General features: G+C 44.5%; 7 protein-coding genes across 22 annotated transcripts in view; 5 read left to right on the forward strand and 2 right to left on the reverse strand.

The window, feature by feature from the left end:
- Positions 1 to 2,441, forward strand: part of hey1 (hes related family bHLH transcription factor with YRPW motif 1) — a 4,013-nt gene extending 1,572 nt beyond the window's left edge. The window contains exon 5 of the mRNA XM_021572515.3: positions 233 to 2,441. Within this exon, the coding sequence (XP_021428190.1) occupies positions 233 to 981 (749 nt within the window). The 3' untranslated portion in view covers positions 982 to 2,441. The remainder of the gene's footprint in view (positions 1 to 232) is intronic.
- A 1,591-nt stretch (positions 2,442 to 4,032) lies between these two features.
- LOC110496860 (stathmin-2) lies at positions 4,033 to 20,390 on the reverse strand. Its single transcript, XM_021572874.3, has 5 exons — positions 19,887 to 20,390; positions 7,118 to 7,213; positions 6,690 to 6,868; positions 6,092 to 6,283; positions 4,033 to 5,817 (listed from the first exon to the last, which is right to left on the reverse strand). The coding sequence occupies exons 1-5, from the start codon at positions 19,903 to 19,905 to the stop codon at positions 5,758 to 5,760; spliced, it is 546 nt and encodes a 181-aa protein (XP_021428549.2). The 5' UTR covers positions 19,906 to 20,390; the 3' UTR covers positions 4,033 to 5,757.
- A 4,121-nt stretch (positions 20,391 to 24,511) lies between these two features.
- On the forward strand, positions 24,512 to 57,092 carry LOC110496550 (Y+L amino acid transporter 2). Its single transcript, XM_021572516.3, has 10 exons — positions 24,512 to 24,805; positions 27,825 to 28,388; positions 28,535 to 28,677; positions 41,154 to 41,279; positions 41,529 to 41,673; positions 41,964 to 42,087; positions 48,242 to 48,442; positions 48,645 to 48,794; positions 48,970 to 49,153; positions 53,157 to 57,092. The coding sequence occupies exons 2-10, from the start codon at positions 28,081 to 28,083 to the stop codon at positions 53,249 to 53,251; spliced, it is 1,476 nt and encodes a 491-aa protein (XP_021428191.3). The 5' UTR covers positions 24,512 to 24,805; positions 27,825 to 28,080; the 3' UTR covers positions 53,252 to 57,092.
- Positions 57,093 to 108,985: 51,893 nt separating this feature from the next.
- Positions 108,986 to 187,954, forward strand: LOC110496551 (rho family-interacting cell polarization regulator 2). Of its 12 annotated transcripts, none has more exons than XM_036953294.2 (24): positions 108,986 to 109,526; positions 148,777 to 148,897; positions 150,539 to 150,694; positions 150,950 to 151,040; positions 152,207 to 152,230; positions 152,528 to 152,581; positions 169,190 to 169,339; positions 169,476 to 169,539; positions 169,787 to 169,830; positions 170,167 to 170,292; positions 170,815 to 170,963; positions 171,367 to 171,496; positions 171,903 to 172,052; positions 172,436 to 172,890; positions 173,001 to 173,265; positions 173,732 to 173,901; positions 181,087 to 181,255; positions 181,615 to 181,747; positions 181,895 to 182,059; positions 183,362 to 183,526; positions 184,354 to 184,556; positions 184,715 to 184,798; positions 185,249 to 185,339; positions 185,448 to 187,954. In XM_036953294.2, exons 1-24 carry the CDS (start codon positions 109,442 to 109,444, stop codon positions 185,546 to 185,548), a joined length of 3,345 nt encoding a protein of 1,114 aa, XP_036809189.2. In that variant the 5' UTR covers positions 108,986 to 109,441; the 3' UTR covers positions 185,549 to 187,954. The 12 variants fall into 12 exon arrangements, with proteins under 12 accessions (XP_036809189.2, XP_036809193.2, XP_036809194.2 ...); XM_036953295.2 differs by having other exon boundaries at positions 109,066 to 109,526; positions 150,950 to 151,028; XM_036953296.2 differs by lacking the exon at positions 108,986 to 109,526 and adding an exon at positions 124,656 to 125,058.
- A 6,323-nt stretch (positions 187,955 to 194,277) lies between these two features.
- armh2 (armadillo like helical domain containing 2) lies at positions 194,278 to 198,243 on the forward strand. The gene is made up of 3 exons (XM_021572875.3): positions 194,278 to 194,476; positions 197,446 to 197,627; positions 197,962 to 198,243. Exons 1-3 carry the CDS (start codon positions 194,278 to 194,280, stop codon positions 198,241 to 198,243), a joined length of 663 nt encoding a protein of 220 aa, XP_021428550.3.
- A 97-nt stretch (positions 198,244 to 198,340) lies between these two features.
- On the reverse strand, positions 198,341 to 224,385 carry LOC110496552 (geminin). Of its 3 annotated transcripts, none has more exons than XM_090209071.1 (7): positions 224,066 to 224,385; positions 209,768 to 209,829; positions 208,075 to 208,176; positions 199,630 to 199,786; positions 199,336 to 199,418; positions 198,950 to 199,060; positions 198,341 to 198,840 (listed from the first exon to the last, which is right to left on the reverse strand). In XM_090209071.1, exons 1-7 carry the CDS (start codon positions 224,238 to 224,240, stop codon positions 198,655 to 198,657), a joined length of 876 nt encoding a protein of 291 aa, XP_090065197.1. In that variant the 5' UTR covers positions 224,241 to 224,385; the 3' UTR covers positions 198,341 to 198,654. The 3 variants fall into 3 exon arrangements, with proteins under 3 accessions (XP_090065197.1, XP_021428196.2, XP_036809195.1); XM_021572521.3 differs by lacking the exon at positions 224,066 to 224,385 and adding an exon at positions 210,356 to 210,481; XM_036953300.2 differs by lacking the exons at positions 198,341 to 198,840; positions 198,950 to 199,060; positions 199,336 to 199,418; ... (1 more) ...; positions 208,075 to 208,176; positions 209,768 to 209,829 and adding an exon at positions 213,006 to 215,858 and having other exon boundaries at positions 224,066 to 224,384.
- Positions 224,113 to 229,639, forward strand: tppc3 (Trafficking protein particle complex subunit 3). 3 transcript variants are annotated; one of them, XM_090206630.1, is made up of 6 exons: positions 224,121 to 224,545; positions 225,207 to 225,304; positions 226,427 to 226,526; positions 228,210 to 228,392; positions 228,636 to 228,771; positions 228,989 to 229,639. In XM_090206630.1, exons 1-5 carry the CDS (start codon positions 224,504 to 224,506, stop codon positions 228,753 to 228,755), a joined length of 543 nt encoding a protein of 180 aa, XP_090062756.1. In that variant the 5' UTR covers positions 224,121 to 224,503; the 3' UTR covers positions 228,756 to 228,771; positions 228,989 to 229,639.
- The last annotated feature ends 25,361 nt before the right edge of the window (positions 229,640 to 255,000 follow it).

The raw sequence follows: 255,000 nt of genomic DNA on the forward strand, positions 1-255,000 counted from the left end.
GTTGTTCTGTAAACTCAAGCTATGTGCATCTCATTAAATATTTTAATAAGTCTGGCAGGCATAGCACAAGACACCTGCTTTAGTTTCTTTGCTAACTTTAACTATCTTCCTGGATTGTCACACTCATTGTTATTAGTAGACTTCAGTAGACTTCCTTTATTCCTGCTCTACTTGTTTGGTGGTATTGTCTGAAAACAGTTAATTTACCCTGCTTCTCCCCTCTCCCTTCCAGGTTACTTTGATGCCCATGCCCTGGCCTCGGACTACCGGGGTCTGGGCTTCAGGGAATGTCTGGCTGAGACGGCCCGCTACCTGAGCATTATGGAAGGCCTGGACAGCACTGACCCCCTGCGGATCCGCCTGGTCTCCCACCTGAACAGCTACGCCTCCCAGAGAGAGGCCCACTCCGTCTCTGTGTCTGGACTGGGCCACCTGGCATGGGGCTCGGCCTTTGGGTCTCCCCCCTCCGCCCACCTGGCCCACCACCTCCTCCTCCAGCAGCAGCACCATCAACACCAGCAGGGGGCGACATTACCGTTACCACGCAGCGCCTCCAACAGCTCTCCGTCATCCTCCTCTTCTACTTCTTCTTCATCCTCTTCTTCCTCCTCCTCGCCGATAGAGAGAGAGCCTCGCTCCTCGCCCCATGGCCATGCTCCCAGCAGGCTTAGCGGTGCCACCCCCCTCTCTGAGCACAGTCACGCCCAGGGGGGTCCTCTCCGTGTCCCCCCCAGTGCTGCCCCCCTCCCCCCAGGGCTGAACCTCACCGTGACGTCCACAGCCGCCGCTGCAGCCTCCAAGCTCTCCCCTCCCCTCTCCCTGTCCTCCCTCTCCACCCTATCGGCGTTCCCCTTCCCCTTCAGTGCCTTTCCCCTGCTGTCCCCCGGCACCCTCAGCCCCCCCGTCCACACCCCCTCCAGCCAAGCCAGCCTGGGGAAGCAGCCTTACCGGCCCTGGGGCATGGAGATAGGGGCTTTCTGAACAATCTTTAACCCCCCTCCACACTGACTAAACTGACCAAGTAGATGGCTAGAGAGTGCACCATCACTACGAACTGAACTGAACTCACCAGCTGAGCTGGACCTTTCCATGGCCAAGAAGATGTTGTTTTTCTATCATACCATATCAACATTCTATAAAGGAGATAGCTATAGGAATACCATTTTTTATTTTGTTGTTTTTCTATGATGTTGACGAAAGAGGGAAACAATTATAAGAGAGCAAACAAAGTGATTGTTTAATTAACAATATTGAGTTATCTATGTGTTGTTCAGCCTGTAAGGGGAACATTTCACAGATGGTCAGGCTGTCAATCAGTCGCCCATCAAGTTCTCAGCGAAATTGTCCCCTTTGTTTTCCCATTGAGCCCTGGACTGTACTTGTATCTCCCAGAGAGAGAGAGAGGGAGAGAGAGAGGGAGAGAGAGAGGCATGGAGAGGGAGGTCTTGGTGGTGCCCCTTTTATGGCATTTTATTGACTGGAAGAACTAAAAACCAGGTGTTTGTTTGACTGTTAGAATTTATCCGGAACACTCTTGTTTTCCATTCGTTTGATTTTCATTCTCTGTGTGAGTTTCTATCGCAGCAAAATCTCTCTGAAGTAATGTATTTACAGTCATGAGTCAAGGGTGAGGACAACAAAGAGTTCATGTCCTTAGACGTGATGTCTACAGAGGTCACAAGACCCTATATTTCTGATTGTTAGCAGATTGCAGTCAAAAAGGGGTAGCTGTACAATTGTTTAACATTAAACAACATACTGTCATAGCGAGCTGAGCAGGCAGCTATTGAGATGTATGGAACCAATTGGAATCGGTGTAATAAAAAAATGCAATGCTTTTTCAAAGAATTACAATACTAGTTGGTCTGAGACTTGCAACATAAATTCTTTACACTCCTTTGCATTCAATTATATTATATGATCCATAAAAAGTGGTGTAGGCGTGACACTCTTCTCAATTAAAACATATATTTTTGTATGAATTAATAGGCAAATTATCATATGATATCATTTTCAAACATAGATGCCAATAGGAACAATCGCTCAAACACACTGCAGTATCCCTGTACCTCTATATAGTCATTGCTCAGAGATATCTAGACTACATATATCCCCTATACGGTCCAATTCTAGATTGTTTCCGACCATATCTCTGTGGATTCTATGGCGAGTCTGTGACAGTAATAGCATCCCCTCTTGTAAGATGTGTATTTTTACCAAACCTCAAAAGTGATTTTGTCATAAGTGTTTTGTATAAAAAAGCGCTGATACATCTGATTTCTCAGCTTTCTAATAATGATATACTGTGTGTATACATCTACACTAGAGATGGGATGTATGTAAAGAGAGAGTGCTGGGATGGCATGTGAGGTACTCTATTCCGTCCTTCACTTATCTATCTGTGTGACTTATCTGCAATAAAAAGCTATGAGAAAATGAAATCCATTGTTTGCTCCTTCTGTGTCCCAAACTGTGGTGTGATTGAGATCGTGTGGAGAAAGACACATTTTAATAACGATTTCTGATATTCAAAATTCAACCCTCCCTATTTATATCCATCTTTGGTTAATATGACTGCCTGGAACTGTTGAGATTCTCTTCCTTATTTATTTTAATTGTTAGATCAATCTTTCACCAACATTATCCAACATTTCCGAAGTCTGTTTAGATAAAGGAAGATATCGTTGTGATTAACAGTAGTAATATCGACTTTGACCCCACACTGCTCTCCATAGGTAACAGTGGTAATAGTCCCTGCTCCAGTCCCTGTCTGTCCATGTCCCTATCTGTCCCTACGCTGCTCTCTGCTGTGCTGTGAGACAGTCGACGCCCGGTCTCAGCCACAGCCTCTGGGTCTCTTGATTGCCTCTCTGTGTGTACAGGAAGCGATTAACAACGAGGGGATGTCCTGGACAATGGCAGCTTGGCTGGCCCTACCGCGTGGGAAGAGAGGGAGGAGGGAGAGAGGGAGGAAAGGAGAGAGGAGGCTAAAGGAGAGAGAGGGGAAACAGAGGGTAGTGTGGGAGGCAGAGAGGGAAGAGAGGGAGAGGAGATGGAGAGAAAGGGCAGTGTGGGAAAGTGGGAAAAGAGAGAGAGAGAAAGAGTGGGAAAGAGAGAGTGTGATAGACATAGGGGTGTGGGAGAGAGGGGAGAGAGAAAGAGAGGGAATAGAGAGGGAAATAGAGCAGTGTGGGATAGAGGGGAGAGGTAGGAGGGAGAGAGAAGAGAGAGCACAGTGCTGCTTTGTCCCAGAGCTATGGTTGCAGCCCACTCTCCTCCCGGTGTGCTTGGCTCCCACGCTCCCCCAAGTTACTGTTGTTGCTGCTGCTGGGACGCCCGTCAGAGGAGTGATAAAACAGAGCCTCCTCCTCCTCCTCCTCCTCCTCCGCCTTTCATCAACTCTCTGCCAAATCATCCTCCTCTATCTCACCCACCCTCCTATCCCTCTCTCTTTCACTTGGTCTCCATCCATCCTCCTCCTCCTTTCATCAACGCTCTGCCAAAATATGCTCCTCTCCTGTATCTCTCCCACACCCTTTCCCTCCTTCTTTCTCTCCCTCTGTCTCCATCCATCCTCATTATCGTTCTTCCTGTCGTTTGTTTGCCAGACTCGTAAGGTGATTCTCATCAGTAACTATGGGGGAAGAGTCTACACTACAGAGTCTAGTATTGTCTCATGTAAATCCTACAGGCAATTCTGGATTTACTTCATAGTGAAGGGTCAAGGTGTTACAACACTGCCAATTGCAATCTTTTGTCACCACCTGCTGGTCATATGCGATTCTACAACTGTGGATGATGATCACTTACTTTCCTTGGCCATGTCCATATTCAGGCTCATTCAGAGACTGAGTAATAAATATAGTTATATTATAGAAATAATACAATAATATATACAAACAAAGATTAATGTGACAGATTAATCTGCATTTGTAATTGGACATGCTCAAAAACAATTAGAATTATTTTTGTCTTCTTCCAAGCTAAAAAGACAATAGATCAGAAATAGAATAAGCACACACACAGCCAATATCATTCACAGAACCCCAAACCTTTATTAACCACAGGTTGCTCACAAAGATATATGCGGAGGGGGGAAACACAAACAGGAAGAGAGAGAGGCAGGCAGATTCATCACCATGGACAGGACGCTGTGATGTCATCAGTATGTGACCGATGGTCAGATATACAGCTCCAACCTCCTGGCTGTGCTCCCTGTGCTCCCCATCACACACGCACACACAATCCACCCACCCCTCCTGAAACACACACACACACACACACACACACACACACACACACACACACACACACACACACACACACACACACGACCTGTATACACTTGCATGCACCCTTTGCAGATGGCCACTGTCTTCCTTTGTCATGTTAACACATCTAACATCATCTAACTGTTATTTGAAGTCTATGTGTTGATTGGCTTACATGTTGCCCACTTTAGCTGTTTATGCCCTTCGTATGCCATAGTCTGCTGTACCCAGTTAAAAGCTGTTTAAATACTAAGAAGAAGGTACAATGATTCATTCTCCATAGTGCGAGAGTTATTCTACGATTCTCCATATATAGTGTGAAACCATCCTAGTAGCATTTGGCATTGGTTCCTCTCTGGTACGACGTGAAAGAAATGAGAGGGCCCATAAGCTTGCAGGACATGGATGTAACTTATGGATCTACCATTGCCTCTATGTTAGCCGCTATATGAGTTTGTAGCATTCTAGGCACGATTACATTATCTACATGTCTAAGATGGTACATACATGCTGAGAGAGTGATTGACAGGGGACGCAGGGGGTCTTGGGAACCAGGAAGGATCATAACACCCCTCTGTGACATCATGGTATGAGCCAGGGATGTCATGTGACCTCTGCAATGCCCAACTGACAGAATTTAGCAAGCTCCTCTTGAGCGACGTGTCATGTTTGCCAAATTTCTCAAAATGTGTGTGTGTGTGTAAGTGTGTTTGAGAGTATGTGTGTGTGTGAGCGTGCATGTGTGTGTGTGAATGTACAACTGTATGTAAGAGAGTGGGGGATCAGACAGACAGACAGGAGAAAATCGGCTCATAAATGCTATAATAAGTCTCCTGAAGTCTAGCTAGTCTCTCTTCCAGGAGTCAATGTGCAGCTTGCATTCTAATCATCCCCATACTGACTGACTGACCGACACAGACACAGACACAGACACAGACACAGACACAGACATGGTCAGAAAATAACCACCGCAAACACACGTCAGCTAGCTGGCAAACTCACAACATCACAGAAGCCTGATAGTACAAGAGAAACTGCAAACGTTTTTTGTTCCGAGAAAAACTACACAACAAAGTACATCCATAGATAGAGAAAATGATCCAATCGCAAACTGCAATACTTTAGCTGTATTATCATACTGTATATAACAAAAAAGGAAGTATTTACAAAAAACAATACCCACTTTCACTTGGTTGGCTTCTCTTTTCTTTCTTTTTCATCATTTGAAATTGAGCAAACACATTCTTTTATAGGGAGGAGTGGGAGACATTTTCATATTTGTTTGTGATCCCCCCATTTGCTAACGCTGTTGGTGTGGGCTGGCGGTGGGTGGGTTGGTCATCCTCCTCCCTCAAGGGAGGGGGGGGGGGGTTGTCTGATGCTGTGGGGGCTGTAGTAGTAGGGGGATCTGGGGGGGGGGGGGGGGGCTGTCGGGGGGAAGGGTGGCTGTAGGGGGGTATGATGGTCGGTGGCGCCCCTCATCTGCTCACGCTGTCAGCTCTTCCCTCAGCTCTTTGTTCCTGCGCACCACCTGGGCATGCCTCTCCTGAGGACAACACAGAGAGAGATGCTGCCATGTTGGACATACCAGAAACCTCTTAATACTGACCCTGCCCTGAGACTCTCTGATTCAAGTCTGTCAACTTACTGTCCTCCCCCTTTCAGCTGACATGTTTAACTACAATTGCCAGTGTTCCATCCTTGAATGATGCCACCAGCCCCTACCTATCACATCGTACCCTTCTATCTTGTCCACCCCTTCCATTCACCTGGTCTTGCTGTCTCCACCTACAATTTTTCCCACCAAGCTCTCCTCTCACCTTCTCCTGCAGGCGCTCCATGATGGAGGCTAGGTAGGCCTGGCGGTTCTCCTTGATCTGCTCCATCTTCATGGTAAGCTTCTCCTCTGCCATCTTGCTGAAGTTGCTGTTCTCCTCCATGGCCTTGAGCAGCACGTCCCTTTCGTGCTCCCGCTTCTCTGAAAGGGCCCTGAGAACCTGGGCCTCCTGGGACTGAGGAGGGGGCGTGATAGAGTAGAGTAAAGTAGAGTAGGGTACAGTAGTGTAGAAAAGAGTAGAATAATATGAAGTAGAATAGAATAAGGAATCCAAATAGAATAGAATAAAGTAGAATAGAACAGAATAGAATGCAGGTAAGGGTAAGACAAGCTAAGGTATAGGCTAGGACAAGCTAAGGAATAGACTAAGACAAGCTAAGGTATAGGCTAAGACAAGCTAAGGTATAGTCTAAAACAAGCTAAGGTATAGGCTAAGACAAGCTAAGGTATTGGCTAAGACAAGTAAGCTAGGACAAAGTTTGTCCCAAGTATAATTTACTAGCGTGATTCAGTGTGATTCAGTTTTGGAATTAAGTTGTCGGCTTATGCTAAGGTAAACTGATAGATAGATGGTGACTCACTCTCCTCCGGTCCTCAGCGGCCTCCAGCTTCTTCTGGATGTCCTCCAGAGAGACCTCCCTCTTAGGGGGCGAGGTGACACAGTGGGCTGCGTCCGACATCGGGGAGGGGGGCTTCAGGATCACCTCGAAGGCCTGGCCAGAGGCACGCTTGTTGATGGGCTTCACCTCCATGCCTGCTACTGCAAGGTGAGACGTGTGTGTGTGTGTGTGTGTGTGTGTGTGTGTGTGTGTGTGTGTGTGTGTGTGTTTGGTAGAGGGGGGACAGATGGAGGAAAACCACAGAAGGAAACTCAAAATGCTGCCTTAGTAGTATTAATATTACCCCAATCAAACTTTCACTTAGACAAAAAAATTGCCTCTTCGTTGCCTTTACAGTAAGTTGAAAGTGATTTGAAACACTAAAAAAGTCAGGTGACTCTTCTGCATACCTTGGAACTCTCCCATCAGGTTCTTGCGTGCCTCAGGGTACAGGCAGGAGCAGAGGAGAGATAGGACAGAAATCTCCTTCATCTTCTCTTTGTATGCTGTGGGGAACACACACACACACACACACACACACACACACACACGCACACGCACACACACACACATGCGCGCACACACACACACATCGTTAACCCACTTTCTCCTCCTCATAAATGATCATCCCACATGGTATCGCCATCTTTAGATGTTTAGGAAAATAAATATTCAGCAAATCCTGAAATAGAAAAGAAAAACATGATAATCAAAGGCGGTCTAGTGAGATGAATCAGCCTGAGGTTTCTAAGCCCCATTTTGTGGAGCTTTGTTTGTGCAGACTGAAGGGAAGTGGGATGGCTGTGTGTGTGTATGTTTGTGTGTGTACATACTTGCGTGAGAGGGTGTCTGCTGTGTCCTCATATGGTCTGAACGGTTGACCACCTCCCCACAGCATTCATTCTCCATTCATCATTAGCTATGCATTTCATTTCAGCATATAATTGATTTACTTAGCTAGCAGGCAAGCTACCCTCCTTGTCTGTAGCTAGCACTGGTAACATCCAACAGTGATTTAACAGCAGGGGTAGCACCTAGAGGCTGAATGATTATGGCTGATGTTGCCAAAATATCCTAGCCTGGAATCCAAACTGTATTGCTCTATTTCAATATTATTTCACTTTAGGATAACAGGCTACAAAGTTCCTGAGCTTTGGCACCCAAATTGGGACTAGAACCTACTGTAGCATCCCCATGAGGCAGCCAGCAAAGATGGGAAACTACTGTATCATACTGCAGCAAACACTCTGGCTCTCGTCCTCCTGACTGCTGTGCTGTAGTGGTCAGTACAGTGTGTATTGGAGGCACAGTCAGAGTCCAACTGGGCACCTCAACGTGCCAAACAGCACCCAAGCCTCTATGATCTATCATCCACCACACGCTGTGGGCTGCAGGGCTGAAAATTGCTACATCTATCACTGACTGATTTCCCTGGCTGGGAGTCAAAACTGAGCAAAATAAGGCTGAGATTTACAGTCAAACAGCTTCTCCATGGAGGAGAGAAGTGTAGCTAGTGCCTACTGCCGCTCTGCTGTTGCTCAACCAGCCAAACCCTCTCCCTGTCTTTCTGTCTGTTTGAGTGAAGTGTTGCTAGTGCCCACAGCAGTGGTACTGCACAACCAGACAGCTCTCAGCCTAGCAGACGCCACGGGAAATCAGATCAACTCTCACATGTTGCAATAGCTCTCTGACTCTCCGATGGGCTTGTTAACCCTTCCCAGAAGAAAAAGAAAATAAGATAAAAGAGGGGGTGAGAAGAGGAGAGCAGAGAAAAGGAGGACTGTGTTAACTCTCTTGTTAACCCCTCCTTCCCAGAAGAGAAGGAGAAAAGGAGGACTCGGTTAACCCCTCCCATAGAGAAGAAGAGAAAATTTAAGGGGGGGTGAAGAGGATGAAAGGAGGGCTGGTTTGAGCTGGCTGACTCCCACAGGGATGGAGGGACCTCAGGGCAGGCAAATGGATGCTACTGACTTCGCTGAGGTAGTGGAGGGGATTTTCATTTGTTATTACTGGACCAGACCATCTCTACTGGTGGCCCGCTGGACGGATGTGTGTGTGTGTGTGTGTGTGTGTGTGTGTGTGTGTGTGTGTGTGTGTGTGTGTGTGTGTGTGTGTGTGTGTGTGTGTGTGCGGGTGCAGTTGTGAGTGTACGTGTGTGGGTGTAGGTGTGCATGTGTGTGTGTGGGCGTGTGTGTTGGCTGTCACGTCGTCATTAAGAGGGCAGTGTGTGTGCCGGGAAACACAGGCAGCAGCCATTTTCCCTTCATGACATCTTGTCAGTGATGTCAACAAATGGTGTTTTAGTGGAGCAGATTTTGTAGGTTAAGTTTTAATGAGCAGGTAGTTGTGTCAACTTTCTCTTATCCTGGTCTTACCCTGTTGTGTGTTTTGTTGTTTAGTGAACGTTGTCAACACATTTAGTTGAAGTGATTTTATTTATTTATTTTATTTTTATTTCACCTTTATTTAACCAGGTAGGCTAGTTGAGAACACCTTTATTTAACCAGGTAGGCTAGTTGAGAACACCTTTATTTAACCAGGTAGGCTAGTTGAGAACACCTTTATTTAACCAGGTAGGCTAGTTGAGAACAAGTTCTCATTTGCAACTGCGACCTGGCTAAGATAAAGCATAGCAGTGTGAACAGACAACACAGAGTTACACATGGAGTAAACAATTAACAAGTCAGTAACACAGTAGAAAAAAAAGGGGAGTCTATATACAATGTGTGCAAAAGGCATGAGGAGGTAGGCGAATAATTACAATTTTGCAGATTAACAACACTGGAGTGATAAATGATCAGATGGTCATGTACAGGTAGAGATATTGGTGTGCAAAAGAGCAGAAAAGTAAATAAATAAAAACAGTATGGGGATGAGGTAGGTAAAAATGGGTGGGCTGTTTACCGATAGACTATGTACAGCTGCAGCGCTCGGTTAGCTGCTCAGATAGCAGATGTTTGAAGTTGGTGAGGGAGATAAAAGTCTCCAACTTCAGCGATGTTTGCAATGGGCATTCAATATGGGCCTTGTCCTTATGTGACGTAATATAGCTTTATATTAAATACATTTCTAAACTAAACATTGCTATTCTATTATGGTGACCTAAAACCACACAATTCTACAGTAAACAAATACATTCCTTTTTATGTATATGACTCTCGAAGGAAAATGATTTTATAATTTCTACCGCAAGATCTACACTGAACATCTTCTCTTATCCCCATGGAGATCTCCTCCTCACCACGGAAACAGAGCCAGTTGTTACGTTTCCTGTTGTAATCCATCAGCATGAGACCACAGATCATCAATAACCTACCCCCTCTTCCTCACCCTTTTCTCTTCTTCTTCCTCCTCTTGCACTGGTGCTGTCCTGTTTTGCCCGTCTCTCCACCCCAACCCAATACTGTCCTGTTCTGCCCGTCTCTCCACCCCAACCCAATACTGTCCTGTTCTGCCCATCCCTCCAACACAGCCCAATACTGTCCTGTTCTGCCAGTCCCTCCACCCCAACCCAATACTGTCCTGTTCTACTGTCCTGTTCTGCCCATCCCTCCACCCCAACACAATACTGTCCTATTCTGCCCATCCCTCCTACCTAACCCAATACTGTCCTGTTCTGCCCATCCCTCCTACCTAACCCAATACTGTCCTGTTCTGCCAGTCCCTCCACCCCAACCCAATACTGTCCTGTTCTACTGTCCTGTTCTGCCCGTCTCTCCACCCCAACCCAATACTGTCCTGTTCTGCCCGTCCCTCCACCACAGCCCAATACTGTCCTGTTCTGCCCGTCCCTCCACCACAGCCCAATACTGTCCTGTTCTGCCCGTCCCTCCACCCCAACCCAATACTGTCCTGCTCTGCCCGTCCCTCCACCTCAACCCAATACTGTCCTGTTCTACTGTCCTGTTCTGCCCATCCCTCCACCCCAACACATTACTGTCCTGTTCTGCCCATCCCTCCTACCTAACCCAATACTGTCCTGTTCTGCCCATCCCTCCACCCCAACACAATACTGTCCTATTCTGCCCATCCCTCCTACCTAACCCAATACTGTCCTGTTCTGCCCATCCCTCCACCCCAACCCAATACTGTCCTGTTCTACCCATCCCTCCACCCCACCCCAACCCAATACTGTCCTGTTCTACTGTCCTGTTCTGCCCATCCCTCCTACCTAACCCAATACTGTCCTGTTCTGCCAGTCCCTCCACCCCAACACAATACTGTCCTGTTCTACTGTCCTGTTCTGCCCATCCCTCCACCCCAACCCAATACTGTCCTGTTCTGCCCGTCTCTCCACCCCAACCCAATACTGTCTTGTTCTGCCCATCCCTCCACCCCAACCCAATACTGTCCTGTTCTGCCAGTCCCTCTACCTCAACCCAATACTGTCCTGTTCTGCCCATCCCTCCACCCCAACCCAATAATGTCCTGTTCTGCCCATCCCTCCTACCTAACCCAATACTGTCCTGTTTTGCCAGTCCCTCGACCCCAACACAATACTGTCCTGTTCTGTCCGTCTCTCCACCCCAACCCAATACTGTCTTGTTCTGCCCATCCCTCCACCCCAACCCAATACTGTCTTGTTCTGCCCATCCCTCCACCCCAACCCAATACTGTCCTGTTCTGCCAGTCCCTCTACCCCAACCCAATACTCTCCTGTTCTGCCCATCCCTCCACCCCAACCCAATAATGTCCTGTTCTGCCCATCCCTCCTACCTAACCCAATACTGTCCTGTTCTGCCAGTCCCTCCACCCCACAACAATACTGTCCTGTTCTACTGTCCTGTTCTGCCCATCCCTCCACCCCAACCCAATACTGTCCTGTTCTGCCCGTCTCTCCACCCCAACCCAATACTGTCTTGTTCTGCCCATCCCTCCACCCCAACCCAATACTGTCCTGTTCTGCCAGTCCCTCTACCCCAACCCAATACTGTCCTGTTCTGCCCATCCCTCCACCCCAACCCAATAATGTCCTGTTCTGCCCATCCCTCCTACCTAACCCAATACTGTCCTGTTCTGCCAGTCCCTCCACCCCAACACAATACTGTCCTGTTCTGTCCGTCTCTCCACCCCAACCCAATACTGTCTTGTTCTGCCCATCCCTCCACCCCAACCCAATACTGTCTTGTTCTGCCCATCCCTCCACCCCAACCCAATACTGTCCTGTTCTGCCAGTCCCTCTACCCCAACCCAATACTCTCCTGTTCTGCCCATCCCTCCACCCCAACCCAATAATGTCCTGTTCTGCCCATCCCTCCTACCTAACCCAATACTGTCCTGTTCTGCCAGTCCCTCCACCCCAACACAATACTGTCCTGTTCTACTGTCCTGTTCTGCCCATCCCTCCACCCCAACCCAATACTGTCCTGTTCTGCCCGTCTCTCCACCCCAACCCAATACTGTCCTGTTCTGCCCATCCCTCCACCACAGCCCAATACTGTCCTGTTCTGCCAGTCCCTCCACCCCAACCCAATACTGTCCTGTTCTACTGTCCTGTTCTGCCCATCCCTCCACCCCAACACAATACTGTCCTATTCTGCCCATCCCTCCTACCTAACCCAATACTGTCCTGTTCTGCCCATCCCTCCTACCTAACCCAATACTGTCCTGTTCTGCCAGTCCCTCCACCCCAACCCAATACTGTCCTGTTCTACTGTCCTGTTCTGCCCGTCTCTCCACCCCAACCCAATACTGTCCTGTTCTGCCCGTCCCTCCACCACAGCCCAATACTGTCCTGTTCTGCCCGTCCCTCCACCACAGCCCAATACTGTCCTGTTCTGCCCGTCTCTCCACCCCAACCCAATACTGTCCTGCTCTGCCCGTCCCTCCACCTCAACCCAATACTGTCCTGTTCTACTGTCCTTTTCTGCCCATCCCTCCACCCCAACACAATACTGTCCTGTTCTGCCCATCCCTCCTACCTAACCCAATACTGTCCTGTTCTGCCCATCCCTCCACCCCAACACAATACTGTCCTATTCTGCCCATCCCTCCTACCTAACCCAATACTGTCCTGTTCTGCCCATCCCTCCACCCCAACCCAATACTGTCCTGTTCTACCCATCCCTCCACCCCACCCCAACCCAATACTGTCCTGTTCTACTGTCCTGTTATGCCCATCCCTCCTACCTAACCCAATACTGTCCTGTTCTGCCAGTCCCTCCACCCCAACACAATACTGTCCTGTTCTACTGTCCTGTTCTGCCCATCCCTCCACCCCAACCCAATACTGTCCTGTTCTGCCCGTCTCTCCACCCCAACACAATACTGTCCTGATCTGCCCATCCCTCCTACCTAACCCAATACTGTCCTGTTCTGCCCATCCCTCCACCCCAACACAATACTGTCCTATTCTGCCCATCCCTCCTACCTAACCCAATACTGTCCTGTTCTGCCCATCCCTCCACCCCAACCCAATACTGTCCTGTTCTACCCATCCCTCCACCCCACCCCAACCCAATACTGTCCTGTTCTACTGTCCTGTTCTGCCCATCCCTCCTACCTAACCCAATACTGTCCTGTTCTGCCAGTCCCTCCACCCCAACACAATACTGTCCTGTTCTACTGTCCTGTTCTGCCCATCCCTCCACCCCAACCCAATACTGTCCTGTTCTGCCCGTCTCTCCACCCCAACCCAATACTGTCTTGTTCTGCCCATCCCTCCACCCCAACCCAATACTGTCCTGTTCTGCCAGTCCCTCTACCCCAACCCAATACTGTCCTGTTCTGCCCATCCCTCCACCACAACCCAATAATGTCCTGTTCTGCCCATCCCTCCTACCTAACCCAATACTGTCCTGTTCTGCCAGTCCCTCGACCCCAACACAATACTGTCCTGTTCTGTCCGTCTCTCCACCCCAACCCAATACTGTCTTGTTCTGCCCATCCCTCCACCCCAACCCAATACTGTCTTGTTCTGCCCATCCCTCCACCCCAACCCAATACTGTCCTGTTCTGCCAGTCCCTCTACCCCAACCCAATACTCTCCTGTTCTGCCCATCCCTCCACCCCAACCCAATAATGTCCTGTTCTGCCCATCCCTCCTACCTAACCCAATACTGTCCTGTTCTGCCAGTCCCTCCACCCCAACACAATACTGTCCTGTTCTACTGTCCTGTTCTGCCCATCCCTCCACCCCAACCCAATACTGTCCTGTTCTGCCCGTCTCTCCACCCCAACCCAATACTGTCTTGTTCTGCCCATCCCTCCACCCCAACCCAATACTGTCCTGTTCTGCCAGTCCCTCTACCCCAACCCAATACTGTCCTGTTCTGCCCATCCCTCCACCCCAACCCAATAATGTCCTGTTCTGCCCATCCCTCCTACCTAACCCAATACTGTCCTGTTCTGCCAGTCCCTCCACCCCAACACAATACTGTCCTGTTCTGTCCGTCTCTCCACCCCAACCCAATACTGTCTTGTTCTGCCCATCCCTCCACCCCAACCCAATACTGTCTTGTTCTGCCCATCCCTCCACCCCAACCCAATACTGTCCTGTTCTGCCAGTCCCTCTACCCCAACCCAATACTCTCCTGTTCTGCCCATCCCTCCACCCCAACCCAATAATGTCCTGTTCTGCCCATCCCTCCTACCTAACCCAATACTGTCCTGTTCTGCCAGTCCCTCCACCCCAACACAATACTGTCCTGTTCTACTGTCCTGTTCTGCCCATCCCTCCACCCCAACCCAATACTGTCCTGTTCTGCCCGTCTCTCCACCCCAACCCAATACTGTCCTGTTCTGCCCATCCCTCCACCACAGCCCAATACTGTCCTGTTCTGCCAGTCCCTCCACCCCAACCCAATACTGTCCTGTTCTACTGTCCTGTTCTGCCCATCCCTCCACCCCAACACAATACTGTCCTATTCTGCCCATCCCTCCTACCTAACCCAATACTGTCCTGTTCTGCCCATCCCTCCTACCTAACCCAATACTGTCCTGTTCTGCCAGTCCCTCCACCCCAACCCAATACTGTCCTGTTCTACTGTCCTGTTCTGCCCGTCTCTCCACCCCAACCCAATACTGTCCTGTTCTGCCCGTCCCTCCACCACAGCCCAATACTGTCCTGTTCTGCCCGTCCCTCCACCACAGCCCAATACTGTCCTGTCCTGCCCGTCCCTCCACCCCAACCCAATACTGTCCTGCTCTGCCCGTCCCTCCACCTCAACCCAATACTGTCCTGTTCTACTGTCCTGTTCTGCCCATCCCTCCACCCCAACACAATACTGTCCTGTTCTGCCCATCCCTCCTACCTAACCCAATACTGTCCTGTTCTGCCCATCCCTCCACCCCAACACAATACTGTCCTATTCTGCCCATCCCTCCTACCTAACCCAATACTGTCCTGTTCTGCCCATCCCTCCACCCCAACCCAATACTGTCCTGTTCTACCCATCCCTCCACCCCACCCCAACCCAATACTGTCCTGTTCTACTGTCCTGTTATGCCCATCCCTCCTACCTAACCCAATACTGTCCTGTTCTGCCAGTCCCTCCACCCCAACACAATACTGTCCTGTTCTACTGTCCTGTTCTGCCCATCCCTCCACCCCAACCCAATACTGTCCTGTTCTGCCAGTCCCTCTACCCCAACCCAATACTGTCCTGTTCTGCCCATCCCTCCACCCCAACCCAATAATGTCCTGTTCTGCCCATCCCTCCTACCTAACCCAATACTGTCCTGTTCTGCCAGTCCCTCCACCCCAACACAATACTGTCCTGTTCTGTCCGTCTCTCCACCCCAACCCAATACTGTCTTGTTCTGCCCATCCCTCCACCCCAACCCAATACTGTCTTGTTCTGCCCATCCCTCCACCCCAACCCAATACTGTCCTGTTCTGCCAGTCCCTCTACCCCAACCCAATACTCTCCTGTTCTGCCCATCCCTCCACCCCAACCCAATAATGTCCTGTTCTGCCCATCCCTCCTACCTAACCCAATACTGTCCTGTTCTGCCAGTCCCTCCACCCCAACACAATACTGTCCTGTTCTACTGTCCTGTTCTGCCCATCCCTCCACCCCAACCCAATACTGTCCTGTTCTGCCCGTCTCTCCACCCCAACCCAATACTGTCCTGTTCTGCCCATCCCTCCACCCCAACCCAATACTGTCCTGTTCTGCCCATCCCTCCACCCCAACCCAATACTGTCCTGTTCTGCCCACCCCTCCACCCCAACCCAATACTGTCCTGTTCTGCCCATCCCTCCTACCTAACCCAATACAGTCCTGTTCTGCCCATCCCTCCACCCCAACCCAATACTGTCTTGTTCTGCCCATCCCTCCACCCCAACTCAATACTGTCCTGTTCTGCCCATCCCTCCACCCCAACCCAATACTGTCCTGTTCTGTCCGAAAGCATCCCTCCTACTTAACCCAATACTGTCCTGCTCTGCCCATCCCTCCACCCCAACCCAATACTGTCCTGTTCTACTGTCCTGTTCTGCCCATCCCTCCACCACAACCCAATACTGTCCTGTTCTGCCCGTCTCTCGACCCCAACCCAATACTGTCCTGCTCTGCCCATCCCTCCACCCCAACCCAATACTGTCCTGCTCTGCCCATCCCTCCACCCCAACCCAATACTGTCCTGTTCTGTCCGTAAGCATCCCTCCTACCTAACCCAATACTGTCCTGCTCTGCCCATCCCTCCACCCCAACCCAATACTGTCCTGTTCTGCCAGTCCCTCTACCCCAACCCAATACTGTCCTGTTCTGCCCATCCCTACCTCCACCCCAACCCAATACTGTCCTGTTCTGTCTGTAAGCATCCCTCCTACCTAAACCAATACTGGGGCCTTACAGGTCTCGAGGGCCCAATAAGCTAAAACAGCAGCCTGACTGGACTGACTGACTGACTGACTGACTGACTGACTGACTGACTGACTGACTGACTGACTGACTGAGTGTGTGTGTGTGTGTGTGTGTGTGTGTGTGTGTGTGTGTGTGTGTGTGTGTGTGTGTGTGTGTGTGTGTGTGTGTGTGTGTGTGTGTGTGATAAAGCTCATCATTTAGTTTACAACCTAGCCTCTAGACGACAATATAATCAGTTGTGTAATTACAGCATTAATGGAGAACTACAGTGGAAATGGGCTATTGAGTGGGATGGTGGATGGAGGATATTATCAGCGAGGGAGGTTTCAGACATTAGTATGCATTGTTGAACACTGAAATGCAAACAACAGACCAATAAGCCTGAGCCTAAACACGTTTTTAATAACCACACCCAAGGATTCATGTTCCCTATTTAGTGTAATGTCATCTAGACCTAATGTCATCTAGACCTAATGTCATCTAGACCTAATGTCATCTAGGTCCAAACACACCAAGACAGTCGTGAAGAGGGCACGACAAAACTTATTCTCCCTCAGGAGACTGAAAAGATTTGTCATGGGTCCTCATATCCTCAAAGGAACAGCTGCACCATTGAGAGCATCCTGACTGGTTGCATCACTGCCTGGTATGGCAACTGCTCGGCCTCCAACCACAAGGCATTACAGATGGTAGCTTCCTGCCATCCAGGACCTCTATACCAGGCGGTGTCAGAAGAAGGCCCTGAAAATTGTCAAAGACTACAGCCACCCTAGTAACAGACTGTTCACTCTGCTACCGCACGGCAAGCGGTGCCGGAGTGCCAAGCCTAGGTCCAAGAGGCTTCTGAACAGCTTCTACCCCCATGCCATAAGACTCCTGAACAGCTAATCAAATGGATACCCAGACTATTTGCATTGCCCCCCCCCCCTTCCCCCTCCTTTACACCGCTTCTACTCTCTGTTGTTATCATCTATGCATAGTCACTTTAATAACTCTACCTACATGTACATATTACCTCAACTAACCGGTTCCCCCCGCACACTGACTCTGTACCGGTACCCCCCTGTATATTGTCTCGCTATTGTTATTTTACTGCTGCTCTTTAATTACTTGTTACTTATATTTCTTATTCTTATCCGTATTTTTTAAAACTGCATTGTTGGTTAGGGGCTCGTAAGTAAGAATTTCACTGTATTCGACGCATATGGCTAATAACATTTGATTTGATTTGATTAGGATACAATTATTATTTTATCTGAGAGACATTGCTGATGATAGCCTCCCCTCTCTGGCTGAGATATTTGATTTCAGCTTTTGCTTAACCCGTATACATTTTATTCTACAACTGTTGATAGGTCTTGGGAAGTGATGAATACAGCTCTATGGCAACAAGACTCACAGGAGTGACTCAGGCAGAACTGGGTTCAGGGATGCACTCAGTGACACTGCGGAGGCTATGACCTCTGGGGGGCGCCATTGTCCCAGAAAGCTTTGGCCCCTTAACACAAAGAATGAGGAATAGATATCTGATGGCCACACCTAACTCATGGGCTTATCTGAGAGATCACACAGTAGGCACTGTATATATTATAAATTAACAAGGATCTTAATGTACATTAACGTAAGCATTTTTAATGTCCCTAGCCAAATCAGTAGCCAAGTGGGCAGAGAGCATGCATTTGAATTTTGGCTTGTCATTTAATAGGCCTACCACTAAATGCCATTGGGAGGACGCTGTGTATGCCGCCCACAACTGTCAAATATCCTGTCTGTCTGCCTGCCTTTCTGCCTGTCTGTCTGCTAAAAATGCGTTGATCCAAGGCTGTAGGCCACATATTCTCATTGAATATTCTATAAACAGCAAGGACACATTTCTAGTTATATTACAATCACTGTCATTGACAGTATGGTACATAACCAAAACTCAACTGATCCGGCCTACGGCCCTGCCTGCCCTTGCGCCCACTGACGACGTCTATGACGATCATGTGCTCTGGGTGTCTGGCCCATCCCACTCGCCCAGTGTCTGTCTGCAACTCAATAATAAAATACAAAAAATAAAAAAAAACATAACTATCAGCTATGCGGCCAGCCGAGACATAACGAAACAGCCCGCTGCAGGTGCAGGCAGACGCTAGGACCTGACACAGTTAAATGCATTGCTCTCTGTCTGCACCCTCATCCACACATCTATCGCCGACCTAGTCATCCGGAATACAAGTAGTCCCTTGACCGTCGTCGCCATAGAGACGGGTCTCAACTCACTCAAAAGGGCCCTTAATCCGCATGAAAGTGCTCCATCAAGCATTAGACAATCTTGGATAGGTCTATACTATTTATACTCCCAAATATCTTAAAACATTTATCATGACTGGCTGTAAGCAAATCAGGCCTAGCCATGCATTAAAATTATATCAAGACCAGGGATGAAATTCCCGGAATATGATGACACATTTCACTTCCATCCATTCCTCCATATAACCAAATAGACATGTTTAGATCATAAATTGAATGACAGGGCAATCATCGGCCACTAGGAATGAATGTGACCATATGATTAGTATCCATATAGATTCGAGAGAAAAAAATCTAATTCTGCAAACGACCATTCATTTTCATTGCAAGTCGTAATTCTTCACCTGACAGCTTTAGCTCAGATGTAAAGTGTGCGGCTAGAGATTCATTTCTTCTCATGCATTCCTCTCATCATTCAACTTGATTGAGCATACGATTATAATACATAGTAGCCCAGTCCCTATAATAATATGTGTAAAGGTTTAGCCTAATTCTGCTCTGGGCTGGTGAGGAGAGAGAGAGACCGTGATGTTGGGTGCGGTCGTTCTGCATTATGCTGCTGTATGAGCATGTGTTGGTCTACGGCGGCAGGTGCGGCAGCCAGCATCCACAAGAGCGTCTTTCCTGCTCGAATAATCTACAGCAAATGTGTCCATAGGATTTCTTCAATCTAGGCTGTGTATTCGCTTTCCGCACAATGTAAAAAGGGAGATTGAATATCCCTATAATAAAATGTTATTGGGCTATTTAATCATACACTGTAGCCCACTATTATCAACCGACCCTGTTGATATAGAATGAAAGAAAAAACACATGCGTACAGTTCAGGTTCAATTGTAAACACAAGCAACATGATTGCGTCCATTTACAAGTTTAAAACTACAATATTTGTTGACATGCGACAGACTTTGACCGCTCCCTTTAATAAATGCTTGGCAGTCTTTTGTGCCAAGGGTGTCGCCGCTGCATGCTCACACAGCATCATTCCAGCCTCATGCAGAATCACCACCCAACGCTCTGTGACTGTCAACTCGTCCCCAAAACACAGATAAATAACGGTACATCGTTAGCTTACCAATTGCTGTTTTAGCCATGTCTGTCGGTTTGTGCGGCGTTGGTGCTGCTGAAGTGGGCTATAGGCTACTGGAGGGAGCGTGCGTCGCAGTTACTGATCGGTGCTTGGCGAAAAAAGCGAGCAAGGCACTGAGTCAGCAAGAACACTGCTGTGTGGGGAAAGAGAGCACTGCGCGAGACAGCAAGGGGGCTGGTGAATTACAAGCGTCTATACGTGCTCAAGCAGATTGGCTACCGCGGTCCCCTGACGCGCATTTCCTAGGCAAGAGACGGTCGCTTTTTCCTCTAATGTTCCTGTGTGTAGGATAGCTCAAGTTGACCCTATGAAAGGTGACGGGGTGGGTGTTATCCCTCTTTGTTTTCTCTAATGGTGCCGCCCGTAAATTAAAGTATTGTCAGAGATGGAACCGCTCCTAATGGCTGTGGTCCATGGTGCTGAAACGGTATCAGAGCGAGGCAGCCTACTAATAGCTTAACTTAATGGAAATAGACGTTGAAGGTAAATGAAACGTAACTTGACCACAATGTATAGGCCTAATGTTTCGTGTGTGACATAATTACAAGGTAACACATAGGCCGATCTGTGAAATTTTGACATTGATGTTTTAATGCCACTCCCTAGCGTATTTATTGGAATAAAATTATATCTAGGCTATAAGTGTAGTGGCTAAATGGCCTTCTGCTTCATGGTAACACGTCTTTTTCCTATGCCTTTGTGATTGCATGATAAAGTATCCTATCCAGAATTGAGACCTGTAATGAGTCATAGGGGTTGGGTTAAATACTGAAGACACATTTCAGTTGAATGCATTCAGTTGTACAACTGAATAGGTATTTTACCCTTTCCGTAATATTATAGTAGGCCTATCTGACAAAATCGTATTGTGAATGACCTCTCTACAATGTTCCCTCTTCAATCGCTTGATGTCAGCAGACTATTACTTTACTAGTTCACAACAAGACCTTCACTTCAGCCATCAACCAGAGTGGGCTATGAATTAGGAAAACAAAAGCAAACTTTAGAATAAATAGATAGGCTCTTTTTGTAGTATACTCTTAGGAAAAGTCACATGGGATTACGTTAATTTCACATGTGAAATTCATGTGACTTTTTCTTCTATTTAAGTGTTTTAAATTAAATTTTAAACCTTTATTTAAGCAGGGAGTCATGCTGAGACCATGATCTCTTATGCAGCATGAACACATCAATAAACAACAATTACACTGTACATATCCATATCAATTACACTGTACATATCAATGAAAACTGTACATATGTTACACTGTACATATCCATATCAATTACACGAAACACAAAAAGCTAAACAGATGGATCACCAACAGTCTGAGATACACCGGCTCCGACGCTCGTCGGATGTGGCAGGGCTTGCAAACTATTACAGACTACAAAAGGAAGCACAGCCGAGAGCTGCCCAGTGACACGATCCTACCAGACGAGCTAAATCACTTCTATGCTCGCTTCGAGGCAAGCAACACTGAGGCATACATGAGAGCATCAGCTGTTCCGGACGATTGTGTGATCACACTCTCCGTAGCTGACGTGAGTAAGACCTTTAAACAGGTCAACATACACAAGGCTGCGGGGCCAGACGGATTACCAGGATGTGTGCTCCTGGCATGTGCTGACCAACTGGCAGGTGTCTTCACTGACATTTTCAACTTGTCCCTGATTGAGTCTGTATTACCAACATGTTTCAAGCAGACCACCATAGTCCCTGTGCCCAAGAACACAAAGGAAACCTGCCTAAATGACCCGTAGCACTCACGTCCGTAGCCATGAAGTGCTTTCAAAGTCTGGTAATGGCTCACATCAACACCATTATCCCAGAAACCCTAGACCCACTCCAATTTGCATACCGCCCAAACAGATCCACAGATGATGCAATCTCTATTGCACTCCACACTGCCCTTTCTCACCTGGACAAAATAAACACTTATGTGAGAATGCTATTCGTAGCCATGAAGTGCTTTCAAAGGCTGGTAATGGCTCACATCAACACCATTATCCCAGAAACCCTAGACCCACTCAAATTTGCATACCGCCCAAACAGATCCACAGATGATGCAATCTCAATTGCACTCCACACTGCCCTTTCTCACCTGGACAAAAGGAACACTTATGTGAGAATGCTATTCGTTGACTACAGCTCAGCATCCAACACCATAGTACCCTCAAAGCTCATCACTAAGGAACCTGGGACTAAACACCTCCCTCTGCAACTGAATCCTGGACTTCCTGACAGGCCACCCCCAGGTGGTCAGGGTAGGTAGCAACACATCTGCCACACTGATCCTCACCACTGGAGCTCCCCAGGGGTGCGTGCTCAGTCCCCTCCTGTACTCCCTGTTCACCCATGACTGCATGGCCAGGCATGACTCCAACACCATCATTAAGTTTGCAGACGACACAACAGTGGTAGGCCTGATCACTGACAACGACGAGACAGCCTATAGGGAGGAGCTCAGAGACCTGGCCGGGTGGTGCCAGAATAACAACCTATCCCTCAACGTAACCAAGACTAAGGAGGTGATTGTTGACTACAGGAAAAGGAGCACCGAGCACGCCCCCATTCTCATCGACCTGGCTGTAGTGGAGCAGGTTGAGAGTTTCAAGTTCTTTGGTGGCCACATCAACAACAAACTAGAATGGTCCAAACACACCAAGACAGTCATGAAGAGGGCACGACAAAGCCACTTCCCCCCAGGAAACTAAAAAGATTTGGCATGGGTCCTGAGATCCTCAAAAGGTTCTACAGCTGCAACATCGAGAGCATCCTGACCGGTTGCATCACTGCCTGGTACGGCAATTGCTCGGCCTCCGACCGCAAGGCACTTCAGAGGGTAGTGCGTACCGCCCAGTACATCACTGGGGCAAAGGTGCCTGCCATTCAGGACCTCTACACCAGGCGGTGTCAGAGGAAGGAACTAAAAATTGTCAGAGACCCCAGCCATAGACTGTTCTTTCTACTACCGCATGGCAAGTGGTACCGGAGTGCCAAGTCTAGGACAAAAAGGCTTCTCAACAGTTTTTACCCCCAAGCCATAAGACTCCTGAACAGGTAATCAAATGTTTACCTGGACTATTTGCATTGTGTGTGTGTCCCCCAACCCCTCTTTTATGCTGCTGCTACTCTCTGTTTATCATATATGCATAGTCACTTTAACTATACATTCATGTACATACTACCTCAATTGGGCCGACCAACCAGTGCTCCCGCACATTGGCTATCCGGGCTATCTGCATTGTGTCCCACCACCCGCCAACCTCTCTTTTTACGCTACTGCTACTCTCTGTTCATCATATATGCATAGTCACTTTAACCATACCTACATGTACATACTACTTCAATAAGCCTGACTAACTGGCGTCTGTATATAGCCTTGCTCCTGTTATTTTCAAATGTCTTTTTACTGTTGTTTTATTTCTTACTTACCTACACACACACACACACACACACACACACACACACACACACACACACACACACACACACACACACACACACACACACACACACACACACCTTTTTTTTCTGGCACTATTGGTTAGAGCCTGTAAGTAAGCATTTCACTGTAAGGTCTGCCTGTTGTATTCGACGCACGTGACAAATAAACTTTGATTTGATTTGATATAACTTAGAAAGTAGCTTAGCTTTCTTGATTGAGGAAGAGCATCAATTTCTCAATTGACTGAAAAGCCGCCAATCATCTACAGAGCCAGTTTTTCTAGCCTTGGCCCAGACCTGGTTTCTTATGCGTTAAAAGATCTGAAGTTCTATACAGAACCAAGGACTTGTGTTTTTTTTTTTTTTTTCTGTTTTTTCCTCTAATGCATTTAAAGGGAGTGTGTTTGTCTGCCAGGGAGATTAAAATAGATGAGAACAATTCTAGCTCTAATTCAGGGTCAGGCATGCTGCTGATAGAGACGTCAGAGTAATATTGTACATATCATGAACAAAGGTTTGTGGGGAAAATAGATTTAAATGTCTCTTTATAATTATATGAGGATCAATGTTAATCTGCTTGGTATCGCTACTACATATATGAAATATAGGACACTGATCACTGAGATCAATAGCACAGACACCACTGGACAAGTACTTGTGGGGACTATTTATGGAAAAGGTATGGTGTTTCTATAGATAACAGGGGCTAAGGCACTACTATTTGGGGTAAATAATCAACAAAATAATCATGAGGACCCAGCCACCTGACACCCCAGAGTAACTGATTGACTATAATGGATCTCTTTAGGAATGGGTGAATGAGTATCAGATGGTCATTTAGGGAAACTGAAATAGATGCACTTCACACACACCTGGCTCACACACTATCATCCAGTGAGATTGTGAACTAATCTTTTGCAATTGCAATTATCAGGAGTGTTCAGATCACTGTCAGGCACACAGGTTTCCCAGCTCACAGAACAGGAGATCAAGGTGCTCAGCTAGATAAGCACCCCTCAGTCTCCTGGTTAGTTTTTAGTAATAAAGGTTTAAATACAATCGTATTTAATCCTAACTCACCTCAACAACTAACTTCAACCTGACTTTAAATAGATGCTTCAAACTCATCCTAACCACAATTTCATCACAGGGCATTAGCATCATTATTAGTACCTCACCCAAGAGAAGGAGGGCGGGAACATGCGACAAGCTTCACTAGCAAGTGACGATGCAGCCTTTATGTACTATTTAGAACAAGGAAACTCCATTTCGATTTGCTGATTCGTTGAACGCGGCACGTGTATAATTACAACCAGTTAGCAAGTCCGAAACTTCTAAATTTCCTAGTTCAATCTAGTAGTTGAACGCGGTAGAAGATGCAGTCAACGATAGTCAAACAGCCATTGTTGAGTAATTTTGCACATGGGGTTCTAGTCTCATGGAATATTTCAAGGTAAGGTATTTTTTTTAAAGAGAATTTGATTTCACTTCTTAACTAAATTGATCTAGTTAAGATGTTAAACTAGCCAGCTGGTTCAAACTTGCTAGTTACAGTAGAGAGCGAGCTAAACGTCACTGGATTGAACTGCGTCTGTTGGAAAGGGTTCAAGATTGGTAAACACTCATGCTTTTTTTGTATTTACTCAAACTACCTGGCAAATATGTGTTATTGTCTAAGTTGATCATTGTTGGGAGTTCTTTAGGTGCCAGTAGTTATATTTGCTAGCTAGTTTAGCAAGCTATACATATATAACAGGCAGGGAAGCCAGGTCTCGAACCCTTGACCTTCGAGCCCGAGGTCCGGCGCGCTAGCAACTGTACCGCAAAAGCATGCTCGATTAACCTTAAATGTAATTTTATCAGGCATTTATTTCATGTTGTTTATACCAATACATTTTGTATTACAGCCTGATTAATCTGACTAGCAAAATGTTGAACACTGTAATGTAGATTAAATTAATTCGAACATGATATGGGTTGTGACATTTGACTTTCAAGCAGGTAGAATAACTTCATTGTGATCTAGATGTTGCATCACTTGCTACAAGCTGATGTTGACACACACGCATGAGTGGAAAACTAATTCTCACATGGCACCCTGATATCTTTTAGTTAAAGCTGTGATTATGTTATGAGCCTCTAGGCTGTTATTGCCAGGAATCCCGAATACTTTTAATTGAAGACAGTGTATTTCCCAGAACATACACAGACCACCAGACCAGGTACCACTGGAATCTAATAGACTTGTCTGCATGGCTGTGGTCCCTCTGACTCCCTATTATATTCCTGTTCATGGATATGAGAGGAACTAGCTAGTAAAGTAGAGGACGCTTCTGCCAGAGACAGGCATTAGAAACCGAGAGACTGCATTAAACACACAAGTATCTTTACAAATAGAAGCATTACAAACACAGAGAGGGGCATTACAAACAGACGCAGCATTAAGGCGACGGTACACTAGGTTTGGTTTGCTCTTAGCGGAACTCAGCTAAGCGACGCGAACGTCTGTGCCTCACCTACTCACGTAAAAAGACATTACCTTACATTACCTTAACTGTAGTAACAACATACAGTAAAACTTACACAAAATAGCAAGAATCAAACTAAGATAAAATCAAGAAATCTCTCGTTAATTTTGAAGTTTTTGCAGAGGAGGTCTTAGTCGCGCAATTTCACATCTATCAAATATGTTTGGTGCCGTATTTCTCAAGCGAAAAAATGTGCTTAAACTTAATCGTATGTCGTTGAATGACAAACACTTAATTGAAGAGTCCCCTACTGTTGACCAATACTGACGATAGGCCGTAGACTTCGGCTTGCCTCGAGAAATTGTACCTGCTCTAAAGTATTTTTCATCCTGTAGCTTATGTTTTCAGCACTTTTATTTCCATGACTGATCAAAACACATTTTTTATGCTCTTGTCTCTCTGCAGCAGACATATCGTGAGCAATATGTTCCCGAACGTCAAACTGCAATAAAATCGCAGTATTTAATCGCAATACCAGTGCCTAAAATTGACTTTTTGTTCCACCAGCCACTGTGGCAGGTAGAGTGGGGGGGGGGAAGTCTACCAGCCAATCAGATTTTCTGCCAGCCAAAATTATATATTTTTCGTCATAATTGCATTTAAAAAACATGCTCATGCTTTGTAATGTTTCTACAACAAAAAATGTATTATTAAGTAGTGTGGTATATTTCTAAATCTAATAAAACATTTTTTAACTTGTCTTTTAACCAAAATATAAAGGCTGGAGGTTACCGTGGTAACGGGCCGTGAGATGAGTGAGCTGACTCGGGCGTCGCTACACTATCATTTAAAGCAGCAGACTCCAAACTAACGTTGAAAAACATCAGAGCTTGTGAACAATACTATATGAAAAGTCAAACACGAGGACATAGTCTCACTTTGTAGACTTTATAGTAAATTAGACCCAAGTTTATGCCTGTGCGCAGCGCCTCCAAAAATGAATATATCCGCACTTTACTGTGTTGCTGCGTGAGGTTGGATATAGGATTTGTATTTCTTTGTGCGCACAAATAAATAAGAATCCTATATCTCACCTCACACAGCAACACTGCCCAGGAGGAGAGCTATTTACTCCGAGTAAAGTGCTGATTCTCCTGCTGCCTCCCTTTCAGCATTGCACATTTACTGCCACTGTAGCTCAGTTCCACCTCAAAGTTTGCATTTCATCTTCTCATTTAACTTCTCTATGTATTGCCAACTGTTACGTGCGGCGCACTTTATATCGGGGGCAGATCATTTGAAAGATGCATCTCTCCTACTGACAGCATTGTTGCCTTAGATATTCAGCTAGGCTATATCAAGCTCTAGTACACCATTAGTGAATTTTAATGAGCATCTATCTAGCCTTACTGTTATGGAATGCAAAGTGTGTGGGCTGTTCTACGTTCACTTTGACGATGTTCTAGTTGGTGAAATTCTCCCATGGTAACAGGAGGCATTTGAACTCTGATTCACTCCTTGTCCTTGTTTTTTTTCTTTGTTAGAGGTTGCGCTTGAGTAAACAGCGACTTGAATCCCAGACAAGTTTATTTCAACTCGAGGGAGGAAAATATGTGATCGGAAACTGCGCCTGTTAGTGGAAAAACAGTTGGTCACAAGACCTTGCTGTAGCATTCATTAGCACTTTTCCACGCTATCCGTTACCCAGAAACACATCCTTCTTCAACTCCTCCTCCACTACGGCTTGTGGCTCAGAGACTCTGTAGAGAAACTCTAGACTTGCTACCACATTGTACCTGTAAGTAGGTTTGTAATCAGCTGCATCTTTGAGAATTCCAGCTTGTAGGACTAGCTAGTTTTTCCAGTTTCTTTTGGATTCTATCCCTCAAATGCTACATTTCAGTTACCTAATACAAGGAGTCATTGCCTGAAGCCTAATGGTCTCACACAGCAAGTTATGTTGTCTTTCATCCTGTGCTAACAGTTGTCCTTATTTCCCTACAGCATTCTTGTCAAGAGTACAGCTGATCAAGAACATTGATGACCATCAGCTGAGAGCCTCTGACAGTGGCCTTGTTTAGTGACGTGCTGCTTCCACCCGTCTCCATCCTTCTACCCCGGTCTCCAGTCCTGCACCGGTCTCCAGTCCTTCACCCTCTACTTTGTTCTTGTCTCCACTCTATCTTTCTGTCCTCAATCCCTCCACCCTGGTCTCTGCCTCAACCCTCCACCTTATTCATACCCTCCCCGAACCATCACCATGGGGGCTGAGAAAGACACAGACACCATTTTGACTGGCTCCATGCGTATGAAGCAGGAAATCTCCCTGCTCCAAGGGGTCTGCCTCATTGTGGGAAGCATGATCGGCTCAGGCATCTTCATCTCCCCCAAAGGGGTGCTCTTCTACACAGGCTCCTTCGGCCTGTCTCTGGTGGTGTGGGCCATCGGCGGGGTCTTCTCTGTTTTCGGGGCCCTGTGCTACGCCGAGCTGGGAACCACCATCCGCAAGTCTGGGGCCAGCTATGCCTACATCCTGGAGTCCTTTGGTGGCTTCGCGGCTTTCATTAGGTGAGATTCCACTTAAAAACATTTTTTTTACAGGTTGGTCTCATTGAAAAACTATATTGCAAAAGAGACCTTTACGTAAAGTGCTTCGAGTATCTAGAAAAGCTCTCTATTTATATCCTCATTAATTTCTTATTTTTAATTATCAGGCTGTGGTCGTCCCTGATGATCGTGGAGCCAGCAGGCCAGGCTGTCATAGCACTCACCTTCTCCAACTACCTGGTGCAGCCCTTCTACCCCACATGCTCAGCCCCCTACGATGCTGTGAAACTCATAGCAGCAGCCATCATCAGTAAGATAAGCTGAGCTCACTTTTCCTCCCTCTGCTTGTTTTGAAATAAGGAGATACTACCTGGACTTTTATAAAGTGTCGTTCTATGGTGTGCCCTGCTGAACGCAGGTGGTCGTGGCGGGGGTGTCGAAGTGGGCTTGGCCAATATCGCAGTTGCTGAAGGAACATTTTAGAGGTCCTCTTTGTCGCAGACAACATTTAGGGTTTTAAGCGATTTTCTGCAGTTATACACATTTTGCGATGCCTTATGCCGTGACTCAAACATAACAAAATAAATGGTGGCCCCATGCCATTTTACTTTTGATTCTCTCTAACTGGTATGTATGTATATACACTACCGTTGAAAAGTTTGGGGTCACTTAGAAATGTCCTTGTTTTTTTAAAAGAAAAGCATGTTTTTTTGTCCATTAAAATAACATCAAATTGATCAGAAATACTGGGTAGACATTGGTAATGTTGTCAATGACTATTGTAGCTGGAAAAGGCTTTTTTAAATGTAATTTTATGGAATATCTGCATAGGCGTACAGAGGCCCATTATTAGCAACCATCACTCCTGTGTTCCAACGGCACATTGTGTTAGCTAATCCAAGTTTATAATTTTTAAATGGCTAATTGATCATTAGAAAACCCTTTTGCAATTATGTTAGCACAGCTGAAAACTGTTGTCCTGATTTAAAGGAGCAATAAATCTGTCCCGCTTTAGACTAGTTGAGTATCTGGAGCATGAGCATTTGTGGGTTCGATTAAGACTTTCTTTTCAAACTCGTCAGTATATTCTTGTTCTGAGAAATGAAGGCTATTCCATGTGAGAAATTGCCAAGAGACTGAAGCTCTTGTACAACGCTGTGTACTATTCCCTTCACAGAACAGTGCAAACGGGTTCTAACCAGAATAGAAAGAGGAGTGGGAGGCCCTGGTGCACAACTGAGCAAGAGGACAAGTACATTCGTTTGAGAAACAGACGCCTCACAAGTCCTCAACTGGCAGCTTCATTAAATAGTACCTGCAGAACGCCAGTCTCAACGTCAACAGTGAAGAGGTGACTCCGGGATGCTGGCCTTCTAGGCAGAGTTGCAAAGAAAAAGCCTTATCTCAGACTGGCCAATAAAAGATGAAGATGGGCAAAAGAACAGACATTGAACAGAGGAACTCTGCCTAGAAGGCCAGCATCCCGGACAAATTCATGTCATAACCAGGGCCTAAAATTGTATTTTTGGTCCAATAGCCACTGGCAGTTAGATGGAAAATTTACCAGCCAAAATATTAGTTTCCTGCTAAAATTACACCAACGAAACAGAAACCGATGAGCATGCTCATGTTTGTCAAACAATAAATGTATTGCTAATAGGAAGTAATGTAGTATTGTTTAATTTAATTTTTTTGTCTTTTAATTAATAACCTCTCTGAACTACCCATCCCGGATGCGGGTTTGAATTCGACAACATACGGTGTTCGCCACAAATAGTCATATTAAGCATTCCTTAAAATACAAGTGTCTCACATGCTTCAAAAGCCTAGAATCTTGCTAATCCAACTGCGTTGTCATATTTAAAAAAAGATTTATTGCGAAAGAATACGCTTCGATTATCTGAGCATAGACCCCCATATCAAACTACTTATTCAACCAGCACTTGCGTAACAAAATCACAGATTGCATTGAAATAAATCGTTTACCTTTGAAGATCTTGCTCTGGTTGCAATCCCAAGGCTCATTGTTACACAATGAATGGTCTTTGGTTCAGTTAAATCCATTTTTTATAGCCTAACACGAAACATTTTGTGAACGCTTATCTTGTTGAATTTTGTGTCATTCAATTTTCAACGGAAAATAGACAGACTTTCCCTGACTTTATCCAGTCATGTTTGGTTTCCTTGCAATCAACTGTTTGTTTGTAACACAACCAAACTTGATGGGTCATTTTGCGGGACGTATTGACCCGGAAAAACCAATTGGAAGACAAGCCCATTGTGCACCAATTATATGACCACTGTCTCGTTGATTGACTGTATTTTAACCCAATGACCACTGATCGTCTTGAAATCTAGCTGGGTAGATAGCCAATGAGCAGAGGTAAACTGCAATATCCCATGGTTCTTTGTTGTAAGACAAACCTTTCCATTGAACGCTGGCGTAAGGACCGTTCTTTCGCCATTGCCAATTCAACCGTGAAGGAGCGACGCTTATTACGCACAGCAGTATTTCGGTGACTTGCATCTTCAGCTGTTTATTTATTCAACATCATGGCGAATAAGTCTAGGAAAGCTATTTCTAAGACTAGATATATACGAATGTAGAAACAATTAGAGGAAATTGATCGTGGAAGTGAGACAGATCTGCTTTTTGAAGACTCATTAGCTCCCATAGCTTTGATTCTGAAACTGAAGCATATTTTTTTTTGAACGGAGAGGACATTGTTTTGGACTGGTAAGTTGCTCTCATGCTAATGCCGTTGTTTGAAATTAATATTAAATATTATGTGATTGTTTTTACATTTTATTTGCAACATATAAAGATGTAATAAAATGGGTAAAGTACACGTTAGCTAGTCATTGTGAGGGTTTGTATGAGAACGACCATAGCCTATGTCTGTGTGTATATGTATGTATGTATGTTATGTATGTATGTATGTATGTATGTATATGCTGCTCAAAAAAATAAAGGAGCACTAAAATAACACATCCTAGCTCTGAATGAATGAAATATTCTTATTAAATACTTTTTTTCTTTACATAGTTGAATGTGCTGACAACAAAATCACACAAACATTATCAATAGTTTTGAGTCACACTCAAAATTAAAGTGGAAAACCACACTACAGGCTGATCCAACTTTGATGTCCTTAAAACAAGTGTCCTAAAACAAGTGTCCTAATGTCCTTAAAACAAGTCAAAATGAGGCTCAGTAGTGTGTGTGGCCTCCACGTGCCTGTATGACCTCCCTACAACGCCCGGGCATGCTCCTGATGAGGTTGTGGATGGTCTCCTGAGGGATCTCCTCCCAGACCTGGACTAAAGCATCCGCCAACTCCTGGACAGTCTGTGGTGCAACGTGGCGTTGGTGGATGGAGCGAGACATGATGTCCCAGATGTGCTCAATTGGAATCAGGTCTGGGGAACGGACGGGCCAGTCCATAGCATCAATGCCTTCCTCTTGCAGGAACTGCTGACACACTCCAGCCACATGAGGTCTAGCATTGTCTTGCATTAGGAGGAACCCAGGGCCAACCGCACCAGCATATGGTCTCACAAGGGGTCTGAGGATCTCATCTCGGTACCTAATGGCAGTCAGGCTACCTCTGGCGAGCACATGGAGGGCTGTGTGGCCCCCCAAAGAAATACTGACCCACCGCCAAACTGGTCATGCTGGAGGATGTTGGAGGCAGCAGAACGTTCTCCACGGCGTCTCCAGACGTCTGTCACGTGCTCAGTGTGAACCTGCTTTCATCTGTGAAGAGCACAGAATTTGCCAATCTTGGTGTTCTCTGGTGCCAAATGTCCTGCACGGTGTTGGGCTGTAAGCACAACCCCCACCTGTGGACGTCGGGCCCTCATACCACCCTCATGGAGTCTGTTTCTGACCGTTTGAGCAGACACATGCACATTTGTGGCCTGCTGGAGGACATTTTGCAGGGCTCTGGCAGTGCTCCTCCTGCTCCTCCTTGCACAAAGGCGGAGGTAGCGGTCCTGCTGCTGGGTTGTTGCCCTCCTACGGCCTCCTCCACATCTCCTGATGTACTGGCCTGTCTCCTGGTAGCGCCTCCATGCTCTGGACACTACGCTGACAGACACAGCAAACCTTCTTGCCACAGCTCGCATTGATGTGCCATCCTGGATGAGCTGCACTACCTGAGCCACTTGTGTGGGTTGTAGACTCCGTCTCATGCTACCACTAGAGTGAAAGCACCGCCAGCATTCAAAAGTGACCAAAACATCAGCCAGGAAGCATAGGAACTGAGAAGTGGTCTGTGGTCACCACCTGCAGAACCACTCCTTTATTGGGGGTGTCTTGCTAATTGCCTATTTCCACCTGTTGTCTATTCCATTTGCACAACAGCATGTGAAATGTATTGTCAATCAGTGTTGCTTCCTAAGTGGACAGTTTGAGTTCACAGAAGTGTGATTGACTTGGAGTTACGTTGTGGTGTTTAAGTTTCCCTTTATTTTTATATATATATATATATATATATTTATATTTATTTATATTATTAGTGTAGAATGCAAACCCATACATCTCAACACAGCCAGCATGCTTCCTCCAATCAGTCTACATTAGAGGGAGCATCAAGGAGCTTGCTGGCTACAGCACCACTGCACCAAGCCCTGTCCCTTCTGCTCCTGCCACAAGTGTTCATCTGCCCAAATATATTTGTGCAGGCATGGATGTGCCTAAGGGCCAAAAGGGAACAGCATGGAGGCGTTGCTGTGTTTGCAAGATGAAGTCTCCCATCACATGCTCAGTGGCCCTCTGCTTTACATCAGAAAGAGACTGGTCTGGCATCAGCAGCAGAATATTGTCTAGAGTTTTGGCAAAGTTGGTGGGGTTATATGGCAAAGTGGGTGGGGGCTAGGGTCAGTATGTTATCTGGAGTACTTTTCCTGTCTTATCCGGTGTCTTGTGTGAATTTAAGTCTGCTCTTTCTCTCGGAGGACCTGAGCCCTTGGACCATGCTTCAGGACTACCTGCCATGATGACTCCTTGCTGTCCCCAGTCCACCCGGTCTTGCTGCTGTTCCAGTTTCAACTGTTCTACCTGTGGCTATGGAACCCTAAACTGTTCATTTTTACTCTGAGGTGCTGTCCTGTTGCACCCTCTACAACCACTGTGATCTCCACCCGGCACAGCCAGAAGAGGACTGGCCACCCCTCAGCCTGGTCCCTCTCTAGGTTTCTTCCTAGGTTTTTGCCTTTCTAGGGAGTTTTTCCTAGCCACCGTGCTTCTACACCTGCATTGCTTGCTGTTTGGGGTTTTAGGCTGGGGCTATATAAATAGATATAAATACCATTTTGGTATTTTGTATAAAGTTATACTTGTGTGGGACACCTGGGTGACTTCATGATAAATGTCATGTAGCACACATTTTGGAAGTTATCATTCTGAAACTTTGCACAAGTACTGTTGCCCTCTTATATTTTTCACTGAAATTGTCCCCATCATCCTATCTGAATGTATGTTTTATCTTGTTCATGCTAAAGATGATAATATAAAAATAAAAACGTATGTTTTTTTCATTGTTTTATCTAAACCAGGTCTATTGTGTTATTCTCCTACATTCAATTCACAAACTTCAGTTCTTTCAAATGGTGCCAAGAATATGCATATCCTTGGTTCTGTGCCTGGGCTACAGGCTGTTAGATTTGGGTATGTCTTCAGGCAGAAATTGCACAAAGTAGGGGGGTAGCTCTAAGGGGTATTAATCAAAATATCACATAAGACAAATGTAGGCTGCCTTTATTGCTGCCTTTAATTGTAAATTAGAATTCCATTTGACTGCCTTAACGTCCAAAGCTGATCCCACTTAGAGTAGAGTAGCCTACATGCTTGTTGGCTACACGCAAACGAGAACATCAGCTGTCTGATACTGACTGATCAAAGGGTGGCTGGCCCAGCTGCCACTAAAGAACTCTGCCTGGGTTTCTTGACATTGTCTTCCCTGGGGATTTTTTTGTCTCTGAGACAGTGTGATATTGCATGAATACAAATTATATAACTGGGTCTCAACTGGGTCTCAACTGGGTCTAGCTTTAAAGTGCACTTGTGTTCTCTTTGTTTTTCCTCAGTCCTGCTGTTTGTTTCTCTCATCCTGTGTCAGCTCTGCAGTTGCCAGGGGGAAATGAATGTGAGTGTGTGTGTGTTTTTCAGTTGGAGCTGAGCCACTCCAAGGTAAAAAAAAAAAAGTGTGCTTTGTCAGACAAATGTGTAGAAGCCTCAAAAGGGGTTATGTTGAGTCAGAGGGATCTGTAATAAAAGAACAGCCTGACTTGGCATTTAGTTGAATCCCCTCAGGAATTAGGCCAACTGTAAATGCTTGTTCTCTTTATGGGTCTGGGGAGACATTCTCACACGTTCCTTCATGAAATACGAGTGAGTAAAGGAATGCTGATTCTCTGGTTAGTGTAGGAGGCCAAGGTCTATGCGGAAGCAACCTGGTAACATCTTAGTAGCTAACTGAGAATCTGCTCAGTTATTTGTGGGGGATTTTAAATGTCATTTTAATATTGCAACTAACAGTGTATGCTACTCATGTTTCTGAAAAGATGTAGGTATAATTGTTCCACTAAATGCTAAGGAATCCATGTTGCCAAAACGCAGAGCTTGATGTACATAAATGCCATAGGCCATGACAACAGAACACAAACATGTCATGGAAGCATTTGGTTGTTGTGTGACGCCATTGTAGAAATTCTCCCTGAAGCAGAAACACACTGACTAGCAACATTAGGTCCTTGTTGAAACCAATGATTCCAATGATTTAGCAGTTGTGTGTGTATATAGATAATCTATTACCAGAGGTTGTCTCTTAAAAAAATAAAATGTGTAGTAAGATCTAACTCTTCAAAAAAAAAATCAAAAAAAAAAAACAAATCAAAATCCAACATTTTGAACTCTCTTCAACATAAGATTTGCAACTTTTCAGTTTGCACGATCCTTCTGTTAGCCTTGGGTGTGATGTGGCCTAAGCCACATTCCTGCTTCATGTGTTAGCAGCTATTAGCACTCTAAGTACCATTAGTATAGTTAAATAATAAGGACCGAGGGGGTGTGGTAAATGGCCAATGTACTATGGCTTAGGGCTGTTACCATGCACGATGCAACGTGGAGTGCCTGGACACAGCCGTTAGCCGTGGTATTTTAGAGATATATCACAAACCCTTGAGGTGCCTTATTGCTATTGTAAACTGGTTACCAACGTAATTGAAGCAGTAAAAATAAATGTTTTGTCATACCCGTGATATACAATCTCATATACCACGGCGGTCAGCCAATCAAATCAAAGTTTATTTGTCACGTGCGCCGAATACAACAGGTGTAGGTAGACCTTACAGTGAAATGCTTACTTACAGGCTCGAACCAATAGTGCAAAAAAGGTATTAGGTGAACAATAGTTACAGTGCCTTGCGAAAGTATTCGGCCCCCTTGAACTTTGCGACCTTTTGCCACATTTCAGGCTTCAAACATAAAGATATAAAACTGTATTTTTTTGTGAAGAATCAACAACACGTGGGACACAATCATGAAGTGGAACGACATTTATTGGATATTTCAAACTTTTTTAACAAATCAAAAACTGAAAAATTGGGCGTGCAAAACTATTCAGCCCCTTTACTTTCAGTGCAGCAAACTCTCTCCAGAAGTTCAGTGAGGATCTCTGAATGATCCAATGTTGACCTAAATGCCAATTGACCTAATGATGATAAATACAATCCACCTGTGTGTAATCAAGTCTCCGTATAAATGCACCTGCACTGTGATAGTCTCAGAGGTCCGTTAAAAGCGCAGAGAGCATCATGAAGAACAAGGAACACACCAGGCAGGTCCGAGATACTGTTGTGAAGAAGTTTAAAGCCGGATTTGGATACAAAAAGATTTCCCAAGCTTAAAACATCCCAAGGAGCACTGTGCAAGCGATAATATTGAAATGGAAGGAGTATCAGACCACTGCAAATCTACCAAGACCTGGCCGTCCCTCTAAACTTTCAGCTCATACAAGGAGAAGACTGATCAGAGATGCAGCCAAGAGGCCCATGATCACTCTGGATGAACTGCAGAGATTTACAGCTGAGGTGGGAGACTCTGTCCATAGGACAACAATCAGTCGTATATTGCACAAATCTGGCCTTTATGGAAGAGTGGCAAGAAGAAAGCCATTTCTTAAAGATATCCATAAAAAGTGTCGTTTAAAGTTTGCCACAAGCCACCTGGGAGACACACCAAACATGTGGAAGAAGGTGCTCTGGTCAGATGAAACCAAAATTTGGCAACAATGCAAAACATTATGTTTGGCGTAAAAGCAACACAGCTCATCACCCTGAACACACCATCCCCACTGTCAAACATGGTGGTGGCAGCATCATGGTTTGGTGCTTTTCTTCAGCAGGGACAGGGAAGATGGTTAAAATTGATGGGAAGATGGATGGAGCCAAATACAGGACCATTCTGGAAGAAAACCTGATGGAGTCTGCAAAAGACCTGAGACTGGGATGGAGATTTGTCTTCCAACAAGACAATGATCCAAAACATAAAGCAAAATCTACAATGGAATGGTTCAAAAATAAACATATCCAGGTGTTAGAATGGCCAAGTCAAAGTCCAGACCTGAATCCAATCGAGAATCTGTGGAAAGAACTGAAAACTGCTGTTCACAAATGCTCTCCATCCAACCTCACTGAGCTCGAGCTGTTTTGCAAGGAGGAATGGGAAAAAATTTCAGTCTCTCGATGTGCAAAACTGATAGAGACATACCCCAAGCGACTTACTGCTGTAATCGCAGCAAAAGGTGGCGCTACAAAGTATTAACTTAAGGGGGCTGAATAATTTTGCACGCCCAATTTTTCAGTTTTTGATTTGTTAAAAAAGTTTGAAATATCCAATAAATGTCGTTCCACTTCATGATTGTGTCCCACTTGTTGTTGATTCTTCACAAAAAAAATACAGTTTTATATCTTTATGTTTGAAGCCTGAAATGTGGCAAAAGGTCGCAAAGTTCAAGGGGGCCGAATACTTTCGCAAGGCACTGTAAGTAAAGAAATAAAACAACAGTAAAAAGACGGGCTATATACAGTAGCGAGGCTACATAGACACTGGTTAGTCAGGCTGATTGAGGTATGTACATGTAGGTATGGTTAACTATGCATATATGATGAACAGAGAGTAGCAGTAGCGTAAAAGAGTGAGTGGTGGTTGGGACACCATGCAGATAACCCAGTTAGCCAATGTGCGGGAGCACTGGTTGGTCGGCCCAATTGAGGTAGTATGTACATGAATGTATAGTTAAAGTGACTATGCATATATGATAAACAGAGAGTGGAAGCAGCTTAAGAGGGGAGGCACACAATGCAAATAGTCCGGGTAACCATTTGGTTACCTGTTCAGGAGTCTTATGGCTTGGGGGGTAAAAACTGTTGAGAAGCCTTTTTGTCCTAGACTTGGCACTCCGGTACCACTTGCCATGCGGTAGTAGAGAGAACAGTCTATGGCTGGGGTCTCTGACAATTTTTAGGGCCTTCCTCTGACACTGCCTGGTGTAGAGTTCCTGGATGGCAGGCAGCTTAGCCCCAGTGATGTACTGGGCGGTACGCACTACCTTCTGTAGTGCCTTGCAGTCAGAGGCCGAGCAGTTGCCGTACCAGGCAATGTTGCAACCAGTCAGGATGCTCTCGATGTTGCAGCTGTAGAACCTTTTGAGGATCTCAGGACCCATGCCAAATCTTTTTAGTTTCCTGGGGGGGAAGTGGCTTTGTCGTGCCCTCTTCACGACTGTCTTGGTGTGTTTGGACCATTCTAGTTTGTTGTTGATGTGGACACCAAGGAACTTGAAGCTCTCAACCTGCTCCACTCTACAACCCTGTCGATGAGAAAGGGGGCGTGCTCGGTCCTCCTTTTCCTGTAGTCCACAATAATCTCCTTAGTCTTGGTTACGTTGAGGGATAGGTTGTTATTCTGGCACTACCCGGCCAGGTCTCTGACTTCCTCCCTATAGGCTGTGTCGTTGTTGTCGGTGATCAGGCCTACCACTGTCATCTGCATACTTAATGATGGTGTTGGAGTCATGCCTGGCCATGCAGTCGCGAGTGAACAGGGAGTACAGGAGGGGACTGAGCACGCACCCCTGGGGAGCTCCAGTGTTGAGGATCAGTGTGGCAGATGTGTTGCTACCTACCCTGGCCACCTGGGGGCTGCCCGTCAGGAAGTCCAGGATCCAGTTGCAGAGGGAGGTAAGACATAAGACAAGCATCTGAGCCTGTGTAGTATGATTCAATTTTAGCCCTGTATTGACGCTTTGCCTGTTTGATGGTTCGTCGCAGGGCATAGCAGGATTTCTTGTAAGCTTCCAGGTTAGAGTCCTGCACCTTGAATGCGGCAGCTCTACCTTCTAGGTCAGTGCGAATGTTGCATGTAATCCATGGCTTCTGGTTGGGGTATGTACGTACAGTCACTGTGGGGATGACATCCTCGATGCACTTATTGATAAAGCCAGTGACTGATGTGGTGTACTCCTCAATGCCATCGAAGAATCCCAGAACATGCTCCAGTCTGTGATAGCAAAACAGTCCTGTAGTTTAGCATCTGCTTCATCTGACCACTTTCCTATAGACCGAGTCACTGGTGCTTCCTACTTTAATTTTCGCTTGTAAGCAGGAGTCAGGAGGATAGAGTTGTGGTCGGATTTACCAAATGGAGGGAGAGCTTTGTACACGTCTTTGTGTGGAGTACAGGTGATCTAGACATTTTTTCCCCTCTGGTTGCACATTTAACATGTTGATGGTAATTTGGTAGAACTGATTTAAGTTTCCCTGCATTAAAGTCTCCTGCCACTAGGAGCGCCGCCTCTGGTTGAGTGGTTTCCTGTTTGCTTATTTCCTTATACAGTTGACTGAGTGCGGTCTTAGTGCCATCATGTGTCTGTGGTGGTAAATAAACAGCCACGAAAAGTATAGCTGAAAACTCTAGGCAAGTAGTGTGGCCTGCAATTTATGACAATATACTCTACTTCAGGCAAGCAAAATCTAGAGATTTCCTTAGATTTCATGCACCAGCTGTTTACAAATATGCACAGACCGCCCCCCCCCTCGTGTGCTGTTCTATCCTTCCGGTGCAGCGTGTATCCCGCTAGCTGAATATCCAGGTCGTCATTCAGCCACGATTCCGTGAAACATAGGATATTACAGTTTTTGATGTCCTGTTGGTAGGATATTCGTGATCGTATCTCGTCTAGTTTATTGTCCAATGATTGTACGTTGGCGAGTAGTATTGACGGTAACGGCAGCTTTCCCAGTCGCCTTCTCCGGGTCCTGACCAGGCATCCGGCTCTTTGTCCTCTGTACCTGCGTCGCTTCCTCTTGCAAATAACGTGGATGTTGGCTCTGTGGGGTGTTTGGAGAATGTCTTGTTTGTTGAAGAAAAATTATTTGTCTAATCCGAGGTGAGTGATCGCTGTCCTGACATCCAGAAGCTCTTTTTGCTGTAAAATACGGTTGCAGAAACATTATGTACAAAATAAGTTACAAATAACACGAAAAAAAAACATAATAGCACAATTGGTTGGGCGCCTGTAAATCTGCTGCCATTTCTTCCGGCGCCATTTTACAATCAGCATTCAGGGCTCAAACCACCCAGTTTATGAAGACAAAATAAGGATCGCTATTCAAACTACAGTGCTGTGAAAATGTATATACCCCCTTTCTGATTTTCTAAAAAAAAAAAAAAAAAATCGTTATCAGCTCCTAAACCAAAACCTAATATTAGATAAAGGGAACTTGAGTTTACAAATAACAAAACATTTATACTTTTTTAATTTATTCAACAAAGTTATGCAACACCCAATTCCCCTGTGTGAAAAAGTAATTGCCCCCTTACACTCAATAACTGGTTGTGCCACCTTTAACTGCAGTGACTGGATGACTGCAACCAAATGTGTCCTGTAGTTGTTGATCAGTCTCTCACATCACTGTGTTGTAATTTTGGCCCACTCTTGTATGCAGAACTGCTATAACTCAGTGACATTTGGGTTTTCAAGCATGAACTGCTCTTTTCAAGGCCTGCCACAACATCTCAATTGGGATTAGGAAAAAGCATTGCTTTTTATACATTTTCATGTAGACTTGATTGTGTGTTTTGGACCATTGTCTTGCTGCATGATCCAGCTGCACCCCAGCTTCAGCTCAGACGGAGGACCTAACATTCTCCTGTAGAATTATCTTATACAGAGCAGAATTCATGGTTCCTTCTATTAAGGCAAGTTGCCCAGGTCCTGAGGCAGCAAAGAATCCCCAAACCATCAGACTACCACAACCATGCTTGACTGTTGGTATGAGGTTCTTTCTAGTGTTTGGTTTTCTCCAGACATAATGGGACCCATCTCATCCAAAAAGTTGACTCAAGCTTGCCAAAAAACACCTGGATGATCATCAATACTCTTGAAAGGATGTTTTATGGATCGATGAGTCAAAGGTATAACTTTTTGGATGGTATGAGTCCCATTTATGCCCAGCCAGGCTTAGCCAATCAGAAAATGTTATTCCCCACAAAAAGGGCTTTATTACAGATAGAAATACTCCTCAGTTTCATCAACTGTCTGGGTGTCTGGTCTCAGACGATCCCGCAAGTGAAGAATTCTGATATGAATCGTTCCTAAGCCATTGGTTTACATCAGTTTGAAATGGAATTTACCTGAACCAACCCTGGTTTGAAACACTTGCTTTGGAGTTGCTTGCAGAGTGGTCTGCTACATTCTTCTTCCTCCTCTCCCACTCTAGGTCTCCTGACGTGTGTGAACTGTATGAAGGTGAAGTGGGGGGCCATTCTCCAGGTGGTCTCTACAGTAGCCAAGGTCCTGGCCCTCATTGTCATCATCATTGCTGGGATGATCAAGCTGGGACAAGGTACAGTACGGCATCTGGCTAGGGACACAACCCACCTGTCCCTAATGTCAGTGTGCTGGCCTATTCATGATAGAGCTTCACTTGCTGACCAGGTGTGAGTGTGAGTTTTTTTAAGTTGGTAGTGGATGAGGTGAGTCCCCCTTACAATGTAAAGAGCATTGAAAACTAGGAAAAGAGCTATGATATTTAACTCAATTATTTAATCTATTATATCTAATTCATTATGTGATCCCTGGCCTCTGTCTGTAGGCCAGACGCAGAACTTTGAGGATTTGTTTAAGGATTCTAAAGTGAACCCTGGGGACATGGCCCTGGCTCTGTACGCTGCGCTCTACTCCTACTCGGGCTGGGACGCACTCAACTTCATCACTGAGGAGATCAAGAACCCGAAGAGGTGAGGCAATCTGTCATGATGTTTATATTTATTTTTAATTTTGGAAAGAAATAGCGCTACTGTATACCCCGGTATGGCATAGGGTTGGGTGGTACTGTTCCTATGTTCCACCAGCCCTGCACTGCCAGTTCTCTCTTGACCCGTCTTAGTCTGACTCTTGTTATATATAGACAAGGAACGTATGCCCGGCACTGGCCGTCTGGTTCCTGTCAAGGTTTCTCTCTCCCCACAAAGTTTGTCCTTGTATTTTTATAAAGCGTTCTATCAATTTTTTTATCCATTCCTACCAGGAACCTCCCATTGGCAATAGGGATCTCCATGCCCATCGTCACAGTGATCTACATTCTGACTAATATAGCTTACTACACCGTTATGGATGCTGGCACCGTGCTGGCCAGTGATGCTGTGGCTATGGTGAGTTCTACTCTGCTCTGGATTTGAGGTTGTGTGGGGTTTAATGTTGAGCGATTGGTGCATTTTGAGGTTGGATTAGATCATTTAAAACATTAAATGAGTTATGAAATAATGACATGAGAATTATTTTATAGCTTTTTAATGGAGATTCCAAAGCCCAAAATAGTGAACGTTCAATTGCCGAAAACATTCCATTGTCTTCTCAGTTCCACATTCGGTAGATGTCAATAGAAAAAGGAAATTACTCTGAAATAATAAAATATCAGTTTCATTTTTAATTCCTTGGTCATTTTATCTCTGTTCAGGAAGTAGCAGCCAACCATCTAACGTCATCCCTGTGCTCCCTATAGTGCAAGGTCTTTGTCATCCTATTTAGCTAGATAGTAGGGATGTGCACGGTTATTCGAATATACGAACTGACGTTAGTATTCAAGTACTTGTGAGTATAAATGTTGGCAAAAAAATAGGCCTATTTTTCACAAAGGCTTTTTCTAAATAAAATGTAAACATCCATGTTGCGTACAAGGATTTACCATTATATTTCAAATGATTAATTTAATAAAACAACTTTTCAATATCATTATTATGATATGCCCCATAAGAAGTTTGGTAGCCTTCACGTGTAGGTTGTTTGTTGGCCAATCAAAGTGGCTCAATGTGTAGCAAGTGGAGCGCAAATTCACTAATGCAAGAAGGAATAGAATTATGTAATTAAAAGTTTGCGAAATGATGAGTAGGCTACAACGAGCAACCAACAGGTAAGCTGTTTTATCTGAATGGGTTTGGGGAGAAAGCGCAGCGTTTCCTCAATTAGCTTAGCTAGCTATAGGTTGCTAGCTCAGTCAAGACATGCACTGTTATAATGATAAATGGATGATAAATAACATTGGCTGCTACAAGTTAGGTACAGTCATGGCCAAAAGTTTTCAGAATGACACAAATATTAATTTCCACAAAGTTTGCTGCTTCAGTGTCAAGATATTTTTGTCAGATATTACTATGGAATACTGAAGTATAATTACAAGCATTTCATAAGTGTCAGGCTTTTATTGACAATTACATGAAGTTGATGCAGAGTCAATACTTGCAGTGTTGACCCTTTTTCTAGACCTCTGCAATCTGCCCTGGCATGCTGTCAATTAACTTCTGGGCCACATCCTGGCAGCCCATTCTTGCATAATCAATGCTTTGAGTTTGTCAGAATTTGTGGGGTTTTGTTTGTCCACCCGGTACTTGAGGATTGACCACAAGTTCTCAATGGGATTAAGGTCTGGGGAGTTTCCTGGCCATGGACCCAAAATATCGATGTTTTGTTCCCCGAGCCACTTAGTTATCACTTTTGCCAAGGTGATCCATCATGCTGGAAAAGGCATTGTTTGTCACCAAACTGTTCCTGGATGGTTGGGAGAAGTTGCTCTCGGAGGATGTGTTGGTACCATTCTTTATTCATGGTTGTGTTCTTAGGCAAAATTGTGAGTGAGCCCACTCCCTTGGCTGAGAAGCAACCCCACACATGAATGGTCTCAGGATGCTTTACTGTTGGCATGACACAGGACTGATGGTAGCGCTCACCTTGTCTTCTCCGGACAAGCTTCCCAGATGCCCCAAACAATCGGAAAGGGAATTATTCAGAGAAAATTACTTTACCCCAGTCCTCAGTAGTCCAATCCCTGTACCTTTTGCAGAACATCATTCTGTCCCTGATGTTTTTCCTGGAGAGAAGTGGCTTCTTTGCTGCCCTTCTTGACACCAGGCCAGGTCTTTGCCTCACTGCGTGCAGTTGCACTCACACCTGCCTGCTGCCATTCCTGAGCAAGCACTGTTCTGGTGGTGCCCCGATCCCGCAGCTGAATCTACTTTAGGAGACGGTCCTGGCGCTTGCTGGACTTTCTTGGGCGGCCTGAAGCCTTCTTCACAACAATTGAACCGCTCTCCTTGAAGTTCTTGATGATACGATAAATGGTTGATTTAGATGCAATCTTACTGGCAGCAATATCCTTGCCTGTGTAGCCCTTTTTGTGCAAAGCAATGATGACGGAACGTGTTTCCTTGCAGGTAACCATGTTTGACAGAGGAAGAACAATGATTCCAAGCACCACCCTCCTTTTGAAGCTTTGGGTGGTTATTCAAACTCAATCAGCATGACAGAGTGATCGCCAGCCTTGTCCTCGTCAACACACCTGTGTTAATGAGAGAATCACTGACATGATGTCAAGCTGGTCCTTTTGTGGCGGGGCTGAAATGCAGTGGAAATGTGTTTTGGGGATTCAGTTCATTAGCATGGCAAAGAGGATCACTCTTCATAACATTCTGGAGTATATGCAAATTGCCATCATACAAACTGAGGCAGCAGACTTTGAAAATTAATATTTGTGTCATTCTCAAAACTGTTGGCCACGACTGTAGTCTTGGCTGTAACGTTAGCCGAGTTGCCTTGGCTAACTGAGTCTCCTTCCGTCTGCTTGCTCCCATCTCTTCGGCCCCTCAATAGCTGCAATAGAGCACCAGCGTCTCTCCCTCCTGCAGCAGTGCTCAGGTCAAACACATTTCACAATTATTCATGATACCATTCGAATAGTGAAATTATTTCAAACCCTCATCGCTAGTAGCTGCCTAAGTATGCTGCAGAGCTGTCTGACAATCATTTTACTAGTTATTCAAAGTATGGCGGGCGGTATTCCGTATTTTACGATATACCGGTATTGATGCAGGGACCGGTTTGGGATTTTACTTTACCTTCTATACCGGTATTTGAATGTTTGATTTTTTAAATGTGATACGCCATGTGTAATGTCAATTTTGATAGTTTTACATCGCTACTTGAGTCATCGCTCTCCGCTCTTTTTCTCCGTGTCACTTTCCACAGACCTAGCCCCGCCCCCTGTCACTCAAGGAGCGCATCCTCAACCATGAGACGCGTTCAGTCTGCATGGTCAATGCAGCACATGCAACAAAGTTAATGACGACAATGCCGTGCTTCTTAATTAATATAAATACACTAGCGTTCTATAATGACATTATTAGTTTGTTTCTTACAGCAGCAAAGCAACGTCTTAGCAAGTTGCTCTAAATCCTGTGGGACGCTAACTGTTAGCCGCTAATAAATGTACTGAGTAAGAGCAAACGTAGCTAGCTGTTACAGCCTGATAATACAAGTGATGGGGTAGACTTAAACCATCATGTTTGCAACAGTATCTTCTAAATCAAAGAGGAATATGCAAAGCAAGAATATGTTACCTACATGATGTAGCTAAGAGAGAACATGCAATGTTTGCCCGTGCATATTGGGTCCCCTAGGAAACACGTATTAACACTTTAGTTCCTACCCTGTCACGATAACTCATCCCTGGCATTTTCATTTGTTGTCATCTCAAACAACACTGTATTCAGTGCCCACTCTTATATTTTAACTATAGAATTAGAACTGTCATTCTATTTACATGATTCCAACAGTTTCTCTAATTCGCAAGTCAAATTGCATTTGTAACATTTGGTTAAAAATAAGTCCTTGGTTATTTGCACATATCATGCAGCCCTATGTGGAAATTATTTGTGTAAAAATACTTTCAAGTGCTACTTAAGTTGCTTTTTTTTTGGTATCTGTACTTTACTTGACAACTTTTACTTCACTATATTCCTAAAGAAAATACTGTGCTTTTTACTCCATACATTTTCCCTGACACCTAAAAGTACTTGTTACATTTTGAATGCTTAGCAGGACAGGAAAATGGTCCAATTCACACACTTGTCAAGAGAACATCCCTGGTCATCTACTGCCTCTCTGGAGGACTCACTAAACACATTATTTGTTGGTAAATTATGTCTGAGTGTTGGAGTGTGCCCCTGGCTATCCGTAAATAAAATGGTGCCATCTGGTTTGCTTAATATAAGAATTTTGAAATGATTTATACTTTTACTTTTAATACTTAAGTAAATTTGATCAAATTAGATTTAAAATCAAATACGTTAACTTTTACTCATGTAGTATTTTACTGGGTCACTTTTACTTTAGTAATTTTCTATTAACGTATCTTTACTTTTACTCAAGTATGACATTTGGGTACTTTTCCCACCACTGTAATTGAGTGCAGGAAATGATTATTAGTGCTGAAATATGTTTTGGTTGAATTGAACAGTATAAAACAATCAGAGTGGAGAAAGACTAATTGAATGTATGTGTTGCCACGCTAGGATCACTCACTACTCATAAAGCAAATGTAAAACTTGTATTATTCAAAAACTAAAAATACTGTGATATAATTGTGGCTGTATCGCCTAGCCCTACTTTTAAGACTGCGTATTACCAATTACTGTTGATTACACTTTGTAGTGACAGGGTGTATTGATACACCATCCAAAGAAGGCGTCCTTCCTAATTTGGGTTCCGGAGAGGAAGGAAACTGCTCAGGGATTTCACCCTGAGGCCAATGGTGATTTATTTTAAACAGTGAGTTTAATAGCTGTAATGGGAGATAACTGAGGATAAAACATTGTAGTTACTCCACAATACTAACCTAATTGACAAAGTGAAAAGGAAACCTGTGTAGAATAAAAATATTCCAAAACATACATCCTGTTTGCAACAAGGCACTAAAGTAATACTGCAAAAAATGTGGCAAGACAATATATTTTTGTCCTGAATACAATGTTTGGAGCATATACAATACATTACTGACTACCACTCTCCATATTTTCAAGCATAGTGGTGGCTGCATCATGTTATGTGTATGTATGCTTGTAATCGTTAAGGACTGGAGTTTTTCAGGATAAGAAAAGAAACAGAATGGAGTTAAGCACAGGCAAAATCCTAGATGCAAACCTGTTTGTGTGCTTTCCACCTGACACTGGGAGATTGGTTCACCTTTCAGCAGGACAATAATCTAAAACACAAGGCCAAATCTACATGAGTTCCTTACCAGGAAGACAGTGAATGTCCTGGAGTGGTCGAGTTACAGTTTTGGCAAGACCTGAAAATGGTTGTCTATCAATGATCAACAGCCAATTTGACAGAGCTTGAAGAATTTTGAAAAGAAAAAATGGTCAAATGTTGCACAATCCATGTGTGGAAAGCTTAGAGGCTTACCCAGAAGGATTCACAGCTGTAATCACTGCCAAAGGTGCTTCTACAAGATATTGACTCGGGGCTGCGAATACTTATGTAAATACGATTTCTGTATTTCATTTTCACAAAATGTGCAAATATTTCTAAACCGGGTTTCACTTTATCATGGGGCATTGTATGTGGTAAAAAAAAACAATTGAATCCATTTTTGAATTCAGGCTGTAACACAACAATGTGGAATGTCAAGGGATATAAATAGTTTCTGGAGGCTCTGCAGTTAGTTTAGCACAGAAACGTAGTAATTATGTTCAATATTTGCCTAATGAAAACTATAACTCCCTTCAGCCCAGCGTCCCACATTTGTTCTTGACTTAATTTCTCTAATTATTTGATTTATTTCTAGAGAAACTGCGCGTTGAGCTCACAAAAAACAGAAGTAAATGGAATTCAAGTAATTGAACAGGCGTCTGTCAATTAGTTATTTAATAAAACAAATGTTTGATTAATCGCTCACCACTAGTAGGGTTATGGATGAGTTGGGACCTGCCATGTTAAGTCAATCATGATGAATGAAAAAGGCTTCTCTTTTCAAACACACACACCATGGTTAAACCATTAGCAGGTCACGGGCAGGTCTTAATTGGCAGCATCTGTTCAGTGTAGCTAGTTGATCAGCTGTTGCTGTTCTCTGGTTCCTATGACATCATCAGTAGGAGACTGGCTGCTCTGTTTGCCTGGGGCACCAGCTATACTATTCTCCTGTGACTCTCACTGACATGATAACCAAGAGGAGGGAAAGTCCTCTAGCTGCTGAGGTTAGCTTGTACACAGGACTATGGTAATTAATAATGATCATGTAGTTACAGAATGCCCTGAGTAAGTGTCCTTTTTAGGTGTGTTGACGGTTGCTAGCAGAGATGGGGTAAATTCCATTGCAATTCAGGAAGTAAACAGAAAATTATGTTTACTTATTGCCTTTCCCCAAGGAAAGGCAATAAATTGCTGAATTGGTTGAAATAAATGGAACACAGCCTAACCAAGGTTTCTGTAGCCAAATACCAGATGTGAACCTATGTTGTCTTGTCTTTGAAGACTTTTTCTGATTTGGTCCTGGGCTGGGCTCGGTGGCTGATCCCCTTGTCAGTGGCCATCTCCTGTTACGGAGGACTCAACTCCTCCATCATTGCTGTCTCCAGGCTGTTCTTCGTGGGCTCCAGGGAGGGCCATTTACCCAACGTCCTCTGCATGATCCATGTCGAGCGCTACACCCCCATCCCAGCACTGCTCTTCAACGTAAGTGAATGACGACTTAAATGTCATGTCACACAGTGATTGATGGGGAGTGTGATGTTGTATATAGTAGCTTTACAATCCTTTTTCTCTGTAGAAATATAGGGTTTATCCTGCTGGTGTGTGTGGGCACTGTCTTTGTCTGGTTTAGGGTGGCATGTCTGATATAGGATCAGACTTCTGAAGTGTTCTGTGTCTCCTGCAGGGAGGCATGTCTCTGATCTACCTGTGCGTGAAGGACGTGTTCCAGCTCATCAACTACTTCAGCTTCAACTACTGGCTGTTCATCGGCCTCTCCATCGCCAGCCAGATATACCTCCGGTTCAAGGCTCCCAACATGCCCCGGCCCGTCAAGGTAAGGACCTTATTCACGGTTACTAAATGTCTTAATTCCTGTCAGTCATCTACTTTTCTATCAGTTATTTTGTCAACTGCTCTGAGGAATGTGAGAACATGATGGAATGCATAATTCATGTTGAGTGTCCCCCCACTTGCGCTCTCTCTCTCCCTCTTTCTCTCCCTCTCTCCAGCTCTCTCTGTTCTTCCCTATAGTGTACTGCCTATGCAGTGTGTTCCTGGTGGTAGTACCTCTCTACAGTGATACCGTCAACTCTCTGGTTGGTATCGGGGTGGCTTTGTCTGGAGCTCCAGTGTACTACATCTGTATCCACCTGCCCCCCTCCTCCAGGCCTGCCTTCCTGGGCAGGATGCTCGGTGAGACTGGGCTGAAACAACCTTAAGATGTAATGAATAGAGCTGACATGATTCAACAGGAAAGATTGATTCATGGGGAATGATAGGTAGACTTTGTTTGAAGACATATACAGTGGGGCAAAAAAGTATTTAGTCAACCACCAATTGTGCAAGTTCTCCCACTTAAAAAGATGAGAGAGGCCTGTAATTTTCATCATAGGTACACTTCAACTATGACAGACAAAATGAGAAAAAAAATCCAGAAAATCACATTGTAGGATTTTTAATGAATTTATTTGCAAATTATGGTGGAATATAAGTATTTGGTCACCTACAAACAAGCAAGATTTCTGGCTCTCACAGACCTGTAACTTCTTCTTTAAGAGGCTCCTCTGTCCTCCACTCGTTACCTGTATTAATGGTACCTGTTTGAACTTGTTATCAGTATAAAAGACACCTGTCCACAACCTCAAACAGTCACACTCCAAACTCCACTATGGCCAAGACCAAAGAGCTGTCAAAGGACACCAGAAACAAAATTGTAGACCTGCACCAGGCTGGGAAGACTGAATCTGCAATAGGTAAGCAGCTTGGTTTGAAGAAATCAACTGTGGGAGCAATTATTAGGAAATGGAAGACATACAAGACCACTGATAATCTCCCTCGATCTGTGGCTCCACGCAAGATCTCACCCCATGGGGTCAAAATGATCACAAGAACGGTGAGCAAAAATCTCAGAACCACACGGGGGGACCTAGTGAATGACCTGCAGAGAGCTGAGACCAAAGTAACAAAGCCTACCATCAGTAACACACTACGCCGCCAGGGACTCAAATCCTGCAGTGCCAGACGTGTCCCCCTGCTTAAGCCAGTACATGTCCAGGCCCGTCTGAAGTTTGCTAGAGAGCATTTGGATGATCCAGAAGAAGATTGGGAGAATGTCATATGGTCAGATGAAACTAAAATATAACTTTTTGGTAAAAACTCAACTCAATGTGTTTGGAGGACAAAGAATGCTGAGTTGCATCCAAAGAACGCCATACCTACTGTGAAGCATGGGGGTGGAAACATCATGCTTTGGGGCTGTTTTTCTGCAAAGGGACCAGGACGACTGATACGTGTAAAGGAAAGAATGAATGGGGCCATATATCGTGAGATTTTGAGTGAAAACCTCCTTCCATCAGCAAGGGCATTGAAGATGAAACGTGGCTGGGTCTTTCAGCATGACAATGATCCCAAACACACCGCCCGGGCAACGAAGGAGTGGCTTCGTAAGAAGCATTTCAAGGTCCTGGAGTGGCCTAGCCAGTCTCCAGATCTCAACCCTATAGAAAATCTTTGGAGGGAGTTGAAAGTCCATGTTGCCCAGCAACAGCCCCAAAACATCACTGCTCTAGAAGATATCTGCATGGAGGATTGGGCCAAAATACCAGCAACAGTGTGTGAAAACCTTGTGAAGACTTACAGAAAACATTTGACCTCTGTCATTGCCAACAAAGGGTATATAACAAAGTATAGAGATAAACTTTTGTTATTGACCAAATAGTTATTTTCCACCATAATTTGCAAATAAATTCATAAAAAATCCTACAATGTGATTTTCTAGATTTTTTTTCTCTCATTTTGTCCGTCATAGTTGAAGTGTAACTATGATGAATATTATAGGCCTCTCTCATCTTTTTAAGTAGGAGAACTTGCACAATTGGTGGCTGACTAAATACATTTTTGCCCCACTGTACATGGTGGAAAGCTATCCATTCATATCATGGTTACCTTGTGATTTTGTAATTGGGCAGCCAAAGTTAGATCTACTGTAGTTGGAGGTAGGGCTGTTGCTGTGACCATATTACCCTCACACAGGCCATCATGAAGGCAGTCAAATTCAACATGACTGTTTAGTCAAGGTAATTAGGCTTCTCCAAGCTTTGATGCTGCTGATGGTCATTAGTAGCCTACCAAACTGGCTAACTTCCTGGTACTTAGCACTCCATTGTCCCTCTAATCAATCTGACATCAATGCAAATGTTTTCGAAAATCTAATCAAACACTTCATGAGAGCCCATGAGCTCATGTTGCCCAACATTTCTATAGGCTTTGTAATTATTTGAAGAAACAGAGTGATGGCTTCTACTAAACAGAGGATCCCATCAGCTCTCTATAGGCTATAGGCCTACTGTATTTATTTCTCAACTTTCCTAATATTCAGCACATTATTTATCTTTACAACAGGAGTATAGCTACCTGGCTGGCATGAAAATAAACCACGGCAAAAGCGTCCTCCATTCGCTATTTAAGTGCATAGATGACATGTCCTTTTTTCGCTGACACGATTTTGAGACGGGTGCTTGATAATGGCCCATTCTAAATCAAAACAAATTTCACGTATATGTAAAGAGGAGATTAAATCAAAAATAGTCTGATGGGTGACAATATTAGCCTATTGTGAATTATCACTTGTGAATGACAAGAAACAATGCCTTTTATTTTTGCGACCTTTTTAGAATCGTAGTCGCACACACTAAAGAGACCAAATAACTTCTTAAAATTATGCACATTAATCTGCTTTACAAGGGGCGTAGAGCTTAACTGGCATACATAAGCATCGCGTGAATTTCAAGTTTGGGGAACATCATTTTCACCATAAAAATGCACCTTTATAATAAAAACATTACATGCATAATTGCATTTGCGGTCACTTTTGATACTGGTGTTTTGCCGTTAAGGAACATTCGCGCTTACAACCTACTACCATGAGTGCATTGCTGCGCTTAAAATGTGAAGAAATAGCATAACAGTTTATGAACATTTTAAGCTAAACGTTTTGATATTTTGCATCAGCCGTGTTGCGTGAACTTTTTTTGATGCTAGTGGTTTTATTGATTTGGGATCTATCGCACAACTGGCACAGACTGGAATATTTATTTCTCACACAGAATAGGTTGACTTTTGTACTATGGGGGATAGTAGATTAACATAGGCTAGTGCTTTTGCTGTTGGTAAGGTAAATGTGGACAGTTCTTCCAGTATCTTCGATATGCACCTCGGGAATAGGATAAAGACGCACGCATTTGCGTCCCCGATGTGTCTGTCTTTACTTGTAGTCTGTGAAAGACCCGATCACGTGATGTGCAATGCGAGTGAGCGGTGCTCGCAGCGCTCGGGCCAAAGGCACAGCGGCCACTGGCCGCAGAAGGGGATGCCGCCGTAAAATTCAAGGCATTATCAAGTGCTTGTAAAATTGTGAATGAAAGAGTGATGTAGTGTGTACAGCCTGCACTAAAAACAAAACAGAGCTCATGCCTTTCAAGCAACTTTATTCAAATCAAATCTAAACATATAGCCCAACGTTTGTAGAATAACTAAAGTTGCATTAATTACTCTAAATGAAGCATATAGGAATACAAGTCAATGGTGTGCTTTAGGACCCAGCGGACTCCTCCCACTTCTAAAACCAAAGTTGCGCTCCTGGGAATACCCATTTCTTTGTTAACTGCTCAACACAGAATAGCCGCATGTGTGCACTCCCTCGAATCATTTGGATAAAATATCCTTTATATTTTATTCAGCTTTGTTCAATTGTATTCTTCATACTATAAATAATGCCACATAATTCTAAGCAAATCGTTTCTGCTAAATGAACTAATTTGGCATAGCCAGAACAGGACCTACCACAAGGACAACTCAGAGTATGCTATTCTGTTCTTCTGAAATAGACTCAATTTTCTTTATATCATGTTTCTTTAGACCTGTCTAAAATAAATAAATTATTTATTGTGTAAGTGTAGGCTATATTACATGGATTTATAAGACCTCGGAACAACTACATGTTTAAAAGGTCTGCATCAGTGGCTTGTAGGGAAGCCAGTAGATACTAAATATGTTGGTTAATTAACAGTCAACCATGAGAACGACTGTTATTTTCTTGACAATCACTGGCTGGTTGGGGGCACTAAAAGTTGTAACACTTTGCTCTGGGGAGCTGTGCTTGGATTTGACACTTCCTGGTTCTATTTCCTTTCCCCAGATGCGATCTCCCTGAACACCCAGAAGCTGTGTCTGTGCTGTGTGGCCTCACGTGACCTAGACCTGGACAACATCCCTGAGGAGAAGCTGGAGTGAGGGATGAAAGGAGGTGTGGAGGGATGGAGGTAGATACTGAGCCAAAGGTGGAAACAGGCAGACCACAATCACAGCTACACTCCTTCTGTGCCAATGATGAACATTTGTTTTGAATTAATTTTTTGCCAGGACTTTATTATTAATAATGTGTGACTTGCTTGTCCTATGGGACTGTACAGTGTGTGTGTGTTCAGTGCTGAGGAAAGCCACTTTCTAGTGCCGGTGGACTCTGACAACCACATGCATGCAGCACAATGTAGTTCACTCCTACTGGTTACACCTATGGAGACGATCAACCATGGGAGTTTAACCATTTAACAACGCAAGAATATCAAATGGAGATTTGAACAGGCCCTACTGACCATTTAGGAGGAGTAGGTTTTCATCAGCAGGACCTACTGAATAAAGCTAGTGGAAAATGGATATTTTTTTAATATTAAATTAGTTATTTGTTTTGAAAGATGGAAGTGTCAGTCAAAGATGCCCATTCTGGCCATACTTGCACTAGGCCAGGTGGTGTGTGTGCACAAACTGCCTGTCTGGTTGTTTACTGGTCATTGAAGATTTCTCCAACTTAGTGGCTGTCAAGTGACTGACTCATGTACTATATGGAAACTGCCATGGGTTGAGCCGTTATGGCATCAAAGTAATGTTTATTGGTGAAGCTGACAGACGGTGAATTTTTATTTTATTTTACCTTTATTTAACTAGGGAAGTCGATTTAAGAACACATTCTTATTTTCAATGATGGCCTGAACAACAGCGCTTTACCTTGTCAGCTCGGGGTTTCGATCTTGCAACCTTTCGGTTACTAGTCCAGCGCTCTAACCACTAGGCTACCTGCTGCCCCAGAAGAACAAAGTGGTCCATATTCTGTGACCACTTTGTAATGTCCTTTTTTATCTTCTTTATTCCTCTCTACCAAACCAAGCTAAGAGATTGTCTCTGACACATGCTCATTCTCATAAGAATAGATTGCATTTTCTCTTTACTGTGTTATTTCTCACCATTAATCTGTCAGATGATAGTAATTTAGTTACTGTTGCCGATTGCCCAATTTCGGCCTCACATGGATGCTATCATTCTATTGGCCTTGCACACCATGGCACACACAGGAAATGTTACAAGATCACCAGTTACTGACATTGTTACAGCTGTTACCATGGTTGCCCTATTGATGTCCAGAAAGGAACATGTAGGCCTGTAGATGACATTGACTTGTAGCCTATGCCCTTATTACACCAAGCTGGCTCTCTAAGACAGCGTTGAAATCACCAGCAGTGGCACGTTAACAGCACTTACTGAATTTTGTGCTTGATTTTAAGATGTTACATTTACTGACGTTTTCATTTCAAACCATAACCCTATCTGAAGAACCAAAAGGACAGTTGCTGAAAATGTAGAAAGGATGTGTTTCCAATAATATACAGAGGACTGGTCTCAATGTTTTTATTTTATTTTTTTGTATAAAAAAAATATACCCATGAGATGGCGATCCTATTCATGACCTCTCTGCCATAGACTTGTCATGCATGTCTTGCTCTCTATTGTTATTTTTTTATAGACCTAGAAATCCAACAACATGAATTTGGTAGGATTCAATGCCGTAAATATGCACATTCATGCAATTTGGATGAACATTTGATGCAGCTTGCAGGATTAGAGGAATGCAACATCTCCTTTACAATGCAATTCATTGAGAAGCCCGATCAAATATTAAATCTACTGGCTGAGACATATTTGATTTCTATGCACCATCTAGTGGTAGTTTTATGAACTTCAGGTTGTTGAGAGCAAGTCAATGTTGTGGATCACTGTACTCTGGGCACTAGCATCCAAAAGTAGTTGTTCTGAATGCGCTGTCTCTTATTGGTGTATGCATGTATCTTGTCATTGGAAATTTGCTTTAAAGGGGCAATCAGCAGTTTTAACTATAACAATGTGGCGCAGTGGTCTAAGGCACTGCATCTCAGTGCTAGAAGTATCACTACAGACACCCTGGTTCGAATCCAGACTGTATCTCAACCAGCCGTGATTGGGAGTCCCATAGGGTGGTGCACAATTATCCCAGCGCATTCTGGGTTTGGCCCTGTAGGCTGTCATTGTAAATAAGAATTTGTTCTTAACTGACTTGCCGAGTTAAATAAAACGGGTACTCCCTGCCCCTGTTTTGGTAAAAAGCTGAGGGAGAAATATAGCCACTCAAAGGACTGCAAGGACTGACCATCCATGATATCAAAATGACAGTCTTAACCATTTTGAGGCCGTTTGTTTACATTTACTTTGTTTACAAACAAAATGTAAGCTTTTTCTCGGTTCTAATGGTGAAAGTCAGTTGAACTAAGCTCATCAGGCATTTATAATTTATATTCTTCAAGAATCAATGGGTACATATCATTCATTTATAAGTCTAAAAATCGATGTAGCAATTGCATATTGACCCTTTTTAATAAATTATCTAATTCCATCCAAAGCTGTTTACCAAGTCCTGTCACCTGTTAATCAAATCAATTTGTTTGCATTACATGAACTGAATGTGAAACAGAAACATTTCCATGGATGTGTGACTGCTATGTGAATGTTTTTGGAGTTTTTTTTTTTGGTCACTTTTTATAGTTCTCAGTGGTCAGGTGTACATTTTTGAAATTGTAATAATTTAGCAGATGCTGTTTCAGAGTGACTGAAATTGGCAATTAGGGATAGGTGCCTTGCACATCGACAGATTTTTCACCTATAAAGCACATAAATCCATTTTTACATTTGGGAATTATTCTGGCCAGGTTATGGCAGAGCCAATATGGACTGTGGTCGACCCGTGTCACTCGCTTTATCAATGTCACCCTTGGTGATATCGCTTTATCAATGTCACCCTTGGTGATATCGCTTTATCAATGTCACTCTTGGTGATATCGCTTTATCAATGTCACCCTTGGTGATATCACTTTATCAATGTCACCCTTGGTGATATCACTTTATCAATGTCACCCTTGGTGATATCACTTTATCAATGTCACCCTTGGTGATATAACTTTATCAATGTCACCCTTGGTGATATCACTATCTTCAACTGCTGTTGGTTCACTTTCTGCAATAATTTTTACTCTACATTACTGCATAACTATGGATTCCAAGTACTGGTGACATTTTAACAAATGAACTCATTAACTTCAATCTGTCCATCCACGTGACTGAAATATACATTTCCTGTATAGCATGTTACTTTACAAATCAAAGGTTTAACTTCACAATGAGTGACTAGGTCCATCACTATACATTACAGAACAACAGGCATTTCTGTTTCAATCTTTAGTAGGAATATTATATTTGGGTGTCTGAACTTGCTGAATAAAATATCTCCCACAGGGGAAATCAGTGGTGTGTACGTTTCTCTTGTTGTTCTTGTAAGAGTATTATATGCAGCCAGAGTATGGTTTTCACTTGTGCCTTTTGTAAATGTGTTGTCTGCCAGACCAAATGTAGGCCATTTTTTATATTGTTGTGCGGCCTTCTATGGCTGCGTTTCGCCAGACAGCCCATTTCGGATCCTTTTTCACCAATTGGACTTTTGACCAATCCTATCAGCTTCTTTAAAAAAATGTTTTTTTTTGCAGTATTGTGCTGTCTGTTTAAACACAGCCTAGGAAGATATATGATGTGGGCGTGTTAGCCTGGTCCCACATCGCTTTGTGCAGTCCTGCCAGCGGCTATAGAACCAGGCTATAGTGGTGTCCTTGACATTGTTTCTCTCATACCAAGAAGAGGATCTTTGTAATGACTGTTATTTTGTTTATCTGCAACATCTTTACTGTCCAAATGTTAATAAAAAGCTGTGCACAGAGGACACATGGGCCTCTACCTCTATTTCCACCACCCATCACTTCATCCTTCAGAACATTTCAGTAACATGTTCTTATTCCACAATCCCCCATGTTGTCATGTTACAGTCTTGACATTCATTCCTATGCGGCGGGTTGTGTCCATTGACGGTTAAGTTCTAGTCTCTCCTAGAAGTTGTTCCATAATGGTGTTGATGTATACATGTAAACGGTTGTCATTATTCAAGTTTAAGGTAGTGCGGAATTGGCTTGCTGACTACAGGAATGTTATCCAGAGCTGGGGCCAGGGGATTGAATGTTAATTTCTCTACCATAAGCCGTCAACATAGTTTTAGAGAATTTGTATGTCCAACCAGCCTCACAACCGTGGACCACATGTTACCACGCCAGCCCAGGATCTCCACATCCGAATTCTTCACCTGTGGGGTCGTCTGAGCTGATTACTGTGGGTTTGCATCATCAAAGAATTTCTGCACAAACTGTCAGAAACCGTCTCTGTGACGCTCATCTGTGTGCTTGTCGTCCTCACCAGAGTCTTGCCCTGGTTGCAGTTTGGCATCATAACCAACTTAAATGGGGAAATGCTAACCTTCGATGGCTTCTGGCACGCTAGAGAAGTGTGCTCTTCACTAATGAATCCCAGTTTCAACTGTACCGGTGAGACGGCGTGTATGGTGTCGTGTTTGCAAGCGGTTTGCTGATGTCAACGTTGTGAATAGAGTGCCCCATGGTGGGGTTATGGTATGGGCAGACATAAGCTATGGACAACGTACACAATTGCATTTTATCGATGACAATTTGAATGCACAGAGATACTGTGACGAGATCCTGAGGCTCATTGTCGTGCCATTCATCCGCTTCCATCACCTCGTTTCAGTATGGTAATGCACGGCCCCATGTACCTAGGATCTGTACACAATTCCTGGAAAATGAAAACCTGTTTCAGTGTGCTTTCCACCCGACACTGGGAGATTAATTCACCTTTCAGCAGGACAATAACCTAGAACCAAGGCCAAATATACACTGGAGTTACTTACCAAGAAGACAGTGAATGTTCCTGAGCGGCTGAGTTACAGTTTTGACTTAAATCTACTTCAAGACCTGAAAATGGTTGTCTAGCAATGATCAACAACCAATTTGACAGAGCTTGAATAATTTGGAATTTAAAAATGGTCAAATGTTGCACAATCCATGTGTGGAAAGCTCTTAGAGGCTTACCCAGAAAGCTATAATCGCTGCCAAAGGTCCTTCTACAGAGTACTGAATCGGGGTGTGAATACCTTTATGTAAATGAGATACTGTATTTCTTTTTCAATAAATTTGCTAAAAATTTCGGATTTTTCTTTTTTTCCCCACTTTGTCATTATGGGTTATTGTGTGTAGATGGGTGAGAATTATTATTTTTTTAATCCATTTGAAATCAGGCTGTAACACAACAAAATGTGAAAAAAGTCAAGTTGTGTGAATAGTTTGAGTGCATTGTACTGTAGTATACATAACAACAACTGAGAGGATTGTCCACTAGAGATCTCTAAGCAAGCACATGATGGATTAGATGGCAAAATTAATGTCAAGTCATCTGTTGGGATTCAGCCAACTGAAGATGATCTTTGTTTATAAAGTGAGGACAATGCAGTAGGCCCTATATATTATGGCCTTGTGTTGAGTCAGGTAGTCTGTGTATGTGACCGTTTCTTGTCCTCACCCCTCCCTTCTGGTCCGGACCGGAGCGGATTACGTTTCAGCAGGGTGTGTACTCCTGTCCTCGTCTCAGATGCAGCCCGTTGATAGGTGCCTGGGCCTGGGGAGTGTGTTTTTTTGTGTGTGTGTCTGTGTGTCCCTGAGCCTTCCGCCCAGCCCAGGGAGTTTGGTTCCACAGACTCATGCATTAAAGATAAAGCTGAGAGAAAGAAGGGGGAGAGATGATCCACACCATCACAGTGTTCTCACTAGACTCTGGTAGAGCCAGGACTGGCTGTAAACAAACAGACCGACCCAGCTAGTCTGACTTGAGATCCATAGGAACTTCATATCCTTTCCAGGGACAGGCCCAGAGCTGGGCCACTACAGCCCAGGGATGAGCTCCTGTCTCGGGGACAAGGCGGATGGTGGATGACTCGTGCCACAGCACACTGCTGGCACCAGGCCATGGAACTGTCCCGGCGGCTGCACTGGATCCGTAACCGGCCCTGGAGGGCCCGGGCCCGCCACAGGGAGTTCAACAGTGAGTAGTGTGTGTTTGCCTTTGTCTATTTGGCCTAAGTCTATGGTCTTTGAGAGTTGAGAAAGGCTTTTTGCTGCCTGTTTAATATGCACTGTGTAATGGAGAAGCATGCAGAGGAAGTCATTAGCCAGTCAGTCGGCACATTGAGCGCTGTAGTTGGAGATATAGTGCTGTGAAATAGCCTAGTTCTGAAAACCGTTGCAGTCAGGAATTACATTCAATGTTAATGGGTGTGCCCAGAAGCCTCTTAAGGATCAGAGTTCATAGCTTATATATTCTGTCAAGGAGCCTTGTACGAGATATAAACCTATCCATTAGATGTCCTCTGAGGGCTGGAGATGGAGCAATGTTGTGGTGTAGTCTGCTGTCTTACATAATGGAAGCACAGTGAGAGGTCCTTTATATAGGCAACATGGCTGGTGTTCTGTGTTCCTACCTTCCTCTCAGCCCCCCCCCCCCCCCCCCCTCCTCAAACTGGACTGTTGTTGGACATGTTTATATGTACTGTTGGCCATCCATCCATGTTGAGTGTGTCTTTATTCTACATTTTCTCCTTCACATAAATACAAAGAGATACTTTCATGCTATGTTTATTGTTTACATACCTGTGTGTACGGCTATATGCATGCATTCATTTGTGTGTTTAATATGCTGCTCTAGAAGAGTGTGGAGATGGCAGTGGAACATCTTACATTGAGCCTCTGTTGGAGGGAGGAGGTATAACTGACCTTGAGCCTCTCTGCTGGAGGGAGGAGGTAGAACTGACCTTGAGGCTCTCTGCTGGAGGGAGGAGGTAGAAGGTAGAACTGACCTTGAGCCTCTCTGCTGAAGGGAGGAGGTAGAACTGACATTGAGCCTCTGTGGAGGGAGGAGGTAGAACTGACCTTGAGCCTCTGCTGGAGGGAGGAGGTAGAACTGACCTTGAGCCTCTCTGCTGGAGGGAGGAGGTAGAACTGACCTTGAGCCTCTCTGTTGGAGGGAGGAGGTAGAACTGACCTTGAGCCTCTCTGGAGGGATGAGGTAGAACTGACCTTTGAGCCTCTCTGTTTCAGTGAGGAGGTAGAACTGACCTTGAGCCTCTCTGTTGGAGGGAGGAGGAGGTAGAACTGACCTTGAGCCTCTCTGTTGGAGGGAGGAGGAGGTAGAACTGACCTTGAGCCTCTCTGTTGGAGGGAGGAGGAGGTAGAACTGACCCTGAGCCTCTCTGGAGGGAGGAGGTAGAACTGACCTTGAGCCTCTCTGTTGGAGGGAGGAGGTAGAACTGACCTTGGGCCTCTCTGTTGGAGGGATGAGGAGGTAGAACTGACCTTGAGCCTCTGCTGGAGGGAGGAGGTAGAACTGACCTTGAGCCTCTGCTGGAGGGAGGAGGTAGAACTGACCTTGAGCCTCTCTGCTGGAGGGAGGAGGTAGAACTGACCTTGAGCCTCTCTGCTGGAGGGAGGAGGTAGAACTGACCTTGAGCCTCTCTGCTGGAGGGAGGAGGAGGTAGAACTGACCTTGAGGCTCTCTGTTGGAGGGAGGAGGTAGAACTGAATTTGAGCCTCTCTGTTGGAGGGAGGAGGTAGAACTGACCTTGAGCCTCTCTGCTGGAGGGAGGTAGAACTGACCTTGAGCCTCTCTGTTGGAGGGAGGAGGTAGAACTGATCTTGAGCCTCTCTGTTGGAGGGAGGAAGTAGAACTGAAGGGGAGTCTGGGATCAGCTCACACGGCCAGCTGATTGGCTTTGGCTGCTGATTGGTGTGTGCTGTGACTGGGTGTGGAACAGATCCACACAGAGCAGTGATATCTAGGGGGCCACCATGGGGGGCGGTGCCATGTCAACAACAACAGTGTAGTGTCACTTCAACAACCTCCACCATGGGGGGCAATGTCACTTCAACAACCTCCACCATGGGGGGCAATGTCACTTCAACAACCTCCACCATGGGGGGCAATGTCACTTCAACAACTTCCAGCATGGGGGGGCGATGTCACTTCAACAACTTCCAGCATGGGGGGGCAATGTCACTTCAACAACTTCCAGCATGGGGGGCAATGTCACTTCAACAACTTCCAGCATGGGGGGGCAATGTCACTTCAACAACTTCCAGCATGGGGGGCGATGTCACTTCAACAACTTCCACCATGGGGGGGCGATGTCACTTCAACAACTTCCAGCATGGGGGGCGATGTCACTTCAACAACTTCCACCATGGGGAGCGATGTCACTTCAACAACTTCCACCATGGGGGGCAATGTCACTTCAACAACTTCCACCATGGGGGGCGATGTCACTTCAACAACTTCCACCATGGGGGGCGATGTCACTTCAACAACTTCCACCATGGGGGGTGATGTCACTTCAACAACTTCCACCATGGGGGGCGATGTCACTTCAACAACCTCCACCATGGGGGGCGATGTCACTTCAACAACTTCCACCATGGGGCTAGATGTCACTTCAACAACCTTCACCATGGTGGGCGATGTCACTTCAACAACATCCACCATGGGGGGCAATGTCACTTCAACAACTTCCACCATGGGGGGCGATGTCACTTCAACAACTTCCCCCATGGGGCTAGATGTCACTTCAACAACCTTCACCATGGTGGGCGATGTCACTTCAACAACTTCCACCATGGGGCTAGATGTCACTTCAACAACTTCCACCATGGGGGGTGATGTCACTTCAACAACCTCCACCATGGGGGGCAATGTCACTTCAACAACTTCCACCATGGGGCTAGATGTCACTTCAACAACCTTCACCATGGTGGGCGATGTCACTTCAACAACATCCACCATGGGGGGCAATGTCACTTCAACAACTTCCACCATGGGGGGCGATGTCACTTCAACAACTTCCACCATGGGGGGCGATGTCACTTCAACAACTTCCACCATGGGGGGCGATGTCACTTCAACAACCTCCACCATGGGGGGCAATGTCACTTCAACAACCTTCACCATGGTGGGCGATGTCACTTCAACAACATCCACCATGGGGGGCAATGTCACTTCAACAACTTCCACCATGGGGGGCGATGTCACTTCAACAACTTCCACCATGGGGCTAGATGTCACTTCAACAACTTCCACCATGGGAGGTGATGTCACTTCAACAACATCCACCATGGGGGGCAATGTCACTTCAACAACCTCCACCATGGGGGGCAATGTCACTTCAACAACCTCCACTATGGGGCTAGATGTCACTTCAACAACCTCCACCATGGGGCTAGATGTCACTTCAACAACCTCCACCATGGGGCTAGATGTCACTTCAACAACCTCCACCATGGGGCTAGATGTCACTTCAACAACCTCCACCATGGGGGGTAATGTCACTTCAACAACCTCCACCATGGGGGGCAATGTCACTTCAACAACCTCCACCATGGGGGGCAATGTCACTTCAACAACTTCCACCATGGGGGGCGATGTCACTTCAACAACCTCCACTCAGAGGCACAAGGCTGCGGCACGTGCTCTGCTCTGGATAGAAGTTACCCTCAAAGGTCTAAGATCAGTTTACCTACCCCATATCTTAATATTAAAGCCACAATCAATGGTAATTTAAGCTAAAATGATATAACATTGATTCTTGAATAATAAACCTTGTAAATGCCCTATGAGCTTCGTACAGCTGACAGTAACTGTTTGTGCCAGGTTAGTCAGTGAGAGTCATTGTGCAAGCAGACCCCTCGATGAAACAAATATCATCTTGAAGCTTAAGGCCGTTGGACTGAGACTCGCTGTCAGTGTCTGTCAGGGTCTGTCAGGGTCAGTCAGTGTCTGTCAGTGTCTGTCAGTGTCTGTCAGTGTCTGTCAGGTCAGTCAGTGTCTGTCAGGGTCAGTCAGGGTCAGTCAGTGTCTGTCAGTGTCTGTCAGTGTCTGTCAGGGTCAGTCAGTGTCTGTCAGTGTCTGTCAGGGTCAGTCAGTGTCTGTCAGGGTCTGTCAGTGTCTGTCAGTGTCTGTCAGTGTCTGTCAGTGTCTGTCAGGGTCAGTCAGTGTCTGTCAGGGTCAGTCAGTGTCTGTCAGTGTCTGTCAGTGTCTGTCAGGGTCAGTCAGTGTCTGTCAGGGTCAGTCAGTGTCTGTTAGGGTCAGTCAGTGTCTGTCAGGGTCTGTCAGTGTCTGTCAGTGTCTGTCAGTGTCTGTCAGGGTCTGTCTGTCAGTGTCTGTCAGGGTCTGTCAGTCAGTGTCTGTCAGGGTCAGTCAGGGTCTGTCAGGGTCTGTCAGTGTCTGTCAGGGTCTGTCAGGGTCTGTCAGGGTCTGTCAGGGTCTGTCAGGGTCAGTCAGTGTCTGTCAGGGTCTGTCTGTCAGTGTCTGTCAGGGTCTGTCTGTCAGTGTCTGTCAGTGTCTGTCTGTCAGTGTCAGTCAGGGTCTGTCTGTCAGGGTCTGTCAGGGTCAGTCAGTGTCTGTCAGGGTCTGTCAGGGTCTGTCAGGGTCTGTCAGTGTCAGTCAGTGTCTGACAGGGTCTGTCTGTCAGTGTCTGTCAGTGTCTGTCAGGGTCAGTCAGTGTCTGTCAGGGTCAGTCAGTGTCTGTCAGGGTCAGTCAGTGTCTGTCAGGGTCAGTCAGGGTCTGTCAGGGTCTGTCAGGGTCAGTCAGGGTCTGTCAGGGTCAGTCAGTGTCTGTCAGGGTCAGTCAGTGTCTGTCAGGGTCAGTCAGTGTCTGTCAGGGTCTGTCAGGGTCTGTCAGGGTCAGTCAGTGTCTGTCAGGGTCTGTCAGGGTCAGTCAGTGTCTGTCAGGGTCAGTCAGTGTCTGTCAGGGTCTGTCAGGGTCTGTCAGGGTCAGTCAGGGTCAGTCAGGGTCAGTCAATGTCTGTCAGGGTCTGTCAGTGTCTGTCAGGGTCTGTCAGGGTCAGTCAGGGTCAGTCAGGGTCAGTCAGGGTCTGTCAGGGTCTGTCAGGGTCTGTCAGGGTCTGTCAGTGTCAGTCAGGGTCTGTCAGGGTCTGTCAGGGTCTGTCCGGGTCTGTCAGGGTCTGTCAGGGTCTGTCAGGGTCTGTCAGGGTCAGTCAGGGTCTGTCAGGGTCAGTCAGGGTCTGTCAGGGTCTGTCAGGGTCAGTCAGTGTCTGTTAGGGTCAGTCAGTGTCAGTCAGGGTCAGTCAGGGTCTGTCAGGGTCTGTCAGGGTCAGTCAGTGTCAGTCAGGGTCTGTCAGTGTCTGTCAGGGTCAGTCAGGGTCAGTCAGGGTCTGTCAGTGTCTGTCAGTGTCAGTCAGGGTCTGTCAGGGTCAGTCAGGGTCTGTCAGTGTCTGTCAGGGTCTGTCAGGGTCAGTCAGTGTCTGTTAGGGTCTGTCAGGGTCTGTCAGGGTCTGTCAGGGTCAGTCAGGGTCAGTCAGGGTCTGTCAGGGTCAGTCAGGGTCAGTCAGGGTCAGTCAGGGTCTGCCAGGGTCAGTCAGGGTCTGTCAGGGTCAGTCAGGGTCTGTCAGGGACAGTCAGGGTCTGTCAGGGTCTGTCAGGGTCAGTCAGGGTCAGTCAGGGTCAGTCAGGGTCTGTCAGGGTCTGTCAGGGTCAGTCAGGGTCTGTCAGGGTCAGTCAGGGACAGTCAGGGTCAGTCAGGGTCTGTCAGGGTCAGTCAGGGACAGTCAGGGTCTGTCAGGGTCTGTCAGGGTCTGTCAGGGTCACTCAGTGTCAGTCAGTGTCAGTCAGGGTCTGTCAGTGTCTGTCAGGGTCAGTCAGGGTCTGTCAGGGTCTGTCAGGGTCTGTCAGGGTCACTCAGTGTCAGTCAGTGTCAGTCAGGGTCTGTCAGTGTCTGTCAGGGTCTGTCAGGGTCAGTCAGGGTCAGTCAGGGTCAGTCAATGTCTGTCAGGGTCTGTCAGGGTCAGTCAGGGTCAGTCAGGGTCTGTCAGGGTCTGTCAGGGTCTGTCAGGGTCTGTCAGTGTCAGTCAGTGTCTGTCAGGGTCTGTCAGGGTCTGTCAGGGTCTGTAAGGGTCAGTCAGGGTCTGTCAGGTTCAGTCAGTGTCTGTCAGGGTCTGTCAGGGTCAGTCAGGGTCTGTCAGGGTCAGTCAGTGTCTGTTAGGGTCAGTCAGGGTCTGTCAGGGTCAGTCAGTGTCAGTCAGGGTCTGTCAGTGTCTGTCAGGGTCAGTCAGGGTCTGTCAGTGTCTGTCAGTGTCAGTCAGGGTCTGTCAGGGTCAGTCAGGGTCTGTCAGTGTCTGTCAGGGTCTGTCAGGGTCAGTCAGTGTCTGTTAGGGTCTGTCAGTGTCTGTCAGGGTTAGTCAGGGTCAGTCAGGGTCAGTCAGGGTCTGTCAGGGTCAGTCAGTGTCTGTCAGGGTCAGTCAGGGTCTGTCAGTGTCTGTCAGGGTCAGTCAGGGTCTGTCAGGGTCAGTCAGGGTCTGTCAGGGTCAGTCAGTGTCAGTCAGGGTCTGTCAGGGTCAGTCAGGGTCTGTCAGGGTCAGTCAGTGTCTGTCAGGGTCAGTCAGGATCAGTCAGGGTCAGTCAGGGTCAGTCAGGGTCTTTCAGGGTCTGTCAGGGTCAGTCAGGGTCAGTCAGGGTCTGTCAGGGTCTGCCAGGGTCAGTAAGGGTCAGTCAGGGTCTGTCAGGGTCAGTCAGGGTCAGTCAGGGTCAGTCAGTGTCAGTCAATGTCTGTCAGGGTCAGTCAGGGTCTGTCAGGGTCAGTCAGGGTCTGTCAGGGTCAGTCAGGGTCTGTCAGGGTCAGTCAGTGTCTGTCAGGGTCAGTCAGGGTCAGTCAGGGTCTGTCAGGGTCAGTCAGGGTCTGTCATGGTCTGTCAGGGTCAGTCAGGGTCTGTCAGGGTCAGTCAGGGACAGTCAGGGTCTGTCAGGGTCTGTCAGGGTCACTCAGTGTCAGTCAGTGTCAGTCAGGGTCTGTCAGTGTCTGTCAGGGTCAGTCAGGGTCTGTCAGGGTCACTCAGTGTCAGTCAGTGTCAGTCAGGGTCTGTCAGTGTCTGTCAGTGTCTGTCAGGGTCTGTCAGGGTCTGTCAGGGTCAGTCAGGGTCAGTCAATGTCTGTCAGGGTCTGTCAGTGTCTGTCAGGGTCAGTCAGGGTCAGTCAGGGTCTGTCAGGGTCTGTCAGGGTCTGTCAGGGTCTGTCAGTGTCAGTCAGTGTCTGTCAGGGTCTGTCAGGGTCTGTCAGGGTCTGTCAGGGTCAGTCAGGGTCTGTCAGGGTCAGTCAGTGTTTGTCAGGGTCTGTCAGGGTCAGTCAGGGTCTGTCAGGGTCTGTCAGGGTCAGTCAGTGTCTGTTAGGGTCAGTCAGTGTCAGTCAGGGTCAGTCAGGGTCTGTCAGGGTCTGTCAGGGTCTGTCAGGGTCAGTCAGTGTCAGTCAGGGTCTGTCAGTGTCTGTCAGGGTCAGTCAGGGTCTGTCAGTGTCTGTCAGTGTCAGTCAGGGTCTGTCAGGGTCAGTCAGGGTCTGTCAGTGTCTGTCAGGGTCTGTCAGGGTCAGTCAGTGTCTGTTAGGGTCTGTCAGTGTCTGTCAGGGTCAGTCAGGGTCTGTCAGGGTCAGTCAGGGTCTGTCAGGGTCAGTCAGTGTCAGTCAGGGTCAGTCAGGATCAGTCAGGGTCAGTCAGGGTCAGTCAGGGTCAGTCAGGGTCTGTCAGGGTCTGTCAGGGTCAGTCAGGGTCAGTCAGGGTCTGTCAGGGTCTGCCAGGGTCAGTCAGGGTCTGTCAGGGTCAGTCAGGGTCTGTCAGGGTCAGTCAGTGTCTGTCAGGGTCAGTCAGGGTCTGTCAGTGTCTGTCAGGGTCAGTCAGGGTCTGTCAGGGTCAGTCAGGGTCTGTCAGGGTCAGTCAGGGTCTGTCAGGGTCTGTCAGGGTCTGTCAGGGTCTGTCAGGGTCTGTCAGGGTCTGTCAGGGTCAGTCAGGGTCTGTCAGGGTCAGTCAGGGTCAGTCAGGGTCTGTCAGGGTCACTCAGTGTCAGTCAGTGCCAGTCAGGGTCTGTCAGTGTCTGTCAGGGTCAGTCAGGGTCTGTCAGGGTCTGTCAGGGTCACTCAGTGTCAGTCAGTGTCAGTCAGGGTCTGTCAGTGTCTGTCAGGGTCAGTCAGGGTCTGTCAGTGTCTGTCAGTGTCTGTCAGGGTCAGTCCGGGTCTGTCAGGGTCTGTCAGTGTCTGTCAGGGTCTGTCAGTGTCTGTCAGGGTCTGTCAGTGTCTGTCAGTGTCTGTCAGGGTCAGTCAGGGTCTGTCAGGGTCTGTCAGGGTCAGTCAGGGTCAGTCAGGGTCAGTCAGTGTCTGTCAGGGTCTGTCAGGGTCAGTCAGGGTCAGGCAGGGTCAGTCAGGGTCAGTCAGGGTCAGGCAGGGTCAGTCAGGGTCAGTCAGGGTCAGTCAGTGTCAGTCAGGGTCTGTCAGGGTCAGTCAGGGTCTGTCAGTGTCTGTCAGGGTCTGTCAGGGTCAGTCAGTGTCTGTTAGGGTCTGTCAGGGTCTGTCAGGGTCAGTCAGGGTCTGTCAGGGTCAGTCAGTGTCAGTCAGGGTCAGTCAGGGTCTGTCAGGGTCAGTCAGGATCAGTCAGGGTCAGTCAGGGTCAGTCAGGGTCAGTCAGGGTCTGCCAGGGTCAGTCAGGGTCTGTCAGGGTCAGTCAGGGTCAGTCAGTGTCTGTCAGGGTCAGTCAGGGTCTGTCAGTGTCTGTCAGGGTCAGTCAGGGTCAGTCAGGGTCTGTCAGGGTCTGTCAGGGTCTGTCAGGGTCAGTCAGGGTCAGTCAGGGTCAGTCAGGGTCTGTCAGGGTCTGTCAGGGTCACTCAGTGTCAGTCAGTGTCAGTCAGGGTCTGTCAGTGTCTGTCAGGGTCAGTCAGGGTCTGTCAGGGTCTGTCAGGGTCTGTCAGGGTCACTCAGTGTCAGTCAGTGTCAGTCAGGGTCTGTCAGTGTCTGTCAGGGTCTGTCAGGGTCTGTCAGGGTCTGTCAGTGTCTGTCAGGGTCAGTCCGGGTCTGTCAGGGTCAGTCAGTGTCTGTCAGGGTCTGTCAGTGTCTGTCAGGGTCTGTCAGGGTCTGTCAGGGTCTGTCAGTGTCTGTCAGGGTCAGGCAGGGTCAGTCAGGGTCAGTCAGTGTCTGTCAGGGTCTGTCAGGGTGAGTCAGGGTCAGTCAGGGTCAGTCAGTGTCTGTCAGGGTCAGTCAGGGTCAGTCAGTGTCTATCAGGGTCTGTCAGGGTCAGTCAGGGTCTGTCAGAGTCTGTCAGGGTCAGTCAGGGTCAGTCAGGGTCTGTCAGTGTCTGTCAGGGTCAGTCAGGGTCAGTCAGGGTCAGTCAGGGTCTGTCAGGGTCTGTCAGGGTCTGTCAGGGTCAGTCAGTGTCAGTCAGGGTCTGTCAGTGTCTGTCAGGGTCAGTCAGGGTCTGTCAGTGTCTGTCAGTGTCAGTCAGGGTCTGTCAGGGTCAGTCAGGGTCTGTCAGTGTCTGTCAGGGTCTGTCAGGGTCAGTCAGTGTCTGTTAGGGTCTGTCAGTGTCTGTCAGGGTCAGTCCTGGTCTGTCAGGGTCAGTCAGGGTCAGTCAGTGTCAGTCAGGGTCAGTCAGGGTCTGTCAGGGTCAGTCAGTGTCTGTCAGGGTCAGTCAGGATCAGTCAGGGTCAGTCAGGGTCAGTCAGGGTCAGTCAGGGTCTGTCAGGGTCTGTCAGGGTCAGTCAGGGTCAGTCAGGGTCTGTCAGGGTCTGCCAGGGTCAGTCAGGGTCTGTCAGGGTCAGTCAGGGTCTGTCAGGGTCAGTCAGTGTCTGTCAGGGTCAGTCAGTGTCTGTCAGTGTCTGTCAGGGTCAGTCAGGGTCAGTCAGGGTCTGTCAGGGTCAGTCAGGGTCTGTCAGGGTCAGTCAGGGTCAGTCAGGGTCTGTCAGGGTCAGTCAGGGTCTGTCAGGGTCTGTCAGGGTCAGTCAGGGTCTGTCAGGGTCAGTCAGGGTCAGTCAGGGTCTGTCAGGGTCTGTCAGGGTCACTCAGTGTCAGTCAGTGTCAGTCAGGGTCTGTCAGTGTCTGTCAGGGTCAGTCAGGGTCTGTCAGTGTCTGTCAGTGTCTGTCAGGGTCTGTCAGGGTCAGTCAGTGTCTGTCAGGGTCTGTCAGTGTCTGTCAGGGTCTGTCAGTGTCTGTCAGGGTCTGTCAGTGTCTGTCAGTGTCTGTCAGGGTCAGTCAGGGTCTGTCAGGGTCTGTCAGGGTCAGTCAGGGTCAGTCAGGGTCAGTCAGTGTCTGTCAGGGTCTGTCAGGGTGAGTCAGGGTCAGTCAGGGTCAGTCAGGGTCAGTCAGGTTCAGTCAGGGTCAGTCAGTGTCAGTCAGGGTCTGTCAGGGTCAGTCAGGGTCTGTCAGTGTCTGTCAGGGTCTGTCAGGGTCAGTCAGTGTCAGTCAGGGTCAGTCAGGGTCTGTCAGGGTCTGTCAGGGTCAGTCAGGATCAGTCAGGGTCAGTCAGGGTCAGTCAGGGTCAGTCAGGGTCTGCCAGGGTCAGTCAGGGTCAGTCAGGGTCAGTCAGGGTCAGTCAGGGTCAGTCAGGGTCTGTCAGGGTCTGTCAGTGTCTGTCAGGGTCAGTCAGGGTCAGTCAGGGTCAGTCAGGGTCTGTCAGGGTCTGTCAGGGTCAGTCAGGGTCTGTCAGGGTCAGTCAGGGTCAGTCAGGGTCTGTCAGGGTCTGTCAGGGTCACTCAGTGTCAGTCAGTGTCAGTCAGGGTCTGTCAGTGTCTGTCAGGGTCAGTCAGGGTCTGTCAGGGTCTGTCAGGGTCTGTCAGGGTCACTCAGTGTCAGTCAGTGTCAGTCATGGTCTGTCAGTGTCTGTCAGGGTCAGTCAGGGTCTGTCAGTGTCTGTCAGGGTCAGTCTGGGTCTGTCAGGGTCAGTCAGTGTCTGTCAAGGTCTGTCAGTGTCTGTCAGGGTCTGTCAGGGTCTGTCAGTGTCTGTCAGGGTCTGTCAGTGTCTGTCAGGGTCAGGCAGGGTCAGTCAGGGTCAGTCAGGGTCTGTCAGGGTCTGTCAGGGTCAGTCAGGGTCAGTCAGTGTCTGTCAGGGTCTGTCAGGGTGAGTCAGGGTCAGTCAGGGTCAGTCAGGGTCAGTCAGTGTCTGTCAGGGTCAGTCAGTGTCTGTCAGGGTCTGTCAGGGTCAGTCAGGGTCTGTCAGAGTCTGTCAGGGTCAGTCAGGGTCAGTCAGGGTCTGTCAGTGTCTGTCAGGGTCAGTCAGGGTCAGTCAGGGTCAGTCAGGGTCAGTCAGGGTCTGTCAGGGTCAGTCAGGGTCAGTCAGTGTCTGTCAGGGTCAGTCAGGGTCAGTCAGGGTCTGTCAGGGTCAGTCAGGGTCTGTCAGAGTCTGTCAGGGTCAGTCAGGGTCAGTCAGGGTCTGTCAGTGTCTGTCAGGGTCAGTCAGGGTCTGTCAGGGTCTGTCAGGGTCAGTCAGGGTCAGTCAGTGTCAGTCAGGGTCAGTTGACTAGCAGTGCTATTTGATCAGACTTTTATCACGTGGGGGAGATCTGTGAAAGTTTAATTGAAAAGTCAAGTAGTGAAGAGTATGGGTTCCACCACCACTCCACTGAATGTGGCTTTGCAAATGTAAAGGACGTCTTCCTGCTTGCCTAGCGATTACTACTTCCTTCTGCTTCAGCTCACACAGAGGCTCAGAACCCAAGACCTTTGCCTTGCTAGCACACGTGACTGCCCTCCTACATCGTCTTTCCAGTGGGCGCCACGCAAAAAGCTAGCTACTTGCTGGTGCAAGTGGCACTTCAGCCTGAAGAGTAAGTTTCACACATCCCCATGTGCCAGACCAAGTAGGACTGCTGTACCCTGATTACCTGGGCTGGGGCAGATCCTGGAGTTGGAGCATTAAGAGCATTTGAGCTTTATACAAGACTGATGCAGGTTATCGACCACAGATTCACTCTAGAACAATAAACCATTTCCAAGTTGCTGAGCCGTCCAGAAAAGGGTGCTCTCTGATTAGGTTCTGTACTGTCGTGTTTCTATAATCCATTTCCTTTTCATGAGTGTCTCCTGCTTATTGAGCAGTATATTGTTTGAAGAGCTTGCTCCCCTCAGCAGTATTTGTGTGTGTCTGTGCGACACCCTTTCTGTGCGATGGTCTCTCTGTGCGACACCCTTTCTGTGCGATGGTCTCTCTGTGCGACACCCTTTCTGTGCGATGGTCTCTCTGTGCGACACCCTTTCTGTGCGACGGTCTCTCTGTGCGACACCCTTTCTGTGCGATGGTCTCTCTGTGCGACACCCTTTCTGTGCGACGGTCTCTCTGTGCGATGGTCTCTCTGTGCGATGGTCTCTCTGTGCAATGGTCTCTCTGTGCAACGGTCTCTCTGTGCGATGGTCTCTCTGTGCGACACCCTTTCTGTGCGATGGTCTCTCTGTGCGACACCCTTTCTGTGCGATGGTCTCTCGGTGCGACACCCTTTCTGTGCGATGGTCTCTCTGTGCGACACCCTTTCTGTGCGACGGTCTCTCTGTGCGACACCCTTTCTGTGCGACGGTCTCTCTGTGCGACACCCTTTCTGTGCGACGGTCTCTCTGTGCGATGGTCTCTCTGTGCGATGGTCTCTCTGTGCGACACCCTTTCTGTGCGATGGTCTCTCGGTGCGACACCCTTTCTGTGCGATGGTCTCTCTGTGCGACACCCTTTCTGTGTGACGGTCTCTCTGTGCGACACCCTTTCTGTGCGACGGTCTCTCTGTGCGACACCCTTTCTGTGCGACGGTCTCTCTGTGTGATGGTCTCTCTGTGCGATGGTCTCTCTGTGCAATGGTCTCTCTGTGCAACGGTCTCTCTGTGCAACGGTCTCTCTGTGCAATGACCTACAGTAATTGACCACTCAGTGTGGTCTGTGGCACGAGGCTGATAAGAGGGCAGCATAAAGAGTGAAGGGTGGGAGGTATCTGAAACCTCTCTAGTTTATTCTCTGTTCCTCTGGTCTACTAGCAGGCCTAGCTGTATTGTAATAGAGACTGTGAGACTGGTCAACAGCCTCTCTCTGATATTATGTGATAGGATTTTGGGAAAACCTTGCCCAATACAGAATACCATTTTGAACACTACCCATGTTTTGACATGAAGGATATAATATGTTACTATTGCAATGATAACAATACCTTTGAAATTATTGTGGATTTTTTTATTCTTGTTGCCAAATACTTTATACACAAACAAAAATTTGAGAATTTTATTACAAAATTACAAATATGTTTGATTGAATTGAATCCTATTGTTAAGACGACATCCCTGGTGAATAACAACACGAATAACATCTTCCTGAATCATTTAGAATGAATACAATTGCACTGGAATTGTTTTTTTAAATGTATTATTATTTATATATTTTGTATATTTAGTATTTTCTTGTTTTGTGTTTTGTTAGACATGTTTGATGTAGTAAGTTGTTGATAATTTTGTATTATAAAAAACAACAACAAAAAACACCAGCCTGTCTCTGCCTAGTGACAGCACAGACAACGCTGTGCTCCAAAAGCCCTCTTACATAGCTAATTAATGACTGTAGAGCGGCACAGAGCCTCTACTGCTGTCTACAGCTGTTTCTACTACTGGCTTTACTGTTGTCTCTACTGTCTAATGCTGCCTCTACTGTTGTCTCTACTGTCTAATGCTGTCTCTACTGTTGTCTCTACTGTCTAATGCTGCCTCTACTGTTGTCTCTACTGTCTAATGCTGTCTCTACTGTTGTCTGTACTGTCTAATGCTGTCTCTACTGTTGTCTCTACTGTCTAATGATGTCTCTACTGTTGTCTCTACTGTCTAATGCTGTCTCTACTGTTGTCTCTACTGTCTAATGCTGTCTCTACTATTGTCTCTACTGTCTAATGCTGGCACTACTGTTGTCTCTACTGTGTAATGCTGGCTCTACTGTTATCTCTACTGTGTAATGCTGTCTCTACTACTGGCTCTATTGTTGTCTCTACTGTGTAATGCTGTCTCTACTGTTGTCTCTACTGTTGTCTCTACTGTCTAATGCTGTCTCTACCACTGTCTCTACTGTTGTCTTTACTGTGTAATGCTGTCTCTACTGTTGTCTCTACTGTGTAATGCTGTCTCTACTGTTGGCTCTACTGTGTAATGCTGTCTCTACTGTTGTCTCTACTGTCTAATGCTGTCTCTACTGTCTAATGCTGTCTCTACTGTGTAATGCTGTCTCTACTGTTGTCTCTACTGTGTAATGCTGTCTCTACCGCTGGCTCTACTGTTGTCTCTACTGTCTAATGCTGTCTCTACTGTGGTCTCTACCGTCTAATGCTGTCTCTGTCTAATGCTGTTTCTACTGTCTAATGCTGTCTCTACTGTTGTCTCTACTGTCTAATGCTGTCTCTACCGCTGGCTCTACTGTTGTCTCTACTGTCTAATGCGGTCTCTACTGTTGTCTCCTCCGCTGTCTGCTGTCTCTACTGTTGTCTCTACTGTCTAATGCTGTCTCTACTGTGTAATGCTGTCTCTACCGTGGTCTCTACTGTCTAATGCTGTCTCTACCACTGTCTCTACTGTCTAATGCTGTCTCTACCACTGTCTCTACTGTCTAATGCTGTCTCTACCACTGTCTCTACCCCTGTCTCTACTGTTGTCTCTACTGCGTAATAGTGTCTCTACTGTTGTCGCTACTGTGTAATACTGTCTCCACTGTAGTCTCTACTGTCTAATGCTGTCTCTACTGTTGTCTCTACTGTCTAATGCTGTCTCTACTGTTGTCTCTGGTGTGTAATGCTGTCTCTACCACTGTCTCTACTGTTGGCTCTACTGTGTAATGCTGTCTCTACTGTTGTCTCTACTGTCTAATGCTGTCTCTACTGTCTAATGCTGTTTCTACTGTCTAATGCTGTCTCTACTGTTGTCTCTACTGTGTAATGCTGTCTCTACCGCTGGCTCTACTGTTGTCTCTACTGTCTAATGCTGTCTCTACTGTTGTCTCTACCGTCTAATGCTGTCTCTGTCTAATGCTGTTTCTACTGTCTAATGCTGTCTCTACTGTTGTCTCTACTGTCTAATGCTGTCTCTACCGCTGGCTCTACTGTTGTCTCTACTGTCTAATGCGGTCTCTACTGTTGTCTCCTCCGCTGTCTGCTGTCTCTACTGTTGTCTCTACTGTCTAATGCTGTCTCTACTGTGTAATGCTGTCTCTACCGCGGTCTCTACTGTCTAATGCTGTCTCTACCACTGTCTCTACTGTCTAATGCTGTCTCTACCACTGTCTCTACTGTCTAATGCTGTCTCTACCACTGTCTCTACCCCTGTCTCTACTGTTGTCTCTACTGCGTAATGCTGTCTCTACTGTTGTCGCTACTGTGTAATACTGTCTCCACTGTTGTCTCTACTGTCTAATGCTGTCTCTACTGTTGTCTCTACTGTCTAATGCTGTCTCTACTGTTGTCTCTAGTGTGTAATGCTGTCTCTACCACTGTCTCTACTGTTGTCTCTACTGTGTAATGCTGTCTCTACCGCTGTCTCTACTGTTGTCTCTACTGTCTAATGCTGTCTCTACCACTGTCTCTACTGTCTAATGCTGTCTCTATCACTGTCTCTACTGTCTAATGCTGTCTCTACCACTGTCTCTACTGTTGTCTCTACTGTGTAATGCTGTCTCTACCGCTGGCTCTACTGTTGTCTCTACTGTCTAATGCTGTCTCTTACCGCTCTCTCTACTGTTGTCTCTACTGTCTAATGCTGTCTCTACCGCTGTCTCTACTGTTGTCTCTACTGTGTAATGCTGTCTCTACTGCTGGCTCTACTGTTGTCTCTACTGTGTAATACTGTCTCTACTGTTGTCTCTACTGTCTAATGCTGTCTCTACTGTTGTCTCTACTGTCTAATACTGTCTCTACTGTGGTCTCTACTGTCTAATGCTGTCTCTACTGTTGTCTCTACTGTGTAATGCTGTCTCTACCACTGTCTCTACTGTTGTCTCTACTGTCTAATGCTGTCTCTACCACTGTCTCTACTGTCTAATGCTGTCTCTATCACTGTCTCTACTGTCTTATGCTGTCTCTACCACTGTCTCTACTGTTGTCTCTACTGTGTAATGCTGTCTTTACCGCTGGCTCTACTGTTGTCTCTATTGTCTAATGCTGTCTCTTACCGCTCTCTCTACTGTTGTCTCTACTGTCTAATGCTGTCTCTACCGCTGTCTCTACTGTCTAATGCTGTCTCTACCACTGTCTCTACTGTTGTCTCTACTGTGTAATGCTGTCTCTACTGTTGTCTCTACTGTGTAATGCTGTCTCTGCCGCTGTCTCTACTGTTGTCTCTACTGTGTAATACTGTCTCTACTGTTGTCTCTACTGTGTAATGCTGTCTCTGCCGCTGTCTCTACTGTTGTCTCTACTGTGTAATACTGTCTCTACTGTTGTCTCTACTGTGTAAAGCTGTCTCTACCGCTGTCTCTACTGTGTAATGCTGTCTCTACCACTGTCTCTACTGTTGTCTCTACTGTGTAAAGCTGTCTCTACCGCTGTCTCTACTGTGAGTCTTTATCTTTAAAATGGTGTATTAAATTAAAGCATAAAAAGAAACGGGGTGATTCAGATTACAATTACTGTAGTGAGTTTAGATGTTACAGCTTGTTTGAACTAAACAGAGTAAGACTTGAGGGTAAAATGTTTTCCAAAACACTAGGACATCAAGTGTGAACACAACACAGGCTTGTTCAAGTTCAAATACCTCTTCTATTTCCTCCAGCAGGCAGCAGTATAACTGTAAGTGGAAAGTCAACGAGGCATGACTGCCAAACACATATTCAGAGTACAGAATATTAACGCATTACATCAGATGGTATCGGAGTGTATAGCAACCTTAGAGAGCCTTTGTGTCTGCAGCTGGGACGAGAGCTCTTTGTAGTAGGGTTAAAAAGATCATCTCTAAGAATTGAATCCCCACCCCTACTCATATTAAAAAATAAATTGTTTGAAACACCCCGTGGTGCGGGAGGGTGTGAGGCCCGGTCTTTACCCTCCCCACCATACACACACACAAAAGGCCACAGGCTGTGGGGCATATTTAATTTCAAAGCTCTCTTTCATCTTGGTGGTGTACTGCAGTGCTGTTCATGCTGCTGACTAATTCACAGACATTTTTACCAGCAAGACAAAGGCATTGGGACAAGAGGAGAGTAAGAGTGTGGTAAGGGGGGGTGTTATAAAATCCATGTACATAATCAACAAATGTGCGGTTAAAATGTGCAAAAAATATACCCATTTCTTTCCACAGGGCCATGGGGTGAGAAAGGGATGCAAGCTTAAGCCCCACCCTCTTCAACATATACATCAACGAATTGGCGGGGGCACTAGAACAGTCTGCAACATCCGGCCTCACCCTACTAGAATCTGAACTCAAATGTCTACTGCATGCTGATGATCTGGTGCTTCTGTCACCAACCCAGCCCAACCTGGTTCAAATCCAGGCTGTATCACAATCGGCCGTGATTGGGAGTCCCATAGGACGGCGCACAATTGCCCCAGCGTCATCCCAGTTTGGCCGGTGTAGACCGTCATTGTAAATAAGAATTTATTCTTAACTGCCTAGTTGCCTAGTTAAAGGTTCAATATAAAATTAAAAACCGATGGGGGCCTACAGCAGCACCTTGATCTTCTGCACAGATTCTGCCAGACCTGGGGCCTGACAGTAAATCTCAGTAAGACCAAAATAATGGTGGTCCAAAAAAGGTCCAGTCGCCAGGACTACAAATATAAATTCCATCTATACACTATAGCCCTAGAGCACACAAAAAACTATACATACCTTGGCCTAAACATCAGCACCACAGGTAACTTCCACAAAGCTGTGAACAATCTGAGATACAAGGCAAGAAGGGCATTCTATGCCATCAAAAGGAACATAACATTTGACATACCAATTAGGATCTGGCTAAAAATACTTTGATCAGTTATAGAACCCATTTCCGTTTATGGTTGTGAGGTCTGGGGTCCGCTCACCAACCAAGAATTCACAAAATGGGACAAACACCAAATTAAGAGACTGAATGCAGAATTCTGCAAAAACGTCCTCCGTGTACAACATTAAACTCCAAATAATGCATGCAGAGCAGAATTACGCCAATACCCTCTAATTATCAAAATCCATAAAAGATCTGTAAAATTATACAACTACCTAAAAGGAAGCGATTCCCAAACCTTCCATAACAAAGCCATCACCTACAGAGAAATGAACCTGGAGAAGAGTCCCCTATGCAAGCTGGTCCTGGGGCTCTGTTCATAAACAGAACCCACAGAGCCTCAGGATAGCAACACAATTGGACCCAACCAAATCATGAGAAAACAAAAAGATAATTACTTGACACATTGGAAATAATTGACCAAAAAAACAAAGCAGACTAGAATGCAATTCGACCCTAAGAGAGTACACAGTGGCAGAATACCTGACCACTGTGACTGAACCAAAATTAAGGAAAGCCTTGACTATGTACAGACTCAGTGAGCATAGCCTTGCTTTTGAGAGGTAGGCAGGTAGGCAGACCTGGCACTCAAGAGAAGACAGTGTCACGCCCTGGCCTTAGTTATCTTTGTTTTCTTTATTATTTTGGTTAGGTCAGGGTGTGACATGGGGGATTTATGTGTTTTGTCTGGTCTAGGGGTTTTGTATGTTTATGGGGTGTTGTCTAGTCTAGGTTTTTATGTAAGTCTATGGTTGCCTAGATTGGTTCTCAATCAGAGGCAGGTGTTTATCGTTGTCTCTGATTGGGAACCATATTTAGGCAGCCATGTTCTTTGGGTATTTTGTGGGTGATTGTTTCCTGTGTCAGTGTTTGTGCCACATGGGACTGTTTAGTTTCCATTTCACTTTGTTGTTTTGTATTTGTGTCATGTTGAGTTTTCATATTAAATACCATGGACACTTACCACGCTGCGTATTGGTCCGATCCTTGTTTCACCTCTTCAGAGGAAGAGGAAGAAATCTGCCGTGACAGACAGGCTATGTGCACACTGCCCACAAAATGAGGTGGAAACTGAGCTGCACTTCCTAACCTCCTGCCAAATGTTTGACCATAGAGACACATGAACTCCCATATCTATTGGGTGAAATGCCACAATGTGCAATCACAGCAGCAAGATTTGTGACCTGTTGCCAGAAGGGCAACCAGTGAAGAACAAACACCATTGTAAATAAACACAGCAAAAAAAGAAACGTCTTCTCACTGTCAACTGCATTTATTTTCAGCAAAATTAACATGTGTAAATATTTGCATGAACATAACAAGATTCAACAACTGAGACATAAACTGAACAAGTTCCACAGACATGTGACTAACAGAAATGGAATAGTGTGTCCCTGAACAAAAGGGGGGATCAAAATCAAAAGTAACAGTCAGTATCTGGTGTGGCCACCAGCTGCATTAAGTACTGCAGTGCATCTCCTCCTCATGGACTGCACCAGATTTGCCAGTTCTTGCTGTGAGATGTTACCCCACTCTTCCACCAAGGCACCTGCAAGTTCCCGGACATTTCTGGGGGTAATGGCCCTGTCCCTCACCCTCCGATCCAACAGGTCCCAGACGTGCTCAATGGGATTGAGATCTGGGCTCTTCGCTGGCCATGGCAGAACACTGACATTCCTGTCTTGCAGGAAATCATGCACAGAATGAGCAGTATGGCTGGAGGCATTGTCATGCTGGAGGGTCATGTCAGGATGAGCCTGCAGGAAGGGTACCACATTGTCTTCCCTGTAAATCACAGTGTTGAGATTGCCTGCACTGACAACAAACTCAGTGACACACCGCCCCAGACCATGATGGACCCTCCAAATTGATCACGCTCCAGAGGACAGGCCTCGGTGTAACACTCATTCCTTCGACGATAAATGCGAATCCGACCATCACTCGTCATTGAAGAGCACTTTTTGCCAGTCCTGTCTGGTCCAGTGACGGTGGGTTTGTGCCCATGGGCGACGTTGTTGCCGGTGATGTCTGGTGAGGACCTGCCTTACAACTGGCCTACAAGCCCTCAGTCCAGCCTCTCTCAGCCTATTGCGGACAGTCTGAGCACTGATGGAGGGTTTGTGCGTTCCTGGTGTAACTCGGGCAGTTGTTGTTGCCATCCTGTACCTGTCCCGTAGGTGTGATGTTCGGATGTACCGATCCTGTGCAGGTGTTGTTACACGTGGTCTGCCACTGCGAGGGCGATCAGCTGTCCGTCCTGTCTCCCTGTAGCACTGTCTTAGGCGTCTCACAGTACAGACATTGCAATTTATTCACCTGGCCACATCTGCAGTCCTCATGCCTTCTTGCAGCATGCCTAAGGCACGTTCACGCAGATGAGCAGGGACCCTGGACATTTTCTTTTGGTGTTTTTCAGAGTCAGTAGAAAGGACTCTTTAGTGTCCTAAGTTTTCATAACTGTGACATTAATTGCCTACCGTCTGTAAGCTGTTAGTGTATTAATGACTGTTCCATAGGTGTATGTTCATGAATTGTTTATGGTTCATTGAACATGCATGGGAAACAGTGTTCAAAACCTTTTATAATGAAGATCTGTAAAGTTATTTGGATTTTTACGAATTATCGTTGAAAGACAGGGTCCTGTGCTTTAATTATTTGCACATTGTCATGACGTTGGCCTGGGGGTAGGTTTATGACAGTCATAAATACCTCTTCCCCCATTTTTCCTCTCTCTACCCTACTGATGTTACATTTGCAAAACCCTTGGTTAACATAGAGATTCTGGGAACATCAGAAGGTGAGGGGAAATGTGAAGGGACATGGGCTATAAAACTTTTCAAACACGCCCTCCTCTCCCTTCCTATATAAAGCCTTGACGACAATATAACCTCCTGTTCCGAGAACGTGAAGACGACGGTCCGATGTCAGAATGGTTCAGATAATATCTACAGAACGAAGCCAACATCAGCGTGAGCTTTGGTTGCGAATGGTATGAACTTTGAACTTATTCACTACAGAAGTGATACTTCCTAGCCGTTGAGTTAGCAACAGCCGCTGCAAATGAGGGTTAGGAAGGAACAGACAGAGTATCCCGTCTACCACACAACAACGTTACTACAACGTATTCAATTTACCAGCAGAGACATTCTTCAAAGGACTCGGTTTGGCAACACGGCCTTCCATCTAACACCAACCTACCGAAGCACAGTTCAGAGTAAATATTTATTGCATATTCCTTTTCCAAATGGGCGGTAATTTAGAATGCATAAGATACTGTATTCACTTTTGTTTATCTATTCTTTGTTTATCTATTTCACTTGCTTTGGCAATGTAAACATATGTTTCCCATGCCAATGAAGCCCATTGAATTGGAGAGAGAGAGAGAGAGATGTCTTGTCTGATTCCAGATAAAAGTGATAGGAGGGATACCCTGACCTCTGGATAAGCACTCTGATACTCCTGCAGCCATTGTTTCCAGAAAAAAAATGTGCTTTTTAGCCGGTTCCTTATCAAATACCTTTAAAGCTTCAACAATGAAATATCAATTTCCTTTTAAGCCCCCAATTCAAAGTGAACGTATGAAGATAAAAGCAGATTATCGATTGTTCTCAAAGAGAGGGCTTTGTGTGATTTGAAGGCCCTCCAGCAAAGATCCTTGGACATCCCCCAAGATGCCTGACTGAAAACTGGTGATTTTTGTAGTGTGTATTTATTTAACACGGTGTGTGTGCGTCTCCTTGAGTATAGACCCCTTCATCGATTGATTAGACTTGAATTAGGACTGTTTGACAACTAGCTTACCTGTATTGTTATTATTTTTAGTTTGTAATTTTACCCCCTTTTTCTCCCCAATTTCGTGATGTCCAAATACGATCTTGTCTCATCGCTGCAACTCCCCAATGGGCTAGGGAGAGGCAAATTTGTTGTGGCTAATATTATTTAGGCTAGCTAGGTGGCTAACGTTAGCTAGGTTAGGGTTAGGTAACATGCTAGCTAAGTAGTTAAAGGGTTAAGGTTAGGAGTTAGGTTAAAGGATAAGGGGAAGGGTTAGTTAACATGCTAAGTAGTCGCAAAGTAGCTAAAAAGTAGTAAGTAGTTGCAAAGTTGCTAATTAGCTCAAATGCTAAAGTTGTCCGTGATGAGATTCAAACACACAACCAGAGGGTTCCTTGCTAAAGTTTTCTGTGATGAGATTCAATTATCTCCCTCCTATCATTTCTGTCCCAATTAACCTACTGTCTTTATCTGTGATGAAATTCACTGTATACAAAATCGTGAAAAAAATGAACTTGTCTATTTCACAATAGTGCTACTGGGTTGGGAATGCCTAGGCTTCAATAAGGACATGATTAGGAGCTGCTTTCCTTTCCTTTAACAACACACTTCCCCGAGTGACTCTATCCTATTCTTTGTCCTCTGGAGAGAGGAGAGACATGTCGGCAGGTGTAATCAGTAAACCCCCCTTCCTTACCCAGTCAGTCCAGGCAGGAGTTCCCGCTTAATTATTATTAGAGATCTGAGGAGTCCCCAGAGGATACATACAACATCATGAATGCACACACCAGACAACAAAGGATCAAAACCGACAGGGCCTTGGTTTAGGACGCATCACGTTGTGTAGCTGTGGTTACCATGGTTCAGTTGGTTGGATCATTGAAAGGCAACCCCTGTGTTGTGGGTTTAATGCCCTCAATAGCTACTGTCAATATACAGCTATATAAAATAGTAATATTTATACATTTATTTGATATACCACTTTTCATTACAAACAGAATCTCAAAATCTCTTTAAAAAAACAAACACAAAAACCTTTGTCAGATTCTTGTTACTTGTAAGTTGCTGTGGATAACATGAACTGGTAATTGATCATATGATGTTATTGTCTGGTTGAACTATGGGTGTGGGTGAGAACGGCAGCCATATTGGTGTTAGAGTAGTGTTACTCAAGATGCCCTGTTCATTTGTGGTGTTTTCAAGTACTTTTGAATGTACTTGTCTTTTTGGTTTTCATTTGAAATGAAAGGTGTAGACCGCCCTCTCTTCATCTCGTTTCTCTATCTAATTCATCTCTGTCACTTCCAGAAAGGGAAGTTTCGCAAGAGGAAGCTTACACAATTTTTTATTTAACAGTGGTCTGTGTGGAAATTATGAAAGTACTGTTGCTTGGTTTCTGTTCCTCTACTCAGATGAAATCCATTCTTAGTTCTGACTGACACACCTAGAGGTTTTTGCAACACAGCACCCGGCCCGGCTTTGATCCATTTGCAGTCTGCAGAACCATAAACACCACCAGTAGTAATCATATTAAGTACGATTTAAAACCCAGTAAGCAATTTAGGATATGAGCTGGGGGTTGTGTGTGTGTTGCCTCTCCTTCCTCTCCATCCGTCCCTCTCTCTACTCCCTGTGTTAGTGCCTTAACCTGATTGGTAATGGCTTTTACAGGCACAATCTCTTCCCACACCATGGCAACACGCCTTCCAAGCGTTCAGCAGGAGTCAGTTGATCAACACCATAGAGAAGATTATATTACTGATTGTCGTGAATCATCCATCCATCCATCCATCTCTCTCTTTCTCTTTCTCTCTCTCTCTTTATCGCTCGCTCCTCTCTCTCTCTTACACACACACGACCATGTGTCTTCTCTCTCTTGTCCAGATCCATGTTTAGATCCATGTTTAATCGCTCTCATTCTCATGTTTTCTCTTCATCTGTTTTTCTCTCTGTTTTTCTCTCTTTCTCCATTATTCTCTCCCTCTTGTGCTTTTTCTCTTGCTCTTTCTCTGCATCACAATGTATTTCTCTCTCTGAAAGAAAGAAATCAAAGTATTGTGCCTTTGTAGGGCATACAGTATGTAATAACTGACATACAGAAGTAAATCCTGGCCACCCTTTCTGCTGTTATTTCTCTGAATAACGTCACAAGCCAGAGCCATTATGAAGTGTGTGTGTGTGTGTGTGTGTGTGTGTGTGTGTGTGTGTGTGTGTGTGTGTGTGTGTGTGTGTGTGTGTGTGTGTGTGTGTGTGTGTGTGTGTGTGTGTGTGTGTGTGTGTGTGTGTGTGTGTGTGTGTGTGTGTGTGTGTGTGTGTGTGTGTGTGTGTGGGCCGCTCACACAAAAAGCCTCTATTTCACCGGGAAAAGAACAGTACTTTCAGTTCTACAGACATTCACTTTCTTTGTATTGTCACTTTCTATTGTCACACAGAGAGCGAGGGGGGGGGGGGGGGGGGTACATGCAAGTAAACACAGTTTAACCCCCTTTTTTTTGCCCAACAGTCTACACATCTTTTGCATAAAAATACATTGAATAGAATAGGAATGGTTACTTTCTTCTCCGTGACTGGCAATCAGAATTTACCCAACAATTTTATTTTTTTTACCGTGCATCACTGTTCCTCATGATGTAATAATATCATACTCTTTTGTTCTGTTGCTGCTGTTATGGAGTCGTGCTGAATGCTGTCGGATGATAGGTACTCGTTGTTTCTCTTTGTGTGTTCAAACATGAGTCACTCATGGATATATAAAGCCTCAACATAACCCTGCTCTGTTCCTGGATAAATCAAATCCAAACAACTCAGATCAGATCAGTTCTATCCTCAGAGCTTTACTGCATGGACTTGTAATTGTTGTCTTGTTGCCTAGGTAAACAAGCACAACGATTAGTCAGACAGTGTCGTCGTCTAGCAGCTTGACCTCATTTGTATTGTAATACAGTAATGGTAATAGATGATAAATAGATGGATCTGGGTCAATTTGATTTGATTTGACATTCATTGCGTGACAGAGTGTATCGTTATATCATTATGTGCTACTGTAATATGTATTACAATCCATTCAGCTTTAGGCCAGAACATGTCGTAATGGAGCAACATAACATCCACTTTCATTCCCCTTTAAAGCGCCTTCGATACCTGATTGGCTCATGTCAGTGTGAGTGTAGGATGCCAGCTCTTGTTATCGATAGCTTGTTCTCTCTGTGATGGCTGCTTTGGAGCACTTCTCTTTGAGCCACATGGTTTTCATGGCAAGGCAGGATGTGGCTCTGTTGAGAGGATGCCCTCAGACTGGTGCCAAGCTGGCAAGACTCGCACGCACACACACACGCACACGCGCACGCACACACACATTGACTGGTGACAGGCTGGCAGTGGTGAATGGATGTAGGGGTGAGATGTGGCTCTGTTGAGAGGATGCCCTCAGACTGGTGCCAAGCTGGCAAGGCTGACGCTTACATGCTCACACGCACACAGACACACACACTGATTGGTGAAAGGCTGGCAGTAGTGAATGGATGTAGGGGTGAGACATTCTCATGCTGATGAACCCGGGAAAAGGGCCTCTTGTCTCAGTCTGGAACACCATGTGAGAACCTCTCTCCTCTCAGAGACTCCATGTGAGAACCTCTCTCCTCTCAGAGACACCATGTGAGAACCTCTCTCTGAGACACCATGTGAGAGACTCTCTCCTCTCAGGGACACCATGTGAGAACCTCTCTCCTCTCAGAGACACCATGAGAGGACCTATCTCCTCTCAGGGACACCATGTGAGAACGTACAGTTATGAATATAACTACTGTTCCCTGAAGGAGGGAATATGTATAACATACTATGGGGAGTCAACAACCAATCATATTCACCTGAAGCAACCTAAAATCACACTCAGCAGGCCAATGGATGCAGAGCCCGCCCTCAGAAGCCCCACCTTCCTGGCTATAATACCGGAGCTCGCATCCATTTCCTCAATTCAGTACCGCTCCTCAGCGAGCCCAATCGCCCTGAAGCTGTGGGGCAAAAATATGTTATACCTCATTCCCTCCTTCGGGAACAGTGGTTAAATTCATAACTGTACGTTCCCTTTCAATCGGTCACACGGGGACATACGATCACGCCCCAAACCAAAATCTGCATATGAGAGTTTTACCCTCCTGGGGTAAAACCCTCATGGAAAGTAGCTCCGCACTTGTGTTCAGAGTTCTGGGAAGTGTTGTGGAAATTCATACTGAGAGAGACTTAATTTCTTCAAACAATCATCTTTATTTAATATTGATTAATTACTGCAATAATGAGACTAGTCAACCCAACACTCTTGACTGTTGGGCCGAGTAGCCTAACCTTTATAGACAGTGCAGAGTTCTTTATATAGCTGACACTAAGAATGCTTAGTCATTCCACCCCTCCCATAAACCACCTTGGTTCATCTCCTGGTTATCTACACGGGATGTTGTTTTACCCCAAATCCAGCTTAGTTTCCCAGATGCCAGGATGATTGAGACAATAAGGGATTGTTCTAAACTCTTCCAGGCTATCTCTATCTCGGTTACACCCACCCCATCTTGTCTATGTAATGCAGTCTTTAACTCATTTGTCAACTCAAGCCATCTCTAGTGACCATACGCCCAGATTAGCTGCAGGGAACTAGAGTGGAGACCATAAAAACACAGCAATAGTAGGACAAAAATGTCTTACTATTAGATAAATGTTAATTGTTCACCATTAATATCAAATAAATCCGGTAAATAGGAGAAAGAGAGATCAGCATCCCTGCCTGTTGAGGAACGCCACCACCGTCATGTTGTCGAACCTTTCCAACACATGCTGGCCCTCCAACATTAGAAGGAAATGCCTCAGCGCTAGCAAACAGTCAGTATCTCTAGGTAATTGATATGCAGCGCTCTTTGGGCTTTTGACCAAATGCCTCTTTCCGAGTAGCCCACACACACTGCTGCCCGTCCCAGTAAGGATGCTTCTGTTGACTCCAAGGAGTCAACCCCCTTAGGCTCAATGGGATATAGGGATACCTTGATGACAGTGGTGAGATGTGTCCAGACGTGTAGCAATCACCCAGCGCTGAAAGAGACGCATTAACAGAAGTCTCAGAGGCACTACAGCTTTCACAGAGACCATCAGACCCTATTACCACAGGCACAAGCGAAAAAGGCAGACCCTCTGTTGGGACAAAAACGCATGATTCAGAACCGAGTCCAGAACGAGAAGCAGAAAATGAATGCGCTGAGCTGGAGTCAAACACTTTTCTTGTGATTAACTATGAATCCCAGAGACCGAATATGGGAAACCAGCGTGGCAGTGTGGAGCTCCACCTGCTCCCTTGACTCCGCTATGACCAGCCAATTGTCCAGATAGGCCAATACTCTGATCCCATGGCACCACATTAGTGCCAAAGCTGCCTCTAGGGAGGATGTATAGCACATGAAAATATGCATCCTTCAGATCTATGGACGTGACCCAATCGCTGGGACGCACCGACTGCAATAGCTGGCAAAGTGTGAGCATTTTGAACTTGCAACCTTGAAGTTCTTGTTTAAAGTACAGGATGGGATGCAACATTCCATCGCTCATGGAAACTAAGAAGTACTGGCTGTACCAACCGCGCTGTACTTCTGACATGGGGACCACTGAATAGCCTGCTTTTGAAGGAGAGATGAAAACTCCTCTCAAGACAGGCGCTAGGACCTCGGGGAGGTTGACCTAATGACGCTACGAAAAGGAGGAGGACGCACAGCGAACTGCCGACCCCACCATCTCGTCACCGTCCTCATCACCCATGGTGAAACTGGACAGAGCAAACTGCCTGTCTTCCTACATTATGTCCTGAAGGAGCAGGGCACCACCCTGAGGACTTGGATAAAACATTTTTCTTTGTCATGCTTGTTTTCAGATCCACCAGTCTTTACAACTGTGTGTCTGAACCTGGGGAAGGAACTGTGCATTCTGATACCCGGCCCACACTGGGTTCGGGGACCTCGGCAACCAGTAATTTGCCACTATTGACCGAGCCGCTTGGGAGCACTGTTGGCAGAGTAAATTCTTGGGGAGGAGGGCCCCCGAGCCAAACATCCTTGTTGGCGAAATTGGCTCATCCAAATACATCCACCTGTCCCTCTCAGAAATCGCGTAAACCGGCGCTGTTTATTTGGAAGCACCATCCTATGATTAACCCCCTCATTAGCCTCTGGAGCTAAGAAACTCGCCACTCATTGGCCAAATCTTTAAACCGCTTCACCGCTGAAGGGACAGGAGGTAAATACCTTCCTCCAAACCTGGAGGAACTCTGCTGCATGGGAGAAAACGGTCAATAACAAATTTGGTCAATAACAAAAGTTTATCTCAATACTTTGTTAAATACCCTTTGTTGGCAATGACAGAGGTCAAACGTTTTCTGTAAATCTTCACAAGGTTTTCACACACTGTTGCTGGTATTTTGGCCCATTCCTCCATGCAGATCTCCTCTAGAGCAGTGATGTTTTGGGGCTGTTGCTGGGCAACACAGACTTTCAACTCCCTCCAAAGATTTTCTATGGGGTTGAGATCTGGAGACTGGCTAGGCCACTCCAGGACCTTGAAATGCTTCTTATGAAGCCACTCCTTCGTTGCCCGGGTGGTGTGTTTGGGATCATTGTCATGCTGAAAGACCCAGCCACGTTTCATCTTCAATGCCCTTGCTGATGGAAGGAGGTTTTCACTCAAAATCTCACGATACATGGCCCCATTTATTCTTTCCTTTTCACAGATCAGTCGTCCTGGTCCCTTTGCAGAAAAACAGCCCAGAAGCATGATGTTTCCACCCCCATGCTTCACAGTAGGTATGGTGTTCTTTGGATGCAACTCAGCATTCTTTGTCCTCCAAACACGATGAGTTGAGTTTTTACCAAAAAGTTTAATCTGACCATATAACATTCTCCCAATCTTCTTCTGGATCATCCAAATGCTCTCTAGCAAACTTCAGACGGGCCTGGACATGTACTGGCTTAAGCACGTCTGGCACTGCAGGATTTGAGACCCTGGTGGCGTAGTGTGTTACTGATGGTAGACTTTGGTTCCAGCTCTCTGAAGGTCATTCACTAGGTCCCCCCGTGTGGTTCTGGGATTTTTGCTCACCGTTCTTGTGATAATTTTGATCCCACGGGGTGAGATCTTGCGTGGAGCCCCAGATCGAGGGAGATTATCAGTGGTCTTGTATGTCTTCCATTTCCTAATAATTGCTCCCACAGTTGATTTCTTCAAACCAAGCTGCTTACCTATTGCAGATTCAGTCTTCCCAGCCTGGTGCAGGTCTACAATTTTGTTTCTGGTGTCCTTTGACAGCTCCTTGTTCTTGGCCATAGTGGAGTTTGGAGTGTGACTGTTTAAGGTTGTGGGCACGTGTTTCTTTTATACTGATAACCAGTTCAAACTGGTGCCATTAATACAGGTAACGAGTGGAGGACAGAGGAGCCTCTTAAAGAAGAAGTTACAGGTCTGTGAGAGCCAGAAATCTTGCTTGTTTGTAGGTGACCAAATACTTATTTTCCACCATAATTTGCAAATAAATTCATTAAAAATCCTACAATGTGATTTTCTGGATTTTTTTTCTCATTTTGTCTGTCCTAGTTGAAGTGTACCTATGATGAGAATTACAGGACTCTCTCATCTTTTTAAGTGGGAGAACTTGCACAATTAGTGGCTGACTAAATACTTTTTTGCCCCACTGTATATCATTGCACTATTGCAACCTCCTCTGTGTGTTCAGGCCTATTACCAAAGCTATAGTTCTGCCCCACTGCCCTGATTCCGGGAAGTGGGCTGTGTCTCTACTTGACCTCTCAACACATGTGCAGCTTGTGGTGTGTGTGTGTGTGTGTGGGGGGGGGGGGGGGGGGGGGGGGGGGTTGTGGTGTGTGATTCTCTGAACTAAAATTAATATGTAGAGAGATATTATTGGGAGGTCCTCCACCCTCCTCCTCAATCTACCTCTCCCCACCACCTCTCCTCCTCCACCCTCTACCTCTCTCCACCACCTCCCTCTCTTCTCCTCCACCCTCCTCCTCAATCTACCTCTCTCCACCACCTCTCCTCCTCCACCCTCTACCGCTCTCCACCACCTCTCCTCCTCCACCCTCTACCGCTCTCCACCACCTCCCCTCTCTCCTCCTCCACCCTCCTCCTCAATCTACCTCTCCCCACCACCTCTCCTCCTCCACCCTCTACCTCTCTCCACCACCTCCCCTCTCTACTCCTCCACCCTTCTCCTCAATCTACCTCTCTCCACTACCTCCCCTATCTCCTCCTCCACCCTCCTCACCCCCCCCCCCCCCCCCCCCCCCCCTTGCAGGGTTCACATCCCCTTTCTCCGGCCACCTGTGGCCCTATAGAGCATGGGAGAGGAAACTGTGGGGAGCATGGCTTTAACCACAGCCTCACTCCACCCTGCTAGACCGGGTCTACTGAGGATCATCTACATTGGGCATCTTAGAAACAGGAAGAGACCTCCCTCAGCGTGTGGTGTTGGGCGGAGTACAGAGTGAGAGGGTGAAATCTGTGTGGGAAATTGCTACCATCTCGACATGATGTTCCTTTTGGTTGAAGTAGTTGTTTCTAGATAAGATCTGTAAGTTCTAATTTTGGTTTCATAAACTCATATGGTTGTTTCTATATTAAATAAAATGCATTCAATGCTTCTACTACGTTTCCAACCCCTTACAACAGTAGAATAACACATTATAGCTATAATTAAGCAATAAGGCCAGAGGGGTTGTGGTATATGACTACGGGCTGTTCTTAAGCACGACACAACGCGGAGTGTCTGGATACAGTCCTTAAACCCCCGAAGTGCCTTATTGCTTTTATAAACTGGTTACCAATGTAATTAGAGCAGTAAAAATACATGTTTTGTCATACCCGTGGTATACGGTCTGATATACCACTGCTGTCAGCCAATCAGCATTCAGGGCTCGATCAACCCAGTTTATAAAACATCTTATATTGTCATCTCTGTTTAACTTCTCGACACCTTTTTGTTTGTGGGTGTTCCACTTTAATTAGGGCTCATGAAAACAGTTGTAAACAGTAGCAGAAGTCAAACTGAGAGCTGCTGGGTGTGGCTCACTGTGGTTAACTGGTTCCCTGATTCTCTCTGTTTGTTTGTTATCTCTCCCCTGCAGGAGGAGGTATCAACAGACACACATTGGTGACACGGGCACCTGCCCTGCGCTGCCCTGCCCTTACAGATTGCATCTATAGCAGCTGCACTCCTGCCATTGTCAGATCCTTTGCTCTCTGTGTTAGACATTAGAGCACAGTGAGAGATGCTGTAGCCTAGTGTAGGAAAATACTGTATACAGTAAAACACATCAGATAGGACCATATTAGTGTAGGAGAATGCTGTATAGAGTAAAACACAGCAGACAGGACCATATTAGTGTAGGAGAATGCTGTATACAGTAAAACACAGCAGACAGCAACATATTAGTGTAGGAGAATGATGTATACAGTAAAACACAGCAGACAGGACCATATTAGAGACAGAGAGATGCTGTAGTGTAGGAGAATGCTGTATACAGTAAAACACAGCAGACAGGACCAGATTAGTGTAGGAGAATGCTGTATACAGTAAAACACAGCAGACAGGACCAGATTAGTGTAGGAGAATGCTGTATACAGTAAAACACAGCAGACAGCACCATATTAGTGTAGGAAAATGCTGTATAGAGTAAAACACATCAGACAGGACCAGATTAGAGACAGAGAGATGCTGTAGTGTAGGAGAATGCTGTATAGAGTAAAACACATCAGACAGGACCAGATTAGTGTAGGAGAATGCTGTATAGAGTAAAACACAGCAGACAGGACCAGATTAGTGTAGGAGAATGCTGTATACAGTAAAACACATCAGACAGTACCAGATTAGTGTAGGAGAATGCTGTATAGAGTAAAACACATCAGATAGGACCAGATTAGAGACAGAGAGATGCTGTAGTGTAGGAGAATGCTGTATACAGTAAAACACATCAGACAGGACCAGATTAGAGACAGAGAGATGCTGTAGTGTAGGAGAATGCTGTATACAGTAAAACACAGCAGACAGGACCATATTAGTGTAGGAGAATGCTGTATAGAGTAAAACACATCAGACAGGACCAGATTAGTGTAGGAGAAAGCTGTATAGAGTAAAACACATCAGACAGGACCAGATTAGAGACAGAGAGATGCTGTAGTGTAGGAGAATGCTGTATACAGTAAAACACAGCAGACAGCACCATATTAGTGTAGGAGAATGCTGTATACAGTAAAACACAGCAGACAGGACCATATTAGTGTAGGAGAATGATGTATACAGTAAAACACATCAGACAGGACCAGATTAGTGTAGGAGAATGCTGTATTCAGTAAAACACAGCAGACAGCAACATATTAGTGTAGGAGAATGCTGTATACAGTAAAACACAGCAGACAGGATCAGATTAGTGTAGGAGAATGCTGTATACAGTAAAACACAGCAGACAGGACCATATTAGTGTAGGAGAATGCTGTATACAGTAAAACACAGCAGACAGGACCAGATTAGAGACAGAGAGATGCTGTAGTGTAGGAGAATGCTGTATACAGTAAAACACATCAGACAGGACCAGATTAGAGACAGAGAGATGCTGTAGTGTAGGAGAATGCTGTATACAGTAAAACACATCAGACAGCACCAGATTAGTGTAGGAGAATGCTGTATACAGTAAAACACATCAGACAGGACCAGATTAGAGACAGAGAGATGCTGTAGTGTAGGAGAATGCTGTATACAGTAAAACACATCAGACAGGACCAGATTAGTGTAGGAGAATGCTGTATACAGTAAAACACATCAGACAGGACCATATTAGTGTAGGAGAATGCTGTATACAGTAAAACACAGCAGACAGCACCATATTAGTGTAGGAGAATGCTGTATACAGTAAAACACATCAGACAGGACCAGATTAGTGTAGGAGAATGCTGTATACAGTAAAACACAGCAGACAGCAACATATTAGTGTAGGAGAATGCTGTATACAGTAAAACACAGCAGACAGGACCATATTAGTGTAGGAGAATGCTGTATACAGTAAAACACATCAGACAGGACCATATTAGTGTAGGAGAATGCTGTATACAGTAAAACACAGCAGACAGCACCATATTAGTGTAGGAGAATGCTGTATACAGTAAAACACATCAGACAGGACCAGATTAGTGTAGGAGAATGCTGTATACAGTAAAATACAGCAGACAGCAACATATTAGTGTAGGAGAATGCTGTATACAGTAAAACACAGCAGACAGGACCATATTAGTGTAGGAGAATGCTGTATACAGTAAAACACAGCAGACAGGACCAGATTAGAGACAGAGAGATGCTGTAGTGTAGGAGAATGCTGTATACAGTAAAACACATCAGACAGGACCAGATTAGTGTAGGATAATGCTGTATAGAGTAAAACACATCAGACAGGACCAGATTAGAGACAGTGAGAGATGCTGTAGTGTAGGAGAATACTGTATGCAGTACAACACACCAGACCGAACCATATTAAAGACAGTGAGAGATGCTGTAGTGTAGGAGAATACTGTATGCAGTACAACACACCAGACCGAACCATATTAAAGACAGTGAGAGATGCTGTAGTGTAGGAGAATACTGAATGCAGTACAACACACCAGACCTAACCATATTAAAGACAGTGAGAGATGCTGTAGTGTAGGAGAATACTGTATGCAGTACAACACACCAGACCGGACCAGATTAAAGACAGTGAGAGATGCTGTAGTGTAGGAGAATACTGTATGCAGTACAACACACCAGACCGGACCAGATTAAAGACAGTGAGAGATGCTTTAGTGTAGGAGAATACTGTATGCAGTACAACACACCAGACCGGACCAGATTAAAGACAGTGAGAGATGCTGTAGTGTAGGAGAATACTGTATGCAGTACAACACACCAGACCGGACCAGATTAGTTTAGGAGAATACTGTATGCAGTACAACACACCAGACCGGACCAGATTAAAGACAGAGAGATGTTGTAGTGTAGGAGAATACTGTATGCAGTAAAACACACCAGACCAGACCAGATTAAAGACAGTGAGATGCTGTAGTGTAGGAGAATGCTGTATACAGTAAAACACAGCAGACAGGACCATATTAGTGTAGGAGAATGCTGTATAGAGTAAAACACATCAGACAGGACCAGATTAGTGTAGGAGAAAGCTGTATAGAGTAAAACACATCAGACAGGACCAGATTAGAGACAGAGAGATGCTGTAGTGTAGGAGAATGCTGTATACAGTAAAACACAGCAGACAGCACCATATTAGTGTAGGAGAATGCTGTATACAGTAAAACACAGCAGACAGGACCATATTAGTGTAGGAGAATGATGTATACAGTAAAACACATCAGACAGGACCAGATTAGTGTAGGAGAATGCTGTATTCAGTAAAACACAGCAGACAGGACCATATTAGTGTAGGAGAATGCTGTATACAGTAAAACACAGCAGACAGGATCAGATTAGTGTAGGAGAATGCTGTATACAGTAAAACACAGCAGACAGGACCATATTAGTGTAGGAGAATGCTGTATACAGTAAAACACAGCAGACAGGACCAGATTAGAGACAGAGAGATGCTGTAGTGTAGGAGAATGCTGTATACAGTAAAACACATCAGACAGGACCAGATTAGAGACAGAGAGATGCTGTAGTGTAGGAGAATGCTGTATACAGTAAAACACATCAGACAGCACCAGATTAGTGTAGGAGAATGCTGTATACAGTAAAACACATCAGACAGGACCAGATTAGAGACAGAGAGATGCTGTAGTGTAGGAGAATGCTGTATACAGTAAAACACATCAGACAGGACCAGATTAGTGTAGGAGAATGCTGTATACAGTAAAACACATCAGACAGGACCATATTAGTGTAGGAGAATGCTGTATACAGTAAAACACAGCAGACAGCACCATATTAGTGTAGGAGAATGCTGTATACAGTAAAACACATCAGACAGGACCAGATTAGTGTAGGAGAATGCTGTATACAGTAAAACACAGCAGACAGCAACATATTAGTGTAGGAGAATGCTGTATACAGTAAAACACAGCAGACAGGACCATATTAGTGTAGGAGAATGCTGTATACAGTAAAACACATCAGACAGGACCATATTAGTGTAGGAGAATGCTGTATACAGTAAAACACAGCAGACAGCACCATATTAGTGTAGGAGAATGCTGTATACAGTAAAACACATCAGACAGGACCAGATTAGTGTAGGAGAATGCTGTATACAGTAAAACACAGCAGACAGCAACATATTAGTGTAGGAGAATGCTGTATACAGTAAAACACAGCAGACAGGACCATATTAGTGTAGGAGAATGCTGTATACAGTAAAACACAGCAGACAGGACCATATTAGTGTAGGAGAATGCTGTATAGAGTAAAACACAGCAGACAGGACCATATTAGTGTAGGAGAATGCTGTATTCAGTAAAACACAGCAGACAGGACCATATTAGTGTAGGAGAATGCTGTATAGAGTAAAACACATCAGACAGGACCAGATTAGAGACAGAGAGATGCTGTAGTGTAGGAGAATGCTGTATAGAGTAAAACACATCAGACAAGACCAGATTAGTGTAGGAGAATGCTGTATAGAGTAAAACACAGCAGACAGGACCATATTAGTGTAGGAGAATGCTGTATAGAGTAAAACACATCAGACAGGACCAGATTAGAGACAGAGAGATGCTGTAGTGTAGGAGAATGCTGTATACAGTAAAACACATCAGACAGGACCAGATTAGTGTAGGATAATGCTGTATAGAGTAAAACACATCAGACAGGACCAGATTAGAGACAGTGAGAGATGCTGTAGTGTAGGAGAATACTGTATGCAGTACAACACACCAGACCGAACCATATTAAAGACAGTGAGAGATGCTGTAGTGTAGGAGAATACTGTATGCAGTACAACACACCAGACCAGACCAGATTAAAGACAGTGAGAGATGCTGTAGTGTAGGAGAATACTGTATGCAGTACAACACACCAGACCTAACCATATTAAAGACAGTGAGAGATGCTGTAGTGTAGGAGAATACTGTATGCAGTACAACACACCAGACCGGACCAGATTAAAGACAGTGAGAGATGCTGTAGTGTAGGAGAATACTGTATGCAGTACAACACACCAGACCGGACCAGATTAAAGACAGTGAGAGATGCTTTAGTGTAGGAGAATACTGTATGCAGTACAACACACCAGACCGGACCAGATTAAAGACAGTGAGAGATGCTGTAGTGTAGGAGAATACTGTATGCAGTACAACACACCAGACCAGACCAGATTAAAGACAGTGAGAGATGCTGTAGTGTAGGAGAATACTGTATGCAGTACAACACACCAGACCGGACCAGATTAGTTTAGGAGAATACTGTATGCAGTACAACACACCAGACCGGACCAGATTAAAGACAGAGAGATGTTGTAGTGTAGGAGAATACTGTATGCAGTAAAACACACCAGACCAGACCAGATTAAAGACAGTGAGAGATGCTGTAGTGTAGGAGAATACTGTATGCAGTAAAACACACCAGACCGTACCAGATTAAAGACAGTGAGAGATGCTGTAGTGTAGGAGAATACTGTATGCAGTAAAACACACCAGACCGGACCAGATTAAAGACAGTGAGAGATGCTGTAGTGTAGGAGAATACTGTATGCAGTAAAACACACCAGACCGGACCAGATTAGTGTAGGAGAATGCTGTATACAGTAAAACACATCAGACAGGACCAGATTAGAGACAGAGAGATGCTGTAGTGTAGGAGAATGCTGTATACAGTAAAACACATCAGACAGCACCAGATTAGTGTAGGAGAATGCTGTATACAGTAAAACACATCAGACAGGACCAGATTAGAGACAGAGAGATGCTGTAGTGTAGGAGAATGCTGTATACAGTAAAACACATCAGACAGGACCAGATTAGTGTAGGAGAATGCTGTATACAGTAAAACACATCAGACAGGACCATATTAGTGTAGGAGAATGCTGTATACAGTAAAACACAGCAGACAGCACCATATTAGTGTAGGAGAATGCTGTATACAGTAAAACACATCAGACAGGACCAGATTAGTGTAGGAGAATGCTGTATACAGTAAAACACAGCAGACAGCAACATATTAGTGTAGGAGAATGCTGTATACAGTAAAACACAGCAGACAGGACCATATTAGTGTAGGAGAATGCTGTATACAGTAAAACACATCAGACAGGACCATATTAGTGTAGGAGAATGCTGTATACAGTAAAACACAGCAGACAGCACCATATTAGTGTAGGAGAATGCTGTATACAGTAAAACACATCAGACAGGACCAGATTAGTGTAGGAGAATGCTGTATACAGTAAAACACAGCAGACAGCAACATATTAGTGTAGGAGAATGCTGTATACAGTAAAACACAGCAGACAGGACCATATTAGTGTAGGAGAATGCTGTATACAGTAAAACACAGCAGACAGGACCATATTAGTGTAGGAGAATGCTGTATAGAGTAAAACACAGCAGACAGGACCATATTAGTGTAGGAGAATGCTGTATTCAGTAAAACACAGCAGACAGGACCATATTAGTGTAGGAGAATGCTGTATAGAGTAAAACACATCAGACAGGACCAGATTAGAGACAGAGAGATGCTGTAGTGTAGGAGAATGCTGTATAGAGTAAAACACATCAGACAAGACCAGATTAGTGTAGGAGAATGCTGTATAGAGTAAAACACAGCAGACAGGACCATATTAGTGTAGGAGAATGCTGTATAGAGTAAAACACATCAGACAGGACCAGATTAGAGACAGAGAGATGCTGTAGTGTAGGAGAATGCTGTATACAGTAAAACACATCAGACAGGACCAGATTAGTGTAGGATAATGCTGTATAGAGTAAAACACATCAGACAGGACCAGATTAGAGACAGTGAGAGATGCTGTAGTGTAGGAGAATACTGTATGCAGTACAACACACCAGACCGAACCATATTAAAGACAGTGAGAGATGCTGTAGTGTAGGAGAATACTGTATGCAGTACAACACACCAGACCAGACCAGATTAAAGACAGTGAGAGATGCTGTAGTGTAGGAGAATACTGTATGCAGTACAACACACCAGACCTAACCATATTAAAGACAGTGAGAGATGCTGTAGTGTAGGAGAATACTGTATGCAGTACAACACACCAGACCGGACCAGATTAAAGACAGTGAGAGATGCTGTAGTGTAGGAGAATACTGTATGCAGTACAACACACCAGACCGGACCAGATTAAAGACAGTGAGAGATGCTTTAGTGTAGGAGAATACTGTATGCAGTACAACACACCAGACCGGACCAGATTAAAGACAGTGAGAGATGCTGTAGTGTAGGAGAATACTGTATGCAGTACAACACACCAGACCAGACCAGATTAAAGACAGTGAGAGATGCTGTAGTGTAGGAGAATACTGTATGCAGTACAACACACCAGACCGGACCAGATTAGTTTAGGAGAATACTGTATGCAGTACAACACACCAGACCGGACCAGATTAAAGACAGAGAGATGTTGTAGTGTAGGAGAATACTGTATGCAGTAAAACACACCAGACCAGACCAGATTAAAGACAGTGAGAGATGCTGTAGTGTAGGAGAATACTGTATGCAGTAAAACACACCAGACCGTACCAGATTAAAGACAGTGAGAGATGCTGTAGTGTAGGAGAATACTGTATGCAGTAAAACACACCAGACCGGACCAGATTAAAGACAGTGAGAGATGCTGTAGTGTAGGAGAATACTGTATGCAGTAAAACACACCAGACCGGACCAGATTAAAGACAGTGAGAGATGCTGTAGTGTAGGATAATACTGTATGCAGTACAACACACCAGACCAGACCAGATTAAAGACAGTGAGAGATGCTGTAGTTTAGGAGAATACTGTATGCAGTACAACACACCAGACCGGACCAGATTAAAGACAGTGAGAGATGCTTTAGTGTAGGAGAATACTGTATGCAGTACAACACACCAGACCGGACCAGATTAAAGACAGTGAGAGATGCTGTAGTGTAGGAGAATACTGTATGCAGTACAACACACCAGACCGGACCAGATTAAAGACAGTGAGAGATGCTGTAGTGTAGGAGAATACTGTATGCAGTACAACACACCAGACCGGACCAGATTAAAGACAGTGAGAGATGCTGTAGTGTAGGAGAATACTGTATGCTGTACAACAAACCAGACTGGACCAGATTAAAGACAGTGAGAGATGCTTTAGTGTAGGAGAATACTGTATGCAGTACAACACACCAGACCGGACCAGATTAAAGACAGTGAGAGATGCTGTAGTGTAGGAGAATACTGTATGCAGTACAACACACCAGACCGGACCAGATTAAAGACAGTGAGAGATGCTTTAGTGTAGGAGAATACTGTATGCAGTACAACACACCAGACCAGACCAGATTAAAGACAGAGAGATGTTGTGGTGTAGGAGAATACTGTATGCAGTAAAACACACCAGACCAGACCAGATTAAAGACAGTGAGAGATGCTGTAGTGTAGGAGAATACTGTATGCAGTACAACACACCAGACCAGACCAGATTAAAGACAGTGAGAGATGCTGTAGTGTAGGAGAATACTGTATGCAGTAAAACACACCAGACCGTACCAGATTAAAGACAGTGAGAGATGCTGTAGTGTAGGAGAATACTGTATGCAGTAAAACACACCAGACCGGACCAGATTAAAGACAGTGAGAGATGCTGTAGTGTAGGATAATACTGTATGCAGTAAAACACACCAGACCGTACCAGATTAAAGACAGTGAGAGATGCTGTAGTGTAGGAGAATACTGTATGCAATAAAATGCATCAGACTCCTCTTGGATAATCGTTTGTGTATCAGAGGGGACTGACATTGATGAAAGAGACAACGTTAAGGTGTAGGATTAGAATTATACAAAGGTTGTAGAATGTGTGAACACACTGTCGTATCACTATGTGAGGTCAAAGTTCATTTGTATTGCATGCTCAAACACACCTTCCGTATGTCCAACCCTATGCCTCTTACCCAAAATCCTTTATTAAAAGGGGGGTACTTCCAAGAACTGGTTGACTGGCTTGGTATTGTCTCATGTCCTTGCTCCTTCTCTCCATAGCCAAATAGATCCCACCCTTAGCCATGATTAATTTGTGGAGGTTTGGTGCTGATGTGGTTGGATTATATGGGGGGGGTCCTCTCGGATTGCAGCTGCAGAGAGATGAGGGGGTGGGGTGGGGGTAGACCTATAGCTGCATGGCAAATACTTTACCAGACCCCATAAAGCCTGGATGAATCAGATTCACCCCTCTCCCCAACTTGCCACTACGCACCAATCCTACACCGGATCTGCTTCACCACTTTACCACGCAATGCCCTTATTATCGTTGCCGTGGCAACCTGGCACCCACTTCTCAATTATCTGTCATTGTCCTGCTGATAGAAAAAGAGAGAGAACACAGAGAGAGAGAGAGGCTTGGTGTGTTGATAGAGCGGGCAGGATTGAGGGATGAGAGGAGACGGGTAGGTGGGATAGGTTCAACTACAGATGTAGGATCTTGATTTGATTATACTGTTGCAGAACTTTCCTGCAATGCAGGAAATATCAAACCTGTATTGTATTTGAGGTTTAAAAACGCTTCTGAAGTTTGCAATTTCCACTTTGACATTTCAGGCTTGATTTTCCCTCATGAAATGTTTTATCAACCCTTACAAAATGTTTCATTAATTATAATCCACATAATATTTCACATTTGCTGTTGCTGCAGAATTATTTTCCTGCTGTAGCGACGTGGCTTAAATTAAGATCCTACATCTGCAGGTTTAACCCAGAAGGCAATGTTGCCAGTCTCTGACTGCCAGTGCCCTCTCTCTTCAAGTTCACCTTTCATGGTTAGCCTGTTTCTTCAGGGTGGAAAGGAAAGCAGTTGAGATGGATGAAGGAGCTTTCTCATTTCACTTTCCCTCTACTTGATATCTCAGTGTGGCATGTGCCTGCGGTGAATACAGTGTTGCACATTCTTGTGCAATGTTGTTTTAGGGCCTAGATCTCATAAAGAGAGAGAGCTAACCATCAGTGATCTGAATTAGCTTTCCTGGTGCTAGCGCCCGCCCTTGCTAATAAGCTGCATTTCAACACACAGTGACAGGCGACACACTGAACCTTATTGTCACATTGTTAAGGACATATTGCAGAATGCAGGATGCTGAAAAGTCCTATTCAGCAGTCTGAATTACTAATCATTTGTGTCTTTTTAATATGGCACTGAGAGCCATTGTTTAACCCATTCAAAAAAGATCCATTGTACAGCAGAGCGGGTCCCGGTCCGGGGATGATTGTTCACTGCAATTGTGCCTCTGCGTTTGCCGGTTTATACTACTGTGTGTGGTGTGGTGTGTGTGTGTGTGTGTGTGTGTGTGTGTGTGTGTGTGTGTGTGTGTGTGAGAGTGTGAGTGCATACGAGCATGTGCGTTTGTGTTTCTGGAGGCGGGGGTTTTCTCTGTGCTGTTGAAGACAATGTATCCAGTCATTGACATTCACAGGCAGAGCAGATACAGGACAAACCAACATTACTCTAGTTTGTATTTACTGAAGCCTACAGCTAACTACAGCCTCTATCTGAAACAAGCTAATTGTTACTGTAAAATACATGACAACTGCTTATTTTCAAAGGCCTCGATCTACACTATGGTACGGAACACAGTAAGGTTATCTCTGTCTGCTCATGATGATACACTTCTACCCCTGAGTCTGTAATGTATGTCATCATTTGCACAGAAATCATAAATCATTATACAGGAACAAAATACAGTGTGTGTTATTACAGTGAACAGATGGGGGTGGGATGGTTGGGGAAGAGCAGGCTTATTTATGAGAGAGAGTGTGTGTGTGTGTGTGTGCGTGCTTGTGTGTGTTGTCTGTGTGACTAATGGGTCTCATAATCATCACGTCTGAGGCTCAGGGATAAGGGGAGAGCTGTAACGTTGTCTCCATGTTGTCTCCATGTTGTCTCCATGGTGTCTGAATCACCACCACCAATGGCTTCCATTTCATCACCCTCCCTCTCAGTCACTCCTAGGCACTCTTGGCAGAGTTGCTAAACATTTACAAATATAGTCGTGTAAATTCTTCTTCTTCAAAATCACACCAAGACCACTTATTTTTGTTAGTTGTTTTGGATAAATCTGAGATATGAATCTGAGGCAACTGTCTCTGCGGCTTAGCCATCAGAGTGCAGACTGGTATGTGTAGGCCTATTTCCTTCTCTCTCAATCTCTCTCGTTCTCTGGTCAGTCCCCTTGGAGCTGTTCTGTGCTGCCTGGCCCTGCAGTAAACAGTGTGGTAAACAATTGTAATCTAATAGACTGGTTCTTCAGGCTGCTGCATCACAGCTCCTGTTTCTTCCTGCGTCTTTATAAGTCATGGCCGCAGGGCAGTCAGAGATCACCTGCTGCATCACAGCTCCTGTTTCCTCCTGCGTCTTTATAAGTCATGGCCGCAGGGCAGTCAGAGATCACCTGCTGCATCACAGCTCCTGTTTCCTCCTGCGTCTTTATAAGTCATGGCCGCAGGGCAGTCAGAGATCACCTGCTGCATCACAGCTCCTGTTTACTCCTGCTTCTTTATAAGTCATGGCCGCAGGGCAGTCAGAGATCACCTGCTGCATCACAGCTCCTGTTTACTCCTGCTTCTTTATAAGTCATGGCCGCAGGGCAGTCAGAGATCACCTGCTGCATCACAGCTCCTGTTTCCTCCTGCGTCTTTATAAGTCATGGCCGCAGGGCAGTCAGAGATCACCTGCTGCATCACAGCTCCTGTTTACTCCTGCTTCTTTATAAGTCATGGCCGCAGGGCAGTCAGAGATCACCTGCTGCATCACAGCTCCTGTTTCCTCCTGCGTCTTTATAAGTCATGGCCGCAGGGCAGTCAGAGATCACCTGCTGCATCACAGCTCCTGTTTACTCCTGCTTCTTTATAAGTCATGGCCGCAGGGCAGTCAGAGATCACCTGCTGCATCACAGCTCCTGTTTCCTCCTGCGTCTTTATAAGTCATGGCCGCAGGGCAGTCAGAGATCACCTGCTGCATCACAGCTCCTGTTTACTCCTGCTTCTTTATAAGTCATGGCCGCAGGGCAGTCAGAGATCACCTGCTGCATCACAGCTCCTGTTTCCTCCTGCGTCTTTATAAGTCATGGCCGCAGGGCAGTCAAAGATCACATGTAGCGCCTATGTCCTGTTCATGTCCTGTGGCTCAGGCCAGGCCAAGGGGCCAGTCCCCTACTGATACGAAACTGCACACAGATTTCAACATACACACGTACACACGCACACACCCACACACTCTCTCTCTTTTTATCTCTCTCCCTCTCTTTCTCTCCCTCTCTCATTACCCCTCTCTCCCGCTGTCATTCCACCTCTCTCTCTCCACCCTCTCATCATTCATGGTTTGACAAGTCAATCCTATGACTCTTGCCAAATTAGTGCAATTATTTGGTGCGTCTATTTCTGGTCTTTTATTTGGAACGTGTTTTACTTCCTAATACGGAAGCTGTTATAATAGCTTTTCTATGTGCTCCGCTTGTCTGGACTGGCCTCTCTGATAATGAGTTTGTCGTCAGGTCTGTTCCATCTCTGATAATGAGTTTGTCGTCAGGTCTGTTCCCTCTCTGATAATGAGTTTGTCGTCAGGTCTGTTCCCTCTCTGATAATGAGTTTGTCGTCAGGTCTGTTCCCTTTCTGATAATGAGTTTGTCGTCAGGTCTGTTCCCTCTCTGATAATGAGTTTGTCGTCAGGTCTGTTCCCTCTCTGATAATGAGTTTGTCGTCAGGTCTGTTCCCTCTCTGATAATGAGTTTGTCGTCAGGTCTGTTCCCTCTCTGATAATGAGTTTGTCGTCAGGTCTGTTCCCTCTCTGATAATGAGTTTGTTGTCAGGTCTGTTCCCTCTGATAATGAGTTTGTTGTCAGGTCTGCTCCCTCTGATAATGAGTTTGTCGTCAGGTCTGTTCCCTCTCTGATAATGAGTTTGTCGTCAGGTCTGTTCCCTCTCTGATAATGAGTTTGTCGTCAGGTCTGTTCCCTCTCTGATAATGAGTTTGTCGTCAGGTCTGTTCCCTCTCTGATAATGAGTTTGTCGTCAGGTCTGTTCCCTCTGATAATGAGTTTGTCGTCAGGTCTGTTCCCTCTCTGATAATGAGTTTGTCGTCAGGTCTGCTCCCTCTCTGATAATGAGTTTGTCGTCAGGTCTGCTCCCTCTCTGATAATGAGTTTGTTGTCAGGTCTGTTCCATCTCTGATAATGAGTTTGTCGTCAGGTCTGCTCCCTCTGATAATGAGTTTGTCGTCAGGTCTGCTCCCTCTCTGATAATGAGTTTGTCGTCAGGTCTGTTCCATCTCTGATAATGAGTTTGTCGTCAGGTCTGTTCCCTCTCTGATAATGAGTTTGTCGTCAGGTCTGTTCCCTCTCTGATAATGAGTTTGTCGTCAGGTCTGCTCCCTCTGATAATGAGTTTGTCGTCAGGTCTGCTCCCTCTGATAATGAGTTTGTTGTCAGGTCTGTTCCCTCTGATAATGAGTTTGTTGTCAGGTCTGTTCTCTCTCTGATAATGAGTTTGTTGTCAGGTCTGTTCTCCCTCTGATAATGAGTTTGTCGTCAGGTCTGTTCCCTCTCTGATAATGAGTTTTGTCGTCAGGTCTGCTCCCTCTCTGATAATGAGTTTGTCGTCAGGTCTGTTCCCTCTCTGATAATGAGTTTTGTCGTCAGGTCTGCTCCCTCTCTGATAATGAGTTTGTCGTCAGGTCTGTTCCCTCTCTGATAATGAGTTTTGTCGTCAGGTCTGTTCCCTCTCTGATAATGAGTTTGTTGTCAGGTCTGTTCTCTCTCTGATAATGAGTTTGTCGTCAGGTTTGTTCCCTCTCTGATAATGAGTTTGTTGTCAGGCCTGTTCTCTCTCTGATAATGAGTTTGTCGTCAGGTCTGTTCTCTCTCTGAAAATGACTTTGTCGTCAAGTCTGTTCTCTCTCTGATAATGAGTTTGTTGTCAGGTCTGTTCCCTCTGATAATGAGTTTGTCGTCAGGTCTGCTCCCTCTGATAATGAGTTTGTCGTCAGGTCTGTTCTCTCTCTGATAATGAGTTTGTCGTCAGGTCTGTTCCCTCTCTGATAATGAGTTTGTCGTCAGGTCTGTTCCCTCTCTGATAATGAGTTTGTCGTCAGGTCTGTTCCCTCTCTGATAATGAGTTTGTCGTCAGGTCTGTTCCCTCTCTGATAATGAGTTTGTCGTCAGGTCTGTTCCCTCTGATAATGAGTTTGTCGTCAGGTCTGTTCCCTCTCTGATAATGAGTTTGTCGTCAGGTCTGCTCCCTCTCTGATAATGAGTTTGTCGTCAGGTCTGCTCCCTCTCTGATAATGAGTTTGTTGTCAGGTCTGTTCCATCTCTGATAATGAGTTTGTCGTCAGGTCTGCTCCCTCTGATAATGAGTTTGTCGTCAGGTCTGCTCCCTCTCTGATAATGAGTTTGTCGTCAGGTCTGTTCCATCTCTGATAATGAGTTTGTCGTCAGGTCTGTTCCCTCTCTGATAATGAGTTTGTCGTCAGGTCTGTTCCCTCTCTGATAATGAGTTTGTCGTCAGGTCTGCTCCCTCTGATAATGAGTTTGTCGTCAGGTCTGCTCCCTCTGATAATGAGTTTGTTGTCAGGTCTGTTCCCTCTGATAATGAGTTTGTTGTCAGGTCTGTTCTCTCTCTGATAATGAGTTTGTTGTCAGGTCTGTTCTCCCTCTGATAATGAGTTTGTCGTCAGGTCTGTTCCCTCTCTGATAATGAGTTTTGTCGTCAGGTCTGCTCCCTCTCTGATAATGAGTTTGTCGTCAGGTCTGTTCCCTCTCTGATAATGAGTTTTGTCGTCAGGTCTGCTCCCTCTCTGATAATGAGTTTGTCGTCAGGTCTGTTCCCTCTCTGATAATGAGTTTTGTCGTCAGGTCTGTTCCCTCTCTGATAATGAGTTTGTTGTCAGGTCTGTTCTCTCTCTGATAATGAGTTTGTCGTCAGGTTTGTTCCCTCTCTGATAATGAGTTTGTTGTCAGGCCTGTTCTCTCTCTGATAATGAGTTTGTCGTCAGGTCTGTTCTCTCTCTGAAAATGACTTTGTCGTCAAGTCTGTTCTCTCTCTGATAATGAGTTTGTTGTCAGGTCTGTTCCCTCTGATAATGAGTTTGTCGTCAGGTCTGCTCCCTCTGATAATGAGTTTGTCGTCAGGTCTGTTCTCTCTCTGATAATGAGTTTGTCGTCAGGTCTGTTCCCTCTCTGATAATGAGTTTGTTGTCAGGTCTGTTCCCTCTCTGATAATGAGTTTGTCGTCAGGTCTGCTCCCTCTGATAATGAGTTTGTTGTCAGGTCTGTTCCCTCTGATAATGAGTTTGTTGTCAGGTCTGCTCCCTCTGATAATGAGTTTGTCGTCAGGTCTGTTCTCTCTCTGATAATGAGTTTGTCGTCAGGTCTGCTCCCTCTGATAATGAGTTTGTCGTCAGGTCTGTTCCCTCTGATAATGAGTTTGTTGTCAGGTCTGTTCCCTCTCTGATAATGAGTTTGTTGTCAGGTCTGTTCCCTCTCTGATAATGAGTTTGTTGTCAGGTCTGTTCCCTCTGATAATGAGTTTGTTGTCAGGTCTGCTCCCTCTGATAATGAGTTTTGTCGTCAGGTCTGTTCCCTCTGATAATGAGTTTGTTGTCAGGTCTGTTCCCTCTCTGATAATGAGTTTGTTGTCAGGTCTGTTCCCTCTCTGATAATGAGTTTATCGTCAGGTCTGCTCCCTTACTGATAATGAGTTTGTCATCAGGTCTGCTCCCTCTGATAATGAGTTTGTCATCAGGTCTGCTCCCTCTGATAATGGGTTTGTCGTCAGGTCTGCTCCTTCTGATAATGAGTTTGTTGTCAGGTCTGTTCTCTCTCTGATAATGAGTTTGTTGTCAGGTCTGTTCCCTCTCTGATAATGGGTTTGTCGTCAGGTCTGTTCTCTCTCTGATAATGAGTTTGTTGTCAGGTCTGTTCCCTCTCTGATAATGAGTTTGTTGTCAGGTCTGTTCCCTCTGATAATGAGTTATGCGATGAGTTATCGATTAGATAATGAGTTATCCTCTGCGATTAGAGTTGGAGAGCCTAAAGTTTTTTTTTTATTCATAATATTTTTGGGGTACTTTTACCCCTTTTCCTCCCCAATTTGTAGTTACAGTCTTGTCCCATCGCTGCATCTCCACTAAAGACTCTGGAGATGCGAAGGTCGAGAGCCATGCATCCTCCGAAACATGACCCTGCCATGTTTCTTGACACACTGCTCGCTTAACCCGGAAGCCAGTCACACCAATGTGTCGGAGAAAACACCATCCAGCTGGCGACCAAAGTCGGCTTGCAGGCGCCCAGCCCGCCACAAGGAGTCGCTAGAGCACAATGGGACAAGGAAATCCAGGCCGGACAAACCCTCCCCTAACCCGTATGACACTGGGCCTATTGTACGCCGCCTCATGGGTCTCCCGGTCACGGCCGGCTGTGACACAGCCTGGGAACGAATCCACGTCTCTAGTGATGCCTCAAGTACTGTGATGCAGTGCCTTTGACTAATGCACCATTTGTGAGACCCTGGAGAGTGTAAAGTTGCAGCAAAACTCCTCCTAGATTAGAGTTGGAGAGCATACACCCCTTTTTTTTTTACACTGCTGCTACTCGCTGTTTATTATCTATGCAAAGTCCCTTTACCCCTACCAACATGTACATACAGTGCATTTGGAAAGTATTCAGACCCCTTGACATTTTCCACATTTTGTAAAAAATGTAGCAAATGTATTCAAACTAAAAAACGGAAATAACTTATTTACATAAGTATTCAGACCCTTTGCTATGAGACTCGAAATTGAGTTCAGGTGCATCCTGTTTCCATTGATCATCCTTGAGATGTTTCTACAAATTGATTGGAGTCCACCTGTGGTATATTCAATTGACTGGACATGATTTGGACAGGCACACACCTGTTTATATAAGGTCCCACAGTTGACTGTGCATGTCAGAGAAAAAACCAAGCCATGAGGTCGAAGGAATTGTAGAGCTCCGAGACAGGATTGTGTCGAGGCACAGTTCTGGGGAAGGGTACCAAAAATTGTCTGCAGCATTGAAGGTCCCCAAGAACACAGTGGCTACCATCATTCTTGAATGGAAGAAGTTTGGAACCATCAACTCTTCCTAGAGCTGGCCACCCAGCCAAACATAGCAATGGGGGGAGAAGGGCCTTGGTCAGGGAGGTGACCAAGAACCTGATGGTCACTCTGACAGAGCTCCAGAGTTCCTCTGTGGGGATGGGAGAACTTTCCAGAAGGACAACCATCTCTGCAGCACTACACCAATCAGGCCTTTATGGTAGTGGCCAGACGGAAGCCTCTCACCTCAGTAAAATGCACATGACAGCCTGCTTGTAGTTTTCCAAAAGGCACCTAAAGGACAATATTCTCTGGTCTGATGAAACCAAGATTGAACTCTCTGGCCTGAATGTCAAGCGTCACGTCTGGAGGAAACCTGGCACCATCCCTACGGTGAAGCATGGTGGTGGTAGCATCATGCTGTGGGGATGTTTTTCAGTGGCAGGGACTGGGAAACCAGTCAGGATCGAGGGAAAGACGAATGGAGCAAAGTGCAGAGAGATCCTTGATGAAAACCTGCTCCAGAGTGCTCACGACCTCAGACTGGGGCGAAGTTTCACCTTCCAACAGGACAACGACCATAAGCACACAGCCAAGACAATGCAGGAGTGGCTTCGGGACAAGTCTGTGAATGTCCTTGAGTGGCCCAGCCAGAGCCCAGACTTGAACCCGATCTAACATCACTGGAGAGACCTGAAAATAGCTGTGCAGCGAAGCTCCCCATCCAACCTGACAGAGCTTGAGAGGATCTGCAGAGATGAATGGGAGAAACTCCCCAAATACAGGTGTGCTAAACTTGTAGTGTCAACCCATGAAAACTTGGGGCTGTAATCGCTGCCAAGGGTGCTTCAACAAAGTCCTGAGTAAAGGGTCTGAGTACTTATGTAAATGTGATATAATATTTTTCAAAAAAAAAACATAAAATCTAAAAAACAGTTTTTGCTTTGTTATTATGGGGTATTGTGTGTAGATTGAAGAGGGGGGGGAAATGATTTAATATTTTTTTTAATAAAGCTATAACGTTCCAAAATGTGGAAAAAGTCAAGGGGTCTAAAGAAGAACAGGAAGAGGAGTATGAGGAAGAAACTGTGTGCTCGCGTTTAACCCATTCCCTTATGGAGAGGAGGGACACAAGTATATGCCTCCCAAGCAGGAAGCAGCCATTCCAAGGAAATCAAACTGGAATAGTGGACAGGAAGCAATCATTCCAACAGGACAGGAATGCTGATGAGGGAATACTACAGTAAAAACCCAGCACACACAATAATGTACCAACAATACTAGTTTATGGACACTAATTTTAATTTTACTTCTTGACCCTGAGTTTGAGATTGTTAAAGTAGACTTTTTACGTAGGTCTCTGTTTAGGCCTAGATCTGTGTCGCTGCTGCAGTGCATACTGTACGACCTTAGGTAATCACAGCACAGTATCTGTTGATTTGAATATGCATGTTGGAAGTATAATAACATTGCCAGCAGCCACCGCCGCCCGCCCACATCTCTGTGGCCCCTTTAGATGCTGAGGGCCAAGTGAAGAAGTAGAGTTAGCAATCCCATGATCACCTCCGGTGAGCCGTGAGGCAACGACAAGCCGAGACAGACACACACGCACGCACGCACACCTCTGAGTCTGTAATGTACCCATACACACACGTACGCACACGCAAACGCACACACTAGAGGCAGAGGGACCTAGCACCTCATGTCCCCGCTGTCCCAAAATAAAGCAGCTAATTATGCCAGCTAATCAGCAGCCACTTGGGCTGACTCACTGAACAGTGCTCCTGCATGTTCAGTGCTACACACACACACACACACACACACACACACACACACACACACACACACACACACACACACGTGTACTTGAACTCCAACACTCTCTCTCTCGGTTTCACAAAGGAAATTATGAAATCATTTGTGTTGATGAAACTTGGTTGTGGTAGTCGTGAGGGCTTCCCACACACACTCTCTCACACACTCCCCTCCGTCCGTCAGTCTCCACACACACTCCCGTCCATCCATCCCCACACACACACTCGCCCTGGTGCAGTGTGTGAGTGATCAGTCAGAAGAAGAGCAGCTCACAGTCATTGTCTGCCTGCCTGGCTTCTCTGCTCCGGCTGGATCTGATTCCTGACAGGGAGCGGCCAGCCATCGCCTGGAGCAGGAAGAAGAGGCCACACAACGCTGATTCAATTTTACACTGTAGTCACCCAGAAACAAACCAACCGATCCTTAACCACCCAGAGAAGAAAAAATAGAAGGGAAAAAAAAGACGAGGGGAAAAGAAGTGATGGCTTTTGCTGACATTGGAGAGGACCAGGATGACCTAAATGAAGTGATGCGTGAGGAGATGGAGGACGTCTTCATCTATGATGGTAGGAGCGATGGGTGGGTGGATGGTTAGAGGGTTGGGTGGGTGGATAGGTGGATGGGTGGATTGATGGTTGGATGGGTGGGTGGATGGATGGGTGGATGGATGGTTGGATGGGTGGGTGGATGGATGGATGGTTAGAGGGATGGGTGCGTGGGTGAATGGGTGGGTGGGTTGTGCTACATGGGGTCAAGAGGGTGGGGGAGGCACCATGAAGGAAACAGGTGGAGGGGCATTGGGGCCATGGCTGGGTGGGCACTGTACCTTCTATGATGGTAGGATGGATGGGTGCTCCTGGTGCTTCATGGGGTCAACACACTGGACTGTAAGGGGATGAGACTGGCACCATGAAGGGGACAGACGGAGGGGCATTGGGGCCATGGCTGGGTGGGCAGGACATACACTGACGTAGACATGGTGACTGACACTAAAGATCTGTGTAGTGTGGAAAAAATAGGTTCAGTTCAGTGTGTCTTTGGGCTGAGGTGACTGTGACAACGTTTTGTTGGATGGTTTCATGCCTGCATGATCATATTGACCAGTGAATAACCAGCAAATGAGAAGTACATTTTTTAAGGTTATAGAGGTTAAAAATGTATTGGTTTTGCATAATTCCCTTTCTGCAGCGTCTCTATGCTGCTTGTTTTTTTAGTAGGCAGCAGAGAGAGCCTCAGTCTGCTTGTTTTTTTTAGAAGGCAGCAGAGAAAGCCTCAGAGTCTGCTTGTTTTTTTAGTAGGCAGCAGAGAAAGCCTCAGAGCCTGCTTGTGTTTTTTAGAAGGCAGCAGAGAAAGCCTCAGAGTCTGCTTGTTTTTTTAGAAGGCAACAGAGAGAGCCTCAGTCTGCTTGTTTTTTTAGTAGGCAGCAGAGAGAGCCTCAGAGTCTTGTGTGGGTGTTCTTGTATAACTCGCATATGTTTAAACCAAACATTATGTACCACAAGAGAGTATTTTAACTGGTAATTTATTTTACTGTCTTGTTTTTATAAAAACCCAACATAATCACAACAAGCATAGAATTTGACTTTCCACTATGATGGTAGGAGAATTGAATTATAAAGTGAATGGGGTTTTTGGACAGTCGTCCAGGGAGAGTAAAGTACAGTACAACTGTACTGACAGCTGATGAAATTATTTTCTCTTGCTTAAGTCTTCCATCCATTTTATAGGATCCATAAAACTTCAGCTTTCGAAAACTCATGTGCAAACTAGTTTACCATTACAATGTTTATTATGGTAATATATAAAAAGGACATTATAATAGTCAGTTCAGTTGCAATAGTATTTTTAGAAGCATACATACAATCCATTATAAACAACATGCAGGGTACTCGTAGATTCATATTGTGCATTATGTCAGTTTTTTCATATATGATAATGTCTAGGTTGGTTGAACCACTTTACACGAAATGAAACGAGTCAATGGTAATTTACCTTCTTTCCTTGTGAGCAGAAACACACGCACGCACGCACACACACACACGCGCAAACATGCATACACACACACACACACACACATTCAAGAGGTAGACTCAGAGTAGACTCTTCCACATTTCACTCTGCAACAGAGCGTCCAATCAGACAGATGCATTTATTCTTGGCTCTCCTCTATTGAAGGTTTCAGTATAGATCGCTTACCGTTTCAATTGAATTGGCTCTTTGGATTTAGGCTCAGTATATATGGTATACAGTATATATGGTAGTATTTTCAATGCGAATAATATTCAAAGATTTTATTAACTTTGCTCTAAATGCAAATTGTATGTGAGAGACTAAATTCACTACATAAATTACCATCTTGTCTCCAGGTAGCCTAGTGGGGCGGCAGGTAGCCGCGGTTAGAGCGTTGGGCCAGTACCCGAAAGCTTGCTATATCAAATCCCTAGCTGACAAGGTAAAAATCTGTCATTCTGCTCCTGAGCAAGGCAGTTAACCCACTGTTCCCCGGGTGCCGAAGAAGTAGATGTCGATTAAGGCAGCCCCCCACACCTCTCTGATTCAGAGGGGTTGGGTTAAATGTGGAAGACTCATTTCAGTTGAATGCATTCAGTTAGGTATACCCTTTCCCATTCTGTAATGATACAGTTACTTCCAGGGGTAATGACCATCTTGTTCCCACCATAATGCAACAGTATGCTTACTACCAGAGGTATTGTCCTGTTCTGTCGTATGGGAGAGGGAGAAGGATGGTGAGAGGGAGAGGACAGGGGAGCCTTACAATACAGGAGTGCTCTTACCCCTCTGTGTAAACAAATAATGGATTTATTTGACTCGTCATGCCTAGGCTGCCATAGAGTAAATGATGACTAAGGCGGTACTTTTCCCTGCAGTGGTGAGTGTGGCAGCAGAACTGTCAGAGTTCTGTACTACTATAGAGGGATAAATAATGAACAGTGGCTCAGAGCTCCCTCTCTCTTTCACTTCTCACTTTCTCTTTCTTCCTTTTTTTCTTTCCCTCACTCACAGTTCCTCTTGAATTAAAACCCCCCAAACAAACCTGAAAGATGTGCTCCTAAATCAATATTCTATTTCATCAGAGATACAATACAGATTAACTTTAGAATACAGCTTAACTTTAGAATACACCTCAACTTTACAATACAGCTTACCATACAGCTCAACTTAACGTTGTAACGTTGTAAGGCTTCTTTATAAGGCTCATAATTGTTGTTGTTATTATTATTATTATTATTATTATTATTATTATTATTATTATTATTATCTTTTCATTTTAACCTAATTTAATCAAAAGAAATGTGTGGATAGGGTCCAGTTTGTATGTATGTGTGTGTGTTAGTGTTCCTATGGAACACTATGTGTGTGCATGTGGGTGTGTAACTGGGGTAGCCTAGTGGTTAGAGCGTTGGACTAGTAACCGGAAGGTTGAAAGTTCAAACCCCCGCGCTGACAATGTCTGTTGTTCTGCACCTGAACAGGCAGTTAACCCACTGTTCCTAGGTCATCATTGAAAATAAGAGTTTGTTCTTAACTAGTTAAATAAAGGTCAAATAAATAAAATAAAAACTGTGTGATTTAAAACTGTATGGTAAGGGGTAGCTGTCACCATGAGTAAAGTGCCTTCAGAAAGTATTCATACCCCTTGACTTATTCCACATTTTGTTGTGTTACAGTCTGAATTCAAAACAATTTTCTCACCCATCTACAAACAATACCCCATAATGACAACGTTAAAAACCTGTTTTAGAAATGTTTGCAAATGTATTGAAAATAATATACAGAAATATCTCATTGACAGTTAAGTGTATGTAAACTTCCAACTTTAAGTTTGGAGTCAATAAAACTCATTTTCAACCACTGCACAAATTTCTTGTTAACAAACTATAGTTGTGGCAAGTCGGTTAGGACATCTACCTTGTGCATGACACAAGTCATTTTTCCAACAATTGTTTACAGACAGATTATTTCACTTATAATTCACTGTATCACAATTCCCGTCGGTCAGAAGTTTACATACACTAAGTTGACTGTGCCTTTAAACAGCTTGGACAATTCCAGAAAATGATGTCATGGCTTTAGAAGCTTCTGATAGGCTAATTGACATCATTTGAGTCAATTGGAGGTGTACCTGTGGATGTATTTCAAGGCCTACCTTCAAACTCAGTACCTCTTTGCTTGACACCATGGGAAAATCAAAACAAATCAGCCAAAAAATTGTAAACCTCCCCAAGTCTGGTTCATCCTTGCGAGCAATTTCCAAACGCCTGAAGGTGCCACATTCATCTGTACAAACAATAGTACGCAAGTATAAACACCATGGGACCATGCAGCTGTCATACCACTCAGGAAGGAGATACGTTCTGTCTCCTAGAGATGAACCTACTTTGGTGCGAAAGGTGCAAATCAATCCCAGAACAACAGCAAAGGACCTTGTGAAGATGCTGGAGGAAACAGGTACAAAAGTATCTATGTCCACAGTAAAACGAGTCCTATATCGACATAACCTGAAAAGCCGCTCAGCAAGGAAGGAGCCACTGCTCCAAAACCACCATAAAAAAGCCAGACTACTGTTTGCAACTGCACATGGGGACAAAGATCATACTTTTTGGAGAAATGTCCTCTCATCTGATGAAACAAAAATAGAACTGTTTGGCCATAATGACCATCGTTATGTTTGGAGGAAAAAGGGGGAGGCTTGCAAGCCGAAGAACACCATCCCAACCGTGAAGCACGGGGGTGGCAGCATCATGTTGTGGGGGTGCTTTGCTGCAGGAGGGACTGGTGCACTTCACAAAATAGATGACATCATGAGGCAGGAAAATTATGTGGGTATATTGAAGCAACATCTCAAGACATCAGTCAGGAAGTTAAAGCTTGGTAACAAATGGGTCTTCCAAATGGACAATGACTGAAAGCATACTTCCAAAGTTGTGTCAAAATGGCTTAAGGACAACAAAGTCAAGGTATTGTCTAAGCCCTGACCTAAATCCTATAGAAAATGTGTGGGCAGAACTGAAAAAGTGTGTGCAAGCAAGGAGGCCTACAAACCTGACTCAGTTACACCAGCTCTGTCAGGAGGAATGGTCCAAAATTCACCCAACTTATTGTGGGAAGCTTGTGGAAGACTACCCAACACATTTGACCCATATTAAGCAATTTAAAGGTAATTTTACCAAATACCAATTGAGTGTCTGTAAACTTCTGACCCACTGGGAATGTGATGAAAGAAATAAAAGCTGAAATAAATAATTCTCTCTACTATTATTCTGACATTTCACATTCTTAAAATAAAGTGGTGATCCTAACTGACAAAAGACAAGGAATGTTTACTAGGATTAAATGCAGGAGTTGTGAAAACTGAATTTAAATGTATTCGGCTTAGGTGTATGTAAACCTCCGACTTGATTCACACCCCTTTTCTATGACACTCCAAATTGAGCTCAGGTGCATCCAATTTCCTTTGATCATCATTGAGATGTCACTGCAACTTGATTGGAGTCCACCTGTGGCTATTTTGTTAGACTTCAGTACGGCTTTTGACATTATCAATCAGTCTGTTGCTGGAAAAACATACACTATCGTTCAAAAGTTTGGGGACACTTAGAATTGTCCTTGTTTTTGGAAAAAAAGCACATTTTTGGTCCATTAAAATAACTTAAAATTGATCAGAAATACAGTGTAGACATTGTAATGTTGTAAATGACTACTGTAGCTGGAAACGGCTGATTTTTAATGGAATATCTACATAGGCGTACAGAGGCCCATTATCAGCAACCATCACTCTTGTGTTCCAATGGCACGTTGTGTTAGCTAATCCAAGTTTATTTTTCAATTACGTTAGCACAGCTAAAAACAGTTGTCCTGATTAAAGAAGGCCCATTTTTTTGCTTTTTTAGACTAGTTGAGTATCTGGAGCATCAGCATTTGTGGGTTCAATTACAGGCTCAAAATGGCCAGAAACAAATAATTTTCTGCCAAAACTCATCAGTCTATTCTTGTTCTGAGAAATGAAGACTATTCCATGTGAGAAATTGCCAAGAAACTGAAGATCTCATACAACACTGTGCACTACTCCCTTCACAGAACAGCGCAAACGGTCTCTAACCAGAATAGAAAGAGGAGTGGGAGGCCCCGGTGCTCAACTGAGCAAGAGGACGAGTACATTAGAGTGTCTAGTTTGATAAACAGATGCCTCACAAGTCCTCAACTGGCAGCTTCATTAAATAATACCCGCAAAACACCAGTCTCAATGTCAACAGTGAAGAGGCGACTCTGGGGTGCTGGCCTTCTAGGCAGAGTTCCTCTGTCCAGTGTCTGTGTTCTTTTGCCCATCTTTTATTTTTATTGGCCAGTCTGAGATATGGCGTTTTCTTTGCAACTTTGCCTATACCCCACAATACATACCACCAGAGGTCTCTTCACAGTCCCCAAGTTCAGAACAGACTATGGGAGGCACACAATACTACATAGAGCCATGACTACATGGAACTCTATTCCACATCAAGTAACTCATGCAAGCAGTAAAATTAGATTTAAAAAACAGATACAAATACACCTTATGGAACAGCGGGGACAGGCACATGCATACAAACACACGATAACAGGCACTCTACACACTTACACATGGATTTTGTGTTGTGAATTTGTGGTAGTAGAGTAGGGGTCTGAGGGTCTTGGCAGCAGCTAATGGGGATCCATAATAAATACAAATACAAATGAAATTGTAAAGTCCCACAGTTGACAGTGCATGTCAGAACAGAAACGATACCATGAAGTCCAAGGAACTGTTTGTAGATCTCCGAGAGAGAATTGTGAGGAGGCATATATCTGGGGAAAAGTATAACACTATTTCTAGTGTTAAAAGTTTCCAAGAGCACAGTGGTCTCCATTATTGGCAAATTGAAAAAAAATGGAATGACCCTAACTCTGCCTAGAGCTGGCTATCCGACCAAACTGAGCAACCGGGCAAGAAGGTCCTTGGTCAGGGAGGTGACCAAGAACCCAATGACTACACTGACAGAACTGAGACGGGAAAACCTGCCAGAAGGGCAACCGTCTCTACAGCACTTCACCAATCTGGGCTTTATGGGAGAGTGTACCAGATGGACGCCACTCCTGAGAAAAAGGCCCATGACAGCATGCCAGAAGTTTGCTAAAATGCATGTGAAAGACTCTGAGAGCATAAGGCAAAAGATTCTGTGGTCTGATGAGACAAAAACTGAACTCTTTGGCCTGAATGTAAAGCGATATGTCTTGAGAAAACCAGGCACAGCTCATCACCTGTCTAACATCATCTCTACCTTGAAACATGGTGGTGGCAGCATAATGCTATTTGGATGCTTTACTGTGGCAGGGACTGGGAGATTAGTAAGGATAGGGGGAACAAGGAATGGTGCCAAATACATGTAAATCATTGATGAGAACCTGCTTCAGAGTGCAAATGACCTTATACTGGGGGTGAAGATGTACGTTCCAATAGGACAATGACCCCAAGCATACAGCCAAAGCAACACTGGAATGACTTCAGAACAAGAATGTGAAAGTCCTTGAGTGGCCCTGACAAAGTCCAGACATGAATCCCATTGAACATCTGTGGTGGTGCCTCCCAATCTAATTTAACAGCTTTTGAGAAAATCTGTTAGGAGGAATGGGAGAAAATCCCCAAATCTAGATGTGCAAAGCTGATACAGACATAACCAAGGCATATCAAAGCTGATACAGACATAACCAAGGCATACCAAAGCTGATACAGACATAACCAAGGCATATCAAAGCTGATACAGACATAACCAAGGCATATCAAAGCTGATACAGACATAACCAAGGCATATCAAAGCTGATACAGACATAACCAAGGCATACCAAAGCTGATACAGACATAACCAAGGCATATCAAAGCTGATACAGACATAACCAAGGCATACCAAAGCTGATACAGACATAACCAAGGCATATCAAAGCTGATACAGACATAACCAAGGCATATCAAAGCTGATACAGACATAACCAAGGCATATCAAAGCTGATACAGACATAACCAAGGCATACCAAAGCTGATACAGACATAACCAAGGCATATCAAAGCTGTGATCGCTGCTAAATATGCTTCTACAAAGTATTGACTCAGGGGTGTGATTACTTACAGTATGTAAATTAGATATTTATATATTTAATTTTCAATAAATGTGCAAACATTTACAAAAACTTGTTTTCACTTTGTCAATATGGGGTATTGGGTGTAGATGGGTTAGAAGAAAATCTAGCATTTTTTTTTTAATTCAGGCTGAATTCAATGTGGAAAATGTGGACTAATCAAGGAGTATGAATACTTTCTGAAGGCACTGTAAAATAAAAAAATAAAAAGGCATCAGCACAACAGCGCAATTGTGACTAAAATAACACACAATGGATGCCTTTCTCTTTTTTTCTTTGAGTGAGCTTCATAAGTTATTCAAAGGACTAGCTGCCTGTGAGGAGGCTGAGGAAAGTGTTGAGCCTGTATGTCCCAAAGAGCCATGGTTGTGAGTTCCGACCGGAAATGATGTAACCGAGAAGGGGTACGAGGTGGACCGAGATGAAGAGCTAGTGTTAGCAGGGGTGGAGAGTTTAAATAAATCAGTGTTTGGGAAACTGGGTCAAGAGGGGCAGAAAACCCAAAGAAAGGTACCACTTCAGTGAGAGGAGGGAAGTTTATGAAAGCCCCTTGCCGGCCTATACAGTAGTAGTGTATCTGGGTCCTGTAGTACTGTTTCACTACCTGGTCTAGTCGTCTCTCCTCGAATCAGATGCCTCGTTGTGCTTCCACGGTCCTCACTTCCGTGGTCCTCGTTTTCACGGTCCTTGCTTCCACAGTCCTCCTTTCCACGGTCATCACTTCCTTGATCAGGCAGAGTGGTGCATGCAGGGTGTAGATCCTCTGTTGCAGGCTATTGCTGCCACAATGATACTTGAGCTGCACAGCTCCACATAGTTCAAATACATTTTTATTTATATCACACCTTCCATACAAAACAGGTGTAGTCCAGTGTGCCCTTTACAGTCAAGGCAAGCTTTGATTTGCCTTGTTCACCTGTGCCCTAAGACCAGCCTCTACATTTGCCAGAGGGCATTGCTAGAATGAAGTTCAATGAACTCAACCCCTGCTGCGGTGCATCTGTGAAACACTACTCGACGTGACACAGCTGCCCGGGGGAACCACCATGTTGTCACCTATAGAAAATGGCCCACTACAGTACACACAGCAGCTTTCTTGCAACAGCCTGCAGGGTTAAAGGAGGACAAATATATCACTGTGAACCACAAGGTATCTCAGTGTGTGTACTACTGTAGCCAACAAGAGCCAGTAAATTGTGTGTGTGCGTGTGTGCGTGCGTGCTAGCACTTGTGATATGCAGCAACTCAGGCAGGGTCAGCGATGCAAGAAGCAGGTTTGAGTTTCACAAATCCATTTATTCTCTGTGCCCCTCCTTGTCGAGACATGTCTTGTTGCCTTGTGTTACTGCAACCCAGGAAACTGTATCCTGACAGGGGCCTTGCTGAGCCCACTGAGGTAGTACTGTATTACACAGGAAACACACACACACACACACACACACACACACCCCGCATACACACATGCACATGTATGTACATACACACCCTCCCTCCCTCCCTTCCTACCTCTCTCTGTAATGATTGACCAAGGGAAGGAGGAGGGAGCAAAGGATACATGATTACTCTCACAGACTCATGGTATCAACATTATAAAGTCTGGATCTGAAGCAGGGTCTCAACATTATGAAGTCTGGATCTGAAGCAGGGTCTCAACATTATGAAGTCTCTGGATCTGAAGCAGGGTCTCAACATTATGAAGTCTCTGGATCTGAAGCAGGGTCTCAACATTATGAAGTCTTTGGATCTGAAGCAGAGTCTCAACATTATGAAGTCTCTGGATCTGAAGCAGGGTCTCAACATTATGAAGTCTCTGGATCTGAAGCAGGGTCTCAACATTATGAAGTCTTTGGATCTGAAGCAGGGTCTCAACATTATGAAGTCTCTGGATCTGAAGCAGGGTCTCAACATTATGAAGTCTTTGGATCTGAAGCAGGGTCTCAACATTATGAAGTCTCTGGATCTGAAGCAGGGTCTCAACATTATGAAGTCTGCCAGTGTCTCAACACAAGACACTAATGTTTACTGAGTGGCTTATACTTTGTGGTAAAAAGAAGAAGAGGATTCCATACCACGCTGCCTCTTGTACTCTCAATCCCATGGACATGATTTAGAACATTGTGAGGAATGTGTGCTTTGTTGCATGGTATGTTTGTCCTTACATTTTTGGAGAGTGAGTGTGTGTTTGAAGGTGTGTGTTTACAAACAGACAGAGGTCAGACCTTGTAAGCCATGTGGTGGTTGTAGAAGGGGAAGAGGAGAGGAGGAAGGGAAGACAAGGGGATGAGGGGGAGGGGAAAGAGAAGGAGGGGGATGGGAGGAGGAGTGGAAGGGGAGGAGGAGGAGAAGAGGAGGAGGGGGGAAGGAGGAGAGGGAGGAGGGATTGAGAAGAGGAGAGGGGAAGAGCAGGAGGAGGAGGAGGATGAGAGGGGAGGAGGACAGGAGGACGGTAGGGAAGAGAGGGAGGAGGATGGGAGGAGTTGAAGAGGGTATATTGAGTCAGTCCTAGGTCAAGTCAGCTCATGACATACCACTCCAGGCCCAGAGAACACACACACTCTGTCTCTTTCTCTCTCTCTGCCAAAGGGCTGGGGTCGAAGCAAAGTTGAACTTCTACCCTCTCACCTACAGACTCTAATCTACCAAAAAAATGTTGACTGTCTGTTCTGTGTATGGGGGCAGGGGAATGGGAAACAATGGGGGGCAGGGGAATGGGAAACAATGGGGGGCAGGGGAATGGGAAACAATGGGGGGCAGGGGAATGGGAAACATTGCCTTGTGTTCACGTTAGTGGCAGCCTAGCCCTAGCTAGCATATTACTATGCGTTTTCCTCTCTCTGTTGATGAAAGTTGCATCCATTGACCTGTTTAGCCTGAACAAGCTTCCACAAGGCTTTCTTCCACAAACACAAGTCTTTGTTTGTCTTTCTACAGAAGCAGAACAAGTAGAGAGAAAATAAATGGAATGGGGAAAAAACGGGGAGTAGAATGTTTCATTTTCTATGGAGCTGTAAGTCATACGCTTGTGAGATGTTTCACTGACACAACAAGTCACGTTGTTATGACACAGTCAGTGCAGTTCAAATAAAACATTGAATGGATTTTCTATGGAACTGCAGTATGTCACAAGCTTGGAGCCAGTGAGATGCCCCCCCCCCCCGTCTCTTTTTTCTCTCTCTGCACAGTCTGGGGGGAGGGAGAGAGATGACCATAGAAATATAATTTGTGATGGGTAGAACATTCTGTGATGGGTGGATCCCATGTATATGGTTCTGGCCTTGTAGGTAGCTTAGGGCTGATGGGTTGTGTGTCATAGAGGAACACCTGGCGCCAACAGGTTCCTTTCCTACCAGCCCACAGTAAAGCTGGTGCTTGGGGGCTGGACGCAGGCCTAGCTGCAGCAGTCAAAGCCCTGTCATTATCACCAAAGGAACTGTGCTACAGGGCATGACAGCCCTATAATCTGCCCACGTCTGACTGAGGCTGAACAGCAGTGTCTGTCTCACTGCTACCCACCCAAAAAGAAAACATACACAGAACAGCCATATGGTTGCGTGAAGTCTCAAAGTCATTTTAAAGGCCGCAAGGGCTAGACCCCCCACCATCCACATTGGCCTACACACACTTCACTCTGCACAGTAGAAGTGGTTCAGTGCTAAATGACTCAAGGAGGTATTCCCTCATACTTACAATGAACCAGGCAATTTCCAGGGTGGTAGAATAGCCCTGAGACATTGCTGTACATGGCCTCCATTACTATGGTGTCTAGTAGGGTGTAAATGTAACCATAGACTCAACAGAAATCTGCATATTTCACAGAGCCCTCCCCCCTAACACTCTCTGTCTCACTGATCCCTCCCTCCCTGTCCCACTGATCCCTCCCTCCCTAACCCTCCCTGTCCCACTGATCCCTCCCTCCCTCCCTAACACTCCCTGTCTCACTGATCCCTCCCTCACTAACACTCCCTGTCTCGCTGATCCCTCCCTCCCTGTCTCACTGATCCCTCCCTCCCTAACACTCCCTGTCTAACTGATCCCTCACTCCCTGTCCCACTGATCCCTCCCTCTCTAATCCTCCCTGTCCCACTGATCCCTCCCCCTGTCCCACTGATCCCTCCTTCCCTAACCCTCCCTGTCTCACTGATCTCTCCCTCCCTCTCTAACACTCCCTGTCTCACTGATTCCTCCCTCCTTAACCCTCCCCATCCCACTGATCCCTCCCTCCCTAACCGTCCCCGTCCCACTGATCCCTCCCGCTCTAACACTCCCTGTCTCACTGATCCCTCCCTCCTTAACCCTCCCTCTCTAACACTCCCTGTCTCACTGATCCCTCCCTCCTTAACCCTCCCTCTCTAACACTCCCTGTCTCACTGATTCCTCCCTCCTTAACCCTCCCCATCCCACTGATCCCTCCCTCCCTAACCGTCCCCGTCCCACTGATCCCTCCCTCTCTAACACTCCCTGTCTCACTGATCCCTCCCTCCTTAACCCTCCCTCTCTAACACTCCCTGTCTCACCGATCCCTCCCTCCTTAACCCTCCCTGTCCCACTGATCCCTCCCTCTCTAACACTCCCTGTCTCACTGATCCCTCCCTCCTTAACCCTCCCTGTCCCACTGAGCCCTCCCTCCTTAACCCTCCCTGTGTCACTGATCCCTCCTCTCCTGTCCCACTGATCCCTCCCTCAATCCTCGACATCCCACTGAGCCCTCCCTCCCTAACCCTCCCTGTCCCACTGATCCCTACCTCAACCCTCCCCATCCCACTGAATCCTCCCTGTCTCACCCATCCCTCCCTCCCTGTCCCACTTCCACTCTCACCCTCATGTGTCAACCTTCTCTAACCCTGCCTCCCCGTCACGTGGTATGTCCGAGTGGGTCTCCCCATGTAAGTGTTCACAAGTGCTGCGGTTGCAAGGGAGTGAGAGAGGGGGGTGTGTGTGTGAGGGGTGTCGGCTGAGATGTCTTAGAGAGGTGGTCCCGCGTAACATTACCTTCTGCTGTGTGAATTAGCCTAACCAGCGAGGAAGAGGAGGCTGTTAGTTAAATGCCACGTTACGTCAAGAAAAGGAGGATCCTCTGCCTCGTCACGACCAGAGGGAAAGCTCGGCCTGGAGGGGAGGGGAAACCGGGAGGAGGTTAGTAAAAACTATTGGGAGGTGGGCTGCCAGAGCCCATTCCCCAACTGCCAGACAGCAGTCTCTTTTGACCGACTTGCATAGCCCAATAACCTGACACTAGCCTAATAGCATACCAGAGAAATTATGCTACCTCTCAACACTCCTGTTGGTCTACTACACAGACTGATCTGGGACCAGTCCTGGCTCTAATCCTTCTACCCATGGCTCTGGTTTCTAATCTGAGCGGCTCCTTTAAGTGATTCTACCAGGCTGCTGGGTCTGTTTGTTGGCTCTCCAGTAAATATAGCTGCTGGTCGGGGGCTGTTGATGACAGCTAGCCGCAATTACAGGATGAACTGTAAGCCAGCTGAGAGGAGAGGAGGAGAGAGGAGAGGAGAGAATGCTACTATGGAGGGGGTCTGTGCTCTGTAGCTTCAGGTGGAAACACACTGCCTGCCTGAGTGAGAAACCACAGAGGTTTACAGAATACAGTGTTCATATAGACAGAACAGTGGGATGACAGATTTACATCACCTCAACCTCTGAACAGTATTCATCGCCTAGCAGTGACAATACTAATAGATGGGTTGGTTGTTCAGCAACAAAACCTACACGTGAGCAGTGAGCAACTACAGGGCAAAACAGACTGTGTTGGCTTAGATTGATAACACGTCAACTATATTTAGTCTCCAATTTTGATTGAAAACATAAATCAAGTTGCACAATGAGCACTTGTCTCTCCAATACATCGTCACAGTTGTTGGTTAGCTAGCTAGCTAAAATTGTTTGCCATATCAGCATAGACGTGGCACCAGTCAAAACACCTCAAAACAAGACATGGTATCAAGAACAAGATGAAACGAGCTGAAATGAGCCTCTTATGATTTCCCATGGCAGTTTCTTGTCATTGTTGCTAGCAATCTAGCCATCCAGAACCATACCAATACATGGCCTTCTGTCCCTTTGAAGCGAGTGCACAGTTTTCGTGACATTCTCAGCTAACCCGTCTATAGATATGTTTTTCATATCCTCTGAACAGTATTCACCTCCCAGCAGTGATAATACTTATACAGTAGGTATGTTTTTCAGGATTTTGCTGGATTTTAGTTTAGTTTCAGGAACCGAAACAGCAGATGTTCTGAGAGGAGAGAGACAGAGAGGGTTGTGTGTGTGTGTGTTAGCCTTCTATCACCACATTCTACCACCTTACCACCTTATCACACAGAACATAGCTTTTTTTTAACCTTTATTTAACTAGGCAAGCCAGTTAAGAGCAAATTCTTATTTACAATGATGGCCTACCCCGGCCAAACCGTCCCCTAACCACTCTGAGCAAATTTTGCACCGCCCTATGGGATTGCCGATCACGACCGGTTGTAATACAGCCCGGGATCAAACCAGGGTCTGTAGTGACACTTCTAGCACTGAGATGCAGTGCCTTATACCGCTGCGTCACTCGGGAAAATAAAACCATTTAGAATACTGCTGTGCTGTGCCAGGACAATAGCAGTTGGCACAATTCATTTATGCTCATATAAAAGTTGCTTACCCTCTAAATCAATTTGTAACTTTAATTGGTATCATGATCATGGTACATAAAGGACATAAAATACACAATGCAGTGACATGGATACAAGTGAAGGATTTCCACCGATGACTCCTTCATTACAAAGTTCCTTCCTCTGTATTAAAATGAGACGGATTGATTCGATCAGACAGTCAGTTTTCTGCCCATCCCTCGCCCTTGGTACTGGAACCAATCAAGTTGGCAGCGCTGGATTACGACAACCATATCTGGCCTGTCATCATAGTAAGGGCCAGTTAGTTGAAGTGGAAATCTATTTTCTAGGCCATGACACGCCTGTGCCATGATGTAGTGTGTCTGCAGTCCATTAGGCCTAACGGCAGTTAAGGTATAGGGATTAACTTGTTTGTCCTGTCCCTGGTTCCATTTAATGTGTTTGTTGTTTGCTGTCTGCCTAATGCAATTTCTGTAACCAGTCTTGAGGCAAGTTCATTTGAGTGTGGCCAGATCTTCAGTTCTGTTCTGAAAATAATATTCGTTGTCCTTGAGGAGGGTTGATGTTCAAAGTAAACTTAATATCTGTGGCAATGTAATGGCTTCATCGATTATATCATATTATTTTTCATCCATACAGAATAAATAACCGTTTGTCATTAAAATCCACCACTCTCCATACCTAAGTGGGGCCCGTGTAGCCTAGCCTTCAAATAGGCTGCTACCCCTTTGCTAATCTCGATCCGTTTTCATAGCCTATCGTTAGGGGCAGTAAAAATGGAAGAGCCAGTTCATACCGTGACAGCTGTGCAAATACAGTGGGTAGACACGAGATTTACCCCAGTCTGTCGCCCCGGTTGGCATGCACGAACAGCAGTGCCCAACTACTAGTGCCGAATGCCGATGGCATTGCAGGGATGTCAACTCCTCGCCTGTCGTGTTGTGAGGGCACGAAACGGCCCCGCCTACTGTTACAACTCTGCCTTTTCATTGGTCCAACGTTAGCCAGGGCGAGCGCTACAAACCTAAACTGCAATGCACATGATTTTCGGTACGAGCGTGGGGCTGTGTAGCCTGTGTTTGTTACATTAGGAATAATGCCCAAGTGAAAATATATATAGTTCATAAGGTAGTCAGGAAAGACATTTTCCGTAAAGCACTGTCGAATTCATTGTTTTAGTGATCCAGTGGACCAAAAGTTCACGTTGGAAAGCGGAGCTTCTCCTTTATGCACGGATGGAGCGGCGCAGTTAACAGACAATACATAGGATTCAGTTCAAGTAAGTTTTTCAGAGGTGAGTAGATTTACTCTCTCGTGTATTTAGACTAGTTAAGACATCTGTCTGAGAGTTCCTTATCTTTTTAGCTAGAGCAGTGTGCGAGCTCGATGAGTAGGCTAGATCACTTTGCGCCTTTATTCAATAATAACGGAGTAGAGATTGAGTGAGAACGGCTTCTAGTAGGGCAGTGGCTTAGTAAACGACAGTGATACACCCTTAAATAAATAGTAAACTAAACACTACATTAGTGTGATTTGTTTTGCCTTAGTAAAACAAATTATTTGATGCATCTATAAAACCATTTTGTTCATACCAACATCAAATGCCTTGGAATTTTATTTAATTGATAGACTCCACGATTTTGAGACTGTCCGCGATATCGTGAGGCTAAACGGATCATATTTGAGTCTCTTGACGTCCCAGTAAACATGTTTCTTCCTGGGTTTTGTCGACCACTTTCTCTCGATTTGCTTTTGACCACAGGGGTCGCGTCATCGCGATCGGTGGTGAGGTGAATGTCCTCATCACAGAGTCGCGGTGTAGAGCGCAGTGGTTGGGCTTTAGGACAATGGGTTTAAATGTCCTCTTAGCGATTCGAGAATAGGAGGAGTGGAGAGTTGCTCCAGAGGTGTGTGTGTGGGATTGTGATTCACTACGTGTTGTAGACAGGCGAGAAGGACCCACACATACACACAACTCAACTCTCATGGACTGAGTGAAGTGGGTCAGCAAGCAGGGATTTCAGAACTCCTGCAGGTTTTGGAGAGGTCAGGGGGCATTAGGCCATTGTCAAATTCAGTAACTAGGCTTTGTTTACTAGATCAAATCAAATTGTATTGGTCACATACACAAGGTTAGCAGATGTTATTGCGAGTGTAGCGAAATGCTTATGCTTCTAGATCCTACAGAGCAGCAGTATCTAACAGGTAATATCTAACAGTTCCACAACAAAACCTAATATCTAACAAATTCCACAACAAAACCTAATATCTATCAAATTCCACAACAAAACCTAATATCTAACAAATTCCACAACAAAACCTAATATCTAACAAATTCCACAACAAAACCTAATATCTAACAAATTCCACAACAAAACCTAATATCTAACAAATTCCACAACAAAACCTAATATCTAACAAATTCTACAACAAAACCTAATATCTAACAAATCCACAACAAAACCTAATATCTAACAAATTCCACAACAAAACCTAATATCTAACAGTTCCACAACAAAACCTAATATCTAACAATTCCACAACAAAACCTAATATCTAACAAATTCCACAACAAAACCTAATATCTAACAAATCCACAACAAAACCTAATATCTAACAAATTCCACAACAAAACCTAATATCTAACAAATTCCACAACAAAACCTAATATCTAACAAATTCTACAACAAAACCTAATATCTAACAAATTCCACAACAAAACCTAATATCTAACAAATTCCACAACAAAACCTAATATCTAACAAATTCCACAACAAAACCTAATATCTAACAAATCCACAACAAAACCTAATATCTAACAAATTCCACAACAAAACCTAATATCTAACAAATTCCACAACAAAACCTAATATCTATCAAATTCCACAACAAAACCTAATATCTAACAAATCCACAACAAAACCTAATATCTAACAAATCCACAACAAAACCTAATATCTAACAAATTCCACAACAAAACCTAATATCTAACAAATTCCACAACAAAACCTAATATCTAACAATTCCACAACAAAACCTAATATCTAACAAATCCACAACAAAACCTAATATCTATCAAATTCCACAACAAAACCTAATATCTATCAAATTCCACAACAAAACCTAATATCTAACAAATTCCACAACAAAACCTAATATCTAACAAATTCCACAACAAAACCTAATATCTAACAAATTCCACAACAAAACCTAATATCTAACAAATTCCACAACAAAACCTAATATCTAACAAATTCCACAACAAAACCTAATATCTAACAAATTCTACAACAAAACCTAATATCTATCAAATTCCACAACAAAACCTAATATCTATCAAATTCCACAACAAAACCTAATATCTAACAAATTCCACAACAAAACCTAATATCTATCAAATTCCACAACAAAACCTAATATCTAACAAATTCCACAACAAAACCTAATATCTAACAATTCCACAACAAAACCTAATATCTATCAAATTCCACAACAAAACCTAATATCTAACAGTTCCACAACAAAACCTAATATCTAACAAATTCTTCAACAAAACCTAATATCTATCAAATTCCACAACAAAACCTAATATCTAACAATTCCACAACAAAACCTAATATCTAACAATTCCACAACAAAACCTAATATCTAACAAATTCTACAACAAAACCTAATATCTAACAAATTCTACAACAAAACCTAATATCTAACAATTCCACAACAAAACCTAATATCTATCAAATTCCACAACAAAACCTAATATCTAACAATTTCACAACAAAACCTAATATCTAACAAATTCTACAACAAAACCTAATATCTAACAATTCCACAACAAAACCTAATATCTATCAAATTCCACAACAAAACCTAATGTACACAATCTAGTAAGGAATGGGATGAAAATATATAAGTATAAAATATATGGATGAGCAGTGACAGAGCGGCTAAGATGCAATAGATAGTAAGGAATAGGAGATAGTGAAGGATACAGTATACATTATAAACCAGTTGTAAGGCTAGAGATCACTGCCCATTCATCATTTTATGGGGTTGGTGGAAGGATTCTGTATCTTATCCATTTACTCTTTGCATTCTCTCACAACATAACCATGTGCTAATAGAATGGACAATCAAAGGTAGTACGATGCGATAACACAGGTTTCTTCAGGTCTGTCCTCCCTCATATTGCTTGTCCTGGTATGATGCAGCCAGGAGTATATGTAAATGTCATGTTCTCTAGAATGCATTATAAAAACCATCCTATAGCCCACTGCTATACCCTCCACTCCAGCTGCATGTACTGTTTTGAGAAAGTCGCTTTAGAGTTAGTGTTTTCTCTGTGGAGAACGGCTTGCTCTGATGTAGTTCAACTGAAGTGCTTAGCTCCATTGCCAGGGCATATTCATTTTATTAAGCTGTTTGATGGTAAGACTCAGGATGATGGGAGGGTAGAAGCAGGATGCCAAGGCCTAAACGAGCCAGCATGGCTGCTGCCAGACAGTCCCAGTCCCCTTCTCACAGCCTTTCCAGTGTTTTCTCTCTTTCTCCCACTCTCTCTTTCCTGCTTCTCTCTCTCACTTCTCTCTCTTTCTTTTTTCTTTCACTCTCTTTCGTTCTCCCTAAGTCGTCCTCATTAAATAAATTATTATAGCATTGTGGTCTGGAGTGAATTCAGACAAACCATTGCATGTTTTTCACTGTGTTCTTCTGCTCAATGCAACACAACAGGGCTCCTTAACACAATGGAGTGTGACGCCATAGATTGCTGCAAGGAACGTCAGTCCTCAGCTCTTTTGTATGGTCTCTAATGGTGTAATCAGTAGCCTACACCAAGCACTGTGTGTGACTGTGTTGGTGTGTGTGATCAGTAGCCCACTAAGCACTGTGTGTGACTGTGTTGGTGTGTGTGATCAGTAGCCCACTAAGCACTGTGTGTGACTGTGTTGGTGTGTGTGATCAGTAGCCCACTAAGCACAGAGAATCAATACAAAGATTGAAGGTCAAGGTGAAAGATTAACAGGAAACTGAAAACGCTCATTGTTTTAAATCTCAGAGAAATTATACAAGAGGTGGCCTAAAAAACGCAGTACAATGACATTTTACTTTTTGTACCTTGCTCTTCAAGACCACCCTACTTTCAGTTCTCTGCATGGAGCAGTTTGTGTGTGTGCATGTGCTCTGGTGTGTGTGCATGTGCTCTGGTGTGTGCTTCCATATGTGTGTGGTTCTTACTTTTTAGGAAATTGTTGGCCTTGCATTCTTTAAAAAAGGAGTGTCTTTCAGTTTTCACAGCTGATAGTCATTTCATAAGGATTGTAGCAGACATGGTGCCGAGCAGTGTGGTAAGGATGCCCAGCTGGGAGAGAACACTGATTCCCAGAATGTCCTACAAATCTCTAGTTCCTGAAAGGTGGTGCCAAACTGGACCTACCCAAGCTCAATTGTTACTATCCAAATTCCTTAAATTAGAAATAAGATCTTAAACCACAGCCTCAATTGTAATATTCATCTTAGGAATTCAAGTTATTGTTCTTGATTCAGACCACATATCTGTTGTTGTGTTAAGTCTACAGTCCATAAACCAGGTTTCATCCAGGCTTCTCCCAATCAGTCAGTGAATGTTTCTCCAGGATCTACAGTGACCTGACCTGGCTTTATTTATCAGGGTTATCTGATCCAGAGATGTTACCCCCTGTCTTGTTATCTCTCCCCTGGCCTGTCTCTCGTGTCCTGACACGTCCCTCCATGACAGAGGCATCCCTGAGGGGTAGAGGTATTTCTGGGGGGGGGGGGGGGGGGGGGGGGGGGGGGGGGGGGTGGAGTTGGGAGTTTGAGAAAGGGATTTTTTGACATTCCTCTGGAGGGGCTGCTTAGACAGTAGGGGAGGTAAGGAATGGGGAGGGATGTTAATCTAAATTAGGGAGAGGGCGAGGGGAGGTTGTACATTGGGAGGGAAGGGATAGAGGTGGGAGTTAAATGAGGAAGGGAATGTTGTCATATTCCTAGCAGCTATGATAATTAAAAAAATGTTTTATTGAACCTTTATTTAACTAAGCAAGTCAGTTAAGAACACGTTCTTATTTACGATGCTGTCCTACCCCGGCCAAACCCAGACCACTCTGTGCCAATTGTGCGCTGCCCTATTGGACACTCAATCACGGCCGGATGTGATACAGCCTGGATTTGAACCAGGGACTGCAGTGATGCCTCTTGCACTGAGATGCAGTGCCTTAGACCACTGCGCCACTCGGGAGCAGATGAGACATTAGAGTAAGGGGGAGGGAAGGGGAGAGGGGGGTTGGAATTTTGGGTTGGAGAGGAAAAGACGGGACATTGGGATTGGGTTTAGGGAGTTGGATAAGAAAGATAATATCAGATATTCTCAGAAGAGGAGAGGGAGGTGGGGAGGGGAAGGCAGGATGAAAGACGGTTCACTCCCTCTCTTTTACACTCTGCTTTTCCTTCCTAGGCCCAACGGGACGAGGCGTGTGTGAGGGAGGGTGGATATATTCTCTCCCTCTTCCCACCACTTTTCCTCCCAGCCTGTAGAGAAGGGAGGACTGAATTAAATCATCACGGTCATCCATAGTTCACCCTAGCTTGTTAGCATCAAGCGATGGCGTCAGCCATGGCATAAAGAACAGAGTGCATTAGTGACTTTTGTAAAGTCATGGATGGCAGTACAGTGATGCCAGTGTTCAACCTCTAATAGAACTGGGTCAGAGAGACCTACTGTATGTGTTTCTGTCAGTATCACTACTCTTTATGAATATGTTTAGAAGTCATCACTGTCTCAGAGTAGGAGTGCTGATCTAGGATCAGTTTAGCATTTTACATCATAATAAGTAAGATTACATGGACTGGGGGAGATCTGATTCTGGATCAGAATGCCTACTCTGAGAGGGTTTATGAATATGCGCCCTGGTCTTTGCATGAATATAAGCTCCTGATTTACAGTATATCTGGGTCTTTATAAAGCTCATTGATGTGTATAGTCTACATGAGCAAGCAGCAATGATGTGTGACTAAACGGATAGCCTGAGCAATGGAAGTCTTCTATTGACTAGTAAAGTGTGTGTATGTTGGCACGAGTGTGCGTATGTTGCGTTTGGACTCCCTCTCAGGATGGGTTGGCAGGTGTTGGGAGTGAAAGGCTACTGGTCCACCCTAGGGCTCTCCCTCCATCCCCTCCATCCCTCCTCTCCCTACGCCCTAGATGAGGATAGAGATGGAGGGATGAGGACTGGGGGTTTCCTTCTCTCCTCTCCTCCCTTGTCTCTGAGCAGATGAGCAGATATGTGTTGTCAGTGCAGTCCTATGGGGGGTCTTCCCCCTTAATCCCTAGAGTCCATTGAGGCCCAGCAGTGGAACACACCCACTGTCGCTGGCGCTTACCTCTGAACCAGATGTACACACCACTGGGACCACCCCTTGTACCCCTGTCCCTGCCCATTTTGATGGTTCAGTAGAAAGCATGACCTCTTTCGGTATTAAGCGTTCTAATAAACAGACATAAGCTGATAAGATGGATGTTTTGTTTTTCTGTTTTCTAATTTCAAGCCCGGTTGTGAACAGCTGGGAGCCAGAGGAGTGGTTGGATAAAAAAGATAACATCATCTGTCTTCATGGCCATTGCGTGTTGCTATATAGAGGGGGATTGGGTGGCAAAGAGGGTTAACCTATTCCCCTTGCACTACCCATATGATATTGGTCCAAAAGTTGTGCATTATATAGGAAATAGGGTGTGTGTGTGTGTGTTTGTTTATCCTGAGGCAAAGCTAGCAAACTTAATGGCCCACATTATTAACTAATAAACTCCACACTCTAGGGCTGATCCCATGTAGTCGACTAGTTGATTGTTTGGTTGACAGGCTGTTGGTGGAACGAGATTTCTTTAGTCGAGCAGTCGGTCGCAAAACATATTTTTCATGGAGCACAAGACATGCCTGTCTGAGTGGCCTAATCCATTGTGGAGTCCGTGGGGATGTCACAGTCCATCACTCTAAGACATGCTACTGAAATTGTATATGGTTATATTATGTAAGAACAATGGTGGAACACTAATAATAATTTTAAAAAACACACACACACATATATATGTGCGCGTATGTATGTATGTATGTATGTGCATGTTATTAAAAATACACAATCTCCCGCGTTGGATATGCGTTTCTGAAACTTCAGTGCGCTGTTGAATTGGCACCTTTTTCTAGACCATGTTGCTTTGTGCATAATAGCAAAGTTAACCAGCATATTGGTATTGAGAACTATGCAGCAGAGCCAGCAGGGGAGTGAGGAGATGAGAAAACAGTCATTGCCTTAATTGTCTAAAAGTGAGGAGAGGAGGAGCCTAATGGTTAAATGTGCCTGGCTGTACAGTACAGGTCAAAAGTTTGAACACACCTACTCATTCCAGGTTTTAATTTTTTTTATATAACTATTTTCTACATTGTAAAATAATAGTGAAGACATCAACACTATGAAATAACACATGGAATCACGTAGTAACCAAAAAAGTGTTAAACAGATTTTAGTTTCTTCAAAGTAGCCACCCATTGCCTTGATGACAGCTTTGCACACTTGACATTCTCTCAACCAGCTTCATGAGGTAGTCACCTGGAATGCATTTCAATTAACAGCTGTGCCTTGTTAAAATATATATTCTTTAATGTGTTTGAGCCAATCAGTTGTGTTGTGACAAGGTAGGGGTGGAATACAGAAGATCAAGTCCATATTATGGAAAGAACAGCTCAAATAAGATTGATATTTGCAGCCTGCCATGCCTTTACTTTAGCTAAATAGCTAATGTTAGCTACATGCTTTAGTAGGAATTGAAGTTAGCTGGATACCCGATAAGCACACAGTTGTCGAGCAACCTTTCCGGTTTATATACAGTTGAAGTCGGAAGTTTACATACACTTAAGTTTGGAGTCATTAAAACTCATTTTTCAACCACTCCACAAATGTCTTGTTAACAAACTATAGTTTTGGCAAGTCGGTTAGGACATCTACTTTGTGCATGACAAGTCATTTTTCCAACAATTGTTTACAGACAGATTATTTCACTTATAATTCACTGTATCACAATTCCAGTGGGTCAGAAGTTTATATACACCAAGTTGACTGTGCCTTTAAACAGCTTGGACAATTCCAAAAAATTATGTCATGGCTTCAGAAGCTTCTGATAGGCTAATTGACATCATTTGAGTCAATTGGAGGTGTACCTGTGGATGTATTTCAAGGCCTACCTTCAAACTCAGTGCCTCTTTGCTTGACATCATGGGAAAATCAAAAGAAATCAGTCAAGACCTCAGAAAAAAAATTGTAGACCTCCACAAGTCTGGTTCATCCTTGGGAGCAATTTCCAAACGCCTGAAGGTACCACGTTCATCTGTACAAACAATAGTACGCAGGTATAAACACAATGGGACCATGCAGCCATCATTACCGCTCAGGAAGGAGACGCGTTCTGTCTCCTAGAGATGAACGTATTTTGGTGCGAAAGGAGCAAATCAATCCCAGAACAACAGCAAAGGACTTTGTGAAGATGCTGAAGGAAACGGGTACAAAAGTATCTATGTCCACAGCAAAACGAGTCCTGTATTGACATAACCTGAGAAGCCGCTCAGCAAGGAAGAAGCCACTACTCCAAAACCGCCATAAAAAAGCCAGACTACGGTTTGCAACTGCACATGGGGACAAAGATCATACATTTTGGAGAAATGTCCTCTGGTCTGATGAAACAAAAATAGAACTGTTTGGCCATAATGACCATCGTTATGTTTGGAGGTAAAGGGGGGACGCTTGCAAGCCGAAGAACACCAACCCAACCGTGAAGCACGGGGGTGGCAGCATCATGTTGTGGGGGTGCTTTGCTGCAGGAGGGACTGGTGCACTTCACAAAATAGATGACATCATGAGGCAGGAAAATTATGTGGGTATCTTGAAGCAACATCTCAAGACATTGGTCAGGAAGTTAAAGCTTGGTCGCAAATGGTCTTCCAAATGGACCCAAAGCATACTTCCAAAGTTGTGGCAAAATGGCTTAAGGACAACAAAGTCAACGTATTGGAGTGGCCATCACAAAGCCCTGACCTCAATCCTATAGAACATTTGTGGGCAAAACTGAAAAAGCGTGTGCGAGCAAGGATGCCTACAAACCTGACTCAGTTACACCAGCTCTGTCAGGAGGAATGGGCCAAAATTCACCCAACTTATTGTGGGAAGCTTGTGGAAGGCTACCTGAAATGTTTGACCCAAGTTAAACAATTTAAAAGGCAATGCTACCAAACACTAATTGAGTGTATGTAAACTTCTGACCCACTTGGTATGTGATGAAAGAAATAAAAGCTGAAATAAATCATTCTCTCTACGTTTATTCCTAACTGACCTAAGACAGGGAATTTTTACTAGGATTAAATGTCAGGAATTGTGAAAAACTGAGTTTAAATGTATTTGGCTAAGGTGTATGTAAACTTCCGACTTCAACTGTATGTGAACCTGTTGCAAAGATGTCCGCTATGGCCGTGGAATATTACATACTTTTTACTACACATTGCGTCATAAATACTATGCAACAAAGAGTACATACTATGCAGGCTGAGTATGTAGTACACGAGTATGGATATTATGAAACGGCCATTGACATAGCGTTAGGATATCTAACCATTATTAAACATGAAACCAGACTTTAAAAAATAAATGTAATTTAATTAATTTAACAGCCTACTTCAGTGAAATGCCAACAGCTCAAATGTAAAAATTCAAATCAGATGCCCACAGATCTGAATGTATAAAAGTCATACCACTCCCAATCCCAAATTTCCCTCTGTCCAATAAGGACGATGCCTATGACCTATAATCAGATTGTCAGGACTAATCTCTATTCAATGACTTGTGTGCTTTCACAGCCACGGACATCAAGTAAGAGAGACCTATTCCCTAGGGCCCTGGTCAAAAGTAGTGCACTATATTGAGAAAAGGGTGCCATTTTAAACATAGCCTTTTTAGTTTGAAATCAAATCAAACACTGTGAAAATGTCCCTGGGTCAGTGAGACAACAGCCACTGTGACAAGAGTATTCATTATTAATATCAAACTGCGATGAAACAATAACTGTGTCATACTGTCTCCCTCTGGACTTCAGTTCATACAAAACCCCCTATCGCAACAGCTAGTTCAGATCACTGTAGCCGCTACCACCAGGGATGTTTCATTTCAAATGATGAAACATGGGACCAACTTACTTTACATGTTGCGGTGATATTTTTGTTCAGTGTGTGTATGTATGTATGTGTGTGTATATATATATATATATATATATATATATATATATATATATATATATATATATATATATATATATATATATATATATATATATATATATATATATATATATATATACCTCTATCTTTTCTTCATACTTTATATCTGGTTTCAGTCATTTAAGTTTACACGGAAAACGTTTTTGTTATATTAAATTGTGGCGGCAACGATTTAGCAGCTGGCCGCTGCTCAATGGATATAGGGGGAAACACTGACAGTACATGTGGTCTTAGTAGCCTGGTCATACTGTCAGTTCAACTGAATATTTATCTTGGTAATTGTTCTCTCTTATTGCTGTAGGTGATATGGAGATACAGCAGCTACTGAGGTCATGGCGAATCTGCCCTCCACTATTTTCACATCCACGGCTGAACCCTTCTTAAGAACAGTTTGAACAGAATAAGAGAACAACAGTTTAGTAACACTGCGCAGGGAGAGAAAGAGACACCGTGGGAGAGAGAAAGACAAAAATAAAACATGAGCTTGCAAAAAAGATCAACACTTAGTCCAACTAAATGTGCCCTTTCTGACCAAAAAAAGAGAATAAAGGGTTTGTTTTTTAAGAAAGAATCCTGAGATACTATTATGCAGTACGTATTTCCCTATTTCTACTACTAAGATGGTGATGAAAATGACTCGTCGATCCAAAGCTTCAAGCTCCATTATGTGACGTAAATGGAGCTTTCCTGGATTGAACTGAATCACCAGCTGTTCACTTTAATACCACTAGTCATCACCACCCTGTAGTGAACTGCTCAGTATACCAGCCGCTCTAAACTTCCACTCCAGGCCACACACACAAGTTCACATGCAAACGCACAGACACATGCGAGCGCACATACCATGTACCATGCTCTGAAATGCTGGAAACTAACAGTGTTCACTATTTAAATTAGTAACCATGCTGTGGAGAAAGAAAGGAAGAGAGAATGAAAGAAAGAGAAGAGAGAATGAAAGAAAGAAAAGAAAGAGAATGAAAGAAAGAAAAGAGAATGATAGAGAGAAAGGAGAGAAATAAAAGGGAGAGCAAGTAAACAAGAGAACAGGTAGGTACAGTAGGTGATGAGACTAGGGGATATGATCAATTTGAGGAGGCTCTGGTCTCAGTGAGCTGGCTGTTCAGCTTCCTGCTGCTCAGATTAGGGATCATCCATGTGAACCCAATCACCTGCTGTTACCGCGCCTCAGGCTTCTACCCAGTCAGCTGTACAGGAAGAGCAGCAGCACATCTGGCTCCAGTCAGGAGAAATGACTTGCTGCTGGCATTAAATTATTCATGTGCCAATGCCACACATACGAAACAGCTATGATAATCACCTTGCATGTGACTTACTGTGGGGAGATAATGTATTTAAAATGACAGAGAAAGAGTACTTCCCTGCATGAAGAAGACTTATGAGTGAGGTGTTTTTGAGAAGGCAGTGAGTGAAGGGTTCCAGAAGCTTAAAAGTCAACATTAGCACATTGGGTGAGTTTAGTATGTGAGAGGGACCAGTGTGAAGAGTGAAACAACACAAAGAAGGCAATGAGTAACCTAATGAACATGTGGTAAGGCTGTCCCCGACCCAAAACAAAATCTTTGTCTACAGAGATCCCGTCTGTTCTTTCGAACAATTGATTTTAAAAGTTGTAGTTTTCCATATATAAAACACACCCTATCTGTTTTAATAAAATCAACTATATGCACTGAACTTGTCTGATGCTTTAAGCGCACTGTTTGATGAAATAATTAAGATACACACATTAATCTAGAGGGAGTCTGACCGAAATGTATTTGATTGTGCCAGGCCGGGCTCAGACTTGCTGCCCTGTGTTCAAATAAATGACAGCAAGTGCCTGTGTGACTAGCACCCATTGTCTCGCACTCCTCACTGCTGCCGCGACCACCAAAGAACATCAACAGTGTTTATCGTGCTGTCTGTGTTGCTGAAGCTGTGACATAATTACAGCCATTTCTGACTGGAAAGTTTGGTTACCGAAATCCTTCATTTGTTTAGGAAAAACATGACCTATTCCCTCAACTCTTGCTCTCTTTATGTGACACGTATGCATCGAATGCAAGTGACCAATGGGGCCTGACCTATAGCCTATCACATTCACATCAATAAATTGATTATAACAAACTCTGAATACCATAACATGTGACAGCAAAATGGATGAGAACATGAAAAATAAACTCGAAATGGACAAATGTTTCCTGGTTGCTCAGGCGGGAAAGGGGAAGGCAGATGTGCGGAAAATTTTGACTTAGTTGTGGAAACTACTAGATACCAAGAAAAAGAAGGACAGTAAGGTGCAAGCGCTGCGTGCATATTATGTTTGACAAACAGGTGCTGTTAGATTACAGTGTGATGTTTCTGATAATTTGGGATAGTGAAAACAACACTAAATACATTTTCAGTGTAATGAACACAAGGGAAGACAGAGAGCTGGTTTCAAGCGCAGGGCGCAGCAGGTGTTTATTGCAAAGGACCACAGGAAGAGGCATGTAGCTGAGTCCAGGGACAGGCAGAAGGTCATACACAGGAGGAGGCATGTAGCTGGGTCCAGGGACAGGCAGAAGGTCATACACAGGAGGAGGCAGGTAGCTGGGTCCAGGGACAGGCAGAAGGTCATACACAGGAAGAGGCATGTAGCTGGGTCCAGGGACAGGCAGAAGGTCATACACAGGAGGAGGCATGTAGCTGGGTCCAGGGGCAGGCAGAAGGTCATACACAGGAGGAGGCATGTAGCTGGGTCCAGGGGCAGGCAGAAGGTCATACACAGGGGGTCCAAAAGGGCAACAGTACAGGCAGGGAAAAGGCTAGTAACGTAGTTCCGGAAGATGAAGCAATAGGTTGATAACAGGAAATCCGATAGGCTAAAGTACAAGCAGGGAATAGGCAAAAGGCGTCGTTATTGAGGCAGGCAAAAATAATCTCATACGCGGGAGGAGTAAATCACGGGAAAAACAGACCTCTGAAAGACGTGTGTCACAAAACAAACAATACCTCACAGTGATGGGGTGCAAAAAACTGAACTAAATAGTGTGTGGTAATGACATACATGTTTGTGAACAGGTGATTAGAATTCAGGTGATTGGGATCTGGAGAGTGAACTGTGTTCAGGGGATCTAGGTGTTTGAGGGTGTGAGTTCGAAGCAGATGTTACAATCAGTAATACCAGAGAGACTGTTCGAACAAAAAAAGTGTAAAGCCTTTATTACAGCATAGCAAAGATTAAAAATATTGGTGAAACTGCTTTATCCGACATGTTGTGGTTGCATGAGGCTTGAAGCTCATGGAATCAGTAGCTTTTATACAAACACTCAAACAGGCAACAGAAGCAGAACCTGTCTTATTTCTGTAGATATACAGTACCAGTCAAAAGTTTGGACAAACCTACTCATTCAAGGGTTTTTCTTTATTTGTACTATTTTCTACATTATGAAATAACACATATGGAATCATGTAGTAACCAAAAATGAGTTAAACAAAAATATTTTGCATATTTTAGATTCTTCTAATCAGCCACCCTTTGCCTTGATGACAGCTTTGCATACTCTTGGCATTCTCTCAATCAGCTTCACCTGGAATGCTTTTGAAACAGTCTTGAAGGAGTTCCCACATATGCTGAGCACTTGTTGGCCGCTTTTCCTTCACTCTGCGGTCCAACTCATCCCAAACCATCTCAACTGGGTTGAGGTTGGGTGATTGTGGTGGTCAGGTCATCTGATGCAACACTCCATCACTCTCCTTGGTCAAATAGCCCTTACACAGCCTGGAGGAGTATTGGGTCATTGTCCTGTTGAAAAACAAATGATAGTTCCACTAAGCGCAAACCAGATGGGATGTCGTATCGCCGCAGAATGGACATGGACATTTGTGGAGTGGTTGAAAAATGAGTTTTAATGACTCCAAACTTAAGTGTATGTAAACTTCCGACTTCAACTGTATATAAACCGGAAAGGTTGCTCGACAACTGTGTGCTTATCGGGTATCCAGCTAACTTCAATTCCTACTTAAGCATGTAGCTAACATTAGCTATTTAGCTAAAGTAAAAGCATGGCAGGCTGAAAATATCAATCTGTTTTCAAAGATTAAGGATTAAATAGTCATGATCATTTTAAGGACAACAAAAAACGACTAACATTTGAACATTGCAGGAGACTCTTTGCTCGTCTTCTGTGCCATCTTCAATAAATGTTATGTTTGTTTCAGAGAACATTCAAATCTCAAAGCCCTCCTTTTATTCTGTTTGTATGTATTGTGGGTGTGAAATTCCCGAAAGTTTACAATTCATCCATACTGCATGAGAAGCCCGACATAAGTAGTATGACATCTGGGCATTTAAATCATACAGAATTTTCAAAATGTCACATACTGTAAAACGTACGTTTTTGACATACACAAACGGCCTTCTATTTAGGATGCTAGTATGGGTATTAAGACACGGCCAGGGTTATCCAAATCTGTGTGTGTGTCTCTATAAACAGTATTTTTACATTTTTTATTTAACCTTTTTTTTTTAACTAGGCAAGTCAGTTAAGAACAAATTCTTATTTACAATGACGGCCAACCCTGGCCAAACTCGGATGACGCTGGGCCAATTGTGCTCCGCCCTATGGGACTCCCGATCATGGCCAGTTAGGATGCAGCCTGGATCCTGTAATCCTCTAGGTTGGTTGTGTTGTTTAGTTAGTTTGACCTCTGACCTCCTTAACCTGGTTCTGTTTTCGCTTTCTCTCTCTCTCTCACATGTGATGTTTGCTTGTGATCCATGTTCAACTGCACAGATTTTGGTTGCTGCTGGCCTAACACACACCCTGTGGCATTCCCACACCTAAATAACAACATTCCGTTTACTCTTCCCTTAGATGTGAAATTCCACAAAAAAAAATTCAGAGCTGGCCGCCCGGCCAAACTGAGCAATCAGGGTAGAAGGGCCTTGGACAGGCATCTGAAATGAATCAATTGAATAATGTTATTAAATTGATTCTCAGCTGACTCCTGTTAGTTACCATCCATCCTGCCCTATTGTATAACTCTTCACTCACAGTCTAGGCCACAGGCATTCACTCAATATTGGTAAAAGTTTGGCTTGTCATACCAAATGACATAGTGGTCTCTGCGTTAGATCAGAATATCCACATGACATGATGTAACTAACCACTTCGAAGAGAAATCAGTATGCTGTGTCATTTGAAGCTGTGCATGGGTGAACTCTCTGCAGCAATACTATACATCAAGGTTACCTATATAAGGACTTCTCAATACATTCATATCCCATACATACCACATACATAAGCAGCACGCAATTATTACACATACCCCCTAACACTGATTGTTTTGACCTTCTGTTGGTGCGCTATTGATATGACATGATGTGTGTGCTGAATTACCACTGTCACATGACATGGTGTGTGTGCTGAATTACCACCGTCACATGACATGGTGTGTGTGCTGAATTACCACCGTCACATGACATGGTGTGTGTGCTGAATTACCACTGTCACATGACATGATGCGTGTGCTGAATTACCACTGTCACATGACATGGTGCGTGTGCTGAATTACCACTGTCACATGACATGGTGTGTGTGCTGAATTACCACTGTCACATGACATGGTGTGTGTGCTGAATTACCACTGTCACATGACATGGTGTGTGTGCTGAATTACCACTGCCACATGACATGATGCATGTGCTGAATACCACTGTCACATGACATGGTGTGTGTGCTGAATTACCACTGTCACATGACATGATGTGTGTGCTGAATTACCACTGTCACATGACATGGTGTGTGTGCTGAATTACCACTGTCACATGACATGGTGTGTGTGCTGAATCAATTCAAAGGGCTTTATTGACATGGGAAACATATGTTTACATCGCCAAAGCAAGTGAAATTGGTAATAAACAAAGTGAAATACAAAAGGAACAGTAAACATTACAATCACAAAAGTTTCAAAGGAACAGAGACATTTCAAATGTCATTATGGCTATCTACAGTGTTATAACGACGTGCGAAGTTAAAGTACAAAAGGGAAAATAAATAAACATAAATATGGGTTTATTTAAAATGTTTGTTCTTCACTGGTTGCCCTTTTTATGTGGCAACAGGTCACAAACATTGCTGCTGTAATGGCACACTGTGGTATTTCACCTAATACATGTGGAAGTTGATCAAAATTGGATTAGTTTTCAAATTCTTTGTGGGTCTGTGTAATCTGAGGAAAATATGTCTCTAATAAGGTCAAACATTTGGCAGGAGGTTAGGAAGTGCAGCTCAGTTTCATTAGTTTCCACCTAATTTTGTGCACATAGCCTGTCTTCACTTGAGAGCCAGGTCTGCCTACGGTGACCTCTCTCAATAGCAAGGCTATATTCACAGTCTGTACATAGTCAAGAGCTTTCCTTAATTTTGGGTTTTGGGTCAGAGTCAGAGACTTTGGTCAGTCACAGTGGGCAGGTTTTCTGCCACTGTGTACTCTCTGTTTAGGGATAAATAACATTTCCGTTTGCTCTGTTTTTTGGTCAATTATTCATTTTTGTTTTCTCGTGATTTGCTTGGGTCTAATTGTGAATCACTACTATTCACATAACATGGTGTGTATGCCACATTACATGGTGTGTGCTGAATCACCACAGTCACTCTCTGTTTCCTTGTTTTGTATGTGTTTGTGTGTGATCGTAAGTATTGGGGTAGGGGGTTGGCTTTTTCCTAATTACTCATGTTGAAAATGACAGTTTGTTGTTTCGCTGGGGCAGTTTAGCGATTGAACTATGACAGCTGACCCATATTGTCTCTGTTTTTATTGTCTCTGGTAGATACCAGTCAGTTGTGTTATAGTAGGTCTGTCACTTTATTTACTACTTCAGCCTGTATGCCCTGTCATAAAGGTCTTTACACCTACATATGCTGTATGCCCTGCCATAAAGGTCTTTGAGCCTCATATGCTGTATGCCCTGCCATAAAGGTCTTTGAACCTACATATGCTGTATGCCCTGCCATAAAGGTCTTTGAACCACATATGCTGTATGCCCTGCCATAAAGGTCTTTGAGCCTACATATGCTGTATGCCCTGTCATAAAGGTCTTTGAACCTACATATGCTGTATGCCCTGCCATAAAGGTCTTTGAACCTACATATGCTGGAGGAAATGTACTTTTGGTGGAATAACATGAACTTATTTGGGCGTTATGCTTTTAAACACTGGTACTGTGTTGGCCCTCTGGGGAAAAAGTAAAGGCTAATAAAATGTTAGTCTGAAAGCAGTCATCATTATCTGAACACAAATACAGACCGTAAACTTTCTTTCATGCTCATAATTTTAGCTAGAGGGTTTCAGACGGTCAATACACTAAAATGGGAAGTAAGCTGAAAGTAATGACACTAACCTTTTTTATGGACCCATTTAAAAGCAGTGTTTCATTTGTAACAGCTCAGCATGTTATTGAAATTTCACAGGGCTTTCTTCCCTCCCTCCCTCCCTTCCTCCACCACTTAGAAACTGTATTAGGCACTCTAATGCGTTCTAAAGGAAGTAAATAATTGTCTCTTCAGCACCTAGCAGTACACACACACACACATTCTGTTTTTCTATCCTCATGGGGACCTAAAACTAATTTCCATTTAAAATCCTATTTCCCTAAACCTTACCCTTACCATAGCCTTGATCTGTAACCCTAAACATAACCACCAACCCCTTACCCTAACCCTAATTGTTACTCTAAACCTAAAATGCACTTAAATATCTTTACCTCGCTGAGCTGCTGTAAAGTAAACCGCCATTGTGCCTTTTCACTGTGAGAGCCTTGGATTTACATGCTCTCCCATCCTCTGTCTGTCCCTGTGTCGGATACTTTCTGATGTTGTGGTGATAAAGATAGCAGCCAGCTATTAATAGAACACTTCTGAAACGTTCAGGTACTGGATGTACATGGTTCCATTTCTCAAAGGTTTTATTTAGAGACTGCCAAGTGGTGTATGCTGAAGAGGTGTTTGTGTGCATGTTTGTGTCCTTCCAAATATTTGCATACTACCGGCAAATAAATACTTTTTTAGGACATTGGATAGGATGGGAGTTTGGGCCCCATTTATTGGTCAACCTGTCAATAGGACACAGGAAGCCAGCGAATTAAAACACTTTTTCCCGTCCATATAATAATCCCTGAAACGTCCTGACTAGCCATTTCCTACAGGGCTGTTCCATGGGAGAGACTTTGGTCACCACCCGTCTGTATGTGGTTCACATCCACTGTGAGCTAATGCACCCTGGTTGGCTGGGTGACCATGGAAGATGGCTGAGGTCATAGTGGCTTGCTTACTGGCTGGGGAGAGCCTGGTAATGGACATTACTTAGGGTCAAAACAGAGCTTCAGTGTCCCTGATTGGCCTCGTTGGCAGTCAGGAGGATTGTAGTCCTACCTAATGGGTTGTGGAAGGGAGACAAAGGGAGGAAGAGGGGCTGCTTTAATGACTGTGTGTGTGCGTTTTGTGCGAGGCCGAGTGAAGAGGACTCATTTGTTCAGGAGAGAGCTGTGTTTAGACTTCAAACGAAAGAGGACTGTGTGAACGAGTGAGTCTGTTTTTGTCTGTTAGAACCTGTGGTTCTCAGGCCTGGGCCCACGGGTGCTGTTGGACGATTACCCTGGCCTGTGGTTCTCAGCCCTGGGCCCACGGGTGCTTTTGGACGGTTACCCTGACCTGTGGTTCTCAGCCCTGGGCCCACGGGTGCTGTTGGACGATTACCCTGGCCTGTGTTTCTCAGCCCTGGGCCCACCTGGTCCTGCTGGAGGATCTCCCACCCTGTTCCAGCACCCTCACCCCTAACCCTCTATGCTCAGGTCTCCTAACACACACACACACACACACACACCTCCATAACCCATCCACCTCGATCTGGAGGGTTGATTAATCAAACACAGACCTTGCTGGAAGATAATTAACAATTTCCCCAGCAACCTCCGTTCCCTCTTCCCTCTCCTCGCTCACGCCCCTCAGTGTTGCCCTCCTTGACTCATTGCATCAGCCTATTGCTGCACCTCCTCCCGTTGCATGGTCCTCTTGGGATTTATGCCAGGCTGTTGGTTAGCATACTGATCAGGCTTGTGCCGCCTGAGAGGCCCCTGTCCCCCCTTGACGTCCCCCCTGTACCCCATTGACGTCCCCCTCCTCATGGAGAATGCAGGGTTGCGTGACTGCGAAGCCTTCAATAGCCTGACTGACTGACTGGCAGCCTCATTGAACCGGGACACCCTGCCTCTGTCCCAGAATGCATCAGGATTCAGGAAGCGCGGTGTTGTGTTGTATGAAAGGCTCTCTATTGGAGGGAAGATCGGACAGAGGGGTGACATTGGGCTGTGAGAGAGAGAGGGGGTTGACTCACTGGTTGAGCTAATGGATTTTTATCTTCCTGCTGTGAGGGGATGTTTTTTGATTAGTCTACATTTCGACTGACCTGAAACTCATAGTTTGTTGTGTATAGCCGTGGCCAAAAGTTTTGAGAATGACACAAATATTAATTCCCACGAAGTTTGCTTCTTCAGTGTCTTAAATATTTTTGTCAGATGTTACTATGGAATACTGAAGTATAATTACAAGCATTTCATAAGTGTCAAAGGCTTTTATTGACAATTGCATGAAGTTGATGCAAAGAGTCAATATTTGCAGTGTTGACCCTCCTTTTTCAAGACCTCTGCAATCAGCCCTGGCATGCTGTCAATTAACTTCTGCGCCACATTCTGACTGATGGCAGCCCATTCTTGCATAATCAATGCTTGGAGTTTGTCAGCCCACTCCCTTGGCTGAGAAGCAACCCCACACATGGATGTGTGATGAAAGGGCTTCACAAGCAAGGATATTGCTGCCAGTAAGGTTGCACCTAAATCAACCATTTATCGGATCATCAAGAACTTCAAAGAGAGCGGTTCAATTGTTGCGAAGAAGTCTTCAGGGCACCCAAGAAAGTCCAGCAAGCGCCAGGACCGTCTCCTAAAGTTGATTGAGCTGCGGGGCACCACCAGTACAGCGCTTGCTCAGGAATGGCAGCAGGCAGGTGTGAGTGCATCTGCACGCACAGTGAGGCAAAGACTTTTGGAGGATGGCCTGGTGTCAGGAAGGGCAGCAAAGAAGCCACTTCTCTCCAGGAAAAACATCAGGGACAGACTGATATTCTGCAAAAGGTACAGGGATTGGACTGCTGAGGACTGGGGTTAAAGTCGTTTTCTCTGATGATTCCCTTTCGGATTGTTTGGGGCATCCGGAAAAAAGCTTGTCCGGAGAGGACAAGGTGAGCGCTACCATCAGTCCTGTGTCATGTCAACAGTAAAGCATCCTGAGACCCTTAGTGTGTGGGGTTGCTTCTCAGCCAAGGGAGTGGGCTCACTCAGAATTTTGCCTAAGAACACAGCCATGAATAAAGAATGGTACCAACACCTCCTCTGAGAGCAACTTCTCCCAACCATCCAGGAACAGTTTGGTGATGAACAATGCCTTTTCCAGCATGATGGAGCACCTTGCCATAAGGCAAAAGTGATAACTAAGTGGCCCAAGGGAACAAAACATCGATATTTTGGGTCCATGGCCAGGAAACTCCCCAGACCTTAATCCCATTGAGAACGTGTGGTCAATCCTCAAGAGGCGGGTGGACAAACAAAACCCCACAAATTCTGACAAACTCCAAGCATTGATTATGCAAAAATGGGCTGCCATCAGTCAGGATGTGGCCCAGAAGTTAATTGACAGCATGCCAGGGCGGATTGCAGAGGTCTTGAAAAAGAAGGGTCAACACTGCAAATATTGACTCTGCATCAACTTCATGTAATTATCAATAAAAGCCTTTGACACTTATGAAATGCTTGTAATTATATTTCAGTATTCTATCGTAACATCTGACAAAAAATATCTAAAGACACTGAGGCAGCAGACTGCGAAAATTAATATTTGTGTCATTCTCAAAACTTTTGGCCACGACTGTAGTTTGTTTTTGAGGCAAGTAGTGATGTTTACTGGATGTGAAAGACGTGCCTTGACATGAATGTGGATGGATGACTGGCATACCGTTCATTCCAGATTCTCTCTCCAGGTTGATGTTAAAACTGAACTGAAAACATGCTAGTTGATTTAGTCAGTGGGTGGTGGTGTATTTCTCTCTAGTTTCTCTCTCCACATTAGTTTTAAACCTGTAGATGGAAAATAGAGAATAGAGCCTCTGTAGAATAGATTAGTTAATGTATTCAGGATGTTATGACCGAGTTATAGAAGTGTTTGGCTTGATAAGATACTTCTGACAGTTCTGCCCTCCAGTTCTCAATGTTGGCAGTCCCTAGAGTACCCTAACATGCTTACCACGCTGTATATTCCCGCCTCTTGAGTTGGCCGGAGGCTCTGTTGTCTCATTCTTGACTTTGCCATTTGGCAAGATGTGGAGTTGGATGGAAGTGGTATCAAAGGAAGTGATTCCAATGTCGAGAAGATCCAACAAATTGAAGCTGAAACCAATCTTTTCATTTTTGTTCCGGCCTGAGTCTCCGCCAATCTCAGCAGGAATTTCTAGACTTTTCAAGTGTGTTCAAAAGCATGACTTCTACAAGGCTTTTGAAAAGCTCAGTCAGAACTCTAAACATGATGAAGGTTTTGTCAATTCTCCCAGCGTCCTCTGAGCTGTTGTCTCTCTAAGAGCAAGGCTTTCAGAAAGCAGAGTGAGCCACAGTGAAGGGCACGCTATTTACCATCAAGCCAGCAAATTATGTGATGATGAGTTTTTTGCCATTTTCCACTGTTTTGTGGAAATGGAGGACTAAAGGGAAATGTAAAGATTCACTCCATAATCTCTAGCTCCAGCTCCTATCGATTCTCACTTTAGACCCTCATTTGTACCTTCAAATAGATAAACTGTGTTTTTCCTTGTTTCAACATCTTCTCCTTGGGTTGTCTACAGTGGGTTAGTCTCTGGTCAAACAGTTTGTGTTCTTGTAAGACATCAAATTATCTAAAAAAAAAAGTGCCATCGATACCAACCAGATAGAATTATAAGATCACAATAGTTTCTTTGAATATTTGAGTGGTCATACCCAGCCTCTTTTGCAGATAGACCTAATTGACCTGTGTACCAGTGTTCTAGTCTGATGCACATCAGTGCCTGTGTTCACAAAGCGTCTCAGTGTAGGAATGCTGATCTAGGATACGTTTTTCCTTTTTGATCATAATGAATACGATTATATAGACAAGGGGGACCTGATCCTAGATCAGCATTCTTTTTTAATAGGACCCAGCTTCACAGTGAGTGAGTGGTGTTGAAGTGGGCTCTATAAATAGCTGAGGCCATATCAGACCTGTCCTATTGTCCCTCCACAGCAAAACAATATCTAGTCTTTCCCCGGGCCCGTGCACGGCATGGTGCAGGGCCTTTGTGTGGCCCTATCCCTCGGCCCTGGGCTTTGTCACTGTCACGTCTCTCTGTGCTGAGAACCAGGCACGGTGTCATGTTGCTGGGGCCTGCAGGTTGAAGGCTCCCCTATACGCTTCCATTGACTGGAGGGAGTCACGAGTGGCAAGGTGCCGCAACTCACCCAGGGAAAGCCTACCCTAGTGACGGTTAGGTTTACAACCTTTTACTGTAAAAATCACTTGACATTATTCTCATATCTCATAATATGAGTTTAGCTGGTAGCCTATACTATGTAGGACAATAATATCATGATATGTAAAGTATCTATTTTTCTCCCCATCACTAATTGTCTGTGTGCTATGTGTGTCCACTCTTCTCTCCTGTGTTTCTGTTTCTAGGAAGCTCATTTTAATGTCTCTATCAAATGGTCTTCTCGACTGTTACAAGTCTCTGACAGCTCAGGTTAGCTAAATATAGAAATAGCCTAGATATTTTTTTAAGGAATCAAGAGTACATCAGCAGTATTGTCTAGTAGAATCCCAGCCTATCCCTGGTTCCTACAATGTGCGAGCAAGGAAGAACGACACTGAAAATACACTGAGTGTACAAAACATTAAGAACACCTGCTCTTTCCATGACAGACTGACCAGGTGAATCCAGGTGAAAGCTACTCAATATTAGGAAGCTGTTCTTAATGTTTGGTATACTCGGTGTAAGTAGCCACTCTTGGAGGAGTCGGGAGCACAATGAAAATATACTTCTTACCGATCAAGGACATATTATATAGTACAATACTGATGTCGATTAAGGCAGCCCCCCCGCACCTTTCTGATTCAGAGGGGCTGTGTTAAATGCGGAAGACACATTTCAGTTGAATGCATTCAGTTGCACAACTGACTAGGTATCCACCTTTCCCTTTCCAATTTTCTCAACACACTACACAGGGTTGAGTGATTTACCATCTGCAGTGTAGTAAATAGATGATGACTTCAAGCTTAGATGCAGACTAACAACATTCAGAGCCGGTATCGACAAGTCTTCTGTCTCTCATCCCGTCACTGTAGAGTTGCAACATACTAAGCTTATTACAGTTTCCTGCATACTGTGTAGCCCATACAGGTCTCCCTCTCTTATCCTGTCACTGTATAGTTTAATATCATACTATTTCCTAATAGCTCTCTCTCTCTGTCATCCCAGTTTACCCGTGTTGCTCATGTATATCTATCTGCTATAGTTTCCTGTAGCTCACTACTGTAGCTCATATAACTCAATCTCGCTCTCTTTTCCTCCCTGCCTGTCTCCAGGAGTGTCGTCCCGCGTCCCAGAGATCATGGCGGCTGGAACCCACTCCCCCGGGGGACCCAATGGGATCATCCGGAGCCAGTCCTTCGCCGGCTTCAGCACGCTACAGGAAAGACGCTCGCGGTAAGGGAATAGAGAGGTGGAAGTTAGCCTGAAGGCTTTCTAGGCACAGATCTAGGATTAATATTAATTAATTCATATTAATATTAATGAATTAATATTAATATTCCAGCCCTAGCTGTTAGTGGGATAAATGCAAGACTGACCGTAGATCATTGCCTAAGCACAACTTCATCCTACTCTAAAGCAGTGTTTCCTACTTTTTTGCTTACTGTACCACCAACAGAATTTTGCTCTGCCCGGAGTACCCCTGAAGTACCCTCTCATGTGCATTTTACCAGTAAGCCTATGGTCTCAAGAGTCTTCTCAAGTACTGTGGATAGACTTTAACTCTGAGACCTCAGTGTTCTTCAGTGAAGCAGTGAAGTAGCGTAGCCTAGTGGTTAGATCGTTGGACTAGTAACCGAAAGGTTGCAAGTTCAAACCCCCGAGCTGACAAGGTACAAATCTGTTGTTCTGCCCCTGAAAAAGGCAGTTAACCTACTGTTCCTAGGTCGTCATTAAAAATAAGAATTTGTTCTTAACTGACTTACCCTCCTCTGACTGGGAATGTAGTAAAGATGTAGTTGAATGAGCGTTAAGCGACTGACAATTTGTTCTTAACGGACTTACCCTCCTCTGACTGGGAATGTAGTAATTGCTATACATTAATCAGTTGAATGAGCGTTAAGCGACTGACAGACGACTGTCACGTGTGGTTATCTCCTTCTGATAATATGTCTGCCTATTAAAGCACTGCTGCTAGGCTGAACGTAGCATAAAGCTAGCTAGCGTGACACCATGGCAACTCATTCTGCACGCTGGCCTAGATTTGTGGCAGCTCTGAGTTCCAGGCAGGTAGCAGTACGTGGCATGTTCTGACTTGTCGAGCAAGAAGTGAAATCTGCTGTCACTGTGTCCCCATAATTCTGCTCTATACAAGGAAGTGGATATTTGTCAGTGTAGTGATGCGAGTCTATAATATCTACACTATATACACTAGTTAATTAAAACCAGAAGACCACTTTCCATCACTCTAGGGTTGGAAATATTGTAAAGAGCATTTCTAATGTGCATGTCACACATCGCCACCAGAGCAGTTAGTGCACTCCAGCACTGGGACTGCTTCGGCTAGCCCCTGACCCCAGTACAGTTCATATCCCTCCGCCTATTATACTGGGCCGGGGGTTGCCTTGAACTAGCCCCTGACCCCAGTACAGTTCATATCCCTCCGCCTATTATACTGGGTTGGGGTTGCCTTGAACTAGCCCCTGACCCCAGTACAGTTCATATCCCTCCGCCTATTATACTGGGCCGGGGTTGCCTTGAACTAGCCCCTGACCCCAGTACAGTTCATATCCCTCTGCATACTATACTAGGGTGGGTTGCCTTGAACTAGCCCCTGACCCCAGTACAGTTTATATCCCTCCGCCTACTATACTGGGGCAGGGTTACCTTGGGGACTGTCACTAGGTGATGAAATTGTCTCTGGTGTGTGAGGTGTGTGTGTTCTGAGCTGTTTAATGAAGAAGAAACTACAGTACATAACTCTTATGTATTGTGGACTGAGGAGTCACAATTGCTGCCTTGACCTCAGAAAGACCACCTTTGTGACCATTTCTGTTGAGGACCCAAAGAAAACCATGAAATTCTGTGTGTGTCCAGGTGTAACTCCTTCATGGGGAACTCTGCGGTGCAGAAGAAGCCCACATCCAAGCCCAAGAAGCCCCACCTGTCAGGGCACAAGGCCAGCAGTGGCTCCAGAGAGCCCCAGCCCAAGAGGGTGGAGGAGGTGTACGGGGCCCTCAAACAAGGCCTGGAGTGAGTACAGACATGCACACACACAGACATATGATAACCTGGTGATATGTGAGAGCTTTATTGTAAGCTGTGACCTTTCTCTCCCCCCTCTATCCCTCCCTACAACTTTCTTCTTCCCCTCTCTCCACTCCTCTCTTCTTCCTACCTCTCCCCCTCCTTCCACCCCTCTCCTTCCCTCTTCTCCCTTTCCCCCTCTTTCTCCATCCCACCTTCCCTCTCCTCTTCCCTCTCTCTCCCGTCCTCTCTCTCCCTCAGTGAGTATCTGGAGGTATACCAGACTGAGCTTGATAAACTCACCTCTCTGATGAAGGACATGAAGAGGAACTCCAGACTGGTGAGACAGGATGTGAGCTCATCATCATCACCACTACCACTGACTGTAGTGTAGGCTCAGTCCTAAATCAACACCAAGACCCTACACCCTATACCCTTGTTGTAGTGTAGTGCTTCTCAACCCAGTTCTCAGGGACCAACCTGTCATTTCACTTATTGGCTCTATCCCAACACTAGCACACCTGATTGAACTAGTCTACTAATCATCAAGCCCTTGACTATTTGAATCAAGTGTGTTAAAGTGTTGGGGTTAGATCAAATATGTGAAACGGCTGATGGTCCCAGTGGACTGGGTTGAGTAACACTGCTAATGCAGCTAGCTACACGGCTCCTCATTCTAATTGGCCTGATAATCAATTTGTTAATGATGTTATTTCTTCCCCATGACATCTCACATGTGCTAATGAGCGCTTAAGCTCCCTTTCATCTAGTTCTGTAGCTAGTAGCTACGACGCTAGTCAGACAGCAAACACATCTAGTTCTGTAGCTAGTAGCTACGACGCTAGTCAGACAGCAAACACATCTAGTTCTGTAGCTAGTAGCTACGACGCTAGTCAGACAGCAAACACATCTAGTTCTGTAGCTAGTAGCTACGACGCTAGTCAGACAGCAAACACATCTAGTTCTGTAGCTAGTAGCTACGACGCTAGTCAGACAGCAAACACATCTAGTTCTGTAGCTAGTAGCTACGACGCTAGTCAGACAGCAAACACATCTAGTTCTGTAGCTAGTAGCTACGACGCTAGTCAGACAGCAACCACATCTAGTTCTGTAGCTAGTAGCTACGACGCTAGTCAGACAGCAAACACATCTAGTTCTGTAGCTAGTAGCTACGACGCTAGTCAGACAGCAAACACATCTAGTTCTGTAGCTAGTAGCTACGACGCTAGTCAGACAGCAAACACATCTAGTTCTGTAGCTAGTAGCTACGACGCTAGTCAGACAGCAAACACATCTAGTTCTGTAGCTAGTAGCTACGACGCTAGTCAGACAGCAAACACATTGCTGCTCCTCTAACCAAAGACAGCTTCTCTCAATGGGAGGAAGCGTTTTTCAAATTATTCATTCCTTTTGTTGTCAGACAACTGCAGTCTGCTTTGCATTAATGGCATAGTTGTGAGCTGCTCCTCCATATGCTGTGCAGCAGTAACACTATCTACTGTGTGTGTTTTCCCCCAGGGAGTTCTGTACGATCTTGACAAGGTGAGTGAGTTGTGTGGAAGGCACCAGGCCTAACCAGTCTGCCTGAGTGAGGATGGATCTTTGATGTGTGTCTGTGTGTGTGAATCATGTTTCTGCCAGGAAAAGAGAGAGGGGGATTAGATTACCATAAATGAGTCTGCTCTCGGCTGAAAGTGTGACATGTTTGATCATCTAACATGTTAGCCTCTGTTTTAACTGCTGTCACAGCTTAAAGGCGTGGATGCACCATTTTACTGACACTATCTTCTCTTGTCAACAGCACAATGTAACTCTAGCTTGTTCTATTTCTGTCTGCAGCAAATCAAAACCATCGAGAGGTATATGAGGCGGTTGGAGTTTCATATGAGCAAGGTAGGTATTTACATAATAGCAGAGCATATTGTGTTACTGTACTGCTTTGGATAGATTCTGCTGTAGCCCAATCTGTGGGGCTTCAAACTGGGTCTGTGCTTCTGAAAACCCGGAGCAAAAATGAAGAGAACATGAAGTGCTTTAGAGAGGGTTTAAACTCTGCTCTCTCCCTCTCCCCTCCACTCCTTCTCCTCGTCTCTCTTTGCCCCTTGTGCCACCCCCACACGCCAACACACACTGGTGTCGTTAACAACGTAACACCTCAACCAGCCTTCCCACGCACTAGCAACAGCAGTTTTTGAGTGTTGCTATGGATCCTTCAATCATAGCTGAGCCATACACTTTTCTCTACGCAGAAGCATACAAACATCCACAACATCACCCCTGTCCAGACCCACCTGCTCACTTCCCCGTCTCCAGCGCCCGCATCACTCTCCGCCACATGACCTAAAACGGCACCATTTTCATTCTGTCCGTTGCTTAGACATTTACATAATAAAGCTTTGACCTTTCCATTGTGTTAACAGTGGAGGATTGGTTGATTTGACCGTTTTTAAGTATACATTCTTTCAAGATGATTGACGATAAAATGATCATCCAGCCCATCGGGTATCTCACTGCACCCCCATATGCCATGTCTTGAAATATGCAGACAGACGGAATAAAAGTAAATTGACACTGTAATACTTCTGACACCAACTTACTAACTCTGCCCGTAGCTTTTGGACTTTGGAGCATTCCCAGAAAGCATGGATTATTGAGTCATTGTTAGTTTTATACTTAAAACATGCTTGAGTAATAAATTAAATACATTAGTTTATACTGGATTATGCTTACATTTTCGTTAATTGTAATTTCGTTAGTTATGTTCCAACGTTCCCTCCATCTTGTGCCTCTTTTTATCTCTCAATACACTCTGAGTCAGATTGTCTGTGTTGTGTGACTCTGGCTTGACCCCTTGACCTCTGACGTCTCAAATGTATTTGCTGAGAGCCATGGCCTTGAACACACACACACACACACACACATATGTCCTGTTAATATTAATCGACTTGACACCTCAAAGTCCCCCTGGTTATACTCCCTTCTGCGGTTGCCAGATTGGGTGGCATTCTACCCTGCCATGTCCCTGTTGTTGACAGATTGGGTGGCATCCCTGCCATGTCTCCTCTAAGGTTCCTCTCCGGTAGCCCTGCTGTGTATGTGTCAAAGCTGCAGTGGAATATAGCAGAATGAATACTAGTCAATAACAACACACAAACCAAAACCAGCACCTGTGCCGAAGATAACCATAGAAACATGGAGATGTTGGATTTGAGGCTTCTGAAGAGCCAATCATTGTGACATAAAACATTTGAACATATTCACACAGACCCCACTACACATGCGCCAACAAGTTTTTGAACTTTGTGTATTTCCAACCTTTCAAAAAAAACTACAGTATCTCTTCTTTCATTACTTAAGTTGATGAAATGTTCCTTTGGCCTTTCAACAGATGTGTGCTGCCTGTGTGATGCATTAGTGTTGTGCTCTATCATTACCTGCTCTGTTTTGTTATCCCTCACAGCTAGCGTTGTTACACCTAGCATTGTTAGCACTGAGCGCTACCGTTTCCCACTTGATTTGTTATTCCTCACAGCTAGCATTGTTAGTGTTGGCACCTACTTAGCATTGTTAGCATCCGGGGCGGTGGGTGTTGAATCTAGGTCGAAGCAATCCTCTGGAGCAGTGGTTTCCAAACTTTTTATAGTCCCGTACCCCTTCAAACATTCAATCTCCAGCTGCGTACCCCCTCTAGCACCAGGGTCAGCGCGCTCTCCAATGTTGTTTTTTTGCCATCATTGTAGCCTGCCACACTTATTAAACATAAGAATGAGTGTGAGTTTTTGTCACAACCCGGCTCGTGGAAAGTGACAAAGAGCTCTTATAGGACCAGGGCACAAATAATAATAATAAATATTTTTGCTCATTACTTAGCCATCTTACATATAAAACCATATTCGTTCATCAAAAGTTGTGAATAACTCAAATCAACGTTTATTTGTCACGTGCGCTGAATACAACAGGTGTAGTAGACCTTACAGTGAAATGCTTACTTCCATGCTCTAAACAATAGTGCAAAAAAGGTATTAGGTGAACAATAGTTAAGTAAAGAAATAAAACAACAGTAAAAAGACAGGCTATATACAGTAGTGAGGCTATAAAAGTAGCGAGGCTACATACAGACACCGGTTAGTCAGGCTGATTGAGGTAGTATGTACATGTAGATATGGTTAAAGTGACTATGCATATATGATGAACAGAGAGTAGCAGTAGCGTAAAAAGAGGGGTTGGGGGAGGGGGGGCACACAATACAAATAGTCCAGGTAGCCATTTGATTACCTGTTCAGGAGTCTTATGGATTGGGGGTAAAAACTGTTGAGAAGCCTTTTTGTGCTAGACTTGGCACTCCGGTACCGCTTGCCATGCGGTAGTAGAGAGAACAGTCTATGACTGGGGTGGCTGGGGTCTTTGACAATTTTTTGGGCCTTCCTCTGACACCGCCTAGTGTAGAGGTCCTGGATGGCAGGCAGCTTAGCCCTAGTGATGTACTGGGCCGTATTTACTACCCTCTGTAGTGCCTTGCGGTCAGAGGCCGAACAATTGCCGTACCAGGCAGTGATGCTCTCAATGTTGCAGCTGTAGAACCTTTTGAGGATCTCAGGACCCATGCCAAATCTTTTTAGTTTCCTGAGGGGGAATAGGCTTTGTCGTGCCCTCTTCACGACTGTCTTGGTTTGTTTGGACCATTCTAGTTTGTTGTTGATGTGGACACTGAGGAACTTGAAGCTCTCAACCTGCTCCACTACAGCCCCGTCGATGAGAATGGGGGTGTGCTCGGTCCTCCTTTTCCTGTAGTCCACAATAATCACCTTAGTCTTGGTTACGTTGAGAGAAAGGTTGTTATTCTGGCACCACCCGGCCAGGTCTCTGACTTCCTCCTTGTAGGCTGTCTCGTCGGTGATCAGGCTGCAAACTTAACCACTGCAAACTACCACTGCAAACTTAATGATGGTGTTGGAGTCATGCCTGGCTATACAGCCGTGGGTGAACAGGGAGTACAGGAGGGGACTGAGCACGCACCCCTGGGGAGCTCCAGTGTTGAGGATCAGTGTGGCAGATGTGTTGCTACCTACCCTCACTACCTGGGGGCGGCCCGTCTGGAAGTCCAGGATCCAGTTGCAGAGGGAGGTGTTTTGTCCCAGGATCCTTAGCTTAGTGATGAGCTTTGAGGGTACTATGGTGTTGAACGCTGAGCTGTAGTCAATGAATAGCATTCTCACATGTGTGTGTCCCTTTTGTCCAGGTGGGAAAGGGCAGTGTGGAGTGCAATAGAGATTGCATCATCTGTGGATCTGTTTGGGCGGTATTCAAATTGGAATGGGTCTAGGGTTTCTGGGATAATGGTGTTGATGTGAGCCATTACCAAAATTTCAAAGCACTTCATGGCTATGGACGTGAGTGCTATGGGTCTTTAGTTATTTAGGCAGGTTGCCTTTGTGTTCTTGGGCACATTAACTATGGTGGTCTGCTTGAAACATGTTGGTTAATGAGAAGGGTGTGCTTGAAAGGATGCACATAGCTCTGCAATGTTGGGTTGTATTGGAGAGAGTCTCTGTCTTTTTCCACACAGAGTCTGTGCCTGTATTTAGTTTTCATGCTAGTGAGGGCCGAGAATCCACTCTCACATAGCTACGTTTCGCTACATATGGACCGTTAGTGGAATTCCTGCGAGAGATTAACAGATTGGATGTTAATTAATTGACTAGGCTACCTGTATTTGACAATGTGTTGTTATTTCGCTGAACACTAGATGGTTTAATTTTATTTTTGGCAGTGAAACAAGGCTACTGAAGATGTGAATAAAAAAAGAAAAAACATAGTTTTTTTTATTTAAAAAAATGTGAATCTAATTTTTATTTAGCGTTCCCCCGACGGCATTGCGCGTACCCCAGTTTGGGAAGACCTGCTCTGGAGCATTTGACAAGCCCCTTGTGGCTGACTGGGAGAGAGAGGAGAGGGGGATAGCGGGAGAGTATAGGAGGGATTGAGGGAGGGAGCTATGGTGCTGTGAGACACTAATGAGGGCTATTTGGGTGAGGGCGGGGAGGAGTCTAAAACGAGTTAGAGCGTGTGTGTTCTGTGTTGGCACCCTGTGGAGAGTCTAGGGGCCTCGGGGGACAGGACAGAGATCAATCGACTGGTCCCGTTTCTAGTCTGAGGGGTGAGGGAAGGGTTGGGGATAATAATGGTGCTTCCGGCGTGTGTGTGCGTGCGTGGTGTTTGTTGTTGACAATGTGTCTCCTCATCTCTCTTCACACTCAAAACAGTCTTTCTCCTCCATTCAATACTAATTTGGTACTCTGTGAACAGCACATGTAGGCCTACGCACATTCTCATTACTAGTGATGAATGACGTCCATTTGGAGTTCTTGAGAAATACGGGGGTTTTCTGAATAAGAACAACACAAACATTTCTCATACAGTTTTGGCCAATGCTAATGTTGTAAGTCGGCAGCATGGTATTGTAAATTGGACAAGGGACAATTTGGGAGCATGAGTGTTCTAAAGTGGGAAGCCAGCTGATGCCTATCTCTGGGTGGCGGACTGCTGACACACACACCAACATAGAGCCAGCCCAGACATCAGCAGATATCTATCTAATGAGATCAATCTGAATAAAGAACTCAGCCAGGAGAATCACCAGACTGACTAACTATCCTCTGAAACGCTGATGATGTCAGGGAATTAAATCTACATCCTGCCTCATCACCACAGGGAGAAGAGTAGTTCAAATCAAACCCTGCTTTGTGGTGCCCTGGTGTTTCAAGCGTTAATGTTCCTCAAACTCTATTGTACTATACATTTTAACAGGAATTTTAACATTCAAACAGCAGAATCATTATCAGTGTGTCAACACCAGGGGTCAAAGTTATCTGTTATTGTTGTACATTTTGGAGTAGAATGTCCTTCTCAGTCATTTTCATGAACATTATCCTGGGGAGGACCCCGGACCCCCAAAGCAAGAGGAATGGAATTGGTCAAATTCACAGTTTAATACATGTACAAAATTATCCTCTTTCCCTAAAAGCATGATGGTGATGGCTTTCTTACATGAAAGGAGAGGTTAACTTGGCCCCAGACAATCGATCTGAGATTGCCCGGATCTCAGTCCCATTGAGCACGTCTGGGACCTGTTGGATCGGAGGGTGAGGGCTAGGGCCATTCCCCCCCCAGAAATGTCCGGGAACTTGCAGGTGCTTGGTGGAAGAGTGGGGTAACATCTCACAGCAAGAACTGGCAAATCTGGTGCAGTTCATGAGGAGGAGATGCACTGCAGTACTTAATACAGCTGGTGGCATCTTTTTTTGCTGAGTTTATATATATATATATATATATATATATATATATATATATATATATATATATATATATATATATATATATATATATATATCTTCTACTTATCAGTATGAGAAGTATTTGAAAATGAATGCACTCTTTTTCATTATTGAATTGTAATTTGAATTGACTTCCTTTTAGAATTGAACCCGGCCCTGGTGTCGCCAGTAACTGTGCAACAGAGAGGTTTGCGACACACACCGCAGTGCCAGGGTTACATGCACACACACATATAACAGCGTAAGCACATCACCCACAGTGGCTGTTGACAGGAAGGAAGTAGGGCAGGGCCAAACAGGAAGTGGGGATTGTGACAGGTGTTGATGAGGGAAAGGGTGGGGGATGAGGGAAAGGGTGGGGGCAGTCAACTCTTTATCTTGTCCTTTTGAAGAAAGGAAATGAATAGAGCCTGAAAAGAGGACTATAAATAGATAAACATGGTTCTTTTGAAGTGTGTGTCACTGTGTATGTGTGTTTGTTTCCCTGTGTGAATGCGTTTGTCGGTGTGTGTGTGTGTCACTGCATGTTTGTCACTGTGTATGTCTGTGTCACTGTGTGTTGTGTGTAATTGTGCTCGGATTAAGACCAACCCAGCTGGAGACAGAATGGCCACCCCTCAGGGTGCCATCTGCAAGTGGCTACTAACCCATTGCCTTTCACAGATGAGAAGCTGTAAATGACGCACACCCATCCCTGTTTCCTTTCTTCAACACATCAGGCAGTCCAAAGTGTTGCCTGCCTTGTCTGCAGATGAGAAGTGTAATAGGGAAGCAGGTGGCATGAATCAGCCCTGTGATGTTGCCCTGCTTAGATTAGTGTCTGTGTTGTGTGCCTGTGCCTACCGGTGCTGCCCAGCCCTCATTAGTGAGATGAGGGCAAGAGATTGAAGGCCAGAAAGCTGGAACTCCTATGCCAGATGCCTCCTATTCCCTTTTAGGGACATGTGTGTGAAGGGGCGTTACTCCCATGGCGTATTAATTAAAGGGTAGGTAGCATAAACGTACCCAGATGTAACATATGGATTTGCATTAGTATACACACCAAAAGTCCCAATGCAAAGTTACACCTCACTTTTCTATTTTTGCTGGCCTTCTAGGAAGAGTTCCTCTGTCCAGTGTCTTCTTTTGCCCTTCTTCATTTTTAATTTTTATTGGCCAGTCTGAGATATGGCTTTTTCTTTGCAACTCTGCCTAGAAGGCCTGCATCTCGGAATCGCCTCTTCACTGTTGATGTTGAGACTGGTGTTTTGCAGGTACTATTTAATGAAGCTGCCAGTTGAGGACTTGTGAGGCATCTGTTTATCAAACTAGACACTCTAAAGTACTTGTCCTCTTGCTCAGTTGTGCACCAGGGCCTCCCACTCCTCTTTCTGTTCTGGTTAGAGCCAGTTTGCACTGTTCTGTGAAGGGAGTAGTACACAGCGTTTTACGAGATCTTCAGTTTCTTGGCAATTTCTCACATGGAATAGCCTTCATTTCTCGGATCAAGAATAGACTGACGAGTTTCAGATGAAAGTACTTTGTTTTTGGCCAATTTGAGCCTGTAATCGAACCCACAAATGCTGATGCTCCAGATACTCTATTCCAAACTCTATTCAGCAGTTTCCAGCTATAATAGTCATTTACAACATCAACAATGTCTGCACTGTATTTCTGATCAATTTGATGTTATTTTAGTGGACAAAAAAAGCGTTTTTCTTTTAAAAACAAGGACATTTCTAAGTGACCCCAAACTTTTGAACGGTAGTGTATATGTACGCTGAGTGTACAAAACATTAGGAACACCATCCTAAAATGTAGTTGCACTCCCTTTTGCCCTCAGAACAGACTCAATTCGTTGAGGCATGGACTCTACAAAGTGTCAAAATGTTCCACAGGGATGCTGGCCCATATTGAATTCAACGCTTCCCACAGCTGTGTCAAGTTGGCTGGATGCCCTTTGGGTGGTGGACCATTCTTGATACGCACGGGAAACTGTTGAGCGTGAAACACCCAGCACCATTGCAGTTCTTGACACACTCAAACCGGTGTGCCTGGCACCTACTACCATTCCCCGTTTTAAAGGCACTTACATCTTTTCTCTTACCCATTCACCCTTTGAATGGCACACATACACAATCCATTTCTAAATTGTTTCAAGGCTTAAACATCTTTCTTTACCCTGTCTCCTCCCCTTCATCTACACTGCTTTGAAGTGGATTTAAGTGACATCATTAAGGGATCATAGCTTTCACCTGGATTCACCTGGTCAGTCTATGTCATGGATGTTTAGTTTTTTAAATGTTTTTTACACTCAGTGTATTTTATACATTATCTAGGTGCAATTCTGTTCTCTTCGATACTGAACAGCAGTAGAAACCTAGTCCTGATTGTCCTGTTGTCTGTTTGATGGGATCCGGGCCTATCCTCCTGTTCTTTGATCGGCCCTCCCCTCCCCTCAGAGAGTACTACATGTGTTTGATTGGATCCGGGCCTATCCTCCTGTTCTTTGATCGGCCCTCCCCTCAGAGAGTACTACATGTGTTTGATGGGATCCGGGCCTATCCTCCTGTTCTTTGATCGGCCCTCCCCTCAGAGAGTACTACATGTGTTTGATGGGATCCGGGCCTATCCTCCTGTTCTTTGATCGGCCCTCCCCTCAGAGAGTACTACATGTGTTTGATGTGATCCGGGACTACATGTGTTTGATGGGATCCGGGCCTATCCTCCTGTTCTTTGATCGGCCCTCCCCTCAGAGAGTACTACATGTGTTTGATGGGATCCGGGCCTATCCTCCTGTTCTTTGATCGGCCCTCCCCTCACAGAGTACTACATGTGTTTGATGGGATCCGGGCCTATCCTCCTGTTCTTTGATCGGTCCTCCCCTCAGAGAGTACTACATGTGTTTGATGGGATCCGGGCCTATCCTCCTGTTCTTTGATCGGTCCTCCCCTCAGAGAGTACTACATGTGTTTGATGGGATCCGGGCCTATCCTCCTGTTCTTTGATCGGCCCTCCCCTCAGAGAGTACTACATGTGTTTGATGTGATCCGGGACTACATGTGTTTGATGGGATCCGGGCCTATCCTCCTGTTCTTTGATCGGTCCTCCCCTCAGAGAGTACTACATGTGTTTGATGGGATCCGGGCCTATCCTCCTGTTCTTTGATCGGCCCTCCCCTCAGAGAGTACTACATGTGTTTGATGGGATCCGGGCCTATCCTGTTCTTTGATCGGCCCTCCCCTCCCCTCAGAGAGTACTACATGTGTTTGATGGGATCCGGGCCTATCCTCCTGTTCTTTGATCGGCCCTCCCCTCCCCTCAGAGAGTACTACATGTGTTTGATGGGATCTGGGCCTATCCTCCTGTTTGATCGGCCCTCCCCACAGAGAGTACTACATGTGTTTGATGGGATCTGGGCCTATCCTCCTGTTCTTTGATCGGCCCTCCCCTCCCCTCAGAGAGTACTACATGTGTTTGATGTGATCCGGGACTACATGTGTTTGATGGGATCCGGGCCTATCCTCCTGTTCTTTGATCGGCCCTCCCCTCAGAGAGTACTACATGTGTTTGATGGGATCCGGGCCTATCCTCCTGTTTGATCGGCCCTCCCCACAGAGAGTACTACATGTGTTTGATGTGATCCGGGACTACATGTGTTTGATGGGATCCGGGCCTATCCTCCTGTTCTTTGATCGGCCCTCCCCTCAGAGAGTACTACATGTGTTTGATGTGATCCGGGACTACATGTGTTTGATGGGATCCGGGCCTATCCTCCTGTTCTTTGATCGGCCCTCCCCTCAGAGAGTACTACATGTGTTTGATGGGATCCGGGCCTATCCTCCTGTTCTTTGATCGGCCCTCCCCTCAGAGAGTACTACATGTGTTTGATGGAATCTGGGCCTATCCTCCTGTTCTTTGATCGGCCCTCCCCTCCCCTCAGCGAGTACTACATGTGTTTGATGTGGCCGAGCTTTAGGTCTGTGTAGTATAATCTCTCCTCTGCTAGTCCCTGGTGTAATGTAGAGCGGAAGGGTAAATCCATTACAGCCCAGATGAGCCATATCGTAAGAGGATTTCATTTAGTCTTAGAGACTCTCCTTTCTTAGCAGGGCATGAATGCCGGCCATCATTTAGATGCGGTAGATGTGTGTGCATGGACATTATAATAATTATTTATTATATTATAATAATAATATTTTGGTTGGGATGTTTTGGGGCTACAGACATCCTCTGGGTCCCCTCTTTCCTGATGATGTTTGGATGTTTTGAGACTAAAGATGTCCCTTCTTTCCTGATGATCAACTCAAATCAAATTATATTTGTCACATGCGAAGAATACAACAGGTGTAGACCATACAGTGAAATGCTTACTTACAAGCCCTTAAACAAAAATGCAGTTTTATTAAAAATAAGTAGATGGGTAAAAAAATAAAAGTAACAAATAATTAAACAGCAGCAGTAAAATAACAATAGCGAGGCAATATACAGGGGCTAGCGGTACAGAGTCGATGTGCGGGGGCACCGGTTAGTCAAGGTGTTTAAAATAATATGTACTTAATAAACAGAGACTAGCAACAGCGTAAAATAGGTGGGTGCAAATAGTCTGGGTAGCCATTGTTGGGTGTTTGTTTGTTTGTGGGTTAAATCCACTTAGTGAGTTCCTCTTTAAATCTAAGAGGACAAAAACCTACCGAAGATTAAAGATACTCTCGTGGATAAAGATCACCCCTCGCTGAAGATTAAAGATACTCTCGTGGATAAAGGTCACCCCTCGCTTGCCAGCTGTGTGTGTGCGCTCATGCTTGCCTCGGCTGCTATTGCACAGTGTTTGTCCATCTTAGGGTGTGTAGTCGAGCCCACAGAATGTGTTGTTTCCTCATTTTGTGCCCAGCCCTACAGTCCAACAGTCCTACAGCCCAACACAGTGTGTTTTCACAGTCACCCTGTCTTTCATTTCCTGGGGTGGGTGGGTGGGTGACACACTTGTTTTGGGCCAGCAGTATGGTGATAAGTTACCTTAATCTTTAGATGGGTCTTTTGTCACGTTAAGAACTTCCTTAGTCTTATTACCACAGAAAATAGATAATAAATTAAACCAAAATTATTTATAGACTGTTAGCCCTACTCTGTGTGGTCTGGAGAATGAATAGTTCAGTTTATATGCCATTTAGCTGACGCTTTTATCCAAAGTAACTTAGTCATGCGTGCATACGTTTTACGTATGGGTTGTCTTGGGTATTGAACCCACTATCCTGGCGTTGCAAAGTGCCATGCTCCACCATCTGAGCTACAGAGGACCCCCATGCAGTATCATGGTAGTGTCGAATAGGGGTATTGAATGGTAGTGTTAAATGGTAGTGTGCAGCAAGATGGCACTGACTGAGATGGTCGCCTCGCTTCGAGTCCTTAGGCCTTAGGCCGCATCTATGCACTATTTCGTTTTTGTATGTATTATTTCTTACATTGTTAGCCCAGAAAATCGTAAGTGTTATTACATACAGCCGGGAAGAACTATTGACTATAAGAGCGACGTCAACTTACCAACATTACGACCAGGAATACGACTTTCCCGAAGCTGATCCTTTGTTCGGACCACCATTGGATCTAATCCAAGAGGGTGACCCAAAACAATGTCGCAGAAGAGGTAGACGGAGCGGCCTCCTGGTCAAACTTCGAAGGCGTGCACACCACCCACCGCTTCAGAGTATATTACTCACCAATGTCCAGTCTCTAGACAACAAGGTGAAAGAAATTAGGGCAAGGGTTGCCTTCCAGAGATACATCAGGGATTGTAACATACTCTGTTTTTTCGGAAACTTGGCTCTCTCAGGATATGTTGTCGGAGTTGGTACAGCCACCGGGTTCTTCATGCGTCGCGCCAACAGAAATAAACATCTTTCTGGGAAGAAGAAGGGCGGGACTGTATACTCCATGATTAACGACTCATGGTGTAATCATAACAACCTATAGGAACTCAAGTCCTTCTGTTCACCTGCTCTATAATTCCTTACAATCAAATGACGACCATATTATCTCCCAAGAGTTATTGTCACAGCTGTGTATATACCCCCTCAAGCAGATACCCCAGATGGCCCTCAATAAACTTCACTGGACTCTATGTAAACTGGAAACCATATATCCTGAGGATGCATTTATTGTAGCTGGGGATTTTAACAAAGCAAATTTGAGAACAAGGCTACCTAAATTCCATCAGCATATTAATTGCAGCACTTGCGCGGGCAATACATTGGACCACTGCTACTCTAACTTCCGTGATGCATACAAGACCCTCCCCTGCCCTTGCTTCAGCAAATCTGACCACGTCTCCATTTTGCTCATACCGTCCTATAGGCAGAAACTCAAACAGGATGTACCCGTGTCTGGAACCATTCAAGACTGGTCCGACCCAATTGGAATCCACGCTTCAAGATTGTTTTGATCACACGGACTGGGAAATGTTCCCGGGCAGCCTCAGAGAATAACATGGATTTATACACTGACTCTGTGAGTGAGTTTCTAAAGAAGTGCATTGTAGATGTTGTACCCACTGTTACTATTAAACGTACCCTAACCACAAACCGTGGATAGATGGCGGCATTCGCGCAAAACTGAAAGCGCGAACCACCACATTTTAACTATGGAAAGATGACTGGGAATATGGGTGAATATAAACAGTGTAGGTGTTATTCCCTCTGCAAGGTAATCAAACAAGTGAAATGTCGGTATAGGGACAAATTAGTCGCAATTCAACGGCTCAGACATGAGACATATGTGGCAGGGTCTACAGACAATTACGGACTAGAAAAAGAAAACCAGCCATGTCATAGACACCAATGTCTTGCTTCCAGAAAAACAAAACAACTTCTTTGCCCGCTTTGAGGATAATACAGTGCCACCGACGCGGCCCACTACCAAGGACTGCGGTTCCCCCCCAACCCTTCTCCATGGCCGACGTGAGTAAGACGATTAAAAGTGTTAACCCTCGCAAGGCTGCTGGCCCAGACGGCATCCCTAGCCGTGTTCTCAGAGCATGCGCAGACCAGCTGGCTGGTGTGTTTACAAACATATTCAATCGCTCCCTATCCCCATCTGCTGTCCCCACATGCTTCAAGATGGCAACAATTGTTCCTGTACCCAAGAAGGAAAAGATAACTGAACAACATGACTATTGCCCCGGAGCACTCACTTCTGTCATCATGAAGTGCTTTGAGAGACTAGTCAAGGATCATATCACCTCCACCTTACCTGCCACCCTAGACCCACTTCAGTTTGCATACCGCCCCAACAGGTCCACAGACGATGCAATTGCTATCACACTGCCCTATCCCATCTGGACAAGAGGAATACCTATGTAAGAATGCTGTTCATTGATTACAGCTCAGCATTCAACACCATAGTACCCTCCAAGCTCATCATTAAGCTTGAGGCACTGGGTCTCGACCCTACCCTGTGCAATTGGATCCTGGACTTTCTGATGGGCCGCCACCAGATGGTGAATGTAGGAAACAACATCTACACTTCGCTAATCCTCAACACTGGGGCCCCACAAGGGTGTGTTCTCGACCCCCTCCTGTACTCCCTGTTCACCCATGACTGCGTGGCCATGCACACCTCCAATTCAATCATAAAGTTTGCAGACGACACAACAGTAGTGGGCTTGATTACTAACGACGACGAGACAGCCTACAGGGAGGAGGTGAGGGCATTCGGAGTGTGGTGTCAGGAAAACAATCTCTCACTCAACATCAACAAAACAAAGGAGATGATCGTGGACTTCAGGAAACAGCAGAGGGAGCAGTAGTGGAGAAGGTGGAAAGTTTTAAGTTCCTCTGCGTACATATCACGGACAAACTGAAATGGTCCACCCACATCGACAGTGTGGTGAAGATGGCGCTAAAATGCCTCTTCAACCTCAGGAGGCTGAAGAATTTTGGCTAATTTGTTTTGATTTTCCCATGATGTCAAGCAAAGAGGCACTGAGTTTGAGGGTAGGCCTTGAAATACATCTACAGGTACACCTCCAATTGACTCAAATGATGTCAATTAGCCTATCAGAAGCTTCTGAAGCCATGACATAATTTTTTGGAATTGTCCAAGCTGTTTAAAGGCACAGTCAACTTAGTGTATGTAAACTTCTGACCCACTGGAATTGTGATACAGTGAATTATAAGTGAAATAATCTGTCTGTAAACAATTGTTGGAAAATGACTTGTCATGCACAAGGTAGATGTCCTAACCGACTTGCCAAAACTATAGTTTGTTAACGATAAATTTGTGGTTGAAAAACAAGTTTTAATGACTCCAACCTAAGTGTATGTAAACTTCCGACTTCAACTGTATGTACATGTTCTTATTCCATCCCTTTAGATTTGTGTGTATTCGGTAGTTGTGGAATTGTTAGATTACGTGTTAGATATCACTGCACTGTCGGAACTAGAAGCACAAGCATTTCGCTACACTCGCATTAACATCTGTTAAGCATGTGTTTGTGACCAATAAAATCTCAAAGTGCTTGATAGGAAGCCCAATAGCCATCATCATTGTCACATTCTTAGAAAGCATGAGCTCTTGAGTTGGGAAAATCTTGTGCAATACACCGACGCATGTCTTGTATTCAAGATCCTTAATGGCCTGGCTCCCCCTCCACTCAATATTTTTGTTAAACAGAAAACCCAGACATATGGCAGCAGATCCACAAGGTCTGCCATGAGAGGTGACTGTATAGTTCCCCTAAGGAAAAGCACCTTTAGTAAATCTGCATTCTCTGTGAGAGCTTCCCATGTCTGGAATACACTGCCATCAGACACACATAACTGCACCACATATCACACTTTCACAAAATGCTTGAAGACATGGCTAAAGGTCAATCAGATTTGTGAACATGGTCCCTAGCTGTGTGTTGCCGCTTTCCATGTTGTCTGTTGTCTGTAGCTTGTGAGGTGTGGAAACACTTTGTTACTTTTATGACATTTGTCTTGCTGCTTTTTGTTTTATGTTGCTCTGTCTGTATGCTACGTCTTGCTTGTCCTATGTTGCTCTGTCTGTATGCTATGTCTTGCTTGTCCTATGTTGCTATGTCTTGCTTGTTCTATGCTGCTATTGTCTATATTGTAATTGTTTTTAATAACCTGCCCAGGGACTGCGGTTGAAAATTAGCCGGCTGGCTAAAACCGGCACTTTTACTGAAACGTTGATTAATGTGCACTGTCCCTGTAAAAATAAACTCAAACTCAAAATGTGATTTGATTTAGATTTTTTTTTTTATGCTGATTTCTCCCCTGGACTACAGCATTGATCAGCAGGGCAGGCATCCCACCCTGACACCAGTAGGTGTCAGTCACTGACAGACAGCCTCTTCCCACTCCCCCAAATCCCCATTTCTCAGATACCACTCTGAACTTGGTGACCTGAACCCTATAGGGCAAAGTTGGCACAGAGGGTCTGTTTACTGCACTCTCCCGCTGTACAATCCTTCTAAGATATTTGAGCTATATACATTTGTTAAATAGACATCGAGAGTGTGGTGACATGGATTCGTCATTGGTAGAATGAATTCTAATCCTTGTTAGAGTTAATCTACATTTTCGGGAGTAAGTAGCCTTTTTCAATGATCTCATTGGTTGTGGCTCAGCTCTTTCCAATCAGAGAAGCAGCACCCAAATTAACAGCCTACCACATACCACAGACATGGCAGGGCAGGATGGGAGTGGGGGTGTCGTGGGGGTGAGGTGTTGTGGTAGCGGTAGGGGGACCCAGGGGTACAGGGCTGTTGTGGTTGGGGTGGGGGTGGATGATGCTATGAGGGAAGCTGGGGCAGGGCAGGGTTTCTCTCTTTTAATATCAAACATAGCAAAGATCCACTGCACTGCCAGAATCTGACATCATCATCAACCCTCTCAACTCCCCTTCTAGACGGAGTGTTCCACCCTTGAATTGGAGCATCCCAGTACCCTCCCTGACAACTGACAGCCCTTGCTGCTTTCCTACTAAATTCATCTACTTCATCATCATCCTCCCCCTTCACCACTTCTGTGTCTGCTGTGATTGTCAAAACGCTGGGGAATACGATTGGCCCATTTCACCCTCTGTTTTCCCCTAATGAGAACCTTAAAGACTGCGATGCATCAATATTTCACAGCTCCACGGCGTCATCTGGATATTTCCTTTTCATTTGGCCCATTCCAGGTCTTTGTTTATGCCTGCCAGACAGTACAGTCTCAATACAGTCTCAATACAGTAGGAAAGTAGGGAAGTCAGCACATTATACAATCACTCAGGCTCATTACAGGCAGAGTGAGGGATGGAGAGAGTTGGGTTGCGTAAGTAAGCTGGATCTCCCCCTCTCTCTCTTTCTATTCTGTCTCTCTCTGTCTCCTTCTCCTCCCATGTGGATTAATGCTGACCCACCACAGTGTCTTTCTCCATGTTTCTACTGGGTGTGTGAGTATTAGACAGTGCTCCCAAGCTATCGCTAAACGCTGTCTGCCTCCTTGGGACTCCCACAAGCCTCTCTCTCACTTTCTTCACCTCTGTCTTCCTCTATTTCCCAGTTCTCTATCCCTCCCTCCCCTTTTTCTCTCCACAGTCATTGGGCTTAGCATAGTTCAATGAAGGGGGAAGTTGGGCAGTGTGCTATGCTGCAGGGTTGTGAATGATCTAATTGTGCAGGTCTATGACAAAGGGTGTGGGTCTGAGGCTGGGCAGGGCTTGCTCATCAGTCTGTCAGACATGGTAATCTGTCTCCCCCAGAGGAGGGCTGGAGTGAGTCCTCATATCCAGCGCCGCTCTCTGGAAATGATCACTCATCTGCCTACTGAATATTTAGTGTCTTTGTGTATGAGGGAGGATGGGTAGGATTTATTAGCTTGTTTCAAGCCCAGGGCTTTTGTTTATGCTGTATCGAACTTTACAAACTTCACAGGCTGTTATTGGCTGATCAGTGTGTGGTTTGTATGTATACAGGTTATATAGGTTATACATCTGTAATTGTCTTTGATGTGTATACTTACTGCGTTTTAAGTTATTAACACTATTTTTGCTTTAATAGCGATTTTAAGTCTGTATGTCACGTCTATTGGATATGGTTTGTGTGTAACCACCTCCTTGCTGTATGTAAAGTATTTTAACCCTGTCTGGGCTGTGTAGATTATAGTGTTTAACCATCTGTGTGCTGCGTCCCCTGCAGGTGGATGAGTTGTATGAGGTGTTCTGTATCCAGAGGATGCTGAGAGAGGGAGCCAGTAAGATGAAGCAGGCCTTCTCTGCCTCTCCCTCCACCAAGGCCACCAGAGAGAGCATATTAGAGGTCAACCGCAGATACAAGGAGTACACAGAGGTGTGGATGGACCCACACATAAATCAGCCTGTTCACCGGCACTATACAATCACCCACTGAGATCGAACACAGCCTGGTGTCAAAGTTCGTCTCCAGTTGTTTGTGTTTGAGCTGATCAGTCTCCTTTCCTCCCCAGAATATGAGCACGTTTGAGGTGGAGCTGGAGAACTTGTTGGGGGAATTCCATATCAAAATGAAAGGTAAGACTGAGGCCAGGGGAACTGCTGTTAGTGTAGACTGAAAAACAAACAAGCAATGATTTCACTGCTCAATTATCTCTGTCTCACTCTCTTTCTTTCTCCCAAACCCCTTCTCTCTCTCTCTCTCTCACCCCCCGCCCCTCTCTTTCTACTACCCCCCCCCCCCCCCCCCCCCCCCCTCGCTCGCTGCCTCACTCACTCTCCCACCAACCCCCTCTCTCTCTGCCCCCCTCCTCTCTCTCCTCAGGTCTTGCTGGCTTTGCTCGTCTGTGTTCAGGAGATCAGTATGAGGTGAGATGAATTAATATAAGACTTGACTCTCTCTTTCTCTGTCTTTATCATTCCTAACAGGCCCTCCCTGTATCACAAATAGACAACTATATCTTTCCCAATCTGCAGACTGCCTCGAAAACGGCACTTATAAATATATAAAAACAACCGTTTCTTAGCTTATATCCTTCTCCTTGACCCTGCATCTATCTTTAACCTGTATCTTTGTCTCACCCCCCTCTCTTTCTCCTCTATCTCTACCCATCTTTATCCCTCTCTGCCCTCTCTAAATCTCTCTTTGTTTCTCTCCCTCCCTCCCTCTCACACCTCTGTCTCCTCCCTCCCTCCGTCTGTCAGATCTTCATGCGGTATGGTCGTCAGCGCTGGAAGCTGAAAGGGAAGATAGAGGTGAACTCCAGACAGAGTTGGGACGGAGAAGAGATGGTCTTCACGCCCCTCATCACAGACCTCATCAACATCAAAGTACAGCACAATCCGTCAATCAAACAACCAACCAATCAACCAATTAATTATATTTATGAAGACATTTTTAAGTCAACGTGCTTTATAAAACCCAGCCTAGAGTACAGTAACCCAGCCTACAGTACAGTGACCCAGCCTAAAGTACAGTACAGTGACCCAGCCTAGAGTACAGTACAGTAACCCAGCATAGATAACAGTACAGTAATCTAGCCTAGAGCACAGTGACCCAGCCTAGAGCACAGTGACCCAGCCTAGAGCACAGTGACCCAGCCTAGAGCACAGTGACCCAGCCTAGAGCACAGTGACCCAGCCTAGGGCAGTGGAGTTCAGTCCTGGTCTTGGGGAACCACAGAGTGTGCAGGCTTTTGTTCTAGCCCAGCACTAACCTACCTGAATCACCCTCTAACTTCCTGTCTTGACAGAGCTGAACAGGTCTAGCCACTCACATCTTGGTGGTCAATGTGACCTTACTTCCTTTCTCTGGTCCAATTAGCTCTAACTTCCTGTCTCTTGTCCAATCAGGTTACCGAGCTGAAGGGTTTAGCCACTCACATCCTAGTGGGCAGTGTGATCTGTGAGACCAAGGACCTGTTCACGGCCATGCCTCAGGTGGTGGCTGTTGATGTCAACGACCTGGGAACAATCAAACTCAATCTGGAGGTCACATGGTTGTAAGTGGACTTAATTAAATGTCTCTTTGAGTGATGGATATATTTGTACATTTTGGTTAGTGACAGTTTAATCAGAATCAGAAGGTCACAGAGGAAGGTCACAGAGGAAGGTCACAGAAAGTTATTGGTGTGGTGCAAGGAGCAGAAAAACATGAACAACATGGAAACAGCAAATTAAACAGAAACAAACCATATTGTAGGACATTATAAACTACACAATACATACTACAGTGGTTAGTTACATCAGTGTACGTTGACTACATTAAGTTATACTCTAACGCTGCCCTCTTCTGGAGAATCTGGGTGTCTGCTCCAGTGTTACAGCATTACCATAGTACTGTAGTTCATAGTTCTCTAATGGACTTCCCCCTCCTAACTGTCTCTCTGTCCTCCCCCCATGCAGTCCGTTCGATGTGGAGGACCTGACTCTCTCTTCAGGCAACGTGAGCAAGGCCACCGCCCTGCAGAGACGGGTGTCTGTCTACAGCCAGGGCACGCCAGAGACACCCACCTTCCAGGACCAGTCCTTCTTTGTGAGTCCCAGTCAGAGCGTCCTCTCCCTGGGGTGGGATAGGGGAGAGGAGTGGGTGTACGGCTTATAGCACAGCATCCTGCATCCTAGCACCTGCTTGCTCACAACACAGGATCCCTTGTTGCACTAACCCTGGAACCCACTTACCCAGGATTGCTTTAAACTGTGAAACTGTGATTGTCTGTCTATGTATTCAACGTATATGTGTCTGTGTATGCTAACAAAGCAATGGTTGAGTCTGACTAACCCTAACCCACCCGCCACACCCTCCTTGCTCCCCATCCTCCCTCTAACCCCCCTCCCTCTCACTCCCTGCCTCCCTCCCTCCACCCACCCCTGCTCCCTCCCTCGTACCACCCCCCCAACTCTGCACCCATTCCTCCCCCTGCTACCTGTGAGTGGTAAAGGAGTGGCACCCCCGCCCCTCCCCAACCCAGCATCGCTTCTCCTTCTTCCACGCCCTGAGGAACTCTCTGTTAGAGAAGCTGAGACGCAGTCGCTCCTTTGGCGACCTGGCCTCCCTCCGCCCCAGGCCCAAGTCCAGGCTGGAGGTCTATGTGAGTGAGGTCTGCTACGCTAGTACTAGCCCCGTTTACCCCTGCCTGTGTGCCTTTGCCTGCTTATTTGTTTGCATGGAGTGGCTTGTGTCAGCCTGTGTTCACGTCCCAGACTGACACAACAGTAGGAGGAGGGAAAGAGGAGGAGGCTGTGATGTCACTAGACTATTGGAGCACCTACAGGCTCTCTCTCCTCTCATCTGACTCTCTCTATATATATCTCTCTCTCCTCTCATCTGACTCTCTCTCTCTCTCTCCTCTCATCTGACTCTCTCTCTCCTCTCATCTCATCTGACTCTCTCTCTCTATATATATCTCTCTCCTCTAATCTGACTCTCTCTCTCCCCTCTCTTTCTCTCCCCCCCCTTTCTCTCCCTCTCCAGTCCACCCTCCCTGATGACGTCTTTGAGAATGGTGGGTGTGGCAACTCTGAGTGCAAGCGCCTCTCCTTCACCTTTTCCGATACATCAGTCTCCTCCCTCAGCCCAAGCCTCGCCCCAGGCCAGTCCAACCCCGAAATCACTGTCACGCCGCCTGACACGAACCATTGGCCTCAAATACCCCCCAGGGAAGACAAAGGGGTAGAAGAGATGGTTCGGGTGCATGCAGACGTAGTGGAAGAGGAGGGTGAGGAGGAAGAGGAGAGTGGTGACAGCGGCGGTAGCGTGAGTGTTAGTCTGGTCAGCGAGGAAGTGGAGTCAGAGTGGGAGAGGGCAGAGTTCCAGCTTAATGTAGGTTCCTCCTCTCTCTGCTCTGAGAGCCAGTCGTCAGCTGTGGCTCCTGAGGATGTGTTCCTGGACCACGCTGGGTCTGACAGGGATGGAGATGAAGACGACAGGTAATATGTGATTGATGTTTTGTCTTTATGATGTTTATTGCACAGAGGCCAAATTAATCTCCCCTCAATGAATTTGTATTATAATCTATTCAATTCTATTATATTGTCAGCTCAGAGCTGCTGAAGCCCGTGGAACTGGACACTGAAGAACCAGGCAGCTTGACCAGGCAACTGGTGAGGAGGCTGACGTCGTCCGACATTCTGCCCGAGGTGGTGGGTTTGAGCTGGGCCGGGGAGGGAAGCAGGGCCTTCCTGGAGAGCAGCCTGGAAGAGGCCCTGCACAGCCTGCTGCTGAGGCTGGAATCACTGGGACAACGCTGTAGAGAGCTGCAGGACCTGGAACAGGAAGTGATGCGCCTGGAGGACCTGCTCAAGGTGAGGCCTGGCTTCCATGTCCCCTGTGTCATTCCAAATGGCACCCTGTTCTCTATGTGGTGCACTGCCCCATGTGGCCTTGGCCAAAAGTTGCACAATGTATAGGGTACAAGGTGCCTTTTGGGATTTTCCCTGGGATAGGATTTGTTTATTTTTCATAAAGATAAATGATCTGGCAAGGTTTTTAAGGGTGGTAGTTAATGTATGCTGTTAAGGTGATTGGAGCTGTATTGTGGTATTGACATTCATTAGAACCCCCCCATGGCTACAGGTGGTCTCCATTAGTATTAGTCTAGCCAACCCCTGGCAGGGCTTTTTAGGGCAGAGCATTTCAGGGTCTCATCTTTCCCTCAGTGCTGTCTCCCGGGCTACTGTAGCAAGTCATCCATGTTCTTATAGCACCTAGTTTCTCTTAGTGCTAGCCCTCCAAGCAGGGTTTCAGCATCTCGTGACGTCTTTCCCTCAGTGTCGTCTCCCGGGCCACAGGAGCAGGTCGTCCAGTCTCAGCCTGACGGTTGAGAGCGCTCTGGAGAGCTTTGACTTCCTCAACACCTCCGACTTCGATGACGATGACACGGGTGATGACCACGCCCTCCACCACTCTGTGTTCTTTGACATGGAGGTGGAGAGGATTGGGTGAGTCAAGAGGGAGGGGAAGAGGGAAAGTCCCATCCCCTGTACTCTCTCTAGGCTACTACACCCTACATGGGAGATAGGCAAGGTCACTACCACCATCTCCTTCTCTGGCCCCTAACCTCTGCCCTGTCACGCCACATCTCACCACAGACAATGAGATTCCACTGGGCCTTTGTGTATCCGTGTGTGTGTATCCGTGTGTGTGTGTATCCGTGTGTGTGTGTGTATCCGTGTGTGTGTGTATCCGTGTGTGTGCAGTGGTGGAAAAAGTACTAAATTCTCATAATGAAAGTCACCCAGTAAAATACTACTTGAGTAAAAGTCTAAAATGATCCACCACTTGGTTTTATATATATACTTAAGTATCAAAAGTAAAGGTACGAATCATTTAAAATTCCTTATATTAAGCAAACCAGACAGGCACAATTTTATTTTATTTTAAATTTACGGATAGGCATGGTCACATTCCAACGTTCAGACATCATTTACAAACAAAGCATTTGTGTTTAGTGAGTCCTCCAGATCAGAGGCAGTAGGGAGGACCAGGGATGTTCTCTGTTTAGTGAGTCCACCAGATCAGAGGCAGTAGAGATTACCAGGAATGTTCTCTGTTTAGTGAGTCCACCAGATCAGAGGCAGTAGGGATGACCAGGGATGTTCTCTTGATAACTGTACGAATTTGACCATTTTCTGTCCTGCTAAGCATTCAAAATGTAAAGACTACTTTTGGGTGTCAGGGAAAATGTATGAAGTAAAAAGTACATACTTTTCTTTAGGAAAGTAGTGAAGTAAGTCGTCAAAAATATAAATGGTAAAGTACAGATATTTCCGCCTAAATAGACACACCCAAAAGTAACTGCTAATCATGTTTAGTTACATGATTCTGACATGAAAGTCATTTTTCATTGACAAACTATAAGTGAGTTATTGATGACTAGAGCTGGAAACACATCAGATGGCTTCCACAACGTGAACAATGTCGGAAAAAAATGGGATTGACAGACCTAACAACTAGAAATGGGTATATGTTTTAGTAAGTGGTGTCAGGTGTGGTCACGGGACGTTTCCAAATGTCCCTAAACCTCTCCATAGTGGCATATGTCTGTAAATTAAACCAAGTGTTTTACATATTTGCAATCCCTAAGTGCTATTTGTATAAAAACACCTTCTACCATATCGACCTCACTCAAACATTGTGGTGGTGTTATGGGGTATCCAGGGTTCAACCTCTCCAAAGGGTCCAAACCTAATTGAGATGGTTTGGGATTAGTTGGACCGCAGAGTGAAGGAAAAGCAGCCAACAAGTGCTCAGCATATGTGGGAACTCCTTCAAGACTGTTGGAAAAGCATTCCAGGTGAAGCTGGTTGAGAGAATGCCAAAAGTGTGCAAAGCTGTCATATATTTTGATTTGTTTAACACTTTTTTGGTTGCTACATGATTTCATCTGTGTTACTTCATAGTGTTGATGTCTTCACTATTATTCTACAATGTAGAAAATAGTAAAAATAAAGAAAAACCCTGGAACGAGTAGGTGTCCAACATTTTGACTGGTACTGTACATTAAATATATAAACATGTCTTATCAAACACAAACTTGGTGACACACGTGTCCTTCACTAAAAAAGGTAAAAAAAATAGAAATAAGTGGAACTATTTACAAATGGCGTTCGTGTTCATTTTACGTCCCAGGTGTAGGATGATTAGATTACACTTTCACCATAGCTTGTGCATGTCGTGAGTCTTTGAAGCTGTCCCTCACTGCCAGGAAACAAAAAGTTGATTTGATTTGAAAAGATATCTGGCATTTTGAACAGAAGATCTGGCATTTCACCCTTTCCCTCCCTGTGTTTTGTGCAATGCTTGCAGTTCTTTTGTCTTTTGGCTTGTGTGCTGGATAGTGGCGCTCACCTTGAGTGGGGGAGGGGGGGTCTTGTAATGGTTGTGAGGTTGCTTTGGGCCCCCAATTCAGCCATTTCCAACACCAGCTGCTCTCAGAGAGAGAGGGGTTTGACCTTTTGCTTTGGACATCTGCTTGTGGAGAATGAAAGCGTTTACTGTAGCAATGTCCACAGTGGTAAAAACAAAGTCTTATACCACTTCCTGGTCTGGTGGAGGACCTGGTAGTAGCCTACCAGAGCATCAGATAGGACACCCCCATGCTGGCATCGTAGTCCTCCACAGAATCAGGAATGGGGACATTCGTCCTCACCCGTGCCCCAATGGCATTTTTCACCTTCCTTGAGACATGGTCATTATTGAATGCCTTATGCTGTGTGGTGAGCATGGTTACTTCCCTAGTGTCCTTCCATTTCACAAAAAGCAGCTTGTTAGTCCTGATCCAACGTATGGTCCTCCTCCGCTGTCTTTGTCATGTTGTTTACCTTGGTCTTTGGGAAAACGACTGTTTTAGGACGAATGGTGCCACATGCCCCTATTTTCTTTTTCAAGAGGTCTATGAAAAGCATGGGACTAGTATAAAAGGTGTCCACAAAGAGCTTGTACCCAAGTGAGGGAAAGTCCACCAGCTGCATGACATAGTCATAACTAAGGCCCTTCCCAGTGGGTGTGATCGCCTTGCCTTCCACGTGTAGGCAGAGGCTGAATCGGCTGGCAGAAAGCGCTTGTAGCCCCATTTGTCTGATTATTTTTAATATATTGCTTTAAGTCAATTCGAGCCTTTGAGGCAACCATGCGCTTATCTATAGATAGATTTTGAGCAGGCTTGAAGTAAGTTCTTCATGCCTCCACCATGTCATGATAAAGGGGCTTGGCCCGTGCAAGACGATCATACCCTGCAGTTCCCTTCTTCTGGTCATTCTCCTGATCCTTTTGTGTGTCACACATGTGAAGTGTACGGTTGATGGCCAAGAATCGGTTTTCACTCATGTTGGAGGTAGGGAACTCGAACCGACAGAGTGGGGACTTGCTCCAGTTGTCAACTAGTCTTGATGGTGACAGGTCCTTCATTCCCCCTGCTGCTTCTTGTCCCCATACTTGTTGGTATTACTAATTAGTATTCCAGTATAGAGGTGATAAAGTAGAGCTGAAACAGCTGCAAGGTGGTGTATGTTTTAAACCTAAATTGTTCTGACTCCACAGCATCTTCAAGGACCGTTTGCCACCTGTCCTCAGTTTCATCTCCCTCTGTTGTGCTGCTTTCCACTGCCTCTCCCTCTTCTCTGTTGAGGCCTAGATCTCCTCCCTGCCCCCGCACCTCCAGATGAACTTGCAGAGAGAGGAGGGGTGGTTGAAGGAGGAGTGGGGTCTTTGTCGAGTGATGGATGTAGAACCATCAGACAGATTATAGCAGTGGGGGGTGAAGACCTTGGCCGGCGGGGGTACTAGCTGGGGAGGGGTGGCTCCAAAACGTCATCATCCAAATCCTCTGCATCCTCCACTCTGTGGTGAATAAAATAAAGGGATATATTGTTAAGACAGAATTTCAGTTGACAAAATTTACAAAACAACATTACTGTAAAATAAAAACACCAAGCCTAAACTTTATCTGTACAGTGACTTGCATAGAAGGTGTGAAGCACACACACAACGCAAACAGTAACACTTTGGAGACAAAGGCAGAGATGAGAACCACAAATAAACAATGGCCTCTCCAAAGTTACAAGCATGAAACATAGAACATTAAAACAGTGAACTGATATGAAACATAGACAAGAACAACTATGTATGATATAACATTGAAATGACTTGCTACATAGGCTTATGTAAACTAAATCCAAAGCACAAAAAGCAGACAACTTATAAAAAACGAAATGCATTTAGTAAATTAGCGATATAAAGTCATGAAAATAATTTACTTCCAGATCTAAAAGTGCATCCAATCGTTCTAGAAGGTTATCGTCATCGGCCGAGGTGAAATCGCTCCCCTGATCCAAGTCCGACTCCAGTATTTTATTCAACGCTTCTATGTCGGTATGCTTATTCATAGATGCCTTCTTTTTAATATCCTGTTTGATATTTTAGTTTTTCCCCCGTTTTTTTTCTTTCTTGAGAAGTCATATTTTATTCTAAAGCCATGAAATGAAAGCGATGAAATCTGTTTACAATGTAATGAAGCATGCGTCTCGTCTCTGAGCCAGGTAGCAATAGTTCACATTACACATAAAGGTTCTAGGCCTTGCTTTGTCCCTCCCGGGTAAACTACATATCCCTGGAAAGCTTATCTCATTGGCTACAAGACTGTCAAGGTGCCATAGTAGCCAATCCTCTGTGTAATGGATGCCTACAGCGCGTAAGCAGTCAACATATTTTTGATGCGCAAAGATATAGTCACTCAGTGGACATTCGATGTTGCCATTAAGTCATACATCAGATAACATGGCAATATGCTAGATTTGTTCCTACCAACCTAAAGATGAATCCCATGTGGCTATAGCTCAAATACATATCAAATGGAAGCTTACCTTGTAAAATGTTTGCTGTTTAGTGAAAATGTTGTCGAAAATAAAGAATTGGCCTCTCGGGAGTAAGAGATGGGGTAGGAGGGAGAGAAAGAGAGGGTGGGAGAGAAATAGGGGGGAGAGAAGGAGCGAGGGGGAGAGAGACAGCCTGGGTTAGTCACACATACACACACACCGTGGTTTAAAGTACTTAAATGTAAAGTTTCCATATTTGGGGACCCTATTTGATTTGTTTTCAATTCAGTCTGGTATGAGAACGGTAGCCCCCATCTGCATTCCGGTTAGCGTTGTGAAGCATATACGAAATAAACACGGAATACGTTGATGCACACCAAAAGCCGGGACTCCATAGATCAGGTCTTATTTATCTGCTTGTGACCTACCGTTATCGATCACCAGCCCCCCCTCATCACTCCCCTTCTCTTCCCCCTATCTCTCTCTCCCCCATCCCTCTCTCCTTCCCTCTCTCTCCCTATCTCTCTCTCCCTCTCTCCTACCCTCTTTCTCTTTCTCTCCCTCCTATCCCATCTCTTTCTCCCCTCATCTCCCTCCCCTTATGTCTCTCCTCCTCTCTCGCCCCTTATGTCTCTCCCCTCTCCTTCTCCCCCCCTTCTGTCTATCTCCCCTATCTTTCTCTCACCCCCCCATCTGTCTCTCCTCCCCTCCTGTTTGTCTCTCTAGCCCTGTGCTTCTGTCCAGAAGAGTCAGGTTAGCAGTCTCTGCCAGGTGTAGGTTCTTTATGGTTGGACTATTGTCTTGTTGCTGTCTGTGACTGTCTGTGTTGCTGTAACTAGTAGTACTCACACACAACTATTTCATGTTTGTAAATGATTTCTTTATTCAGACAAAGGGTACTGCTATGGAATATCCTATGGCTCCTAACTATGTTAATTTGTATGGTTTACTATGCAATCTGACACACATCAGTTTCCTTGATCTTTTGTGTGAGGATAATGTAACATACACTGATCTTTACAGGACACCTACTGATGGTAACAGTTTGTTGATGATAGCTGTCACCTGCTTCCCTTGAAAAACAGTTTGCCCTACAGCCAATTCTGTCAAACAAAAATAATTTGCAAAAAACAATCAGATTGACAGAATGGTCAGATTAATACTGCCATTGAGAAAATTCAAGACATTATCTATTTCAAGGACAGTCTCGCAAAAAGAAGCATTCTTGCGTTCTTACTACTAGCTATTCAAAGTGCTCTGAACAAATTAATGGACTCGTTCACAAACATTGGCATATTCTAAGAGCCGATGACAGTATTGGTAATGTGCTTTCGAACCCTCCCTTGGTCGTATTCTTGCAGGGCATAAATCTCAGAGATCAACTGGTAAACTCTGATTTACCATCCCAATATACCCCTGCACAACAACTATTTGCGCCTCTACCGGATGGAAAATACAAGTGTAATGTCTGAGCTCAATGCAATGGCACTTACAAATGTAGATCCTTCAAACACCCACAAACAGGGAAACAGAACCCAATCAAAGGTGTTATTACGTGCTCCACTAAGGCAGTTATTTATCTTATAACTTGTCCTTGTGGTAAAAATTATGTAGGTAAAACAAAGCGCAAATCAAAAGTACGAATCTTGGGTCATCGTAGCACGTGTAAAAACTTGATTTCGTCCCTACGTTTTATCGCCATCACGTCGCCCGTCCTAGGAGAGGGGGTGACCTCTACAATTTATTGATAAATCGAGAGGCTGCCTGGATGTTTAATTTAAAGACCCTTGGTCTCAACGTAGACTTTGATCTGAAGCTATTCTTGTGATTCTACTAATCATTGTAATGTTTGTAGGCTTATTTAGCCAAATTGTATGTATGATATCCATTTGTTTTTTACATGTTCTATTTATATCTGTAAATCAACCAATGATATCAGGCCACAGCCCGCCATGATTACAGACACCTGTGTGTGTCCTTTGACATTATATAAACTAGTGACCCGCAGTGTTTGTCATCATAAACTGGTTCAGCCCTGAATGCTGATTGGCTGACAGCCGTGGTATACCACGGGTATGACAAAACATGTATTTTTATTGTGCGAATTACGTTGGTAACCAGTTTATAATAGCAATAAGGCACTTCGGGTTTGTGGTCATGCCTAAGAACAGCCCTTAGCCGTGGTATATTGGCCGTATACCACACCACCTCGTGCCTTATTGCTGAATTATACCCTGATGAAGACAGCTTGTCTGTCGAAACGTTGGTTATTAGGTTATTCAATTATTGCATCTGAGCTCCTAGAGTGTGTGGCTCTCCTTTTTTAATTTGTTGTGATTTTTTGTTAATCATGTGTTGCTGTGACTGTCATGCACGTTATGCGGTGTGATTGTTATCGCTGTTGTCAGCCTAACAGTGTCGTGGCTCGGTTTGTTTTTCTGCCCTATGTGTCTCTCTGGCCATGTCCCTCTCCTATCTCTCTCTCCTCTCTTCTTATTCTGTCTCTTTCTGTCTGTCTCAGGTGCCCACTTCCTGTCCAGATCACAATCCTAGAGAATTTGTATAATTCAATAAACATTGTAGGGTGTTAAACAGCTACTCATGTTCAGTATCGAGTGTCAGCCAGTAAATGTTATTCTGTACCAGAGCCTCTATATTACAATGGAACATAATGCATTTAACTCTAGCATTACATATCAGGCTGATTTACATACTGTAATATTCTCATGGTTTTAGTAGTGATTGTATTCCATTTCTATACTCTGCTGCTGCCCCCTGGTGGTGACTGTGTATCTCCTGTCTGTCTAACAGGCCTGGAGGCCAGCACCCAGAGGCCAGGGGCCACCTGAGTGAAGCCCTGACGGAGGACACCGGGGTGGGCAACAGTGTGGCCGGCAGCCCCCTGCCTCTCACCACTGGCAATGAGAATCTGGACATGGCCATCGTCATTCATCTGCAGTACTGCGATCATCTCATCCAGGTGAATGAACATGCTCCAGTGCCCTCACAGAGGAAATCTGGAAAATAGAGAAATGTTTTTCTTATGATATTGTTATAGTCAAGCATGTGTCAAATCCACTGTGCTCCTATTAGGCTGCCTGCAATTTAAATGTCAAACATCATTTTTCCAATTGATAACAAACTAGACTCTGTCATGCTAACGAATTACAGTCTTGAGCAGATGTAGAAAATGAAATTAGCATTGATCTAAGAGTGTGGCCGGGAAGTTCTCTTGTCATTTATTGGCTGCAACTGCATGGAAGAGTGGAGACTAACACAATACTACATGGTTTGGCTAGACTGTGTGCGCACCAACTCAATCTCTGTGTGTAACGACAGCTACTGTCCAGTGGAGGGAGCCCTTGGCAGCGTAGAGCCCAGCTCCAGAAGCTCTCAGCTCAGACTCAGCTGCTAGAGGAACTGGGAGAGATCAGCACAGAATGCCTGGGGAGCATCACCTCGGCTGCTGACGGTGGGTTCTCTCTCTCTCTCTCTTGATCTCTCTCAATACTTTACAGTTGAGTAAATATGAATAAATGGAGGCTACTTTGTACTCTCTCTCTGGGGCAAGGAACTAGGTCAGATAATGAATCTCTATGTCCTCCCTCCTCTCTCTCAGTGCTCCCAGGGTTGGCAGAGCGGCCAGGGCTGATGGCTCTGTGGTCAGAGTGTAGTGGTTCTGGAGGACAGTTTCACACTACGCTGGACCGGGTGCTTAAACACATGCACCACAGCTACACCAGTCCACTGCAGGAGAGGCACCCACACACCACAGCTGAAACAGGTAGGCCTCTCTTTCTCTCTGTGTGTTTGTGTCTTAAAACGTTTTGTGTTTGGAGATATTTGTTTCCAACATTTACAAAGTGTATGATGTGTATGTGAGTGAATCTGATTGATTACACCATAGTTCAGGGGTCATCAGCTAGATTCAGCCGTGGGACGTTTTTTTTTCTTGTGCGGATTTCGAGGGACCGGAACATAATTACAAATCATTTGAGGACTGCAAGAAGCCCAAACAGAGATAATAATTGACTAAGACATAAAAATGTAAAACCTTTCTTACACATATAACCACGTGTCTCTATCATGCGTGGGAATACTTGCGAACAGATTTCCAAAGTTAAAATCACTTGGAACTGATTTCCTGGTGTTTTTACAGTCTTATGTCCAACATTGAAAATGCTCAAAAAATCAAGACCGTTTTCTTTATTTTTGCTTGTAAAACTTGTGGGCCAAATAAAACCACCAATTAGGGAACCCTGCCATAGTGTAGTGTCCTGTCACTGTATACATCTCACACAGCTGTCTGTCCTGTCACTGTATACATCTCACACAGCTGTATGTCCTGTCACTGTATATATCTCACACAGCTGTCTGTCCTGTCACTGTATACATCTCACACAGCTGTCTGTCCTGTCACTGTATACATCTCACACAGCTGTCTGTCCTGTCACTGTATATATCTCACACAGCTGTCTGTCCTGTCACTGTATACATCTCACACAGCTGTCTGTACTGTCACTGTATACATCTCACACAGCTGTCTGTCCTGTCACTGTATATATCTCACACAGCTGTCTGTCCTGTCACTGTATACATCTCACACAGCTGTCTGTACTGTCACTGTATACATCTCACACAGCTGTCTGTACTGTCACTGTATACATCTCACACAGCTGTCTGTACTGTCACTGTATACATCTCACACGGCTGTCTGTACTGTCACTGTATACATCTCACACGGCTGTCTGTACTGTCACTGTATACATCTCACACGGCTGTCTGTACTGTCACTGTACACATCTCACACGGCTGTCTGTACTGTCACTGTATACATCTCACACGGCTGTCTCAGTACTGTCACTGTATACATCTCACACAGCTGTCTGTACTGTCACTCTACACATCTCACACAGCTGTCTGTACTGTCACTGTACACATCTCACACAGCTGTCTCAGTACTGTCACTGTATACATCTCACACGGCTGTCTGTACTGTCACTGTATTTATCTCACACAGCTGTCTGTGCTGTCACTGTATACATCTCACACGGCTGTATCTCTCTTCCCTCTCGGTCCTCCACAGTGATCTGGCTGGTGGTGAGTGAGATGGTGGACAGGAGTGAACTGGCCTCCCCTCCTCCCTCGGCCCTGTCCCAGGACGTCCTCACAGTGTTCCAATTCCACAGCTACGTCTCAGAGCACAGTGTTGGGGACATGAAGGAACACCTACTGCAGGTGGCTAGAGAGGGTAAGGCTCAGGACCAACACACCTTTTTTATCAGCATTCATGTAACTAACCTCCCTTCCTCATCTGTTGGGGGTCCTAGTGTACTAATTTCCTTGGAGGCGGAGTTGTTTATAATCTAGGTGCCAGTCTGTTTTGCTTTAACTAACATTTTGCTGTTTGGCAAGACAATGATGTAGTGTGGAACGTCGAACCAGTCAGTAACCCAAGTTAGAGGTCTGATCTGATGAAGACTGAGGGGTCCAAACATTGACTTGCTACATGGTCCGCTGAACAAAACTTGTGCCTTGCGAAAGTATTCGGCCCCCTTGAACTTTGCGACCTTTTGCCACATTTCAGGCTTCAAACATAAAGATATAAAACTGTATTTTTTTGTGAAGAATCAACAACAAGTGGGACACAATCATGAAGTGGAACGACATTTATTGGATATTTCAAACATTTCTAACTTTTTTAACAAATCAAAAACTGAAAAATTGGGCGTGCAAAATTATTCAGCCCCTTTACTTTCAGTGCAGCAAACTCTCTCCAGAAGTTCAGTGAGGATCTCTGAATGATCCAATGTTGACCTAAATGACTAATGATGATAAATACAATCCACCTGTGTGTAATCAAGTCTCCGTATAAATGCACCTGCACTGTGATAGTCTCAGAGGTCCGTTAAAAGCGCAGAGAGCATCATGAAGAACAAGGAACACACCAGGCAGGTCCGAGATACTGTTGTGAAGAAATGTGGCAAAAGGTCGCAAAGTTCAAGGGGGCCGAATCGCAAGGCACTGTAAGTACCCATGTGAGTTAATTATGTAATAAACTGGACGTCCATCCCTCAGCTGTGTTTGCGGAAGTCCTGAGCGGCGGCGACTCGGAGCGTTGTCTAAAGGAATTAGAAGAGGTGTCACACACCAGCCTGTGTCCCCAGTTGCAGACTCTCAGGGCCCTGGCCTCCCTCCTCTCCCACAAAGACCCCCAGCTCAGCAAGGCCGCAACTGCCTACATCACTTCCGCTGCCTCTCACACACCCTTTAGGTCAAAGGTCAGTTTTGAAATGGTGTTTCTATTAGCCCGGGAGGGTCAAGGATCAACCCTACTAAACCGGGAGGGTCAAGGATCAACCCTACTAAACCAGCCAGGATTACTTGACAGGTGTGTTATGGCAGGGAACTGAGTTTCTGTGTGTGTGTGTGTTTACAGGCGGTGGACTGCTACACACAGTCCTTGTCGGAGGGGGGAGTTCTAACGCAAAGGTCTGCCTGCGCTGCTCTCGGTTGTCTACAGGTCAGTGTATATCTGACTGCAATATTCTATTTATTTATTTTATCTTTTCTCCCCAATTTCGTGGTATCCAATTGTTAGAAATTACTATCTTGTCTCAACTCCCGTACGGGCTCGGGAGAGACGAAGGTCGAAAGCCATGAGTCCTCCGAAACACAACCCAAATGGAATATTGCGAGGCCTCCCGGGTGGTGCAGTGGTCTAGGGCACTGCAGCGCTAGCTGTGCCACCAGAAACTCTGGGTTCGCGCCCAGGCTCTGTCGCAGCCGGCCGCGACCGGGAGGTCCGTGGGGTGACGCACAATTGGTCTTCCGGGTTAGTGAGGGTTTGGCCGCACTGCTTCTTAAACCCGGAAGCCAGCCGCACCAATGTGTCGCACCAATGTGTGCACTGGCTTAGTCTCCTTTCATCAACGTACCGGTTATGAAGTGAACCTGTTCTTCTCTCTGTCAGGCGGTAGAGAGTATTCGAGCGGTGGTGTTGCTGTGTGACTCGGCAGACGAGGAGCTTCATCACATTGCCATAGAAACCCTGCTCACCTTGGGTGAGTGGTTGACAAACAATGTCTGTTTTAGTGAACCTTGGTCCATTTTCAAATGGTTGAGGTCTAACATCTCCTTCTCTTTCTTCTTCTGCCGATGACGGTCCCCAGGAGAGGAGGGGCGTCTGGCGTATGAGCAGCTGGACACGGTGCCCAGGGAGCTGGTACAACTGGGGACAAGGCGAGGGACCGCTGTCACCACTGCCTTCTGAAAGCACAGGTCTAATTAACTTAACCTAGGAGCATCATAACCACAGGAGGGGGACAACCCCCTCACCCCCAACAGTCCGGGCCTCCCTCCACCTTGCCTGAACATTTGAATGGACACAGCTAGGGGGAGGGGCCTGATCAAAGCAGAGGAGCCCAACTCATCATCAAAGGGTCACATGTCTCATCCTTCTCAACAGACTGGTCTAAATCCTAGCTGTCCACTGACCACCACTATTAAGCAATCTCTCACTGCACAGACAGAGCCTATTTACTATCATAACTATTATTATGAATCTTATTATCACGGTTGTGTTTGACATTGTTATTATCAGTATCACAGTTATGGTTGCTTTATATAACTGCTATTAATTATTTGTTTTAGTAAGTGACGTTCACATTAGTCGACGGCTATTTGTACTTTTGAATTGCACTGTGGCAGGCATGTAAATATCATAGCACAGCATTAAACTCTGTGAATAATGAGTGACGCATCGAAATGGATCGAGTTGGTGTTTTTCTGATATGCACCGTTGAGTTTCAGGGATTTTACAGACCGTTTGAACACTTTCTGTCAGTGTGTCATGGATGAGAAGTCAGAAGACAGATTCAGGTTGCTCAGGAGGAGGTAGTTAAGCAATGTTCGCAATCTCACGTCATCAACATGCAAAAAGAGGAAGACGGTGTCTTACCGGCCAGCAATGTCCTCACTTCATCAACATGCACAACGTGGAGAGAATCATATACTTGGACTGCTTAACAAACTCTTCTACCCACACATGCCTGGGATCTGCATTCAGAGTTTGATTGAATGTCTGCTTGCTGGGAACTGATTTGAGATCAGTTGTTTAAGCCACTGGAGGAGATTGATCAGAATCTATTGTTTTGGAAGCAGGTTGGCCTCCATGCATGTGCCCATTACTACATGTACTGCTCTTTTCATCCTATTGGTACTAATGCAGTCTAGGAGTATGTGTTAGTGAGGTAATGTTAGTGAGAAATGAGAACGTAACTGCTCCATAGCGGTACAGATCAGAACCAAGGGGTTTGTATAAGTTGGGATGTTGCCGAGGCTATAGTGCTCCGTATAGCTTCTTATGCCTATTGTAACTATACTACTGAGTCCGTGGCCTCTTTGCCACGACAACAAAACATGTTTGTTTCTCGACCTAATTTATTTACTTATTTACACGTCACATTTTGGATTCTAATATTCTTTCATTTGCATGTACTTTTTTGAGTAAGAGGGCAGAATGCAGATACTAGTAAAATTGTTTCATTTTCTGCTTCTGGTTGACATTTCAAATATTGGCCTCAAATTCATTTTGGGAATGATCTTGCTTACATATAATGTAACTCAAAATGTGGATTTGTTTAGCTCTTTTGGAATTTGTTTATGCGTTTTAAAGGAAAAATCCACTCAAAAACTATATTTTGGGACAGTATCAACAGTAGACTAATGAAAAGAAATAGCAAAAAGCTGTTTGAGTGGATTATTCCTGTAAGTAGAATGAATGGCTGGTTATTATCTGGAGAGGATTTGCCAATATCATATAGCTTTGGTCCAAATGGGACCGTAGATATTAGAGAATGTTTCTTTATTACGCAAGTGACTCATAACCAAAGTAAAGCCTGAATCTAAGAGAATCATCTTTTGTAAGAATGAAATATGAACCTATCTGCAACCTGGCCTCTACACCCAGACTCACCTGAAAAGCACAACAATATTAATCAATGTTATCTAAATGATCATCCCAATCCTGCGACATTACATCGGGTTCTAACTAATTGCACACTCTCCAAAAGCCATAGCGATGAAATAGGTGTATTTAAGGCAGTAATATGTGTGATAATGTAATTTTTTTCTTTTGTATATTAAAGCTGTAAGTGTGAGTTTTTCAAATTGAAGATGGCTTTTTGTTGTTCTATGTCAAAGTGTGGCCTTGTGTTCGTTGAACATGGTCTATATTTTGAGTAACAATGCCTGTTTCTCCCATGATGTGAATAACATTACAGTATTTTAGTAAGATGATACTAGTTACTTCAAGGACTAACTCTAACAACATCCTTGTTGTTTTTTTTTTCTCCACGAGGCCTCTGCTTACTTTCTACTAAAAATGACCAGTGTTGTGAATTGACATTTTGCTTCTATTCCAATCCAAGTCATCAGATTAAAGACGTAGGTCAAATAATTCAACGTTGTTTAATATTCATCATATTTTATGTAACCACACATGATTTGCATTATATCTTTACATTATGGTAAACCTTGGACTTGAACAGAAAGCACACAGAAAGGTCATGTCACATAGCTTCAGTAGACTGCATTACATTATTCTCCTATTGGTTTACAGTATTTCTCCTGCTCAATGAAAGTGGCAATAAAGTTTATTTTTGCATAATTATGAAAATGTTGTCCGATTGTTTCATTTATTGGAGATACATGGGATATGGATCAGAAGTTCACAGGTTGTAATCTTGCCGATGCCTTTTCTTAAAATAGGGCCACTGTAACGGTTTTCTTTGGGTGAAGTAGAGTCGGACCAAAATGCAGCGTGGTTGTTATTCATGTTTTTTAATGAAGAAACTGAACATGAACAAAACAATAAACGTGAGAAAACCTAACAGCCTATCTGGTGACAACAAAACACAGAGACAGGAACAATCACCCACAAAACCCAACACCAAACAGGCTACCTAAATATGGTTCCCAATCAGAGACAATGACCAACACCTGCCTCTGATTGAGAACCATATCAGGCCAAACATAGAAATAGACAAACCAGACACACAACATAGAATGCCCACCCAGCTCACGTCCTGACCAACACTAAAACAAGGAAAACACACACGAACGATGGTCAGAACGTGACAGCCACCTTGCATGTGGTTTACGTGATCTGATCAAGAGGAGCCAATCCCAAGGGGACTCCCAATCACGTCCGGTTGTGATACAGCCTGGAATTGAACCAGGGTCTGTAGTGATGCCTCTTGCACTGAGATGCAGTGCCTTAGACTGCTGCCTCCCGAGCATCTGCCCAGCCCAGCATTCTCACTCTCCCATCCCTACTGCCTACATTGTTTGCCACTTGGCCTTAAATCGTACCAATTTGTTTTTCTCAGTTGACCATGCTATTAAAATATAAAAATTGTGTCAACGATGGGCGATTAATAGACTTACATTTTATACATTTTTTCAAGATGAGTTATAAGAAGATAATTGTCCAGCCCATCGGGTATCTCACTGCACCCCCATATGCCATGTCTTGAAATATGCAGACAGACGGAATAAAAGTAAGTTTACATTGTCATACAGTTGAAGTCAGAAGTTTACATACACCTTAGCCAAATACATTTAAACTCAGTTTTTCACCATTCCTGACATTTAATCAGAGTAAAAATTCCCTGTCTTAGGTCAGTTAGGATCACCACTTAATTTTAAGAATGTGAAATGTCAGAATAATAGTAGAGAGTGATTTATTTCAGCTTTTATTTCTTTCATCACATTCCCAGTGGGTCAGAAGTTTACATACACTCAATTCGTGTTTGGTAGCATTGCCTTTAAATTGTTTACTTTGGGTCGAACGTTTCGGGTAGCCATCCACAAGCTTCCCACAATAAGTTGGGTGAATTTTGGCCCATTCCTCCTGACAGAGCTGGTGTAATTGAGTCAGGTTTGTAGGCCTCCTTGCTCACACACACTTTTTCAGCTCTGCCCACAAATGTTCTGTGGGGTGGGGCCATCACAAAGGTCAGGGCTTTGTGATGGCCACTCCAATACCTTGACTTTGTTTCCTTAAGCCATTTTGACACAACTTTGGAAGTATGCTTTGGGTCATTGTCCATTTGGAAGACCCATTTGCGACCAAGCTTTAACCTGACTGTCTTTTGATATTGCTTCAATATATTGACAATTTTCCTGCCTCATGATGTCATCTATTTTGTGAAGTGCACCAGTCCCTCCTGCAGCAAAGCACCCCCACAACATGATGCTGCCACCCCCGTGCTTCAAGGTTGGGATGGTGTTTTTTGGCTTGCAAGCCTCCTCCTTTTTCCTCCAAACATAATGGTCATTATGGCTAAACAGTTCCATTTTTGTTTCATCAGACCAGAGGACATTTCTCCAAAATGTATGATCTTTGTCTCCATGTGCACTTGCAAACCGTAGTTTGGCTTTTTCATGGTGCTTTGGAGCAGTAGCTTCTTCCTTGCTGAGCGGCCTTTCAGGTTATGTCGATAATGGACTCGTTTTACTGTGGATATAGATACTTTAATACATGTTTCCTCCAGCATCTTCACAGGGTCCTTTGCTGTTGTTCTGGGATTGATTGCACTTTTCGCACCAAAGTGCGTTCATCTCTAGGAGACAGAACGCGTCTCCTTCCTGAGCGGCATGACGGCTGCGTGGTCCCATAGTGTTTATACTTGCGTACTATTGTTTGTACAGATGAATGTGGTACCTTCAGGCGTTTGGAAAATGCTCCCAAGGATGAACCAGACTTGTGGAGGTCTACAATTAATTTGAGGTCTTGTTTGATTTCTTTTGATTTTCTCATGATGTCAAGCAAGGAGGCACTGAGTTTGAAGGTAGGCCTTGAAATACATCCACAAGTACACCTCCAATTGACTCAAATGTCAATTAGCCTATCAGAAGCTTCTAAAGACATGACATCATTTTTTGGAATTGTCCAAGCTGTTTAAAGGCACAGTCAACTTAGTGTATGTAAACTTTGGACCCACTGGAGTTGTGATACACTGAATTATAAGTGAAATCATTTGTCTGTAAACAATTGTTGGAAAAATTACTTGTGTCATGCACAAAGTAGATGTCCTAACCGACTTGCCAAAAGTCGGAACCCCCCCCCCAGCTGTTCAGAGATCATCTGCCTCCAGAGATAAAAATGTTTTATCCCACCTACTCCTATTGCCTGCTGCATGAATTATGATCTGCTGATCTGTTCACCATCTGCCCTGGCCTGACTCCCCCTGTCCTGTACAGATACCCCACCACACTTCCCCCTCTCTCCCGCTTTTGCTTGCCTACAGCTCTCACGCACTGTTGGGGCTAGCCCCAAGTCATTAATCAAATCAAATCAAATGTATTTACATAGCCCTTCGTACATCAGCTGATATCTCAAAGTGCTGTAAGGAAACCCAGCCTAAAACCCCAAACAGCAAGCAATGCAGGTGTAGAAGCACTTCATTATTGTTTTGTGCTTTTTGATGTTTTGTTATTTGCCTCATGACTCCTGTATGTTTTGTTGACTATGAACTTTCTTGTTTACCCAACTGTGGGACAGGCTGTTTGTTCCCACACTAGGTACTCAGACTCTCTATTGGTTGCAAAGACTTTTGGCCTCCCATCCTATTCCAACCACCTATCGCCGGCTTTGTATTCATGTTACCTGATGAAATTGCTGTACAATATGATCTTGTTGCCATCTAATGCACATTCAAATGTCATAAATCAACACTGCAGAGCTCTTCCTGTCCTCTGCCGTGCCTTGATTGTATTAATGCTGATGACTGGAAATGTGCATGTACACCCTGGCCCATCATCTACAGTTGCTAGCCCCAATTCTGACTTGTGCACTGATATCTGCTTCACCGATTTCTGCTCTCGTAAAAGTTTTCTGCACGTTAACACTAGAAGCTTATTACCTAAAAATGTATAAATTGAAAGTGAGGGTTCACAGTTCCAATCCAGATGTGTTGGTCATTACTGAGATGTGGTTAAGGAAGAGTGTTTTGAACACTGATGTTAACCTTTCTGGTTATAACCTTTTTCAGCAAGACAGATCTTCCAAAGTTGGTGGAGTGGCAATCTTTACCAAGGATCACCTTCAGTGGTCGGTTGCCTCCACCAAGTCTGTCCCCAAACAATTTGATTTGCTGGTTTTAAGCATTAAACTTTAAAATAGCTATTTGTTGACTGTTGCTGGGTGTTATCGTCCTCCATCAGCACCGGCCTGTACCCGACCTGCCCTACGCTCTCTCCTGGCCCCTTACACTAAGTCTGAATTTGTCCTGCTAGGTGACCTAAATTGGGACATGCTTAAACCATCTGACCAAGTCCTAAAGCAATGGGACTCCCTAAATGTTTCTCATATTATCACCAATCCCAAGGTGTGACTCCAAACACCCAGAAAAGGCGACTCTCCTCAATGTTATCCTCACAAATAATCCTGATAGGTATCAGTATGGTGTTTTCTGTAATGACCTTAGTGATGACTGTTTTACAGCCTGTGTTTGTATTGGCTGCTCAGTCAAACGACCTGTCCTGATTTGTCAGACGCTTGCTAAAAAACTTTAATGAGCAAGCCTTCCTTCATGGCCTGGCCTCTGTAAATTGGTATAAAATTAGCATGATCCCCTCTGTTGAAGATACTTGGACCTTTTTTGATATGTTCAGTGGTATTGTAAACAAACACACCCCCATAAAGAAAATGATCATTATAAACAGGTTCAGCTCCTGGTTCAACTGTGACCTTGCAGAGAATTTAATTTGGTGAAAGGCTCAGCCCACGCATACTCAGGCTGACTGGCTCTCTTTCAGGCAAATGAGAAATAAGTGCACTCAGGCTATCCGGAAGGCCAAAGTTAGTTACTTAAGGAGCAGTTCCCTCTCTCAAGGTCTAACACCAAGAAGTTCTGGAAAACGGTTACAGACCTGGAGAATAAACCCTCCTCACAGCTGCCCATGTCCTTTAATGTTGATGTGGTTGTTACTGACAAGAAGCACACGGCTGAGCTCTTTAATCACCACTTCATTAAGACAAGCTTCATATTTAACTCAGCCATGCCTCCTTGCCTGTCCAACATTTCCTCATCTCCCACCCCTGCTAATGCGACTAGCCCCCGCTGCTCCTCCCTCTTTTGCCCCTGCACCGTTAAAGTTTCTCCCTGCAGGCGGTCACTGAGTCCGAGGTGCTAAAGGAGTTCCTTAAACCATCTGGGTCAGATGGTTTAGACCCTTCTTTAAGGTTACTGCCCCTATCATCGCCAAGCCTGTCTCTGACATTTTTTTACCTGCCTCTCCTCTCTGGGTTGATTCCCATTGGTTGGAAGGCAGCAACGGTGCATCCTTTATTTAACAGGGGAGATCAAATTGATCCTAACTGTTATAGGCCTCTCTATTTTGCCGTTAATCAGAAGTGTTGGAAAAACTTGTCAATCAACTGACTGTCTTTCTTGATGTCTATAGTATTCTCTCTGGTATGCAGTCTGTGTGTCACTGCAACCTTAAAGGTTCTCAATGATTTCACAATTGCCCTTGATTCTAAGCAATGTTGTGCTGCTATTTTTATTGACTTGGCCAGCGGTTTTGCTACGGTAGACCATTACATTCTTGTGGACTGGCTAAGGAATATTGGTGTCGCTGAGGGGTCTTTGGCCTGGTTTGCTAACTACCGCTCTCAAAGAGTGCAGTGTATAGAAAGTCAGAACATCTGCTGACTCAGTCACTGCCTGTCACCAACGGAGTACCCCAAGGCTTGATCCTAGGCCCCACAATCTAAATTTACATCAACAAAGATTACAGTTTTATACTCAGCTGGCCCCTCCCTGGATGTTGTGTTAAACGCTCTGCAACAAAACATTCTCTGCTCTTAACCCTGTTCTGAACACCTCCAAAACAAAAGTAATGTGATTTGGTAAGAAGAATGCCCCTCACCCCACTGGTGGGTCCTGGAGGACTGGAGTTGGGACACACTGAGCTAGAGGATGAGTGTGTACTTTCCCACAGCCTCTTAACCTTCCAGCAGTGACATACTCATCACACGGTCACCTCTCCTCTTTGTTTGTCCTTTTAGCCCTGTTTACACCCGACTTGCCTAGTTAAATACATTTAAAATATATATCAATTCTACTCATTAGTTTATACTGGATACATTTGTTAACTGTGATTTCATTAGTTATGGTTCAACTTTCCTTCCACCTTGTGCCTACATCAGTTATTGTTAAGTCTTGGTTCCAATAGTTTAAGAGATTGTCAGTTGGATATGCTCTCTGCAAGGTTTAGTATATCTTCCCTATCATATTAACATCATTTTCTGGCTGCCAAAGTTTTAGGATTTATTTTAGTTAACAAGCACTCCACCGAACACAAGTTATTTTAAATCATCTACAGTACACCAGTCTAAAATGTGAAAAATGTGGACACGCTCAGGACACAGGACACATGTTATCACCAGGTGTAAACAGGGCTAAAAGGACAAACAAAGAGGAGAGATGACCGTGTGATGAGTATGTCACTGCTGGAAGGTTGAGGCTGTGGGAAAGTACACACTCATCCTCTAGCTCAGTGTCCCAGCTCCAGTCCTCCAGTACCCCCAACAACACACATTTTCGTTGTAGCCCCAGACAAGCACGCCTGATTCAACTTATCAAGCCCTTGATGTTTGTTTGTCCAGGGCTACAATGAAAATGTGTACAGTTTGGGGTACTCGAGGACTGGAGTTGGGAAACTTAACTAGCTGACTTTAAAGTTTTCTACCAAGAGAAAAAAGTTGTGTTCAGATGGGGATTATCAGCGTACATATACCAGCAGATAAAGTCCTGTGCTTGTGTGATTGGTATTTCCATAGAGAAAGAAATATCCGTGTCTGGATATCGCTGAAGTAATTCTACTTGCATAAAGAATGTAGATGCATCACAATGGTTAGAGAATTTTGTGTTCCATCTCAAGCATTCCGATCCACACACATTCAGCTGAACACAGAGGAAAACTGACACCATGATTCAGCGATTTGCATTATTTTACAGCAACCATATCAAAAACTACCTGTTTCCCAATGATGAGGGGTCTGATGAAGGCAATAAGAACTTGCACTATAAGAAGATTAGACTAGCAGGCCAGGACATTCAGAACACAGAACTGCCTCTGGAGAAGAGAGTACTGGCAGTCCACAACATTGGCCTACTGGGATACACAGGTATAGTGCAGTATAAGAAACAAGTGTGCTTAATGCTTAAACCTTATTCAAGACTTTGTAAAGTAGTAAACTATATTGATTGAAATAAAGAGAAGAAACCTGCAATCACTGAATAGGTGTATCTCAGGGCTCTCCAACTCTGTTTCTGGAGAACTACACTCCTGTAGGTTCACAGAAACCTCAGTCATAACTGACCAGATTCAGCATATCAATTAGCTAATTATATTAGAATCAAGTGCGCTAGATTAGGGTTGGAGCTAAAACCTACAGGATGGTAGCTCTGCAGGAATCGAGTTAGAGAAACCCTATATTTAGCTAATCAACACGTTTCGTACTGTAGCAGAGGCTACAAAGGTCACCATGACAACATAATCTATTGTTTTAACACAAATGATAACCATCCTACGGGAGCTCTGTGTAAACAGTATTATGTAATGTTTTCTGGTGGCAGGTAGCCTAGAGGTTAAGAGCTTTGGGCCAATAACCAAAATATTGCTGGTTCGAATCCCGGAGCCGCCTAGGTGAAAAATCTGTCGATGCAATTAACCTGAGATTATCCATTATATTATGCTCAAGGTCAAATCAAACTTTGCATGCGCCGAATACAAAACCAGTGCAGACGTTACTGTGAAATGCTTACTTACAAGCCCTTAACCAAGAGTGCAGGTCAAGAAAAGATTTACCAAGTACACTAAAATAAAAAGTAACACAATAAGAATATACAGGGGGCACCGGTACCAAGTCAGTGTGCGGGGTTACAGGCTAGTTGAGGTCATTTGTACATATAGGTGGGGGTGGTGACTATGCATAGATAGACAGCAAGTAGCAGCAATGTACAAAAGGGAGGGGGAGGGGGGGGGGTCAATGTAAATTGTCCGGTGGTGATTTTATTAATTGTTCAGCAGTCTTATGGCTTGGGGGTAGAAGCTGTTGAGGAACCTCTTGGTCCTAGACTTGGCGCTCCAGTGCCGCTTGCTGTGCGGTAGCAGAGAAAACAGTCTTGGGTCAGACAATTTTATGGGCTTTCCTCTAACTCTGCAAAAAAAGAAACGTCCTCTCACTGTCAACTGTGTTTATTTTCAGCAAAATTAACATGTGCAAATATTTGTATGAACATAAGATTCAACAACAGACAAACTGAACAAGTTCCACAGACATGTGACTAACAGAAATTGAATAATAATAATAATAAATCAAAAGTAAGTCAGTAGCTGGTGTGGCCACCAGCTGTATTAAGTACTGCAGTGCATCTCCTCCTCGTAGACTGCCCCAGATTTGTCAGTTCTTGCTGTGAGATGTTACCCCACTCTTCAACCAAGGCACCTGCAAGATCCCTGACATTTCTGGGGGACTGGCCCTAGTCCTCACCCTCCGATCCAACAGGTCCCAGATGTGCTCAATGGGATTGAGATCTGGGCTCTTTGCTGGCCATGGCAGAACACTGACATTCCTGTCTTGCAGAAGTCACCCACAGAACGAGCAGTATGGCTGGTGGCATTGTCATGCTGGAGGGTCATGTCAGGATGAGCCTACAGGAAGAGTACCACATGAGGGAGGAGGATGTCTTCCCTGTAAAGCACAGAGTTGAGATTGCCTGCAATGACAACAAGCTCAGTCCAATGATGCTGTGACACACAGATCCTCCACCTCCAAATCAATCCCGTACCAGAGTACAGGCCTCGGTGTAACACTCATTCCTTTGACGATAAATGCGAATCTGACCATCACCCCTGGTGAGACAAAACCGCCACTCGTTAGAGAAGAGCACTTTTTGCCAGTCCTGTCTGGTCCAGCGACTGTAGGTTTGTACCCATAGGCGACATTGTTGCCGGTAATATCTGGTGAGGACCTGCCTTACAAAAGGCCTACAAGCCCTCAGTCTAGCCTCTCTCAGCCTACTAAAGACAGTCTGAGCACTGATGGAGGGATTGTGCATTCCTGATGTAACTCGAGCAGTTGTTGCCATCTTGTACCAGTCCCGCAGGTGTGATGTTCGGATGTACCGATCCTGTGCAGGTGTTATGTGTTGCTATACTGATTTTTAGTGTAGTATGTCACCACAGGTGGCTCATAGTTCAATGGCTGAGAATTCTAAACCCACATGAGCTAAAAGTACCCAAAACCAGAGTTAATTTGACCATTGGAAAAAGAGCTACTGTGTAAATACTGCAATGTGGGTTGGATTGAACTGAGCCCCTAATCTTCATTTTCAAGGTGATTGCACTTTCCTTCCCAACACAATGTTGCAATATGCAAGTCTACGTTTAGCATCATTTTTGCACCCCATTGGGGATTTGAATTACATTGCAAGTGAACAAAAAAAATCGATGTCAGGGACTCAGCGCGTTACCACAGTGAGCCAACTGGCCAGACTGATTTGCTCGTCGTGGACATTATTTTATTAGAGCATGCCAGTGGACTTCTAAGTGTGCTTTAGTGAGAAAGTGTTGGGATCAGGTTCAACTACATGTACCCACCACAAAATTATTCATAAGCAATTTCACCCACCTTACAACTTCACCAGAATGCATTTTATTAACTTGAATGGGTTGGGCAGAGGCTGAATTTGGGGTTTAGTTACACCCTTTAACCCTAATTGCTCATGTAAGTCACTCTGGATAACAGCTTCTGCTAAATGTTTCGACATCCAATTGCGCAAAATTGTCGTGGTGAGGTATAACTCCTATGGGCTAATTTGACCTGTTGGGGCATACTGACACAATGGACTGTTTTGGTCTCTGTATGCTAATTAAATTAAATTGATAAATGACATGAAAACAGCTAAATGCATGTGTTTGGTACCACTGCACTGCTCAAATTAACTCCAAGATTATATTAATTGTCTTGTGAAATCAGAGCACATTGCAAAGCCATCGTGTGTCAATGTTTGACATGTAGCTCCTGAAAGTAGATCGATACACCCCAAAAGAAGTACTTTGCCTCTGAAAAGTATTACACCATTTCCCCAGGTGGCTATGCAGCAGCAACCTGTGCTGCAGAGTACATGCCAGCCATGGCAGACTTCCTCAAGCAGCACAGCCTGTCAGATGACCAGAGGATCTCTGTGCTGGAGGGGCTGTCTGGTGTCTGTTATGTCCACTTGACCAACCAGAAGCAGGCCCACTCAATAGGCCTCTACGCCACACTACAGGTAGCCTAGAGAAAGGATATTCAACACTTACCCTATGAGGTCCAGAGCCTGCTGGTTCTGTTCTGATAATTCATTGCACCCAGCTGGTGTCCCAGGTCTAAAGCAGTCCTTGATTAGAGGGGAACAATTAAATGCAGTGGCATTGTGGTAGAGTTGGCATTTAAAGGGCCTGGAGGTTAGAGCAGCAGGTAGGGACAGCAGTTAACTCTGGCTATAGATGGTCACCTGCCATTGAGGCCTTGAGCAAGGCACTGAAGCCATAAAATAACATTGTTGCATAAAATTCCAAGCCAAAAATGTGTCTGACAATTTAGTACGCAATCTTCACCTACAGGAGCTGATGGACCCCACCTGCCCACTGTCTCTATCCACCAAGGCTAAAATGTGGAGCTGCTACTTGCTCAACATCCTGTGTTGTAACAACATCCCAGTTATACGCACCTTGGTGGGGTCACAGAGCCTGAGGCTGACCCTAGAGGCTCTGGAGGGACAGGACTGGTACGGCTGGCCGAAGAACTATGCCAGGGAACTGCTCTGCATGCTAGGGTTCTGGGCACCACAGGTTGTTACAGCACTAGGCACCGGACAGGTTGCAGTGCAAAACTATGGCTCTTAAGCAAACTCATTTCTGATGCCTTTGTTTGAGGTCAGGTTTAAACATAGGCCAACCGATGTCACTATTCTTTTGGAAGTTTGAGAAATTAAAAGGCAAATTAGTTAAAAAAAAAAGTTTATTTCACAGAAGCATATGTACAGAGCGCATTAAAACAGCACTATAATGAACATTTCTCAAACATAGGTTAACACAAATAGATTTAAACAGCAAAGATAAAAGGGAAACTTCCATTTTCATAAATCAGGTGGTAAACTGTTGTGGTTTATCAAAGTAAAAATCTTATGCAAATAAGGCACAAGTATCTCTTTAGATGTAAGCAGAGAAAATATATAACTACAGAATGGCAAGTCCATAACATAGTCCAGACATCTCCCAAAGTTGAGTTTCACCAGTATACTGGAGTTCTGTCACTCAATCATCCTCTGAGGGTTCATCTTCCTGTTGTTCTGTGACATCATCCAAGACATCAGCCCTGGGTGTGAAATCACTGCTGGTACATTGGTCATCAGATTCATCTAGCGCTTTCAACTCATCTTCGGTACCAAGGGTGATCTCTCTCAAGTCATCCAGACTTTCCGGACTCTTTCCAGTCAACCTCTGAGGAGACAGAATGAGCTTTGAACATCACAAATTACCTTAAGTTGAAAAGCATCCAGCAAAGACAGACAAATACCCCTTTATGTTGCATCAATTTCCCACTAGTTACCTCTATCATGTCAGCCATGTGATGTATGTGCTGGGCCAGCTCCTGAAGCTCATCATTCTCAGTCTTCAGCTGGGCTATCTGCTCATCCTTGGCATCAATGTCTTTGTGCAACTAATCAAACAAGGTGAAAGTCAGTTTGAGAAATTGACAGTTTCAGGCTTCACCATCAGCTAAAAAAGGTAATTTCAGTGCCAACTATCAGCTTAAGTCAACGGCACTATATCCAAACAACCTGGGGTCAAAATGCCACAAGAATGTGAAAAACAGACACCTCTGAAACAGACTAACACCCACTGTGCCAGAGATTGATTTTGACAAATTGCACCGTGGGAAAGGGACAAGTTGATGGCTACACATTAGTCAGTTTACATCTGTGATTAACTCACTTTCTCATTCTCCTGGAGAACGCTGTAAAGCGCTTTTCGTCTCTCCTCAGCTACCTCCTTCCAGTAAGAGGAGGGAGGGGTTTCTGAAACAGAGGGGGTAGGCCATTTCAATTGAACAACCATTAGAGATTAATGAGAATATAGATTTCATTCTATGGGATTAAAAGTACGACATTGTACATTTAGACAAAATAAACCCAGTCCATTTGTGAAACATGGATGTGATAAATGGGATTAGGATCATGGCCAGCCATAAAACAGTTCATGCTTACAATTCTTTGAATACAAACATACCTTTGACCATTAGTTCATAGGCCTCCTTGGTAACACCATCAGGTAGATCGTCATTTTCTGTGTTTATAGATTTGACGGCAACTTCAGCCTTCATCCTCTTTGAGCCCTTCCCTTGTTCCGGGTTCCACTGTTTTCTTTTGGGAACCACCTTTCCTGTCTAACAAAAACTAAGAATTACTTGATCAGCACATCAGTTGTTGGTAGACCATTTACCAATTAAAATGACAGCTGTGCCGCAGGTTGCAAAACAGCTGGGAAGAAACGTGCAATGTCGATTCCGTGGCACATGATTAATGAACTGACACAACGCCTACTCCAAAATTAAGTCTTTCAATTTAAATTCTACAAAATTCTAGCAACCAATAGAAAGTAATGTATATGGGGACACAGTCATCCCAGCACTGCAGATTTTGCTGGAGAGCTGTTTTTAGGGCTGAGCCCAATTAGGCGACTGTCCGATTGTTTGGTTTGTTGGTCGAAAGAGATTGAGCAGTAACACAGGTGCACATACCTCAGTCAACTAATTCATTGCAGAGGCCTGGACTAAAAGCCAATTTATGCTTGATTTGAAAATGTGGTCAGAGACTCCATATAGAGGGTGTGACAATTGCAGAGCAAAATATAAAGCTCTGTACCACATTGGCCAAAATGTAATAATGCGGAAGGCTCTGTATAGTGTCACATTGACATGACTGGTTAACAGTAGGTGGGGTGGTACATCCTATATAAACAAACTCATTTCCTTGACAACAGCTCTGCGAAGTAGTATGAATGTCCCAACTTCTGCTCCAGCAATATCACCGTAAATGCTGCATGGCCAATGAGGAAGTTGGATTGACCATGCGACCAGATGCACTTCACTCCAGAATTGCCACCCCAAGGAAAGCTGCCGTTACCGTCAATATTACTCACCAACAGGACATCAAACTGTAATATCCTATGCTTCACGGAATTGTGGCTGAATTACAACATGGATATTCAGCTAGCGGGATACACTTACCACCACAGACAGATGCTGGCACCAAGACCGCCCTAAGTCAGCTGTATGAGGAAATAAGCAAACAGGAAACCACTCACCCAGAGGTGGCGCTCCTAGTGGCCGGAGACTTTAATGCAGGGAAACTTAAATCAGTTTCACCAAATCTTTATCAACATGTTAAATGTGCAACCAGAGGGATTTTTTAATTTATCACCTGTACTCCACACAAAGACGCGTGCGTACAAAGCTCTCCCTCCATTTGGTAAATCCGACCACAACTCTATCCTCCTAATTCCTGCTTACAAGCAAAAATTAAAGCAGGAAGCACCAGTGACTCTGTCTATAAATTTTTTATTTTTTTTAAATGGTCAGATGAAGCAGATACTAAACTACAGGACTGCTTTGCTATCACAGACTGGAGTATGATCCGGGATTCTTCCGATGACATTGAGGAATACACCACATCAGTCACTGGCTTTATCAATAAGTGGATTGAGGACGTCGTACCCACAGTGACTGTACGTACATACCCCAAACCAGAAGCCATGGATTACAAGCAACATTCATACTGAGCTAAAGGGTAGAGCTGCCGCTTTCAAGGCGTGGGACTAACCTGGAAGCTTACAAGAAGTCCTGCTATGCCCTGCGACGAACCATCAAACAGGCAAAGAGTCAATACAGGGCTAAGATTGAATCATACTACACCAGCTCTGATGCTCGTCTTATGTGGCAGGGCTTGCAAACTATTACAGACTACAAAGGGAAGCACAGCTGTGAGCTGCCCAGTGACAAGAACCTACCAGACAAACTAAATCAGTTCTGTTCGCTTCGAGGCAAACAACACTGTGGCATGCATGAGAGCATCAGCTGTTCCGGACGACTGTGTGATCATGCTATCCGTAGCCGACGTGAGTAAGACCTTTAAACAGGTCAACATACACAAGGCTGCGGGGCCAGACGAATTACCAGGACGCGTGCTCCGGGCATGTGCTGACCAACTAGCAGGTGTCTTCACTGACATTTTCAACATGTCCCTGATTGAGTCGAATACCAACATGCTTCAAGCAGACCACCATAGTCCCTGTGCCCAAGAACACTAAGGTAAGCTGCCTAAATGACTCAGACCTGTAGCACTCACGTCCGTAGCCATGAAGTGCTTTGAAAGGCTGGTAATGGCTCACAACACCATTATCCCAGAAACCCTAGACCCACTCCAATTTGTATACCGCCCAAACAGATCCACAGATGATGCAATCTCTATTGCACGCCACACTGCCCTTTCCCACCTGGACAAAAGGAACACCTATGTGAGAATGCTGTTCATTGACCACAGCTCAGCGTTCAACACCATTGTACCCTCAAAGCTCATCACCAAGCTAAGGATCCTGGGACTAAACACCTCCCTCTGCAACTGGATCCCGGACTTCCTGACGGGCTGCCCCCAGGTGGCCAGGGTAGGTAGCAACACATCTGCCATGCTGAGCCTCAACACTGAACTCCACAGGGGTGTGTGCTCAGTCCCCTCCTGTACTCCCTGTTCACCCACGACTGCATGGCCAGGCACGACTCCAACACCATCATTAACTTCTTGGATATAGGGGGCGCTATTTTAATTTTTGGATGAAAAACGTTCTCGTTTTAAACAAGATATTTTGTCACGAAAAGATGCTCGACTGCATATAATTGACAGCTTTGGAAAGAAAACACTGACGTTTCCAAAACTGCAAAGATATTGTCTGTGAATGCCACAGAACTGATGTTACAGGCGAAACCCAGATAAAAATCCAATTAGGAAGTGCTGCATTTTTTGAAACCGCCTCATGCCAATGACTCCTTATATGGCTGTGAATGGGCCACGAATGTGCTTAGGCTTTCTGTCGCTTCCCCAAGGTGTCGACAGCATTGTGATGTATTTGTAGGCATATCATTGGAAGATTGACCATAAGAGACTACATTACCAGGTGTCCTCCGTTGCAATTATTGCGTAATCTCCAGCTGCAGTATTTTTCCGTTCGCTTCTGATGAGAAACCAACTGTCACCACTGATATATTATCAAATAGATATGTGAAAAACACCTTGAGGATTGATTCTAAACAACGTTTGCCATGTTTGTCAATATTATGGAGCTAATTTGGGAAAAAGTTTGGCGTAGTGACTGCATTTTCCGGTCTTTTTCTTAGCCAAAAGTGATGAACAAAACAGAGCTATTTCGCCAACACAAATAATATTTTTTTTGGGAAAAAAAAAAAAAATGAACATTTGCTATCTGAGAGTCTCATCATTAAAATCATCTGAAGTTCTTCAAAGGTAAATGATTTTATTTGAATGCTTCTCTTGTTTTTGTGAAAATGTTGCCTGCTGAATGCTAGGCTTAATGCTATGCTAGGCTATCAATACTCTAACACAAATGCTTGTCTAGCGTTGGCTGTAACGCATATTTTGAAAATCTGAGATGAGTGTTGTTGAAAGGCTAAGCTTGTGTTTCAATATATTTATTTCATTTGCGATTTTCATGAATAGGAAACGTTGCGTTATGGTAATGCACTTGAGGCTACGATTACGCTCCCGGATTGCTCGTCGCTAGAGGTTAAGTTTGCTGACGACACAGTGGTAGGCCTGATCACCATCAACGACGAGAACCTATAGGGAGGAGGTCAGAGACCTGGCCGGGTGGTGCCAGAATAACAACCTATCCCGCAACGTAACCAAGACTAAGGAGATGATTGTGGACTACAGGAAAAGGAGCACGTCCCCATTCCCATCGACAGGGCTGTAGTGGAGCAGGTTGAGAGCGTCAAATTCCTTGGTGTCCACATCAACAAACTAGAATGGTCCAAACACACAAAGACAGTCGTGAAGAGGGCACAACAAAGCCTATTCCCCCTCAGGAAACTAAAAGGATTTGGCATGGGTCCTGTGATCCTCAAAAGGTTCTACAGCTGCAACAGCGAGAGCATCCTGACGGGTTGCATCACTGCCTGGTACGGCAATTGCTCGGGCTCCAACCGCAAGGCACTTCAGAGGGTAGTGCGTACGGCCCAGTACATCACTGGGGCTAAGCTGCCTGCCATCCAGGACCTCTACACCAGGCGGTGTCAGAGGAAGGCCCGAAAAATTGTCAAAGACCCCAGCCACAGACTGTTCTCTCTTCTACCGCATGGCAAGTGGTACCGGAGTGCCAAGTCTAGGACAGAAAGGCTTCTCAACAGTTAATACCCCCAAGCCATAAGACTCCTGAACAGGTAACCAAATGGTTACCCGGACTATTTACATTGCATACTCCCACCCCCTCGTTTACGCTGCTGCTACTCTGTTTATCTTATACAGTGCCTTGCGAAAGTATTCGGCCCCCTTGAACTTTGCGACCTTTTGCCACATTTCAGGCTTCAAACAAAGATATAAAACTGTATTTTTTTTGTGAAGAATCAACAAGTGGGACACAATCATGAAGTGGAACGACATTTATTGGATATTTCAAACTTTAACAAATCAAAAACTGAAAAATTGGGCGTGCAAAATTATTCAGCCCCCTTAAGTTAATACTTTGTAGCGCCACCTTTTGCTGCGATTACAGCTGTAAGTCACTTGGGGTATGTCTCTATCAGTTTTGCACATCGAGAGACTGAAATGTTTTCCCATTCCTCCTTGCAAAACAGCTCGAGCTCAGTGAGGTTGGATGGAGAGCATTTGTGAACAGCAGTTTTCAGTTCTTTCCACAGATTCTCGATTGGATTCAGGTCTGGACTTTGACTTGGCCATTCTAACACCTGGATATGTTTATTTTTGAACCATTCCATTGTAGATTTTGCTTTATGTTTTGGATCATTGTCTTGTTGGAAGACAAATCTCCATCCCAGTCTCAGGTCTTTTGCAGACTCCATCAGGTTTTCCAGAATGGTCCTGTATTTGGCTCCATCCATCTTCCCATCAATTTTAACCATCTTCCCTGTCCCTGCTGAAGAAAAGCAGGCCCAAACCATGATGTCGCCACCACCACCATGTTTGACAGTGGGGATGGTGTGATGAGCTGTGTTGCTTTTACGCCAAACATAACGTTTTGCATTGTTGCCAAAAAGTTCAATTTTGGTTTCATCTGACCAGAGCACCATCTTCCACATGTTTGGTGTGTCTCCCAGGTGGCTTGTGGTAAACTTTAAACAACACTTTTTATGGATATCTTTAAGAAATGGCTTTCTCGCCACTCTTCCATAAAGGCCAGATTTGTGCAATATACGACTGATTGTTGTCCTATGGACAGAGTCTCCCACCTCAGCTGTAGATCTCTGCAGTTCATCCAGAGTGATCATGGGCCTCTTGGCTGCATCTCTGATCAGTCTTCTCCTTGTATGAGCTGAAAGTTTAGAGGGACGGCCAGGTCTTGGTAGATTTGCAGTGGTCTGATACTCCTTCCATTTCAATATTATCGCTTGCACAGTGCTCCTTGGGATGTTTAAAGCTTGGGAAATCTTTTTGTATCCAAATCCGGCTTTAAACTTCTTCACAACAGTATCTCGGACCTGCCTGGTGTGTTCCTTGTTCTTCATGATGCTCTCTGCGCTTTTAACGGACCTCTGAGACTATCACAGTGCAGGTGCATTTATACGGAGACTTGATTACACACAGGTGGATTGTATTTATCATCATTAGTCATTTAGGTTAACATTGGATCATTCAGAGATCCTCACTGAACTTCTGGAGAGAGTTTGCTGCACTGAAAGTAAAGGGGCTGAATAATTTTGCACGCCCAATTTTTCAGTTTTTGATTTGTTAAAAAAGTTTGAAATATCCAATAAATGTCGTTCCACTTCATGATTGTGTCCCACTTGTTGATTCTTCACAAAAAAAATACAGTTTTATATCTTTATGTTTGAAGCCTGAAATGTGGCAAAAGGTCGCAAAGTTCAAGGGGGCCGAATACTTTCGCAAGGCACTGTATGCATAGTCACTTATACATTCATGTACATACTACCTAATTGGCCTGACCAACCAGTGCTCCCGCACATTGGCTAACCGGGCTATCTGCATTGTGTCCCACCACCCGCCAACCCCTCTTTTTACGCTTCTGCTACTCTCTGTTCATCATATATGCATAGACACTTTAACGATACCTACATGTACATACTACCCCAACAAGCCTGACTAACAGGTGTCTGTATATAGCTTTGCCACTCTTTTTTCAAATGTCTTTTTACAGTCGTTTTATTTCCTTACCTACACACATACTTTTTTCCCACACCATTGGTTAGAGCCTGTAAGTAAGCATTTCACTGTAAGGTCTACTACACCTGTTGTATTTGGCGCACGTGACAAATAAACTTTGATTTGAACAAATATGACCTGCAGTACATTTACCATGAATTCATATCATTTTTAATCTACAATGTTAGGTTATGGTCATTTATTTTAATGCATTCAATATTATTTACAGTCTACCTGTTCTCAATGTCAGAGTGGCTACAATGTTTGCAGTCCAAATCCTACACTACCCTTGTGAGAAACAAATTTGGGTTACTTTAATTCCACTTACCGTAATTTCCGGACTATCAACCGCTACTTTATTCCCACACTTTGAACCTCGCGGTTTATACAATGACGCGGCTAATTCATGGATTTTTCCCGCTTTCACAAGATTCATGCCGCCAAAAACTGAGCACCGTCACATAATGTGACGTAAATCGAGCGCGCTCAAACTTCCCATCATTCTGATTACGGTAGTAATTTTGTTACCCTCATCATGGCAAAGACACGGAGAAATGCCAATGATGCAGCTTTCAAGTTGAAGGCGATCGATCTGGCTGTTGGAAAAGGACAGAGCTGCTGCATGGGGGCTTGGCCTTAATGAGTCGCTGATAAGACGTTGGAAACAGCAGCGTGAGGAACTGACTCAGTGCAAAAAGACAACAAAAGCTTTCAGAGGGAAGAAAAGCAGATGGCCCAAAGTATTTGCAGCCACTCGACATCAGTGTAAATTGTGCATTTAAGGTGGCGCTCCTTGTCATCCAAGCCTCCCACTGAACAAGTGGGGAGAAATCCTTCACTAAAACGGGCCGCAGGCAAAGAGCATCTTATGGTCAAGTCTGCCAGTGGGTCCTGACAGCGTGGAGCATTGTCAAAAAATCCACTATCAACGGGTTTCGAAAGGCTGGACTGCTGCGTGTTGAAGGGGCAGCATGAGCTCAGCGGGGTATTTGCCTCCGGATGAAAGTGACGAGAGCGACAATGAAAACGATCCAACATCGGATGAAGCAATTCTGAGGCTATTCAACTCTGACCCCCGAAGGAGATGACTTCAGTGGTTTCAGTGCACAGGAGGAAGATAGTGACCAATTACTTTCTTGGTAGGCTACTGTTTAAATTTTTGTTACAAGCCGTGTTTCGTTAAAGCCTATTTATTTTTGTTACAACGCCGTGTTTCGTTTAAAGGCTGTGTAAAGTTCATTTGTTTCAATGTACCGGTAGGCACCTGCGGCTTATAGACATGTGGCTTATTTATGTACGAAATACATATTTTTTTATAATTCAGTGGGTGCGGTTTATATTCAGGTGTGCTTAATAGTCCAGCAATTACGGTACAAGTCGTGTGAATTTAGTCATCGTCTTTTGTTTGGAGGACCCCTGTCAATGTTAATAAGGATGCACACGCATAGAAGTAGGCCTACACACTGCCTGCATTCAAATGTAAGCATACATTTGGGGGATCTGATTGGCTTAACGCACCACCATTAATGACCTTTGGAGCTTCTCAAACTAATGCTTTCACCTCAAAAAGCAAAATTTAAAAAATCTGATTTACATCCATTGAGAATCACAATAGTTCCTCAATGAACTTTCCAGCGTGCTGCCTTTCCATAACCCCAAAGGGTCATAAAATAGGCTTCTAATCAGTGCTGGACTTGGACTGAAATACTCAGCTCCTGTGAGCTCCTACCCAAGTCAATTGCTGCTTCTTATCCCTTGTGCAAATAGCCTACAGCTGTGTCCCGAGCTCAATGGCACTGGAACCGGAGGGCCTAGACTATTTTACACAATGTTGCAAGTTCACTAGCACATTGCAGGCAAGTCCACAAATTAAGATGACCTTTCAAGTTCGTTGCTGACAGGCCATGTGTAGCCAATGTGATTTATAGGATATTTTCTACCTGCAATGTGGGCTATTTTTACATAGTTGGCAATGGCAATAGAAGTTAACTTTAGGTTTGTATCATTTAGATAGAATTGCAATTACCCACATGACAATGATTGAGATATGAAGACACTGAAACTGTTATAAAGCATAGTTGTCTCGATAGAGCGGTAGAAGTGGTAAGAAGTTGGCGGGGTGGTAGGGCTAGAGGGAAATGTATAAATCAAACGGGATTGGAAATTACGCAAAACAAAAACATTGGTAGAAGATGCAACATTAACACTGCCTGCCTGCCCCCCCCCAAAAAAAATACAGATTTGTGCTACAGTCCCCAGGACATACCAGCATTCCTCTGCCAAGGTTCTTATTGACTGCAGCTTGCTGGAGGACTTGCAGAGTTTTCCTTGTAGGTCCCATGTCTTGAATGGACCCACCAAAAAAGCTCTGAAATAAAACATGAAGACAAACACATTTAAAGTTTAATCCAGTAGTTGGATAATTGTTACACAAAAAGCCTGTGCTCATGTGATTCTATACAAAACCAGTCAGAAGTGTAACACCCCTCTCCATGAAAAACCATTCAGGTACAACATTGGTGGGAAACAAACAACCCTCTCCCTGACCTCAAGTGAGCACACTCAGCATTTACCTGGATATAGTGCCATTCAACAAACCCTACTCTGGTTTCTGGCACCCTCCAAGCACAGATATTAAAAATGCTATTTAAAATATATAAATAAAGTGTGCAGCGCATCAACTCTTTATTTAACAGATTACAATTTGAATCGGACAGCAGCCAATCAAATTGTGCCAGCTGAGAAAAAGTTGCGTGTGGCAGTGCAGAGGAATATCGGCGGGTGAATTCAGATGGAGCCCTTGGAAAGATGATACCCCAAATTATTATTTTCGGGTATAAAGACTACGCTGTATCAACAAACAAAAACTGATTGCAAATTGCAAAACATGCGGGAAGAAAATTAGACGGAGGCGCAACAACTTCCAGCTTTGTTCGACATTTGAAGCTGCACAAAGAACGGTAAGTCGTGGCTAATATAGACGACAGCTATATCATTTAAATCTTTGCTAGTGTAGCATGTAGGCGAACGCAACATTAAATCAATGAGTATCCACAGTCAGTCAATGTGGAAACTTAACTCAATCTTGGGTGCAATGTTCACAACTGGCTAGGCAGTTGGCAGCCTAAATCCTGCCTGATGTTACTGCGGTTCCTAAAACCATTGACATACCTTAGCCTACGGTAACCACACAGAGGGTGTGTGTGTGTGTGTGTGTGTGTGTGTTAAGGTTGGGCGATTGTGTACAAGCCTACATCGCCGATTGAGCCCCATAGATCCTCGATCGCTATTGGGGGTGTGTTTCTCATGGCTACCCATGCATTTCCATGGAATTATAAAGTTTATTTGGAAAATAATAAATATTTTTAAAAGCATTCATGATTAGCGTAAATGTAATATACTAACTAATACGCTTGTTAAAAATATTAAATGGTATTTCATTTTGTGAAGAGCACATGACTAGTTCAGGACTTTCCTGTCTTGACTTGAGACTTAAAAACAATGACTTGGTCCCACCTCTGCTGGTAACTGACCAGATTGCACAGGCAGGTGTGGGAAAAGGGCAGGCTTACCCCGAGCCTAGCACAACTGCATGCATGAGCCAATTGCCTTCCAATTCCCACAGGCTGCAATTTGCCCCAGGTCATCATCTTACCCGCAGACATTAACCAATTAATTACTGTGGGAACAAGTCTTCAAAAACGAATTATGGGAAACTACAAGTTAATGAGTATGCAAACATTAATCCTAACAATAGTAACAGGCACGAGGTAGAGTTCCAATTCTGGATGTGCATGAAGGATCTGTGGGTTAAAACCACTTCAGTTAACTTGCTGAATTGTAATGGTTCGCCTCGTTGCACATAACTTGGTAAATTAACTTGACACTACAGTAGTCTGCTACAAAACACATTGATATCTTAGCACTAGACTGGGGATTGGCATATATGATTTCCTTACCTTTATGTTCGCAGAGGCTTTATTCCCAGGTTTAATTTTCCTAATGGACATTTTGACAAGACCTGGTGAGAAAGGTACACTGTAAATCCTAAAAGGTAATTTACAACTCGAAAAAAAAAGTGACTTAAGAATGATACATTAAATCGTTAAAAATGTAGCCAAGAACGTGATTCTGGAATAGCGTTCTCTAGTTGTCACAGTCTAACAGACTTCCCATCTCGCCCGGAGGAAAAAACCCGCCAAAAATGGCTGGCAATTTACAGCCACAGACAAAAGCAGAAAGTTACCAGGATCTTTGGTATGCGGCCAGGTTAAGTAATAACTGTCTGTATAGTTAACATTCTCAATGTCTTGCTCCAAAGATACTAACGCGGACCAAATGAGCTAGTTAGTAAAATAGAAGGATCAATATCATAAACCAAACCGGCTAAAACAAGTAACTAGCTGGCATGAGCTAACACAGTACTGGCTAACATTAATTTTGTCACAAAAAAGGCGCTATCATTCGTGTAATACACTTATTGACTTGAGCGTATTTGACCGGAGAGAAATTCAACATTTATATTTCCATATAATAACGTAACTCACAGTTTTGGCAGCTTCCCGGGAGTGGAATCAGATTGGTTTACTTCTTTATTTATCGGAAGTCACTTTCCTTTCTCGCCAACTCGCGCCAGGAGCTTAAATGTCCTCTTAATCACGTGACGTGATGCTACTTCTGGATTTTTGTCACTCATTTCAAAATAAGAGTTGTCATCCGTTCTCGTTCTGTCCAGTAAACTAAATTAATTATGAAGGTAAAAATGCTAGAAAGTATGCACAGTTAAACAATCAATATATCTTAGTTAATTATCAAACATGCGTTTCTAAAAGTGAAAATAATTAAGTGATATTTGTTTACATTTTATTTTGTACGTTTTAAAGGTAGACAGCGATATGACATAGATCAGGGCCTCCAGAAGAGGAAAATTGAGTCCATAGAGAAAGCAAGTAAAATATGAGTGTCAGGGATGGGGTGGTAGTATTATCATAAGGAGACGTGTACTTGGAAAACAGAGGAGGAATGGAGATGGAGGGAAAAAGAGAGGTAGAAGAGGTCTAAGAGAGTGAGCTTGAGTTGGATAAAATGGTGGAAAAAAAGGGAGATAGTTTATCAAAGAAGAATGGTAGAAAGTGTAAGCAAAGGGAGCTGAAGACAGGAGGATAAATGGAAGTGAATGAAGTTATCGGAGACTGAGGTATGCACAGAGGATCAGGATGAAGAAGAGTCTGACAGTAGGATTGATGTTCCTGGACTCTTTCCCTTTGGCTGATTCATTTGTGGTTTCATGGTGGGTGAAAAAAAAAAGCGTTGGGTCATGTGGAATCAGTGAGGGTAACTAGAAGTGGTCTAGTGATAATTGTTTGTTTCTGTTTGGCAGAGGAAGAATGCGCTCAAAGTAAATCGAATGGGGGCAAGAAAAGTGAATTGTTTTGTTCTCAAGAAAACGACACCAATGAAAGGAGTGATAACTGGGGTAGCAGTAGATATAAACGTTGACCAGCTGGGGGCAAAGATTCCCGGTGTATGTGATGCTCATCCTTTGATGCGACGCAGACAGGGTGGCGAGAGCGGGGAAACAGAAGATTCATTGTCTGTTCTCTTGAGTTTTGAAGTTGAGTCTTTGCCTGACAAAGTGAAGTTAGGATACAAGTTATCCTGTATGAGTATTAAGATGTTACTTGTGTCAAGCTTATGGGCATGTGGCATTAGTGTTAAGGAGGGAGGGTCCATTGTGTGAGAAGTGTGCAGAAGGGCATGTGGCATTAGTGTTAAGGAGGGAGGGTCCATTGTGTGAGAAGTGTGCAGAAGGGCATGTGGCATTAGTGTTAAGGAGGGAGGGTCCATTGTGTGAGAAGTGTGCAGAAGGGCATGTGGCATTAGTGTTAAGGAGGGAGGGTCCATTGTGTGAGAAGTGTGCAGAAGGGCATGAGACAAAGTAATGTGTAGTATTGGGGAAAAGTAGTGGAATGTGTTAATTGTAGGGGTGCCCATGGAGCTGGGGATCAGAAATGTCTGGTGCGAGAGAGGCAGGTTGAGGTTTCCAGGGTTAGAGTAGAGCAGAAGATGTCATATGCTGAGGCAGTGAAGAAAGTAGAGGAAGATGGGTTAAGGGGAAGGAGTGGTGAGAGTAGTAGAGATATACCAGTACAGAGGAATAGGCCAAAAAGTGAAATACATTTCAGTAAGATTGGATTTTTAGCATTTAAAGCAATGGTTATCAATTGTACTGCAGGGATGGACCGTAAGTCTCAGAAGATTGAGGTTGTGGTGGCAGCCGCAGAGGTATTTGAGTGTGTGAGACTTGACAGCAGAAGAGTTACAGGATGTGTTAAGTGGTGATGTCCCATCCTTTCAGGGTGATGGCATGATGTAGGAGTAAATACATTTAATTAGGAGTAGGGGGGTGTTCATTTTAGATCATTTTGAAATTAGTGAGTATAGTGTTAGATGGTAGGGTATTTATTTAGTACATTTTTCTTTTCAAGTAAAGTATAAGGGAGTTGTACTCCAGGCTAGTAGGTGGCGGTAATGCAACAAATTGGATGCTAACCGCTGTTAAACCTCAGAAGAAGACACCATAGATCTGAGATGGGCAACTCCAATCATTGGGTGCTGGAGGGGTGTCACACTTTTCCCCCATCCCTAGCAAACACAGCGGATTAAACAAATTGCATTGTAACCTGAAAATCATGATTAGTTGATTATTGGAGTCAGATGTGTTAGCTGGGACAAAAGTGTGACACTAATCAGGCTCCCGAGGACTGGAGTTGCCCATTCCTGATGTAGATGCTGAAAGTAAACAGCAGCATAGTAGGTCAATTTCCACAACAATAGCATTGAAGCGCAACTTCTCCGCTGTTTTGGTCCTGCACACATACTGAGTGAAAGTGAAGTTGTGCATCTCACTCACCCCAAAATCTGCAGTGCTGCTCATGGCAACATTTCACAGAGTCTACCTTCAAAATGTTTTTGTGCCTGTGCATACTCCTATCTAATGGACTGTAAATAAAACAACAACCGTACATCGTATCCCAATAGAAGGTTCATTGTACTCTGTAGCATCCATATAATATGCAAAACATTTACATCCCCCTGAACCCATTTTTATTTATATAAAGAATGTACAGGGACAGTTTTGTAAGTTAAAAATGTGTTATTCTTCACAAAAATGAAAATAGTGTGCTCTCATGGGAATATATATAGAAGGCCTTTATTTAATAGTAAAAAGCAGATTAGTATTCACAACTCTGACTGAAGGCATAGCCTGACAGAGAGCATCTACTACATTGTTTTATAGATTATATTGTACAGTATGTTCCAATGCACCACCAACCAAAAGACAGTATCTATTTTAAACTTAAAGGAGAAGTTTCCTTTTTTTTAGAACCAAATCACTCTTTTTGATGTAAATGGCATGTTATAGAAGGGTCCAGGAAACCTTTTTTGTGATTTCACATGTTTTTGAGAAACTTACACTAAACAGCAAATCACTTCCCCATTGTGTAGTATGAGGGCCCTGAAAAACATGAACAAATATGTCATTTTATTAGGTCTTTAGATATTGTGTCATTCAGAACTTTATCCGCAACATTTTGTTGCGACTCCAGCAATACCTCTGTCCATTCTACATGTAACTGCCAAAATAAAGGAACGTATTGAGTAAACAAGAGATGCAAAGTATAAAGGGAGGAGGTGAGGGCCCTGGGAAAGGGGTGCAGGGAAAGGGGTGCCTGAAGAATTTTGTCTTGGCACCTAAAACTATCAAACTTTTATAGATGCATAATTGAGAGCATCCCGTTGGGCTGTATCAACGCCTGGTAGGGCAACTGCACCACCCACAACCGCAGGGCTCTCCAGAGGGTGGTGTGCTCTGCCCAACGCATCACAAGGGGCAAACTACCTGCCCTCCAGGACACCTACAGCACCCAGGAAGGCCAAAAAGATATTCAAAGACATCAACCACCTGAGCCACGGCCTGTTCACCCCGCTATCATCCAGAAGACGAGGTCAGTACAGGTGCATCAAAGCTGGGACCTGATATTAGCTGTTTTTCAGTCCATCACTAGCCGGCTTCCACCTGGTTACGCAAGCCTTCATCTTAGAGGCTGCTGCTCTATATAGACTTGGAATCACTGGCCCCTTCAATAATGAAACACTTGTCACTTTAATAACGTTTACATACTGCTTTACTCTCTCATATGTATACTGTATTCTATTATATTGTATTTTAGTCAATGCCACGCCTACATTGCTCGATCTAATATTTATACATTCCATGATTTAACTTTTAGATGTGTGTATTGTTGTGAATCATTTTTTAGATACTACTGCACTGTTGGAGGTAAGAGCACAATCATTTCGCTACACCCGCAATAACATCTGCTAAATGTGTATGTGACCAATAAAATTTGATATTGAAAGCATGGGGTGCTTCCACACAGGAAGTTCCAGACACTTGTAGAATCTCTGCCAAAGAGTATAGAAGCTGTTCTGGCGGCTCGTGGTGGCCCAATGCCATATTAAGATGCTTTATGTTGGTGTTTCCTTTATTTTGGCAGTTATGTAGCAGCAGGCTACACAGAAAATGGAACAGCTGGATAAGGGAAATGACTTGTGCAAAATCACAAAAAAGGTGTCTGCACTCTTCAAGAACATGCTATTTACATCAAAAATCGAGATTTGGTTGTAAAAAACGTAACTTGTCCTTTAAATCATCTTCTGAGAATCAGGCACTTTCATGAAATTTGTGCCGGTTCCTCAGGTGACTTTTAAGTAACGGATTATTTCTAAAGCATCTGCCACAGAATTTGCACCGATACGGTTTCTCTCCGGAGTGAGTGGTCAGGTGTTGTGTCAGGTTGCCTGGGGTGGCAAAGCAATGTCCACAAACAGTGCACTTGAAAGGTCTCTCTCCTGTGTGAACCGCTGTGTGTCTGGTCAGTTCTTCCTTGCGCTTGAAGCTTTTGGGACACTGCTTGCAACCATGTGGTTTCTCACCTCTGTGAGTCCACATATGCGTTTCCAGTTGTGTCTTCTGGTCAAAGTCTTGCCCACAGTCCTTACACCGATATGATTTCTCCCCTGTGTGGAACTTCATATGTGCTTTCAAGTATCCATTACAAGTGAAACTTTCTCCACATTCTTTGCACTGAAATGGTTTCTCCCCAGTGTGCAGTCTCATATGCAATTTCATATATCCCTTAGTTTTGAAGCATTTCCCACATTCTTTGCATTGATACTGTTTCTCTCCTGTGTGAGACACCATGTGTGTTCTCAGATTAGCATCACTAGGGAAGCATTTGCCACAAACATTACAAGTACGCGTTGCTTTTATGTGGGTTTGCAGGTGATCTGTCAGACTTGCCATGGACTCAAAGACTTCTTCACACACACCACACATTTTCGTATGCTTTGTGTGCACATTTTTCACATGGTTAACTAAAGGACCAATGTACACAAATGTACTTCCACACAACTTGCAACAATAAGGAGAAGCATTTGTGGTCGCCCTGCCCCCAGCAACGGTATGGAAGCTTAGTTCTTTCTTTGCCCATTTTCTGGATGATTCCAGTGGCTTTGACCCTGACGGTTGTCCCCCACTCTCCACCTCGTTGTCACTTCCGCTGTTTTCACTCTGAGCTGCAGAACAGCCTAGATATCCTTCTGATAGGGACTGAGAGGCACTGGTTGCTTCTGATACTGTGTAGTCCTCTCCATCAGGCTCAGTTTTGATCTCTTTAGGAATGAGGATGCATAACACATCATCCTCTTTGCTCTCGAAAGTGTGGCTTGAGAAATCCATTTGATAGGGCGGATAAGGTGGGTTACTGTCTCTCTCCTCACAGACAGTGAATATGGAGTCGTTGGTATCAGATTCTAGCCTTTCAAGCTCTTCCTCCTGATTTGTCCCGATTTCCTCTTGTTCATCTTTAATCTGTGTTGACTCTGGGTCCTTCTGCCCCAGATTGGGGCCCCACTTCTGCTCACCATGCTGCCGCGCAGGGGGAACCTCCTCTTCAGAGACTGGGAGCGTGAGCTGCTGGGGGTCTAGAAAAAAAGTGGGGAAAGGGATAAATATGTGATCAATACACATTAGTATTTTATTTATTTACTTTTTACCACTTTTATCTCCCCAATTTCGTGATATACAAATTGGTAGCTACAGTCTTGTCCCATCGCTGCAACTCCCGTACAGGTTTCAGGAGAGGCGAAGGTCAAGGAGCCATTCTTCCTCTGAAACACGACCCTGCCAAGCCGTACTGCTTCTTGACACACTGCATGTGCCCGGCCCGCCACACGAGTGGCTAGTGCAAGATGGGACAAAGACATCCCGGCCGGACGATGCAGGGCCAATTGTGGGCCGCCTCATGGGTCTCCTGGTTGTGGTCGGCTGCGACACAGCAGGGGATTGAACCCGGGTCTGTAGTGATGCCTTAGACAGCTGTGCCACTCAGGAGGCCCAATCAATACATATTTGAACAATTTATGTAAATAACATAGGCCTATCCAGTGTTGTAGTACTCAAGTCCAGGACACAATTTTCATGACTCAATTATCTCGCTTGCATTATTCAACATGCTAGCTACAACAGCAAATGTCAGATAGCTACTTTATTTGCTGCTAGCCTTACCAATGTGCAAGACAGTAAAAGCTATCCAGCTTTCCATGTTACAAAATGTATCATTGAGCACTAACAACCCAGTAAGCATGGACTGACGCCCACGTCTTCTAAATGTCTTTTTTGGGTCCCGGACTTGATTTCAATGTCCACGGACCAGCCCGTCTAAATCTGAACCAATCATAGACATCTATGTTTCACAAGTTGACAGCACAGTACAGCAGAGTACAATACATTACAGTAAATACAATGATGGTACAGTACAATACAGTAGAGCACAGTAAAGTATAGTACAATGTACTCTACTGATCTGATCCGGACCGACCAAATGTGTACTCGTTTAGAAAAAAACATTTTGGTCATTCAGCAGACGCTCTTATCGAAAGCAACTTACTGTCAGTGCATTAAACTAAGGCAGATAAACAACATATCACAGTCATAGCAAGAAAAAAATGTATGTAACCATTGCTAAGAATGTTATTGTAGTTGAAGTGGTCTGTGGGTTTATTCTGTAGGTTGGATTACTTTGAACATTATAGCGGCCATACTGCAGTCTTCAGTTTGGTCAGTTTCCCTATTTTAAGTGGATTAAAATAAAATGTTGAATGTGACATAATGCTTTCTTCATTGACATGTATACACCTCATTTTCTAATATTAATATGGGAACATCCAAACAAAGGAAGTGATGGATTCGACTTCCGCTTTACTTCCCTAAACTTGCCAGGGTAAATTATTTGAAAAAGAGTCAATTTACAGAGTATTAAAGCCAAGTAAACAACTATAAGTATAATTTTATTTCATTAAAGTTCGCTAACGTTAGCTAGACTTACTAGTAGGCGAGTTCTGTTGTAATAATAATGTTAGTTGTGTCAGAGTTAAGGCCCGGGCCATCCACCAAGCCAATAACTATAACAATAAACTAACTATAGGCTACATAACTATAAAACGGTGAGCAGTCACACTACACCGGTCAATCAACTGATCAAGGCACCCTACTGCACGTTTACTATTAATAAGGTGGTACCAAGACCATTCATGAGGTCTCTATCAAACAAATACTGGTTCAGACCATTCTGTGCTTTCAGGGTGTGTTCCTTGTCATAGTAACAACTGGAAATAATACTTACTGTATTATTTTCATTAGGACTACATTAACTTGTATTTAAATGTAGCAATTCAACAACAAATGCCGTTTAGCCTGTGCATCTTTTACAGCATGTCATTGTGGTTTGCAAGGGATTTCCATTTTGATAATGGTTGCCAATTCCTGTGGGTCTTCTTTTTCACTGTGCTTCACTGTCCTGTGCAACTATTCGTTATATTTTCAGCAATTAACAAGAGCAAGCCTGCTTCTTTCCCCGAATAGGCTATTAGGCCTAGTAGAAAAAAAGTATAGAAATAAATGTCCTGTCGCTTTTGTAGCCTATAGCTTTTCCTGGGATTTCACAAGAAGAGGCTTTTTGTGGAGAGGCATGTGTAGCCTATAGTCTGTTGCGCATGGCAACAGCTGGAAGAGAGAGGCTGGTGATGTGTAGTATGAAGCTAAATATTAGCTAGATATTAGGTCATTTATTAGCTAAATATTAGGGTTATAGGCCAAATATTTACCTGACTAAGTGCAAGAAAAATAAATGAACAGATTTTGAAATGGCAGATCTGTAGTCCGTTCCTCTAGGTTGTGCTCTGTGGTCCCCGGGCATGCAAAGCTCCACTATTGATTAGGCCTAGGTTTTTAGACAAGGAAATTATTATACCTGGGCTACATCCACAACAGTGCAGTGTCCATAGGATGTAAACTGCAATGATGTACCATAAAGTATGAAAATGTATCACTACCGTAAGTCGCCCTGGATAAGAGAATCTGTGAAATGACTCAGAAATGACTCAAACATAATAATGTAGGCTCATTTGAATAACTGCTCACTCGAACCTAGTGTTTTGTTTCATGCCGATATAACTGCATAGGCCAACAGCCTAGACCTGATTATGCAACCATTTGGATCAGTGTGGGTCTATTCCAGTGGAGGCTGCTGAGGGGAGGACGATCACCATATGTTTGATACCATTCCATTGACTCCATTCCAGCCATTATTCAGAAAGGTCCAGAAACAATTAGCAGGCCACTCATATGGTGTCGGCCGTTCTGATGGTGCCGGAGAGGGTGGCTGCTGTTTTACTGGCTCTTTAACAAACCATGCTATTTGTTTCTTTCTCGCGTTGTTCGTAACTTATTTTGTACATAATGTTGCTGCTACCGTCTCTTATGACCGAAAAGAGCTTCTGGACATCAGAACAGCGATTACTCACCTCAAAATGGACGAAGAGTTTTTCTTTAATGAGTCGGACGGGAAGGATTTACTCCAAACACCCAAACAGTTACACATCCCTGTCATTTGCTTGAGACGGAAACAGATTTTGCGGAAAGAGATGGCTAATCTGCTTTTGCCCTCCGTACTGCTAGCTAACGTTCAATCGCTGGAAAATAAACTGAAAGCACGTATATCCTACCAACAGGACATTAAAAACTGTAATATCTTATGTTTCACAGAGTCGTGGCTGAACGACAACATTAATAACATACAGCTGGCGTGTTATACACTATCGGCAGGATAGAACAGCAGCCTTTGGTAAGACACGGGGGGGGGGGGGGGGGGGGGGGGGGGGGGGGCTGGGGGCTATGCATATTAGCTGTCTACTTACTAGAGGTCGACCGATTATGATTTTTCAACACCGATACCGATTATTGGAGGACCAAAAAAGCCGATACCGATTAAATCATCCGATTTATTTATTTGTAATAATGACAATTACAACAATTCTGAATGAACACTTTTATTTTAACTTAATATAATACATAAATAAAATAAATAAATGTAGCCTCAAATAAATAATGAAACATGTTCAATTTGGTTTAAATAATGCAAAAACAAAGTGTTGGAGAAGAAAGTAAAAGTGCAATATGTGCCATGTAAAAAAGCTAACGTTTAAGTTCCTTGCTCAGAATATATGAAAGCTGGTGGTTCCTTTTAACATGGGTCTTCAATATTCCCAGGTAAGAAGTTTTAGGTTGTAGTTATTATAGGAATTATAAGACTATTTCTCTCTATACCATTTGCATTTCATATACATTTAACTATTGGTTGTTCTTATAGGCACTATAGTATTGCCAGTGTAACAGTATAGCTTCCGTCCCTCTCCTCGCCCCTACCTGGGTTCGAACCAGGAACACATTGACAACAGCCACCCTCGAAGCATCGTTACCCATCGCTCCACAAAAGCCGCGGCCCTTGCAGAGCAAGGGGAACAACTACTTCAAGGTCTCCGAGCGAGTGACGTCACCGATTGAAACGCTATTAGCGCACACCCCGCTAACTAGCTAGCCATTTCACATCAGTTACACTAGCCTAACCTTGGGAGTTGATAGGCTTGAAGTCATAAACAGCTCAATGCTTGAAGCACAATGAAGAGCTGCTGGTAAATGCACGAAAGTGCTGTTTGAATGAATGCTAAAGAGCCTGCTGCTGCCTACCACCGCTCAGTCAGACTTCTCTATCAAATATCAAATCACAGACTTAATTATAACATAATAACACACGCAAATATAAGCCTTGAGTCATTAATATGGTCAAATCCGGAAACTATCATTTCAAAAACAAAACCTTTATTCTTTCAGTGAAATACGGAACCATTCCGTATGTTATCTAATGGGTGGCATCCCTAAGTATAAATATTGCTGTTACATTGCACAACCTTCAATGTTATATCATAATTATGTACAATTCTGGAAAATTAATTACGGTCTTTGTTAGGAAGAAATGGTCTTCACACAGTTCACAACGAGCCAGGCGGCCCAAACTGCTGCATATACCCTGACTCTGCTTGCACGGAACGCAAGAGAAGTGACACAATTTCCCTAGTAAAAATAAATTAATGTTAGCAGGCAATATTAACTAAATATGCAGGTTTTAAAATATATACTTGTGTATTGATTTTAAAGAAAGGCATTGATATTTATTGTTAGGTACACATTGGTGCAACGACAGTGCTTTTTTCGCGAATGCGCTTGTTAAATCATCACCCGTTTGGCGAAGTAGGCTGTGATTCGATGAGAAATTAACAGGCACCGCATCGATTATATGCAACGTAGGACAAGCTAGATAAACTAGTAATATCATCAACCATGTGTAGTTAACTAGTGATTATGTTAAGACTGATAAGATAAGATAGTTGTAATGCTAGCTAGCAACTTACCTTGGCTTCTTGCTGCACTAGCATAACAGGTAGTCAGCCTGCCACGCAGTCTCCTCGTGGAGTGCAATGTAATCGGCCACAATCGGTGTCCAAAAATGCAGATTACAGATTGTTATGACAACTTGAAATCGTCCCTAATTTATCGGCCATTTCGATTAATCGGTCGACCTCTACTACATACCACAACAGACCGATGCTGGCACTAAAACCACACTGAATGAGCTGTATACCGCCATAAGCAAACAGGAAAACACTCATCCAGAGGCAGCACTCCTAGAGGCCGGGGACTTTAATGCAGGGAAACTTAAATCAGTTTCACCTCATTTCTATCAGCATGTTAAATGTGCAACCAGAGGAGAAAAAAAAAAAATAAAAAAAAAATAATAAAAACTCTGGACCACCTTTACTCCACACACAGAGACGAGTACAAAGCTCTCCCTCACCCTCCATTTGGCAAATCTGACCAGAATTCTATCCTCCTGATTCCTGCCTATAAGCAAAGATTAAAGCAGGAAGCACCAGTGACTCGCTCAATACGGAAGTGGTCAGATGATGCAGATGCTACACTACAGGACTGTTTTGCTAGCACAGACTGGAGCATGTTCCGGGATTCCTCCGATGGCATTGAGGAGTACACTACATCAGTCACCGGCTACATCAATAAGTGAATTGATGACGTCGTCCCCACAGAGACTGTACATACATACCCCAACCAAGCCATGGATTACAGGCAACATTCGCACTGAGCTAAAAGGTAGAGCTGCCGCTTTCAAGGAGCGGGAAGCTTATAAGAAATCCCGCTATGCCCTCCGACAAACCATCAAACAGGCAATGCGTCAATACAGGACTAAGATCGAATCGTACCACACCGGCTCCGATGCTCGTCAGATGAGGCAGGGTAACGAAGGTAACCTAACTAAATGACTATTTTTATTAATTATTTTATTTAACTAGGCAAGACAGTTAAGAACAAATTCTTATTTAAAATGACGTCCTATGAACAGTGGGTTAACTGCCTTGTTCAGGGGCAGAACGACAACCTTTCGTTTACTGGACCAACGCTCTAACCACTAGGCTCCCTGCCTGACTACCGACCCGTAGCACTCACGTCTGTAGCCATGTAATGCTTTGAAAGGCTGGTCATGGCTCACATAAACACCATTATGCCAGAAACTCTAGACCTACTCCAATTTGCATACTGCACCAACAGAACCACAGATGATGCAATCTCTATTGCACTCCACACTGCCCTTTCACACCTGGACAAAAGGAACACCTATGTGAGAATGCTATTCATTGACTACAGCTCAGTGTTCAACACCATAGTGCCCTCAAAGCTCATCACTAAGCTAAGGACCCTGGGACTAAACACCTCACTCTGCAACTTCCTGACAGGCCGCCCATAGGTGGTAAGGGTAGGTAACAACACATCCGCCACGCTGATCCTCAACACAGGGGCCCCTCAGGGGTGCGTGCTCAGTCCCCTCCTGTACTCCCTGTTCACCCACGACTGCATAGCCAGGCATGACTCCAACACCATCATGACATTTGCAGATGACACAACAGTGGTAGTCCTGATCACTGGCGACGATGAGACAGCCTATAGGGAAGTCAGAGACCTGACCGTGTGGTGCCAGAATAACAACCTATCCCTCAATGTAACCAAGACTAAGGAGATTACAGGAAAAGGAGGATCAAGCACGCCCTCATTCTCATCGACAGGGCTGCAGGTTGAGAGCTTCAAGTTCCTTGGTGTCCACATCACCAACAAACTAACATGGTCCAAGCACACAAAGACAGTCGTGAAGAGGGCATGACAAAACCTATTCCCCCTCAGGAATTTGGCATGGGTCCTGAGATCCTCAAAAAGGTTATACAGCTGCAACATCGAGAGCATCCTGACTGGTTGCATCACTGCCTGGTACGGCAATTGCTCTGCCTCTGACCGCAAGGCACTACAGAGGGTAGTAAATACGGCCCAGTACATCACTGGGGCTAAGCTGCCTGCCATCCAGGACCTCTACACCAGGCAGTGTCAGAGGAAGGTCCTAAAAATTGTTAAAGACCCTAGCCATAGACTGTTCTCTCTTCTACCGCATGGCAAGTGGTACTGGAGTGCCAAGTCTAGGATAAAAAGGCTTCTCAACAGTTTTTACCCCCAAGCCATAAGACTCCTGAACAGGTAATCAAATGGCTACCCGGACCATTTGCATTGTGTGCCTCCCCCCTCTTTTATGCTGCTGCTACTCTCTGTTTATCATATAGTCACTTTAACTATACATTCATGTACATACTACATCATTGGGCCGACCAACCAGTGCTCCCGCACATTGGCTAACCAGGCTATCTGCATTGTGTCCCACCACTCGCCAACCCCTCTTTTACGCTACTGCTACTCTCTGTTCATCATATATGCATAGTCACTTTAACCATATCTACATGTACATACTACCTCAATCAGCCTGACTAACCAGTGTCTGTATGTAGACTTGCTACTTTTATAGCCTCACTACTGTATATAGCCTGTCTTTTTACTGTTGTTTTATTCCTTTACTTAACTATTGTTCACCTAATACCTTTTTTGCACTACTGGACTTGATCTTGCCTGCCTGATTGGGCAACCATTTGAATCAGTTATGGGTTTTTTTCTAGGCAGTATAGCCTACAAGGTCCAAGCATATTAGCAGGACAGTAATATTATGTATTTTGTCATGATGTATCAGCTTACAGAAACATGCTAATGCAGGGATTTGTAGTGGTGCGCATTTTAATTATTTTTATGCGCTAGCACACATGAAGTTGTAGCAATAGTTTCCATGTTTGATTTCAGTGTTTAAAAAGCGTTAAGAAAAAATGAAGTGGATATAAGTGAATGCATGCATTTAAAAGCTGGCTCTAGAAACAATTATATTAAAAAAAAGTATTTTCAACGTCTGTAAAATGTATTTTCAACCTTTTTAAAATATGTGTTTTCAACGTCCGTAAATTAAGTCTTTCTCCAGGAAAATTACGTTAAGTGTTTAACATCCGGAGAATACATATTTTCAACTTTCATTCATAACAAATGTTTGACCTATTTCGATGTCTGGAAAAGACGTATAGAATAAGCATTTTCAACATCATTTTGCTCACTGTGAAGGGACTCGCACCTCGATCATAATTAAAGGCCCTGGACTTGGTTGATAGGGTCTTGGGATTCGCCTTTGAAACTCATGCAATACAATTGGTTTTGTTTACAGTATGTTTAGCTAGTTAGTTTACAGTTGGATAAATCCCCAAATACTGCTGATTCAAGTTAGCGAATTCAAGTACAACATTGCAAGTAGTGGGTCTTTACATCAGTAACTAACCACCCGATTCGTTTGATTTAAATCGAAACAAACCTGTTCTGTGCAGTTTGAAATCCAGCAGCCGTCGAAGACGTTCGTTCTCCTCCTTTGAACGAGAGATTTCTTCCTGGTATTCTGTTATTGTTCTCTCTACCACCCCGGCTATCTCCACAGCCACCGCTGTTAGCCGTTCAGTTATATACACATTGAACAATGCCAGTTTAGACATTTTGAGAGGTATGAACGTCGAGATTTCTTTGTGTTTTGCTAGCTACTTATTTTTTCACCACAGGCAGAAAATGTATTCCAGATGATGATAATGGTGCTGCTATTTTCCACAACCCTCCCCTGCTTCCGGTTCCAGCTTGTGTTCAGGAAGTTGGGTGTTTGACAGCTGATACAGAAAATAGATCACGGGGACCGCTTTCAAATAAACAAATAAATAAAGGATAAATACCCAGTCATCTTTACAAGCCTGTAACCCAATACACTATGTCAAGGCAATCCAACCGAACCACAGACAGCAAAAAGATGGTAAGAAGTCGCGTTCTGCTTAGCATTCGGGCTACTCAATGAATGCTAGGTAGTTAGTAAACAAGCTAACGCTAGGTGGCTAATTTAGACGACAAGCTGCCTTTTATTAACCTCCAAAAACACGTTATGTTAATCTGATAATGCGTGTTTTGATAAGGTATTAAGGACATATTAGCTTGGCTGTAGTGCAATTTAGATATTACGTGAGAAATCAATGAATAACAAATACAGGAAGCTACCCTGCTAGCTAGTATTTCATTAGCTAGCTAGTGAGATGGCAGACACGCTCAGTCACTGCAAATTAGCTAGCTACCAAAATGACAGTAAGTGTTACAAAAAAAGGGACTATTCAGGCGTAGCTACCTTTTGCATTTGCTAAGCATATTAACTATTACCCTGGCATGGATGGCATTTGTAAAGTCATAATATGCCGTATGATATTGGTACTTGTCTTTATGGTAGGTACCTGAACCAAGTCTACATAATTTAGTCAGGCTGGATTAATTTATGAAAGTGCTGCATCTGCAATACAATAAATGATTCACTGTCTTTGAATCAATAAAAGATGTCTGTTGTTTTGAACTTGTTACACCAGGGGGTGCTGACAGTTACGTTTTTATTTCTCCCTTTCTTTTCCTGTCTCTCTCTTCCTCTCTTGTAGAACGCAGAGTTGTTCACACTGACATACGGGGCCCTGGTAACCCAGCTGTGTAAGGACTATGAGAATGACGAGGAGGTCAACAAACAGCTGGATAAGATGTGAGTCTCTTCTCAACAAACTAACTCTCTCGCACTTATACGTGATCAATGAAAGGAAACAAGGAGAACAATTGAGGCGTGTGTGAGAGAGAGAGAAGTGCACTGTTTTGATCTTAACCTGTAAATTCTGCCACTCCTCTGTGTTTCATTTTCAGTTTATCCTTTACTCTGCAAATGGACAACGTGGTGCTAGCGCTTTCTGCCTCTGATGTTTCCCATCAACCTACACCACACTGGCAAATTCTCCATCCCTCTAAAACTTGACACCAGTAGACTAGTGATTTAATGTGTGTGTGTGAGAGATGTAACAGGTGGTCCACAACCAGGGCAGTAATCGCCTTTCACACATCCATGTTAGGAGTCTTCTTCGCTTTCCAACCGTCTCCTGGAATTTACTGGCTCCATCCCCTCCTCTTTTGAGGAACAGACAAATGAAAATCAATTTGAAAGGGGGAAAAGGGTGGTGGTGTACCCATTGTGAATAATTGTGCTGTCTAGTAAAGGTCTATGCTGGCTTAGAAACCTTTAAAGGTGTAGTTAACTTTTCCAAAGTAATAAAATGGCAAAGTAATCTTTTGAGGCTGAGAGATGGGGCTTGTGTGATATGGCCTGTGAAGGTATTCTGCTCTTGGCTTAACTAATATACCTACTGTAGCATGGTCTGCCCCAAATATGGTTCATTCGGGTGATGATCTCATCTGACTCCTTTAGGGTCCAGATGCTTCTCTATTGCTCTCTATATCTCCCTCTTTCTTTCAGCTCTGTGTTGAGGTCTGACTAAGCCAGTGTACATGTCTGAAATCTTTACCGGAGATGTGGAATCTCTGCTCTGAAGTGGTCACTTTTAATAATTTTTACATATTTTTTGCTTTACTCAACTCATGTGTATATACTGCATTATAGTTGCAGTATATACTTCATTCCATTATTTTACCTTTAGGTTGTGTGAATTGTTAGATATTACTGCACTGTTGGAGCTAGAAACACAAACATTTCGCTTCACCCGCAAAAACATCTGCTAAACATGTGTATGTGACAAATAAAATTTGATTTGATTTGTATAGCATTTAGCACTCATTCTCCTTTACTCACTCTTTCCCCACTCTTTTGTTTTTTTTCCAGGGGATACAATATCGGAGTGCGTCTCATCGAGGACTTCTTGGCACGCTCCAGCGTTGGGAGGTGTCAGGATTTCCGAGAAACAGCCGATGTCATTGCTAAGGTAGTGGGGACGTCCCCGAGCCAATCAGAGCGTGTCCTTGGAACGCTCCCAGAAAGGAGAGAGGAGAGGGGGAAGAGCGAGATGAAGAGAGAAAGGACAGGGAGAGAAAGAAAGAGAGGGACAAGGAAGAAGAGCGAGAGAGATTGAGATCTGGGAGAGGGAGAGAGCTGGTAAAAAGAGGGAGGGAGAGAATGAGGTTGACTGTGAGTGAGTTAGAGAGCGAGAGAGTTGGCGACTGGAATTTGAACTCCAACCTGCAGTAGTCTGCATAGTTTCTGAGCTTTCATAGATCCTCTCTACTGCTTTTCATTTCTCTGCACTCACGCAGGTAGGGAAGCATCCCAGCTATGTCACCGCAACGCCAACTAGCCCCAGCCCCTGTGTGTGTGTGTGTGGGCTCATGTTCCCCACTGCTTTTTGTCTTTGCTATACGGTAGTCTGAGTCGCACGGTCAACCTACACCTAGGGTGAAACCCAACCCCTCGGCCAAATATATTAGTTCACACTGAAGGGATGACACCACACACACGCTTGTGCCTGTGACTATGTGGTCAGACAGTAGTCTGCTGTACATTACATTGGTAAACTGTTGAACAGCAGGCCCGATACCAAACCACTGTAGACTTTAAGCACAAAACCACTTCTCCCATCTTGTGGTTGAAATGCAATTAACTGTCTGTTCTAACAGTTCTGCTAAGTTGTTTCACAGGTGTAATCTTGCATTGTAGGCCTATGGTTCAGTTATATGGAAGGCAGTAGTATGGAATATTGGTCTAGATGATAAACTGTAAGCCTCAACTGCTGTTCAGACTTGCCGAGATAATGAGCAACCTAGCTATCAGTGACCGGACATGTTCATGAAGACACACAGCAACTTAGCACTCTGGGCCCGGTTTCCCGATAGCAATGCAACTTAGCCTTAGAAGGGTTTTAACAATGCATCGTTCCTACAACGGCCGAAGATCCAAAATACTGACCACGGATCAGCTCGTAGAGATACAGCTTATGGCTGCAAATATTGAGGCGGCTTATTCTAATGATTATGTAGCCCATAGTCATCTCGTTTTTCATTTGAGTCCTCTCTTTATCCTTCGCTTGTTCAAAGACATTGGCAACTTTGTATTTGTAGTCGACTGCGTTACGAAGTTATCGGCGGTCGCAGAGAAACAGCTTGATTCTATGTTAAGCAGAGATCTTCTGTGTATAAAGTGGTGTGGAAGGGCAATCAAAGCATCTAACAATGCACTTAGCTGTTCTACGAGTGGTCTGAGGCAGTCGGTAAATAAAGAGTGTTTTCAAGTGCAACTTTACTAATGATCGTTTTGATGTAACGATGTCCCCACAAAGCTAGAGCTAGAGACCAGTTGAAAATGTTCCCAGTTTATGCAGATTTCAGCGACGCGACTGCACGACAGGGCAGCTCTCGCTAGCAGTCTTTGATATTGGCTAACAACCAGTGACTTGATCGCTGATTATCTCAACAAGGGGGAATTCTTGGTAAGGAAAGATTGTACACACCCTGGCTTGTTCAACCCTCTCTCAATGTAAAGTGTAAGTGTCGGCATTCAGTGATTAATCTTGTAAGGGAGTGATGGTCTCTGTTCCATTATGAACACAGCACATGTAACACCATTGTAACAGTAACATTAACAGCATTGTGTGATTGTATGTGTATTTCAACAGGTGGCGTTTAAGATGTACCTGGGCATCACCCCCAGTGTGACCAACTGGAGCCCGGCGGGAGACGAGTTCTCCCTCATCCTGGAGAGTAACCCCCTAGTGGACTTTGTAGAGCTGCCTGACAACCACAGCTCCTTGGTCTACTCCAACCTGCTGTGTGGGGTACTCCGAGGAGCTCTGGAGATGGTAAAGATAGAGCTTCTTTAGGCCTTTTCACACTACTGAGACAAGCCTAACCGAGCCTGATATATAAAAATATCAGAGCACGGTAGTGTGAAAATTATATTTGCGTGATTTATGTTATGTTCATGTGTCATGAGAATAGTTCTCTATTTCCCCCTTCATTTCTAATACCTCCTCTCCCCAAGGTGCAGATGGCAGTGGATGTGAAGTTTTCTAATATCTCCTTCTCTCTCTTCCCCCTATAAGGTGCAGATGGCAGTGGATGTGAAGTTTTCTCAGGACACCCTGAGAGGAGACAATGTCACAGAGATCCGCATGAAGTTCATCAAGAGGATGGAAGAGAACCTACCGGCCGGGGATGAGTGAGAGAAACACACAGAGCGTGAGTGAGAGAGAGAAACCTCTACCTCTCCTCTCGCTCTCCATCCATCCTGAATCTGATGTCACTCAGGGGGGTACGGAGAGAGAGGGCGAGAAAGAGGTATTGGGTAACCCTTCACTGAAAGAATGGAGACAAGGAAATTAAGTCCTTGGGTGTGTCTCAAACGTATTCTATCTTCCTCTCCTTGTCTCCTTCCCTTCATCTGCACCGTGTAAAGATAATGGATAGATAGAGGAGGGTTCAACTCAGGGAAGGACTTGGCCTTTGAGATGCACCGTTTGGTTTATGGAAGGACTTCTGCTGAACTATGATCCTTGACCTTTACTGTCTGCTCATATGACCCCTGACCTTTCCCCTTTAATCTCTGCTCCTGGGATGAGGAACTCCTTGGCCACTTCATCACATATGTTAATTTCTGAGAAAAACGTTGTCCCTTAGATATTGTCTAGGCTTTTTGTCTAGTGAAAGTAGTCAGGAAAAGCTCCTGGCCCATTACAAATGGAAATGTTTTTGATTTTAAATTCTGTTCATTTAATCAATTTAGATCACTGAATGGAATGTGATGGTTTCACTACCAAGTGATGTGATGGTTTCACTACCAAGTGATGTGATGGTTTCACTACCAAGTCAATTGTGTTGTACACGGTGGACCAGATTTTGACATGATAAGTTTTGTTTTGACATTTAGTTTTTTAAATATAAGATCAGAGGTTCTGTTAATGTCTGTGTATAATATGTTTATTTGTTGTCTATGCATTAAATTAAAAAAAAAGATACAGCCACATGTATGTTCATTTAAGTAGGCTGATACGTCAATCTGTTAAGTTTTATTAATTACATATTACAGCTAAAGCTGGTAGAAAACACATGTTGGATGTGTGCGTCCATGAGGGTACATAGTAGGATCTGTGTTCCATGTTAACCTGCTGCAGGTCTCTTCACACGTAATGAAGTGTCACACCCTTCCCCAGTGCACTGAGGCAGTTATTCCTCTGGAGCTGCTTAGTCCAGTCAAACAACAATTACACAGACCTAAAGGCTCAGATGTTTGTTCAGGCTTCATGGAAACAGTCAGGATGTGTGTGTGTGTCTGACAGCCATGTTTTAGGAACAGGCACTTAATAACAGGCTGTCTGGAACAGGGGTGTGTGTGTGTGTGAGTGAATGAGTGGGCGGGGTGTTTGGACAGGGCTAGCAGGGCAGGTTGTCATTAAAGACCAGAGGTCCATTCTGCCCGTAACTGACATCATCCAGGAGTCACCAACACAATCGCTTGTTGAGGCAAATCACTCACCTCGTCAATCACAGCAGAGCACACATGGCTGGCCATACACACACACACACACAAATGTATTGTTCTGTGGTGTTCATACTGACAGAAACCACCAGAGGTCACTGTGGGCATTGCATTCCCCAACACTGTCTCACTCCAAAAACATTCCCTCTGCAGGTCACTCATTTTAAGAGTTTCCCCTTAGACACTGATCTAAGATCAATTTCTGTTAACCCCTTTAATGGTAAAGCTTATGATTTTAATGGTAAAGCTTATAAAGGCAGCTTTTACCTATAGCTTTGATTCATGTTTTTATTATTATTGAAAGATAGGGATGAGGTTTGAATATGTAGGTGAGAAGGTTACTCTGCACATAATGAGAATCAAAGACCGATATTTATTCTACAATATTCCAAAATACTGTAGATAGTTCAAAATAGGTTTGATACAATCAATGTGTGCTTTCCAACCTTCAGGGAAGGGGCTGTCCTTCATTACTAACTAAATCAATCCTATATCCACTCTCCCGCCTGGAATCGGAGACGTTAGAGAGGATAAACAGTGGAAAATGGACACACTGTGAGGACTGTCAGTGTGAAGTAAGCCCCTCGTCCTCTGAAGAGCTCTTGCTCCAGTTTACACCCACATATATATACATTTTGTAGGTCTATAATGTGTGTATTGGATGGCGAGCAGGGAGGAAATGGTTTTGTGCAGACGTTCCATGTAAATCACTTGGCAGAATTAGAGCCGTGTACCAGGGGGATATACAGCTGGGATACTCTGGACTGTTGCTGTGAGAAAACCTGTATCACTCTTCCACATGCGCCCAGGAATTTAGGAGCGTGTGTGTGTACACACACACACACACACACACACACACACACACACACACACACACACACACACACACACACACACACACACACACACACACACACACAGAGACAGACAGGAGAGCGCACACATTCAAGACACAGGAGCACACACACACATAGGACACAGGAGTGTGCTCACAGACTTGCACTCAGGACACAGGAGCACAGACTTGCACTCAGTGTACAGGAGTGTGCTCACAGACTTGCACTCAGGACACAGGAGCACAGACTTGCACTCAGGACACAGGATCGTGCTCACAGACTTGCACTCAGGACACAGGAGCGCACACACACTCCTGTCTTCACTCTCTGACCCGAGCAACAATCAGATGTGTTACATCACTTTATCTTTGGTCGTTGGGGTCTGTAAAGCTCAGGGTAAGAACTGTGTATCTGAGATAAGAGTATCTCCCCCCTTCTCTCTCTCTCTCTCTCTCTGTCTCTGTGGCTGTATGTCTTATGCTTGTTAAACAGCACAGAGAAACACATGCAGGATTGAGAGAGACGCCCCATCATTCATATCCCACACACACAATTTGTTCACGCGTTACACACTTAATTCTTCACGTAGCTCACTCTATTTTTCAATAAAACTTTACTATGACAGCCCCGGACAAACAAGCAGAAAATGTTGCAGACCTGAGACGATGCACCCCGATCTGCTTTAAACTGGCTAAACTTCCACAGGGTCTTTATAGGAAACACATGGAGAACAACATGCTATGAAAGAAAAGGCCTCGCTAGCACATGGATGTCACTGTGCTGGCCTATATTATTGAATAGCCCATCCTTCCTCCACCACCCTCCATTTTATATCTATCACGTCTTGTCTATCCCACCCTATCTATTCCACCCTCTCTATTCCACCCTGTCTATTCCACCCTGTCTATCACACCCTGTCTATCCCACCCTGTCTATTCCACCCTGTCTATCCCACCCTGTCTATTCCACCCTGTCTATCACACCCTGTCTATTCCACCCTGTCTATTCCACCCTGTCTATTCCACCCTGTCTATTCCACCCTGTCTATCCCACCCTGTCTATCCCACCCTGTCTATCCTACCCTATCTATTCTGTCCTGTCTATTCCACCCTGTCTATCCCACCCTATCTATTCCGTCCTGTCTATTCCACCCTGTCTATTCCACCCTGTCTATCCCACCCTATCTATTCCGTCCTGTCTATTCCACCCTGTCTATTCCACCCTGTCTATTCCACCCTGTCTATCCCACCCTATCTATTCCATCCTGTCTATTCCACCCTGTCTATCCCACCCTATCTATTCCGTCTTGTCTATTCCACCTTGTCTATCCCAACCTATCTACAGTGCCTTGCGAAAGTATTCGGCCCCCTTGAACTTTGCGACCTTTTGCCACATTTCAGGCTTCAAACATAAAGATATAAAACTGTATTTTTTTGTGAAGAATCAACAACACGTGGGACACAATCATGAAGTGGAACGACATTTATTGGATATTTCAAACTTTTTTAACAAATCAAAAACTGAAAAATTGGGCGTGCAAAACTATTCAGCCCCTTTACTTTCAGTGCAGCAAACTCTCTCCAGAAGTTCAGTGAGGATCTCTGAATGATCCAATGTTGACCTAAATGACTAATGATGATAAATACAATCCACCTGTGTGTAATCAAGTCTCCGTATAAATGCACCTGCACTGTGATAGTCTCAGAGGTCCGTTAAAAGCGCAGAGAGCATCATGAAGAACAAGGAACACACCAGGCAGGTCCGAGATACTGTTGTGAAGAAGTTTAAAGCAGGATTTGGATACAAAAAGATTTCCCAAGCTTTAAACATCCCAAGGAGCACTGTGCAAGCAATAATATTGAAATGGAAGGAGTATCAGACCACTGCAAATCTACCAAGACCTGGCCGTCCCTCTAAACTTTCAGCTCATACAAGGAGAAGACTGATCAGAGATGCAGCCAAGAGGCCAATGATCACTCTGGATGAACTGCAGAGATCTACAGCTGAGGTGGGAGACTCTGTTCATAGGACAACAATCAGTCGTATATTGCACAAATCTGGCCTTTATTGAAGAGTGGCAAGAAGAAAGCCATTTCTTAAAGATATCCATAAAAAGTGTTGTTTAAAGTATGCCACAAGCCACCTGGGAGACACACCAAACATGTGGAAGATGGTGCTATGGTCAGATGAAACCAAAATTGAACTTTTTGGCAACAATGCAAAACGTTATGTTTGGCATAAAAGCAACACAGCTCATCACACTGAACACACCATCCCCACTGTCAAACATGGTGGTGGCAGCATCATGGTTTGGGCCTGCTTTTCTTCAGCAGGGACAGGGAAGATGGTTAAAATTGATGGGAAGATGGATGGAGCCAAATACAGGACCATTCTGGAAGAAAACCTGATGGAGTCTGCAAAAGACCTGAGACTGGGATGGAGATTTGTCTTCCAACAAGACAATGATCCAATACATAAAGCAAAATCTACAATGGAATGGTTCAAAAATAAACATATCCAGGTGTTAGAATGGCCAAGTCAAAGTCCAGACCTGAATCCAATCGAGAATCTGTGGAAAGAACTGAAAACTGCTGTTCACAAATGCTCTCCATCCAACCTCACTGAGCTCTAGCTGTTTTGCAAGGAGGAATGGGAAAAAATGTCAGTCTCTCAATGTGCAAAACTGATAGACATACCCCAAGCGACTTACAGCTGTAATCGCAGCAAAAGGTGGCGCTACAAAGTATTAACTTAAGGGGGCTGAATAATTTTGCACGCCCAATTTTTCAGTTTTTGATTTGTTAAAAAAGTTTGAAATATCCAATAAATGTCGTTCCACTTCATGATTGTGTCCCACTTGTTGTTGATTCTTCACAAAAAAATACAGTTTTATATATTTATGTTTGAAGCCTGAAATGTGGCAAAAGGTCGCAAAGTTCAAGGGGGCCGAATACTTTCGCAAGGCACTGTATTCCACCCTGTCTATCCCACACTGTCTATTCCACCCTGTCTATCCCACCCTATCTATTCCACCCTGTCTATCCCACCATGCCTATCCTACCCTGTCTATCCCACCCTGTCTATTCCGTCCTGTCTATTCCACCCTGTCTATCCCACCCTATCTATTCCATCCTGTCTATTCCACCCTGTCTATTCCACCCTGTCTATCCCACCCTATCTATTCCACCCTATCTATCCCACCCTGTCTATCCCACCATGCCTAGCCTACCCTGTCTATCCCACCCTGTCTATTCCGGCCTTTTCTTTTCAACCCGTTTCTATTCCACCCTGTCTATCCCACCCTATCTATTCCACCCTGTCTATCCCACCATGCCTATCATACCCTGTCTATTCCACCTTGTCTATCCCACCCTATCTATTCCACCCTGTCTATCCCACCCTGTCTATTCCACCCTATCTATTCCACCCTGTCTATCCCACCCTGTCTATTCCACCCTGTCTATCCCACCCTATCTATTCCACCATGTCTATCCCACCCTGTCTATCCCACCCTATCTATTCCACCCTGTCTATCCCACCATGCCTATCCTACCCTGTCTATTCCACCTTGTCTATCCCACCCTATCTATTCCACCCTGTCTATCCCACCATGCCTAGCCTACCCTGTCTATCCCACCCTATATATTCCACCCTGTCTATCCTACCCTGTCTATCCCAACCTATATATTCCACCCTGTCTATCCTACCCTGTCTATCTCACCCTATATATTCCACCCTGTCTATCCTACCCTGTCTATCCCACCCTGTCTATCCCACCATGTCTATCCCACCCTATATATTCCACCCTGTCTATCCTACCATGCCTATCCTACCCTGTCTATCCCGCCCTGTCTATCCCACCCTATCTATCCCACCCTATCTATCCCACCATGCCTATCCTACCCTGTCTATCCCACCCTGTCTATCCCACCATGCCTATCCTACCCTGTCTATCCCACCCTATCTATTCCACCCTATCTATCCCACCATGCCATCCTACCCTGTCTATCCCACCCTGTCTATCCCACCCTGTCTATCCCACCCTATCTATCCCACCCTATCTATCCCACCATGCCTATCCTACCCTGTTTATCCCACCCTGTCTATCCCAACCTGTCTATCCTACCCTGTCTATCCCACCCTGTCTATCCCACCTTCTTTTTGTCTCTCTTCTCCATGACTCTTGATTTCTCTCCTCATCTCTGCCTCTGTTTCTCATTCTGTCAAGTCTTGCCAAAGAGAGTGAGGTGAGTCAAATGAAAGAGATATGAAAAAGATCCCAACTTTGGGAATATTGGAACACTGGGAATATCAGGCAAGCTCTGGGAACGCTGCAGATGCTTGCATGACGGAAAGTGTTCTCTCATTCTCTCAAGTGAGGTAGGCTTGAAGCATCCCTGGTTTTCCTGACTTTTCCGGAGCGTGTCTCGTGTCTGGACAGTGGAGAGAGGTGGGAGATGACAAGTGCATGGACAGTATTCCGGAAGACGCTCTGTGTGTTTCGGGGAAGGAGAGGATGCACTAAGACATGGAACAGCTTGCTTCCGTAAGGAATCCCAGACCCGGAATTTCAGACAGTTGGCAGGGAAGTGGAGGGAAGAGGCATGTCTGATGTCACCGTCTGAGTTGACTGTTGGAGTACATAGGCAGAGACCGACTGTCCAAATAGCAGTTCAGGCGAATGACAGATAGCCTTGGCCATCCTTAGGCCAGTAGGCCGGTCTAAATTGGGGGTTTTCCACCCAATTATCATTATTTGGCCAATAACTCGGCCTCAAGGACACAAATGGGCCAGTGTGTTAGAAATGCCCAGGCCGATTTCTGGTCCCTGTCTGTCCCTGTACATTGGTAACATGATTTAAAAGAAGAATCACCCCTTCTACATGGCTTTCTTTTTTACACTAACTTCCTGCAGAGCTTTTCTAATAAACAGTGAGAGAGTTGCTCATCTAAACCACATGGTACAGAATTCACACCTTTATTTCTGTGAGAAATAAATCATTGCTGAGACTGTTTTCTTTGTCATATTTACTTATTCATTTGTTATGAACAAGCGTTGCTTATTCGTACGCCTGTAGCTATGTTCTAAAACCAACAGAAATCTACACAGTTCCACCTGCAAGGCATTTTGGGAGATGAATCATCATCTTACTGTGGCGACTAAGTGTACAACCAGTCGGCTAGAGAGAGATTTTGTGTCTAAAAATTAACAATTGAGCCAATGGTTTAAAAATGGGAGACATTTGTTGACGGAGATGATTGTCCATCAAAAAACACAAAATATGTTGACCTTTGTGGAAATGTGTTTTTGATGGAAAAAAGCAGATAATGATGTTTTGATTTCATCCGTATTCATGTGTCTCAGTGTTGGCCACAGTCTGATACAGACCCACTCCAAACCCACAGGCCTCAAAGCCTGGTGGACCTAATGTAGGGCCCTGAGTTTGTTCTGGTCAGGTCACACGATTAGGAACAACTCATTAGTGTTCAGTGTTTGAAGGGTATTTTGTGTGCTTCCAAAATGGCATCCTTTTTCGTACAGGGAATAGAGTGCACAGAGATCCTATTAAATTACATATTTGTAATGTTCTAATATGTAATTATATCATATGGTGCCATTTGAGAAGCTGCCTTTTTGTCTCCATATGTTAGAATAAAGAATATTGAAACTGTGCATGCTATATGAAAACGTATCACAAGTTATCATGCAGTGTCTGACTGAAGTATGTGTCAAAGGTAAGATAAGGAGTGAGCTCTGGTACAGCCATGGTTTGGCTAGAGCTGCAGAGGCCAACCCGTCTGATACGTTGTTTCTATTTTTCCTCTTTCTCTTTCTTCCCAGCTTTTTGGATGCTCGCTGCTAAGCTGCCATCCCTCTGGTTCCAATTTCCTCACGATCTTTTGTTCTTCCTCTCTCAATAGGACTGTATGAAAAGAAGAGAGCTTTCCTTTTGATGATCATACAGGTTTAATCCCATTAATTCTTTACCACTCTTATCCCTTTATTCCTCTATATTTTATCCTCTCTTCCTCTCTCTCTCTCTCTATCTCTCTTCCCCTCTCTCTCTCTCGCTCTCTCTCTCTTTCTTCTCTCTCTCTCTGTCTCCTCTCTGTCTCCTCTGACCTCTACGCTGATCTAGGTTGAGTTTATGTAACACAGGCAGAGCTTTCCAACTTGGCACAGTTGAAATGAAAACATTTAGGAAAGAAAGAGAGAGAGACAGAGCAAGAGAGAGAGAGAGAGATAGATAGATAGAGAAAGAGAGAGAAAAGTGTCATGTTTAATTTTACACCAGTTGGCCTTGGGGCGAATGTATGGTACCTCACCTAAGACTTCATTATTCCAGGGTTTTGCCTACAAAACGCACATATGTAAGCATATATTTATATCAATCATCCAGGCAATAACGAATATTGTAATTCCTATTGAAACGCTGGAATGCTAGAGAGAGAGTCCTGGATTGCCCTTGCCTCATATCAAACCAAGCTTCCCTGAGAGAGAGAGAGAGAGAGAGAGAGAGAGAGAGAGAGAGAGAGAGAGAGAGAGAGAGAGAGAGAGAGAGAGAGAGAGAGAGAGAGAGACAGAGAGAGAGAGAGAGAGAGAGAGAGACAGAGAGAGAGAGAGAGAGAGAGAGAGAGACAGAGAGAGAGAGAGAGACAGAGAGAGACAGAGAGAGAGAGAGAGAGAGAGAGAGAGAGAGAGAGAGAGAGAGAGAGATAGAGAGACAGAGAGAGAGAGACAGAGAGAGACAGAGAGAGAGAGAGAGAGAGAGAGAGAGAGAGAGAGAGAGAGAGAGAGAGAGAGAGAGAGAGAGAGAGAGAGGAACAGGACGGGATATCACGGCTCACAACTGCCAAACATGGGCCGACACACTGTGTGCGTATGTGAGTATATGTGTGTGAGAGAGAGAGAGAGAGAGAGAGAGAGAGACCACAAGGATGAATGGAGGCTGGAGCTCAGCTGAACAGGACGGGATATCACGGCTCACAACTGCCAAACATGGACCGACACACCGTGTGTGTGAGTGAGTGTGTGTGTGTAGGTGTGTGTGTTTGTGATTAGTGTGGGGATGGCTTCGGGTGAGGTGCAGCTGTTAATGTGCCATCGGCCTAACATCGACTCAACATGATTGTTTGCGAGCCTCAACACCACAGAAACCTACTTAGCGCAAGCAAGATAGGGAAGGCATTGTAGATCGGGGAATCGTCATATTGAAGAGTAGACTGCTGTGAGTATTCTGCATCCCAAATGGGACACAAACTAGATCTGTAAGTATGACTTTCCACTTTCCACATAAAACACCTCAAGCTGTCCGTCTGGAGAATGGAGGGAGACAGGGATATAACGGGTGAGCTGGAGATTTGAACAATCCTGAATGTGGGAGACATGTGTGACTGGAGACATAGAGACCTCAATCTCTATTTTGTGTGTGTATGTGTGTTTGTCCGTGTGTATGTGTGGATGTGTGTGTATGGGCTCTACTCCAGGCCATTGTGGGTTAGTGAGAGTCCATAAGCAATCATGTTGCCCTGTATCACAGTAACTCCCTTCACATATGAAAGGGGGTCCCTATTATGGAGTTGTTAAAGCTGAGACGCTGGTTATATGGATGTGTAAAGCACTTCAATAAAAATATTTTCAAGTACTACTTAAGTCGTTTTTTGAGGTATTTGTACTTTACTTTACTATTTATATTTTTGACAAGTTTTAATATTACTTCACTACATTCCTAAATAAAATGATGTGCTTTTCACTCCATACGTTTTTTCCCTGAAACCCAGAAGTACTCATTACATTTTGAATGCTTAGCAGGACAGGAAAATGGTCTAATTCACACACAAGAGAACATCCCTGTCATCCCTACTGCCTCTGATCTGGAGGACTCACTTTCTTAGTTTGTAAATTATGTCTTAGTGTTGGAGCATGCCCCTGGCTTTCGGTAAATTAAACAAAACAAGAACATGGTGCAGTCTGGTTTGCTTAATATAAGGAATTTTAAATGATTTATGCTTTTGTACTTTTACTTTTGATACTTTAATATACTTTAGCAATTACATTTACTTTTAATACGTAAGTATATTTAAAAACCAAATACTTTTAGACTTTTACTCAAGAAGGATTTTACTGGGTGACTTTCACTTTTACTTGAGCCTTTTTCTGTAAAGGTATCTTTACTTTTACTCAAGTATGACAGCTGGGTACTTTTTCCACCACTGTACATACATACACACACACCTGTTGGAACCAACATGATCTGACTAATGATGATGATGATGATCTAATTTAACTTAAATTGCCAACTTTTGTCCACGTCAAATTTCTAAGTTGCTCCAAATGTCAAGTTACTGTAAGGAAGTGAAAACTGAAGTGGTACTGGAAATCCAGTGGTCTGTTAGAGGTACTGGAAAGCCAGTGGTCTGTTAGTGGTACTGGAAAGCCAGTGGTCTGTTAGTGGTACTGGAAAGCCTGTGGTCTGTTAGTGGTACTGGAAAGCCAGTGGTCTGTTAGTGGTACTGGAAAGCCAGTGGTCTGTTAGAGGTAATGGAAAGCCAGTGGTCTGTTAGTGGTACTGGAAAGCCAGTGGTCTGTTAGAGGTACTGGAAAGCCAGTGGTCTGTTAGTGGTACTGGAAAGCCAGTGGTCTATTAGAGGTACTGGAAAGCCAGTGGTCTGTTAGTGGTACTGGAAAGCCAGTGGTCTGTTAGTGGTACTGGAAAGCCAGTGGTCTGTTAGAGGTACTGGAAAGCCAGTGGTCTGTTAGAGGTACTGGAAAGCCAGTGGTCTGTTAGTGGTACTGGAAAGCCAGTGGTCTGTTAGTGGTACTGGAAAGCCAGTGGTCTGTTAGTGGTACTGGAAAGCCAGTGGTCTATTAGAGTTACTGGAAAGCCAGTGGTCTGTTAGTGGTACTGGAAAGCCAGTGGTCTGTTAGAGGTACTGGAAATCCAGTGGTCTGTTAGTGGTACTGGAAAGCCAGTGGTCTATTAGAGGTACTGGAAAGCCAGTGGTGTGTTAGTGGTACTGGAAAGCCAGTGGTCTGTTAGTGGTACTGGAAAGCCAGTGGTCTGTTAGAGGTACTGGAAAGCCAGTGGTCTGTTAGTGGTACTGGAAAGCCAGTGGTCTGTTAGAGGTACTGGAAAGCCAGTGGTCTGTTAGTGGTACTGGAAAGCCAGTGGTCTGTTAGTGGTACTGGAAAGCCAGTGGTCTATTAGAGGTACTGGAAAGCCAGTGGTCTGTTAGTGGTACTGGAAATCCAGTGGTCTGTTAGTGGTACTGGAAAGCCAGTGGTCTATTAGAGGTACTGGAAAGCCAGTGGTCTGTTAGTGGTACTGGAAAGCCAGTGGTCTGTTAGAGGTACTGGAAAGCCAGTGGTCTGTTAGTGGTACTGGTGTTGCTAGCTTAATGAGAGCCCAGAAACAACTGAATAACACAAATGTTGCAATAACAATAACTTCTGATTTCACCACCCTATTAATTAACAAGAGAGGGAAATAAACTTTTCAGAACCAGTGGAGGAAAATGGTTTGCAGTGTGTGTGTGTGTGTGTGTGTGTGTGTGTGTGTGTGTGTGTGTGTGTGTGTGTGTGTGTGTGTGTGTGTGTGTGTGTGTGTGTGTGTGTGTGTGTGTGTGTGTGTGTGTGTGTGTGTGTGTGTGTGTGTGTGGGTGGGTGTGTGTGTGTGTGTGTGTGTGGGTGGGTGTATGTGTGAGAGAGATAGAGTGTGTTGTTGTGTTGCTGATAACAGACGTATTTGTTCATGTGTGCATGTTGGTGTGGGTTTTGTGTGTTCTATGTTTGTACACACACACATAATGTCTGTCTTGACTTTGTTTTTTGCATAGAAACGTTTAGAAACATCTTCCTCACCTTTTGTTATTGACTTGTTAAGTGCCTTGACATACATTTGTTGTAACAAATGTGCTATGTAAATAAAGTTTGGTTTGATTTGATGATTGAGGTTGAGTACTGTATGTGAGTAAGTAAAATCAAATCAAATCACATTTTATTTGTCACATGCGCCAAATACAACAGGTGTAGCAGACCTTACAGTGAAATGCTTACTTACAAGCCCTTAAAAACAATGCAGTTTTAAGAAAAATAAGTGTTAAGAAAGTATTTACTAAAATAAACTGAAGTAAAAAAAAGTAATTAAAAGAAGAAAATAAATAATAAAAATAACTAATAATTAAAGAGCAAAAATAAAAATAACAGTAGCGAGGCTCTGTACCAGTACAGAGTCAATGTGTGGGGTACAGGTTAGTCGAGGTAATTGAGGTTGGCCACTTGATTTGCTGTGTAATCTTATGGCTTGGGGTAGAACTGTTAAGTGTGCCTTGCGGTAGGAGGCCGAGTAGTTGCCATACCAGGTGGTGATGCAACCAGTCAGGATACTCTCGATGGTGCAGCTGTAGAACTTTTTGAGGATCTGAGGACCCATACCAAATCTTTTCAGTCTCCTGAGGGGGAATAGGTTTTGTTGTGCGCTCTTCACGACTGTCTTGGTGTGCTTGGACCACGATAGTTTGTTGGTAATGTGGACACCAAGGAACTTGAAGCTCTCAACCTGCTCCACTACAGCCCCGTCGATGAGAATGGAGGTGTGCTCGGCCCTCCTTTTTCTGTAGTCCTTTGTCTTGATCACGTTGAGGAAGAGAGTGTGTGTGTGTGTGTGTGTCTTCAGTGTTATGAAGAGTATGTGTATGCCTAACTATACGTGTGTGCTCAATGTTCCTATATGTGTTCACATTTGCAAGACTCCTCTGTGTTATTAATTTCCTGCTCCTGTCATTCAACATAGGAATAAGGTGAGCATTGTTCTGAAAGCCTGCTACATTTGTATTGCTCTGCACATTGGAAGAAGTGTGTGTGTGTGTGGCATGTGTGCATGCGTTTCTCTCTGACTTTGTGTGTACACACATGGATGTGTGCGTCTGTTTTTTATGCATGTTTAGTAGAATAGGTAAAGAAAGCCCTATCCACAGACTTCATAAAGTGCTGGGCCTTTCTCCTATTAACCATCCTGGTTGGGCATGCTGCTGTTCATTTCCACATCTGACCCAGACTACCTGTGTACCAGCCCTGTCACTGGACTGAGGGAGAAGAGAGAGAGAGATGGAAAGAGAGAGAGACAGAGAGCGAGAGAAAGAGAGAGAGAGCGAAATAGAAATTAAAGAGAAATACTGACTGACTGACTGACTGACAGGACACAGACAGACAGACAGACAGACAGACAGACAGACAGACAGACAGTTAAAATAGGCAAAAAACACACATTTCTTCCCACAGGACAGTGGGGTGAGACAGGGATGCAGCTTAAGCCCCACCCTCTTCAACATATATATCAACGAATTGACGCGGACACTAGAAATGTCTGCAGCACCCGGCCTCACCCTACTAGAATCTGAAGTCAAATATCTACTGTTTGCTGATGATCTGGTGCTTCTGTCACCAACCAAGGAGGGCCTACAGCAGCACCTCGATATTCTGCACAGATTCTGCCAGACCTGGGCCCTGACAGTAAATCTCATTTTGACCAAAATAATGGTGTTCCAAAAAAGGTCCAGTCGCCAGGACAACCAATACAAATTCCATCTAGACACCATTGCCCTAGAGCACACAAAAAACTATACATACTTTGGCCTGAACATCAGCGCCACAGGTAACTTCCACAAAGCTGTGAACGATCTGAGAGACAAGGCAAGAAGGGCATTCTATGCCATCAAAAGGAACATAAAAGTCAACATACCAAATTAGGATCTGGCTAAAAATACTTGAATCAGCCATAGAACCCATTGCCCTTTATGGTTGTGAGGTCTGGGGTCCGCTCACCAACCAAGATTTCACAAAATGGGACAAACATCAAATTGAGACTCTGCATGCAGAATTCTGTAAAAATATCCTTTGCGTACAACGTAGAACACCAAATAATGCATGCATAGCAGAATTAGGCCAATACCCACTAATTATCAAAATCCAGAAAAGAGCCGTTAAATTCTACAACCACCTAAAAGGAAGCAATTCCCAAACCTTCCATAACAAAGCCATCACCTACAGAGAGATGAACCTGGAGAAGAGTCCCCTAAGCAAGCTGGTCCTGGGGCTCTGTTCACAAACACAAACACATCCCACAGAACCCCAGGACAGCAGCACAATTAGACCCAAGCAAATCATGAGAAAACAAAAAGAGAATTACTTGACACATTGGAAAGAATTAACAAAAAAACAGAGCACACTATAATGCTATTTGGCCCTAAACAGAGAGTACACAGTGACAGAATACCTGACCACTGTGACTGACCCAAACTTAAGGAAAGCTTTGACTATGTACAGACTCAGTGAACATAGCCTTGCTATTGAGAAAGGCCGCCGTAGGCAGACATGGCTCTCAAGAGAAGACAGGCTATGTGCACACTGCCCACAAAATTAGGTAGAAACCTAACCTCCTGCCCAATGTATGACCATATTAGAGACACATATTTCACTCAGATTACACAGATCCACAAAGAATTCAAAAACAAACCCAATTTTGATCAAAACAGCAGCAGCAAGATGTGTGACCTGTTGCCACAAGAAAAGGGAAACCAGTGAAGAACAAACACCTGTCACGTTCTGACCTTAGTTCCTTTGCTTTGTCTTTGTTTTAGTATGGTCAGGGCGTGAGTTTGGGTGGGCAGTCTATGTTTGTTTTTCTATGTTGGTTTTTGTGTTCTGCCTAGTATGGTTCTCAATCAGAGGCAGGTGTCGTTAGTTGTCTCTGATTGAGAATCATACTTAGGTAGCCTTTTTCCACCTGGGTTTCGTGGGTGTTTATTTCCTGTTTAGTGTTTTGTCATTCACCTTACGGGACTGTTCATTTGTTGTTTATTGTTTTTGTTCAGTGTTCATTTTGCTTCATTAAATTATGGACACTTACCACGCTGCGTTTTGGTCCTCCGATCCTTCTCGCTACTCCTCCTCAGAAGAGGAGGACGAGATCCCTTACAACACCATTGTAAATACAACCCATATTTATGTTTATTTATTTTCCCTTTTGTACTTTAACCATTTGTACATCGTTACAACACTGTATATATACATAATATGACATTTGTAATGTCTTTATTGTTTTGAAACTTCTGTATGTGTAATGTTTACTGTTATTTTTTATTGTTTATTTCACTTTTGTATATTATCTACCTCACTTGCTTTGGCAATGATAACACATGTTTCCCATGCCAATAAAGCCCCTTGAATTGAATTGAATTGACAGACAGACCAGACACAAGGAGAGCAGCCCTGGTTCCATGAACCAGGTGACGGCCCAAGCCTGCTTGGCGCATAGTTGGATGGTGGCCAGGCCTCTCGTGCTGAGGGTCATGGTGTCTGGGCCTCCGACTGTCGTCAGTCACAAATACGTCTGGGCTTTATTGGCTAGAGAGAGTACAATCATATGGTTTCAGTGAGGGACAAATACGTCTGGGCTTTATTGGCTAGAGAGAGTACAATCATACGGTTTCAGTGAGGGACAAATACGTCTGGGCTTTATTGGCTAGAGAGAGTACAATCATATGGTTTCAGTGCAGGCATAGAACACACACTGATTCTCTCTACAGGCCCTATACCTTGGGCTGCTGTTCCCCTCTCTATCTCTCTCTCTCTATCTCTCTCTCACACAGAAGTGTTGCCCTTGTCAATGGGATAGCAACCTTTTATTTTGAATCTCCTGATTCCGAAGCATATAGGGCTAGATGGGCCTAGTAAAGTCTGTATCTGACATGTAGTCATGGTATATATTATCCAGCAGGCACTAGGGAGAACGATGTTGGACATTAAATCCAATGAAGCTGAAAGAATGTACGTGGATTTGAGTCCAGATGTGTTCGGAAGACCAGATCGTGACCTAAAATTAATTGACAACCAATCACGAGGAACAATTTACACACACACATCCAAATTCTAATATCTCAAACACATTTGATATCTGCAACAAAGAATGTGGCAAAAACTTTTGATAGATTTAATGAATAACAACTCATTTCATGAGAATCTTTTTTCACAACCTTTTTATAATATTGTTTACAGAACCTTGATTAAAAAAACATTAGGAATTTACATTTACAATGAGCATCACCAGGCAAGTAAGGTGATGGAGTAACATACAGTATGCGGCTCAAAGGGAGGCACCCTCCCCTGTGTGATGCCTTCACCCCTGACCCCCTACTCTGGAGTTCTGGAGGGGTCGGCGGTCTCCCAATCAAGGACTCAAAGACTGCCCTGTTCAGCAACAGAACCCCCCATTCCCACCCTGCCATGGTGTAAGATGGTCTGGTGCTGGTTTACAATATGTGGTTCGAAAAACATGCCTAGTCACTCTTCAACTCACCTTGTCACAAGCTGCCTCACACAAACACATGCACACACACACACACATACACACACACACACACACACACACACACACACACACACACACACACACACACACACACACACACACACACACATTCACACATTCACGCACATTCTCAAACACACACACACACACACACACACACACACACACACACACACACACACACACACACACACACACACACGCATTCACACATTCACGCACATTCTCAAACAAACACACACACACACACACACACACACATTCACACATTCACGCACATTCTCAAACACACACGCATTCACGCACATTCTCAAACACACACACACACACACACACACACACACACACACACACACACACACACACACACACACACACACACACACACACACACACACACGCATTCACACATTCACGCACATTCTCAAACAAACACACACACACACACACACACACACACACACCCTCAAACACGAGCGACGTGGCTGGTTGAAACACAACAGCTACCTTTGACACGTTACTATGTCACCCGGGTGGGGCGGCCGCCAGGCCCCAAGGGCAGTCTGGGTAGTGGTGACATCATGGTCTGGCCTTGCCCCCAGGCGATGGAGGGCTGTGTCACGAGGTGTTTCGTTTTCCAGGGCTAACCTAAATGAGCAATAACACAAGCTCAGGGAAAACATGCACACACACACACACACACACACACACACACACACACACACACACACACACACACACACACACACACACACACACACACACACACACACACACACACACACACACACACAACAACAACAACACAAACTAGCACTCAACTTCTTTAATCAGACCTATGCAGATCTACTCAGGGTGAAAACATGCAGGAGTTGGTACTCCATATAAACTATGACTTTATTCACCAGCATCTTCAGATATTTATGTTTAAAAACTATGTGCAACACTTTTACCTTCACACAATACTCGGCTGATACACACCCATGCACGTACCCACGCACCCACCCACGTACCCACGCACCCACGCACGTACCCACGCACCCACGCATGTACATGCAAACACTCACACACACAGAAAGTGGAACATCTGTCTCATAAACCCAGGGGTTGACAGACTGATGAGGTGGAGGAATAGGAAGAGCAGGAAAGAGGAGGTGCAGGGAGGTACACAGATGAGTAACCGGGTGGTAGTAACCGGGTGGTAATAACCGGGTGGTAGTAACCGGGTGGTAATAACCGGGTGGTAGTAACCGGGTGGTAGTAACCGGGTGGTAATAACCGGGTGGTAGTAACCGGGTGGGAGTAACCGGGTGGTAGCCAGCTAGTAACAGTGATTAAGTTCAGGGCAGGGTACTGAGTGGAAGCCGGACACCCCCCTGTGGTTGCGGACGGTACAGGATGCTCTCAATGGTGCATCTGTAAAAGTTTGAGAGGGTCTTAGGGGCCAAGCCGAAGTTCTTCAGCCTGCTGAGGTTGAAGAGGAGCTGTTGCGGCTTCTTCACCAAACTATCTGTTTTGGGTGGACCATTTCAGATTGTCAGTGATGTGTACGCCAAGGAACTTGAAGCTTTTCACCTTCTCCACTGCAGGCCCGTCGATATGGATCATTTAGACTGATGAGGTGTTGGAAAAGGAAGAACAGGAAAGAGGAGAGGAGTCATTTAGAAACAAGGGAGGGGCCCTCTTTAACCATCATTATTTTAAGCAACATTGTCTCATTACAGAGACATACGGTTGATGTTTGAGATGTGTGTATGAGAGAGAGAGAGAGAGAGAGAGAGAGAGAGAGAGAGAGAGAGAGAGAGACCGAGAGAAAGATGATGAGGGAGAGATTATGAGAGAGAGATGATGAGAGAGAGAGAGAGAGAGAGAGAGAGAGAGATGATGATGAGAGAGATGTAAAATATGTGTTAACGTTATGGGATTCAGTATGTGAAGACAGAAGTGGAGTACGACATACTACCACTCTGACCAATCAGCCATACATCATACAAACACTCTGACCAATCAGCCATACATCATACCACCACTCTGACCAATCAGCCATACATCATACCACCACTCTGACCAAACCATGTGCCATAAAGGGCAATCAGGCATTTCATCCCCTGCTACAACATCCATGACATGCCACTGCCGCTGTTCTCCTGAGTGCACAACACACACACACACACATGAAACACACAGGCGCACACACACAAGCGCACACATACTCCTTTCTCCATTCAGGGAATTATGATGTCACCTCCTTAGTGGTCTGAAAATCCTATTTAAACCTAAAACATTTCATGTTCCCCAGGTTACAGCCACAAAGGACAATCCTAACCTTTGTGAGTGTGTTTGTGTGTGTAAGGGATTGTGTTACAATGCTAAGAACAGTTTATGTTTCTTGTAATAACTTCACCTCAAACCCCGCCCATGACTTACTATGCCCTACTGCCCCCACAGAACTCTCTCGTTAGACAAACTGAGGATAGCAGGGACATTTTGACAGAGCCTATTCAGAAATCTGTTGGACACACACACACACACACATGCACACCAAAAACATAAAACAGATAAAAAATAATTATGTAAAACATAAATACACCAACAGCTACTGAGTGAATGAAATGAAAGTATTATATTTATAGAGGTGAAATATTGCTTCTGGAGTAAAGTAACAGATTCTAAACGGCTTGTACTGGCCATTGTCCAGAGACACACACACACACACACACCAGGAAATACATACTGAAAATTCCAAAATACCCAACAGTTTAAGTAAAACATAAATACACCAACAGCTACTGTTAGAATGATAGTATTATACTTCTAGAGGTGAAATATTGCTTCTGGAGGAAAGTAACAGATTCTAAACGACTTGTACTGGCTGTTGTCCAACAGAGCAAAGTTCAGCCAGCCTCCTTTTCTCAGAACACTGGGATGGTCGGAACATTTCCCCGCTGACATCTCCAGTCGGGGAGCTCCGGGATGGAGGTGAGAGAGTCGAGCTACTGTGACGCCCGAAAGATGAGGTCATACAGGAAAAGGAAGTTGAGGGCGGAGTGCACCTGGCGGTGTTGCCTTTCTGTCAGTTGGGTCTGACTCTGAGATGAGGAAATATTGGTTTTCTTTAGTTTCTCTGCTGGCTCTTCCGCTCTGTGTCTGTTTCTGTCTCTCTCTCATCTTCTCTCTATCCTCCCCCTCTCTCTATCACTTTCTTTCTCTCTCTCTCTCTCTCTAGCTCTCTCTCTCTCTCACAATCTCTCTCTCTCGCTCTCCCTCTCTCCCTCTCCGCCTCTCTCTCTCCCCCTGTCTCTCTCTTTCTCCCCCTATCTCACGCTCTCTCTCACTTTGTCTCTCTCTCTCTCTCTCTCTCTCTCTCACAATCTCTCTCTTTTTCTTTATCTCTCTCTCTCTCTCTCTCTCACTTTCTCTCCCCTGTCTCCCTCTCCCTCTCTCTCTCTCTCTCTCTCTCTCTCTCTCATCTCTCTCTCTCTCTCTCTCTCTCTCTCTCGCCCTCTCTCTCTCTCGCCCTCTCTCTCTCTCCTCTCTCTCTTTCTCCTGCTCTTTCTCTCCCCTCTCTTTCTCCCCCCTTCTCTCTCCCACTCTCACTCGCCCCTCTCTCTCTCCCCCGTCTCTTTTCCCCCCATCTCTCCCCCCCGTCTCCCTCTCTCTCCCTCTCCCCCTACTAAATCCTATCCTTAACCATTGGTGCATTTATTGCATTTAGCAATCTCTATCCCTTTTTATCCCTATGTAATGCACTTCCTCTCTCTCTCTTTTCCCTATGTAATGCACTTCCTCTCTCTCTCTTTTCCCTATGTAATGCACTTCCTCTCTCTCTCTTTTCCCTATGTAATGCACTTCCTCTCTCTCTCCCCCTCTCTCCCTTTCCCTATGTAATGCACTTTCTCTCTCTCTCCCCCCCTCTCCCTTTTCCCTATGTAATGCACTTTCTCTCTCTCCCCCCTCTCTCCCTTTTCCCTATGTAATGCACTTCCTCTCTCTCCTCCTCTCTCCCTTTCCTTATGTAATCTACTTCCTCTCTCTCCCTTTTCCCCATGTAATGCACTTCCTCTCTCTACCCTCTATCTCTTTTCCCTATGTAATGCACTTCCCCTCTCTCTCTTTTCCCTATGTAATGCACTTCCCCTCTCTCTCTTTTCCCTATGTAATGCACTTCTCGCTCTCTTTTCCCTATGTAATGCACTTCCCCTCACTCTCTTTTCCCTATGTAATGCACTTCCTCTCCTATGTAATGCACTTCCTCTCTCTCTCTTTTCCCTATGTAATGCACTTCCTCTCACTCTCTTTTCCCTATGTAATGCACTTCCTCGCTCTCCTCCTCTCTCCATTTCCTTATGTAATGCACTTCCTCTCTCTCCCTTTTCCCTATGAAATGCACTTCTCTCTCTCTTGTCCCTATGTAATGCACTTCCTCTCTCTCTTTTCCCTATATAATGCACTTCTCTCTCTCTTTTCCCTATGTAATGCACTTCCTCTCTCTCCTCCTCTCTCCATTTCCTTATGTAATGCACTTCCTCTCTCTCCCTTTTCCCTATGAAATGCACTTCTCTCTCTCTTGTCCCTATGTAATGCACTTCCTCTCTCTCTTTTCCCTATATAATGCACTTCTCTCTCCCTTTTCCCTATGAAATGCACTTCTCTCTCTCTTGTCCCTATGAAATGCACTTCTCTCTCTCTTGTCCCTATGTAATGCACTTCCTCTCTCTCTTTTCCCTATATAATGCACTTCTCTCTCTCTTTTCCCTATGTAATGCACTTCTCTCTCTCTTTTCCCTATGTAATGCACTTCCTCTCTCTCTCTTTTCCCTATGTAATGCACTTCCTCTCTCTCCCCGTCTCTCCCTTTCCCTATGTAATGCACTTCTCTCTCTTTTCCCTATATAATGCACTTCTCTCTCTTTTCCCTATGTAATGCACTTCTCTCTCTCTTTTCCCTATGTAATGCACTTCCTCTCTCTTTTCCCTATGTAATGCACTTTATCTCTCTTTTCCCTATGTAATGCACTTTATCTCTCTCTTTTCCATATGTTATGCACTTCCTCTCTCTCCTTTCTCTATGTAATGCACTTTCTCTCTCTCTTTTCCCTATGTAATGCACTACTTTGACCAGAGCAAAAATCAAGGAATAGGGTGACGATAGGATGCAGAAATTCTTTCACTGAATGAGCTGCTATCATGCTCTGTATTTTGGGCAACCTATCACAGCGCTCCATTGGATAGCAACCGTCTCTAACCAAGAGAGCTATGGCAAAAACTGAGTGCACCGATATATCATAATTTTGTTGGATTGTTTGTTAGCTAGTTAGCTAGCTCTCAGTGTCATTTGCCACCATTGAAAACTTTGCTTATGCTAAAGCTAGCTAGTCAATGGTTTTCTCCAGTGGTTTGAATGGGGAATTTGACTTCCCAGTAAAATGTTGTCAGAGTTTCCAACAGTTAACAAAGTGGCGTGGCTTAGAGTAAGATCAATTGTCTTTAGACTTCACGACGCAATTATAAGGTCAGTGGTCTGAGATAATTGTATTCTATGATCCTCCTCTGGATGAGTGAGTGCAAACAAAGACTTCCAGCAGAGCAGGGGAAATGGTAATCCGCCTCTCCGCTGAAGTGAGCCTCTCTGGTGCTGAAATGTGAGAAGAAGACCACGCTAGGAAACAGAACTACATACATTTAAAAAAAGGCACACGTAGCCTACATATCGATGCATACACAAACTATCTAAGTCAAATAGGGGAGAGGCGTTGTGCCGCGAGGTGTTGCTTTATCTGTTTTTTGAAACCAGGTTTGCTGTTTGTTTGAGCTGGATATGAGATGGAAGGAAGTTCCATGCAATAAGGGCTCTATATAATACTGCACGTTTTCTTGAATTTGTTCTGGATTTGTGGAATATGAAAAGACCCCTGGTGCCATGTCTGGTGGGATAAGTGTGTGTCAGAGCTGTGTGTATGTTGCAAACAATTTGTGATTTTCAACACAGTAATGTGCTGGGAACTTTTAGTTGTTCCGCTGGGAACTTTTAGTTGTTCTGCTGGGAACTTTTAGTTGTTCCGCTGGGAATTTTTAGTTGTTCCGCTGGGAACTTTTAGTTGTTCTGCTGGGAACTTTTAGTTGTCACTATCTGGTCATGTAAGAATGGAAAAAAGTCCACTACTTTCTAGTTTTTCAGACGGAAGCATTGAGAGGCATGGCCTTACCCCTCCTTTACTGTAACAAAACAATCACTCATAAACACAAGAGGAATAGAAGGTGGAGGAGGAGGAGGAGGAGGAGGAGAGTTTGTGTGTTTGTGTGTGAGAGAGAGCGAGATAGATCGAGAGAGAGAGATAGAAAGGGAAAGAGGAAGGAGGGAGAAAGAGAGTGTGTGTGTCTGAGAGAGTGAGATAGAGAGAGTGATAGAGAGAGAGAGATAGAGAGAGAGAGATAGAGAGTGAAAGAGGAAGGAGGGAGAAGGAGAGTGTGTGTGTCTGAGAGAGTGAGATAGAGAGAGTGATAGAGAGAGAGATAGATCGAGAGAGAGATATAGAGAGGGAAAGAGGAAGGAGGGAGAAGGAGAGTGTGTGTGTCTGAGAGAGTGAGATCGAGAGAGAGAGATAGAGAGGGAAAGAGGAAGGAGGGAGAAGGAGAGTGTGTGTGTCTGAGAGAGTGAGATAGAGAGAGCGATAGAGAGAGAGATAGATAGAGAGAGAGAGAGATAGAGAGGGAAAGAGGAAGGAGGGAGAAGGAGAGTGTGTGTGTCTGAGAGAGTGAGATAGAGAGAGCGATAGAGAGAGAGGTAGATAGAGAGAGAGAGATAGAGAGGGAAAGAGGAAGGAGGGAGGGAAACAGACTCTCAACAGCACTGTTTACTCTTTTACTGTGTTTGGGTTTAGGATGATGTGTTACAATGTATAAACTCAGCTGTTCGGACAATTTCAACCTACAATGGAAAGAGGACAGAGAGGATGGGGGGGATGAATGGTGTGTGTGTGTGGAACCCTAATTACACAGAAACCCTGGATGCATTAGTTCATTCTCTAGTTATCTTTTCCAACCTACTGTGGCCTCTCCCTTTCTGACAATCTCTCTCTCTCTTCCTGTTTCTGACAATCTCTCTCTCTCTTTCTGACAATATCTCTCTCTCTTCCTTTTTCTGACAATCTCTCTCTCTCTCTCTCTCTCTCTCTCTCTCTCTCTTCCTGTTTCTGACAATCTCTCTCTCTCTCTCTCTCTCTCGCTTTCTCGACGAGACAGAGGAGAGGATGGAGGCATGAGGCGAAAATAATAAAAAAGCACACCAGGAGGTTAGCGAGAGCCATGTGGTACTAGAAGATATTCATTTTCTCTTGGTTTCTCTACCTCACCCCTTTGGTTTTCTTTGCCATCAGTGTCAGTGAACTGAGGAATGTATTCCAGGTCAGAACATGGCCTACAGTATCCCGTCTCCATTCAAATCAGTTTCCCTTCAACTAAGTGTACAGAGTGCCACTGAACAAACGTTATGACTGGACAGTAACTGAATTGCTGTTGCCTACTATGCTTCTCTGTAGGTGGTTGGTTCCTAAATTTGCTCTTAAGCATTTTGTATTATTAAATGTTATTTTATACAAATCAGATTAACCTTAGTCACTGTTCTATTAGATACATATCCACAGACGTTTCTCAGACCTGACTATAGGCAGTTACATAGTAAAGCAACTGGATTCAAAACACTATGAGTCACGAGCCAGCACAAATTATTAATTAAATTAGATAACTGATTGAATTATTAACCAATCAAGAAGGGAGCTGCAGTGAAACCGATCTCCCCCTCGTTTTCTCCCTCCTTTTCAATCCCGTCCTCCCCCTCTCCTCCCACCCTCAGTCAGGGTCTGTAGTAAGCCTGAAAGGATTGTTTAACAGTGCACAATGCCTCTGAGTTAAGACCTTATCATCATAAAAAAACACTGCGGTTGTATTTGTAAATGCTAAGCATTCTGGCACACTTGTGTTGCATGCCAAACAGCACTATGTTCACTATATAGTGCACTACTTTTGACCAGGGTCCATAGGGATCTGTTCAAAACTAGTGCACTTTGTAGGGAATAGGGTGCCATTTGGGATTTCAAAATTCATTCATTCCATGTGGGAGCAATTCTACAGCCTGGTCATTCCACGTGGGAGCAATTCTACAGCCTGGTCATTCCATGTCACATGCTGCTGTTTGCTTTTTTGGCTCATTTAGCTTTTTTGCTTCTCAAGACATACAGTATGTCTTCGCTGTTTTGGGCTGTGCTTATGATGATGATGACTCAATGCCAGTTAAGCTGTCAGAGTTGCCCCCACCACACACAAAATCAAATCTAGGTTTATCGGTCACGTACACAGATTTGCAGATGTTATCACAGATGCAGTGAAATGCTTGTGTTCTAGCGTCAACAGTGCAGTGAAATGCTTGTGTTCTAGCGTCAACAGTGCAGTGAAATGTGTGTGTTCTAGAATCAACAGTGCAGTGAAATGCTTGTGTTCTAGTGTCAACAGTGCAGTAAAATGCTTGTGTTCTAGCGTCAACAGTGCAGTGAAATGCTTGTGTTCTAGTGTCAACAGTGCAGTGAAATGCTTGTGTTCTAGTGTCAACAGTGTAGTTAAAAAGAACAATAAATAAATAATTTATATTTGCTGAGCCATGACTAGAATACATTATACACAGTAGATATAAAGTGGGGAAAAACAGTATGTAACCAACATTATAGTGACCAATGTTCAATGACTATCTACTGTACATAAGGTCTCTAAGGTGTAGGGTAGAGTACCAGATGGAAGCCGGCTAGAACAGTGTCTGAGGTTAAGGGCAGAGTACTGGGTGGAGGTCAGCTCGAACAGTGACTAAGGTTCAGGGCAGGGTACTGGGTGGAGGTCAGCTAGAACAGTGACTAAGGTTAAGGGCAGAGTACTGGGTGGAGGTCAGCTAGAACAGTGTCTGCGGTTAAAGGCAGGGTACTGGGTGGAGGTCAGCTAGAACAGTGACTAAGGTTAAGGGCAGAGTACTGGGTGGAGGTCAGCTAGAACAGTGACTAAGGTTCAGGGCAGTTTAAAGCCGGATTTGGATACAAAAAGATTTCCCAAGCTTTAAACATCCCAAGGAGCACTGTGCAAGCGATAATATTGAAATGGAAGGAGTATCAGACCACTGCAAATCTACCAAGACCTGGCCGTCCCTCTAAACTTTCAGCTCATACAAGGAGAAGACTGATCAGAGATGCAGCCAAGAGGCCCATGATCACTCTGGATGGGAGACTCAACAATCAGTCGTATATTGCACAAATCTGGCCTTTATGGAAGAGTGGCAAGAAGAAAGCCATTTCTTAAAGATATCCATAAAAAGTGTCGTTTAAAGTTTGCCACAAGCCACCTGGGACACACCAAACATGTGGAAGAAGGTGCTCTGGTCAGATGAAACCAAAATTGAACTTTTTGGCAACAATGCAAAACGTTATGTTTGGCGTAAAAGCAACACAGCTCATCACACTGAACACACCATCCCCACTGTCAAACATGGTGGTGGCGACATCATGGTTTGGGCCTGCTTTTCTTCAGCAGGGACAGGGAAGATGGTTAAAATTGATGGGAAGATGGATGGAGCCAAATACAGGACCATTCTGGAAGAAAACCTGATGGAGTCTGCAAAAGACCTGAGACTGACCCAGACATTTGTCTTCCAACAAGACAATGATCCAAAACATAAAGCAAAATCTACAAT

The sequence above is a fragment of the Oncorhynchus mykiss genome, chromosome 18 (genome assembly GCF_057628025.1).
Source record: "Oncorhynchus mykiss isolate SJ-2025 chromosome 18, ASM5762802v1, whole genome shotgun sequence".
In the NCBI taxonomy this organism is placed as follows: domain Eukaryota; kingdom Metazoa; phylum Chordata; class Actinopteri; order Salmoniformes; family Salmonidae; genus Oncorhynchus; species Oncorhynchus mykiss.

Coding starts and splice junctions, on each gene's coding strand:
- LOC110496551 (XM_036953294.2), top strand. CDS start 109,442: ATGGCTTTTGCTGACATTGGAGAGGACCAGGATGACCTAAATGAAGTG. Junction 169,340..169,475: donor GATACAAGGAGTACACAGAG/GTGTGGATGGAC, acceptor TTTCCTCCCCAG/AATATGAGCACGTTTGAGGT. Junction 172,053..172,435: donor AGTCCAGGCTGGAGGTCTAT/GTGAGTGAGGTC, acceptor CTCCCTCTCCAG/TCCACCCTCCCTGATGACGT.
- LOC110496550 (XM_021572516.3), top strand. CDS start 28,081: ATGGGGGCTGAGAAAGACACAGACACCATTTTGACTGGCTCCATGCGT. Junction 41,280..41,528: donor GATGATCAAGCTGGGACAAG/GTACAGTACGGC, acceptor CTCTGTCTGTAG/GCCAGACGCAGAACTTTGAG. Junction 48,443..48,644: donor TCCCAGCACTGCTCTTCAAC/GTAAGTGAATGA, acceptor TGTCTCCTGCAG/GGAGGCATGTCTCTGATCTA.
- armh2 (XM_021572875.3), top strand. CDS start 194,278: ATGATTCAGCGATTTGCATTATTTTACAGCAACCATATCAAAAACTAC. Junction 194,477..197,445: donor TGGCCTACTGGGATACACAG/GTATAGTGCAGT, acceptor CCATTTCCCCAG/GTGGCTATGCAGCAGCAACC. Junction 197,628..197,961: donor GCCTCTACGCCACACTACAG/GTAGCCTAGAGA, acceptor CTTCACCTACAG/GAGCTGATGGACCCCACCTG.
- LOC110496860 (XM_021572874.3), bottom strand. Junction 6,284..6,689: donor CCGCTGAGGACCGGAGGAGA/GTGAGTCACCAT, acceptor CCCCCTCCTCAG/TCCCAGGAGGCCCAGGTTCT. Junction 5,818..6,091: donor TGGAGCGCCTGCAGGAGAAG/GTGAGAGGAGAG, acceptor TGTTGTCCTCAG/GAGAGGCATGCCCAGGTGGT.
- LOC110496552 (XM_036953300.2), bottom strand. CDS start 224,240: ATGTCTAAACTGGCATTGTTCAATGTGTATATAACTGAACGGCTAACA. Junction 215,859..224,065: donor TTTCAAACTGCACAGAACAG/GTTTGTTTCGAT, acceptor CTTTTTTTCTAG/ACCCCCAGCAGCTCACGCTC.
- tppc3 (XM_090206630.1), top strand. CDS start 224,504: ATGTCAAGGCAATCCAACCGAACCACAGACAGCAAAAAGATG. Junction 226,527..228,209: donor CAGCCGATGTCATTGCTAAG/GTAGTGGGGACG, acceptor GTATTTCAACAG/GTGGCGTTTAAGATGTACCT. Junction 228,393..228,635: donor TCCGAGGAGCTCTGGAGATG/GTAAAGATAGAG, acceptor TCCCCCTATAAG/GTGCAGATGGCAGTGGATGT.